The 222,000-nt window shown below is 46.3% G+C and overlaps 4 protein-coding genes across 11 annotated transcripts; 2 read left to right on the top strand and 2 right to left on the bottom strand.

Moving 5' to 3' along the window:
- Positions 1-22,572: 22,572 nt before the first annotated feature.
- myt1lb (myelin transcription factor 1-like, b) lies at positions 22,573-131,839 on the top strand. 7 transcript variants are annotated; one of them, XM_063496814.1, is made up of 23 exons: positions 22,573-22,792; positions 57,213-57,326; positions 64,476-64,521; positions 66,740-66,773; positions 90,532-91,010; positions 96,465-97,652; positions 103,690-103,824; positions 106,460-106,550; positions 109,812-109,919; positions 110,705-110,931; positions 111,821-112,107; positions 115,992-116,222; positions 118,323-118,444; positions 118,868-118,930; positions 119,661-119,729; positions 120,810-120,872; positions 120,950-121,033; positions 122,197-122,418; positions 123,789-123,883; positions 124,201-124,304; positions 125,048-125,191; positions 125,744-125,806; positions 129,326-131,839. In XM_063496814.1, the coding sequence occupies exons 3-23, from the start codon at positions 64,476-64,478 to the stop codon at positions 129,464-129,466; spliced, it is 3,996 nt and encodes a 1,331-aa protein (XP_063352884.1). In that variant the 5' UTR covers positions 22,573-22,792; positions 57,213-57,326; the 3' UTR covers positions 129,467-131,839. The 7 variants fall into 7 exon arrangements, with proteins under 7 accessions (XP_063352884.1, XP_063352882.1, XP_063352888.1 ...); XM_063496812.1 differs by lacking the exon at positions 22,573-22,792 and adding an exon at positions 22,944-23,288; XM_063496815.1 differs by lacking the exon at positions 22,573-22,792 and adding an exon at positions 43,528-43,668.
- Positions 131,840-138,450: 6,611 nt separating this feature from the next.
- Positions 138,451-177,707, top strand: LOC134644098 (peroxidasin). Of its 2 annotated transcripts, XM_063496810.1 has the most exons (23): positions 138,451-140,015; positions 148,677-148,748; positions 148,985-149,056; positions 151,972-152,043; positions 155,381-155,452; positions 156,425-156,496; positions 157,722-157,891; positions 159,722-159,839; positions 159,944-160,113; positions 161,182-161,454; positions 161,538-161,813; positions 164,181-164,293; positions 164,508-164,664; positions 165,302-165,410; positions 166,766-166,923; positions 168,683-169,689; positions 169,911-170,407; positions 170,492-170,626; positions 170,716-170,924; positions 172,459-172,570; positions 173,159-173,291; positions 173,593-173,706; positions 174,510-177,707. In XM_063496810.1, the coding sequence occupies exons 1-23, from the start codon at positions 139,852-139,854 to the stop codon at positions 174,633-174,635; spliced, it is 4,401 nt and encodes a 1,466-aa protein (XP_063352880.1). In that variant the 5' UTR covers positions 138,451-139,851; the 3' UTR covers positions 174,636-177,707. The 2 variants fall into 2 exon arrangements, with proteins under 2 accessions (XP_063352880.1, XP_063352881.1); XM_063496811.1 differs by lacking the exon at positions 151,972-152,043.
- A 12,961-nt stretch (positions 177,708-190,668) lies between these two features.
- On the bottom strand, positions 190,669-191,791 carry ccr6b (chemokine (C-C motif) receptor 6b). The gene has a single exon (XM_063497793.1). The coding sequence runs from the start codon at positions 191,789-191,791 to the stop codon at positions 190,688-190,690; it is 1,104 nt and encodes a 367-aa protein (XP_063353863.1). The 3' UTR covers positions 190,669-190,687.
- A 7,980-nt stretch (positions 191,792-199,771) lies between these two features.
- On the bottom strand, positions 199,772-201,053 carry LOC134644751 (interferon-inducible GTPase 5-like). Its single transcript, XM_063497791.1, has 2 exons — positions 200,495-201,053; positions 199,772-200,394 (listed from the first exon to the last, which is right to left on the bottom strand). The coding sequence occupies exons 1-2, from the start codon at positions 201,051-201,053 to the stop codon at positions 199,772-199,774; spliced, it is 1,182 nt and encodes a 393-aa protein (XP_063353861.1).
- Between the last annotated feature and the right edge of the window lie 20,947 nt (positions 201,054-222,000).

Here is a 222,000-nt window from a genome sequence, read left to right as displayed (position 1 = left end):
TTCTGATGCATGCTCGGCCTCAAACGCCGTCGTTAAACGAGAAAATTCCGTTAAGTCTTCGATTTGGATTCACAGTAAACAGAAAACAACAACGTCTGCACCAGTCCAGCTGTAACGAAGCTGCGACAGAGTTTACAAGTTTCTCCAATCTGCAAAGGAAGAGAGCTTCTCTTGCTTCTGGACACAACGAGAGCTCGATCGCTTCTTTAAATATTGCAGAAATGTGCTCCTGTGCCTCCTTCTTACCTCTCTGAGCAGAGCAGACACTTTGTGACAGGTAAGAATTTCACTCCACGCCATAATTCAAAGCAATTCACGGAGCAAATAACCAGAAGAAGTGAAGCGTCGATGGTTACGGTGCTGGTGCAAACACATCAGTTCATCCAGCTGCATCTGTGTTCGTTCAGGTAAATTCTTCAGGTTTGCACAAAAACTCAATTCTGTGTCCTGAGACCAAATCAGCCACCAGCAGTCAGACATGGAGGAGGAGCTTAATGATGCTGCTGAGGGCAGCTGAAGCTGAATGACTGGATCTCTGATCTCCTCACCGTGTGTCCTCCACCTTCAGAGGAAGCTCCTTCCTGCTCCTTCCTCACCCAGAGCAGAAGTGCAACTTTACCAGTAAGACGACAGCTTCTATCGCTTCAACAGACCAACCAGTACATCTATCCTTTATCCAGATACATGCAGCTCCAAGTTGGTGCTCCACCCTTTTCCAACCATGGCCTCAGAGCTGCAGGTGCTAATGCCCCGCTACCTCAGTGACAGCTGGAGGTCACCGACTGATGAAGCCAGAGGGCAACATGATCTGCAACGAGCAGAGAGGAGGTCCTGAGACGCTCTGAGGTGTTTCCACTGAGGTGTCCGCCACTGCCCCGCCCACATCTGCTCCTTCACCTGCCTTTACCTGACACTCCAACATGCAAAGGTAAAGTGAAACAGTCCTGTAGAACGTGTGTTTGTGGGCTTCAGGAGGATGTTTGCAGCTGTAAAATGAACATCTGGATCCTCTCTGTTTCCCAAAATGTTCGCCTCCTTGAAAAAACAGCTTTACTCGTATGTTAGCGTGCTGGAGGACGCGGGGCTGAGCGACGTGTCGAATGTGCTGCGAGTCAGCAGAGCCGAGATCGATGGCAGAGGTAAACAAGCCCAGAGATGTAAATAACAACAAGCTTCCATTTACAGAGCAGCTGAAAAACTGCAGCTCTGACACTGATTTATGTTCCACCGCACGCGTGTGTGTGCGTGTGCATGTGTGTGTGTGCGCGCGTGTGGGTGTGTGCGTGTGTGTGTGTGTTTGACCACATGTGCTGGCGTGTTCTCATTTCTGTGTGTACATGTCGGTGGAAATGAGGTGACCCGCTGTGTGTGAGCGCGCTCAGACAGAATGCCTCGTCAGATGTCTGGGGACAGTCGGCCAATCGGCTCTCGTGTCTGTGGCCCAGACACACACACACACACACACACACACACGCAGAGAGGTGAAACACAGCACATAAGGACACACGTTACAGCTGTAAATAAAAGATGGACGTTGGGTGGCTGAACAAAGAGTCAGTTTGTAAACAAACAGAGACAGAAACCTCGGACCTTCCTCGCTTTCTTCGCAGCCTGTGGATGAAATCCTGCTCGGCATTTTGGGGTTTTTTTCGTGATAGCACAAATCCGTACGTGACGTGTACGTGACGTGCTGCACGCATTGTGTCCAGGCGAAATATCGATGCTCGGGTTTAAGTTTGGTACGTATTCGTGCTCTTGAGCATCTTTGACCTTGCAGTTGGGACCGATCCAATAACTCGATGGATTAAAACCTCAATCGATAAATGGATCAGCGGGGCCCAGGTGCTTCACCAGGACCCCGTCTCATCCCTCACAGGTCACACTGACCCCCAGCTTCATAAAAAATACAGTTTAATCCCCAACTTTCCACAGAGCTCTCAGCACCGCGAGCTCACACACGGCCACGTTCAATAAACTCATTAGCAGTCTCAGTTTGCTGTGCGCGCCCACGCTGGGCTGCAGATCCCCTGATCTGTCCTCGGAGAAATCCCCGCTGCTGATCGTGTCCAACGCCACACAGAGACCTGACGTCTCTAACCTCCGTCGCAGCTGCAAAGAGGAAACTTGCCCTTCGTTTCCTCCAAACTCTGCAGCAGAAAGCGCAGCGGCGTCCGACCCTCCTCCCGCCAGCCTTCTGTCTCAGCTCATGCTCTCGGTGAGGGGGAACAGGAGGCTGCTCTGCTAATGAATAGCTGAGTAGCTCCTGTATGAGGCCGAGCTGTGGGTCTGCCTTCACTTCTCTTTGCTGCAGCACAGCCTCACGATGCACCTCAAACACACTCACACCTGAGCACAGCCCGGGCTTCAGCACACGGGTTCATGAAAGTAAGAAGAGTTCAGGTCGAGTCAGAGCTCCTGCGCAGCGTGGCCGTCTTTGAAGCCCATATCTGAAAGCTGTCACCCTGAGCTGAAGAGCCACAGGTCGCTGCTCCCTCCATGCTGGGCAAGGATGGACGCGACCCGCCTCTGTCCCTCGCCATGTCCACGCAGTCTCACTGCTGCGTGTGAAGTAGTATGTTTGTGTTTCTGTATTTAAATCTTTATCTGTTCTTTGAGCTGATTGGTGTTCATGTGCATGCAGGAGGTGGTCCCCCCGCCCCCGAGAGTCCGACCTGGACAAAGGGCAGAACGCAGACGATGGAGGCAACATCCAAATGACCATACACTGTATATAAATGATGGACACCTTATAGACGGTGTATTTTGTTTCGGTGGACGTTAGCTCAGATCAGCCTGCGAGTATTTTCATCTTTCACTCGAGCTGCTGTGTGGGCATTAATTACAGCAGTGGCTGTAATTAATATTTTGACAGTGTGTAAAGAGCTGCAGAGCTAAAGGTTTGGTGTGTGTGTGTGTGTGTGTGTGTGTGTGTGTGTGTGTGTGTGTGTGTTTGTGTACAGAATACAGAATAAATGTGCAGATGTTTCCTGCTGTTCTTTACTCCTACAGCTGCAACAGTAAGTGTTCTGAATATCAGTTTGTTGGTGTTTCTTTGCACAGAAACCTCCGAGGGACGAGCTCTCCGCCTGTGAACACTCGGGCTGGGCGTGTCGATTCAAATATCGACGCTGCCGACACCACGCTGGCACTCGTACTGGATCAGCGCCGGCGTGAGAGGGTCGATCCTTTCATTTGTTCCTCTCCTGTAATTTCAGTTTGCTGACCCGTCTGTGCAAACGCTGCTCCTGTCGCTCCGCCCCCTGCTCCCTGCTCTGCTGTGATTAGTTGACCTTTGGTCACGTGATTCAGCCGCACCGAGCAGAGTCATCGTGCAGACGTTCTTAACAGCTCTAAAGGAAAGAACTGCAAACATGAAGCGTGCTGGAAGGAACGTCTCTGCTGCGGCAACACTGCTAACCAACATAAGGACAAAGGAAATCCCTCAGACAGAGGTCAGAGGTCACAGTCCTGTCAGAGGGGGAAAGAACAGGCAGGCAGCTCACACAGGTGTGTAAGTGATGTTTCAGTCATGGCTGATGTTTAATATATAAAATATATATATTAATGTATAAAATACATGAAACGTGATGAAGATTCTTCTCATCATCCCGACACACTGCCCTTTACTGGCTGAAGTATCGGCCCTGTGTGAACCACAGGTTGCAGTGTTGCAGAGCTGAACACACACTCAGACCACGTGGGCTACCGATGAGCTGCTCTAACATTTGAGGCCCCCTCCTACGTCACAGGCTAGAAGCACCCCTGCTGAGGGTGCTGACGCCGCATCCTGAGGTCGGGGCGCAGCCTGTGAGGCATAGCTACAACTACAACTAAACGCACCACCTGAAGCATTCAGCATGTAGTGAGCTCCAATGTACGATTCTGATTGCACGACTCCTTTTCTTTGCCCTGCTCACACTAACACGCTGCTTTGTCTGCAGGACTGAGTGAGGGTCACATCACAGAGCAGCTGCACACATACGTCTGCTTCTCGTATAACCTGCACACAACCATGCCACGCAGCGCCTGTAGGAGCTACCTGACAGGAGGACTCTGGTAAAGGATGTAATATGATAGACAACATGACAGACTGTGTATAAAATGTTGACCAGTCATGCAAACCAAAGGACAAATTAACCCTTGACCTTTACAGTGAGGAGATGCAGTGGCTCTATAATGTGAGGGGCGTGGTTACCTTTGTTGTGATGGAGGTTGTCTCTCTCCAGCTGAACCCGTACAGGAGATTTGGGACCAATCGGGCCTAAAACATGAAGCTATCGCCAAAATCTGCAGTTCCTCTACCGTCCAGCAGGGGCTCCAGCAGCGAGTCAGTTCACATAGACTGCCAACTTTTTGCAGGTCGATACAAAAACCCCTTGTCTCTTATATTCCACCTTTTCTCCATCGCAGACATAAAATGTGCAGAACGGACCTTCACATGATGCTCAGGCCTGCAGAGGGCAGCTCTGCACAGATGTGTATACTAATTATTCCAGTCTCTGCCGTCCTCAGTGTCTGCAATTTTATGCACCAGAGCAGTAAGTAGACGTCTGATGGCTAAAGTGAATATCTACCTTGATAGCTGCCCAGCAGGCCGCCGTGCTGGAGCTGCACCCCACCTGCACCGGCCCGCTCAGACCCCTCCTGTGAGCGCGACAGTTAGAGAGAGAGGCAGGAAGAGATGTCGGAGGTCTGCATAAGAGGAGGATGGAGGGAGGAAGCACAGGCGAGGAGCAGAGAGGCTATGATTGCCAGCCAGCGTGTAGCCGGTAATTACAACGTTGTGTTCCCTCTCTCGCTCTCAGGCTCGCAGGCATTCACACCTTCCTGCTTTACATGCCCGTGTGCTCAAGGTTAATGTAAGGGAAGGCTAAATAAAGACATACACGAACAAACCGGACTTTCAGGACACTTGATTTCAGACTGTCACATGCCTCTTTGTGTTTTTGGTTAAACGTGTTAAAAAAGCATGTTTCTGCTCTGAGGCTTTCAGCTCACTCATCATTCTTGGTCAGCTGTAAAAGTCCTGCAGTCAGAACATGGTATGAATCTTTCGATGGAAGCTAATAACTTCCTGCTACATCTAACGCAGCCTCATAAACTCTGTTTTTCATGGATGTTAAACTTTATGGTAACACCTGGAGAAAAGCAGCACTGATCTGAGTCTGCAGGTACCTGCAACAAATGCTCATTAATAAAAAAGTATCCCAACTTTTTCAGACTCTGGCTTTTATTTATCGGGGAATGCGACTGGCCGTAACCTTTCCTGTACTGCACGATGAAGGTGTCATTCATCGTCACTGCTGCCTTTTACAGCTGAAGAGCCTGATGTTTCTTACAGTGTTTGAGAGAAACCATTTCAGTGGCCCCCGTCGGGTGACGCAGGTGAGAAAAATGCATGCTTTAAGATAAATAAGTTGTTATATTAGTAGTAATGAGATAATTAAGTGAGTTAATGAGGCAGCGGGAACAAAGACTGTATGTCAAAGGTGGAAGTAGCTGCATTTGTTCCTGAAGTTTTGAGTCACAGACTTTGGCTTTGTGGCTGCTGCCATGTTGTTTTGGGTTTGTGACCATACTGGGTTTGTGACCATACTGTGTCGGCCCTGAGATAAGCTCCGCCCCCCCCCACCCCCCACCCTCCCAGTGAAGCATGCAGAGCTGCTGCTGCTCCACATCGAAAGGAGGTAGCTGAGTTGGTTTGGGCAGGTGGAAAGGCTGCCTCCCAGGTACCTGTTGGGTGAGGTGTTCCTGTACGTCCTTAGAGGAGGCGGAGGCCCTGGGACAGACCCAGGACACGCTGGAGAGACAACATGTCTCGACAGGCCTGCTCTCATGACTCATAGTGGACATTAGAGGTACTGCAGCCGCTGGTGCTTTCGGCCGATTGCACGAAAAAGTCCTCCAGCTTTCATCTCTGTGTTGGTCTCTCTGTAAAAACAGTTTCAGCTCTTTCTAATGAAATCTGCTTCGACTCGACGCCTGAATGAACCTCCTCGGCTTCGTTATCGCAGCCGCCTCGTCTTATTGTTGATGTGGAAAATATTGATGAGGCGATCTTGGAGGCGCATGAATCTTGGATTAATCACAGCTCGGTTTATGACCTGTCCACTGCATCGCAGTGCGTTCTGTGTTTGTAATTGTGCTGTCAGGTGATGTTAGCGAGTGTGTGTGCGTGTGTGTGTGTGTGTGTGTGTGTGTGTGTGCGTGTGTGTGTGTGCGTGTGTGTGTGTGTGTGTGTGCGTGGTCCCCAGGCTGTGGATTTATTGCTTACATGACTGCCTAAACTGACCGATCAGCTCTGGTATCTCCTCGTCTCTGTCCTCCTTCCTGTTTTTTCCTCTCTCGTTTTCTCTCTGCTGCTGTCTTGCGTCATTTCTTGCCTCCCTCCCTCCCTCCCTCCTCTCCTCACCCCCACTGTCTCACTCATTGACTTATCTTTCTGCTTTGCTTGATTCATCTCCTTCTCCCCCTCGCTCTCTCCATCACACACACTCTGTTCCTGCTGCTCTACATGAGTATGTCCTCTCCTCCCTCCTTCTCTCCTCCCACTCATTCACCCCAGTCTCCCCCTCTCCCCTGCCCCTCACTCATTTTTATGACTGCCACAGGAGCCTTTCTCTCTCTCTCTTTGTCTCTGTGTTTATGAGCAGAGCTATATTGAGAGCGTCTGGCTGGTAGACACAGAGGAAAAGAGGGGGCGAGAGTGCACGATGAAGCCAGAGGAGAGAGGGATGGAGGGCAGGCACGACCAAGATAGAAAGCGGGTTAGATAATGGAGCTCAAACATACATGCATACATGCGACCGATCAATGCGTTTTACATCTGGAGCAATAAAGCGTTTTCTGATCAATCCGAGACAATGAATAGAGGAGAAATAATCTAAATGTGGCCAAATGCCATCACAGAAGAGAAATTAAACGCTCAGTGGAATCAATGGCTGCTCAGAGTGGCGCGAATCGATATCTGCATATCAGCATCGCAGCTATTGATTCAATATGACTACATTTAACCTGAATCAGGTACCTGACTCTGCAGTTCTGATCACCTCAGAGGAACATTTCATCATCTTTAACTTGTTTTGCTTTAATAGTCCAGGAAGGTCCTCTGATCCGCCACAGAGCCGTTTTATTAGGCACGCTATAAACGTATACGTGTGGATTTGTGAGACGCATCTTTGCTGCTGCTGCCGCCTTGGACTTGGACTTGTTCAGAAAAAAATCACATGACCAGTCAAAAAGTATCAAGGGCAAGTTGATTGGTCTGTTGAAGTCAGTGACAGCGTTTCAACCAATCACAGTGGCTGGTAATCTACTGCTCGGTCTGTGTTCCTGGCCTCATACTTGATCCAGCTGTCTGACCTCATTATAGACTCATTTCAAACATTTTTAAAACAAACAGTTGTAAAAGTAAAACTGCAGAGGAATGGCTTATTTGAAGAGTTTCAGTCAGGTTTCAGAGCTCATCACAGCACAGAAACAGCTTTAGTGAAGGTTACAAATGATCTTCTTATGGCCTCTGACAGTGGACTCATCTCTGTGCTTGTCCTGCTAGACCTCAGTGCAGCGTTCCATACTGTCGACCATAATATCCTATTAGAGTGATTAGAACATGCTGTAGGTATTACAGGTACTGCACTGCAGTGGTTTGTATCATATCTATCTAATAGACTCCAATTTGTGCATGTAAATGGAGAGTCCTCTTCACACACTGAGGTTAATTATGGAGTTCCACAGGGTTCAGTGCTAGGACCAATTCTGTTTACATTATACATGCTTCCCTTAGGCAGCATCATTAGAAGACATAGCATACATTTACACTGCTATGCAGATGACACCCAGCTCTATCTGTCCATGAAGCCAGGTAACACACACCAATTAGTTAAACTGCAGGAATGTCTTAAAGACATAAAGACCTGGATGGCTGCTAACTTTCGCCAGTCCAAAGGGATTCGGTGACGTGGTGATCCTAAATTGCCGATAGGTGTGAATGTGAGTGCAACAGGATGGCGACCTCTCCACCCTGTGGTAGCTGGAGTAGGCTAATGAATGGATGGATGGGTGAACACTGACTAAGCAACAGAAGATGAATGAAGATATTAAATGCTAATAATTTGATCTGTTAAAAATTGTCTCTTTCTTTATTACAAACTTTACTGTATTATCCATCAGTTAGGACACGACTGTACAAAACAAAGTAACTACTATGATTTTACTGTATAACATTTTCAAAATAATAATAATTACATTGCTCAATTACTTAAATCTGTAGTGAGGTTTTATTACATATAAATAAATGTTCATAGATGAGTTCCCACATTTAAATGCATTTTATAGTTTCAGAGTTTCAAATATCGTGTTTGCGGTGACGTTCCCACGCTACTACACTGATGTTTCACATCAGCCGGAGCTGAAGCAGGACGCAGCCATAGTTTACACCCATGTGAAGAGGAACAGAAAGACTGCAACACTAACTCAGGTTGAAAGGACTCAAATTTCCGGATCATTGCAGGCGTGCTGGTATCAGTTTCAGTTTCCTGCCTTAGCTCTCTGACTCCTGCTTCTGTCTGAAGTCCTAACACTGAGATGTGTAACCAGCTGAAGACCTGCAGCCCCGAGCAAAGACAATCATCTGATGAGTCATGCCGTCTTTCCCCTCCATCCTTGGGTTTATATTTGGAGGAAGACAAAAAGAAGCCTCCAGCTCCGAGTATCTATTAAAGATGGAGGTGGGTGTGTAATGGCAGCAGCTGAAGTGAATCATTAGCTGGAAAGTTTGCGTTTGATTACTGCAAGCGCTCCTCGCTACAGGCAGAATACAACTGAGGCCATATTACAAAACCGGCTTCGTCCTATTGCAGCAAATCCAGCTCTCCTTTCATTTTTCTCTTATTGCTGAGCTCTCCTGAACATCTGCAAACTCAAACAAAAGCCAGAGGAGACCAAAGTCCCGACAGAGAGCCGAAGACTGAGTGTTTCATACGACAGTCACAGATCAAAATGTCCCCAATGCTCTTTGTTTATCTGCCAGCAAAAGTTGTAGGATCACCAGTCGGACTCTCGGATTCTTCAACCAAACTCTTACAATAGCTGGAAGATGGAAAAATGAGGACGTGCAAAACCAAACTCTCAGACTGAGAACTGGACCAGACCAGAACCTTTAGACATCTTTGAAAATTCTACAATAAAATCTGTAATATCACCTTTATAAGGTCGTAAAGAGTCTGAAAGCACTGCTGGGTCTCAGCACGAGCACGAGGCTTAAGCTTTAAATCACAGTGGGTGTAGTTTAGGGCAGCAGTGAGGCCACTAAATGGTGTAATGTGCATTTGTTTAAAGGCTTCCTGCACACAGCTCAGGTTCACTCGGTAATCTGTGTAAACACAAATCTGTATATGAATATAAAGAATCTGCAGGAAGGACTGTCTGGTTCCTGTTTGCAGTCAGACTGCAGGCTGTTGGGATGGAGATCCATCTTTGATGATCGTTTTAAATGCATCTGCATTCACGAACAATGAACGCATGGATGAAACAGCTGCATATCTGCTGGTTGTTCTGGGTCTCAGACCGACAGCTGTACTTTAAACAGAGAAGGGGGACGTGCACATTACCTGTGTTCCAGGACAGGTGTGGTGCTGCAGCAGAGGCTGAGCTGGTGCAGGCTGTGGTGCAGCTCCTCTCCCGGCTCTCGGCCCCCTGTGTGACCTGTGTGATTGCAAACGTCTGCCGAATGCCGACAAAAGTAAACTGATGATGCTCTCAGGTGCACGATCAGAATCTCCGACCCTCTCGCCTGCATCAGTAAAGCTAAAGGCTCAAATGTTTGGGCTCTTAAACCCTCACACTGAGCAGCAGGAGGTAAAAAGTTGAGACCAAACTACAAACAGACCTTTTATGAACATGCTGGATGCTTGTCCTGTTACCGTCCACCATGGACCGCTGACATTCATCAATAATCTTATCGCTCTTACCCTCCACTGAATCGTTCTGCTTCTGCCTCTGTTGTCCTCTCTTCTGTCACTGCTGTGTTTCCTTCAGAAAAGTGTCCAGTCTTTGTTTTCGTTCCTTTAGTCTGATGTGCAACTCCTTCCATCATTAGCTGGGAATCCTCTGAAAAACACATCAAACCTTTAGTTTCTGTCACCGAATGAATCCAGCGTCACTTTAACTGACCTGCAGGCTGCGCTCGCTCCGCCTGGACCTCACCTACTCTGAGTCTCCCGAGCTTTGAATCAAAATCCAGATGTTTTCCGGCTGCTTGTCGTCGGGGCTCTGTCACTTATTCAGTGTGCGTTCATGTCGGTGTGACCAGTGCTGATTGAACCGCTGCACATCTCGGCCAGGACAGTCTTGTAAATGAGATTTTTAATCTCAAGAGTCGTTTTCCTCGTTAAATAAAGGTTAAATAATAATTTCTCCGGCAGCACAGCAGAGGCTGGGTTCAGATTAATCAGACAGATGATGCTGGTCTGAATCACACTTGTTGTTTGGTGGTTTTATTACAAAGAGGAGCCGGCGGAGCTCATGTACTGACAAACATGAGCGTTACAGGATTTGTGACTGGGTGAGACATGATGATGATGATGATGATGGTGATGAGCTTGTACCTGGCTTCATGACACTCCATGATGGTCAGCAGATCTAAACATCCTTCAGGCTTCACAGAATCACATTTCCACTTCCTTCATCCTTCAAAGAGCTGCAGGCTTTTTTTCTTCGACTGAAAAATTCATCAGAGTTCAGACCGCAGAGTGACATCAGCACAGGAAACTGACCCCACACCAGCGTGCTGTTCGTGAACGAGCGTGAAAAAGGAGATGGGAGAGTGGGTGAGGCGGAGGTAAGATTCTGGGGAGAAAAAGCATTTCTAAATTTCACAGATTAACATTTAAAAGTTTGAATAAATATAAAAATGTTAAATTCAGAAGGAAAAAACTGAGAGCTTTACATGAAAAAATGTCTGAGAGAAAAACAGTGAAGTAACAGATGAAGTGATGTTTGTGAAGTAAAAGAAATTTACAATAAAAAAGCAGCAGTTTAATAAGAGTAATATTACTTTTCACAGTTAGGTCGGAAATGCTCAGCTTATAAGAAATGTTAATAGAAGAACATCATCTTCTAACCAGACCGTTAAACGACAAAACACAGAGTTTATTTCTTTAAAATCTGACGTTTTTTCTTGTGAATTTGAGCGTTTGTGGGGTTTTTGCTCCCTGACACGTCGTCTTAGTCGTTAGACGTCAAAGGAAGAATTCACAGAATCAGCCTGGAGACATCCAGGAGGAGCAGTCCTGCAGCGATGGGTCATTGGCTGTGTGTGTGTGAGGCACACTCGTGTGCAGTGGAGCAGGCGTGTGGTATTTGTGCTTTGAGCAGGTGTTTGCTGAAGCGAGGGGGAGCAGGAGTACTCAACCATATGTGATTGAGCAACTGGTCAATAAAGAAAGATGATGTAGGAAACAGCCCCCCAAGGTCACTTCATGGAAATTCAGAATCACATCGTTTCTGAAGATCCCTGCACCAGTTTTGAACAATTCCCGTCTTTCCCACTTCTCAGGAATGACATTTCCATCCCAGATCCCGTCCCACACTCAGCCATAATCTCTGTTTTCATCGGGAACGCTCAGGCTCGAGTTTTAATAATGGAGCAAATAAATCAGATCTGTAATTAGGCGAGCTGCGATGCAAACGAGAGTCGAGCTCCGCGTCTCTCTGCAAACGTACGTGCTGCAAAATGAGATGCTTTTCACAGATTTAATGCCGCTCTTCACGAGATCTCTGCTGCTGCTCAACGGCACACCGAGAAACAGCAGCATTAGTCTGAGCACACCCATCTGCAAAAGAAATAGAAAAAACTTATAAAAGACTTGCATCAGATGTGGCCAACTTCATATAATGAATCATATAAGGCTTATATGATTTACTCATGAAAGTGGCCACTTTCTCATTACTTTCATATATTGTTTTAATAATAATAATAATGGATTGCATTTATATAGTGCTTTTCAAGACCCTCAAAGCACTTTACAATGCCATTATTCATTCACTCTCACATTCACACACTGGTGGAGGCAGCTACAGTTGTAGCCACAGCTGCCCTGGGGCAGACTGACAGAAGCGAGGCTGCCATATCGCGCCATCAGCCCCTCTGGCCATCACCAGTAGGCAGTAGGTGAAGTGTCTTGCCCAAGGACACAACGACCAGGACAGAGAGAGCTGGGGGATCGAACCGACAGCCTTCCGGTTACAGATGAGCTTCCCAATCCCCTGAGCCACGGTCGCAGGTTTTAGTAAGTATCCAAAACATACAAGTTTCATTTATATAATTTTTCAAGGGATCTTATATCTGTTTTCACTCTTGTATGCTTTTCATACAAGTTTCACACAAGACAGATACAAACTTTATAAGATTTATATATATCTTTTCCATATGGGCAGAGACTGAATTCCATACGTTTAAAGTTAAATAAGCGCCTGCTCTGTCAAACCTGCGTTTCAATTAAAAAGTGGAGCACAAAGCTGCAAAGTGAAGAGCGGAGCACAGAAATGCAGAATACTAGAAGAGGATCTGATCTGCTTTAAAGGATAAACGCTGATCTGAGAGCCTTATCACTCAGATTTTTCAATTTTCCCACGAGTGTGTAGCTATTAAGTTTAGTAATGAGAGCTGGGATCAATTCATATTTCAGACATTTACCGTAAAAGTCCAAGGCCCAATCTCTATCGCTCTAATTTCAGCTGATATATGTCACAAGCAGAGCTGCTGGTTTATGCTCGAATCCCAACAGACATCACACCGACGGCCGCCTCGGCCTGTCAGCCAATCACAGGCAGTGTTCACAGACTTTGTGATGCAGGAAGATGGCACGTCTGTGCAGTCAGGCGGAAGTTTACGAGCACTCGAGGAGCTCTAAAAGCAAAGGTAACACCTGCTGAAACAGGTGCTTTGTTTGGATTTGAAGCACAGCCTGGCTAGCAGTTTCCCTTTGTTTCCAGTCATTATGCTAAGCTACGCTAATCTGAAGACCTGCTGACTGCACAGACTCGAGAACTCATGAGCTTTCAGTAAGAAAGCAACGATCACGTCACCAAAAATGAGTGAATAATAATGGCTTATTACATGTGTGAACCACAGAGATGCTGCACACGTCCTGCTGGAACGTTAGAGAGCTCAGAAATGAAAGAATCAGACACACGGTGTCGGCAGTGTGGTTTAAACCACCAAAATAAAGTCACTAGTTACAGCCAGGCCTGTGAATTATCATTAATAATTATAAGTGGCTCAGACTCGTCATGTTTAAGTTCAATAAAGCTCATATGCAACACAGCAGAGGATCTGAGTTACAGCAGCTCCAGAGCAAAAACACGACAGCAAACTCCTCTAAAGCAATCTGTGCATGTCCAGTGATTGCATTCATGTGTCTGCATTCAGCAGCTGCAAGTAGTTGCAGCAACCAGCCAGGAGGTAGTCTAAGGAGCTTGGAAAGAAAAGCGTCTGGACTTCTTTAAGTTGCTTGAAGACGTTTCACCTCTAATCCGAGAAGCTTCTTCAGTTCTAGGGTCAAATCGTGGAGAGTCCCAGATTTAAACCCTGTGGGAGTGTCCCCCCCAAAGAGGGACAAAAGGACCCCCTGATGATCCTCTACCTAATCACACGAGCCAAGGTGTGAAAAAGGGTGTGGGTCACAATCAGCCAGGGTGAGCTCATTGTGAAACCTGGCCCCACCCTATCATGTGATTTCCTGAGGTCAGATGGCCCAGGGCGTGAGTGGGCGTTAAGGCGTCCGGGAAGGATCTCAACACTGGATTATAGATGGCAGACAGTTGGTGTCGTAAACCACCGCCTCTGTTCAAAGCTTACGACACCAAGCAACTTAAAGAAGTCCAGACGCTTTTCTTTCCAAGCTCCTTAGACTACGATGACCTGGATGACTGAGAACCTTCACAGACATACAGCCAGGAGGTTGAGCATGCAACACTCAGCCTTTGCTCGGGTCTCCTGGAGGAGGCAAACAGTTGCAGTCTGACTCAGACTGACTGGAGTCACTCTCAGAGAGATCGGCAAAGGTTTGCAAATATCTGCCGTCCAACTAAGAAACACAGACTGCCAACATGTTTCAGTCCGTCTGAGTCAGTCTGCACTGAGCACAGATCTCTGCACCGTGTCTCCCTGCTGCAGGGGCTCGACGCAGCTGCTTTTATTCTGGTTGTCTCTATTTGTGGAAGAATTTCTGTTACATATCTGAGGTTCCATTAATCACTTTATCATCACAAACAGACTGCATGGAAATGCCACCTTGATCTCATTCGGTCACAGACTGATTGCAGACTCTCTTTCATTGCAGTTATAACACCATCTTAATGGAGCAAAGTGGCTTTGGAGATGGCAGCTGACAGCGTGGTTGCAGACCTGGTCTCCGTCTCTGAGGAAACATTTTAAAGGAAACAAGTTTATGCAAACAGAATAATTTAGGTTGTGCTGTGATCTCCAACCAGTGTTGGACCAGCTGCTCGATACAGGCAGGAACAATCGCGTCCGTAAGGAGAATGATCCAAAAATACGTCAAGACACAAATAAAGCATAAACATCCAGGAACAGCAGGAAACACAGACAGTGTGTTTACACTCAGGCAAAGACACAAGCAGGACGGGATTCAAACATCATGATGCCAGCAGCGCTAACTTCTGCACGTTCTCTGCAACATCTTAGCTGCTGGAGTCCAAGTTGGACTGCTTGATGGTTAAACAGCCGCCTGTTCACTTTATAAATGAACCTTTACTCTGAGTCCAGCCAGAATGAAACTATGACAACCAACCATCAGAGGAAACAGTTAAACCAGGTGAAGGACCGCAGTGACCCAGGGTTGAACAGCGGCTGTAAAAGGCTGCGTCTGAATTCAACCCATCATCATCTCCTAACACTAAACAAACTGGTTCTAAACTGGTCATGGATGTGAGCTAAAGTGTTTAAAGCTTTACAAATGCTGCTCCATCTCCATCATCAGGGAGAGGGCTCAGAAAAGAGCCGCGGCTCTTACGGAGAGGCTGCGGGAGGTCTCGCTCCTTACTCCTCCTCGTGTCCACGGGAATCACGCCATGCTTCAGGCCTGTTAGAAACAGTAGCACTGGTATGAAACCAGTTTATGTACCCAGAGTGCACTGCACACAGCGAGATTAAGGATTTGTGCATCTTGGATTTTTAACATACGGACAGGACGTTGAGAGCAAAAGCCAACAAGCTGATATAGTCGGGGTTCCTTTTAACGTGAGCACGGCGGCGGTTCAGCCCCGGGCCCCCGCTGCGCCCTGCGGAGTCAGCCAAACTTTCTAAGACACTTCACCCCCCCACCGTACCCCCTGTAGCCTATCCCATCATGGGAGGTTTTGATTCACAGGACTGACAACCTTATTATGCGGTTTACTTATTATTGATATTACGCCGCAGAGGCGCCGTTGCCATGGTCACCGAGCGAGAGACATTTAATTTTCTCTCCTCCATCATCATTATCTATGGGGCCATCTGTTGTGGAAAATGAATTCAGCCTCATTTGCATGACTGATAAGCACATTCTTTATCTGTCCCACAGAAGGTCATATGCCACGGATTTGGGGACTGGAGAGAGGGAGTGAGGGGGTGAAATGATGCGTGCTCTTACCTCTGCGAGTGAGGTAAATGGGCTGTGTGTTTGTGCTGGGATGTGTGCATGTGTCTGCATAATGCATGCACATGTAATGTTTATGTATGCCCTCTTGCCATGCTTTTGTTCTCACGCCGATGCTTTTGAATTTCCATCAGCACGTGCCTCTGAGCGTGTTTGTGTACGTACCCGCCGTCATGGCTGCGTGTAGTCACTTTGTTTGCAAACTGCTCGTGCGAGTGTGTGTTCTCGTAGCTGTGGGTGTGTGTTTGTGGGATCTGTTGGTATTTTGGGTTTCAGATCTCAGAGTAAAGGCCTGTTCCCACTGCACGAATAAGAGGAACACGAGGAACAGCATTGTCACTCGCTGCCGTTCTAACATACCGGATCTGCAATCCACGCGTCCATTCTTTTTTTCCTATCTGAGGTTGTGGTTTCAGCACACTCTTAAGGTATTCCAGACCTCCTCCTCAGACACCTTGTCCAGCTCTTCCGGGGGAGTCCTGAGGCCATCCTGGATCAGATTAGATGTATTCTCTCCAGCGAGTTCCGGATCTGTCTCAGGCTCTGCTCCCAGGAGATCACCACAGCTCTATGCAAAGCTGTCTCTCCAGGGAGGCTCATGGAGCAGTAAGAGTCAGAGTGGCCCTGGTCCACCTGCCTGTGTGAAAACACTGAAGGGATTCTCAGTGGCTAAACTTTCAAAATAAGAGTCAGGGATTGTCCAGTGGTAAACTACAGGATGACTGTGTTGAACAAATAAAAAATAAAACAGAGAAAAGCTAAAATGAATAACCAAATATACTTTAGCTGCTGTAAATATACCTGAGTGTCCTGCCTAGATGAGTGTAGAGGAAAGACTAAATATTATAATTTGTTTTTTTTCATTACAATACACCTATTGTGAGCATCACTTTATCTTACTGTTTGGTCAAACATGGGAACAATGGTGTAATGTAAAAAGACATATATTTGTCATGTTACTGATGTTTTGATTCTATAGTTTGTAACATCATTTATCAATATCATTTAATCTGCTAAAACCCCGGCTGATATTGTTACTTGGTTGTTTCCTTGATAATTATGTGATATTTTATGCACTGAAAAAAATTAATGCTCAGAATGATGACCTCAAGTAATGTGATCACCTGTAAATATTCCATGAAATGTTTCTGCACAGGTCTGTAAATGTAATAAAACATTAAATTTAATACAATCTGGTTGGTATACATTTAGTTCATGCCAGGCACATATACTTGATGATTAATTATTTCTATAAATAAACCTTTGATTTCATATATTTCAGTGAACATTTTATTATTAATATTATTTATTATTATTCAGACTTATTGCTTCGTGTTTCTCAGGGACTCATTTTTGGAGTGAGGCTGTACACCTTATGTCCTTGCTAGCATTAGCTCTCTGCAGCCCAGCTGCTAACATAACGTGGGCTCATTGCTAACAGATGCACAGCATGCTAACGCTAAGTAGCTAACTAGCTAAGAGCCCAGAGTGACGTCAAAGCTGAGCGTACGCAGACTCCAGCCCTGCAGCCAGAGCGTGCACGTCAACAGGTAACAGACCGCTACAGCAGAATCACCATGACGACGCCTTTGAAGTGTCTTTGTGCTGGTTTCATCTTTTGTTTGCGTTCACACCTAAATGCTAAGAGGAGGATCACCTGTGTCCTCGTTAGGGTCGGGATGCGAGCGGTGTGTGGGGCTGTAGCCTCAGCTTATATCTTTAAATGGTGATTATGAGACAATAAGTTTCAGGACATTTTGCCGAGAAAGTAATGTAACGAGTAATGTAACGAATGACTTTGTCCACCTAGCAATTAAGTAACAAAAAAGTAAGATGTAACACATTTAGTGTTGAAAAATGTGTAATACAATACCTCTGAGTATCCAAATTATTACCCATCGCATATTTACTGAGCTGAAATATAAGGTGCAACAGACATTTTTACAGGATATCATATTTTTAATATTTAATTGTAAAAGTGTAAATGTGCAGTGTTCGTGTGGATTTTACTGACAAGTTTTTATCGTAAAGATGAAAAAATCCCCTCTAAGCTGAGGGGACTTCCTGCTGAATCAGGTGACACGTCTCCGTGGATTTGTCTCGGTGAGCAGCACACCTCACCTCACAGGTATGAATCTGATTTCAGTATGAGGAAATATTGATTAGCAGATTTTTGTCTGTAACTGTGAGTAGTAACGAGGGGAGGTGTGATTTTAAAACCCTGTGCTGGTTTAACAATGAGGAGCCAAATCTAGTCCTTACAAACACAGCAGTATACACTGTGTGTGTGTGTGTGTGTGTTTATCCCCTGAAGCTACTGCTGTGTGTGTGTGTGTGTGTGTGTGTGTGTGTGTGTGTGTGTCTGTGTGTGTGCGTGCGCGCAGGTAAAGAGGCTCCCTGTGGGTTTGTGTGTGCTCTGGTCTTTCATGTCTGGCACATTTGTCATCCTGTTCCAAAGACCCGAGTATCGCACACACACACACACACACACACACACACACACACACACACACACACACACACACTCTGTACTGTACATAAGTAGGCTGAAGCTTGTTATTCCTCCTCTTTCTTACTCCCAGTACACCACCAATACAACCTCTCCTCCCTTATACATTTCTCTCTCTCGGCTCATTCTTTTCTTCTTCCTCCTCCTCTTCGCCTCCCCCCCAACCCCACCCGCTCCTCTCCCTCGGTCCCAGCGAACAACAAGCCTTCACCTTCTCCCACGCTATCATCTCAAGTCCCCAAACACACAGATTGTCTTCCTCCCCCTCCTTTGGCTGCCTGGCGCTCACTTGCTTCCACTCTGCAGCAGCTGCACCTCTAACCTCAGCAGCCTCCCTCCATCCCTGCTGCAGCGCCGGGGTTCCCTTCGTTTTCTTTCACTCGGGAAGTTTTTTCTTTAAAATTTACAGATGTATATGCGCTGCAGTCGGTGAATAAGTGATTTTAAAAAATGGCCTCTAAATAGTTCAAGCGCTTTTCATTTCAGGTGAGGAGATGAATTTAAGACGGTATTTATGTTAAGTAGACTCTTCTTCAGTGGCTGCTACGTCTGAGAAGAAAACCTTGAACTTGAAAAATGATTTGCAACATGACGAGTATGATTATTAACCTTCACTTCTGCTTTTCAAGGCATTTCTGCTGAGCCTCGTATTAAATTCATCCTCAGCTGACAGAAAAAGTTCACTTATCTGCATCTTCCTAAAGTTTAGCACTAAAATCAGCCGCATAGCTGTGGCTCCAGCAGTGAGTCAGGACTCACCTGTTTAAATGCATTTTTAGGGGTGTGGCCTGTTTGATTGGCAGGTGCATGGTGGCACAGGCAGCTGTAGCTGTTATCTGTCTGCTGCTCTAGCCGGGAGGTTATCGTACTAGAAGGCTGACCTCCAGTTTTGGTGCACAGTGAAATTCTGGGATTTTGATTGGATGTTATTGAGTATCATTGTGCGATGCTGACAGTCCATGAATGAAGGCGATGTGGTTGGACTGAAGGACTGAGGAGCACTCGGTAAGTGTTATGCAGGTATGCAGAAGTGGTGAGGTTGATGTTAGGTTTGTGCACTGAAAGGCTCAGTCTAAGGGTCCTGGTACAAACTAGCACGTGGCTACTTTACTGCTCTAAAGGACACTTGGTGAGGTTTCACCAGCGGTTGTGGTTTGAGTCCAAATTGCTCTCCACACTGATGAATGACGCTCGTCTGGCGTGTGGACGTGTGATGAGCTGGGAGCTGAAACCGTGCTGTCGCATGTCTTTAAACACAACCTTGTCATAATAACTCTCATTTGTGACAATATTAGATATGATGAGGTGCAGAAAAGTCAACCTGGGAGCCCGAGTGCTCCCGCGAGAGCTCATTAAAGTGACAGTCAGCGAGCATCAGTTATGCTGATGTCCAGTGACAAAGAGATTTATGAAAGTAAAGACACAAACTTGAATTACTCAGGGTGCACATTTTTCCCATAAACCTTTGCTCTGAGGCATTACGGTCTGAATTAAATCAAAGTGACGAGGGAATGAGCTTTGAGAGCGACGAGAGCGGCTCATTAAACAGCTGAAAACAAACACGCTCTGATTTGGTGGATTTTACAGTTTGTTGTACCTGCAGTGCTTCTTTGCACGAGCAAATGTTAGCAGTGGACTGTGGACATCCCACTAAGCCTTTCACAAACTACACCCACACGTCCCAGCTGACGGACACACATCTGTCCTGTGTCTGCTTTGGACAGAAAGTCTCTGTCCTTTCAGTGAAGCACGTCACTTCATTATTAGACCCCCAGTAATAAATGTGAGCTGTGGTTGGTTTGGGCCGTCAGAGGCACTCAAACAGAAAGCACTCACCTATTGGTTAATGACTTGTCAATCACAGGTCAGGAACCAATGAGTGCATCCTGTCTGAGCCTTGGCGTGGCCAAACTCCATGTTTTACTCAGTATGAGCTGAAACAAGAGGCCGAGCTCATACAGTCATCGGGACGGTCTGTGTCCTCCTCACACGCGTCCACAGACGTCGCCCCCTGGTGTTCGTGGGAAGGATTGCAGGTTTAGGCGTCTGTCTTCAGTCCATATTTATGACATCATACAGTCTGTTTCATCAGTGCATATGAAGCAGTTAGCAACATGTAGGCCAAGAAAAGCTGGTTTAGGTTAACATCAGGATACACATGGAGTGTTTAATGCGGGGCCTTCAGGTGTTTGTATGATCGTCTCTAATGTGATGAAGTTGAACAGAAGTCAGTCCTTTGTGGTCAGTGTGTGCTGCTTTGTTTGGTGTCTCAGTCGCTCTGGCGTGGATGGCCTTCAAGTGTCGTCCGACTTCCTGTTTCACAGCAGGAGATAAATCCCACTGTGGTTCCGTCTCAGTGCTCGAGGCTCACCTGAATTCTGAAACATACTCAGGCTCTGTTTGTGGCGCTTTTCTCTTCGTCTGTGACACATTCTGAAGTGTTCACGTCGTTAATTGTGAGTTTCAGTCATTTTCATGCAAAAAGAGTCAAAAAATAAAATAAAGCTGAACTTTTTATAAGAACAGTTTCAGCTTTTTGTGCTGATGTTTCCTGAGACCTGAATTATAAGACTAACAAACTAAAACTGACACTGAAATGAGTTTAACATGGATTACAAATATTTTATATGAAAATGTATGTAGAATATATTTACATGTAATTTAAACTGATTTGAAGATTTTGAAAATGTTCTTTATTCAATTTTATTTATACAGCGCCAAATCACAACAACAGTCGCCTCAAGGCGCTTTATACTGTAAGGTAGACCCTACAATAATAGATACAGAGAAAAACCCAACAATCATATGACCCCCTATGAACAAGCACTTTGGCGACAGTGGGAAGGAAAAACTCCCTTTTAACAGGAAGAAACCTCCAGCAGAACCAGGCTCAGGGAGGGGCGGGGCCATCTGCTGTGATTGGTTGGGGTGAGAGAAGGAAGACAGGTATCCTGTCTTCCTTCCTGTACCTGTCTGATTCATGATGTCATCACAGTCAGGCTGGCTCTCCATCTTTATTACCTCACACTGAATCTGAACCAACATCTGGTTTGCAGATGTTTAAGATTCAAAGATCCCGTGAAGAATCACTGCTAATCTTTCACTGACCCCGTGGCTGAGTTATCCCTCATTATGGAATAATTACCAACAAATTACAATCCAGTCGAAGCCTAAAAGGGAAACGTATCCCGTCACTGCTTCCTGTTTCCGTCTCCTGCCTTCCTTCCCTTTTTGCGTCCCTGTCGGGATTTGTTTCTTCGCATGTTTGTTGGTTTATGGAGGGACGTTCTGGGTGAGACTCGCCCGTCTTCCCTCCGGTTCGGCGGATTTCTTGTTTGAATGAAGCGATCCTCGGTGCCGGGGCTCCGTGAGCAGCAGATTCACGACAGGATTCAAACATCACAGCGCAGCGATGCAGGGCTGCCGGGTCAGCGCCTCGGTCTGCCTGATAAAGGCTGCGTGCTAGAGTAATTGTGCCTGATTGGCATTAGCATAGGTAATATGGAGCACCCCGGGGGCAGCGGAAGTCCCAGCCCCCCTGAGTACTTATCGTGCCCTGCTGCGCTGCTGCAGGCAGAGAGCTTGTTGGTTGTGTAAAATGCTGCTGGATGCTTCTGATGTGTTTACTGTTGGAGCTTCATATATGCTCTGAATATTTATGTGCAAACACGAATGTATTTGGAAATGTTATTGCTCGTGTGCAGCGTCTGAGAGGCCCGATTCAGCCGCCCCACCGGGCCGAGCCAATGAATTAGCACCTCTTGTCCAGTAAGGAACGAAGCTAATTTATAATCTAATTATGACGATGTCTCAGGGATCAAATTAACATTGTGTGTGTTTGCATATCTGTGTAAATATGGAAATCAGCGTGTTGTTATTCCCACACATGAATGTCACCCTGGTTATTGTGCACTCCACACGGCTGCAGCTCGCCCGCTTCCACGCTCATTCATCTTCTTCTCCTCTCTTAATTCTGCTGCTCAGCCAGCCTCGGAGCCTGCGATGGGTGGAGGAGGAGGAGGAGGAGGAGGAGGAAGAGGAGGATTAATTAACAGCAAGCCAGCGATGAGGCAGAGACTTCCTTTAAGTTTGCTTCCTGTTTGTGTCTCCAGTCAGACGAGCACTGAACCACGAGTGGAGCTCATTCCAGCGTTTTTAGGGCACAAACGTGTATCTGTGCTCCCCCTCCCCTCCTCCTCCTCCTCCCCCTCCCCCTCCCTTCATGTGTGCCCGTGCAGGGCCCGTGGGAAGCACTCGCTCTGGGAGCAGACCGTCTGAATAAATGTATGTGGGGGGGGGTAGAGAGAGTGTTGGAGGACATACATGCAGAGAGACGAGCTTTCAGCTTCCTTCAGTGGTCCCTGCATCTCCTCCGAGCTTCCTCACACGCACACACACACACACACACACGCACACACACGTACGCACACACACACACACACACACTCCTTCAGGGTACACCAGCCGCTCTGGAAGTCCTCTCTCTCCTTTGTTGTTTTTCTGTTGGTTGGTCTCAGCGACGGCGGAGCAGCGTGCGCCTCTATCGCCGCTTCTGTGTGTGTGTGTGTGTGTGTGTGAGTTTGCGAGGCGGCGTGTGAAGGATACCACTAGCAGCGCCCGGGTAAGTCAGCCTCTTCCTTCCATGGTTTTTTTTTGAGCGTTTCTCTCCATCTCGCCTGGGATCCTCGCCTCTCTCCTCCTCCTCTCCCTCTCCCGCCCTCCCTCTCTCTCTCTTATTGCTCTGCTCGCTCTCTCTCTCCCTCAGTGTCTCTCTCGGTCTGCGTTACGCCGTCTCCTCCCGACCGCGCTCTTGCCATACCTGCTTCTCTCTCTCTCTCTCCTCATTGGTGTGTCCTGATTCCTTTTTTCCATCAGGCTCTGGGCCCCATTGGTTGTCTGCCTTCCAACCATTATCTCCACTCCTCCACCCCTCTGTCATCCTTTCTCGCTCTCCGCGCTCTCTCCACCTCCTTCCCTCATTGCCGGTCACATCTCTCAAGTCGTAAAAATGATTTGCATGCAGGAGGAGAGCGCAACTTTGCAGTGAGAGAAATAAAGGAGAGGCTGAAACCGGGAGAGCGGGAGGAAAAGTTTACTGAGAAGACTGCAGCTGGAAGGTAACTCCTGCCCGTTAACGGCTTCTCGTGCTTCTGCCGTGCCCGTAGACGTGACGGTGTGATGTTGATCGGCTGCCCGGCACAGCGAGCGTTTCGGCTGAATCGGAGCCTCGCGGTCGCTCCGGTGTCGTATCGTCGGGCTTTGTTTCTGTCATGTTGCTGCAGTCGGGCGGGCTGTTGTTGCGTCAGGTATCGTGAAGAAACTTGCATGCTTCACAAGTTTGTTGTGGAAGTTTGGTGCTGAGTGCTGCTCTGCACACTCGCGCTGTGTTTGCTGGAAACATGTCTCATCTTTATGCTGCTGAATGCTGGATTATTGCAAGATTTCCTCCATGTTTCTGTTCTCGAGTGCTTTGATTTGCACGCACGTGTGCTGTCACTCTGATGTCTTCATGGACGAGGCTGAGCGAGGCAATCTGAAGTTCAGCTCAAACTTCAAGCACAGTCACATGCTGTCCCTTCGGTCTGCTCTTCCTCCTGATGCAGATGTTGTGCGTGTGTGTGTGCATGCACTCACACAGATGCACTGCAACACGTTTCATTCTGTCATGACAAACAAAGCTCTGCTGCTTCCACAGTGAGTGTTTGTGAGCGCAGGATGGAGGCGTCGCTCGGACACATCTGGAGAGGAGTCCAGACTGAGCCTGCGTCGTCTGACACATCGGTGTTTTCAAAGTGAAAGTGTGCAGGCTGGGATAAATTCATTTATCGGCCGGTGTCAGTAGTTCAGCAGGTTTATCCTTTGTGTTCCTCAAATCTGAGATTTAGTTGAGTAAATCTGTGATTCAGAGATAAAGTGATGCCAACCTGAGAGACTCTAAATGAGTTCAGTAAGATTTCTTTCTTTGTTTTCTGCACAAAATGGAACAAAAACTTAATAAATCCCCTAAAAAGCCCGGAGCAGTCTCTCAGTCCTGACTTTAGTGTGAAGTCATCTCAAACCTGTGAAACTGCTCTCACTGAAGCTCCTACAGTTACAGTAAGAAGTGCATCTCTGAGCCGAGCCGCTCGGCGAGCTGAGGTGAAGCCGTGTTCTCCGGGATGTTCCTGAAACGGTGGCAGGAAGGAGACGGCGTGCTTGTTAGAGAGAGAGCGCGTGGCTGATGTGCTTTGCAGAGCGAGCCGAGGACAGCGAGACAGCTGAATGTGATTAAATTATAGAGGGAAAGCACGCTACCTGGTCTGACTGAGACCAACACTGCAGGAACCCCCTCCTCCTCCCCCCTCCCATCTTCTCCTCTGTGTGGTGTGAAAGTGAAAGAACCCGGGGAGGCTCGTCAGAGAGGAAGTCAGGTGTTGATGCTGAACGTGGACTCAGTGTAACGAGTCACGGCATCGACGAAGACATGGGTGGGGGTCTTTATTGCTCGGCAGCCTAATGAACGAGCAGGAAAAAGCCTCCCGGGGATCCCCTTCATGCAGCCGCCAGGGTGGGGGTGTGGGGGCAGCTGCGTGCTAATATTAGCCTCCATGTTGAGTGGCTGGATCCCACACGAACACGCAGGCTTAGCAGAACTGCGGCGTGCGGTAACACAGAGCATGACTCTGCGCTGAGGCTGGACCGCCCGTGTGGTCGCACGCTGACGTGCATTTAAAGACACGAGTGAGGACGTGCTCGACTCGCCCTCCTTAGGCGTTTGGAAAATACTAAAAATTTTTAAAAACTCGTTGGTTTCAGCATGTTATACCACCACTCACCACTAGGAGGCAGCACCTCTTTCGAGGGGAGTGAGGCGGGAATTAAAGCCACAAAACCTCTAGTACAATCAGAGCTCTGCTCACTTCCTGTTCCACAGGGGGTGCTCTCGAGCTCACGGTGTGGACGTTTTTGACAGGAGAGCTCAAGACAGTAGAAAAGATTCTATTTGCAGATGTCTTGCAGGTTTCTATTGTAGTGAAAAACCATTCGTATTCACTCCTGCTTACTGACGATGATGTCAGAGCGCCCCCTGTGGCGCTCTGACATCATCGTCGCTCTGGCAGCAGCGTCATTACCGAAAAGTCAAGCAAGATGCCAGAGTCTTCGGGTCAGAGCGGTTACATCACTGCTGCGAGGGAGGCCGCATGTCAGGGGGAGGCTGGAAGGAACCAAGGAAGGAAGGAGACCAAAAGAGCCGCTCGTTAAAGGGAGGGTTAAAACCCGATTATTGGCGGGCGCGATCGATGGATTCAAGTGAAACGCGCTCTGTGGTTGGAGTTTAACCTCGGGTGTTTTTTTAATTTGTCAGTTCATCTGTGACGCGCATGTTTCTGCAGGCGTGTCCTACTGAGATAAATAAAGTTTTTCTCATACAGGAAGCAGAAAAAATGAAACAGTGACACGTTAACGACGCAGATAATCTCTCTGTTATCATCTCACTTTTTTTTCTACGCTCAAACTAAATCACAGAATAAACAAAGTGAAAGTTTGATGAACGACTCATAATGAGGCAGCGTTTCTGTGTGTTTGATGCTTTTATTGTTTCATATTATAAAACGATGTAAAGTGCATTTAAAGGCAGAGATGGATCAGCGGCGAGGGTCAGCTGACGGCTGTGGGAATGTGAAACGCTCCGTACGAGGCGACTGCAGCACGAGCTGCCGCTGCTGTGAGCGAGAGCAGGAAACGGCGTCCGAAGTTAAAAATGAAAAAATATTTGTTCCCCGAGGCGAAGTTTGGAAAAACTAAATTATTCTCGGTGATTCTCGTCTGTGAATCATTTCTGGGAGATGCAGTTTCACGTCGCACGTCTGCAGCACATCTGTTCCTTTAACATGAACCTGATTATACAACACATGCTGAAGATGACAGAATGATTCCTGTAGAAGAAAGTAATCACTGCTGTGACGGCACAGCGGTCAGTGTTCCACTCACTGTGGACCCGTGGACTCCCACACACACTCCTGTTTATAAAGTTAACAGTTAAAAAATCTGTTTTTTTAATTCAGCTTACCATGAAAAACAAAACAGCTGATTTATTTCTTATTCAAATGTCGAATTTACCATTTACTTCATCCTGAAGCTGATCGGGAGTGCTCTCATCATCATCATCATCATCATCATCATTAGTATTGTTGTTACAGGTGTTTGAGGTGCTGTAGTAGCTGCGGCTCCTCGGCTCGCGTCCTTTGTTCTCACGTTCTCCAGAGTTCATGTGATGTGTTTGTTTCTTCATAATTGAAATTTTTATGTGCAAACGATGAAATTATGGAACGTCTGCGTCCACACTCGGCAAAATCTGGGAGTGGAAACGATGATGTGGACCGTGCATGTGTATGAGTTTACAAGTCTGATGAAAGAGTGTGTGGACAAATCAGGTGACCCTGGTCTGCACCGCCGGGGCTCTCGTTCCCCCGCAGGTTAGGCAGCGGCCGATCTCGGCTCAAACATTTCATCACGATGTGGATTTTTGGTCTTTTTCGGGTCTCGTTCGGATCATCCCGAGCTCGCTGTGCGTGTCTTTGTGGGAATCAATGCGGTCTTCCAATCAGTCTCCGTGACGGGCTCGGGCAGAGGGGAGATTGATCGATTCGAGCCGACACGTCGTCGATGCCAACATCTACTCTATGTAGGATGTGGCCGCTCCCGCGTCCTTCGCACATGCACTCCTGCAGTGGCTGATTAATTATGCCGCTCATCAGTCAGAGCTGGATTCACGAGTTGCAGCAGATACTGTAAAACATCAGCAGCGTTTCCAGGCTGTGATGGTGACGGGACGAGGTGACTCGAGCCAACAACAATTCATATCGAAGGTTATTATGATCACAAAGTCGCTGCTCCAAGACCTGGGATCATTACATTCCCTCCTCTGCCCCATCGTTTACATGCAAATCTAACTGTGTTTGTGCATATCCAAAAAATCTACAGTTATACAGGAAAGAATGAATGAAACAAGGAAGACACACAGAAAACTAAACAGGAAGAACACAGAGGGAAAGAGGAAGTACACAGGAAGGTTACAGAAGACGGTAACGAAGCAAACTGAAAAAGAAGGAAGTAACACAGAAAGTGAGGAAAAAAGGATATATCAGGGAAGCGAAGAAAGGAAGCATGCAGGGAACAATGATATAAAGGGGAGGAGAAAGAGGAAGGAAAGAAGGAAGAATGCTGTAGAAAGGAAGGAGGTACGGCATACAGGAAGAAAATGGGAAGGAAAAGTATACATGATGGAAGAAAGCTTATAAGAAGTAAGGTAGGAAAGAAGGACAATGTAAATAGAAAAGAAGGAAGTATACAGGAAGTTAGGAAGAAAGGACACATAAACAAAGAAAATGGGAGGTAGGGAAGGATACTGGACAGGAAGTAAGGAGGCGTGCAGAAAACGGGAAGAAGGCAGGCATGTTTTGGGAGGAAATCGTTGAGGAAATGGGAGGTTTTGGATGTGTAATTAGAATATCAGGGAGAAGCACTCGTGTAACTGTTAGCTGTCGTGTCAGGACTGAAGTCCGACAGCAAAAGGTTAAACCGCTTGTTAGTGGATAAAAAATCATATTACACGTGGCGGTTACCACCTGGATGTGGTCGTCCGTCCCCCCGTGTGAAAAAGGTCCACAGAAAACAGAGTACAGGGAGTTTCAGTGTGGGTATCCCTCCAGAGACACACACACACCTTCGTGCCTTTCCTCGGGGAAAACGCGATCTATCTCCTGGCGGGCAGGCCAATTAAAAACCAATCAGGCTGCTTGGAGTGCGCTGGTAATGGGAAAGCCGAGGCAGTGAAGGAAGTGCGGCTGATTAATGGACATTTTCACCTTGTGGCATAACAGCCTGCCACAGGCATCCATCACCTCGGGGGACGACGCTGGCCCCACACCTATCCCGACCGGCTGACGTGCTGTAAGAGATGTGCGAGCGTGCGACGACGTGCCTGATGAGGCTGCAGGAGCTCCGCGTTAACCTGCCTGATCAGCAGGCCACGGCGGCGGCGTCACGGCTACAGCAGCTCGTTTCCGTGTTCACACATCAGCTGCTTGTGTTAAACGTGCATTTCTCACGTATTAGTTAGAATAACGTGAGCCTTCCAGTGCTCGGTGCGAGCATGATGAACAGCTGGAATCACTTCTAGTGTTTTTGTTGCTCCGGCGGGTCAGAACCGGACTTTCCCACAGGCTGCAGACACGCTAACGGCGGGGTCGGGACGCTCTTACCCGGCACAAACACCGTGTTTGTGCCGTTGCACGGCGGCGAGCATTCAAAAGGAAAGTATTAAACGGTGTGAGCCGAGCTGGTTCCATTTCAGGAGCCGCTGTGACCTACTTCACACAGCCCGGCAGCGAGCTGTAAATAAGGATTTTCATAACCTGCTTTGGCCTTTTCCCATTAGAGCCACGACGGTGCCTTGAAGAATATTACAAAGAGGTGAGGAGCAGCTGTTTAGAGCGCTGCTATGATATCATCAAAGCGCTGACCTCCAGACTGCTGGAGTCTTTGTCATGCAATTACAATTAGCTTTAGCACCACGTTTAGTGTCAGCGATAGGACGGGACGGAGGGCGGGGGGAGTAATTGAATCTCTGTGTGCGCGGCTGCAGTTCAAAGTTGATGCCACTCGGTTTGTGTGTCTATCTGCCCGTTTTACCCGCCTCGCCGTGGAAACGCATTTATTTCAGCTCCGGCTTAGTTTGCAGATCTTTTACAGGCGAATCAGCGGCCACGCTGGCACCTGTTGACATTTAGTTTCTCTCTAAACAATGAAACGATGAATCATTAAAGGAAATGTTTCAATCACAGCAACACCCGCCTCCTCGCTAATGACGCTGCTGCCAGAGCATCATTACCGAAAAGTCAAGCAAGACGCCAGAGTCTTCGGGTCAGAGCGGTTACATCACTGCTGCGAGGGAGGCCGCATGTCAGGGGGAGGGTGGAAGGAACCAAGGAAGGAAGGAGACCAAAAGCACACAAACCAGAACGGAAGGAAGGAAGTGTACATGAAGGCAGGAAAGTCAGGATGTTACACAGGAACGAGACATAGGAAGGAAACAAGGAAATAGGAATTATGAAGGAAGAACATATACAAAAAAGGAGAGATAAGCTTAAGGAAAGGAAAGAAGAAAGCATACATAAATAAAGAACGAAGGGAAGGAAGGATGTATGATACAATAACAAAGGAAGGAAATACATAGCTAGGGAAGAAAGGAAATATGGATATTGAAGGACATTAAGGAAAAAGGATATACGGAGGAAGGAATTAAGGATACATAGAGAAAAATCTAGAAAAAGAAGGAAATGAGGAAGGCAGTGTGCATGAAGGAACACAAACAGAAACTGTGAAGGAAGGATAGGGAGCATATGAAAAGAAGGAAGGAAGGATGTACATAGAAAGGACATACAGAAGTAAAAGGAGGCAGGAATTGAAGAAAGGAAGGAGGAGAAGCTAAAAAGGAAGTGTCAGGGCAGTCCATGGGAACGTGGCGAGATATTGGAAAATGATTACCAAACAGGCATCCATTATTCAGCAGGGCAATCAGGGAGGGCACGCGCTCCTTATTTATGCCAGCGCTGTAAATCAGATTTGTCGGTTTTGATCACTCTAAAATCTCCCAGTCACACGCGGGCAATATTGGGTGAATATTACACTGTCTAATGGGTAATTGATGACGGCATGTGACACCGGTCGAGACGAATGGACGGCCTGCAGGAGCGAGGAGGAGGAGGAGGAGGAGGAGGTGTCGGGAGAGGAGCTGATTACTCTGAGTAGCTTTGCAGGAATAATTCAGGTTCACACGCCGCTGTGCTCCTGCTTCCTCCTTTTTTAAGTGTTAATGTAAATCAGGACGTGTGCAACTACGGACCAATAACCAATCAGCATCCAGCGCAGGTCACAGACAGCCCGCCTTCATCATCCTCACTTTGTTTTCTACATTTGAGGCACGATGTTCTCTTAACTGAGGATAAGTGATCTGTGGATCAGGAGGCAGGTGAAGGAAAGGAAATACATCTGTGACTGATTAAGGAAGGAAGGAAGTGAAGAGGGAAGTATCAGGGGAAAAAAGGAAGAAAGGATACATTAAGGAGTGAAGGATGTTTACAGAAAGGAATGAAGTACAGAGAAACTGGGAAGGAAGCATGCAAAAGAAAGAAGTAAAGAAGTAAACAGACAGGGAAATGGAAGGATACAGCATAGGAAGGATGGATACAGGGAGGAAAGAAGGAAATATAAAAGGACATAAGCAAGGAAGCTTTCAGGTAGGAAGGAATTATGGAAGGGGGGAAGCAAGGCAGGAAGTATGGAAGAGGAAAGGAAATAAACAGGAAGTAAAGGAGATCCTGGAAGAAAGGAAATAATCACAGAGCAAAGAAATAAACAATCAAAGAAAGAAGAGAAGCTTGTAGGAAGGAAGAATAAAAGTCTGCAAGGAAGGAAGGTATTATTAAGGATTCGGGAGAAAGGAAGCATGTATGCATAATGTTAGGAAGAATAGAAGGATGGACAGCAGAAGACATACAAGATGAAGGAAGGACAGAAAGAAGGAAGGAAGGAACTAATGATGTGAAGTATACAGAGAGGAAGAAGGAAAGGAAGGAAGAAGTATGCATTAAGGGAAGGAAGGAATTAAATATGCAGGCAGGAGGAAGGGAGGATTGATGCATGAAAGAGGAAGGAGAGAAGGAAGCATGAAGGAAGCATGATGCTGTTTTGTTGCTCAGATAAATGTTTAGTGTGTCTGTGTGTGTGTGTGTGTGTGTGTGTGTGTGTGTATGCAAATGTATTTGTGATTGATTCGTGCGTGCTGATGCCCTGGTGCTGCAGCGCGGCGGCGGGCGGACATGATGTGCTCTGAGTGGCGCGTCTCTGCGAGGGTGGCCTGACCTCTGCCTTCAGCTCCGCTTCACAGGACAGCAGCAAATGAGAGGTGTCATGGCGTGACAGCGGCGCGGCCCTCTTTAGGACTGACGGCCCGTCTGACGCGCACAAGCGCTCGCATGAGGACTGAATGTGCAGACCGGCGGCGGGGGAGGGGCACGCGTGCACACACACATGCAAATATGCAACAGTTGGAACATAAACAGACACGGGTGCATAAATATTGACGGTGCGGCGGAGTCCGGGCAACACGGCGCAGATCAATAGCTGTGTTTCGTGAACATGCAGCTTTTGTTTGGGGAAACAATGATTTGGCTTCAGTTGTGACCACTTAGCGCTCACGCCTCGCTCCGAAAATCAAACTCCGACGCAGACGGGATTGTGTCAGGCAAACAAACAGAGCTCCGAACTCGTCGGGCTAATCTGGGTTTGTGTCGCATGCCTTTCAGCTGAATCAATCGCCTCGTTTGGAGTCCTGAAATTGTGTTTTTGTTGCTGGTTTTTGTGATGTGTTGTCACAGAGGCTCGGTTATCAATATATCAATCACACAGAAACACAGAGCAATCTGAGGACCGAGACATCGGGGTAAGAACAGTTAGTCTGCCTCTGCTGCTGTAACTAAACTCACATATGTTATATTTAATCTCACTGTTTCAGGGGAATAAGAGAAAAGATCAGAATAATAATCAGCTGTTTGTTCTTATTGCACGTGCCTGAACTGAAACCTGCAGTTCCTCTAATGTCCAGCAGGGCGTCAGTCCCCGTGTTACAATAAACACGTTAACAGCCTGATACAGAAAATGGTCGCTATATATCATTTCCCCTTTCATAACAGCTGTTTACACTGAATTAAGGCTTAAAGTTTATGTTTTAGGGGCGTGGCCTCTTTGACAGGTGCAGACACAGGCGGCTGTAGCTGCTAGCTGTTTGCTAGCTTCACCTGAGCTGGACCTCTGGGACGTGTTTGTGCTGTTGGAGCATTTTTAATGACATCATCTGACCGATACCATGGCTGCTGTGAGGTTACTGTACTAACAAACCGCCCAAGAAGGCGGAGCTCCAGTTTGCTGAGTGAGATTTGAGGATTTTAATTGGATGTTATTGAGCACTAATTAGCAGGTACCTGCGTCTGTCTTTCAAACTACAAGCCGGGAGTCGAACTCTTAATGTCCCCATAAAACAAAGTGTCCGTGACACACACGCTCACTGCGATATAATATTTCGTAAAACTAATTTTATGACTTTTACGAAATATTATTCGAAATTTGTAGTGGTGAACGATGTCTTCAGTTGGAGTCTGTGGCATCTGTGGGCATGGCGTTATGACCCCGCTCGCTTCTGGCTCCACAGACACGACACGCCTCGTTGCCAAAATCAGGTGGTCAAAGGGGTTTGCGGTAGTGTCTGCCATCTTTTATATACAGGCTCTGAGTGTAGGCGTGAATCAGTGTGTTAGCAGACGAGGTGCTGCTCAAACTAAACTAGGGCATATCCACCTGCCACCTGCAGGCCTCCCCAGACACAACCCCCTGAAACCGCTGACGAGGCACCGCTGGGCCTTCCTCCTGACACACACACACACACACACACACACACACACACACACACACACACACACACACACACACACACACACACACACACACACACACACAGAGTTCCTCCTCATGTCCTTCCTCTGCTCCTTCTGTCATTCCCTTTATCTCTCCCTCTCCCTGTCTCTCCTCTCCTCTGGCTGCACTGCATCTCTGCTCATTGTTATCGGTCTCTGTAACAGGATTTTCTCCGTCCTGCCGGATGATTAGTTCAAATATAACTGTGAAGGGGTGTGATGGGGGGGGGAGTTTTGCCTTCATTTCTTCATCTCAGTTCAGTGGTTAACGAGGGGGATGGATCACATATTTACTGCTAACAAGGGGGATGCCATCGTTTCTCATTCTCCCTCACCGAGTGCGCCCCACAGTCCCATGCATAATAAATCAGAGCGTGTGTGCCGGCGCCGGCCTCTGCATACAGACAGGAGTCACGGCGTGTAGTGTGATCTGCTACAAAATGCAGGAGGAACGTGAAGCGGCGGCGCGTTCGGGTCGTCACCGGGTCTCGGCTAAAACGCTCCCGTTCGCTTTGCCTCTGTCAAGCTCCTGCGTACCCCCGCCCTGGATAAATACCGCTAGGCGCATCACTCCTTTAGTCTTAACCCCTCGCCACTGCCGCGCGAGAAGCCGCTGCCCCGCTCGTGTAAGTGACCTAATTTTCCTGCTCGGCCCAGCATTTTCCGATGTGAGCCGTTCCAAAATAGCTTGGCTACAGCAAAGCGTGGCAAACTCATTTCCATCTTGCATAACAGAGACCAAACATCCCCCCACCCTCCCTCCCTCCTTCCTGGGCTCAGTGGCGAGATGGCACACTCTCTCACAGGCTGCATCTCAGCTTCCCACCTCAGTGCATGAGGACGATGGTGATATTATCATTTTCACTTATTCATCCCAGTGTTTGTGCTTTATGTCCTGACTGTAGGCCCGATTCGGCCCATCACATTATTTAGAGACACGGTGCAGGTTTAGTCCAGGATATGGAACGCCATGCTGCAAGGCATCGGGAGGACATATTTCAGGCACAGCTGATTCTGTGACCCGTGCTATGTCCCATCAAAATAACCATTCAGATGCTATTAAAAGCCCTCTGCGCCGCAAACCCGGCGTAATATCACAGCACGGCGGCATTACGGAGCAGTATAACATGCAGCAGGGCCGTATCTCCTCGCTGTCATTGAATCGGCTTTGGATGGAGATAATGAGGAGTGGGGGGGCTGAGAGAGGAATCATTATTTTACCCATGGCTGCGGCGCTTCTTAACAGGGTCTGTAGGGCGCCTTCACAAAGCTAATGTAGAGAAATGGAAACAGATGGAAAGCATGATTATTTGATCTGCCTAGACCGCTCAGAGGCAACAGAGTGGGCTGTATACGTCTGCGTGTGTGTGTGTGTGTGTGTGTGTGTGTGTGTGTGTGTGTGTGTGTGTGTGTGTGTGTGTGTGTGTGTGTGTGCGTGCAGTGACTGACGTTCATTAATGTGCCCGGGTGTGGGTGGCTATTGTTTGCGTGTGTTTTGCGGTCCATCTGTTGCCGTGTTTTTGAATGCGGCGCGCGTGCTTCTGAGTGCATTCGCGTACTCATCGAGTAAGAATAAGATTGTTTCACGCTGCAAACATATGGCCTCTAATTAGGAGTGAGCAATGAGCAGTGATACAGGTAGGACTGCACGCAGGTGTCTGTGTTATGTACTGAAGGCTGTGCGAGGCTGCTTCGTACCTGCGACAGACTTTCTGCATAATGCACCATCTCACCTCCACACCTTTAACACTCATGTTACCTGTAAAAGTGTAACTGAAGCGACGCTGTGGAGCATTTTTTTTTTTCGCTTTGCAAACAGGAGAAAAAGTTAGCATCAACCTTCAGAGCGCAAAAATGAAGCTGCAGTTCCTCTGACTTCCAGCAGGGGCTCCAGTTAAAATAAACGTGTTTGAAGCCTGATGCAAAAACTATTTTTTGACCTTCATAACAGCTGTTTAAGTTTGCATTGTTAGGGGCGTGGCCTCTGTGACCGACAGGTGGATGACGACACAGGCGGCTGTGGCTGCTAGCTGGACCTCTGGACGTGTTTGTGCTGTTTCAGAGCATTTTAAGTACATTTGAATGTAATTACTGACCAATAATATCGCTGCTGATTTGATGTGGATGTTACTGAGCACTAGTTAGCAGGTATGTGCATCTGCGTGACGCTCTCATACAGTCACTTGTGGCTGCACGCGCTGAGGATAGCAGCAGCAGTGAGGCTAAAATGACACCTTTAATGCACAGCCTTTGACAAGAGCCACAGAGTCTGTTTTGGGAGGTGGAGGTGGTGCCAGTAGCATGACTCAAATGTACCTGGGAGAGGGAGGTTGTAGTCTCCTGAGGGATCATTGTTATTATTATTATTATTATTATTATTATTTTTGCATGATGTTTCTACTTAATTCTGTTTTCAGTCAGTTTTTAGTTCCTCGGTGTTCGAGGCTCCAAACTGCTCAGGAAACAGGTCGTGGTTCTGGCTCGAGCTCCAAACGTGGAGCCTTTATCCTAATAATGCTACATTTGTGTAGCCGTGACACATTAAGCTGCAAACGCACTCGGGCTGATCTGTTCCCTCCTGCACGGACGTGCTTCACACCGTCGGTACACACATGTAGCGAGATCATTGTCAGAAAGCCCATCCCCACTGTGAAAAACACACGGCTCTATATGCGCTGTGCAGCCCACACACGATACAGAGAATTAGCCAGGCTGTGTGTTACTCGATCGATCCGAGCCGTCTCCATGCCTCTCTGCTCTCAATTCAGCTGCAGTAGCATGGCGGCGCGTTAGCGTTGCACCGATTGGCCTTGGCGTGCTTCAGCCTACTGTATGCACGCAGATAAAGCCACGAACACACACGCAACAGGGCGCACACGCTCCCTTTGTCACAGAATGGGGTACATTATCGCATGAGGTTCCCTGTCAGGCGAGGGGTTGGAGGACGAGGCTGGCTCGTGTGTGCGTGCGTGACTGGCGGGCCACACCTGTCAGCAGCGCTCCATAGGCTGGCTGCTGATGCTATCTGACAGCCCGGCCGCCACGAGGATGTGTGTGTGTGTGTGTGTGCCGTGACCGTTTGGATGAGTCACTGTTGTGCCTCTGCTGCTATGTTCCCCAGAGGACCCTCTAGTGTCTGACTGGTGGTTTCTGTGTGTGTGTGTGTTTCTCTGGCTGTGTGTTTAGGGCTTATTAACAGCTGGCCTCTTACTCACACAGTAAACAATCACCATCGAAAATTTTTCGCCATCTAGTCTCGTAGTGCCGCGACTCTGCAACGTGCCGAAGCTCTCACACTCTCCATCTGCTCCTCGGCTCTGCGGCGCCGCAATCTGCTTTAATTCATCATTTACGTTAAAGAACAACACGCGTGACGCGCCGCCTCATTGTGATGCAAACTGTGTTGCGGTAAACTTTCAGCCCAGCTGAGGACAGCTCTCTGGATGCGACGCTCAGACGGCGTTCTTCAATGGCGGCCGCTCGCTGCAGACCCAGCTTTGTGAAGCAGCTGTACCCTCCAGTGCCTCTCAGCAGCACATGCATTTGGCTGAAATATTCAGCCCGCTCCCAGCGTTACCTTGCATGTATAATTACCGGATATGCTGCCTGCCGCTGATAACTCTCCCAAACAATGTTTGAAGGGGGAAGGCGGCGATGAATTCCCAATGAAGTGTGAAAAAGACTGATTAAAATTGCCGTGGTCAAAAGCCAGTGCACCAGTGTGTTCTGCTCTCACGGACCAGGGGAGATGAGGAGACAGGCTGCAGTGGAGATTGCTAGCTCGCTTTTTTTCCATACTGTGCCTCAGACTGATTTGGCTTCTATTTTTGTCCTCGGCCGAATTGGAATATATTTGGTGCAGTTCTTAAAGATACAACAGCAAAGCACATTTAGAGGCTCACCTGAGCCTGATTACTGATTCACATACAGCTGAACTGCATGTTTTACCTTTGCGATGTGTGTGAGTCAGTATATCACTGTACTACATGTCACTGCAGCTGACTTTCAAATGTGGCACTCTTAACATGGTCCCACTGTTAGACAGAATCACTGGAAAATCGTCTTCTGTTTGCAGAATATGTACAAACTCTGAGTCTGAGTCATTATGTTAAAACGGTAGAAGCTCAAACCAATAACAGCCTCCAGAGCTGAAACATCACGATAACATTGAAACCTGCAGTTCTTCAGCCGTCCACTGCATACTGCTTTTGCCACATCGGTCAGGTTTAGGTGGAAACGAGTCTGAGGTGAGGTCTTCACTGCAGTAAACCTCAACACTGTCCTCGGCCGCTCGGAGCCAGAGGACGCCTCGTGCGTAAACGAACCACGTCAGTGGCTTTGGCTCTAATTGATGCCCCGGGGACGAGGACAGGCTGCTTTAGGTGTACGCAGGTGTAGTTTTGAGGGACTTGTTGAGCTCTAACTCTTCATGATCTCTATAAAAAGTGTACAAAAGAGTATTTGTATTTATATGTTCCCTCGTTGTCTGCTTTCATGTCTTTATGTGTTTTTGCATAAATCTGCGTGGGCGAGCTTGTCTCCTGTTGGTAGCTTGATGATACATGTATATGCTGCACATGGAAAATATATATAGGTGTGTGTGTGTGTGTGTGTGTGTGTGTGTGCGCAGCAGCTTCCAGGCGCCCGGGAGCCTGTTTGCAGAGGCTGAGGGAGGGAGGAGATGGAGAGATGGCGTCTCATTTGAGGCGCGTGGGCGTTGAGCTCTGGGCACCTAATTACAGCCCCGGCCGGCTAAAGCAGTCCGCCCGCCCGCCCGCTTCTCCCTCGGCCCCCGTGTTTGGGTGGCAGAGCTGGATGACGCGCTCCCCTCGTCTCCGAAGCTTTGCTCTCAGGAGGACGCCACCTTAGCGCGAAGCACGGCTGTGTCTGATTAGCCGGCTTAAATGAGATCCCTAGCTAGCTGACGACGTTGTCAGTCTCTTTGTTGACAGCTATGAGAAGCGCTGCCAGAGTGCCACCCGGCACGTTTAGCTTGTTAGCTTGATCAGGAGGCTCCTATGCATCATGTCTAACAAACATTGGAATTAGAAATCTGCAGGGAGCTCATTTAGGCTACTCCAGGAGAGAGACTAGTTAGCTAGCTAGCTAGCCACATGCCCAGAGGCTAACAAGCCCTGACTAACATAGAGGGCCCTTTTTGTTTTTTCTTTTCTCGTGTACAGCTCAGTAATTGGTGGTTATTAGTGAGCTTGCTGGAAGAGGAGCTCTGCAGCAGGTTAACCCTTTCATCCCCAAAAGCACGGCCGCTGTGTTTCATCTCGTTTCAGAGGATTAAAAGGCAGCGAGAGCAGAGAGAGAGACGGATGCCTATAGTGGGGGTTGGTTATTATTATTTTCTGCCAACAGCAGATGCCAGGCGCAGCGGTTTCAACCGGGCACACTTTAAAACACAACACAGCTGCCGTCTCTGCATCTGGGCACCGGATCGAAGGAGGAGGGAGGAGAGGAGCGCGGCAAAAATAATAATAAGAAGAGGAGCAGGAGACAGGCTGTGGAGGGAGAAACAGGAGGAGGAGAGGGAGGAAGAAACAAAGGCTGACACAGATAACATCTATCAGTGCTGCAGAAACATGGGCCGGGTTTACCCACTACACCCTCCCGCCTCATCCCCGCGTTCCCCTCCAAAAGCCGGGAACTGCTAACTGGGCCAATCCACAACAGGGATTAGCCATCTCGCTGCAGAGGCATTTAAATGTGCTTCATGTGGGAGTGAGCGTAAACACAAACGGCGAGAGAACAGCGAGACAGGAAACGCTCGTACTCTATTGTTTTTACTTTATTTGTAGCGCACGGGTGGAGACAAAGAGAACGCGGTACGGCAGAATCAGTGTAGAAGCGATCTCTCGTGAAACGACACAGAGAGAAGATTACATGCAGGAAAAATTGGAGGTGGATGTGTGAAGCATCTTGTTGACCCTGCAGTGAATGAACATAATGCACGTGGCTGTGGTTGTGCAGGAGGAGATGCAGTGCTCATTTGAAGCCTCCCGTGGAGCCGTGCGAGATGTAAAGCACGGGCAAACTTGTGTTTCCTTCCCCTGCCCTCCCCACCTGTGGACAGAGGTGCGGGCCAAACGTCGGCGCCACAGACGGGGAATTGCACACCTTTATTATTTTCCACTGATTTCAAAGAGCCCTGCGCCACAGCAGGCTTGTTTCTCTGCTCGCCTCCCTCGCCCCTCTTCTTTTGTTCTACCTCTATTAGACTCGTCCTTGACTGCCGAGCGAGCGCGGCGCAGCCTTTGGTCGAGAGGAGCCAGTCAAACGCTCTCTCGCTCTCCCGTTGAGACAAGAATAGGAGAGGACATGGGAGAGCGAGACGCAGAAAGGATAGCGAGAAAAGACAGGACAGCCTTTTCTGTTTTTTTAAAACACGGAGCTGTGAATGAGAGCGTGGAGGACTATTAGCAGGAAGTTGGCCTGATGAGCAAGCGTCTGAAGACAGAGGAGCGCTCCGGGCGTCTCGTTTGGAAAGACAGTGAATGAAAAGTCGTCGTCTGCCAAGAAAGAAACCCTCACAAACTGTGGTGCATCACTCACTGAGATTTACAGTCGACAACAGGAGCAGGAAGGTGCTCGTCGCCTGTGAATATGAGATTAAAGCAGGAAAAGACTGAGCCGAGCACAAAGAGCCCGCTCTCTTAATATTTAATCCCACTGCGCCCAAACCGGCTGAGCTTCATCTAGAGGGCGCTCTGATGAACAGCCCAAACGGTTATTCACACTCGTCTCTGAGATAAAGACGCCACTTAAAAATAATTGTCTTATATAATATAATACAGATTATAAATGTGAGCTGGAATGAAACAGCTAATGATGGATAATCAATCCTGCAAGCCGCTTTGCAACCCAGTCTGAGTTCATCAGTGTCAGCTGGTGCTCTCCAATCATTTAATCATTTCATCAACCATTTTTATTTAGGTTCTATAATAAAAGTAAAATAAAAACAAACTTTTTGCATTTTTTTATTAAACAGTAAAAAAAACCTTCTTTATTGTTATTTCTGTGGTAAACTTCCTGCTAAACATAGAGCACAATAAAAGTTGACTTTATCAGCCAGATGAAAAAAGAAATCTGAAACTTTCCCATCAGTGTGAACAGACACACTGAGCCCAGCAAACAACAGTTCAGTCATTTCAATCCAACAGCAGCAGAAAAACATTCACTGTAACCTGTAGCGGTGACAGGAAGTTAGATTAGAGGATCAAACTGTCCTTTCATAATAAAATGTCTTCATCCACCACCATCACGGAGTCTTCTTCTACTGTTTATCGGGGTCGTGACCTCTGGTTTGCCACAGAGGAGGAGAGGGTGATTTTCACTCTGGTTAAACTGGTTTCCATCATCGTTCGTACCCAGCAGCACTGGGAGAGCAGCATAACGCTGAAACAGCACACACAGTCCACACAGTTTAACCTACCTGGGTGGGTTGCAGAGCCAAAGTCATGGCGGCCTGTGTGGATGAAAACATTTTTATAACAATGAGAATATTTCATGTGTTCATGTTTTAACCAGCAATAAACAGAATTCACAGCATCCAGCCAGAAAGATGGAGAGCTGAGACTTCCAAAGGGAATTTGATTAAATCCGGTCCTTCAGATTTCCTCCAGAGTGACATCTCTGATGAAGGTCTCACCTGGTGGTGGGTGGATGGTTTCTGGGCTTGGTGGAGTGCTCGAGGATTATCAGAAGCACACTGAGCCCGATCATCAGCCCGACAGATGCTCTGCTTCACCTTCAGACTGCAGATGCTTTAGGCTTTGTGCCCGAGTCTGATGTTTTCCTGTCATTTGTTGTGTCCTCTGTTTCTCCTTTTTATACTTTAGATCAGATTTTTGCAGAATTATTTCACAGGCCGCTACAGAGCAGCGGCAGGGTTCTCGTTTGCCTCTTTACCTGGACGCAGACAGCCGTGCAGCGAGACAGACAGCAGACAGATGGAGAGGCAGACAGGTAAACAGGCAGATAGACGAGCGGGCAAACAAACAGAGACACAAACAGATGACGAATAGACGGGCAGATAGTCGGGCAGATTGGCAGAGCGGCTGACAGCCTGGACGCTTTCCGCTGTGGAGGTATTGGCTGGAGAAGGAGGCTGGCAGGCAGACAGGCAGATGGACAGGCAGGCAGACAGGAGGACTGGAGGAATAATAGAAAGACCGGCTGGAAGAGAGACAGACAGAAAGGCGGGCGGAGAGGTTGCCAGACAGACATGCACCGTTGGTAGCAGGACAGGCAGTTGGCGTAGGAAGGAGACACGGGGACAGCGAGTGCCTCTGGCAGAGAGGCAGAGCGAGATAGAAGGAGACAGAAATAGAGGAGAGAGAGGGATGAGGTCAGTGCACGGCTGGCTGGCTGACTGCTGATCTGTGGCACTGGGCTGGCAGAAGAGGCTCCTCAGGGAGCGAGCAGCTCCACACAGCCTCCGTCTACACCAACCCCCCGCCTCCGCCAGCCCTTCATCCCTTCAACCTCCAGCCGGGATGGAAGACGAGCCTGTGAGGGGAGAGACTTTTAGCACACAGTGGCACAAAGAGGTGAAAGAAGGCACGAAACGAGGAGCCGGAGCGACAAACGGCGCCGTGTAAAGGTCGAAAACAGAAAGAAACAGAATGAGGCGCAGGGATACAGGAACACGGCCTCTCCTTCGGTCGGGTCTTTAATGTTTTAGTCATGTCGCACCGAGCTGCTATTTTCACCCCCTCGACACATTTAGATCACGCCATGTGACTGCGTCGTTAGGAACGCGCTATTTCTGGACACAGATTCAACCCCCAGATCAGAAGGCAGCACAACGATGCTGCAGAGAGGAGCTGCTTTTAGGCCAGCCAGGTGTGAGCGTCACACCTGGCTGGCCTGATTGACAGACAGACCGACAGGTTTTCAGGATTCTAACTGTCGAAGCATAAATAATGTAAACGCTTCTATGCGACACGTAGAGGTGAAAGACCTGGCAGGACGCTGCTCTCAGACGCTGATAGTTTGGCTGCTCGGGTTAAACCTCCTCGTCACACGAGGTCTTTCATGTTGACTTTTGCATGTTCTCCTGAACAGGCTCCTCCCACTATCCAAAGACATGCGTGTCCGGTTAATTAAGAAGTTGCTGGGTAAAAAGAAGCTCCCTCAGCCGCCTCAGGATGTTACAGTACAACTCTGCATATATCCTGATCTGCTGTAGCTCTGGAAGAGGAACTCACACTGCAGAAACAACAACAGGACCTGCTGCTCCCTGTTCATTGGCTGTAACCCGCCCAGTCGTAGCTGCAGGCCCAGCTCTTATCACCACCCATGACCTAGCACGTAAAATCAGGATAAGCTGGTGTTTGAGGTGGTGAAGTCACCAGGTGGTGGTGCAGCCCACCTCCTGCCCTGCCCCTCCGTCCCATCCTCTGATAGTTTCAGGGTCATCTCTGTGCTGCTGCTTTCCCTGCATCCGAGATCTCAGAGCATCACTGCAAAAGGAAAACTACCATATTATAATTAAAGTCTAAACTTAGCTCCCTCCGTGTGTCATAGTTACGTTTATATATCATATTCTTCTGTATATTTCATGAGCTTCGTGATCAGCAACAATAAACAAGTCAAATAGAGCCGAATGAAGCACGTTTCTATTTCTGTGGTGATGGCAGTGCAGCAGGTTTAATTTCGACTGTATAATATTTCCCGATCATCACGTTTGCAGAGTTAAAATTGCTGCAGGAAACCTCTCTGCGGAGGCATCTTCAGGACGCAGACGAAACGTTAGAATCTGGAGGCCGATTCGACTTTCCTGGTGTTTGGACAGCTGAATTATTGGATCAGCGTGTCGATACGTGATTCGAGGTGCTGAGGAGGGTTTTTTATGGCTTTCTCTCGGCTACAGTTACACGAGGTTAATGTTACAGCCGTGCGTGGGAGTGTGAATGTGTGTGTGTGTTTGCTGCAGGGCGCAAAGCTGCTCCAAATGTCCATCTGTGGAGTTCACAATCCACCTGAGCCCACTCACACATGTGCAGCCCTCCTCCTCCCCCCACTCACACACACACACACACACACACACATATGCAGAAATCCACCTCAGAACCTCCAACGCTCGCTGCATACCTGCGCAGCTCGCCGAGTCTTTTTCTGGTTGCAGCTCCGTTCAGGCGCCATTTGCATAAAAACATCCCACCTTTTCTCGAGCTGTCACCTTGATGTCGCTGCGGCACGCAGTGTGATATCAACATAACAAGTTTTCTGACAAGGATCCAGAAACGCACATATACATATTTCACAACAGGTGTTAGGAGACATACGAGGGAAAGAAAAGACGAGCCCCAACACAGCGACGTATATGCGCAGCCATTCATGCGCCGCTCGTGTTTGCAGCTCGCTGTAGTCTCAGATTGTGTTTCAGTGTGTGCCGGCACGCCGAGCGCCAAGCTGATAATTACTGAAACGATCTCCACGTCGCCGGTGCGACTCTGGCACGATCTCCAATCAGATTCATTTGCAAGCGGCGCGTTAATCGCCCATTTCTTTTCTGAGATTCGGTGTGTTCGGTGTGCGACGCTCGTCGGGGATCGGTCGCAGCTTTACGGCTGCTGCGTTCACACCGAGCCTGCCGGCATCAGCTCCACGCACAGCTGAGCTTTTATAGGTCGGAGACTCGGAGGCCGCTTTCCTCTGGAGTTGGGGATTTTGTCTCGTTGCTGCTCTTTGATGAAGAAAGTTGTTTTATTCTTTGATGGGATTGTGTAACGTCCAAAATCACAGATTATTAATGACGTCATTATGATGGTCTCTCATTATTAATGAGATTTAAAGTAAACAGTACAGCGTGACAGCGTGCTTCAGGGTTTCTCCTCGCCGTTTGCACGTGCACGTGAGCAGTGCACGTCTATCATGTCTGAGTAAATATCCCCACATTAATACGGAGGATCAGAGCTGTCACAATCAAGATAAAGGAAGAATAAAAACATCTGATGCCATTTAATGCAAGGTAAATATTTAAAACAGACATCAGTCCAAACTGACATAAATCAGTATTTGTGATGTAATTGCTTCTTGTGTGATTTGTATTTAAATTATATTAATTTATTGTATTTGTTGTTACATTTATTTATTTTTTTCTTTTCTGATTAATTTTGGTTTGAATTATTTTCAGCGTTTCTCATTGTGACACAGGGTAAAAACAGGCTGCAGTTACTGTATTTTTAATAAGAATATATGTGCACTGCGTGCTGCGTTGGCTTGTTCTGACAGTTGTTGTGTTGAAAGTGTAACGTGACCACAATGAGGCACATCGTGAGACGTTCTGCTGTTAAATGACTGTAAAGTTGCAGCAGCTACATTTGCTTTGTTACCCACTCCTGTTCATACTGCTGTGATCTACAAACATATATAGTCTTTATAGCGCCATGCAAACCAACAGCTGACAGTCTGTGCTGTTTATTAATCAGTCACACCTTCTATTCTTCTTCTTGATGTTCTGGAACGACGGCACGAGATCAGCTTTGTTGCAATCCTTCTGTTTAACGCGTGCAGCTGTTGCAGGAATGCTACTCGATCAAACGTGTATTTAATGCATGTTTTTAAACATTGTAAACTCTGAAGACGATTAATCGCTGCAGAATTCCTGGTCGAGGAGGCTGAACCTGCAGAGTTCTCTCAGTCACGCAAACATTTTAAAATAACCGTCACAGCTCTGCTAAATGAGCGATTTCTACTTAATTATTCACAATCCTGTGAGGTTTTTCCGTTTCTGTATGTTGGCGTGCAGTTCTTATATACTGTAGTTTATACATATATGTTACAGCAGCTTTTCTCCACGTCTGCCAGTAATTAGTATTTAAAAACTACAATGCTGGTAAATCTAATAGCAGGACTGTACTGTAGTTTAACAGTATTTTTATTTAAACTGCATTTACAGTTTTCAATAAAATCAACAAATAAATGAATGCACTCAGTTTTATATGGAAAAATCAGTGGCAGCATTTCTTGTGTCTTACAGTAGACACGCAGTAAAAAGAGCAGGTGCAGTAATTTAATGTAATCTAACAGTAAATTTGACATAATTGGAGGCAGAGGTTCTTCTAACAGGAAATGCATCCAGCTCATGTGTATAAAAACAGGAAACATGTGAGTCACTCGCAGGTGTTAGTGACTAATAACAGCGATGAAGCGGCCTTGCTGTCTTATACGTGCAGTGAATCCTGCAGACTTGGGGTGGAGGGCGCAGCCCGCCGCCGTCCCCCTCAGAGGATGCTCTCTGGCTTTGGGGGAGCCGTTTTTAAATTACCGTGTGATTCATTCAAATCGAAACAAATTCTGCTTCGTGTAGCCCGACGCCTTCGAATCCCACACTGGAAATGCGGAGCTGATTTGAGCAGAGAGCGAGGGGACCGTTTCTATCCCGTCCTATTAGGGGCTGCTATTTTTGGTGCCACAGGATACCCGGTGACTGTGTAGAGCCTTGTCAGTGACGAATGTGTTTGTGTGAGAAACAGGGGTGGGGTGCCTTCCCACAGGAGGATGTGTGTGTGTGTGTTGGTGGAGATGGATGGAATTGGGGGGATATTCAGTGTTTTTCTGTCTCGCCTGCAGCGCTGTGTGTGTGATGGCGAGAGAGGCAGATAGAGAGACGGCATGTGTGAACGGTGACGGGGTGTCCGCTCGCTCTCTCTCTGCCTCTCTCCCCTGCGGTGATTCGGTGTGTGCGTGCCCATTAGCTTGCCCGAGCGAGTGTATAGCTCTGAATATTTTGTGTGTGCTGCCATGCTTCGGTGCCTGTGCTGAGATACAGCGCGCCTTACTGGGAGTACCTTTGTGTGGGAGTGTGTGCGTGCACGCGCTACGCCTGCTGTCATCCTGGGGTAAAGCCTCAGGACATATAGGGTCATGTGACAGACAGCCCTATCTATCTGCAGACTGCATCATTGGTATTCTGGGTAGACGCTGGCAGTCAGGCAGGGGGTGGGAGGGCAGAGGAAGGATGGAGAGAGGGTAGAAGATGGGAAAAAACAGAAGAGAACAATAGAGCTCATCAGTGCATTGAGACCAGGGTGCAATCAAACGCGCACAAACACGTTGATTTAGTCCACGTGTTTGTATACCTGCAACGCTGAGGCGAGCGCGCTCATCCTGCTCTCGCACTGCATCCTTATCAATCAGTCCCGGAGATCCGATACGACTGAGGAGAAGCAGCGAAGGTTGGAAAATGCCACACAAAAGGAGCTGCTTCATTAGCCGTGCCGGAGAGCTTCGGCCCGGCATCGGGTTCGCATAGCTTCAGGTTAAACTCCCCTCTGACCAGATAAATGATCGCTAACCTTCAAAGAAATCATTTCACTGCACGATCGTGCAAACGGGGTCTTCACAGTGATCTTTGTGACCGTGTACTGAGGAAAGATCATATAAATTGTCCCTGTAAACAAGCATTCAGCCTCCAATGACAGGCAGACACATGCAGCTCGCCCACCGCGGCCCGGCGTCTAACATCGTTCAGATTTCTGAGCACAAAGTGCAGCTAGGAAGATATTCCTATCGATCAATCTGGACCATTGTTGTAGAAAATGTGACATTACTAAATAAAAATGGATCACATTTAATGTTAAAGTGCACAGAAGACACAAACCTCAAAGCTGTGAATGTGGGCAACACGGGCAGGTGTAGCACAGCTTCATGAACTGATCGGGACGCTTCGTTACACTTTATACTGCAGGTGTTGCTGAGTGTTCATGGAAAAAGTATTGCTATAAGTAAAAGCAGATGTTATGTTTGCAGGAAATCGATGATAATTGGTCATAAAATGTAACCAAATAATGCATTTGTGTCTGATGCCACCAACACGTCAGCGTGACGCCGAGGTCTCCTCTGGCCATGTGACTCTTTGTCATCCAGTATTTGACCTGCAGGCAGATCAACATACTGTAATGATGTAGCTGATAAAGGCAGGTATGTTTGAGTGTCATCAGCGTAGAAGTGTACGGCAGCATCACAGAAAACTGAGCTTTAAATAGATGCTAAACTACAGCTTTGAAGTATAAGTAACAAATTTTAATCCCACAGAGTCAAACAATAATAATGTGTTACTTTTAGCACCAGTGGCTTGATGCATGGCGATATAACTGCCTGTTTAGGACACTGACTGATGGTTATGACTGTAAATCTCATCTGATTTAGATCTTTGTGTTCATCTTGTTTTCATTAACTGGAGGTTTAGCACTGAAAGCTGCTCCGTTATTGTCAAGCCCTTTCTTTACCCTGCACATGTAATAAATGAAGATTTGGAGTGACCGATGCACCACTGCCCAAGGACACCTCCTGCATAAATTAATGGGCTGAAACATTAGTGATAGCGTGCAGTTCTTAAGTCTGAAACAAACCACTGTAAGGCTGAGTCACTGAGCTTTAAGAAGAGACATCACACCTGGACGTTTGGACCTGCTGGTGTCCCGGGCCGATGGCTGCTTAGAAAGACTGAGAAACTGCAAATATAAGATGTACACGGGACCTAACAGTGAACACATCAGATGGGAGCCTGCAGACAGCCAGAGCCTGTTCCTTCTTCTTAAGTGGGAGTGGGCTTTGATTGCATTTCATCCAATTTGATATGGAGCCCAATAACAGCATGCATGTTGGCTGATTAAGAAGAAGGAAGGCAGCACGGAAATGCCAAAGAAACGCTGAAGGTACTCGGCATCATGTCTGAGTAAAGCTCGTCCTAACTGTGAAATGTGTCACCGAGGAAGACTAACCAGATAATGGAGCCATCCTGAAAAACGTTTATGGATCTGGAACTTATCATGAAGTGTTTTTGAGGAATGATGTCGGCTGGGTTTCTGGCTGGATGAGACAGCAGCCTGGGCTTTTTGTCAGGCAGACGTCTAAATGTAATCTGCTGATTAAGCTCCAATCACACGGACCTTGGGACCTATCAGGGACCACCAGCAGCTCTGTGGGGTCAAATGCAGATTTAGATTTGCTGGGTGAGGACCAGTGAATGTTTGTGAGGGGTTAGCAAGCAGTTGCTGCTGATGCACAGCGGCTCACGGACGTGTCACGGCTCGTTCTCTAACTGCAACGTCTCGTCGTTGGGTGGGAGCGCTCCGTTGTTCTTCGTGCCACCTGTGATGTGCGGGCGGTTTCATTTTTCCTTTGAGGCCATTTAGTTTGACCCAGGAAAAGACAACTAGCTGCAGTCATCAACTTGTCCCCAATCTCTCAGCAGTTAGTTGGCGAATGAGGTTTTCATGCAATACCTGATTGCAACAGTTTCACCTAGCAACCTGCACCGAGCTCCCCACACGGTCGACTGATCTGTGGTTTGCATCAGAGGGCAGCCGTGTGTCTGCAGACGTTATGGGTCGTTAATGCTTTGTGATTATTTTGCTTTCGCACGTGTAACAGACGTCGTCGAGCCCCGGGGACGCGGGGAGAGTCTCCGCCTCTCTGCCGGTGTGAACGCTGCTGTTTTCTATAGGCGGAGGCGCCGCTCAGCCTCCTGTTTTCCTCCGGCTATTTCAAGTCTCCCTCCTCGACCTTGGTGTTCTATAGCTGCCGGGGATGAGAGATGGTGTTAACACTTCTAAAGGCGTAAATCACCTCTCCCTCTCTCTCCCTCCATCACTGCTATGTTGTTCTCGCCGCTCGCTGTCTGTGCTGAGAGGTGATTGGAGTCTTCCCAGTCCGATAATAGGCCGCTATACGCGCTCCCTCTCTGCTTTTTTCTAACAGCCACAGAGAAGAAGAGAAAGAGAGGAGACTCATCAAGTAATTAAGGCCCTGGCTCTCCCTTGGAAATTAAAGGAATGGCCCTTTGCTCTCCTCTCTCTCTCCCTCTCTCACTCGTCCTGCTGGGCTGATTGCTGTCTGGCTTCTTTCCTCACCTGAGTATTTCGCTCTCTCTCCCAGGCAGCCAGCCCATATTGCATTGTGCTGGTGATTACCCCACTGTGGGTAATTGCGGCGGCTGTTCGCCCGATGTTATTTCCCCCACTCTGCGCCCTTACAGGGGAGGCGCCTCCCCAGAGAAGGAGGATGGAGGAGTGCACTTTTAGCTGCGTGTGTGCATTTGTGTCTTTTTAGGAGGGGTGCAGCTAATAACGAGCACGGCGCGTGTGTTGCTGCGTTGCTTTATTTTCCTCCCAGACTGCCGGCGTGGACGCCGCGTGGCTCGCCGCCTGTGTTTGCGAAGCCTCGGCAGGTCAGGCGCGCGGTCAGTTCCATCTCTGGCGTCCTTGAAGAGAAAAGTGGGTCAGAAAACTGCTTTTACCTTGGCGTGCTCTTCCTCTTTGATAGGTGCAGGGAAGTCATAAAGAGCCAGTCCACTTCACTGCCTGACAGCTCCTCTCACCCTTGAACCTCGGAGTCTCCGCCGGCACCGCTGTGTCCAAAGATATTTTGTGGGAGAGATTCAGACCGACAGGCAGATTCATTTTTTAGCTGTTGTAGCAGGAGATCAGCCAACAGTTCCAATCAGATATGTGCTGATTTGATGCAGGTGAGTCTGTGTTTCTCTGCCTGTGCGCCTGGTGTGAGAGGCCCGCAGCCTCACAGCCTCAATAAGATTAGAGAGGAGAGGGGAGGCGGGGGGCGGCGGTGGAAGGAGCTCGCTCCTGCGCTCTGCTTTAACAAGGACATTTCTGTAATAGTCCGACAGCCTCTGGTATGATCCTGGAGGTGTCGGCTATTTCCACAATCATTGTTTTTGCTGCGAGTTGACTGCATTCATGCATTGATATGCATTCATATGTAAACGAATATGCTGCGTGATGCTGTTTTAATTTTTTCGGTGTATCCGATGAAGCAGAATTTTACTTTCAGGTGAATATAAAATGAACAGTTTCAGCTTCAGGCCCTCACAGTTCGCGAGGCCGGCGTGTTATTTTCCCGTGCAACGAAAAAATCTCAAGGATGAAAAAAACGTTTAAAGATGATCCCGGTACCACTGCTCTGAGCCCACGTGGTGATTCGAACCCCGAGAGTTTACCCAGAATGCACTTCTTAAAGTTTTCTCCATTGAATAATCAGAAATGTGAGTTTGGCTTTAGAGCTTTTAAGCTTAAATGTGTTTCCACAGACTTGAGTGGATTTCTGTGGTTCTCAGTGACGACGGCTCAAAATTCCCCCAAAAACCAAAAATGTGATGCAACACATGAAAATTTCATCTTTTTTATTTTCTATGAGTTTGTAACTTGAACTGCGTCTGAATTTTTGTGCTGTGATGATAAAGACTCATAAAGTCATACAATCAATAAGAGGGCAGATTTCATTGGCTGTCAGGCCAGGCCACACCCCCATTGCTGGATGAAATAGTGAATTAGTCCTGCTCACTAAACGACAGTTTTCAGAGCTCGTTTGGAGCAACATGGGTCTGCTCTGGTTTGATTGTCGCTGCTCGCCTGTTTTCATGGACTTTGACCAGCTTTTCCCACCTCTGTGTACTCGGAGGGTCTCTGAAAATATTCACATTATGAAGGTTAAATATCGCATAGCAACAATCAGCTGATTGGTTGATTTTACGTGGGGTGACAGGATATGAGAAGGTGTGATGAAAAAGTTTGAGACAAATGTGTACCGGTGTCGTCCTTGCTGCTCTTCACCTGCAGGAGGATTTGTTGGGGAAACGCTGTAATATTAAAGCGGGCTGGATGCAGGGTCGCAGGATTTGTTGGTTTGTGCTGTATCAATGTTTTGACAGTGTGGTCAGTGTAATGCCTCGCTGGGATTTAGAGGGTTTGGATGGTTTAGTTTGGGGATATAGTGGATCAGGTCTTTTTTTACACCGAGAACCTTTTGAATTACTAACCTCTGTGCTGTCGGGGCATGAAGGGAGGGAGGGGGAGCTCCTGCAGACGCTCCGGAGGTGGATCTGCTCTCTGCACAGCCGGATGAGCAAACGGCGCCGACGTGGCGTTAGAAGGTTCGGGTGCCTTTCAGTCAGAGAGGAGATGCGTGCTGCTGGTTTTATCCTCGTGTGTTTGCGGTCCATTGATTTCCAGCGAGCGGCGTGAAGAAGAGAAAAGGCGCCAGCTGGCTTCATTATCAGACCGATCCCATCTCCAATAAACACATATTTGTACGCAGGCATACGTTAATTCCACTTCTCATCACCGAGTTATCTCGCCCTCTGCATGCACGCCATCGCTCCCCTCTCTCACCTTTCTCTGAAGAAGCTCGTGTCTGCACTGCTTTTGGGGGGATGTAAATATTTTATTCCTGTGGATCCTCATAAAGTATTGAATTAGATTTTTTTAAAAAGGCAGGTCATAAAAGGCTCTTATTTTCACTTGTGAGACATAAAATTCTACATTGTTTTCATTTGCGTGTTACGTGTGCGTTTAACCTGCAGGTTAGAGACACGCTGCGGGGATGGTTTGCCTTCTGCAGTAATGACTAAGGGGTGATCTGTTTTCTAGCTCCACATTTGTATGGTTACACTCTCTTAGAAAGGCTTTGCATGAGTCACAGTTCATAATAAGCCTTCTTTATTTCATAGCCGCTCCCTTCATTCTGTATGAAACAAGCCCGTGTAGCTCCTCCTCCTTTAAGCCAGCTTCTTTTGGATTGGCTGTCCTACAGTGGCTCTGAACAGCAGGTGGGTGGGGTTTGTAAGTCTCTGACATCACAGAGCTCCAAGAATAGAAAAAACGGTGATAAACTGAGTGTTTAGAGCAGGCTGCTGCCTGAGCTTTGGGCTCACAGCGATTACTGAGTTCATTATTAGAAACTATACAAAGAGATAAATCGCCTCTCTGTGACCGAGCTGGAGAATTTAAATAGAAAAGCAGCAGAGATTGGAAGCTGGTATATGGAAAACCTCGATATAGTGCCATGTTTTATTTAGCTTCTCATTGACTGGTGATCGCACAGCTTCTCCACACTTACAGTTGGTGTATAGTTCAAACATCACTGTTCAAGGCGATTATTCATAAATGATAAAACAGCGGCTCAGATCGAACAGCATGCACTGCTCGATTTGCTGTTTTTCTTCTTTAGAAATCATAAATAACGATGGACTCGACTCCAGGACGGAAAAGTGACGCTAACACTGACGCTAACACAGAAGTGCGTTCTTTCTCGTGTCCAGCAGGGGGCGACACCTCGCCTCGTGGAAAGAGGTCTGACTGTGTAGAAGGTTATTAGAAAGCGATCCGACAGGAAGTGTTGGAATTCTGCAACAAGCCAGAAGAGTGATTACCCTGTGCAGAGCCCGAATCCTGATTGGTTAAAAATGATTCGTTTGGTAAGGCGATGATTGATCAGCTGCTGTTCTTATTTCCACATTTGTTTGTGTCGCTGGGTCGACGGACGTTTCTGGTTATCTCCGTTTTTGTTCACGCACATAAAGAACCGCTGGCTCTGCGAGTTAGCGGGTTTGCTCGCGTCTTCCTGTCTTCAGCCTGGATAAACCTAAACAGGAAGAAGCTGCTGTGTTCCTGAGCATTACGCTTGTTTCACAGCTAGCTGCTAGCCCATACTGATACCCCACCACATCCCAGAATGCAAAGCGTACGTGGCTACGCGAAGGCGTTTAGCCCAAACTTGTAATGTACACCTGGTAGTTCACATCAATCCCATTCTCAGCATGAACAAACAGCTTTGGAGTTGTGAGGATGTGATCACATCGTCACAGCAGCTACGACAGCTCGATAAAAGAATAAATGCAGAGGCAGAAACAGTTAAACTGATGGAGTCGATTAGCTAAACATGACACAACGGTGAGTTTTCATCTAAAATGAAGGCAGGTAACTGTCCTCGTCCTTCATGGCATAAAGCCTACTGAAATGGACACATATGAGTGAAGAAGTCAGAACAGAACAGAGTAGAGTAGAGTAGAAATATCCTTTATTTTCCCTCACTGGTGAAATTCAGGTGTTCCAGCAGCAGAGAGACAGACAAGAAGAATATAAAATAAAAAACAAGAACAAGAAGGCAAAAGACAAAATTACTGTAAAGTTATTGAAAATATAAACTCAGACTCAAAGACACGTGCAGCTCAGTAACATCATTTCTTTAAAGAAATAACTGCAGAGATGTAAACAACTTATTGTGTTTAATAAAGATTATCTCTGTTTTTGACTCATAATTTTGGAACATTTCTTCATATCGTGGTGATAAAAAGCAGCGTCAGATCCTCCATCACCCACCGCGGGACGTGTGACCGACAGGAGGCGGTTACAGTCTTACCTGCGACTCTGAGGAGCAGAGCTTCTGTTATCTAAAGCAGCAAAGATGAAGAATCAGGACACACATGGCTGAGGATGCATCTGCAGCCTGAGTCCTTCTTCATCTCCTCTGTGTGTGTGTGTGTGTGTGTGCGTGTGTGCGTGTGTGCGTGTGCATGTGTGTGTGTGCGTGTGTGTGTGTGTGTGTGTGTGTGCGTGTGCGTGTGCGTGCGTGTGTGTGTGTGTGTGTGTGTGTCCGAGGCAGCGAGGAGAATAGAGGATATGGAACATAGAGGAAGAAACAGAGAGAGATTTCATCTCCTCTCAGCCTGTATACATATCGAGAATGTAGGTCAGGCAGCCCCAGTCGCTCTCAGAGGCTGTGAGTGTGTGTGTGTGTGTGTGTGTGTGTGTGTGCGTGCGCGTGCTTACACATCACATGAATAAAGCATGTGTCTCTGCTGTAATATGTGCTTATATGTGTGTGTGTTTCTGTGTGACTGGTGTGATTTCTTTGGGTGTGATGTGTGTAGTTTGTGTCACAGCCCATTTCCCATACTGCAGTGTACATCACCATACAATAGGGTATCATTACAGTGAGTGAGTGAGAGTGTGTGTGTGTGTGTGTGTGTGTGTGCGCGCAGCCAGTCTTCCAGCCTATTTACAGTGTGTACTGTGGCTTTGATAGATATAGAAGCCTAGAAAAGGGCAGGCATGGTCTCTTCTTTTTCTCTGAGGAATACACACACACACACACACACACACACACACACACACACACACACACACACACACACACACAGTCTAACAGTCCTTGGTCATATATTCTTCCTTTGTAACAAAGGAGGGGAACAAGAATAGCTGTGTGCACATCCCAGTGTGCGACTGTGTGATTGTGTAAGAGTGTGTGTGTGTGTGTGTTCCCATTCGAGCTGAAGGCCGATTCCTCCTTCGCTTTGCTGCCTGTCGCTGTCCTTGTGCTGAAATGTGCAGATTAGCAAACCGACTGCATGACCGGAACAACATCGACACCACCAACAGCCGCGCTGCATCGCTTTCTGCTGCAGATACACGCCTTTGTCTGTCTTCTTTTCTCACACGCACACGCGTGCACACACACACACACACACACACTTCGTGCTGATGAGGAGTCACAGAGCTGTGATTTGTCATCAGCCTCCACATGAAGACCTTCATCAGAGGACAGACCCATCACTTGTACTCTGATTATAAAGACCCAGGAGTGTGTGTGTGTGTGTGTGTGTTTGGGTATTTTATGGGGTAAAAGGAGGAGAAATTTATTTGAAATCATTCACAAAACTTGATGAATTTGTCCACAGCTAGGAGGCACTACATGAAACTTGTGATTACTCACGTTAAGCTTGATGAAACTACCTGCAGTTCCTCTGACGTCCACCGGAGGCTCCACCAGCCAGTCCGTGCCCACAGACTCTCATGTTAAACTAAACATGTTTACAGCCTGATACAGAAACTGCTTTTGGTGCCTGTTTACATTTTATTAAAATGTAAAGCTTGCATTATTGGGGGCGTGGCCTCTTTGACTGACAGGTGGATGGTGACACAGGCAGCTGTAGCAGCTAGCTGCCTGCTGACTGTTTGTGCTGTTGGAGCATTTGGGACCATTTTTAATGACATCATCTGAAAATAACATGGCTGCTGTGAGATTAAGATAAGTTCTGGGATTTTATGTGGATGTTACCGAGCAGTGATGAGCAGGTGTCTGAGCACGCTGGATCCTGCAGGATCTGGATCTGGGTTAGTTTGTGATATTTGCTTGAGGACTCTGAGAATCTTTCCCAGTATGTATTTATGGACGTATGTCACCAAAGCTCATTGGTAAACATTCCAGGAAGTTGAGCCAAGGTCCAACTTCTTGACCAAACTTGCTAGCCAGCAGAGCTGGCTGTGTGGATGTTGGTTATTTGCTGCCCTCTCCAGATGTTTGAGTCCAGAGGTTTACTCTGTCCTGTGACTGCTGCTGACCTCAAATACAGGAGCTGAACTGCTGTAGTTATTAATATTATTGCAAGTAAAGATGAACACAGACGAATTTTTCCAAACCCGTTTAACAGAGAGATGCTAAAATAATAAAACATGAAACTTTTGAATGATGATGTGAAGATAATGTCAGAATGTTTAAACAGAAACGGAAACTTTGGGTGAGACCTGATTATTACTGATGTTTCTGTGCAGCTTTTTCAAACCTGACGCTGTAGATTTACTCCAAACCGTGCAGCAGCAGATTAACGACCTCGTGCTGTGGTTGGATCATCTCAGACCTTCTCTTGGCTAAAGTCACCTCCATTTTTGGCGTCTTCAGCCCATCAGGGACCCGCCGCCTGAACTTTTACTGAGAACAGTCTTCGTGTGCTAATGCCTTTATATTAGCCTGACCGCTGCTCAGAGGCTAGCATCCTGTAGCACGTTACACGTCCGACCCTCCAAACGTCGCAGGCGTTCAGTTTTTTGTCTTTGTTTACGTCCAGAATTCAAGCAGAAGCTGAAATGTTTCAGTAATTTCCTGCTAAGCTCTCGTAAATCTTTTAACTCATAAATACGGAGATAATTTCATCGAAGCTGAAAGAACTGAGAGTTTGTTTCATTTGGACTCACAAATGTTTCATGAAGTCGAACTGACGAGGTCTGTAAAAGTCGGTTGTTTCACAGCGTTTGTCTCGTTGTCCGGCTGCACACTCATGACTGTAGACAGGAATAAACATGTGCGAGAAAATTAATTTACAGTTTGAACTTTTTTTACATTTTCACTGGATGCTACTTTTCTTAGATTAAAACATTTTTGCACAGTCGTCCGACAGACGCCTAAAAAGGTGCTCAGAAACAGGAAGCAAACGGCACGATTGATTCTTTTACCTCTCGAGCTGCTGTTTTATCTGCAGGTTTTACATTTCTCGCAGCCACCCACGTCCGAATTCGCTCCGACTTTGTTTTATTCCCACGTTTTCTGAATGAAATGCCCCGGAGGCTGTAATCAAATACGAACCGGCAGCCTCTGACGCGTTTTTTTCATGAAACAAAGGCAGCGGGGCCGCGCTCGTAAAATGAAAATATAGTTTGAGTGTCCCATTGTTTCACATTAGGGTTTCCTGTTAATAGCCACTTTCAAAGTTGTTTGTGCGATCCCCTTACAGCCCCCACCCACGCTGCCTCCGCACGCACCATTCAAACTACAAAGAAGAAGCGCTGCAAAGAAAGTGGAAAGCAGAGGTGTGTGTGTGTGTGTGTGTGTGTGTGTGTGTGTGTGTGTGTGTGTGTGGATGGGGGGTAGAAAGAGACCCCCTGCTGGTTCAAAGTAAAGTCCGCTTAAGCACCAGCACTCCTTTTACATAACGCAGACACACTCGGTGTACGGCTGTTAGTCCTCAGGGAGCAGCTATTGTTTGGATTCACTCTGCTTTCAGCGTGTGTGTGTGTGTCTGTGTCTGTGTGTGTGTGTGTGTCTGTGTGTGTGTGTGTGTCTGTGTGTGTGTGTGTGTCTGTGTCTGTGTGTGTGTGTGTGTGTGTGTGTGTGTGTGTGTCTGTGTCTGTGTGTGTGTGTGTGTGTGTGTCTGTGTGTGTGTGTGTGTCTGTGTGTGTGTGTGTGTGTGTCTGTGTCTGTGTGTGTGTGTGTGTGTGTGTCTGTGTGTGTGTGTGTGTCTGTGTGTGTGTCTGTGTGTCTGTGTGTGTGTGTGTGTGTGTGTCTGTGTCTGTGTGTGTGTGTGTGTGTGTGTGTGTGTGTGTGTCTGTGTGTGTGTGTGTGTGTGTGTCTGTGTGTGTGTGTGTTATGGCCGTCTGCTGCGCTCCCTATGGGGGCCTTCACTCTATACACCATCGACACCTCATCTGTTCTCCTTCCATACGTTTTCTCAATTAGCTGCAGCGGATGGAGGAGCATTGACAGGCGGAGGGAGGGTTGACATGTTCTCTCACACCTCCGTCTCCTCCGTCTTCTTCCCTTTCTCCATCTCGGGTCATTTTTTTTCCGTTGACAGAGCGGGGACCCCCCTCTCTGCCTCCTCTTCCTCCAGCTCAGCAGAGGATGGAGAGCCGAGGAGAGAAATCATGGAGGCAGGCACGGATCATTAGCTATATTTGTCCCCACTTCCTGCAGCAGATGATAGATCTAGCTAATTACCCCATGTTGCCAAGCCTATCGCACACGACAAGCGGCCGTCGTTATGGCGGAAATCAGCGTTGGCTTTGGCGCGCGCCGCATAGCTGACGCTATATGACTATTCATGAGCCCGGAGTCAAAGGAGGAGAGGAAATTTCAGATCCTGTCACGGCTCTGTGTGTGAATGTGATTGTTCTGGGAATGATTTTAATGATGCGTGTTCTCCTTCCTCCCTCTGTGCAGAAAATGAGTTTGGAGGAGACGTGGTGAGCCGCTCCTCCCTCGCCGAACGTCAGAAGGTCACGCTGGAAGCAGAGGTCGGGGCCAACGAGCTGTGTCACGCCCACAACGCTTCAGGTACAGCGCGTCTGCAGGATCATTTCCATTCATGTTGGTTTTCCTCCTGAAATCATGGCAACAATGAGCTTTTATGACTCTTTGTACTGATTTCTGATTTATTTATTTCCTCACACAAAAATGTGTCGGCAAAACCAAACTGCAGGTTTTGGAGCTTCAGCTTCGATCGTTGCCTGGATATAAAAAGCAGATTCAGCGATCACGTCGTCATCCAATAAAAGCTTCAGCCGAGCATTTAGGAACCAGATTTTTTTATTTTAATTTATCAGCTTATCGATCACCTGCTCTGAATCCTGTCCTGCTTCCTGGGAAAGCACCTGAGACCATAAAGTCAGCAGGAAAGTGAGCAGGAAGCTTATTTTCCATACAGTCAGACTTCTTTTGCAGCCAGAGGAGTCGCCCCCTGCAGGACAGCAGAAAGAACTGCACAGGTACATTTTAGTGCTAGTGTTAGCTTATATCTGCACCCTGTTGCATAGGTGTGGTCAACTCTGGCTCCACCAAAGCAGCAGAAACATCGCACAAACATGTCCTGGTGGCGTGTCCATCCTTTATGGCTAAGTCTGAACTCTCGTGCAGGGTCAGGTGACTATAGAAGCCCAGATGTTTACAGCTGCTTTTATGTTTAGTAACGATCAAGCGAGCGAGGCTCAAAGATGGAATGTTTTCCAAGCGTCACGGACGGCGAGGCTGAATAAAATCAGAGTTTTATGAAGGATAAAACATGAGACCCGATTAGGCGTTAAAGAAATCGGGTTAGTTTCACATCCATACCGTTACAGCGCGCTGTCATCGGCGGACCAGCTCATAAATTGTTTTATTATATTCCGATCGCAGCATTTCAGCACCCTGCACAGCTGCTGTCACCCACCAAAACCATTTTCATTCCTAGTTAGGAATCACTCCCCAGATTTCAGCCTCACACACACACACACACACACACACACACACACACACACACCGAGCGCCCACTCAGATGCTATCTCGGCGGCCCTTCACACTAATTCAGATGCACTTAGCGTCGGTTTGGCACACGTGTTTACTGCCACTGGATGATGCACGGCGTAAATACCTATTTGCAGTGAAATTCGATAATGCCAGCGCGGTTTTGGTGGCTCCCCCCTGCTGCTACGCTGCACGGAATATCAATGTGTGTGTGTGTGTCTGTGTGTGTGTCTGTGTGTGTGAGGGTGGGGTTGGGCGCCATATGCCTGAAACGCATTCTCCCAAAACTTCAAGGGTAAAACAAAGGGAAGCAATGACGATGTGAACTGTTGTGACAGATGTCTGAGCCCCACCCCCTCCTCCCCCCTCCTCCCCCCTCCCCCATCACCACCTAAATCATAAACACACACATACAAAATGCTTGTTCTGTGTCTCTGTGCGTATTCCAATGCTAACCTCGTTTCTCCTCCCTCAAACCTTTTTTTCTATTTTTTGATGCATTTTATTTTTGCATTGATCTCGACTCTGATCAATGCTGCTGCTGTTTCCAATATGTGAGCTGAATTAAGAGTCTCGCTCCCGTTCACGACCTGGCTTCATGTGTTTGTGCAGCCCAGGCTAAAATTCATGGATGCAAATCACAGAACACGTGAAGAACTTCCGAATAAGGACGCGCTAAAAGGATTGTGCTCGGTTTGGATTCTACCAAATAAACCCGCGAGGTCGTCATGCGTGAAATGAAGAGTGAATTACTCCGTTAGCTTCATTAACATTAAGGTTGTGCATCAAAACTCTCAGCCTCTCTGAACTGGACTCATTCTGCTGCTTCCAGCTCCGTGGTTTCATCCCTGAGCAGCTTTGCATGATTCACTCCTCGTAATAATCCTTCTTTAACCGCCTCACCTCATCCTCTCTCTGAAACTGCTTTAGCTCCTCCCCCTTTAAAACATTTTATTCTGATTGGCACTCTGTCACAAACAAACAGAAGGTAGGTGTGGCTTCTGTGTCTGGGATGACCATGTAAGGGCCATCTCTGTGACATCATGAAGATCCTGGAGAATAGAAAACAGTGATAGTCTGAGCTGTGGCTCGCAGCACTGCTGAACACGTGTTTGTCATGTTTGCACGAACACGCGCGCTCATCAGAGGGTTCATCTAGGCGCCACTGAGTCCTACACCAGTCTGAAACGTGATTGGCTGACTGCAACATTAATGTTCAAGCTGAGATTATGTGTTTCTGTTTTTTTTTTAACTGGCTAACAAACATTTGTGGCTGTTATCCAACTTCAGACTAAATTCTGCTGAAACTTTTATAATAATTCCTGTAATTTTAACGGATTACTGTTGAGCCCTGTGAAACCTGATGAAGCCGTTTATTGTTGTCAGTGTAGAAAAATAAAAAAACTCTGATTTGGGTGACGCTTATCTTTGCTGTTAAACTTTAATGGCCTGTAATAACTTTGTTTTTGAAAAATATCATTTTAGTTTTGATGTCTTGATGCAAACGTCACCAAACATAGTGCACACCATGACTGGGTGACTCTGAAGGTTACTCATATTTTAGATTTAACATATTGTTTTATTATTTTGTAATGGATGAAGCGTACAAACTGAGGGGGGTGGGGGGGCCACTAACCTTCTTCCAAACAGGACATGAATCAGCGGTTGCCCGGTGATGTCAGGGACTGATTGCAAGTATCCGAGCAACCTTGGCCAAGGTCACCTGCTGGGATGCAACCTGTCTGCAAACAGTCTCAGTCTGACTGATGGAGGTTTCTCACAGCCTCATTAATAATCACAGACTCTGGTTTTGTTCTTATATAAAAGCAAAGTTGCTGCGAGGCTGTTTCAGGCCTGTGAGCTTCTGGAGTCTGATTGAAACAGTTGATGTGAGTTTCTGTGGATGTAGACGGCAACAGATTTGTGATTCTTGGTGATTTTTATCACAAACAGCACGTTTCCACTTCGTTCAGTCACACACTGATGGCTGAGAGTCTTATTCCTGTTTCATGGATGTGTTAAAGCACCAAACTGCTTCAAAGACAACAGGATCAAACGTTTGTTGGTTACAGTTGTTTGTCTCCAGCTGCCGTCCCCTCGTGTCTCCGGTCCAAAGACGACTAAGTCCTGCTTTGAATCACAGTTCTTACTTTGAAAACGATGAACGATGAGTTTATGAAAAAAAAGGAAAATTCATTAAGTTAAACATTTACCGGAAGTTCAGTGGACAGTTTTCATTTTGACACACAATCAGTTAGTTGGGTTAAATCTGCTTGCTGTGCAGAAACAATCAAACGTGCAGAGTTTTCTCATTGTTCGAGGTGTTTTCTTAACTAAGCAGTGTGAACTTTTGGAGCAGGGATCAGCGTGACTCAGTGGTCATTCATCTGGGCCTTTAATGCCATTGATCCCAGCTCTAATTGAGACACAGACAGAGAAGGAGTGGGCCTCCAACTAATCCTCAATAAGCAGGCTAACCTTCATTACAGCCGTGACATTTTCCCATGGGATGCTAAGAGAGAGAAAAAGCCAGACGGAATACGCATGACTCGCCAACATATGGCGAGCTGCAGAGGCGTGCACGCTTCCCAGGTCCAAGTCTCTCGAGGAAGCTCGAGGGAAGTAAACGATGAGGCTTCCCGGATCCGCTCGTGTTCGGCGGCGACTCGGGCCTCGCTTCAAACCCTCAGAGAGAGTCTGACGGCGTCAGATAGGCTCTGTTAGTATGCATGTGTGTGCATTTAAACAAGCCGGGCTCACACTTTAGTCCACAGCTCGTATCTCCTCTGCACGCATGGAAAGGCCAGCCCTGTCGCCGTCGCTTACAAATCAGTTCGCAGGATGTTGGAGGCAGCTGAGAGATTTGGAGACATTTTTAAAGGTGCTTTATGTTGCAGGGCCTCCCGACTGAACCGCACGTGCTGACGTGTGTCGGACTAACATCCTGCTGGAAGCTGCTATCTCCGCTGATGAAGTGAAGCGAAAACCGTGAAGAATAATCCAAAGTCCAAAGTTTCAAACTAAATCAAATTCTTGTGGCCACGCAGCAATGTTTGTCCCACCCATGATACCGCTGGGGCTCATGTATGTCAGACCTGCACATCCCTCTGAGGCAGGTTTATCCTCTCAACGAGCCGTCATAAATCCCAACACCTCGGAGCGTCTCTGCTTTATTTCCAGATGTCCCTAAATATTCATGCCTGCCTGCCAGGTTTGGGCTGTGACGGAGGCCCTGTTTGGATGTCTCTTTTTATTAAACGTGATTTATTAACACCACACTTACTTTACTGTAGAGCCCCTCAGCTCTAATGGTGTGTTTCTTTACGAACGCCCATAAATGTTTCGACGGGAGAAAAATAAAATGATGAAAAGCGAGGATACCTCGTAAATCTTATTAGTGCAGTAAGGAGGGACCGGCTGAGCGTGTGTTGTTGGTGTGTGTGAGAGTGGGAGATTAAAATGAGACTAAAATGCCCAGTGCTCTTCTGTTTTATCAAAGCTTCTCTGGAACAACGAGCAGCAGCGATGCTATCGCTCCAACATGTGTAATCCACCTCAGACTGGATGAAAAGTCACCTTGTGGGTTTTTATACCTCATGTCGGCTCTTTCAGGGCGGATGCTGCAGTATCTGCGCCTTTCATGGAGACGTAAAAGTCTTTCTTCCTTCATGTGCTGGCTGTGTGCTCGCATGGCTCGTGTTAATAATTAGATGATTCCCAACAATCACTTCAAATCAGCAGGAGGAGCTGCTAATGGTGCGGACAGGAAGTGCTTTTATTGTGAAGCTCAGTGTTTTGGTATTGGTTTCAGTGATCCAAGTAAAATATTCTGTCCTGACAGAACTGCTAATTCGTCAGCTTTCATACGTTGTGGCTACGTAGCAAAGACTGCTGCAGCCTCTGTGAGGGCACCCATGAAGTCCTGTTTCTGTTCGTTTTATGGACGTGACAACACGTGGACGAGAAGGTGGCAAGCTACGCTATTACGCTCCTGGTTACCGGGCCGTATCCATGGACTGTGTGAATGCAACCAGGCAGAAAACTTCCAGGATAGAAAAAATCCAATCCATCCATCCATCTTCTTCCACTTATCCGGGGCCGGGTCGTGGGGGCAGCAGCCTAAGCAGAGAGACCAGACCTCCCTCTTCCCAGCCACCTCCTCCAGCTTGTCTGGGGGAACACCAAGGCGTTCCCAGGCCAGCCGAGAGACATAATCTCCCCAGCATGGCCTGGGTCTGTCCCGGGGCCTCCTCCCGGTGGGACATGCTGGGAGCACCTCACCCAGGAGGCCCTCAGGAGGCATCCTCGTCAGATGCCCGAACCACCTCAACTGGCTCCTTTCGGTGTGGAGGAGCAGCGGCTCTACTCTGAGCCCCTCCTGGATGGATGAGCTCCTCACCCCACTTTGAGGGAGAGGCCGGCCAAAATAAAGAAATAAAACCTGCAGTTCCTCTAACGCCCACCAGGGGCTCCAGCAATGATGGGAGTCCTCATAGACTCCCATGTTAAACTGGCCTGATACACAAACTGTTTCCTTCTTCAGGACAGCTGTACACACTGTGTGACCAGGAAATACTGTTCTTCAGCCCCACTAGGGCTGGGTATCGTCACTGATTTCTAGAATTGATTCGATCCGATTCGATTTGAATCGGGAAAATTTTGCCTCAGACAGTCAGAAATATTATAATTCAGATCATGCATCAGTACACATCTATATTTTTATATCTATAAAAAGAAAGCTGACACTGTGAGACTTTATCAGAGGTGTGAGCATCACAGCAGATGCCTTTGTGTCAAAGTAACTGAGGATAAAACACAGAAAAACATGAAGGTGATTTTCCTGGTCTGGGTTTTTATAGCAGATGACCCTAAAAATATTGTGCAGTCAAAAACGACGTGAAGCAGAGCAAAGTTACAGAGGTTTGATTACAGACACAGCTAAGCATTTTGCGATTTTGCATAATTTTAAAAAGTTTGAAATGAGGCTTTGTTGTCGGAAGTAAAAGGAGAAAAAAAAACAGCGGGCGACAGCGTAGACTGGTGGGTAATAAGTAGGGGTGGGTTTTGATTATCGATTTAGAGAGAGACAGAGAGATCTGCAGGAAGTGTGATTTTTATCGTGGTGGAAGTAAAACAGCAAAAGTCATAGGAAATTCGTGACGATGTTTATGTGAAGCGAAATGTGAAGCGTAGTTTGGATCGTCATTGGCTGCTGGTTCAGTAAAAATTGTTTTAAGAGAGATCAAACCTGCAGCTTCAGAATCTAGCAGAAAAAAGACGTAAACACAAAGCGCCCACCGACGCTTCAAAATCAGCGAGCTGTCGGCTTTCAGCCCTGACGGCGTGTCCGTGTCCGCGTACGTGCCGTCGGGTGAGAAAGGCGACAGCTCGCTGATTCTGATGCGTCGGCGGGTCCGCGTTTTGTGTTTACGTCTTTGTGCAGAATCCGTTTATTTGCTCTCATTTACTGTTTTAGCTGTTTGGTGGTCGTAGAAATGTTGTGAGGTTTAATCAGAGATTCTGGCGTTTTGAGCAAAATAAAATTATATTTAAAAATCAATTCAGGATTTTAATGAATCGATATCACGTTATCCGAGCCAGAACTGATTTTAATCGATAATCAAAACCCAGCCCTAAGCCCCACAGCAGGGCTCCATGTGAAAGTAAGGTGGAATATTTATCCCAGTAAATGAAGAGCCGGTCTGATGTTTGATGAGGTCAATAAATCTGTAACATGACTGATTGAACAGTCACATGTTTATGAATAAAAGCTGGCAGATGGAGGATAAAGAGTGACCATGAAGCTTTTTTGGAGTCAGCCCACAAACTCCGTCATCTGTTGTGGTCAGACTTTGGAAATTAATGCGGTTCCCAAAGAGTTTCTGAGGAAAAGCGAAGCACAGCATTGGCGTTACACCCGTGGGTTTGGCTGTTTGTCCGCATGCCTTCATGAGGTTTTTAGGTCTCTGTTACCCAGTGCAGGGCTTTACGACAACTCGAATCTTACTGAAGGATTTTAATCATTTACACAAATGCTGCCGTCAGTCGTCTCGTGAAATGTTCTTTCCAATGTCGGGTGTGAATTGAAATGTTTGACAAGCTGCAGAAAAGTCCCGAGCACCTGAGCGAACATGGATCCAAATGAAAGCTAATTTTGCGACGTGTCTGTTGTGTGTTTAACAGCTTGTTTGTGCCTCTCTGCAGATGGAGGTGGATGCAGATGATAAGCGCCATCGCACACGCTCCAAAGGTATCCGCACACACACGCACATGCACGCACACACCATTCAGGGTGACCTTCACTCCCCCAACACAAACACACACAGCGCACACACGCTACTGCACAAATCCCAGACTGTCACACTCGAGTTGGCTTTTCTCGCGGCTCTCTGCTCCTCTATCGCTCGTTTTATATCTGACAGAAACAGAAGTCCACATTTTAAGAGCTTTGTTCAAAATGAAATATCTACCGCAGCGATATCCACTCCTACGACACCCTGCGAAGTGAAAACAGGTTATTGAACTTTATTTAAACCAAAGAAACGGCAGCTGTCAGCGACTCTCCTTTGGAACATCTCAGTAAATCCGAACCGAGGCTCGGTCCACTCTGTCTGAAACATCTAAGATGCTACATTCATACTTTATCCCCTCCAACTCTGAGTGGCCGACATCTTTGACCAGACGAGGATGAAAGTGGTGACCGCTGCTCCTCCATCACGAGGATCAAGCAGCTTGTCAGCCGTGTGATTGAAGTTCAGGCGAAACCAAAGATGTGTCACTGAGATCATCGTTCCCTTCATTTAGACAGAATTATTTAAACAGAGAGCATCTGCAGTATAACATGGGACTGACCTTTGACCTTTGTTTGCTAATCCCAGTGATGTTTAAGCCCGTATCCTTCTACAGCTCTCATCTGTGAAACTAGTCCCAGCTGTGTAATGCCCACTCAGGCTGTGCGTATCAGTTAAAGCTGTTAGAAGACCAGCATTAAAAAAATTACTTTTGGCAATCAGTGACATACAAATCATCTCAAACTGACGTCTAACAGTCCTGCAGGTCATACACACACAGCAACGAGTCTGCTGCTTGGGTCAAGGGTCATGTCTGTGCACCAAAGGACAGGATCCCAAACATCAAAATAGAATAGAATAGCACTTTATTGCCAGTGTTCATGTACAAGGAAATTATGTGAACTTGGTGACTTCGAGTTCAGGTCTTTAGACTTGTGTTTTTAGGAATAATTCATTTTATTATTATTGTTGTTGTTGTTGTTGTTTTTGTTGTGGTTGTTACTTTCAGAGCTTCCATCATCTACATGCTTTTTGTCCCATGAAATTAAAGTGAAGTGTTCCAACAAACCAGAGATACATTATATCTAAATTGTTCTCATTGCGATGGCTCAGATTTCGCAATGTTACTTTTTTCCTTTCAACATATTTATTTGTTAAATTATGATCACTCATGACACTTAAACATTTTGCACTTTTTAAAATCACAGATGTTAAATATAAATAATCGAACCAATTTCCAAAATTCCTTGCAGAGTTTTGTTTTCATTGAAGTTTAAAGATCATTTCTTATCGTCACACCAAACGTTTCTGCTCCAGCTGCCTTTGAACGCAGCAAAATAAACGTGTATCGTCTGCAAACATGACAGCGTTTTACTTTTTACTAGCATAAAACCCAAATGTGTATATATCATATCATATAAAAATATCATATAAAAATAAAATACTGCCACAGAGAAATTACAAATATATGAAATTGGTTTTATTTTAAAAACTGTGGATCAGCTCCTTTGCCTTCTTATATATGACTCTTATATTATAAAGTATATTGAATTTTTTACAAGCCCCTTTGGTCTTTATAATCCTGAGTTTCCACATATTTGTCACCATGTTGAGATTTTTCCTGCAATAATTCTTTCAATTTTAACATCATAGATTTGAATCAATTTCTTTTCAGTTTCCAAACATTGTAATTGTAGTTATTTAGATTTAGAGACAGTTTATTAACGTTAAAGTGAGCGCGGTCGTCTGACAGTAGTTTTAATGTTTATCTTAAAAGCTTTGTTATTATTAGTTTCAGTTTTTTTGGTTTATTAAATATGATATAATATTTATCAGTTTTAGAACGGGTGTTAAATTTCAGTGTGAAGTCCACTGACTCACAGTCATGTAGTCGTCCTGGTCTTAATACGTATATGAAAGTGACAACTTTGTGACACTGCATCGTTTCCATGTTGTTGATCCAAACGACTCATTCAGATGACAGTAAGAAGCTGCAGACAGATCACACACACGTCCTCAGACAGTGTAGATGATGAATATACGTGTGTATTCAGTGACGTTCCCTCCTGTCTCCGAGTGTTTCCCTGATGATGTCACAGTAAACTGATGCAGAGTCACAGTCGTGGCCGTTCAGGCGGATTTCACATGTTTCATAATCTCTCTGTGTTTCTCTTCCAGTGCCTGTGGATCCTGCATTAACAGAGCTTTTCAGGTCAGTGGGAATGAACACACACACACACACACACACACACACACACACCTGCCTGTTTTCCATGATGATCCCATTCTCGGGATTCTTTCTTTATTCCTGCCTCTCTGCTCCTCACTTGCGTCCCTTCCTTTGGATATCCTCTGATAACAGCAGAACAAAAACATGCACCACTTTCTTTTTCCAACTCCCCCCCACATGAATATTAAATAAGAGGATTTCTTGTCTGTTTTTGTCTCATGTTCTCAATGTTATTTCGATGATAGTCAATTATCAATGTATTAAGCATTCAGCACAGTTCCTTCTCTCTTTCTACGCCTACAGCCCTAAAAGTTCTCGCTGGGTGAGTGGAGTGGGTGGAAGGTAGAACTTTATTCTCTTTGTCACTGGAAAAGTTTCCTCCCAGAACAGTTTTAGGAAGTGCCGTCATTTCTAAAACCATCCACTGTGTCAGGAACTACTACAAGATACTAATTAGCTTAATTTACCTGCTTTAAGTAAGGTAACGTGACTGGAGCCACATTTAAGCTGTTAAAGCTCCGTGTTGGGAAGTGCTGCTAGAAAAATAAAATGTTTTTGGATAGGATTGTAAAAAACATCTTGTTTGCATGTAAAATGTTTGAACTTTATATTTACACGATGTATATTACTTTATTGTCATCTGCACCTGACAGTCTCCAGACTAACATCAGGCATGTTATGAAAGGGCTGTGCATCCAGGTTTAAACAATTATCACCCTGTTAATCTGAAATAAACTCTTAGCTGAAAATGTTTGGCTGATATTAATATCTTAGGTGAAACTCAGTCTGACGTTCGACTGGGTCATGGTACCAACAGCTATGTTGGTAACAAATCACAATATTAATGGACCAGAAGAATAATTGTGTTGTTATATTTGTGGATCTATCCGAGTCTGGTTTGGTTGTGTCGAGCTGCTGTTAGGCAGACTCGGTGATGCTGCTGGAAGCTTCAGAGTTTCAGAGGAGTCCACCATGGTTCAGTTTCTGGCCAAGTTTAATTTGCACTATCATTAATAACATATGTAGCAAAGAATATGTTTACAGCTAAAGTGCACCTTTATGCAGATGACACCATACTTTACTCAGCTGGCTGTACGGAGAGTCAAGCTTTTCATTCAGCCTAGCGAGACAGCAGCACAAACCTGTTTGTTTGTACAAAGCTACCTGTGAAGTGTCCTTACACCTTCAAACAGCTGCTGTGATTTATGCTAATCACAGTCGGCTCTTGTTGGGTACCCGGGACTTTCTCTGAACCTTTTCTTATTTTGAACCTTTGCATAACCTTTGGACCTTTCTGGTCACCAATAAGCTCTCTAAAGTTGGAGGCTTTTGTCTCTCAGGGAGAGTTGAGAGCTTTTATAAAGTATTATGTTATTCATGTTTTATATGATTTAATGTTGTGCCTTCATGGCCAGGTCTCCCTTGAAAAACAGGACTTCCTGGTTTAAATAAGGTTTAATAAATAAATAAATTATAATAGGCATCATGGTTAACTAGTAAATTAAACTTTGCCTAAGTGTTGTTGTTTTTTCTCTTAAACTTAAATATATTTACTAACAATGTGCTCATTACAGCAAATTATTTCACTCCCATAAGGTGGTAAGTGACGCTAACTGGCTTTAAAGGGCAATTTAAAGTAGGCAACCACGTGTATTGCCCCCTTGTGGCCATTAAAAGTAAGGCACATTTAAGGCACTTCTGCATTGCCAAATAAAATCCTTGAATTTCCCTCAAAACAAGCTCAGACTTCCTGGGCGGTCTGTTAGTAACATTATGATCGAATCGAATGGGGACCTTGTGAGTCGGAATCGAATTGATACCCAGCGCTAAGTAACACCACAGCAGCCACACTGTTGGTGGATAATGTCATTAAAATGCTCCAAACATGGTTCAGAGCTCCAGTTCAGGTGAAGCCTAGCTGTTAGTCAGAGAGGCCACAACCCAATAATGGCCTGACTCAGTTTTCGAATGGACATTAGAGGAAGTGCAGTTTTTGGTTATTTTCCTTCCCCTGAGGAGGGCGACTGGTCAGGACAAGCAGTTACCATTAATGAACTCCAGTTAAAGGCTGCGGCTACACTCCTCATCCCCCTGAGACTGTCAACCTGCTGTAACATAAGTCAATAAGCTTATGCGCCTCCATTTGGGCCGTGTCACTCTGTGAAATACCTGAACAGCTCCTAACAAAGCTGTGGATACACTGTGCAATCCAGGCTAGCTCTTAACCAATACGGACTCTTCTGGTTCCCAAAACCTAAGATGGTGGAGGCTAAGACGAGGAGGTGCTGACAGTGCGCACAGAGGCTCGAATAAACATGTGGCATGCTTGTTTTTCTTTATTAGCCATGTTGTGTCACCTGGTTGAAAGTCTAAGTGTGGATGCTTCAGTGTCCTCTACTCGTCTTTGCGAATTGTTTCCACCACAGTAATGTGTGAGTCTCACTTTGTCCTTGGCTGTGTGTTCGGGGGGTAAGATAAGGGTTCCTGCCTACCTATATATCAATAAATAATATTCCACCTGGAAGATTACTGCGTAGCCTTTAGCTGATATTCATAGATAGTCCAAGGTGTACTCTCCCTGCTCTCTCCCCCTCTCTTTCAGTCTTTCTCCCCCTTTTCTATCATTCTCACCTCCTCCTCCTCCATCCCTCACTGTGCTGCTGCCTGCAGATAGTAATTAATCAGGGGATCGATGGGAAGCCTATCTCCAGGCTGAGGCGTCTATAATGTCGATAATGCTGCTCGATGGCCTCTCTCCCCGGAGAGCTGATGGTCTTCAGGGCGAACACGCTTGACTTTGCATAGAGCGGGCCGAGCTGGGTCACACGGGCCGTTCGGCTCTGCGTATGTGTGTTTAAAATCAGCATGGACACTACATGATCACAGTTACAAATGCAGTGAGAGAAAAATATAGTGCTGCGTAAAGAGATTAATATGAAAAACTAATAATTTCTAAGATTAAAACGGTTGATTTATGTGAAAAAATCCCAAAAACCAACACAAACCTTTTTGATCTGATTTTACTGATACTGATAAGTCTTTCTTTTTAAAATATTTATACTTTAATATTTATCTACACATTAGTTTATATCCTGATCTGCCGTCCTTTGTTATTATATCATTGTTAGAGAATTGTTATAAAAAACAGAAACAAACTTGATTTAAAACATGCTAAAAATCTATGAATTCAATATATTTTAAGAACCGCTCCAGGTTTAATGCGGCTGATCCATAAATAAATGTGTTTGGGTAAATGTTTTTATCGGACCAAGATCGAGTGCATTAACAGTGTCTAGGTAATGTTATCAATATCAGGCTTGCATATGGTAAATGGACCTGTTCAGATTTTGGAGGAGTGACATTCACATTAAACATGGCCCATGTTTCTAATAATCAGCGGATGTGCAGTAATCCCTGAACAGATTGTCACAGTTTTTTCTACTTTTAGATTGAGGTGATGTCATAGAGAGGGGATATTATTCAAAGAAGCCCCACCCACCTTTGTTTAGGAGGGGCAGCCAATCAGAAGAAAGGAGGAGCTAAAACAGCTTGTTTCGTACAGAGGACGATCTGAGGTGCTGCACCGGTGTGACGTAAAAAAGGATTATTTTGGACTGTGAATCATGCAAAGCTGCTGTAATGGAGTGACAATAAAGATGTTAAGGTTAAAAGAGAAGAAAAGATCCACTTTGGTGAATAACTGGCATGATAAATACAGCAGCAGCTGCGCTGTAGCGCACATTTCATCCACTCAGATTAACTTTATTTAAGTCGCTTTCATAGATTATACAGAATGTAAATCATTTGAGGCAGTGGGATCTCAGGTCTCAGCCGCAGTACACCAGTGGGGTCTCTGACTCTCTTGGTTACAGACATCACGTCTGGCTTTTCAGTCACCATCAACTGGCACGGTAATCATAGATGTGCAGGATGGCTAATTGAAGTCAGAGTGCAGCAGAAAGGCACGCATATAGAGCATAATTCAGATTCATGTGGGAAGAAGCTGTTTAGAGAGGGTGCTTTCAGCGTGCGGCCATTGCAGCTGCCTTCGTCTGTGTGCAGCTAAAGCAGCAAAGACACTGAAGGAAAAGGCATCCTTTCACGTTTAAAGCTCCAATTACATGGATGAATTTCTTTTATGAAAGAAAAAAGCAAAGGTGGCTTTAAGAGAGGACCCCGTCTCCATGAAGCTCACCGTGAGATAGACGGGGAGGCGAGTTTGTGCAGACGGGAAAGCTCACATCATAAACATTCGCTCCACATCTCCTCTGTCATTTGCATATTTACAGTCTGCCATGCTAATCATGTTTATTGGGGTGTATAAGAACTGCGCATGGGCTCGACGGCGGAGGACAGCTTTCTGCCGGAGACTGTGAGATATAAAAATTACCCCCAGCCCCCCCATTTCTGAAATAAATGGTTCCTCCTGCGGTAATCCAATTTCAAAAAGACAAAAAGAGCCGTCTTACATAACTAGGACAGCACAGGCTTCTGCTAATTATGGTGTTAAGAATTCCCCTGATTTCAAACAAAGGCCAAGATTCGTGCAGATATTTTTACGTTGTGTGCAGTTCTTCATCCAAAAATGGAACTGAAGCTGCAAAATCCTGAGAAACTGAGTTCAGAAAATATAAATACATCAAGGAAATCAAATCCAGATTTGCTCGATTTCACTTTGAACACAGAGATTTCTGCTGTCAGTCCCTCTGTGCTTTATCTCTGAAGTGTTGAGAACAGTTAAGTAAGGAGGATAACGGCTAAAGCTCCTCATTTTTCCCCTGTCAGACTCCTGCTCCCTCACAAAAGAGATGAGGTGGTCACCGCCTGGCCGAGGAAGAGGGCTTTAGATCGTCAGCGTTAGAGCTGAAACGAGGCCAAACAGGAAGCGATCGACACGGCACAGATCCACTCTCCCTCTCTTTGTCTCACCCACACGTCTCCCTCGTCCTTATAGCTCCACCATAGGCTGCGTTACACTGACCCACCCTTTTTTGCTCGGGGTCGTCGCTCCGAGCCGCCCACGGGCTCGAGCCCCTGCAGCCATTCTGCACATCGCCGTGGGGCTGACGGGCGCCGCTGACGGGCGCCGCTGCATCGATCCAAGAGCAGCAAGAATGGAAGTCTTTTCTTTCACCGCTCGTGGTTTTATAACACACCAAGGCACGCTGTGCACAAAAGATAATTAAAGACAGCTAAAATAAACATGGAGATATCAGTTCATCAGCATGCCCGACTCTCCTTCCTCCTCTTCCCCTTCCTAACACTCTATCCTTTCCTGCCTCCTTCCTTGCCTTCCTTCCTCCCTCCCTTGCCCCCTCCCTTTTCTCTCTGGCAGAGCTAATTCCCTCTTCAGATGGTGCGGCTCTCATTTGCATACTTATCAAAGTGTTTGGACTATCCGACAGAAGCTGTAGGAAGGTGGGGTCATTAATATGTTAATTAGCCCCCTCGCTCCATCCTTTTTCTCCCCCCGCCTTTTAGATGCTGGCGCACCATCCGTATCCTCCACCTCTCTCAGCCTTTGAATGTTTGAATACCCTCAGAGGCCCTGCAAATGCCATAAGACTCTGCAGACATGCACACAGGGGCTTAGGTTCATAACGACGTATAGAGAGTGCGTTTGCATGCATGCAGACAAATACACATCTGTGCTGTTGGATTAGCAACGTTTGTGTTTTGCATAGGAAATTTTAGCACCGTGTAATGATGTGGTTACAAAATTGAGCAAATATTATCATTGACTTGCCGTCAAGACAAGTTTGTCTATCTCAGTCACGGTGATGTCTGAATTTTAAGTGAGTGGAGGATGATATGTTTTCTTCTCATTATTATCAAACACAAAATTAAAGACAAATGTAAAATATATGTCTAAAGTAAGCCTCTATTATTATTATTAGCTCTCTGAGCTAACTATTTCCTAAAGCAAACACTGAGTGTTAATGCTAAGCTTAGAAGTAACAATCAAGCCACTGAGTTGACTTGGAGGCGGTTCTGGTTTGACATTCTCACCTGACCTGCTGAGAATCAGCTCTTTTTTTTTTTTTAGCATTTTTAACAGAATATATGCAAAATCTTACCTTGATCCAATGAATAATTTCTGAGGTCCTTGAGTGTTTTTAATTTTTTAAATCTTTGAAGGTCCCTGTACGGCACTTAATCTGGGCAAGTTGTTGATGATTGGGGGCTTGTCCGGGATCTTTGAACCCTGTCTGGTTTGTTGAAATGGAATTGTATTTGTTTTTCTGCGTGTCCACTTGAAGTGGCTTTGGTTTTTAGTTTTGTGACTAATATTCTTTGGAGTGTCTTGTAGGTTCTGTGTTTAGATTGATTTGCTGTTTGAAAGCTCCTTTGAGTGATTCATAATCAGTATTTTTACTTAGGCATGTTTGAGAACCTGGGCGCACATTGCCTTGGAAGCATTTCCCTTGTTGGTTACCTTTTGGTTCTTGTGGAATCGAGTTCCCAGTCCCACCATCTGCTCGGGTTAAGTCTGTAGGTGTATGTTGTGGTGTGTTAATGTTGGTCCTGGTTTATTTCTTATTTCAGACCAGCATAAGCAAACCTGTTCTGGTTGTCATTGTATTTGTGGAAGCCTGCACTCCCAGTTATACTGACTGACATGAATAGACACAGTGTATTAAAAATCCCAAAAGTTCTGAAGTACAGTTTAATAATTGTATTCCCATGGCACTGTCACATTTATTTAAAAAATCCCTTCATCAGGGAGCTAAACAGATTTCAAACAAACAACGAATCACCTAACTTGTAGACTGTGAAGGAGGCCAAACTGGTTTCCTATGAGCTCAAAATATTTGTCGTATTGAAATAAAAAACCCATCAGTCCATCTATTTGCATTTATCACGTGTTTGTATAGAAATACAGGCTTATTGGGCTTGTTGCTATCAGGCACCATGACTTTCAATCAGGAGACTGCGCTTTGAGTATCATCTCTGATCAATTTCAACTCAACCGCTCCATAAAGCATCATTTATTCTGGCTGAGGTTGAGAGTGCCCTCTATGGAGCAGGAAGTCCAGACAGTGGGAGTTCCCCTCGGCAGGTATAGCAGTCATACACTGCGTATGAAATATAGATGAAGCCGCCACGATGTTGGTTCATAAAATCCTGTTTTGAGTGTTCTGGCTGCTGCCATCTTAGCTTTTTGAAGACCTTCCGGTCCTTTTTGACTGTAATGGGATCATAATTTCCTAAATGAACATCATGTCATATTCAATAAGACTAGAAATAAACCATAAATGCATCAGGAGTCTTTAATGTTTACTGAGCTCACAGATCCATGAGCAGCAGGTTCTTTTTATACAATCAGACGAGTCATCCCTGCTGGACATTGGCTTCAGTTTTCAGACTCTGAAGCGTCACATACCCAAACCCTAACCCGGCTTTTAATTACACTCTGTGGCAGAAATAGGTTGTAATGGTAGCCCACCTCTGAGGCTGAAGCTCGTGTAAAAGCTTCCACAAATCTAGAAAGCTGCGCTCTGAGTGCAGTGCCGGCCTTCAGCAGGATGCCGTTAATGAAGAATATGTCCTGTACGTAAAGGTTGGAGGTCAGAAGTGGAGTCATTCAGCAGCAGCAGCAGCAGGACACCTTGTTAACTCAGACTTATCTGCTCACGAGCAGAGGTTAACGGGTCTGTTCTAACAAGGTTTCTATGGTTAGTCAACACTGATACAGGTGACTAAAGAAGATGCTGGCAGTAATTAAAAATGACAAGGGGAAGTTATCAGCAAATGTTGGCGCAAGGCATCTTGGGAATTGCTGTCCTTGATGCTATTTAAACTCTGTGGTTTGAGCACTAGAATCCACATAATCATAGCGTTTATTCAGCCGTACGCTGGCAAACAAAGGCATGTGGTTCCTGAACGCGAGGCTTGGAAATAAATCAACATTTTTGTGTGGAAACAGAAAGGTAAGCAGCAGCCAGGAGACAGACTGTTACAACATCCTGCTCACCGGGTTTGATTTCAGCTTTTCAAGGACTTGAACAAACAGGATTCACTGAATGCACTCACTTTAGGGAGACTTTCTTTCATGCTTTCACCTCTGGCTTCTGCCATTGTTTTCACAGAGATACCTGCAGTAAATTGGGCATAAACATCAAGAAGTGTTGTTTTCCAGCCCTCGTTCTTTTAAACGTTCTCGTAGAACAGGCTGTTTTGATATTGATGAGCGAAGAATGAGGACAGTAGGAAGGGAAAGGCAAAGAGATTAGACGAAACAAAAGGTGAGATGAGAGAGCGCTCACCTTGTTCTAAGCAGCAATAAAAGCCTCGCTAATCCACCTGGCCTTGCCTCTGAGGACATATTTCTCTGTGTGCCAAACGGAGAGGGTGTTCAATTCAACCCACACAGGGCAGACTTAATAATTACTCTCGCTTTGAATGCAATTTCCTGGCTGTGGGGAATGATTGACAGATTGTATCCATGGTGTCAGGGGGGCCAGCCACGCCCATCCTGACTAAGGTAGAAATTAGAGAGCAGCAGGAGCTAAATTACACCTTAGCAGAGACCTCTGGCAGGAGGACAGGAGGGGAAGCATGATGAATGAGAAAAAGATCAGAACGGAAAGGTAGCGGGTGAGTCGCGTGGGAGCACGGAGATGATTGGAGGAATGGCTCGGAAATACATTTGAGGCACACGCACGCACACACACGGATGCTGGTAGACACACAAAGGCTCGCGCTGAGGTAATGGGTCTGCAGTACTATTGGAGTGCAAAGGGAGAGACACTTAAATGCCATCTCTGCAGTTGGGATGCTATTTACTCCCTCTCCCTCGCACACAGCCGTCTCTGCTCTCTCCACTATGTCATGCTCTCAAAGCACTCAGACTGATATGAGAGCAGCGAGCGGCCGGCAGAGTGGCACAATGAGTCTTCGGGTATCTACAGTGGAGGAGCTCAACAACAGCAGGAAGTGCCCAGAAAGAGTGACGGATCGCTGCAAAGCAGAGAATAAATCTGCAGCGTCCCTCTGAAGAACCTCATTTACTCGTAACGTAGAGAAAAGACCCAAAGAATGATCTGCTTCCACAAATATCCTCTTCCTTTGTGATTAAAAACACATCGGTTATCACGAGCACTTCAAAAGTGAGACGTTCCTTCGTTGCCTCCAGCAGTTTGTGGGCTGATTTCTATGTGAAGGACGAATTGAATGAAGCCTGTTTTCCCACCAGGAATTTGATTTCCAGGTGAAAACTACAGCCAAACATTGAACGTCCAATATTTGAAGGGCGGGGTTAACGACTTTCACTGTCCATTTGCAGGCGCTCTAATACGGGCTCGAGGTCAGCTGTTTCATCCAACCTCCCAAACCGTCCGACCTGATTATTTTATTATGAACTACGACCGTCATGAAAATAACCAAAGCAAAATCATATCTGAGTGAAATGCTATCCTGATGTGTTACACTAAAGCAGAACAGTACTGACTTTCTCCTACACTAAATCAGTGACTTCTCTGTAGTAATAGTTAGTAGCAGTACGGGCCAATCAGACAGCTAGCTGCACCTGTTCAAGCCCGTCACACCAAAACTGTCCCTGAGTAACCTCTGGAAACTACTCACCCTCGTCTCGTCTCACTGTTTGACACATTTTGTTATGTAGGCCGTCTGAAAATAGCCTACAAGCTGCTGAATCTACAGTGTGAGATTCTCTAACAGGAAATTCTAAGTTACAAATACCCACCTTACCCATAATATTTAGATTCAGCTAACTGGACTTTCTCATGGTTTCTCACGTATCGTGTCACGCTGTCATCTACATTGGACGCACTTCAACCAGGAAACTTGAGCTGTGAGTGGTTGATTTCTGCGCTCACTAGCAGAGTACTGTGGTCGTAGTTTGCTTGGAAGATGCAGACTTGTCTGCAAACACTTGCTGAGTGACACCAAAACGTCACGCAAACTGAAAATGAGACTGTTCGCCTTCAAAATAAAAGCTTTTCAGAGTTTCACTTGAGATCGCTCATTTTTCTGTACAAATTCCATGCAAACTGGTGGTGACCACGGCAACCGTAGCTACCAAAGGAAAGAGGTTTTTGCCAAACGGGTGGAGAATACAAACTGGTGACCACTGTTTGGCAGGCAGTTGCAGTCTTTGGACAGGTTACATGGTTAGTGACAATGTGCCTGCAACACTGTAATAGTCAGGTGCAGTGTAATATGTTGTGTCAGCTGCCATCTTGGCACATATGGCCAATTCTGGGTTTTGAGCCATAAGTGACCATATTTGGATCAGAGGGTGGAGTCCTACTTTCAGCTCCATCCACAGACACTAATCTAATCAGTCCTCAGTAACATCCAGACAAAAATTCACTCAGCGAAACTGGAGCTCTGACTTGTTGGACCGTCTCTCAGTATAATTAGCTGCACAGCAGCCATGTTAGTCAGATATTATATTGGTCAGATGCTTTAAAAATACTCAAAAGGAACAAACCAGTGTTTGTATGTAGACGTGTTTATTTCTGCTGTAAGGTTGGACATTTTAACATGGGAGTCTACAGGGACTGATTATATTTGAAAGACAGCTTCAAGTGGCCATTAGAGGAACTGCAGCTTCACTTTTCACCTCCAGAGGTTGCTGCTTTGTGCCAAACCACTTATTCCTCCTGATGGTCTGATGGTCCACTAGGAGTCAGATGCTGTACTGTAGGTTTACCTCTATCTGGGTAAAGTGCTTCCATCCTGGCTTTAAGGGCCCTCGACTGGAGCAGAGCCTTCAGAACAGGCTCTTCACCTGAAGAAAGAGAGGGGACAGAGGCGAGGGGCAGCTCACTGACACACATTCGCATCCACATCTACATCGGCGCTCTTAATGCGATCACACACGCACACGCACAACCTACTTCACATGTAGAGCAGCATTCCCAGCTGAGTGCCGCTCTCCAACCTGGCAATTTGAGCGGAAAGAGAATCCAGCTAAAGTACACAGGGCGTCATGCTGATTTCACAACAGGGGGGTTGAATGGCAGAATGGCCTCACTACAGCCCTCGTTACTGATCCGGCAAGATCCGACTCATCTGTTTCAATAGCACTCTATCATTTGCACTTATGTGTGCATGCACAAGTGGAGGCAGATTGCACGAGTCCAAATTTTTCGCTGGAAATGCTGCTTCTATCTGACGCAGGACCAATTTCACGCGGTCAAACCTGCACGCCACGAGCGAGCGACGAGCACACGGAAACGCGTACCCACAGCAACGTCTGACGGGGATGTTTTTGGATGACATTTAGTTTCTAGGTTGCACAAGATGCTCGTATAAATGAATCATGAGTGAATCTGTGAGGTGTGAATAATAGATGGGAGGAGAGGTAAAAACAAAGGAGTGCTGTTATTATTTGTTAATAAGACACTCTGGAGCATCACTAACTAGATCTCATTACCTCAGTAGTCACAGGCATGTATACACACACATTTTCCCACACACCACATGCCAAACTCATGCACAAGTCTCTCATCCTGCATGACTATTTTTACCTGTGAAGCCTGCCGTTGCCTAGCGCTCTGTAATTACAGCCCACACTCCACCAATGAGTGATTAGAAGCAATGATGGATGGGTTAACGCTGTCACCTTAGGATGCCGTGGTGCTGAGCTAATTTTACGAGCGTACACGTGTCACATACCTGATAGCCCTCTCAGCCTTCTGCCATAACTCTGGAACAGGTGCGATAAAGGTGGACGATGTGTCTCCTGTTAATCTGCAGATAAGGCATGATGAAGTAACGCCGCGGCTGATTAATAGATCTCCGTGGCTCCTAAATGAGTTCCTTTGGTGTCACTTGGCACTTTAAATTTGCCTCATCAAACATCTGCTCCTGCGGCGTTACCATTTGTAGGCGGCCACGAGTTTTCCACTTAAAACCAGCGCCCTGATTTCATCATCATCATCATCATCATCCTGTGTGAAAACACTGCCAAAATAAATTTGGAGCTTTTCACAATTTCAGTTTTTCTTTTCACCGCCTGAAAAGCTATGGATTTCCTGTCATATATGGACTTTCTGTCTGTGCATAGACAATGTCTGTGCAGGATGGAGATGGAGCGCGCGCCTACTTATACATGCAAAGTGTGTGCGTGCAGACGGGGGATGTGAGGGGTTGCGTTTATGATTGCCACGACTGCAGCTGGGGCTGTGGGCTGAGTAATTGCCTGTCTTGGTAGGGGGAGCGTGGTAGCGAGCTAAAAGTCAAGTGCTCTCTTCCTGCTGTAGACCTCATTTGGATTCCACATAGCTAGCTAGCAAGCTAACGCCAGCCTTGGGCCTGTATTATTCATAGCTTGACAGATAGCTCTCACTAAAAGCATTGGAAGTGGGCCAGGTGGTGATGGAGCGACAGGGGAAGCAGCAACACTGCACCTCGCTCTCTGCCTGGCAGGAAGAGAAACAGATATGGAAATTGAAGATACAATGGAGCAGCAGAGAGATGAGCAGCTTTAACAGAAACAGGGAAATGCTAAGTGGGATCGGTACGGAGATGAAGAGAGTGAAGAGGTGAAGAGGGGACGAAAGGAATCAGACAGAATTATCTGAAGGCCGCGTGAAGCTAAAGGACAGTGCAACTACAAGACATTAAAGCAAAGATAGAGGACGAGCGAGCTCACCGCAAAATGGAGAGAAGACAGAAGCAGAGCGACTGTGAAGAGAGAAAGAGGCAGCCATCCACCCCCGCCAAGCTCAGGAACCCCTCTGCCTCCATGTGCAGAACCAGATAAGGTCGCATTAATCAAAATCTGCCACTTCCCCTTCCAAAAAAACACCGTCTCTGCCATCAGCCCCCCTCTGTGAAGTATCTGTCACCGAAACAGAAATTTCCATATTTAATGGGAAAGCTTTATATCACCAAAAAGACAGTGTGGGCTGAGGGTGAAAGAACAGAGTCGGTCGGATCTGTCAGCTCTGTCATTAGCTTCTACACTTTAGACTTCATGTGGAGCCTCGGGGTTCATTCAGTTTGGCTCCGACGCAATTGTTATCATTCCCGCAGTATGATGACGGAGCCGGTCAGACATCGGTTGCTGTCACGTGCAACCAGAGGAACTATTGTATAAACAGCGCGTTGTAAGGTTACTATTTCCTGTTCCTGTGCCTACTGCACGTCAGAGCAGTGCGTCCTTTTTCACTCAGTGAACTCGTTCATGTGAAAATGCGCTCTTGTGAATTCATTTTAAACTAGATTTGATTCAGCTTTACATTTACTTCACTAGTTAGTATATATTCAGTTTACCACATGTGAACAGTCACAACCATTTACCGCTCCATTTAACAGCTATTCATTTTGTTAAATCACCATTTTCAAAGGTTCCGTCAACATGTTTTAGCTAACTATTCCACTATTATTAGCTGTAACAATTCCACGCTGTTAGCTCTTCTTCTAGCAGGCAGTGTTCCAGGGAAAGCACGACAAGCAGTACTCGCCCAGTTAAATCTAAAAAAAAAGACACTAATGCCTCGTCTCTGGAAGCAGGATGAACTCCGCTTGACAGCAAGTCACTGAAACAGGTGAACATAGTTGATTGTACAAAGTGTGACCATTATTGTCTTAATCCCCCGTAGATAATAACAGTTAGCCATGTCACAGAGCTCAAAGCCTTTTAATTCTGCTGTGGCTTTATTGTTATTAATATATTTGAAGGAAAACCTCATTAACAGCTGTTTTTATCTTAGCCACGACAAGCATGTGACTTTGTGGAATTTGGTGCATCATTGGAAATTAAAAAGTGTATAAAGTATTTAAAATGAGATCAGCCTTTAACATCTGCAGCGGTAATATTGATCCATGTAACACTGATGTGAAACATTTGTAGAATAATTACTATTATTATAATCATATTATTACTACTACTATTAATAATTGCTTTTACTTTTAATGCGTTATGTGCAGTTTGCCAATAATGCAGTTTTTTGTGTAGGGAGGTGTTTTCATCGTGTTTTATTTGCTCCATCAGTCTAAAAGTGATACGATTTTTTAATTGTGCAGAAATGTGAGGATACAGCTGAAAGTGATGAGACAGGATTATTAAGTTGTTTTAATTCTGGTCATTTTTATGTTGTTGAAAATTGGAGGAAGATGGGAGGGGCTTAAATCATAATGTTAGCTGGTTATTTCAGTCAGTGTTGGTCAACAGTTATGATTCATATTAACAGCACTACTTTTAGCGAGTTTACCATTTGTCACTTTTTACACCTGTGCATTTTGGCTGTTTCCACTGTGTATCCTTTACTTTTAGGCAGCTTTCAGCTCTTCATGTTTACTCAGTTGTTAAACTGTAATTTCTCGTTTTGTGAGATAAGTTGAATTTATCAGCCTAGGATACTGCAGAAGTACCCCCTGGGGTATTGGTAGGCCTGATTGAGAATTCCTGTGTGAGAGAATAACTGTGCATTTTTCTGCTGTCTGTTGTTTCCTCGTATGAACCTTTAATGCATTTTAAAAAAGCCTTTGAAAGCATTTCAAAGCCAGGGCTGCTAAATGTACAGTGGCACACACATGCGACTTCCTTTTTGATGACATTTGTTTATTCCCCCTTATTTGCCTCCTGTGCATATTATGACAAGCCTGCAGACTACCTTTCTGACATCACCCGGCGTCAGATAAACAGGTGGTGTTTATGCTTTTTTCATCCTCTTTTTTCTTCTTTTTTAATAACCGCATCCCTGAGGAAAGACATCAAAGGGAATAACAGATCATGTGCGGTGAGCGCGGAGTGTGCCAGGGGGACATGATGGGCATGAAGAGGGGAGGCGGGGGGCAGGCAGCTGCTCAGGGCCAGCTTCAGGCCCGGGCACATCCTGACCCCTAACCCCTGAACCCACCACCAGCCCTCCCTTCCCCCCTGCCTGCCTCCTCCGGCCAGCCCTTCGCTTAGAGCAGCTGCCAACTAAATTACATCAATGTCAAAAAGCCCTCCTCCTTCTCCTCCTCCACTGCTGGAGAGACAGGGCTTAGTAAACATGGCACAGAGTGGGAATCACAATGAAATACACAAAGGGCAGACGCTTTATTCTGAACGCCAGTATTCGGTAAAAGATGAGGCTGGTGTTTCTTGTTATTGTCAACAAATCTCACGAAAAGAGCGAAAGCAGCCGTGCGTCGGTGCATCCATACGTTCTCTGTTCTCCAGCTGCTCCGTGGCTCTCAGCAGAAAGCCTGCTGGTTCCTGCTGGAGATGGAAATCTGGAGAAATGGGACATGAAGATGTGCACTTTGATTTAAAAAGACAGCTTCGTGCTGCAGGTTTTAGCAGTATATCCAGTATAAGGAACAAATCTGCTCATCCGAATAAATGGGCTAACCACAAGAAGGAGCTCCTTTCCAAAATGGCTGATAGGCCAGCAGCTAACTCACCGGCTTCTCTGTGCACTCCTCTGAGTTGGGGGTGATTGATTGAAGTCATTACGCTTGTGGAGAGACTCCTTACCTGGCTAATCCAGGAGTGATTTTAGCTGCAGCATGACAGATAGCCACATTACACCCCCTGATTCTGCTGCCCGATGAGCTCCCTGCCTCCAGCTCTGCTGGAATATTATGCAGAGTAGCTTGTACGATAAACACAGATCAATAATCCACCAAATCCCCGACCTCGGAGTTAATTCAGGGACCTCGAAACACAAATACTTCATGATCTAACATTAAAATACTGCATGTGTGCTCAGAGTATTTAGTTATTTACTCACAATGAGGTACACAGTAAGTGAAAATCACATGTCATTGTAGTTATTTCAGCTTCAGTCCAAAAGACTTTTTAAGCGATTTAAATGTTCACAGAGTAGCGAGGAAAACCCGACAGTTGGCACGCCGCAGTTACCTCGATGCTTTGGTGTAGGCTGGTCACAGAGCTCAGAGAGCTGCCTTCTTCTCGTTCTGGCATGTTAGATATTAATTTTCATCGGTTCAGATTTATACAAATTGTCAAAATCACCCACACGAACATCATCGACGACCAACAGGAGCTCTTCTGTTTCCCCACAGAGCTGCTGCAGCATCTTCTTTTTCTTTTTGTTTTTCCAGAACAAACCACAGCAGACACAAAGGCAGCTGAGGCCAAAAGCTGCTTCTGCTTCTTCTAATGAATTTCCACCAGAAGCATGAAGGGAAATCATCTTAAAGGGACTTTAGCTGCAAAAAGTGACCCCGTAAGATCCTATATCTCTGCAAAAATCCTCTACTCTCTGATTAAAAACTGACTCTTGGCTGTCTTTAGATGTCTTCCAGTGTGTGGTAGGCATTAGTTTAACATAACCCAACAGGACAAAGAACAACCATTGCAGCTCTGAAGCTATAAATTTCCTCCTTCGACTCTTTCAGCATTTCATCTGGTACAACGAGAAAAACTGTGGCCCGTCTTGTCCCATCACAGCCCCATAAAAGCTCCATGATAAAGACACGGAGATGCTCCTCGCTCAAGCGTGGGGCTCAGGCTGATAAGACTCAGTCCACCTTCTCCCAGTAGAGAACCATGGCCTTAAACTTGGAGGTGCTAATCCTTGTACCAGCTGCTTCACACTCGACCGCATGCAGAAAGCATCTGTCCATGAAGACCACAAACAGGACTGTGGACAAGCAGCAAACACCCACCCAGAGTCAAACAGCCACTGAAAGCATGCTTGACTTTGGGTTGAGGACACAGATTTATGTCACAAACCTGACCAAAGTTAAAACACTGACTACAGTGACTCTACATCTAATGCAGTCAGATCAACGCTGCATAGCTAGCTATCTAACTTCATGTCTTTCAGCCCCAAACTGTATTAGCAGTGTCCAGGAAAAAGGAAAGAAGTCCAGCTGCCTCCATGACCTGGATGAATGAGCATCGTGCACACACATGTACCAGGAGATGTTAGCGTATGAGACCACGGGAATGAGACTGAGGAATGAGGGCGACTTCAGGGAGATGTTGCTCAGCACACGTGAGGCTGATTTCTCGCCGCTGTTGTGCATCTCAGCCGAGCTGAGCTCCCGGGCTCTCGCCGGGCTCGGGATAAAGGAGGAGGCTCGACAGGCAGCGGGGAGTAAGGACACCAGCCGAGGCTCGGATAAAAACAAGAGCAAGAGTTAACGGCAAGAGTCGAGGCAGAGCAAGTGGAGTATTTGACTAAAAGTTGGGTTTAGTAGCTGCAGGCTGCACGTTAGAGCTGCAGCAGCGAGCAGACATGAGCAGCGAGTCTTTGGGGGCCCGCTGCCTCTCAGCTACTCCACCACCGCGCCCGCTGTCTGAAATCATTTAAATTACCGGCTGAAGAAACGGGGACTGTGGCATGTTAATGCTTTCTGGAGAAACGAAACACGAAAAGATTACAGTTAAATGATGCTTTTATTATTAACGCGTGTGCGTAAATCCAAGTGGACATGGAACCGCAACACCTACAAACATCATGTAAGTTTCCCTGACAGTGAGGATTATTCCAAGACCGCTGCTCCGAAGTAATATTTCATGAGCTTTAGGACAGTCTGACAGTTATTCTGCTGAATCTGTGTGTGTGTGTTGGGGTGTGAATGGGTGATAGCAGCTGATATCCAAGCTGGAGCCTGAGCCGCCAGAAAACGCCCCAAATTGCAGCGTCTGCCATGCGCTGAGCCTCCTGCACCGAGACGCTGCCTTTTGTTCTCGGCTGCTCGCGGGAGAAGCCTGACAGCTCTGAAATGATCCTCTCTCCTCTTTCACACTCACACAACTCTTCTTCTCTTTTCAACTCTGCTGCCATAGATTCCCCATATTTCTGCACACACACAGAAGACTGGAGGACATGCATGCAAACATGCACAGAAACATACATTCTCCCTCTGCCTCCCTCCTATAGCCTCCCATTTTGCTCCCCGTCTGCCTCCCTCTCATTTTTCCTTTCTCCTCGCTGGCTGGCGGTGAGGATGGTGAATCCCTCATGGATTTCTGGAGGGTATCACCATGGAGACAGGGCTCTGCCACACATGTCTATAGATCCTCCTGCTGGATAGGGAGCACAGTTAGAGGTGGTGCATTCCCTCCATCTCTGCTGTGCTCTGTGGAGGCAGACAGAGAGGCTGCGAAGAATGAGAAAATGGGAAAAGGAGGTGGAAATATGGGAGGAAATCCACGGAGCGACGATGCTGAGTGTTTCTTTAACGGTTCTCAAACGATACTGAACATCAAGATCATGTTCTATGCTGCTCTTTAAAGGGCTCTGTGTGACGTTAAGAGAACATCTACATGTTAGTTCCTTTACATTACATTTAGTGTGTTTCAGGAACGTTCCCACGTGGGTCCTCATTGGCCCTTTGGGAACATTTTGTTCAGGACTTAATAAGAATCTTCTTATATCTATTGGAAATGCTCAGTGCAGCACTACACACAAGACATGTGGGACCTACAAAGAACGTCCCCTCATAGTTCCCCACTGGTCCAGGTGGGTCCTATGCAGACGTTCCCTGTAGAGTTTAAAAGGGGATTCTATTTTTCCTGTTTTAAACTACATGGATGACATTTGGGATGTTTAGAGAATATTCCAAGTGGTTCCATGAGAACATTTCATTAATGACATACTGAGCATGTGCACATATGAGGCTCAGCTGTTCTTATTAAAACTTTCCAGTTGTTTTGTTTGTTAGTCTCAACGTAACATGGATGGTGAATTTGGGATGTTTAGGCGGTGTTCCCGCATGGATCCATCATTCCCATGAGAGCAGTCAGGAAATGGTCTTAAAGAACTTCCATATTAAATTTCTTTATTGGTGACATTACACAGAGGACATCAGCATATGTTTCCACGTTGGACACATGAGAACATCTCAAACATTCACATGTGGCTCCAAGTCGGTCTCATGAAATCGTTCTTATGTGACATTTGTGTCGATAATGTTCCCATATGGTTCCCGATGGGTGAAGCTGACAGGTTTCATCGAGGACTTAATCAGGATGTTCACATATGGATCTAAGCTGCTCGTTTAATGTGCGTTTAAGAGGATGTTCAGTTCTGTTTATTCATGGGTCACATGGGTAACACAAGGACACCTTCAGGATGGACGCCTGTTGGTAAAATGAGAAAATCCCCTTGAGAACTCGAGAACATTTAATATTGTCTCAGTACAACAATGCGTGTCAAAGGTCAGCTATGTGCACATGAAAACAAAAAAGTTCCCAAGGTGACTTTTAGATGACGCTGCATGTGTTTGTTTTTTCTGTGCAGGATTACACAGGAGATATTTGGGAGCATTCCTCCACGCTCCGTTTTAAAAAACCCTGATGGGGTCTGAGTGTGTGCTTATTTCATGAACAACGAGGGGACAGTCAAGTTGTTCTCAGGATTTTCAGGGAACCAGTCGTAAAGCTCCCTCTCAGCTTCTCCAGGATGTTTGGAGAACCTGTAGTTCATTTCCAAAATGTTCTCGGAGCATTCCTGCTCACGATGTGGAGACGCTCAGTGGACTTTTGGACGTTCTAGAAACATTTAGGAGACGTTCCCTTTCCACAGAGTGTCTGCCAAACATCGAGCGACTTAACAATTTAGACTCCCGCGATGTTTTGGGAATGTTTGCTGGCAGAATGGATGTTGCCTAATGTTCCAGAAAATTCCCAGTCACGGTGCTGTGTTCTTTAAAGAACAGCAGGACGACAGACATCAAAGGTGTCCCTGTAGGTCACAACGCTGAAGTTCGGGAACCTTTTTAGAACCTTCTGTGACTCTAAATGAGGATGAAGGATGCCGACCTGTAATGTTATTCTAAAACATGAGCCGAGAAAGGAGCCGGGGTGAAAACAGACAGAGAGATTTGAGGTGGGAATGTTTGGTGACAGGAGGAGATGACGAGGGAGAGGGGAAAAGCAGCAGCAGCTGCCTCATCCGTGCGTCACGGAGACAAATAGTGTGTGATGCTAATGACTGGCTAAAGCTTTTGCCCCTGCTGCGAACAGCCGCTAATATGACTGCTAATAAAGGCACCGTGGAACGCTGTCGCATTCCAGCAGTCGCTCAACTGTCGCCCAAAATTAGCCAAACAGGAGCTCTCCCTCTCCCGCTGCCACCCTCCCCCCCGCCTCACATTAAATCTCAGGGAATGGGGCCCTCTCCGTATCCAAAAGGTTTCTTTTCTGCATTAAAAGGCCACTTGTTCACACTGTAATAGAATTTGTTCCATCTTCTAATGCCAAGGATGCCCACTCCATGAAATATGAAGTGGTCTTTTTGTGATCTGAGGCTCTTTTCTTCTTTGATTACTACCTCTCGTACGGCTCACTCTTCTTGGAGGACTTTGTGATGCTGCCGGGGGGACAAAAGCAAAAGCAAACTCAGGATGGTGCAGTATTTTCTCATCGCCTTCCTTTCTCTGCACAGTGCCTGCAGAATTTCTTTTTAATTATTTCTGGAATTTTAATTGCCAAGTGCAGCGAGTGGGATGCAGTGCCTGTGATGACGAACGTCGCAGCCAAGGTCACACAGCGACGGAGCCAGGGAACGTGGGATGGCCGAGCTGCGGAGGCTTCCTGTGGCTTAGTCATCGTAGGGCAAACACACCTTTCACCGTGTCACAACGAGCTGACGGCTCAGGGACGAGAGGACACCTGAGAGCCGGGCGCTCTGTGCGCAGCGCTCCTCAACGGCAGCGTGATTAAAAGTCATTTACATAAGAATCTGTGCGGCTGCTCTCAGCGAGCCGGAGCTCTTTAATGGCATCCAAATGTCTGTTGGACCGTAGGTGGAACTTTCAGCAGCGTCAGGTTTTAAAGCTTGTTCACGCTCTGCTAAAAGGCATCCCTGTTTGTACAAGCCTGACCCGAAATAATGAAGCGTACTCGACTCCTTTTAAAACTACAATGAAAAATACACAAGCCAGCAGTTATTATTTGCTATCCATTAGCTGATGTTGCAGAGCAATTATAGCAATTCAACAGCATTGTTTTGATTCAGGTGTAGTCACATTAATACCTGTCAGCCACTGAGCCGGCGCTGAATGCTTGACAGCAAACACCAAGTTAAACGTGCTCCGTGCAGCATTTTCAGGTATTAAACGCTTTTTTATTGCCAATTTGTGAACACAGGATAACGCAGTCTAAAATACGAGACGTTGCCCAACTTTTGTTTGTCTGAAAGTCCAGGAGATGAAAGGCTCACACTCGTTCCCCGAGAGCCTCGCTGCAGTGCCTCCCAACACTGAGCGACGCTGGCTAACGTAAGCTTAGAAATGAAACAGACTAATCGGAACGTCACCAAACGACCGCAGAGGACTCCACAAAAACCAACACTGGTAGCTTCAGAGGCTTTAGATGAATACAGAGAGCTAGCTAAAGCCTCAGTCACTCAGGCCTAAGCACTGGCTGACAGCTGCCTGACAGCCGCCGCTTGCTAGGGGAAAATGAACCGTGTTGCTGCGACTGGTTCCTGGTGGTAGCTGTGAAATAGATGGCGAGACACCGATGATGCAAGCCTAGAGACCAGTCAGTAATCCCATGGTAACCACCAGTCGCTAGGGAAAAATATGTATTCCCTGCCTGGTTGCTGGAGGTGAAATAGGCTGCAAATCCTCTGCTGTGGTCGCCTGTAGTTTTCTAAAAAACGCTGTGAAAAGATTGATGCAAACTGGAAACAGAGACCATTTACCTTCAAAGTAAAAGACGCACCTATTGAAAATGTTTAGTGTCAGCGGTGACGCTGGACTTTTACTTTGAAGGAGAACATCTCCATTTCTGGTTTGCGTTGCACTTTTTCAAGCTTCACTACAGCTCAGAGAGCACGAGTCGAGTGTTTGCAGATCAGTCTGCATCTTCCATGCAAAATGTGCATGTCAACAGCAGCAGTGTGCGAGCAACCAAAGCAATGACGTGGAGGTTTTTGGTGCTGCACACTCTTTGCAACCCAGTTCACTTGGCAACAGCCAGCGACCTCGAGCAACCACTCACCAACCATTCATTGACCATTCACCAATCGGAGGCCTATGTGACTGAGGCCTAAGGTAGCCAACCATCTGCTGTGTTTTGGGGAGGGGCGGGGCTGCTGTCAGGGGCGCTGCTTTGAGTGGATAAGGTGGGCACTTGTAGTTTCAGCACGTCAAAGGCTGCTTTGTTGTGTCCACACTGACACTCGGGCGAACAGTTTTTAGATGCTCTCTCAGCTGCAGGACAACATACGTGGCATAGAGAACACGCAGGCCGACGGTATCCTGCACACGGTGCTGCACTGGTCGCCTGCAGGACTGCTTCACTGCTAAAATAAAGGTGGAACTGCAGGACCAGAAGACAGAGGGAGGGAGGAGGGGTGAGGTGTTTATCTGCTTTTCACACCGCTCCCCCCACTCCTCCCACTCACCTATCCCCCCCTCCTGCCAGCCCGCCTGCCTTGGCAGCCGCTAACCTGCTGGGACCGGCCCTTGATTTATTTGGAGAGGGCGCTGGAACAGAGGGGCTGGGATGAGTGGCATTTTAATGTGCTTTTGAGATGTTTGGTCACAAGCACTATTGATCACTGTGCTGCAGCACGCCACCGCCCCCTCCCTCACTGTCCTGCAGACCTTCTCGCTGCCCTGGGGGAGAGGTTGTCAGGCAGGGAATGAGTTTCCATGTGGGCTTAGATTAATGAAATGAGCCCCCTGGCTGCGGGGGGTGCAGGGGGTCAGACCATTAAGGAATCTCAGGGCTGGGCGAGATTGAGCCTGCCAGCTGACTGACTGATGGGCGAAAGAAAGAAAGAGAGAGCACGAGGGAGAGGATATTGGATGAAGCAGAGGAAGAGAGGAAACAAAAATGGGTACCTGAGACCGTCTGACCACTGCGATGAGTTTTTCCCAGCACAAAAGTAGCTCACAGTGACTAACAGCTGCCATTTTCTCCCCTCACGTGCCGCCCGTGCCATTCGTTCACATCAGGTCTCACTCTAAGTAGCGCAGAACCCGGGGAAACATCCAGAGGTTGTAAAAATGGGAGCCAGGGATATTTCACAGCCGAGTGAACATGCCCAAAGCGTGTTTAGCTCTCTCGCACTCGGGCCTGGACAGGGGGTTTATTTGATGGCCAAAACACTCAGCAGAACTCATCATAATTCTGACTGTGTGGTGCTTTTGTTCTAACGTGCCAAATGTGTGCGCGCAGCCACAACACACACGAACGGTCGCACACACAGGCGGCTCGGGGGGCCCGGTAGGAGTCGGGGCTCTCCGAGGTTTGATGAATCAAATGGATTAAGCCCCTGTGATCAATAGCCGGAGCAAATACACAGATTATCAGATTATCAGATTAGGATCTGTCCCCCTGCTGCCGGGGGGAGCCAGAGAATACATTAAAACCCGAGGTGCCTCGGCAAGATTCAATTAATCAGGCTACAGGTTGTCTGTTTCCCCTTACAGTCAATTCCAGACAGGCAGATGTGTTTTGCTTCACTTGGGAACAAGGACATATCAGTTTGGAACAAAGCGTTTGCAGGGCATGCACAGTGATTTTCTCCTGCCGGAAGAGAAAACTGATGGTACCTGAATATCAATGAATGTGGAAACTAAACCAGATCTTCTGCTTTTTGTTTCCCTGCACAGATAGAGAGTCGACGTCTTTGCGTTTTGTTGTTTATCAGTTAATGAGTGCGTGTCTAATTAAGGCCGTTTGGGCAAAGTTTGATCTTTTCTGAATATTTCTTTGCTCCTGAGCGATGTACTTTATAACCACAGCGTCGCAGCACAGGCCCGGGCACAAACCAGAGTGAACGTTTATGGCCAGGTGGTGCTAACGGCTAACGGCTGCCCTCTTATCTCTCCTCTGCAGTGTGTACGGCTGCCCTCTGGCCAAGAAGAGGAAGAGCATAGACAGACAAACCCTGGAAACATCCCCAAAGAGGAGCACCTACCTTGATGACATGGACAACTCCACAATGGAGGAGTGCTACGAGACAGATGGAACCGAGGAGATGGATGACCGGGAGGAAGAGGAGGAGGAAGGAGCCGTAGAGGATGAGGAAGAGGAGGGGGAAGTGGAGGAGGAGGAAGAGGAGGAGGTAGAAGCCTACATGGACTACAATGTAGAGCAAATGGAGCACGAGGACGGGGAGGTGGAGACAGGGGATGGAGAGGGGGAAGAGGAAGCAGAGGAGGAGGAGGAGGTAGAGGTGGAGCAGGAAGAAGAAGAGGAGGGTGATGAAGGGAGGGTGGTGGAGGCGGAAGAGGCGGAGGAGGAGGAGGAAGGAGTAGAAGAGGTGGATTATGAAGACGGAGAGGAGGAGGAAGGAGAGCAGAATCAAGGGCAAGGTGAGAGCACCGTCATTTCCACCTGTTATTGTTATTGATGATTAATTATTGATATAACGCGTTAAGCATAATGGGTAAGAGTACCTTCAGTGAAGGGTTTAAAGGCACTTTTTAATGTCATTTTCCACCGAAGCAGCGGCTGTGCAGGTCCAGTGCCGGCCCCACATATTTAGGACGATTGGTGCTGGTGCAACAAAGCAGAGAGCAGCTTGCTGCTGCACAACAACGCTCATCGTTGTGTTTGAGGTGGGAGGTTGTGCCAGTTATCATTTTCACACACACTGCCTCAGAGGAGGTGACTCCTCTGACTCCATGGAGAATGACATTTTGATCTGGTTCTGTGCATTTCCACCCCTAAAACACTGGTGCCAGTACTGCTGTTAGTGGATATGGGAGGGGCGACTGGGAGAAACTCATCAGTGATTCACAGATGCAGCCCACAGACTCTGTCCTCCGTGACAGAAAGTATCCAAACAGTTATCAAGCCTGTCAAAATGTAGGTTAGTTCGACTGGTTATAGAAACGTTGTCACAGTGGAAACACACCCTACAGCAGCGGTCCCCAACCTTTTTTGCCCCACGGACGGTTTAATGTCACACAATATTTTCACGGACCGGCCTTTAAGGTGTCGCAGATAAATACGACGAAATAAAACAATACGACCGAGACAAAAACTGTGGCATTTTGTAAATATAATAGTAAACATGAATTCACTGTGTAATTGTGTAACTTTATTAGCAGCGTCCTCCTGAAATGTGCCAACAACATTGAGAGTAACATCCTCCTCTCTGCCCCTTAATGCTGTCTGGTCGCTATGGTAACGCGTAAATATTTCTTTCAAAATAAGACACAGCTACAACACAGGAAACCGAGTTAACGACAAAAACCCTGAAAACTATAAATTTCACACCCGTGAGTCGATACCCAACGACTCAGGGGCCGGTACCGGTCTGTGGCCCCGGGGTTGGGGACCGCTGCCCTGTAGCACCCAGCTCCAGTGGACACGGTGCCTGATCTAGAACTGGTTCCATGCATTTCCGCCCCAAAAAGACCAGCGTCAGGCCCAAACAGCTGGAACACGTTTGCTCGGATCAAAGCTGGAACCGAGGTTACGCACGTAACCAAAAGTCAGTGGCGAATGAAAGGGCAGCTAGTAACTTCACCAGTGACTGCCAGATGCAGCTCACGGTTGTTATTCATCATTTTGTTCCCATGGAATTTGCAGGAAATTCTGATGCTAATGCTACAAACCTGTAGCAAAAATAGCCATCAACAGGTGAGACAGGTAACAAAGCATGTGTTTGAATAAATAACATTTTAGTGTCTCTGCATTAATTGGAAGGTTAAAATTTCACTCAGCACAAAGGCTGATCATGGCAGGAAGATTATAAACGAATGCAGACTCTGTGTTCCCATCATTGCCGTGTTGGTTATTTTGAACTATGCCTAATGAGCAATAGGGAGCATAGGCATTAAAGCGACCTGCAGCATACCCACCTTTATTGTTCCTTTTTTCCACTCAGTTAAGACATAAACTACAAAATAAGCATCGTGTTTTACTCAGCAAGACTTTAAACCAGCGACTGAGACCAGAAATGTATCAGAACAGTATTTACTGAGCTGAGATGTGAGGCCGGCAGCAGTCTCGCTTTCATGTAGACTTCTATACAGTCGGACACGTCGCCCTCTGCTGGCCGTCAGAAAGAATGCAGGTGAAGACGCTGTCTTTGCATTTCAACTCAAAAACTGAAATATGAAAAGTTTTATGTGTTTAAAATCCAACCAGTGCACAACTGTGTTGAGTTTGTGGAGGATAAATTTTTCCTGAATCATGGTGAACATCTCAGGAAGTGCGTCCCTTCAGTCAAAGCCAGACTAGCAGCGGTTGCTGCTAACCTCAGCTAACCAAATTCACTGCCAAACGCAGAAATAAGAGTATATTTGTTGGGTAACAGTTTATATTTTCTACTCATTAAAAATGGTTCCATTTACTGTTTCTATTGTGTTTAATGCAGCTCTTGTTCTGTTTGCGGTTTGATAGCTGTAATGTCGTAGCGTTGGCCCGGTACAGGTGAAGCTCCAACGCAGACCTCTGCATTGGAATAAGAGATGTGCACCGACAGTCCGATCCACACAGCCTGTTATTTCTCTAATATGCTTTGTTAATGTCATTCATTCATTTGCACATTTTCCTTGCATATTATTTTCAGAGCCTTTACTGCAGCTGCTCTGAGACCAAATTATCTGTTGGTTTATTGATATTTTTTCAGAGAGCTCCTTTTTAAAAAAAATAATAATATTAATTGCTTCTTCTAATTATGGATAAATGATCTAAATTGATGGAGTCGCCTTTTTTCAGTTATTCCCCATTGAAATGGTTTGACCTTCATCGTTAGGACAGAGGCTAAAAGGAACTAAATCATGTTAAATTACTCAAACGGCAGCCGGATTATTTTGGAAAACGATTATTTTCTCATTTGAAAAGCTTCCGAGCTCCAGGTTCAGCTGAATGTTGCCTTTCATTTGGATAAAATACAAAAACAGCGCCCCTGGTTTGGGACTGGGATTTGAGAAACTCCTGCCCCATATGTTATCTCGTCTCCCCCCCGCCTGGCGTGCCCAACACCAGATCTGGCAGGTTTCTCTCCAGCAGATTCAGCTTTGCACCCCCGCATCACGATTGGACCTGACAGTGCCTTCAAGTCCAATTAAGAGTGAAGCTCAGAGAGAGGAGTGTGTTAACCCTGCTTGGCGCGCAGCTCTACCCACCCAACGTGTTGATGTGGCATCTCGGCAGCCATGTGAAAACATCTCTGCAGACTGGTGTTCATTAGAGCCCACAGCCGAGGTCTTATCCTTAACAATGAGACCGTGGACTGTTGCCACCGCCTCGTCAGCCTGTCAGCAGCCTCTCCCTCGCGCTCTGTGGCTACTGCCTGATTACCATGTATTTTTGATAAGTGCTTTGCATGCTGCCGTGTGCTGTTGTTGCCAAACCCTTCTCTATAATCATCATGATTTTTATTGGAGTGGAAGGACTTCCTGCATCTACGTCTGCAGAAGGAAAGCAGAAACCTCTTTCCGTCGCTGGGCAAATACGGGTGCTGTTCTGGAGCGTCACCCAACACCACTACTCTGTTTCCCGTTTAATCTCTTTCACGTCCCTTTTGTGCACCTTGATTGCTCTTCAGACTGTTTCCATGCAATCAAAAATGAAACCTCTGGTGCAGAATAAGAAGCCTTGCACTGTCAAAGGCTGGTCATTCGTGACTGCTCTCTCTTCTCGCTCCAAAGCGGCGATACTGTGCTGCTCTTGTTAGCTCGTAAGTGTGTTTGCGCAGGGAAAGCAGTGTATGTGTAGAAAGTCATGGTTACCTCTCACCTTTACATGACGTCTAAAATCCAGAATGAACCAGTCACCATTTTGAACATGTGGCTGTGATTGCAGTCACCGGGTTTTAGGCTGTTGGTCTGAAACGAGGTGAGCAAAGACGTTTGGACATAAATCCGTCAGCTAAGAACATTCAGCATCGTCACGCCAAACGCAGGATCTCAGTGATGGAGATATCAACGTCATGCAACCAGTGTAGAAGTTATTTACAGCTGATTTCATGTAGTCTTCATAAAAACTGTCAGTAGGTTCTTCAAGTTGCACAGTTGATGCATAAATGTTTTCCTTTTGACCCCCCAATGTATGAAAATGTAGATCTCATCCTTTGTAGCTCCTTGGAAAAAAAACCAAAATTCATATCATTGTTTTGATTACAATTAAGTCTTTGAACCCAGCAGTAATTAATATTTCATCACTAATGAAACAGTCTGCATCACTAATTACATGCTTTTTCCATTATGTTATATTGTTTTCTATAATTATTGTTATTATTATTAATATTATTTTTTTGCCTTGCTCGTTTGCACCAAAAGTGATGAAATCTCTCATTAGATATCTGTCTGTGTGAGCCTGTGGGTTCATTTTCTCTGCAGGAATGTAAGTGGCAAATGTGACGCCAATGTGAGCGATGTGCTCTTGGCGGCTCGGGGCGGAAATGTGAAAGGAGAGATTGGAAGTGCTCCAGGAGTGAGTGCTTGAAATTACTGACAGAAGAGGTTCAGTAACCTTTCGCAGTCTGTCAGAATCAATTAGGCACTGAAAGGAATTCTAAAGATGTTGTTGATTGAATGAAAAAAGGAACTTTACAGGCGCACGATGAATAGCTGCTGTTTGGGGTTTATGGTGGTGCACAGGGAACATTTTATCTCTTAGATTTTAGACTTTCCTGTGAGAAATGTTCACAGTAATGCAATGATTTCAGTTTTGCTTTCGGTTTTCACACTACAGACTGACTACTTAAAGAATTATCGAGGAATATCATCACCCTGTTAATACTCTGAGGTCTAAGTCGTCACTGATGGCAACGCCCAAGCCGCCAACCGTAACCCTGTATGGGAAAAGGTTGGTAGGTTGGTATATGTCATTTTTGAGCCAAATAACAAAGAAAATAATCATTATAACAGATACATATTTTTAAAAAAAGTCTTTCCCACCTGTGAAGGGCTAACTTTCACCAGGGAATCATTTGGAGTGACAGTTGGACGGCTAAGTTAATGCTAAGTAAGTATAGTTTGAAAAAGTAGCCAACGCCACCTTTGAAACAAGGTGTCTTCACTGTGTTCTCGCAGTTCTTCTAATAAGGTTTCCAGTTGGGCTAACAGATGAAAAAAACAGATAAAGGCATAGATGAAAACCTAATCTTAACCCTAAGCAGCTCACTGGTGATGTGGTGGGTGTTAAAGGATAATCAGAGGACCTGTAAATTAAGAGAGGTAGGGAAAGGGGGAACATAGAACTTGTTTGATAGAGTCTCATTTAGCAGAGCATCTTTCTCTGGAATTTTCCCAAGCCAGGAATATCATCACCCTGTTAATACTCTGAGGTCTAAGTCGTCACTGATGGCAACGCCCAAGCCGCCAACCGTAACCCTGTATGGGAAAAGGTTGGTAGGTTGGTATATGTCATTTTTGAGCCAAATAACAAAGAAAATAATCATTATAACAGATACATATTTTAAAAAAAAGTCTTTCCCACCTGTGAAGGGCTAACTTTCACCAGGGAATCATTGATGTGATGTGATGTGATGTGGTGGGTGTTAAAGGATAATCAGAGGACCTGTAAATTAAGAGAGGTAGGGAAAGGGGGAACGTAGAACTTGTTTGATAGAGTCTCATTTAGCAGAGCATCTTTCTCTGGAATTTTCCCAAGCCACTGCATTTAACTTCCTGTGCTGATTCACAATTCAGAACACAAGCTGCTGTTAAGACTCTCAAAGTAAATTATTAGGGGAAGCAAAGAGTTCCTTATCCAATTTAGATGGACCAAGCCCAGAAATCTGATTTAGCAGTAAAATAGAATGACGGAAATGAAATTACAAGACGCTTGTTCTTTCTTTCCAACAGAGGACGATCAGATGAGCAGCGGTGAGAGGGCCGAGGGCAATGGCGGTGGAGGCGGAGGCAGCAGCAATTCCAAATCCGGCCCGACGGCGGAGAAAGACGACAACAACAACGATGAGTACGAAAACTACGACGAACTTGTGGCCAAGTCGCTCCTGAACCTGGGCAAGATCGCAGAAGATGCTGCCAACCGTGCCATGACGGAGTCTGAGATGAACAGCAACTCCTCTAACAGTGCTGAGGATGAAGAGGAGGAGGAAGAGGAGGAAGAGGAGGAGGAAGAGGAGGAGGAGGATGAAGAGGAAGAGGAGGAGGAAGAAGAAGAGGAGGAGGAAGAGGAGGAAGAAGAAGAAGGGGAAGGGGATGAAACTCAGAGGGGCGATCTGAGTTTGGATGTTGACAGCGACGTGGTTCGGGAAACGGTGGACTCCCTCAAACTGCTGGCACAGGGTCACGGCGCCGTGCTGTCCGACAACTTGGACGGACAGGAGTTCGAGGACGGCACGGCCGACAACGGGGATGCGGTTGACTGCACGAACAATGGGGTAAATGCGCACAATGGTGGTAATGGACAAGTTAAGACCACCAGTAATGGACAAATAGAAAACAGCGATGAAGAGGTGTGTTTGAGCAGTCTGGAGTGTCTACGGAACCAGTGCTTCGACCTCGCTCGGAAACTCAGCGAAACAAAGTCCATCGACCGAAACGCACCGTCCCAGCAAAATCACTTCTCATGCGAGGATCCCAATCAACAGCCCCAGCATCACGGCTACGGGGACTTCCACAACAGCCAGGACGACAGGCGAACGCTCGATAGGAACTATTCCGACATGGACAATCTCATGAAGCTCGAGGAGCAGCTGAGCCCACGCTCCAAGGCCTTCTCCAGTTGTGCACACGACAACCGGTACCACGCTCACCACCGGGACTTCGATGAGGACACGGCCTCTGTGACCTCGGACCGATCAGAAGAAGTGTTTGACATGACAAAGGGGAATCTGTCCCTGCTAGAGAAGGCTATTGCACTAGAGTCCGAACGCGCCAAGGCAATGAGGGATAAAATGGCTGCTGAGGCTGCCAGAAGAGACGGGGTGAGGTATGGCCATGAAGATCACGGCCCGCGGCACGGCTACGGCGTTGAGCGTAAAGCCCGGCTTCCCGATGGTATGAAGAAGCCTTTCTACCATAAAGGTGAGCCGTTCTCTCAAACACGGACGCACACCATACGACAACAGCAGCATTTAAGCTGGTTCAGTGTGGTTTCTCATTTTGTAAAAGAAATCCGAGTGTTTGAACAGTTTTCAGTATGAGCTGCACCTGTTCGATCGGTAAGCTCCTCCACAGTTTCACAGTGTAGCTCATTTTAGAGAATTAGGACAGTTAATCAGCTCGACCAGCTTGGTAAACAAAAAGTATCATGGAAATGTGCGGATCGCAGCACGTTCCACCAGGTCATCGGGAACCCAACCAAGGTTAGGATTAGCATTGGGCTTTGTGCAATTTTTTGCCAGATTGGAACATCTTAATGGAACATCTTTAGTTTCAGAAATTTTCAGAAATTTTAGCATGTGGCTAAAATAAAACCCAACCTGAACCCTAACCCTGGACCAGTCCCCGGTGACGTGGCGGATGTTAAGACCTTAACAAGCTCAGGTAAAATGTTTTCCTGACAACTCTGTATTTTATCTATCCTGTGCTGGAGACCAGGCAGCCCACATGCATTCTGGGAACCTCGCTGTAACCCCAGGACAAGCTTTTTCAGCCAATTTGGAAATTCGCATCTCGGTAGCAGCGGGAGCGGCAGCAGCAGCTTATGTTGTTAAAATAGGCCAGCATGGAAACATCAGAGGGTAGGCTTGTCAGGCATAAGTAATGGCAATCTGCACGGCCTGTTAGGACCGAAAATCTCATCCCTGTGATGCAGCTTGGGGTAAAGCTGCCTATTTTTAAACCTGTGCAAACACTTGGGAGGAGAAACCACAAAATAGAGGCCTTCTGGCTGCAGAAAGGATTCATTCTGCAGGGAACTCTTTAAATTTGTTGAGAGTAGCTATGAGCTACCATTCAGATTGATACCGACAAATATCAAGCTAATCCTGCAGTACAAACACTGCAGAACACCCTCGGTTCTAATTGTTATGCTGTGTACTGCGCACAAAGTAAAGTCACAGAAAAATTACATTGGCATTCACGCAGCGGTCTGATTGCAAATTCCTTTGTTTAACTCTTAATTATTCTTCTTATCTTATCCTTTACAACAACAATATACGGGCCTAACAAGGTTAAATTGCTCCCTCCCATAAGGAAGATATCAGATAAGAGCAACAAATAAGAGCATGCTAATTCACAGCAGGATGGTATCACACCTTAAATGCCACACATCTCACAGCAGGTTTGTATTGCAACTTAAATGCCACACAAATGCTAATTTCAAGGGCCTTCTGTGGCCTCTGTGTCTGGCTAATGTTGGAATAATGAGAGGACGCAAGACGGCTGCGTCACGATAGCATCTTCCCTCAGGCGAGATAGTAGCAGACACTCGTTGACCAGGGTTCTTGTGCGTGATTTATAAAGTAGAGCATGGCGAGGAAGAGGGCGGGACGGGGAAGAGAGAAGCATGAGGTTGAGATGAAAATTGAACAGTATCAGAATGACCGATAACGAACGACGGGCCTACTGACTGCACATTAATTATCCAGAGATGGTATGGTAATGGGGGCCATTTGCTATGCAAAGCGCAGACCGTCCCCAGCCACAATCAATATCCACTGCTTTCTAATATGCCTTCCACTTGGCTGCCTCCACTCCCTGCAAGAGGAGTGTGGCAGGCACGAGCATCATGTCTGTGTACACGTGCGGTCATGCGTATGGAAGTGGGGAATTATTTCCAACATACAAACATTAACAGCCAATGTAATAAGAAGCCATTAAAAAGAAGCCTCGGTGTACACGCAGGCCGCGTTATCAACGTGATATTACCCTGGTGCCAGAGACCAGAGCCAGACATGACGCAGCAGTATGTGCCGTATTCATGGGCCCCTGTAATGTGACATAGATGGACGACGGCCACCGAGGATAACGAGGAGTTTTGTTCTGATGAATGAGAGACGAGATTTGGTTTGGTGACTTATTAGTAAATGAATGAGTAGGTGTGCCTTCATGTCCCCTCTTCATTTTGTCTTTTATGAACTCCTTCCACTTTGCTTCATCCACACATCCATCCACACATCCATCCACACATTCATCCATCCATCCATCCATCCATCCATCCACACATCCATCCACACATTCATCCATCCATCCATCCATCCACCCACACATCCATCCACACATTCATCCATCCATCCATCCATCCATCCATCCACACATCCATCCACACATTCATCCATCCATCCATCCACACATCCATCCACACATCCATCCATCCATCCACACATCCATCCACACATTCATCCATCCATCCATCCATCCACACATCCATCCACACATCCATCCATCCATCCATCCACACATCCATCCATCCATCCACACATCCATCCATCCATCCATCCACACATCCATCCATCCATCCACACATCCATCCATCCATCCATCCACACATCCATCCATCCATCCATCCATCCATCCACACATCCACACATCCATCCATCCATCCATCCACACATCCATCCATCCATCCACACATCCATCCATCCATCCATCCATCCACACATCCACCCATCCATCCATCCATCCCTTCCTTTCATCCATCCATCCAACCAGGCACCCATCCTTTTTAGCCATCCCTCCCTCCCTCCCTCCCTCCCTCCATCCATCCATCCATCCCTTCCTTTCATCCATCCATCCAACCAGGCACCCATCCTTTTTAGCCCTCCCTCCCTCCCTCCCTCCCTCCATCCATCCATCCATCCCTTCCTTTCATCCATCCATCCAACCAGGCACCCATCCTTTTTAGCCATCCCTCCCTCCCTCCCTCCCTCCATCCATCCACACATCCATCCATCCCTCCCTTACTTTAATCCCTCCCTGTCTCCCCCATCCATCCATCCACACATCCACCCATCCCTTCATCCCTTCCATCCATCCATTCATCCATCCATCCATCCAACCATCCCTTCCATCCATCCATATCTAGTTCCTGGGGTCTAGCTCCTGTCTCAGGATTTTCTACTGGTTGGAAACCTCACCTCATAAGACACAATGGGCCTCCAGTTATTACAGGCATAAAATAAATCATGAGAAGAGCAAAAGTTCAGGGAATTCAGGTTTCTAAAGATGTTTTTAGACTTCAACTTCAACCACTGAGCTTGCTAATGTGTGTTATTACCTACTGTTGCAGCCTGGAAGAGTTAGTCAGCCAGGTAAATGTTCAGACTCAGGAGTATTTACCTTCAGTGGTTCAACTGATCTCCATCCACTTACAGGAGCCCGTTCGCTGCACTCTCTGCACCAGCAGCATTATTTCTGAATCTCACAGCTGCACCAGACAGTCGTTCCGACTTTGCCACACAGTTTGCTCCGTTAACCCCCAGCAGCTCCGGGTCTAACCTCTTTTCTGGAGTCAACCCAACATGCATTCGAGGCCTCTCAGGAGACAGACAGCTGCTGGTAGCACTGCTATTTTCCCACAATTTTCACAATCAGATGTCTATATTTTATGGTGAATGGTAAATGGACTGGTATTTATATAGAGTTTTTCTGCTCTCAGTGAGCACTCAAAGTGCTTTGACGCTGCAAGCCACATGGATGCATCGGAGGCAATTTGGGGTTCTGTATCTGGACACTTTGGTGTCAGGATCGAGATGAATCAGTCGACCTTCCGATTACTGGAAGGCCTTTTCTACCTCTTGAACCACATCCGCCCCCCAAATTATATAACTGTGTATAAAATATTCTTTTACAGCCATAACTCCGAGTCCTGGTCTCCATTTGAGGCTGAGGCCTGACACTTTTCAGTCAAAGCTCATTTCTATATATTGTATCCTTTATTTTATTCTTCCGGTCGTTACCCACATCTGCTGGTGATGGGTGAGGATAGGAATGTAGACTGACCAATGAATCGAAAGCTCACCTTCACGCTCGGCTCTCTCCTCCCCACAACAAACTGTAGCAGTCCTCCCCCACTCATATACAGAACCCCAACCTTCTCTTACTCTGCATCTCAGGGCTTTATTTTGGTTCATCACTCCGTGTTTTAGTCGGAGCTTCTGAGTTACACGGGCCTTTGAAACTTTAATCAGTGGTCTGTCTTTCTGTGCTGTGAGATAATTACCCCTCCACTGCCTAGTCTTCTAAAACACGCTCCTGATAAAGGTTTCTGTCAATCCAATGACTCCAAATTCATTCTGCAATCTGACACGGCTCCGAAACTCTGCCATGAAAATGCACAAACCTGTTTTCACTTTCGAATATCGCATATTTACTGCCCCTCAGCTTGACTTTGCACACGGGGGTCAGAGGATTTTAAAGCTGGATGGTTGCATTTCCAGAAACAATGCCAGTTGGCACAACTTGGCATCGCTGCTTTTTGGTGGTAACCATATCTGCTCTGAGTTTGAAGGAAACAAGAGATCCAGGTTTTGGAAAGGGAAACACAATCTCCTCCGCTGTGTGTGTTTGAGGACATGTGCGTGCACCCAGCAAACTGTCACGTGCAGCTGTGAGCTGGTTTTAATGAAGAAAAGCATGATGCGGCTTTAAAGGAGCCTAAGTTCTTTCTGTTGAAGGTCAAACATGTAAAAGTTCTAATATTTCACAATTCCTTCAGATTTAAACAAACAGTAAACAAACTCGATCAGAATCTCTGCTTCTTCATACAAACACAGCCTGGAAATTCAGAAAGTGTCTGTCAGTTTCACTTTATCGTTATAAATGAATATTCATACATATAAAATGGAGCTTCAAATTCATTCATTCATGTTTACATAATTGTGGCGAATATTCACAGAAAACTTGTGATAAATAAATGTTAGTGGTCCTGGTCCATGGCCGTCTCTACATCCCTGCACCAAAGCCCAAAGGTTCTCTCCCAAAAGGGGAGAGGGAGAACAACATCACAGATGTTTGATGAACAGAAACTTTTCCTTTCAGAAAAAGTTCGTTTGGATTTGGTGCATGCTGTCATACTTCATCTGACCACAACCTATAATATGTGTGAAAGCATTCAGCTGATATGAGCCTCGTATATAAGAGCCTGCAAACAAAATTTCTGTTGCTGACCTGTAAAACTGTGTTTCTATGGTCGGTCAGAGATCACACATCCAAAATTTCAGCCTCCATCCGTCTGCGTTAACCTGAGAGTCCATACTCACAGATATTTACCCTGAAACATTTGAAGGACTGAACTGTCTGTGGTTAGCTTACACAGAATGTCTGAAACACAGTGAACGTGATGTCGTGCGACTCCATATAAATAGTCCTTTACTTTGGATTTTAAGATTTCATAATCACTCGTTCAACCATCAGGGTCAGACAGCTGGCCGATGGGTAAAGGTGACCGCTGTAAGGTGCCATTTATCCCAAAGTTAGTGAAGAATACACGATGTGAAACCAAAAAACAGATGTGTTAGCATGAAGTTGTTCTGACATCATTTCATGACATCAGAAAAAATATGTGCAATCGTAAAAGTACCGTTAACGTTACTAAATCTCAGCATGAGGCAGAAGCTGCTCTTCATCTCAGAATACTTTTATTCGTTTCTTTGCTGTTAATTTAATGTCACAGTTTTCATGGATGCAGTGAACAGTGATGTCCTCAGTAGAGGTTTCATCAATGGCAGGAGACGGGGCAGGCCGACACATGTAGAATCTAAATACCATCGCTGTTATACTCTATCATATATGACGTGTTCCAGCGCTGGGTGTTCATATTAAATATAACCAAAGTTTCTAATAATAAGCTCAGAGCCTGTGCAGTAAACTCAAGCTGCCGACTGATGTAAACAGTCAGTCAATCACAGTTTTTTTCTATTCTTGGCTCAATATGAGGTCACAAAGTTTTGATAGAAGCCCCACCCATCTGCCCTTTATAGGGGCAGCCAATCAGAAGAAAGCCATGTTAAAGAGGGAGGAGCTAAAAGAGCTTGTTTCAAACAGAGGATGAACCACAGGGGGATTATTTTGAAGCGTGAATCATGCAAAGCAGCCCTGCTGGAGTCCAGAGAGGAGTTGTAACGTACAGTCAGCTGCCACCTGGGTGCTAATGACCTCCAAATCTTTCCCCTCACAGACGCTTCACGTGTGGACAAGAAGGAGAGTCGGTGTCCGACACCTGGCTGCGACGGCACGGGTCACGTGACGGGCCTGTACCCACACCACCGGAGCCTTTCGGGCTGCCCGCACAAAGACCGGGTGCCACCTGAAAGTAAGCGTTCAGCAGCAATGTTGTTGCTCAGGCATGCTCGTGCGTGCGGTGCTGTGAGTGTCTGATGCCTCGGGGATTACACGGGTCACGGCAGCACTTCTTTTGTGACCTTTTGCACGGGGCCGTGGGTTTGCTTGCCGATTGCCTGCCTAATGTGCCGTGGTGATGAGGTGGAAATGAGGCTGTGATAATGCACTAATAGCCGCAATGCAGCGACTGGAGTCAGCTGCATTGACTGACAGCGATCGAGATGTGGGTTGCATGCTTCATCAGTGTATATGTGGCTGAAAGAAAAGGTCTTTCCTTTATTTGTGTACCTTTTTAATTTTTAATCGAGTCCTTCAGTTTTGTCTAAAGTCTGAAAAGCTCACAGACCTTGGTGCGTGCTGCAGCCGTCCACGCCACAAACCCTCTTCATTTATTTGTATTCCTTGCTCAATTAAGTTCCACTGGATAGAAAGGCAGTGTCATATCTCCGAGCCACAGATCAAGTGAAGTGGCAATAAACATTAGCCTTGAATGAATAGTGACGTTTCCCTTTGGAGAACTCACCCCGGCTATTTAGTCTCATTCACCTTGTGCAAACTTCTCAATAAAAGCCCCCTTTACACGTTTCATTAAACGCAGCGTGAAAATCAAGTTATGATCCGCTGTGACCCGGACTGCAATCAAAATAAAAGAGGAGAAATTAGTTACCATTAAAGGCAGGCTTGTAAAGACCAGCACAGTGTCACAGATGTCTCTTGTTCCATGGAGTGCCGCCCGCACAAGGTCTCCAACCTGAGATGTAATCATCTCCCAGAAATGTGAAGTCGCTCAGGGCAGCTGACCTTGAGCGAGATCAAGAGCCCCAAAATGGAATTTGGAAAGGTCTTGAATTGATTGTCACTGGAGATTTGGGGATATGATATCCGTGTTCCTCCTCCTCCTTCTTTCTCACTGTGTCCGGCTAACTTTTGGAGAAGACGATACCACGGATGATTCAGGCGTTCGGGGAGCTGTCCCACTTCCTGTTTTTGTACCGAAACTGGCCGCGCATCAGCCAGGAGTGCAGCAGGTGGCGCTCATGAGTGCTTTCACCTGCTTCCAGACAAAACCATGAGATTGTATTTAAGTTTCCATCAATCCTGAAATGAAACAGGATGCAACAAACTGCTCGGGGCTCGAGCTCAGTGTCTTTTTGCGCAGCACCTGCTGTCCAGAATGTTGGAGAAGCCTGATTTTGGTGTGCTGGTTACAAATATACCCAGTACGGGTGTGAAACAAGCTTTAGGGCGTTAGGGCGTGCTACCTGTTTGCCCGTGCACCTGAGCAAACAGATGTCATCCCATCAGGACCGTTGCTGTGCAGAGAGGCGTTATCAGGAGCTTTCAGTGTTATCGGCCATGTTATGGCTGACGTATAAGTGGCCGTGCACAGAGACTCCTGTAAAGACAAATACATGCCACACATGTGACTGCCTGCAGGGCGGATTCAGCGGCGGGCGAGCCTCTCCCCCCTGTTAACACATTTGCTGTACTGAATGGACGATGTATTATTAATGCAGTGGCTTCATTTAATTGGGAAATCACACAGTGCAGCCACACTCTTCCTTTCCTTGTGAAAAATGACGATTAAATTAGATCTCAAATTCATTAATTCCCGTTCCTGCTTGCCCATTGTAGCTCCGTTCTTGTGGAATATTAAAATATTTCATCAGGGAGTCGTTGTTTTGGTCTTTAAAGTGATTTACCTTTGGTGCACGTGACGCTAGCGCAGCCACATCCTGCTGCGGTTAATATCTGCGCTCACCGATTCTGCCTTTAATTCCTCGGCATTGTGCGCGTGTCCTCGCAGAGGGCAGGAAAAACCCGGGAAATGCATAATGTATTGGCTTTTGGCGAGCTGAGGCGGCGGGCTTTGTCCAATTACCTGCACCCAACACCAATTAGTATGTAAGGGAAGGAGGATGATGAGGGGTTAAAGTTTAAGGGGGTGATAATGATGAAGCTGGTGCCGATGGGGTTTGGCCCCGCACGTCAGCGGTGTCATGCCGACCCCTTCCTCGCGCCTCCGCCCGCGGTGCTCTGGCGCTCCTCTCGGACATCCATAGATCATTAATCTAATTGGCCGGTTGCCGAGGGGATGCGAGGCAGTTATGGACTGTTTTAATGGTAAACGGTATTGAAGACTGCACTCTTACTCTAACGACGAGCACGTGATAACAGAGCGCACTCCATCACGGCGCTGCGCCCCTCTGTCTGCTTCTTCATTGATTTTAAGGCGGCATGTGTTGTTGTGCATGATTGCTGGCTGTTGGTCGCTCTGCTCTTTGCATGTCCAGAAATTTCCCTCCATTTCTTGCTGGCTTTGTCCTGCTAAACTCAAATGACATCTTTTTATTCATGACTGCCCCGTTCCATGAATACTAATTTGAAAGAGCTGGATAAGTGGAAGCAATATGGTGGGAAACCTCGCCTGCCCTTTCAAACTAGTGTTCATTAAAATGAAGAAGAGGTCATTTGGGTTCACTCAGGCTCATTTCTTAATGATGTTTATAATGCCAAGCTCCTCACACTCTAATAGAGCTCATGGCTGATTGTAAGGGGCTCCTAACCTTCCCTGTCTTTCACTCCTATCTCCTGTCTGTGCGAAGTTGTGGCAATGTATGAGAATGTTCTTAAGTGTCCTACGCCTGGCTGCACGGGACGCGGCCATGTCAATAGCAACAGAAACTCCCACCGAAGGTAAGAGCTCAGCCCGGACCCAGCGCCTGCACCCCTCCTTATTTCGGTTATGTTACTGTTGGACTTAATTCATGTTTTTTTACTATGGGACGTATTTCGTTTTTGTTTTGTTTTTTTTACTCTGGGACTTATTTCTCTCATTTTACTTTGGGACTTATTTCGGTTATTTGACTGTGGGACTTAATTCAGTTATTTTACTTTGAGACTTATTTCAGTTATTTTACTTTGGGACTTATTTCGGTGATTTTACTGTGGGACTTATTTCGGTGATTTTACTGTGGGACTTATTTCAGTTATTTTACTGTGGGACTTATTTTGGTTATTTTACTGTTGGACTTATTTCAGTTATTTTACTGTGGGACTTATTTCAGTTATTTTACTTTGGGACTTATTTCGGTGATTTTACTGTGGGACTTATTTCGGTGATTTTACTGTGGGACTTATTTCAGTTATTTTACTGTGGGACTTATTTTGGTTATTTTACTTTGGGACTTATTTGGGTTATTTTACTGTGGGACTTATTTCAGTTATTTTACTGTGGGACTTATTTTGGTTATTTTACTTTGGGACTTATTTGGGTTATTTTACTGTGGGACTTATTTCAGTTATTTTACTTTGGGACTTATTTCAGTTATTTTACTGTGGGACTTATTTCAGTTATTTTACTTTGGGACTTATTTCGGTGATTTTACTGTGGGACTTATTTCGGTGATTTTACTGTGGGACTTATTTCAGTTATTTTACTTTGGGACTTATTTCAGTTATTTTACTTTGGGATTTATTTCGGTTATTTTGCTGTGGGACTTATTTCGACTATTTTACTGTGGGACTTATTTTGGTTATTTTACTGTGGGACTTAATTCAGTTATTTTACTTTGAGACTTATTTCAGTTATTTTACTGTGGGACTTATTTCAGTTATTTTACTGTGGGACTTATTTCAGTTATTTTACTGTGGGACTTATTTCGGTTATTTTACTGTGGGACTTATTTCAGTTATTTTACTTTGGGACTTATTTCAGTTATTTTACTTTGGGACTTATTTCGGTTATTTTACTGTGGGACTTAATTCAGTTATTTTACTTTGAGACTTATTTCAGTTATTTTACTTTGGGACTTATTTCGGTTATTTTACTGTGGGACTTATTTCAGTTATTTTACTGTGGGACTTATTTTGGTTATTTAACTGTGGGACTTATTTCGGTTATTTAACTGTGGGACTTATTTCAGTTATTTTACTGTGGGACTTATTTCAGGTTATTTTACTGTTGGACCTTTTCATGATTTTTTTTTTTTACTGTGGGACTTATTTCGGCTATTTATTGTTGGACTTATTTCAGGTTTTTTACTGTGGGACTTATTTTGGTTCATACATGTTTGATGGATTCTGTTTGCACCCTTCGTGTCCTTTTCGCTTGATTTAATTATCCTTAAACTCGTTATTTTTGCTTTCCTCTCACACTATGTTTATGTGGAAAACATATGGAGGACCAACACTGCCATATTTAAAAATAAATGAGTTAATCAAAAAAGCTGATATGTCTTTAAATACATAAAACATAGTCTGATGTGGTTTTTTTGCTGGCTACTTGTAGTCACACTACAGTGAAAATTGGACAGCAACTTAATTGCAATCAGTTAAAATTGGTGGTTGCCTGGTGTTTGTGTTTAATTTTTTTGACCAATGAGACGCACAGGCCTTACCATGCAACACCCTCAGCCTCTGCTGGGAGGCAGCCTGCCTCCAAACAACAGCAGCCCGACTCAAAGAGACTGGCGAAGGTTTTACTTACAAACACAGACGGGTTGCAGACACGCTGCACTCACCTGAGTCAGTCTGCAAGCATCAATTCCTGTTTCACATCTGTGAAGTTCTGACTGGACGGTGAATGTAAGCAGTTACGGAGAATTTCTGTTTATGTACATGACAACAGTTTCACCACTTTATCAAAGTTAATAGGTGCATTATAAGAGCTATGAATCTTTAAAATTTACCCAGAATGCACTTTTTGAAATTTCCTGCAGTGAAACGTTGGTTTCTGCTCGTCTGCGTCACAGACATCCCATCATACCAGTGCTGTTAGAGAAAAAACCCTTCAGACTTTAGACTATAAGATGTTGCTGTGGTATCATTAATTATAATAATGCTGATTGTGATGGGGCCACGACAGGAAGCTGACTGAAGGTCATGTTGGGACCTCAAAAATATTCAAGTTGCACAATGAAAACCTTTCATAAAACACTTGTTTCAGAGGCTCTTTGAGTCGTTACTTAGTTATTTTTGATTATAGCAGTTTTGGTCTTCCACAGATAGCCCTGCCTGGATCGCAGGACATAATTAAAGTAGTCCAGCTGCCATATTTTAGTCGAGCCTGCTCCAAATGCAGCGGCTCGGCAGCATAAATCATTTATCAGCTCGCGGCGGGAAAAAATGGCATCCGTCAGGTGCAGGTTTGGAGGGAGAAACCAAAATAGCAGGGCGCTCGTGCCTGTCAGACGGGGCGAGGTGACAGTGAAAGAGGAGTGTCACCCACAGCAGATGCTCAGGGAGTCGGGCGTAGCAACAGCCATTAGCACCTCTCTGCCACTCAGCCGGGGTGACGGGAGAGGTGCAGACCTGGGAGGACCAGAACGCCTCCCCGCTGCGCTCGGTGACACGGCGGCGGCGCAAAACAGGCGTGCGCTGCAGACGTGGAGCAGAAAGAGCTGATAGAAGCCTCCATCGTGTGCTCCTTCACACTTCCCCATCTGATGCACCCTGATGGCAGGTGCTCCACGCTGGCTCCGGGCCATTGTCACAGATCATTTTTCCAGCGCTGCAGCTGACAGCCTGGATGGAGAATAATCGGGGTTAAGGATAACAACATGAACTTTTGTCACATTTGGTCAGTTATTTGTCAGGAGGAAGTTGCGCTGCGTTTCCTGTCAGCAGGTGTTTGAAGGAAACGAGCACGTTTGTCCATATGGGAATATCTATTCTGAGAATGATTTTAAGCTGTTCAACCAGAAACATACAAGCTGTTACTGACTGCGTTGTTACTTAAAATGCAAATTCATTAATTTTCCTCACTTTTTAACACTTTGTGAACTACAGTAGACGCCGCAATCGACTGTCTGACAGGCAGATGTGCTCGAGCTGTTTTCAGCCCGGCTGACGCTCTGACAGGCGCTCTAACGAGCCCGACGCTTCGCGGCGTGTGCGTTCGTTGTAACACTTTCACCTATCAAAACGCGTCCTCCACCACTCGCTCTCTCTTTGCAGTCTGTCAGGGTGTCCCATCGCCGCCGCCGAGAAGCTGGCCAAAGCCAAGGAGAAGCACCAGAGCTGCGACGGGCCCAAGTCCAACCAGGCGTCCGACCGAGTCCTAAGGTAGTATTCACTCCACACCCCCAGAATTCAGCACAGTGTGTTGTGAATGCAGTGCAGCGGCAGGCGGGACGTGGCTTTGTTCTGGTTTAAGCAGAATAAAATGCTCTTGTCATGTTGGAACGTTATGTTCTTTCTTCACGTGCATCCTGTAATTGAGACTTGACGTCTTCCCCTTTTTTGTTTCATGCTCGTGTTCTCCCGTCCCCTGAGAACACATCCAAGAGACCGCATGTTCATCGCTCTGCTCGTCATGGACGCTTTATAACATTTAACAAAATTGGCCTCATTTATCAGAGCGAAGGCAAAGCTTTTTGAACGAGCGCCTCTGTGATAGTCATGAAAATGCTGTGATGAAAAAGTCATAAGTAATTGTACATTTTATATTTATATCTAACTGAACATCAGCAGTTTAAGATCTTGCATTTCATTTCTTCTCGGTCTCCGATTGAGGCCATAAACGCATATCAGATGATGAAAGCATATCAGAAGTATGCAAGAGTAATAAAAGCGTAAATTTAATTTAGCTGTTTTTATTGTCTACGCTTGAAAAATACTTGTAGCAGGATTATGTTTTTGAGGGAAGAGCAGAAACATCCATGCTGTGGCACATAAAAGGGACACGTCTCCATCACCCAGCCCCACCCTCCACCCTCTAACCCTCCGGTATTCCCATCTTCCCCTCAGTCTGCCCATTTTTAGCCGAACCCCAAGTTTCCTCTCCTCCCCCCGTGGGCAATGTTAAATGCCTCGGTCCAACTTCCACCCCCTCGTCATTTATTTTCCAGGCCAATGTGCTTTGTCAAACAACTGGACTATCCACAGTATGGTTACAAGAACAATGTTTCCACCAGCACGCCCCGCTCCAACCTGGCCAAGGAGCTGGAGAAGTACTCCAAGACCAGCTTTGACTACAGCGCCTTCGACGGCGGCAACAACCACCACGTGTACGGGAAACGGGCCATCGCTCCCAAAGTGCATGGGCAGAGGGACACGTCGCCCAAAGGCTACGACGGTACGACAAACTCGAGACATTTGTGTGACGGGTTTTCTAACACGCCGATGTTCCTTAGGGAGGGACCTCGGGACCACGTTAAACATAATAAGTAAAGACGCATTTTAAAAGTCACTGAAATGAGTTTACAAAGAGAAAAAGATTAAAAATAGACAGCAATTCATTTTCTTTCGTTTGCTTCAGTTTGTTAGTAAAAACACTGAAAACCAGTAAAAACTGCATGTTTTTAAATAATACACACTCTACACTGTTACAGTGTAACAACCTTGTGAGACTCAGTGTAGCCCCGCCTTCTCCTGCTTCCTGCTCAGACTCTAGCAGCAGAATGACCTTCATGTTTTATTCAGACCTCAGAGCAGCGACCGAGACACAAACTCATCAGGCAACAGTTCACCGAGCTCAGAGGTCAGCTGACCTGGAGGCTCCAATCAGGCTTCAGAGCTAGTATCCTGCCCCCTGCTGCTAATTAGCAAGAATGCAGCACATGGGAAAATTTGCCAAAGTGAAGATTAGTGAAATAAAAATCAGTAATTTTAAGCATTCAGCAAAGTTTCATTTTATATTTTTGAGAATTTCTGAAATCTGAACGCTGGTGAAACCTTTAGAGCGACTAACTCTGACATGCACAAACTTCTCAGTAACTTCTTTGCTCTGCTGAGAAAGAAACTGTGAGATAAGAAACAGTGAACCATGTGAGTTTGTGACACATCTGCAGCATCTGCATGGAGCACGTCTAACCCAGCGTTAGTCAGTGATGTGCTGAACTAAAAGCTTTTGGGCTTTGGCTCGCTGTTTCAGGCCTGACGTGTGAATCTGACACTTTTGTTCGTATTTCTGGAAAAACTTCTGCTTCTTCTTCTCATGTTGAATTTCTCGTATGCATCCGCAGCCAAACGTTACTGCAAGAACTCCAGCTCGGCCAGCAGCACCACCAGCACCTACGCCCCCAGCAGCAGCGGCAGCAGCCTGAGCTGTGGCGGCGGTGGCGGCAGAGGGGGCACGGGAGGCGGCGGCGGGGGCAGCAGCGCCAGCAGCACCTGCAGCAAGAGCAGCTTCGACTACAGCCACGACATGGAGGCCGCCCACATGGCCGCCACCGCCATCCTCAACCTGTCCACGCGCTGCCGGGAGATGCCCCACGACATGGCGGGGAAGCCGCAGGACCTGTGCTCGCAGGTAGGGCGCCGCCACGATGTCCTTTAAATGCACCTGTTGTAAAGTGAGGTCAGCAGTCTTACTCAGGCGTCCGCCCTCTGATCGCGCCCACTCGAGCCGCGAGTTATTTCACACTGCCACGCATGGAAGAAGAAGATGAAGGCAGGAAGTCAGACACAGGAACAGCTTAGAGAATCAGTTCAATTTTCAAAATAAAAGACCCCTAAGTGCTGCTCCTAACATGCTCCCGGAGTGATGCGAACTTCTGCGACGGCTCGAGACCGACGTGCACCCACGGGGTTACACAAGCGCACCGATCCACTGCAAGATTATCTCTGTGCGTCAGTCACACCAACGCTGACAAAGAGCGCGCGCACACACACACAAACACACACACACACAGATCCAGCCTGTGTCGCACACTCACAGCTCAGCGGGCAGTTTTTTATTTTCCGTCTGGGGATCAGATAGGAGCAGGACGAGGCCCCGTTTGACACGGCGTGAGTCCAGTGTGTCATTTCTGAGGAGATAAGGTGACGGTGTTCCTGTATTATCTGCGCCCGGACGCTGAGCCGGAAAATGGAGGCCGGAGACGGAGCGCACAGCGGCAGGCTAATGCTGGCTTAATGCTAATGTTGACAGCAGAGAGCACGGCGGAGAAGGAGGGCGACAGAAGTGAGAATAAAGGAAAGGTGGCAGATTTGTAAATGTCACAGAGGAGAGGAGGTGTATCGCACAGGACTCGGGGTGTGGACGGTTTCTTTATGAAGCTTTGCACAAACACACCTCCCTGTTTCTCAGTCAGTCCCTCCACCTGCTCCTCCTCCTCTGCCTGCTGGTTGAAGGATCGGTCTGTGCCATGTCGTACAGCACTGAGGTCCAGTCTGACCGAGGCACCTCCACACTGTGTTCAAGTCAGAGCCGGAGCTTTCGGCCCCTTTTACAGCTCATTATTACACAAGCTGAGGTTTTACAAAAGGTCACTGCTAACCATTTATGCAGGTCACAGGGCAATGCTGTAAACAGAGATACCTGGACCTCCCTCCGAGCAGCCACCTCCTCCAGCTCCTCGGAGGCATGCCCGTGTCCTGGGTCTGCTTTGCCAGTCCAACATGCGACACACCTCAGATAGAAGCCACCCCGGAGGTTTCCTGGTCAGATGAACCCCCTCGGTCCTCCTGAGTGACCCTGCTGCTTCTGTCCTCCATCTATCACATGGCTGTAGGAACATAAGTGTACCAAGAAATCTTCACCACAACAGACCAGTACAGCGCTCCTCTCTCCCAACTTATTAATAAGAACCAGAGAAGTTGAATTCCTTTATTTGGGGCAGCAACTCCTCCCCAACCCAGAGTGGGCGGTCCTCTCTTTCCTGGTTGAACAGCAATCTTGAACTTGGAGATCTGCATCTGCCAATCACTCTCTCCTGGTAGCACCTCCCACCTTCGTCTCAGCCACGTGCTGCTGGGTCGATTCCCGGGTCTTTTTGGCTCAGGCAGAAGTCTTCCTCAGGTGGAAAAGCACGCTTGTGCAGGTATGCATGTAGAAGGATGTGGACCAGACTGTTGTCATGCTGACTGAGATTGCATCTATAACACTTCTGCTTCTGTTCTGTCATGTTCGTGCTCGTCCTGTGGTTGACACGACAGCTCTGTGGGCCAGAGGCTCCGGCTGCAGACTTCCTTTGGCGTTCTGTGATGTCATAGAGATCTGCGATTCAGATCTGTTGATGAGGGGCAGCCAATCACAGGAACGTTGAAATCAGCTGGAAACGTGTCACGTTATTATTGTACGTAATAATCGTTGTTTGATGTTCACAGAGGTCTGAGAGCAGCACCGAGAGCAGGAGTCACGGCGACGGGAAAAAGCAGTCGCAGGAACCAGAGAGCAGAGCGAGCAGCGAAGCTGGTTTTATTTTAAGAACTGGAATTAGAGGGCGGAAATAATGTGGCCAGAACTAGTCAGCGACCTGGCCCCTTTACACCCAGCATTGCCATGGCAACGGAGGCCAGGGGTCACCGCAGGGGGTTGGGCGGATCAGGAAGGCGGCCCTCTCTACATCTCATCCTCGTTAACTCGATATGAAGGGGTGGGTCACGTTAATTGGGCAGTGACACACAGTACAACGGCTGACAAGGAGAGGGCGATGTGCTGAGCACGCTCACAAGGGCAACGAGTCAGCGGCACGCACGGCGAGCCACGTGCCGCCGCGGCCGTGCCTCAGACTCTTTGTTTATCACTGTGCTCTGTTTGTAACCACAGCAGCACAAAGGTGCAACCAGTAAAACCAGTAAAAGCAACTTTCACTCTTACTTACAATCCACAAGACTTTCATCCAGGACACTGGGGCTCTGCTCAGTGAGGTTTGCACAAGATCCGGTTCTAGTTTAAAAAGCCTTTGTCCCGGGATGCTCCGTATTCTGGGATTACAGCAAAGATGGGAGAAGCAGCCCGATGGCGATGACGTTTAGTTACGAAGCCTCGGACATGAGCGAGTTTGCGTGGAGCCCCCTGTGGAGGGCGGAGGAGACTGCAGCTGTAGGGCTGGGTGAAACCTGCACTGAGCCTACGTATGTTGGGATGTGGTGTGTGTATAATCCAGAGGACTTTAATCCCAGAGAACAAGGTTCAGGTTCCCTGTGGGGACTGTGTTCGTCCCCTTGCTGGATTATTCTCGTTGTACTTGTTTTTCCTGTTTGTGTAACAGACACAGTGCTGTGGAAAAGTCGTTGCCTCTTTCACGATTTCTTAGTGTTTTGCATATTTGTTTCAGAATTAACTTTGATATCAGACAAAGATAACCCGAGTAAATACAGGGATGATTAAAAGCACCAAACTTTATAAATGATGAATAAACTGAGTTGAGCTCCACACCAGCCTGATCGCTGTGAGACGAAGTGAAGCAGGCTGGAGATCAGTTCATGTCCTGAATTCAACAAGGATCCAGAACACACGGCGTGACCTCAAACACGGCGTCTGGATTCAGACTGTGGTGCGCAGAGTGGGTCCTCCACAGTGACGTCATCACAAACACTGACTGCAGTCATTACACTGGTGAGGTTCAGGGGCCAGTTACTTTTGCACACAGGTGTGGATCACTCTGTCTCTGCATCATTTCCTCGGGTTATCTTTGTAAGCTGATAAATCTGCAGAAACTAAGAAATCATATTTTCCACACGACCCACAGAGACAAACACGAGCTGCACAGACACGTCCTGCAGGGAGAAGCCAGGCTTGTATTTCAGCTGTTTGGGGATTTTTAGGAGACGGGACTCGTGCATGACTTACTTTTTGTTGTTCCTCGTGTGACGTTTTCCTCCTCGGATAAACGACCCTGCAGCCGGGAAGTTTCAGGTCCCGAATCTCGGCCCACTTCGTTCCAGTCCAGTTCTGTCTCTATTTTTGGGTGTTGTTTCAACCGCCGCTGCTCATCACCCCTCCCTAACCCTCAGCCTCTGCTCCCCCCGCGATGTCCGCTCACATTAGACTCACACCGACACACAAACGCACACAAACACACACTGCAGAGTGGTGGGATGGAAGGAAAGAGAGACGGAGACAGAAAGGAAGAGGAGGGTTCGCAGAGGGACGCGCTGACGACCTCCTCGGCTTTTTGACCCTCTCCTGAATCTGTTACTGTGCTCTGCTAATGTTTCTTCCTACGCAGACTTGGGCAAAAACACCAAACAGAATTGGAGCGCTGTTTCAGATGTTTGAACTGCAGCTGCAAACTTTTCTTCCTCCTCAGTCTTTAACCCATCTCTGACCATAGAGCCTGAAAATGTTTGACTGCTGTTAATCAGACGCTCTCTCTCTCTCTCTCTTTTATCCCTTTCTCTCCATCCCCGCCTCCTCATCCTCCCGACTTTAAACGCACGCACACGCCGACCCCGCGCACCTTGCAGAGTCCCGGTCTAGATGTCGATGAGAATGGTACGTTGGACCTGAGCGTGAGCAAGCGTCTTTGCAGCGGCGGCGCAGGCGACTCGGTGCTAACGCCCCTTGAGCCCATGTCCCCCCAGAGGCAGGCCGCCCTGCTGGGCTCCCGCTGCTACGGCATGGGGGACGCGGCAGACTGCTGGGACCTGCCCGTAGACTACACCAAGATCAAACACATAGACGAGGACGAGAAAGAGGTAAAGGGGTCACGGCCTAAAGGTCGCCGAGATCACGTCTGTCTCCATCTTTGAATGTTCGTGACGGATGAGTGACGCGCAGGAGGGTGAGGGAGGGGAGCGGCGGACCACAGGCGGCCGTGACGCTGCTGGTGATAATTACAAAGCAGGAGTGTGTCTCTGGAAGCTGATAGACCATACAGTTGGCATGCGTCACTTACGCTGTCTGCTCAGCGAGGCTCAGCCCAAATTATCTCCCTCCAAGCCATTGATTCAACACTCTGTCTCCAAGTCAAACATTTGCACTGCCGTCTGATCGTCTTCGAGGTTTCTTACCTCGCCGTCTGACTCGCTGTTATATTTGGAATCATTAGAAAGTCATATGAGGGGGATTTTTGAGGGAAACCTAATGAATCTGCATGTTAATTGATGTCAGCGCCGCCGTGCGCGGAGTTACCGTCTCTGTTTGCGTCGTGCTCGCTGCATGCTGGCTTTCTGTTTTTACATTTTGCTCCTCTCCAAAAATGAATTATGCAAAGTAGCACCTTGGGAGGGAATCGGAATAGCTCATCTCATCAAAGAACTGCAGGAAATCAATGCACCACTGCTGCGACGGGCGCATGCATGTACAGTACATGTGCCTCTTTTGCTGTGTGTGAATATTCATAAGAGTGTGTGTGTGTCTCTTTGGGAGTGTGTAGATGCTAGCCTACTTTCTGCATCTCTGAGTATGCCTGCGTCGTTCCCCCGCCTGGCCGCCTCGCAGCCTGCGCTCCCTTTAATTGGCGAAACTGGCTGGCCCGACCCAGCGTCGCGCACCCTGAGACAGCTTGAGTGCTGGATAATTTGGGCTGTATCTGGACCTGTCTCTTTATGGGCATTACTGTACATACACTGCAAGCACTGAGGGAAGGAAAAGAGGATTTGCATCCACGGCTGTCGAGCCCCGGCCGCAAGCACTGCAGACAAAGGCCCACAGAACACAGGAGGCGGCGCGCTGACGCTTCACCGCAGTGCCATCTAGTGGCCGAAAGCTGCATCACGAGGGGGCCGACTCCCTGAGTGTTCTCACCATGAATGTGTGCAAAGGCACGAGGGAGGCAGTGCTTCCTCTCAGGGCTTACTTCCTGTCAGACTCACAGCGATGATCGTTCGAACCACACGTGACCACATCGAGCTCGTCCTACACTCACTTTGGTTTATTGTGTTTTATCAGACGTCTCCTACATTTTAAGATTTCACGCCCGCTGAGAGACGACCACGACCAGGCTGTGATCACACGGCAAAGTTTGTGCGAGAGCAAGTACGGAGGATCGAAACTGCCAAAACAAAGGAATAAAAAGACTTTTACATAAAAAATGGTCCAAAATAAACGCAGGAATTAAATAATTTATAAATATGTAATTTATTGATATCTGTGTTTTTATTTGCTTCTCTAATTGTTTCCAGTTTATTTTCCAAGCACACAAAAAATTATACAAAGAATTTTGGCAGTTTGTGCCTCGAGGCTACGGAGGACAGGAAGGGCCAAAATGAAAGAAATGCAATAAATATATTCATAATGTCAGTGAATATTTTATCAAATGTGAAAATCACTACCTTTGTTTTAGTGTTCCTGTTTATTTAAAAGCACATGCATAAAGAAATGTAACAGGAAATAAATCCATAACTAAATATAGATCAGTAAAAACAGCATAGATACAAATAACAATGAAACATCATTAACTCTATTTAAATTATTTCATAATTATTGTACTTGTTTATTTACTTTATTTCTTATATTTAATTTCTTTTATGTGGCTTTAAATTATTTGTTTAAATGTATTTATTCCTCTACGCAGACGTATTTAATGTTTTGGCTGCTGGATAAATGAAGTTTATCTAAAAATGTCTCGCACATTTATTATCGGAGCCGTTTATTTATTCCTGTATCTGTTTAAATTTCCGTAAGTTTGTTCCATCATATTTGAAAACGTGCAGCTGGAAAACATCTCGATGTGATTTGAGGTGAACTGTTCCTTTAATGGAAAGATTGGATTTATTGAAAAGTGTAAAACCAATAAAAAAACGTTTTTTTCCTCTTCCCCCCGTGTCTTCCTGCTCCACGCCCTCGTCCCACAGCCGGACGACCTCGACCCCTTCCACGACCTCCTGGACGACCGCTCCTACACCACAGACGTCAACATGCCGAGCCCCAAGCCCAAATACCTCCAGTGCAAGGAGACGAAGAAGGACCTGATAACGTAAGCGCCCTCCTCCTCTTCCTCCTCCTCCCACCTGACCCCACCTGCCTCTCCCCACTCATGCTCTGCTTCCCCTCCACCTTGTTTCTTCCTCCATCGTCCTCTCGGCCTACCACCTCCCTTCCTCCTCCCTCCCGTGCGGCGCTGCTGGCAGTGGCTTTGCTCTATGACTTTTATTTCCCAGCGTTATCCGTGTGTCCACGCTGATCTCAGACCTGGTAAATCCTGCGCTGCGGTAGACGCTTTATGGACGCGGCAGCGGCAGCTGTCAGGAGTATGAAGCAGAGTACAGTGAAGCTAAACTGGAAACAATGAAAACCGAACACACCAGAAACGACCCCCCTCCCCCGCTTTTTCTCTAATTTTCACTTTTCCTTCTCCTTCCCTTTGGGCTTATAAATCTGTCTATTTTTCCGGTGGCAGATGTCCCACACCGGGGTGTGATGGAAGTGGTCACTTGACGAGCAATTTCGCCTCACATCGAAGGTGTGACTTCCTTTTCTCCTGGTGGACTCTAAGTCTATTTCTCTTTATTGTTTTCAGCTTACCTCGACTATGCTGTCAGACACCTGTAGGCTCTCTCTCTCCCTCTCTCTCTCTTATCTGTTAGCCCTTTGACTATTTGACCGGTCACGCTGAAGCGGGGCTGAAATACGGGAATAAGAAGAGACTAGAAATTAATTAAAGATCGGCTACATGCTCATTTTCCTAAGCTAAACCCCGGGATGAAGCCATCCCTCGATGGGCCGTGCGTAAAGCCGTCTAAGCTGGTGTTATTCGGTCCTCCAGGCCTTTCCCACAGCGTGATGCAGACTAAGCATTTAGCATTCAGAGACGGCAGGTGGAAGCAGAAATGCTGAGTGTGGGACGAGTGTGCACGGAGCGAGCGAAGCCTCACACTTTTGGATTCCCCACATCGAAACTCACGATCCCGGCAAAGTTTCCGGAAACGCCCTTCAGCCCCGTTTGAGCCAAGCGCTGCACCCGACCTTTGGCCACGGGCGCAAATACTCAGAGGGTTAACGTTAAAGCTCAGCTCCCTGCACGTGCATCATGGCTTTATTACATTTCCTGGTTGATATCTTGTGTTTTCTGTGCATGCTTTGGAGCGGGAGTGTGAGTGCAGGCTGCTTGTGTTGTGTTTCAGTAGTGGGAGTGTTGGAGATTTCCCTCCCTGATCCTTGTGTGACTAACGCTCCACTGCTGTATTTTCCAGTCTCTCAGGTTGTCCTTTAGCTGACAAAAGCATTCGAAGCATGCTGGCCAACAACGCGCAAGAGCTCAAGTAAGGCGTGACATGATTCACTCACACGTTTATTTGTATGTCGAGCTCACACAAATGTTCGCGCTGCTGACGGAGAGGTTTGCAGGCAGGGCCTGAGTGAGAGAGCTGAGGGGACCTGAAAAGGTCCGAGTGGGAAAGACGTGCATGTGATTTAAATCCAACAGTGATGGAGAAAAGAGTGTGTGAGGACGTAACCACAGCAGCAGGAGATTTTATGGCAAAAAAAGACGTAAATATTGTTAAAGAAGCCTCCGAATTAAGATCAGTGTGTGGAACACAGTAACGTCCTCACATCTGCACATGGAGCTGCTCTAACCCTCAAGTTTCAAAGTGATGATATTTGTACCAGACGGTGAGCCGATCAGTGCCGAGTAACATCCCAGAATTTCACCTAAACTGCAGCTCGGACTTGTTGGCGGCTCAGTTACTACGGTAACCTCCCAGCAGCTGTGTTATCGGTCAGATGATGTGATTTAAAAAGCTGAGCACGGCCGTTATGAAAGGATGGGGATTGGCCGGCTCTTAGAGCCTCCTGTGGACGTTAGAGGAACTGCGGTTTCTGACACTGATCTTAAGCGCACGATCTGATATCCTTGTGTCGCTGTTGTTCCCACATCATCATAATAAATGTTGTTCCAGGTTCAACATTGCAAGTGACCAATCACATTGTTGTGACATCATACTTTTGCGACTTTGGAAAAAATGCCTTAAAAAAAAATCTACTTAACTTGCGAGAAACCGCCTCTGTCCGCCGATCCAGCAGTTTGAATTCTTTGCATTTCAGGATACTGTTCTTTAATAAACGGTAAGCATTATACATATTGTCCTTGCAACATTGGAATTTCATAAATGAATGATTCGCTTGGCTTGCAAAAGTATGACGTCACAACAATGTGATTGGTCACTTGCAATGTTGCACCTGGAACAACATTTATTATGATGATGTGGGAACAACACCGACAGGAGGATATCAGATCATCCATCTTAAGCAGACCTCGCAGCTCTTTCCTTTAAATGAATGTGGCGTGTTGCAGCTGAGATGCCGTAGGCCCTGAGCCCTTTTTGCGTTTTGTGCCCCAGGTGCCCGACACCAGGGTGCGACGGTTCGGGACATATCACTGGCAACTACGCCTCACACAGAAGGTAAAGCACCGCCGCGCCGTGCACGTATTAATCCTGCAGATCGCTGTCCTCTCTGTAACGCTGTCATTTATCTACAGTCTTTCAGGGTGTCCGCGTGCCAGGAAAAGTGGGATAAAGATCATCCACAGCAAAGAGAACAAGGAGGACCAGGAGCCTATCAGGTACAGTACAGACACTCATCATCTGTCTTCTGTCTCCCTTAAACCCCGGTGATAACTCCTCCTCCTCCTCCTCCTGGACCAGCTCTGCTCGCCACATATTTCCCGCGTGACACGTGATATGATGTATGACTTTTAAATGATGCAAAGTTTGTGCCGGAGTGTGAAGGAGAAAGTCGGAGAGCGCGGGGTTGTTTGAGTTCACAGGAGGCTGGGGGAGGTTCTGCAGTCTCCTGCAGACACACACAGGTAGGAAAGACAAAGAGAGGGAGACGGAGGCAGAGAGATTGATTGACTTTAGCCGAATCCCGCGATGTGCTTCTCTGGCCTCAGCTCTGCAGCTGCATTGATTTCTCTGGTGGTGCAGAGCACAAACAATACTCCGACGCTCCTCATTCTGCCGGATTGCGAGGACAGTCGGCTCACGCTGACCGTGTTAGGATGCTCCGCGGTTACAGGGGCATGCCGAAAGAAGAAGACAAGCTGCTGCAAACAAGAGCGTCTTCCTGGTTTATGCGCACTTATCAGTGAGGCCCACTGAGACGGCATGATGGAGAGTTTATGTGAGGAATGAATGAAGGGGCGGGGAAACGAGATACGCCCCAGATGGGGGGGTGCTGTAGATCTAATCAGATATTTCTCCTCAGAAGGAAGCTAGTAAAGCAGCTCAGTCTGACGAGTTCAGACTGTCCTGCATGTGTGAGAGGACTGTCCCATCACTTCAGGGGAAGCTTTGGGCAGAACAGACAGAAGATGAATGAAATAAATTCCTCTAAGTGCAGAAAGCCGGTGAAGCTCCCTCTATCTGTTTTCCATGAGGCTGAACTAAAAGCAGACAGGACTGATACGTCCACGGCTTTAGCCGTAATCCGTTGTGCGTGCTGTGACATTTGGAATAATTTACTGCCTCGATGCATCTGATTAGCGCGGGTGTTGATGCACTGTCACTGTTCCCCCCCCCGCGATAAGGGCTGCCACTGGGACAGCTTTAAAATAAGATGATCGTATCTTTGTTTAAATCGAAGCGAAAGCAAAGACGCAAAACAGAAAAATAACATCAGCTGTTCAGCAATTCGCCGCTGAGGAAGCACGAGCTCCGGCTCGCAGGTCACAGAGAGGACGTTATCTCCTGTATGATGGAAATGTGATTTTTTTCCCCCCCTCAGGTGTCCGGTCCCGGGATGTGACGGTCAGGGTCATGTGACGGGGAAGTACGCGTCCCACAGAAGCGCGTCCGGATGCCCCATTGCAGCCAAGAGGCAAAAGGACGGATACCTGAATGGCATTCAGTTCACGTGGAAGTCCGGGAAGACGGAGGGCATGTCCTGCCCGACGCCGGGCTGCGACGGCTCGGGTCACGTCAGCGGAAGCTTCCTGACGCATCGGAGGTGAGTCAGGGGTGTGTGGGCGGAGCTTTAAGGAGAAGGACGTGCATAAAAGTCCCTACATAAATGGATAAACACAGGCAGCACTGTGATGTGTTATTAGGGCGGTGCTCTCTGCAGGACTGCAGTGTGGATGGAAACACAGTAAGCAGGCAGACAGGCGGGTCAGGCAGGGCTGCGTCCTACAGACAAAACATTAGGAGAACAGAACCAGATGGAGGCTTCAGACGATGGAAGAGCTGCACAGTCTGCAGACACAAAGCCCATCGAGCTGATTCAGGATGAACCGGACAGAAGGGGGACGGCCGAGCAACTTGTGGGAACTTCTGCCACAGACGAACACAGTTTCATCTCCACCGTAGGAAAAACACAGCTCGACTGCTGAATGAGTCAAAAACTCGAATCAATTATCAGGACTGGCAGCGCTCGTGCTTCCATGTGTGCAGAAAGAGCTCACAGTGAATAAGCAAACGTGTTCCAGGAGACAAGCTTGGATGGAGAGCCTTTAGCCTGAGCGTCACTCACGGGGGTTACATGTCTGACTGCAGGAGGTTTTTAACACTTCCTTTAGCTTTTGCATGGAAACAATTACACTTATATGACATATACAGACAGCGCTGTAAGCTCTATGTCCAAACACTGCTTCTGTTCGGTGTCAGTTACAGTAGCTTTGTTTAAAGCGTATTGCACACCCCTATATGCTGCCCCCTTGTGGACATCTTACGGGCAGTGCAGAAACTGCACGTTGCATATAATGATGCAATGAGAATCCTTGGTAGGATACCTACAGGGGGTCGTGTCAGTCAGATGTTTGTAGCTGTGGGTGTTTGGACGTCTGCACGGCTCTGCTAACAGGGTTAGCAGCTCACAGGTCGACAGAGAGTGCTACTCATCCAGTCTGAGGAAGCACCAGTTAAACTGTTTGTGTATTTATTGATTTCTTTTATGTAATTGTGTTTTTTATGTATATTATGGTTTTATGTCTTTAAAAATATTTTATAATTTTTTAAGGTTTATATGTTGTGTTGTTTTTTTAACTATGGACGTAAATTCTGCCAATAAAGACTGATTGATTGATTGATTGATTGATTGACAGTATATTAAATATGTGCCGGGCTTCAGATGACAGCACTGTGGGCTGTAAACATGTTTATTTCTGGAGCCTCTGCTGGACGGTGCAGGAACTGCAGGCTGCTGCTTGGTTGAAGTTTGCCACACCAGCACGAGCGTCTCTTCTTTAGGAAGAACACACTGGGTCGGGGGGAGGGGGGTTTGTGTTTTCCATCTGTGGAGAGCGTTGGCTCGCTGTGTGTGTGTCTGTGGCGCCCATCATATACTGAAACAATGCTTCCTGTTCTTGTCGCTGCCTCCAGTCTGTCAGGTTGTCCGCGTGCCACCTCCGCCATGAGGAAAGCCAGGCTCTCCGGAGTGGAAATGCTAACAATAAAGCAGCAGCGTGCCAGCAACGGTAACCGCAACTACCACTCACACACACAATACAGCCAATCAGGAACACGGCCATGGAGTGATTTACTGAAGAGACTTCCAATTCCACATAATGGACCAATCAGGAGTGTGTGTGAGAGCGGGGTGTGAATAATGAGGGGAGCCGAGGAACAGGGCTGGGTTTGCTGTAATGTGTCTGTGAGGTTGTTGAGTCTTAATTAGCTTAAACGAGCTGGTGCGGCGTAGGTGGAGGCGGTCGCACGGCGAGCGTCCGGCACACTTTTTAATTATTCGACACAGAAGGTGCTCGTGTGATTGAGAGTCCCTCCCTGTGTGCAGGGCTGGAGCACGACGAGGAGATCAAACAGCTGGATGAAGAAATCAAAGACTTAAGTGAATCGAATTCACAAGTGGAAGCAGACATGATCAAACTCAGAACACAGGTGAGTCGCTTCCTGTCTGTACCGGGTGTGATTGTAAGTTCTGCAGCTCCGCCCCTCAGAGCTCAAAAGCCAAACGTTGTTATGGAGATTATAATGAGGTCACGAGGCGGGGCTAAAGCTCCTTGAGCACCTCCTCCTGTAATGCTGCCTCCAACTAAAGGTGTAATTTGAACTTCAGCATATTTTATTTGAAGTGACAATCTAATAAGATTTACCTGCAAATACTTAGAGGTGGGTACGCTAGAATAAGGGGTGGCGATCAGCTTGAAGTGAGGGGAACACATGTCAAAGCGGACATACGTCTCACGTAGCTCCTCCCCCTGCGTGTGCAGATATCAGTCAGCAAACCGCTGAACTGGAGGCCAAATTTAAGAGAAGCAGAAGGCTCCCTCAGGCTGGACTGTTTAGGCGTCCTCACCAAATCCCGGCTTAACTCCAACATCACACGCCTGATTAACGTTTAGCCTTCCCTTCAAGGTCGTCTCCTTGTGCACCTCTGGGCCTCCTACCTGTAGATCCTTCGCTGCAGCTCCAGCCTGAAACGTGCAGAAAGTAGCATTAATGCGTAAATGGTACTACGCCTCCTGTGGACATTGGAGGAATTGCGGCTTGTTCTTCAGCCCTGGAGGCTGTCGAGGTGGATTTGCAGAACTTTCTGGTCACACCTCGTACAATCCGATCCTGCAGTGGTGCGTAGCTGCCCGTGACGCTGTGCGCTAACTCTGCACCGTCCCTCTCTGCAGATCACAACAATGGAGTCCAACTTGAAGTCCATAGAAGAGGAAAACAAGGTGATTGAACAGCAAAATGAATCTCTCCTGCATGAGCTGGCCAACCTCAGCCAGTCACTGATTAACAGTTTAGCTAATGTCCAGCTCCCTCATATGGTAAGGGCCACCAGGAACGGCAAGCCAGCAAGTTGCAGATTAAAGCTGACCGTAGCATTATCTGTGTATTTAAGCTCAGCCCAATGTGCATGCTGCTTAGCCTGAAGTGTGGGACGCTGCTTGTCTCTCCAAACAGCGAAGGGGAGTGGTAGTTTCTCTCAGCGTCTCCATGAACTGAAATATTGAGGTTTTTGTCTTTTATTGTTAGTTTAACTGTTTAGGAGGAATTAAAGTGCACGTTTATATATATGTTCATCTGTTTGCTCTCAATGATTAAAAAAAGAGTTTTATGGTAATCACACTGCTCTCATATCCTTTTATTTAACGAACACGTTTCGCTGACAGAGGAACGAGTGAAACTGGAGCATTTTATAAAATCAACTTTTACATTTAAAAATTTCCTCTGGTGAGAAATGTCCACAGCACTGCAGCAGAATAACCAATGAAGACCAGCTCGTGTTGTTTCTCAGTTAAATACTGCCATCTAGTGTTTGATTGTGAGACTGGTTTCTCAAAGCGATTTAAAAGGAGATTGTCCCTCTTTTCTTCCAGAAACCACTGACGCACAAAGAGCCGCCTCTGAGGACCAACAGCTGCTTACAGATGCACCAGCAAGTAAGTGCGCAGCGATTCATGCACTCGACTGCAATCTGCTGGATTCTGCTTCGTGTCTGACGCACTTCTGTTGTTATGGAAGCAAAGAAAGGCGATTAAACACCTCAATGTGACTCTTAATCAGCACTAAATCCTTAATGTTGGTTTCAGAAACATTTGGCTGCCGAGTTTGAACTGGTTGATTTGTCAGATATATGAACTCTAGCTTCCAGTGTCCGATCGAGATGCTGTTCTGGGGGAGAAACTCAACGATGAGTCACAGGTTGTGTCTGCCGGCACAGATTTTACTCCAAACCTGTCAGAATGTTCACCGCGTCACAAAAGCAGACCTGGAGTTTAGGAAGTCTGTGAACGGTGTCTGTCTCTCAGCCATGTGAGCTACAACAATGGACGAGTCTCCCGAACAGCTTTTTCCATCATGAAAGAAACACTCACAAAGTCTGCTGCTAATCTTTGAGCTGCTCATTTATTAAACCACAGAGCTTCATTCTCATGTGACGGACTTACAGGAAAAGTGGCTGTGAAGGTGTAGATGAAGTTCCTGCAGAGACCGGTCCCGAGTTTCTCTGAATTCTCACTGGACACAGACTTTGGAGGAACCAGTGTTGGACTCCACCACCATCAACAGCCCGCAGGAGGATCTGGGACCTCTGCCACCTCTCGACCTCAGCGTCACCTGATCCTCGTGATGCTGACGCGAGGAGATGATGTCATTAAAGCATGAGTGCAGACGCTAAACTGGCCGAGAGCTTCACCCAGTGATGTGTCCTCCAACGCAACGATGACAAGGTCGACGTCTTCATCCTGTCATGCTTTACAAAGAACAGGAAGTTACAGCACTGTGCAAGAGTCTTGGGCCACCACTTATTGTTTATGAGAGCAGGACTCTCTTGTCATTTTTGAAGTGCTCATGAGCAACAGTTCTCCTGCTTTCTGAAGCGTTTTCTTTGGGTTCAGTCCTTCTGCCAAACCATCATCAGAGGAATCTGTTTTATTTCTTTTTTGTTAACTCTGACCTCTGAATCATTAACTAACACTAACCTAACTTTGTTACCAGCATATGGGCTCAAAATGTGGTCATAAATATTTTGTACTTGTAAATCAGGATTTGTATGTGTAAAAAGAATTTGTGTGTGCGTAAAAAAGATTTGTATGTGTAAAAAGAATTTGTGTGTGCGTAAAAAAGATTTGTGTGTGTGTAAAAAAGATTTGTGTGTGCGTAAAAAAGATTTGTATGTGTAAAAAGAATTTGTGTGTGCGTAAAAAAGATTTGTATGTGTAAAAAGAATTTGTGTGTGCGTAAAAAAGATTTGTATGTGTAAAAAGAATTTGTGTGTGCGTAAAAAAGATTTGTGTGTGTGTAAAAAAGATTTGTGTGTGCGTAAAAAAGATTTGTGTGTGTAAAAAGAATTTGTGTGTGCGTAAAAAAGATTTGTGTGTGCGTAAAAAAGATTTGTATGTGTAAAAAGAATTTGTGTGTGTGTAAAAAAGATTTGTATGTGTAAAAAGAATTTGTGTGTGTGTAAAAAAGATTTGTGTGTGCGTAAAAAAGATTTATGTGTGTGTAAAAAAGATTTGTGTGTGCGTAAAAAAGATTTGTGTGTGTGTAAAAAAGATTTGTGTGTGCGTAAAAAAGATTTGTATGTGTAAAAAGAATTTGTGTGTGCGTAAAAAAGATTTGTATGTGTAAAAAAGATTTGTATGCGTAAAAAAGATTTGTGTGTGGACTTAGCCAAAAAACCCTGCAAGTTACACGTACGCATTTTGACCCTATTTTTCTTCCTTTCATCTGATTGGTCAATGTCATGTCAATCACAAATGTAATAATCCAATCAGAGGACAGATGGGTTTGGCTGTCGGAGGGGCGCTTTTTTGAACTGCAGGTCCTTGAAGGGTGATACAGTTTGAAGCTGGAGGATCTCTATATAAATATCCGATAGCAGCTAGGTCCGCTAACTTTCAGCAGCTGTTGAAAGGATAAAGTTGTGGTATGTCAGTGGTTAGAAATACCATCATTACTTTAGGATTAGATTAACACAAAGTCAGGGCTGACCCGGGACCATTGCTGTGAGTCACAGTGCGCAGCATAAAGGTCCTTTCACATCGGAAGCAGGATGTGCTGCTAATGCTAACTAAAAGCTAAGGATCCAGAATTTGTTGCGCTGGCTGCTGAGCTCTGTGGGTTTTTGCAGCAGCTCTACCTGTACTAGATGCACCTGCTCCTCGTCGTTTCTATCTCTGACTTTATGTCCTCTACAAGAGTTTCGGGGTTTTTTTTGCTAGTTCTTCAAATGTTCAATAAAAACATGTATGCTAATTCATAACGAAGAAAGCTTTGTAATGAAGACTGTCATTTCCAAAACACTGCCCGCCCCCCGCGGTCCGCAGCGCTGTTGAAAAGGCTGTGGAAGTCCCTGTATTAAGCACGTAGACCTGTGACACAAAAATCACCAAACTCAGACGACCACAGACTGTTTTCGTTCGTGGTGATGAAGGAAAACGCTGGGTTGGCATGTAAAAGGGCATTTATTCCCTTCAAAGAACTGCAGTTCAAAAAAAGCGCCCCTCCGACAGCCAAACCCATCTGTTCTCTGATTGGATTGTTACATTTGTGATTGACATGACATTGACCAATCAGATGAAAGGAAGAAAAATAGGGTCAAAATGCGTACTTGTAACTTGCAGGGTTTTTTTTGGCTAAGTCCACATACAAATCTTTTTTACACACACACAAATTCTTTTTACACATACAAATCCTGATTTACAAGCACAAAACTGATTTACAAGTACAAAATATTTATGACCACATTTTGAGACCATACCAGCAGCCTGTCACACAAACACTTGTTCCTGTTTCTTTAGCCGACTCTAAAACAGTATTTTTGTACCAACAAGGTGATTCCTAAAGAACAGTTAGCTGATGATCCGTCTTTAAGAACGAGAGGAACAAGCAGAAACCTGACAGAGGGCCTGAGAGATGATCTGGATTGATCAGACACGATCTCAGTGAGGGACGGCTGTCAGGAAGCCAGTCTGAATGAAGGGAAAGGCTGAGGTATGAACATGACACAAGAACTGGACTGAAGACCAGAGGAACAGGTCTGATGGAGAGCTGGATCCACATCCTGGTCCGTATGTACGAGGAGGTCCAGCAGTGAGAGTGTGCAGCTGTCTGTGATGCGTTGAGTGGTTTTTGCATTTCTTTGCTTCCGTACTTCACGTGTTCCTTCTGTTTGTGTTCATGTACCAGTGATGCTTTAGCACAGGGGTGGGGAACTCCAGGTGCTGCAGGTTTTAGATGTGTCCTGGTTTAAATGGATAAATGACCTCCTCAGCATGTCCTGAAGTTCTCCAGAGGCCTGGTGATGGTGTGCTGACCCAGGGTGAGATCTAAAACCTGCAGGACTACGGCCCTTGAGGCCTGGAGCTAACAGCGTTTTACTCTAACGTGGAGTTTGTGGTGATTGATGATTTTTTGCCTCTGACGGTGTCCATGTGGTGCTTTTTGTTTTCCTGCAGGAGCCAATCAGCGAGCAGAACTTTGACGCCTACGTCACCACTCTGACGGACATGTACACAAACCAGGAGCAGTACCAGAGCCCCGAGAACAAAGCGCTGTTGGAAAACATCAAGCAAGCCGTCCAAGGGATCCAGGTGTAATCAACCAATCAGCAAAGGGAGACTTTTTGTTCCCACCGCAGGCGTGGGCGGCGAATCAGAATCCGCGTACAAACAGGCAGCGATGGTTTGATCTCCTCGGTCCGGCGCACTAAAGTGTTATATATTCTAAATTCTGTTCTCTGAAAAAATTGCGAGGCTCTAAGCGTAGGAAGAGCTTTTCGTTCTCTCTTTTCTTTCTGGGTCTCGCCGTGAGGGAGAGAATTGGTTTTTGAGGACATTCACATTTTGTACGTTTTCATATGAGCTCACATAGTGTCATGTATGTTTCTAGCTGCTCATGTATGCACATTTTTAGTGTATATTTCTGAACAGTAAGCTAACGCTAACGGAAGGTGAGCTCTTTTTAATGCTTGGCCACGAAGCATTCGGGATGAAAAAAAAGGTGGACGGTGGAAGTGAAACGCAGCGACGGAGGAGGATTTTTCTCCTCGCGCAGTGGACGATTCTGGACTTTTCAATGTTTTTTTTCCTCCTTCTTCTTCTTCGTCTTCTTCTTCTTCTTGCGTGTAGATTGTTCCAGAACAAGAACTGGCTTTGCGGATCGCTTTATTTTCTGCCAATGCTCGAGAAAAGTTTGTGCTCTGTTTTAAAGAAAAGACGTGCAGCTGCAGGTGGGGGCATTTTTAAAATCGGTGCTGTAAACGAACCCGGAGAGGAAACTGACCTGATGTTTGTATGAATGTATGTATGAACAGTTCTATTGGAAACATCATTACACGGAAACCCGATGGTGGAAATCCCGTTACCTAGGAGAGCCTAGGAGAGCCAATTGAGTCCTAGGGGAACGCGTCATGTTCACATGCTCATCGTTAATTAGTAGAAAAGACCTACAGAGAGCTCTCTGCTATCAAATCTGCTCAATTTGGAGACTCGTGTGGGAAACGTCTCTGCAATATCAGAACTATGGTTTCTAGCAGGGAGGCGATGCAATCTGCAAAGGAAAAACGTTGGTTGGGTATATGCAATCTCTTGTTTATAAGCATAGCGGGGTAACAGGAATCTTTTTAATATAGCCTGTAATGTAAAATATTGATTTTTATACAAATCTTTTAATACAAAAAGTCTTTTTAAAAAAGGAGGAGGGAACCTGGACGTGGAGTTTTAGGAGCAGAAGTATATGAGTTCCACTTTTTTTCTGTACGACTTTGCACAGGGACACCTTCGTTTCCATGTTTTGATGTTCTTACAGAAGCTAAAAGCAGTACCCGAGAGCCTGAAGCGAGGGTTTCCGAGGGTTTTGTAAAGAGTATTTATAGAGTATGACAGCGGGACTTACAGGGTCACTGTCCCCACTTATGTGCCAGTAGACTATTTGCACTTGTCCTTGAAGATATTAACCTTACGTACGGCGGCGTGCAATTTCCCAGGTGACCTCTCTGGCACACGATCGGATTTCGTACCACTGAGAGGAAGAACAGGGACTTGGTTCAAACCATAGCAGTTAGCTGTAGGCTACTATCGAGTGTAAAAACATTCAGTCATTTTTGCTCTGTTTTAGGAAGATGAAGTTATCCCCCGCAGCACTTTATATCTAATCACTGTACAAATGGTTAAATAGTCAATCAGTTCGAGGTTTGAATAAAAAATAAGCGGAAATGGCGAAGGCGCGCCGGAGCCCGACCTTCGCGGGGCAACGCCGCTGTGCGCGCCCCTCCCTTCTCCTAGTCGTCCTAGTCGTTAGCGCTCACGTTCAGGATTTGCCTTCTCGAGAGCGAATGCAAACGGTGCTCGTCGTCGTTCACCTGACCGAATCTCATCTATTGTACTTTACCGTCCTCTGTCGGGACTCTGCTTCCCATCATCCATGACTGCGTACGCCTTTTTCCACAGCATCGTGTCTGCAGCTTTTTGCCAATATAGTAACGCTTCAGTAGAGTAATAGCTAGTACCAGTTTTTGAATTAATTCTCATTGCCAGTGAACACGGAGGAGGGACTTTAAAGCACAAACCGGCTGCTCATCTGACGTTGGGACATAAATACCAAGCCTGAAAAAGAGTATCTGTGACTATCTATAGGGAACGCAAAGAGGTCGTCGCATATTTAGAACCTTTCATAGAAACTATTGTGAATTCATCAGAGTTTATTATTTAGTCAGAGCCAGCTGATTTAGTTGGAGGTTGAGTTCAGTGACCATCAACAAAGACAGGATTTTGTATAAACTATTGTGCTCTCTGTGGAACTGAAGTTTGATTTATTTTTGTACTACACAGCATGGATTTGTTGACATTTTAATTTTGCTATAAATGTGTGAGATCACAAGTTGCTGTGATATTTCATTTATAAATTGTGAACTTTGTACAATTTTTGTCATGCTGGATGTTGACACATCTTAAACTCAGAATAAAGACAAATGTGTTGCCAGAGGCCTGAAACTATTTCTTTGTGTTCTTCGTGTGACGCTGCAGCACTTCAGCGGGTTACAGCTCGCGACGGTCGCCAGGAAATGATGTCGTAAACTTTATGAATAAAGTCGAATCATCTCCTGTGTGACGTTTTCACCACAGGTTGTTGTTTTTGTTTCTAGACCATATCTGGACACGCTAGCTTCACACAGACACACATACCTGCTAATCAGTGCTCAGTAACATCCATCCATCCATCCATCTTCTTCCGCTTTATCCGGGGCCGGGTCACGGGGGCAGCAGCCCAAGCAGAGAAGCCCAGACCTCCCTCTCCCCAGCCACCTCCTCCAGCTTGTCCTGGGGAACAACAAGGCGTTCCCAGGCCAGCTGAGAGATATAATCTCTCCAGCGTGTCCTGGGTCTGCCCCGGGGCCTCCTCCCGGTGGGACATGCCTGGAACACCTCACCCAGGAGGCATCCTTGTCAGATGCCCGAACCACCTCAGCTGGCTCCTTTCGATGTGGAGGAGCAGCGGCTCTACTCTGAGCCCCTCCCGGATGGCTGAACTTCTCACCCTATCTCTAAGGGAGAGGCCAGCCACCCTTCGGAGGAAGCTCATTTCCGCCGCTTGTATCCGCGATCTCGTTCTTTCGGTCACTACCCACAGCTCATGGCCATAGGTGAGGGTAGGGACGTAGATTGACTGGTAAATTGAGAGCTTCGCTTTTACGCTCAGCTCCCTCTTCACCACGACGGACCGGTGCAGCGCCCGCATCACTGCACCAATCCGTCTGACGATCTCCGGCTCCCATCACTCGCGAACAAGACTCTGAGGTACTTGAACTCCTCCACTTGGGGCAAGAACTCATCCCCGACCCGGAGTGGGCACTCCACCCTTTTCCGGCTGAGAACCATGGCCTCAGATTTGGAGGTGCTGATCCTCATTCCCGCTGCTTCACACTCAGCTGTGAACCGTTCCAGTGCGAGCTGGAGGCCTTCACCCGATGAAGCCAACAGAACCACATCATCCGCAAAAAGCAGAGATGAGATTCTGAGACTACCTAAGTGAAAGCCTCCGCCACTTGGCTGCGCCCAGAAATCCTGTCCATAAAAATTATGAACAGAATCGGTGACAAAGGGCAACCCTGGCGGAGCCCATCACCCACCGGGAACGGGTCCGACTTATTGCCCGTAATGCGAACCAAGCTCTTGCAACGGTTGTATAGGGATCGAATGGCCCGTAGCAATGGGCCAGACACCCTATACTCCCGCAGCACCTCCCACAGGACACCCCGAGGGACACGGTCGAATGCCTTCTCCAAGTCCACAAAACACATGTAGACTGGTTGGGCAAACTCCCATGCACCCTCAAGTATCCTTGAGGGGATTCAGTGACCTCGCCCCCGGAAATTGGCGGGTCATCCCCTTCATCCCCAGACTCGGTTTCCTCCTCGGAAGACGTGTCAGTGGGATTAAGGAGGTCCTCAAAGTATTCCTTCCACCGCCCGACAATTTTCTCAGTCGAAGTCAGCAGCGCTCTGCCAGCACTATACACAGTGCAGGTAGAGCACCGCTTTCCCCTCCTGAGACGCCTGACGGTTTGCCAGAATCTCTTCGAGGCAGACTGAAAGTCTTTTTCCATGGCCTCTCCGAACTCCTCCCACACCTGAGTTCTTGCTTCAGCCACTGCCCGAGCCGCATTCCGCTTGGCCTGTCGATACCTGTCGGCTGCCTCCGGAGTCCCACAGGCTAACCAAGCCCGATAGGACTCCTACTTCAGCCTGGTGGCTCCCTTCACCTCTGGTGTCCACCATTTGGTTCGGGGATTACCACCACGACAGGCACCACCCACCTTGCGGCCGCAGCTCAATGCAGCAGCTTCGGGAATGGAGATGCTGAACATGGTCCTTTCGGACTCAATGTCCCCAGTCTCCCTCGGAATGCTGTTGAAGCTCTGCCGGAGGTGTGAGTTGAAGATCTCGTGGACCGGGGCCTCTGCTAGGCGTTCCCAGCACACCCTCACTACGCGTTTAGGTGCACCGGGTCTGTCCAGCGTCCTCCCCCACCACCTGATCCAACTCACCACCAGGTGGTGATCAGTTGACAGCTCAGCCCCTCCCTTTACCCGAGTGTCCAGAACATATGGTCGCAGGTCTGGTGATACGATTACAAAAATCGATCGTCGACCTGCGGCCTAGAGCGTCCTGGTGCCACGTGCACTTATGGACACTCTTATGTTCGAACAAGGTGTTCGTTATGGCCAAACTGTGATTTGCACAGAAGTCCAATAACAAAACACCACTCGGGTTCAGATCAGGGAGGCCGTTCCTCCCAATCACGCCTCTCCAGGTCTCGCTGTCGTTACCCACGTGAGCATTGAAGTCTCCCAGCAGGACAACAGAGTCTCCAGGTGGAGCACCTTCCACCACCCCACCCAGGGACTCTAAGAAGGCTGGGTACTCTGAACTACCACTCGGCGCATAAGCGCAGATGACAGTCAGGACCCGTTCCCCGACCCTAAGGCGCAGGGAACAAACCCTCTCGTCCACCGGGAAGAACCCCAACGTACAGGCAGCAAGCTGAGGGAATATTAGAATACCCACCCCAGCCCACCGCCTCTCACCAGGGGCAACTCCAGACTGAGACACAGTCCAGCCCCTCTCCAGGAGACTGGTTCCAGAGCCCAAGCCATGCGTAGAGGTGAGCCCGACTATATCTAGCCGGTACCTCTCAACCTCACGCACTAACTCAGGCTCCTTCCCCACCAGAGAGGTGACATTCCATGCTCAGTAACATCCAATTAAAATCCGAGAATATCACCAAAGCTGAAGCTGAGACCTCATGAATGGTCTGTTAGTACAGTGACCTCACAGCAGCCCTGTTATTGGTCAGATGATGTTATTAAAAATGTGCTGAAAGGCTCCAACAACACAAACACGTTCAAGAGGTCCAGTTCAGGGACTCCAGTTAGCTCAGGTGAAACCTAGCAGAGAGCTGCTTGTGTCTCCGTCCACCTGTCAGTCAGAAGCCACACCCCTAATAATGCAAACAGGTAGGTTATAAAAACAGTCGTCGTCCCCCCCCCCCCCCCCCCCCCCCATACAGGTGTTATGAAGGGGAAATTATCTGTAGGTACCAGAGCAATGTGTTTAAGTTTTAACATGGGAGTCTGTGGGGACCGACTCACTGTCGGCTTCGTTGTTCAGGTTTATTTCAGCTGTGTTTCATTGATATAACACCGGCTCATATCAGCTATCGTCTGAGAATGCTTTCTCTTGTGAGATGACCCCAACAATCTGAGCAGCACTTGGAAAGAAGAACTCCCTTTTAACAGGAAGTGACTTCCAACAGAAGCAGATGTCTGCTTTGGTTGGGAGGTGAGTGGAAGGAGAAGTGAACAAAGAGAGAGAGGACAAACATCAGTGACATGCAGCACTGGTGTGTAAACACAGGTGCATCATGGGAAGTCCCCAGCAGCCTGAGCCTGTAGCATCGCAGCTAGTTCAAACGTGTTTCCAGTACAAACTGGAAGCTGGTTCCACAGAAGAGGGGCCTGAAAACTGAAGGCTCTGCCTCCCATCCTACTTTTAAATACTCTAGGAACAACAAGTAAGCCTGCAGTGTGAGAGCGAAGTGCTCTAATAGGGTGATATGGTACTACAAGGTCATTAAGATAAGGCGACCCCTCCTCTGAGGGGGCAGTCCAACCAGCTAAATATAGTGTTTACTCTATTATTTTATACTTTATGGTCTACCTCATGAATCTCTCCATAAATTACAGTTAGTTCACAACACAGCTGCTCGTATTGTTTCCAGAATTACATCCACTGAACATATAACAGCTGTTCTTAAACAGCTCCATTGGCTTCCAGTTCACCCCCGTGTCAGATCCTGCTTCTTACTTTCAAAGCGCTTCATAGCCTCGCTCCTCCATATTTATCTGATCACCTCCATACGTACTCGCCCCTTCGTACACTCCGCTCTTCTTCAGCTTCCCTTCTGTCTGTTCCGCCTGCTCGCCTGACTATCCTGAGACTCAGAGCCTTTAGTTGTTCTGCCCGAGACTTTGGATGCATTTCTCTGGACCACAAACTCTCTACTTTTAAATCACGTCTCAAAACTCATCTGTTCAGGATTGCATACAGCTGATTCTGTCTCAGTCCATTTTTACCTACCTAACTTTCATGCTTGTTTTTTTTCTTATTTAACTTATGTCTAAATTTTATTTATGTTTTTTTATATTGTACTGTTGCTACTGTTCTGTGCTATTGTAAGGTGACCTTGAGGGTCTTAAAGGTGCCTATAAATAAAATGGATTAATATTATTATTTAGCGTAAATAATCATAACGTTTATCTCTGAATTTTAACATTTGTTTAGTAATATGTATGTTTGTTTTTGAACAGTCCCCATTTTACTGTAATGTGTAAATATTGCATTGATTTATTGCTAAATTTCAGCTGCTGGCCACACCCACCTGTCTGGAGTGTACCTCGCCTGTTGCCCTGTGATAGCTAAGACAGGCCCCCATGACTCTGAGCTGGAGCAGAAGAAGTGATGGATGGATGATATCCATACCATGGGCTACTTTAGGACTTTGATTTGATAGTTTGAGATAGCATGATCACATGACAATTATTACTGTTAGACATACTTTCAGGAAACTATCTCTTTTTTTTGTTGTTGTTTTTTGACCATCACGTATCCAGGTGAATCATTCATGCAGTAATTTTGCCTTTTATTACTACTTACCTGCTGAGGAGCCAGCTGAGTTGGTTCAGGGATCTGAAAAGACGCCTGCTGGGTGAGGTGTTCTGGTGTGACCCACCAGGAGGAGGACCCGGGGTCGACCCAGGACAGACACCTGACTGTTCCCCCCGATAAGTTTGGTTGGGAGAGGGAGGTCTGGGCTTCTGCGCTTCATCTGCTTCCCAAAGTTGGATAATTTGGTTCCTGTGCTCCTGTCAGCCTGCAGCTGACAGTGAGGGCTGTTTCAAACTGTCACAGTAAATTGAGTTTCATTGTTTCACATTAGCTGCAGGCTAATAGCTCCACCTGACAGCTCGGACTGGATAAGACTGGCTGCCCCTCAGAAACATAAAATGTGATTGTCAGGTTGGAGGGGCTTCTTTACTGGAGATAAACATGTTAGCAGAAAGGATCAGAAGTCTGATGTGGAACTGATAAAACCCTCAGCTGTCTTCAGTGTTTCATCTTTGCAGTTGAAACCTGATCAGTGTTTCTGGACTCTGAATTTTATTGGCTGGTAACACAGACATGTTTGTTTTAATGTTTGATAGGAAGTTCACGGAGCCCGGAGAAACCACACTCCTGCTGTGAGGTTATTCTACAGACTGAAACTGGACTGGAACTAAACCGAGGCGTTTCACTTCCAGGAAATAAAAAGCAAAAGAAACTTTTGAAACAAAAAAGAGGAAATTCAAACACAAGCTACGGATTTTCTAGAAATAAAGATCTGCTGTTGCTGTGAAGTCGTGCCGTCACATCCTTCATGGCACGTGTCTCCGAGTGTCTGAACTCTGGGAGCGACGGCCCTGCGGTTTGTTGCTGCTGTAGGTGAAGCTGGTCTGGGAGTTCTTCTCCAGCTCCTTGGCCAGTTTGGAGCTGGTGGCGACACTGTGCTTGTAACCAAACTGTGGAAATAATGATTAGTCATGTTTTAGCCAAACTCTGGGTTTAGTTAAAAAGTGGGCAGACAGAAGGCATGATGGGAAGAGTCGAGGGAAAAAATGATACTGTAGGTACATTTACATGGTGCATGAGCAATTCTAAGTTATCCTTAACTTCAGGTGTTTTACAGGAAAAGAGACACAAATTATTCTGTAACAGGTTTTAAGTACTCTGTAATTTCCTCGTAATTTAGCCAAAAAACAACAACATATCATATGTATGCTGTACTTTTTTCATCACGGGGCTTATTATGAAGCATCTGAACCTTGCCTAACTTCTGGGTATTTTACAGGTAAGGAGACACAAAGCACTAAAATTACTTACACTATAATTTGTGTCTCCTTGGCTGGAAACCACAGAAAAGATGGTACTACATAAAATTACTTATACACTTAAATCACAGTATTTCTTTGTTTCCTGCACAAACCTGAACTATACCTCCTTTTTCCAGTGTACGCTTGTTAAAGTATTTGTTCGTAAATATAATTATACTGTCATGTCAGATGAAATAAGTTGACGTTTTAATTACAGGGGAAGTGCGCCCTCAGTCGCAGGCTTTAAGGTCCTGAAGGACCCTCCACGTCGTCTTTTTACTGTGGAATTTTGTTTGAGTCGCCACTAAATAAGAAACAAAGAATGAAGGACAGTAAAACCGAAACGAATAAAAACTGAACAGACAGAAAAAACACTGATTAGAAAGAAAAGTAATAAAGCTGTTTGGCTGTAGGAGCACAGAGATCACTGCACAGACACTGAGCTCATTATTAGGAACTTCAGTCACGTTTAATATGAGCAGGCATAATTTGGAAGAGTGGATTTATGAGTGGAAATCAGAAAATAATTAATATTAGCTCAATAAAAACACATTTAAAGCACACTCATAATAATAACTGAAGATAGCGACGTCATTACTTGCTGTATGTGCTGTAATTCGTACATTTTCCAGCAGATGTCAGCAAAGCCAAACTTTTAACATGTGGCCGCTTCACTGTGCCGATAACACAAAGATGAACAGAAATAACAGAAATGACATGAACGTGTCGTTTATGGTTAACAGAGCGGGTGTCCACTAACTCTGTGGACAGATTACAGCGCGGGCGTCGACGCGTTATTTTAATCATAACTATAATTAATATCATAAAATAAAATGTTCAAACATCCTTTATCATCATCATCATCATCATTTCAGCCTCGGGAGTGGACGTCCCAGCAAATTAACTCAAAGATCAAACCAGGAAGAAAAACCCTGAGAGCCCGTCTGACTCTACAGACCTCAGTCAGCAGGTTAAAGGTCAAAGTTCATGACAGCACAATAAGAAAAAGACTGACCCTGCAGGAGAACGCCTTTTCCTTTAATAAGAACATGGCAGCACAGCTTGGGTTTGCAAAGCTGCACCAGAACAACGTCCTTTGGACAGATGAGACCCGAGTGGAGACTTTTGTCCAGAAGATCAGCAGCTGATCGGAGAAGTGTCGTCAACACCTGACCTGATCCCTGCTGCCTTGTTGTTGTGTTTCCTCCTCAGCTCTGTGTGTGCATGTTGTTCAAATACAGTTATTATTATGAATGACTGTCTCCACATGCTGAAGTCTTGTCATGCACACAGTGTTGGTTTAAAAAGTTACTACAATATAAAAGTTGCTGGAACATAAAAGTTGCTACAATATAAAAGTTGCTGGAACATAAAAGTTGCTACAATATAAAAGTTGCTACAACAAAAGTTGCTGCAACATAAAAGTTACTACAATACAAAAGTTGCTGGAACATAAAAGTTGCTACAATATAAAAGTTGCTGGAACATAAAAGTTGCTACAATATAAAAGTTGCTACAACAAAAGTTGCTGCAACATAAAAGTTACTACAATATAAAAGTTGCTGGAACATAAAAGTTACTACAATATAAAAGTTGCTGCAACATAAAAGTTGCAGGGATGTTGGAGACATGAGCTCGCTGAGTGATGGTACTGCTGCATATGATCTCCTTATTGCTTATTAGAAAGCGGGAGGACTGTGCGTGTATCCGGCTGTAAACATGTTTGCTTCTGCTGTGAAGTTCTAACAGGGAGTGCATGGGGCGGACTCCCTGCTGCCCCTGCCGGTGGGCAGAGGAACTGCAGCTTTGTCCTGCTCAGAATCATTGGTCGGTGAAACTTCAGAAAGTTTCCTTCATTGTTTCAGGAGCTCCGCTCAGAGAAGGACAGCCGGGCTGCGAGCTTCCAGCCTGCGTGTGTGCGTGTGTGTGTGCTGCCTCTCCTCCTCCTCCTCTCTGAGTGTGTGTGTGTGTGTGTGTGTGAGGGGGCAGCTGGTCGCTCGGCTCTGCTCGGTTAGAAATGGCGCTGCGGGCTGCCCTGCTCTCCTCTCTGCTGCTGCTCTGCGCGGTTCGGCGGTTCGGCCTGTGCTGTCCGAGCCGCTGCCTGTGTTTCCGGACCACGGTGAGATGTATGCATCTGAACCTGGAGACGGTGCCGGCGGTCTCTCCGCAGACCACCATCCTGTGAGTACTTTCTCCCGGCGGAGAGCGGCTCGATCCGCAAGCCTGCGGAGGGGGAGGCCCGAGACACGGTCCGAGTTAGTGTTAGTGAGGGTGGAGGGGGACGTGTGCACACCGAGCCGTGCTGCTGCAGGTTCTGGGGGTCAGAGAGTGCAGGAAAGGCGCTTTTAGGGTCTCCGAGCTGGAGAAGAGAAAAGTTTTCAGGACACCGCAGGCTGAGCTCAGGGTGCTGAGGAATCCGATGGATCCACCTTAAAAGTCGATCTGTGAGGTCACAGGAAGCCTGCAGGTCTTTGAAAGAGGTCCAACCAAGCTGGAATGAAGCTGAAGTTAGAGTCTGGGGCTAGTGTCCCCCTAAACTGTCCCAGCTGGTGTTTTAGGGACACATCAGCAGATCCTGGTGTTGTTTTTTGGTTCTTGTGTGTTTGCATTTGTACACTGGAGCCAATCAGGAGTCTCACTCTGTTTGTGTTCATCATATTTGTCTTTGGTTTTCATCTCGAGTCCAGCAGCGACGTTTCCAAAAACTGCAGTTATGTGATTTATAGTTTTTATGAGTAGAACAGCTCTGACGCTTTCTTCACTGTAAATATAAAATAAATATGAGAAAGATAAACACAGTGAGGGTGGGGGTCAGCTGATGTCCGGGTGGGTGTGGTCGTTTTTTAGCTGTGACGTCAAAGATCTTTGCTTTTGTTATTTATTGAAAATGTAAATATGTGAGTTATAGATGTGATTATGCTGCTGTGCTTTCATTCTGGGGGTTTGTTGAGGCCTGAGCTCGTATCTGACGCTGAGCCCGACCTTCAGGCCGGGTCTGAGGGTTTGGCATCAGAGTATTGGGCTAAAAAGTCCTCTGGGGGGGCTGTTCCCTGCCAAGCTGTTCCCTGCCCAGCTGTTCTGTGAGAGTTCAGTTCTTCCTTGTTTATTGATTGTTTATTTGTTTGTTTATAATCATGGTCTCTGCGTGCACCTGAATCAGAAGTTTTGCCATAGCGAGCAGCTCCTCGCTGTTCGGTTGAGGACGGCGGTCCCTCAGCCCGAGTGTGGAGAAGAAGAGCCACGCTGGAAGCAGACTGCACATCGGGAGCACGGACGTTTTTCCACGCTCTGACGGCCATTTTGACCGGGCATCGGGAAACAGGAAGGAGCTGATGGTGGTCTCAGAATCTCTGCATCGAGCACGACTGTCTTACAGCCTCAGCGAGGAGCACAACATCTGATGGAGCGTCCGAGGAGAAGGAACCATAGAAGAAGGATGGCGAGGGCGGAGAGACAAAGACCTGAGAGAGTTTCAGTGAGCGAGGGGGCGCAAACTCTCGCTCTGCTTTTAAAACTGAAGCCTCGCCTCGCACATCTGGATCCGCTCGCTTTGGCGTGTTTGGAGGAGAACCACTGATGCTGTCATGATGCTGCGTCTGCGTGCGGCCCCTCGTGGCGTTTCAGAGACACATTAGAGCGGCAAGGATGAGTAAAAGAAAGATGAAGACGACTGTGAGCGACGGCGCTGCTGCCCTTCCCCCTGTTGGCTCGTTTCTTCACAGTGTTCTCTGACCCTGTGGCGGGCCTCGTCAGCACCGACTCCCAGCCTGGGTCAGCTGATCTCTCCCAAACCGAGGCCCCCACGCCCACAGCGTCCTCGCCGTGGCGTGGTGCGTCTCAGTGACCTCCCCTTCCTTCTCTGATTGTCTTTGGAGCTTTTTGTTGTTCGTGTTTTTCTTCCTCTGCCATGAAAGGACGGAAATTCTCCGGCGTGCGCTGGTCAGCATGTCGTAGCGGCTCGGCTCAGAACACACAGCTCCACATCTGTCCGTCCCAAACATGTGGTCCCTTTGTCTTTAAGCGGGCGCGTCATACGCCGGACTATAAATAGCTTCATCCAGGACAAAGGGGGCAACTCAGCCATTCGTGCCAGAATTAGCCGTTCCCTGCCCGTCAGCCCTCGGCGGCGGTGCTGCCCACATACCCCAGAGGAGGATGGAGGAGGATGAATGCCCCCGTGTGGCCACCGATGAAAGGCCTGTTCAAGCGCCAATCTCAGCAGGAAGTCGCGGCTGTTGCGTCGAGGTGTAAATGCAGCTCCCGTGTGGAGTTTGAAATGCTCGGCACCGGTCATCGTCACTGCTGCGTGTGAGGCGGCGAGCTCTTCATCTGAAACTCTTTCACAGTTTCTACCGTGAGCTGTGAGGTGGTTTCAGGACGAGCTCACAGCTGCTGCAGATTCTTTCTGACCTCCGTCTGTGGCTCCACAGGAACGGCCCCGAGTCCTCCTTCCAGCTGGCGGCGTGCTGTGGGAGGAATTTAAAGTGATAATATCACAGAGGTGGGAGATGATGCTTCACGTCAGCCCGCGTCTGTCCTGCTAAACTTTTACTACCTTGGTATTACAGCCCTGTTCAGATATTTGTGATTAAAGTCTAAACAGCACACATGCTGTTCACATGTGATTATGTGAGCGACTGTTAGAGATGATGTCGCTCTGCAGGAGCTCCTCCCAGCACCGATTGGTCTGCTTGGTGTGAAGGTGTGGGCTCAGCTGGAGGATGATGATGTTAGAGTCACAGAAGCTGAAGTTTATGATGTCATGATGGCAGAGCTGACTTTGTTTGTTTAGGCCCGCCTGATTCGATGATGTCACAGCCACATCAGAGCGTGCAGCGCTGTGAGCGTCTGCCTCATTCGGACTTCTTTTCTTTTTTTTTGAATACTTGTCACATTTAAATGTTAATATTAGACAAAGATAACTGAGATAAATACAAAGTGCTGATTTCCTTTATTAAGAGAAAAGATGATCTCTGTATGAAACGTCTTGTTGAATCTGGGTCACGACACAAAGAGCCGTCCTGGTTTTGTGCCCGCAGCGTTCCTGTTTGGCACTCGGGCCACGACACACGGAGGCCTGTGTGTATTTGTCAGCTGTGTCCTCTGTGGACGCCTGTTTGAGGCCAAACTGTGACTCACGGTCTCTGCACATCTTCTCAGGGATTTGCAGCAGTGGGACGAATGGTCCTGTTTTGCCAACATGGGGTATAAACTGGTTGTTTTCGGTATTAGTGGCTCACACAGGGATGTGCGCTGTGACCGCAGAACTTTCAAACTGTAAACAGCCATCAGAGCGTGCTCAGTTCAGTGTGGGCCTGTTTGCTTTAAAGGCCTGAGCGGTGAGTCAGCTCGGCGTGCATTCGTGTCACGGGGCTGAGACACTGGTAGTGTCCTCTCTCCAAACGGAGGCCCGATATCTGCCTGCGTGACGGGCAGTCGGCGCGGCCGCTGGAATGTGCTGCAGTCAGGGTTTGTGAGGCTCGGTGTCGGCAGCACGGTGGAATGCAGAGCCAGAAATCCCCAAAGCTTTACTCGCTCAGGCCGACCGGCCGAGATACAAACCAACTCCTTGGGACTCGTGTCGGGGCACAAACCTGCAGTCGCTGAGGGTTTAACCTCGCCTCTCACAGCGCTGCAGGACTCCGCCCTTAAACTTAGAAAGCAGTTTTGAACTTCCTGTTATTAATGGAGTTTGTTTTTACTGGATTTTTGGTCAAACATTTGCACAGCCCGGGCTCTCCGCTGGGCCCCCAACTGCAGCCATGCGGCTCATCAGTGGGTCTGTATGGTGCACGTCTGTGATTGGCTGCTTTGGAACACGCAGGCTGTTTGTGGATTGTGCGGGGAGCGTGTCGGTCAGGGCACGTGTGCACAGACGCCTCGTCAGGCTGAAGGATGTGTTTTACTCCCAGCTTTAGCTTTGAGTTCTCTGCAGGGAGCTGTAACTGTAATCACATTACATCTTTTTGTAACTACACAGTAACACAAACCAACACACCAAACATGGCAGCTCACCTGTTGTGACAGGTAACATTCTTGTTTTTGTGACTGGAGTCTGAAGGCCGCAGTGATTCTTTCAGGTATTTAAAATCATGGGGGCGTGGCCTCCTGCTACAGGTAACGCATGCATAGAGCCTGAATTTTAAAAAGCGTTAAATCACGGAGCCATTTTATTTTAAAGAGGAAAGTCTGCGGGGAGCTGGAGCCTGTCCGACCTCTGAAATATGTTTGCTATGATAACAAAACAGGGATACGAGCGATATCTCAACATCCAGCCTTAATAGTCGTCTCCACGCGGGATGTTTTCCAGAGAAATGTCGCGGCCATGTTTGGAGCTCCTGCTCTGCGAGGAGGCCGTTATGTACTCGTTTAACTCGGTGATTCGCACAGGCCCAGCAGCCGCTGGCAGCTCGGCATGCACAGCTGAACAAGCCCGCCGAGCACGACGAGGCGCACACGTGGCCCTCAGATGCTGGAGGAGCTGGGAGGCAGCCAGCTCCGCTCGCCGTCCGGCTCACGCCAGATTCATAGAAACCTGAAATCCTCCCAGCTCAGCGTCAGAGCTTTAAAGAGGCGAACAGAAAATGAAAAGCCAGCAGGTCTGCGAGTCGGTGCCAGACGAGCTGCAGGTTGCTCGAGTGACCTGACCTGGGGTCAGATTACAGGTGCGTGCAGCAGCGTCGGGCAGCTGCGGGGCAGACGCCGCACTTTCACACAGGACCGGTTGGTTTTGTCTGTGTTTGTGCGCCCACCAAGTCCTGCATGATAATTGGCTTTGCCTCGTGTTTGTGATCTGGACGCCGGCCACGTTGGCCTCGTTCACACCGCTCGGCTTCTGCTCCTGCAGCTGATGTGCAGCCAGACGGGCGAGAACGTCGGGTGCTCACATTCACTCACCTGTGTGGCTCCGCGGCCTCACCTGGCTGCAGTACCAGACCTCCACCTGCTGCAGGCCCTGGTCTCATCTGTTCGTGGTCTTTGTGAAGCTGTGAACTGATTTCCTTTTTCGCAGGAACACCGTGCTTCACTTCCTGCGTGTCTTTGGCGTGTTGGCAAACACATCACAGCAAACACAATGACTTCCTGTTACTGCGGCAGAGAAAACTGAGTCCCATCATCGTGGAAATGATTCACAAATCTCAAAGAAAAATTCTCATTAGTCCATGAAACTGGCTCGGTTTCCATAACAACCCATCCAGGGTCACCGCAGACCTGCTGGAGGTCATCTCAGCATCTCCTCTGATTGCTGAGCGCGCTCAGACTGAACGGAGCAGAGCTGACGATGGTCAGGGTCAGAGGAGCGACTTTCAGGGACGTGCGAGTGATGGCGTGCAGAGTGATCGCACGAGGACGGGTGGCTGGATGAACATATCAGCTGTGATGATTGGCCGAGTCTGTCGGTCGGTGTTTCTGCCTCGTTCCTGTTGTTTTGCTCGTTAGTCGTTCCCTCAGAGTTGGTGTGGTGTGAGGGGACAGACTGTGTGCAGTGTAGCATGCATGGATCTGTTTGAATGTTTCAGGGAGCAAACTTAGAAGTTCAGCAGTGGATGAGATCAGAATTTGCCTCCCTGCACTTGTGTTTGTGTACCTGAGTGTCTGAGTGAGCCTCTGTGTGGGAGATGCCGATCTTTTTCCACGCCTTCCTGCCTTTGCTCCCATTGTTGTTCATTTCCCTTCATCTGTGACCTGGGAAGCCGCTCTCAGGCTTGCTGTTGTGTGGGAGTTAGCCTTGCTGTCTGCCGGTTCCTCGAGGCGCGGGACTGTAATGGCTGTTATCTGACTCATTAAATCAGCTCTGCCACAAATAGCATTAAAATGCTGCGTGTGGATTTCGGGCCGGCCTGCAGCGCTGCGTGGACGTGCACGTCTACAAACACTGTTTACTGAGCGTGCTCCGCACTGTAATTTCCCCCTTTGTGGACTGACTCACTCGCCTCCCCTGCTTTTCTCCGGTTTCTCCTCTTTCTAAACTATCGAGCGGCTCCAGAGACCGCCGTGCTCCTCCGGCGAGTTATTACATCCTGTTTGATTGTGTTGAGACAATTGAGGGTTTTTTGCTTTCGTGCTTGCAGAAGCAGCGTCGACGTGCACGTCGCAAAGCTGCCTCCTCTCTGCGAGCGGGGATTAGACTTGTTTGTGGTTATGATGGATGGGCAGCGTCAGGCTTTGGCGCTCACGAGGGTTTCATTAACAGATCTGCAGACAGAACGAGCTCTGACACAAACACACGATCCGGTCCAGCTGTAGGACAGCCAGCTTTCAGTCTGTCTCTTCCCGCTGCCTCGGAGCGCTCGTCGGGCCCTCGGGGCCGATTTCACCGCCTCCCGTCCTTCCAGGACATTCTGGTCAGCTGAGCCTCGACAGCTGATGCTTTAAACACACCCCGCAGACAAAGCTCTGCTGACCTTATTTAGCCTTCTCCACAAAGAGCCGCAGTCATGCCAGCCATGAAAGCGACACACACTCACACTGAGCCAGAATAACACGGCCACCGAGCAGGACGCGTTAAGTCCGGTCCAGTTAACGACCTCACAGCCATCGGCAGCTCTGAGGGCGGGGTCGCATGTACGATACGGGCTTTTCAGACCTCCTAACAGAAGTTCATTATAAGGAGAGCTGCCTGATCCGGCACGTAGCTCCCCCTCCTCCTCGTCCTCACAGCCGGAGGCGGTGTAGGCACGGCGGCCTCGGCGTGTCTGGACAGAGCGCTCTGTGGGTACCGTACCTGCTCTTTCCCTCGTGGACCCTCACGGCTCTGTCTTTGAACTGCAGAGCAAACTTTTGGTTTGAGACGGATGCCTGTCCTCAAGTCTCCATTACATTTACTCTCACATTCATCACAACACAGCAACAGCAGGTGTTTGATTAGACTAGGGGTGATTGTCTAATATTAAGACATTAAGTATAAAAGAACGGAATAATTTCTGGGATTATTAGACGTGGTATATTTCCTCATTTTTGCCCTGGTAGGATGTAAAGCAGCGTTAAGCTCTCATTAAACAGCAGAGATGGAGGATGCTGCCAACAGCCAGGTGTAGTTCAGTTAAACAGGTGAAGCTTCTGCAAAGATACGCAAAGTCAGAGACCAGACGGGAAGTCCTGCACGCGGCCCAGTCCCAGCTCTCTGGAGCGGGTCCTTTAAATATTGGCACGAAGGAATTTGCGAACAGGAATGCTGACAGGAGCCTTCAGTTTACCCAGAATGCACCCTGTGTAGATCAGTGGAACAGATCAGACATCAGGTTTAAGCTTTTGGATTTTCAGGTTTTTGGATTTCATAGGATGAGTCTTTAGAGTTGGGGGGGCTGTCGGGCTTTCAGCCGCCTGATGTCTGTCAGTTTGGGTCTGAGTGACCCAGATGACTTCCTCTGCCAGGTCAGCGGATACGAAGAATGCTGGGAGCTCTGCCAGGGGAGTAGGAGGAGGAGCGTTGATGTTTTCCTGTCTCGACTCTCAGCTCAGTGACAATTCTGCCTCGTGGATCCGTCCTGACGCTCGTGTCTCTGTGGCGCTGAAAGAACATCACGGCCCAGATGTCTCAGAGCCAAAAACACAACGTTCAGATTTCACCAAGCTGGAGGATCAGCGTGTTTTCAGCTCGTCGCACCGACGGCACGCTCACTCTTATTAAGGCTGATTAGTGCCTGCGTTCATTACAAAGCCTTCTGCTCGTTATCTTTGGGGCTAATGTGCTTTAAATCGGCCCTCGTGATTAAAGCTCGATAAAAGCATTCCTGCCGCATGAGTAAGACGCCCAGACGGGCCTCAGGATGAGAGCGTGGCGGCTCTGCGGTGGACTTTATGGTCACTGTTCAGGTTTTATCCAGTACTTACATCCTGCTCTCTCACAATGTTTTATTAATGCAGCACAGCTTTGCATTAATAGGTTTACTGATTTTGAGCCTTCATAGAAGTGCTGCTTATTCATTCAGCTTTTTATTGATTGATTGATTTTCCTCGTGCATTTTCTCTGATCGTCATTTGGCAAAACTCATTATTAAAAGCAGCATTTAAAACAAAGGTCAAGGTCACGTTATTGTTATTATTATTGATCTTTATTCATGCCAGTGCATTATTATTTATTCAATTATTCAGTGAAATAAATGAATGAATAAAGTCCATGCAGACAAATAGAAGCAGGAAATAATTATTTCCATTTTATTTGTTTCTGTATTTATTAACTTATTTTACACAGATGCATAAAAATAAATTAAAAAGAAAAATAAATGACACACAAATAAATAAAATGAGTGATATTATGTAATTTCTGGATCAGTTTCATTTGTATTGTTGAGACGTTTAATGGTATGCACATGAATTAACAGACATTTACACTCAGGTCCATAAATACTTGGACCTGAGTGGTTCTTGGTTCTGTCTCAGTGAATTTGAATGAAACAGCTCAGATACAGTTTAAGTGCAAACGTTCAGCTTTAATTCAAAAAGATTGTTTATAAATGTGAGGATCTAAAACATGTTTAACAGTTCCTTCATCTCAGGGGCTCAAAAGTAATCTGACAACTTAAATAAGTAAAAATGTTCACGTGTAATACTTGGTTAAAAACCCTCTGCTGGCACTGACAGCCGAGTCATCACCAGGTTTCCTCTGTCTGTCTGAACTCAAGTCAAGTGGCTTTATTGTCATTCAGCCATGTGCAGGTGTACAGTGAGACCGTGGTGCTACATGTGACAGACTGTTAGTGCTGTTTAGATGTTTTATGGTAAAGTCCAGTCTTGTCTTTTTTAATAGAAATCTCCCAGCCCAAACTGGTCTAAATGGATAAATAAATGTCACGCTCGGCTCGTGTTCCTGATTATGAACGTGCTTTCTTCTATTTTCAGAGACCTGAGGTTCAACAAAATCAAGGATTTACAGCCGGGTTCCTTCAGGCGACTAAAGAACCTCAACACCCTGTAAGTGTTCTCCAAAACGAGACGCACGAGCTCAGCGTGAGGACGAAGCTGAAAGGTTCATGCTGACAGTCATGCCTCGTTCTGCTGCTTTCACACGCGTGCAGGTCGGCTCGAGGAAGTTAACGTCTCGCCTGAGCTCGCTTTGTACCTGTGACCTGCTGCGGCTCTTTGCTAAGCTAACACAGTACAGGCACTGAAGCAGAAAATGATCCTGTGTTTGTTTCTTTTCCCCTCAGCCTTCTCAACAACAATAACATACGGAGGATCCCCAGGGGGGCATTCGAAGACCTGGAAAACCTCAAATATCTGTGAGTTCAGCCGTCACTTCCTGTGTTTGCTGTGTCAGACTGTTCTCAGAAGCTTTTCGCTCAGTCAGCAGAAAGGCGCTCGTGCTGGAACAAGCCTCGCCGGGCGCTTCAGAAGCCGGGGACGGCTGAGGTTGCGTTGCGGAAATTGTGCGAATGAAAGGCCTCCTTTTGTCTGATCCTCTGTACTTATGTGTCTGGACGCGGTGACCTGCAGGCGTGTGAAGCCTCGGGCTCGGCTTTGTGAGTCACACGCGCGATCGTCCCGCGGCCTCAGCTGTGCTCGCAGCTGAGAGCTCGCAGGACAAACTGTCAGCGCCAAACATCGGAAACGTGACGCCGTCTTTAGTTCCCCTGCTCTGATCCCAGATCAGCCCCCGCTGACCGCTCTGTAATCACGGACATGATGGAGCCCAAGTGACCTGAAAACATGTAGAAACCAAACATCCCTGATGCCCCCCCCCCGCAGCCGTTTCTACTCAGTAAGCCAGAGAGCAAACATACACATTCCTGAAATACATGCCCCCCTCCGCCACACACACACACACAGACACGCTCACAGACACACACACTTTCATGTTGTAATGAAATCCTCAGCTGCTTTGATTACAGAGCTCACTTTAAAGCACAGTGGAGGTGAAGCACTGACCCTTTGAAGATGCCCCCCCCCCCCCCCCCCCACACACACACACACACACACACACACACACTCGTCTCACCTCTTCACTTCCTTACAACTGTACAGCACCTCCCCCCAGCACTCCTCTTTATTTAGTCCTTTTTCAGCTCCTTCCTGTAAGCTCTCTCTTTAGTGCTTCATTTTGCTTTCTTTATTACGCATATGTGGAGAACCTTTGGAGAACCTTTGGAGAACCTTTGGAGAACCTTTGGAGTCCAGTCCCGATTCAGCAGCTTGTAGCTCCTCCTTCAGCAGCAGTAACCTGCAGTGATCGGTCTGTGTCATCACTGTGGGCGGGCTTTGGTCCGCTCTTCTTCAGGTCGTGCAGCCCTACGCTGTGCTGCCATGTTGTTTTAGAGAGACGAGGCTTTCTCCTGCAGCTCTTCCAAACAAGCCATGAACTTTGACCTTTAACCTTCTAACCTGTGGAGTCTGAGGTCTGACCTCAGGGTGAATTTTTATGGAACGTCCACTCCTCAGAGGATTGTGTGTTAACACAGCAAGACCTGCAAACTGCCAAAACCTGTGCTTTCATAGAGGAGCTCACGCTGATGATGATGATGATGACTGTAGAGGTTGGTGCGTACCTCGATAGGTGGCTGTGTCAGTAGGTAGCGAGGTGCTTGGAGGGGGAGGTAGTGTGTTGCCCACTTTAGTGTTTAGGAGGCGTTTTGCTGCTTCGTGCAGCAGAGCACATGAGAGGAAAGCTGAGTGCAGAGAACAGAGGGGGGGCAGCAGGGTGGGCCCTCATTCTTCCCCACAGTCATGTTCTGCTATTAAACTCATGAGGCAACCGCACACTCTCCCACCGCCGCCGCACTGCCAGCGGTCGTTACACAGCGATGTAACACGTGCTCAGAGTCATTAGCTGTTAGCATAACCAGGACTGTGAGTCTGTGATGGAGGAGCAGGCGGACAGCTGGAGTCTGACAGGTTACTGGTCCTCCACACTGTGTCCTCCCCTCTGTGTCCTCCCCCCGTCCTCCTCTGTGTCCGCCACTCTGTCCTCCTCTGTGTCCTCCCCTCTGTCCTCCCCTCTGTGTCCTCCCCTCTGTGTCCTCCCCCCGTCCTCCTCTGTGTCCGCCACTCTGTCCGCCACTCTGTCCTCCTCTGTGTCCTCCCCTCTGTCCTCCCCTCTGTGTCCTCCCCTCTGTCCTCCCCTCTGTGTCCTCCCCTCTGGGTCCTCCCTTCTCCCCTCCCCTCTGTCCCCTCCCCTGGCCCCTCCCCCCTGTGTGGGTGTGAGCAGCACTGATTGGGACAGAAAGCAGATCTGCTTTCTAACGAAGTCCTCACGGAGATTATGTCCTGTGATGGCGTTCCCATGAATCCTCCAGTAAATTCCAGTGAAGAATGACGGTTTTCCTGCGGGAGAACAAATCCTTCCTGATCGTATTGCTGTGATAAACTCAGCTGTCGAGCTAAAGGGAGCAGCCGTGCTGTGGTTCTGCTTCATTTCCATGTAAAACGATCACTACAACAACAAAAGTCTCGCTGCCCGATGACCGCAGCACGGGGCGACGTCACTGCCGAGCGGTGACGTGAAGCCTGACCGACACCGTGAGTCAGGCAGACGTGCAAAGAACAGCTCGTCACGAGTGCACTGAGGAGGGAGGCGAAAGGTCAGGCAGTCATTAGCTCTCGTTTTTCTAATGTCGCATTTCTTTCACATGTGCCACAGAGAAAAAACATGCACATGTCAAAGGTCGTGCAGCACAGGAACACGAGACCTGACAGGAAGTTGTGAGAACCAGCACAGCTCCACTTCCCCTGCTTGTAAAATGCTCCATGAGTTCATGTTTTTCAGTTTTCAGGTAAAAAGTCGTAATGCTGTCAGTCCTTCATATTTAAACATCCCATCAACGCTCATCTGTCATTTTGTTCCCGTTACACGCACACAGGCCACGCCCCCCACCTCTCTGCAGTAGTAGAATTTAGGATCAGGATCAACCGTGTCATAAAACATCTCAGAGAGTTTACGAAAGCTGGCGTTGCCGGGCGGTGCACGCAGAGAGGACGGCGTGTAAAAACGCGATCGTCTCACCTGAAGCTTGAACTGTTTGCTGTGATGATTTCTGCCCCAAACACTCACCTGCTGACCACACCTGTCCATGTGAAGCAGGACGGGCTCCGCCCCCGAGACACGTCTGAATACTTCTACAGACAGCAAACGTTTATCCTTTCTGTGTGTGTGTGTGTGTGTGTGTGTGTTACTAATGATGCTGATTATCTCTCCTTCCAGCTATTTGTACAAGAATGAAATCCAATCAATTGACAGACAAGCATTTAAGGGGCTTGTCTCTCTTGAGCAACTGTAAGTGACCTACTTCCTCTTCCACCTTTTCCTTCTGCTCGCAGCACCGCTCCTCCTCCTCCTCCTCTTCTCCAGCCCCTCCCCCCTTCCTGAAAAACAAACACTCCATAAAGCCTGGCAAAGTCTCCGTCATGTGACGTAATACCTGTGAGCATGTTCTTGTGGCATGACTGCAGACTTTGCAGGTGTCGTGTTTCCCCTACAGTGTGCTGCGCCCATCCTTCATCCACCTTTCTGCTGCCACCGTGCATGCCGTGACTGCAACCCCCTCGCAGCTGCGCTTGCCTCCCGTGACCCTTTCTGCATGAGTCACCAGTGTTTCCCCCACAGCTGCCCCCCCCACCTCTAAAACAAACCGAGGAACGAAGGATGGACTCGGCCTGTTTCACGTGCACTCGTCAGAGGGAAGGACAGTTCCTCCGTTGGCCCTCGAGGGTGAACGTCGTTAGGTTTACTGAAGCCGGATCACAAACTCAGATCCCGACTCAGTGTGCGTTCTTCAGATCAGCTGATCTGAGCATTAACAACCACATGTACTGTGAAACCTGGACACGAGTGGGGGAAACACTGGCTTCATGCCGTGCGGTCAGGATGGCGGCGACGCTGCGCCCCTCCCTCCCTCCTGTGAAGCTTGCAGCATGAACTCACCTGCGCTGCTGGGACGTCCAGCACGGCTGCTGTGGAGCAGTGTGTCTGCGCGCCGAAGCTTGACTCGCTTGTGTCCCGCTGCAGAAACAGCTCCTGCTCTGATTCGCTGTAAATTTGCTGTTTATTTGTGTGAAATCTGCATCGTGTGTGTTTAATCTGTGTGATGCAAATCCTGCCTGTCAGAAACACGTCGAGCTCCGTAAACCTGCATGCCCGACAAACCAGACGTATGCGTGGCTGTAAACGAGGTTGTAAACGTGCCGATCGTCTGCTGTTAGGCTTGTGCTGCTCTTTCTGCTCTGTTTGCTGAGAAACTCAGGCTCTGTAATCTGTGAGGAGTCTGTGACTCACTGTTCTTCGCTGTAACAGAGAACAAATGGCCAATTCACCGAGTGCACTCCAACATCTGTTTTGAGTTTCACTGCAGCGTATATGTGGGCTTTGAGTTTTAATGGTCCTGCATCATCGTGCGACGCATGCCAAAGCCAGAAGAGTGGCCCAACAGCGCGAGCTGTTCCAGTTTATCAGCGTGCCTGCGGTTTGTCAGGGAATCGGACCCGTGACGACACCGGAGCGAAGAAACCTCAGGGCTGAACGCATCACAGCCCAGAGAGCCGTGGATTCATGCTCGGAGTTATCAGCTGATCACATATGACATCAGCCCGTCGGCAGACGTGATGGGAGTCACGCATCGGTGACAGTTTTTCAGTCAAACCTAGAAAAATGAAACATTTTAAAACGACATCATCGGTAACTCCACCGTTTTATGTCACCGCTGTAACTGAGCGTGCTCAGACGGAGGGTTACTGATGTCCCCGTGTATGCAAGGGTTCCTGGATCATCATCGTAATGTTTGATATCACGCTGTAGTGATGTCATAGTTTTGCATCATCACCGAACTTCCAACCCTGACCCGACTCGGACCCTGAGCGCCCCATTTTTAACATTTTTTGCTGAGTGGACGTAAGCAGTTGCACAACTATGACATCACAGCAGTGTGATTGTGCACTTGAAACCTCGACAAACATGAATTATGATGATCCACAAACCAACGCTGGGACATCAGGGACACTGCAGGTCTTCCCCCGGTGACTCGGACCCCCGCTGCTTCCTTATTCAGTACAAAGAAAGCTTGAATCAGCAGTGATTACCTGCTTTCAGCACTTACCTGTGTTTGAGTTTCTCCTCGCTCTGCTTTTTGTTCTTTGTATAAAAGTGAAACGAGTCGCGCCTCAGACAGCGACAGCAAACTCCTCCATCTCTGAGTGTCGGAGGCTTCGGGAGAGCTGACAGGCTTTCGCGACACGTTCGAGGAAACGTTTCACCCAGTTAAATATTTCCAGCTGGTCTGGACGCACGTTTGTTTGGTTCCCGTAGCAGCCACACTGGGATGGTTCTGAAAGCGTGACGATACGATCGGTGCGCTCGTTCTGGAATCAGCTGACGGCTGTCTGGAGGTGTTTCTGTTCTAAACTCAAAGGTGTGGTGTACATGACGTCTGTAACAGCCTGTCCTGTCGTTGCGTCTGCTCTGCTGCTCTGACCCTCGCCCAGCTGAACCTCACAGCTGTTGGATTTGTTTACCCTGATCTTGTATATGAGCTTCATTCAGTTTGCTTTGCAGTAAACAATAAGTGTCCCTGCTTTTCACTCAGAATCAATGATAGAGAGTCTCACAGACAAAGACAAGGGGGTGTCCAACTGCAGGCCTCGAGGGCCGGTGTCCTGCAGGTTTCAGACGTGTCCTCGATCCAACACAGCTGAGTTAAATGACGTCCTCTCTAGAAGCTGGTAATGAACTGATCATGTGACTGTGGTGTGTTGACCCAGGCTGAGATCTAAAACCTGCAGGACCCCGCCCCTCGAGGCCTGCAGATCCCTGCCCCTGCTGTAGACAAAGGGCCAGATTTACTAAAGACCGCTTCAGCTTTAAAAAGTACTTCTGTGATTTACTAACGAGCGTCGGTGGCGTTTGTTACAAAAAAGTCTGGGTCAGTTATTTTTAATATTTCCACTTGATTTAAAGGAGGATTTAAACCACACAAAGGTGCCTCGTGAAGGTTTCCATCAGGCTGCATGCTGCACCATCGCAGCGTCACGGCGTGCTGCGCTGGCTGTAATCTGTGATTTTTCAGTCTGTTTGTTGGCCACAGTTGGCTGTGAGTCAGATTCCTTCCTCTGACTTTAATAAATCCCCGCGGCCTCATGCAGCACGGAGAGAACAATGACAGCGTGCACGCTCATGCACGTAGCGCTGTAACTTTATTAACACACGTGGGTCTGACAGTAATGCTCAGTGTTCTTCTTCTGCACGTCCTGCAGGATGGCTGCCTGCTGCCCAGCCTCAGAGACCCCAACAGTTTCCATCAGTTTGCCCTGATAATAAAAACATTGATTCTCTCAGAGCTGCCTCCATGATCCTAACAGGCGGCGGTTTCCAAAGAGGCAGAGACGAGTTAACGCTGCCCTCGCTGTGTTTGTGTGACCTCATCAGACCTGCTCGACTGTGTCTTCTTCATAGATCGACCCAAACCTTTGCTCTCCCTCTGTAGCATCTTCGTGGTTGCAGCCTGCGCGAAGTAAATCTGGCCCAGTAGCTTTAAGATAAGAGCCGGTGAAGCTCGTCAGGACAATAAGATCACATAATCCAGTTTTACTCTGCTTTGTCTACATTCTGCTCTTTTCTGCAGGTACCTGCACTTCAACAACATCGAGTCTTTGGAACCAGAGTCCTTCACTCATCTACCAAAGCTGGAGCGACTGTAAGTTCGTCCTGCCTGAGCGTTCACCAAAAGCTTTTCCGAATGGTAATTTTAAGATCCGTGGAATAATAGAGCCACCGGTGCGACTGGATTTACTGTGACAGTTGATAGAAACCAGAAAGCAATAACTAGCATGATGTACTTGGCGGGGAATGGAAGGAATGGCTCGGAAAGAAAGAACGGAGAGGCTCATGGAGCCCAGATCTGAATTTGAAGCAGACGGTACATGCCAGGAAGCGTTCGAACATCCTTCAGATGAAGGAATGTGGACTGGAAGAGCGCTCAGACATTTCACTGATGTCAGAGACTGCAGGACGGTTTCTGAGGAATGGCTGCAGGGCGTCGTGCAGGGTTGGTAGCATCGTCGCTCCCTGCATGTGTGTGCTGCAGGGTGTGCAGGGGTGTGCTAAGATCGGCAGCAGGTGTCCCAGTCCTGATCTCTTTCACTGTTTATGAGCCAGCAGGGTTTCCACTCCTCCCAGTCTCCTGAGGGGTAAAGGAGAGGAAGGACACCTGCTGCACGGGGAAAAAACCTGAGGATGGAATTCCCAGGTGCACACTCCGGTCATGGTTGGGAAATTTCTCTGCGGTCAAAGCATCGAGATAGAGATGGAGAGCAGGATTGTGTGGATGGCGTTCCTGAGGGCGGGATGGATGATTAACGTCATTTTGTGTTATTAAAAAGCCAAAATTCGGGGGAAATGTGTTTGGCCCGAGACTCGTGTAAACAGGAAAATGTTTTCATGCCTGCGTTTTAGCCAGCGCGAGTCATCGTCTGGGAAAACGATCATATTTCTTCTCCCATTTGGAAATGGAAAAAGATGCTTTTAAAGGGAAATATGTGCGCTGTTATTAGTCGAGCAGATCGATTTTGGGACTGTGTGATCCCTCAGAGTGTTTCCTCACTGAAACCACAGATTCCTGCTTGTCTGAGTTTCGGGATGACTGTGATGGTTTTTCTGCCTCTCTCAGGTTTCTGCACAACAACAGGATCACCCAGCTGGTGCCGGGAACCTTCTCTCATCTTCAGGCCATGAAGCGACTGTAAGTGGAAAAGACAAGCTCACAAACACGTGCGAGAGTCTGTGCTCACTATCAAACAGGCGTGTTTATCAGTTAGATGCCATGAAACCGCAGCGCGCTGTTGTCACGGTCGCCTGCAGCGCTCGGCCCTCCCACGGCGTTTCCTCCCATTGAGCTGCAGCAGATCTGAGTCCATCTGAGACGTCGCTCATATAAGTGACTTCATTTAAGAGAATATGAAGTCTTTAAACTTTGTGCTTTTCTTTATTTCCTGTCGTGGCTCTCCGGCTCATAAGTGTTCATAATAAACACGTTTCTGTGAATCCTCCTGAGCCACAGGATCTACATGATGTCATAAGGAACAGACATGCTTACATGGTCGCACAGCCCCGCCTACTGCTCTGCATATTTTCCTGGGTAATAATGATGTCATCACAGCATGTTTGTGTGTCTCAGAGGACTCTGATTACCAAACAGAGACTTCCTGTTTGGTTTAGTTACCAAACAGGCTGCAGCTCTTTGATTCCAGACGTCACGTTGTGCCGCACGCCGTTTACAGCGCTGCCGCCATGTTGCTTTTGTGGAGCCAGAGGTGACCAGATGATGCAAACAGACATGTATCTGTGTCCAAACTGTGAAACCGGAGCTGCTGTTAGTACAGCAGCGATGTTATTGGTCATATGACATCATTAAAATGCTCCAACAGCACAGACACGGCTCAGAGGTCCTGTTAGCAGACAGCGAGCTGCTGCTGCCACCTGTGTCACCATCCACCTGTCCGTCAAAGAGGCCACGCCCCCAGTTTTGCAAACTTTAAGCCTTATTAAAATTTAAAGAGTTTAACATGGCAGTCTATGGGGACTGACTCACTCCTGGAGCCCCTGCTGGATGGTAGAGGTACTGCAGCTGGCTCAGACATGAGCGGAGGAGTTACCTTATTTGTGGCTCAGTAATCATGATGCTGAGGTAGAGCAAATAAAAATGCGGAGCTATATATGAGCAGGTGGAGGAGGGTCCACAACAATAACCAGGTTTCCTTTATTACTTATAAATGAGCCTCAGTCATTTGTGAAGTTTTAGATTCAAATAAATATTCGAGAGCCTCGTCCCTGTAAAACCTGCCAGTTGCAGTGCTCACGTCAGGAAGGGGGCGTGTCCAGTGTGAGGGAGGGTTTATTGCTCATCCAGACTGCAGGCTCCGTCTATCCACGCATGCCCACTTGTCTCTGTGTTTCTGTGTGTGCAGGCGACTGGATTCCAACTCCTTGAACTGTGACTGCGAGCTGCTGTGGCTGGCCGACCTGCTGAAGCAGTACGCCGAGTCGGGCAACGCTCAGGCTGCCGCCACCTGCGACTACCCGAGCCGCCTGCAGGGCAGATCGGTGGCGACGCTCACCGCTGAGGAGCTCAACTGCGGTACTGAGAACATCACCGAGCGTAGCTTTACTGGCATTGATGACAGAGTGTGTTCAGTTTTACACGTCGTAAATGGCCCACCTGTCAGACAGAGGCCACGCCCCTAATAATGAGTTATAGAAACGGTCTCCCCCCATCGACTGGCTATAAAGGGAGAAATTACAGCTGTTTAGCAGCGGCTGGACGTGCAGCTTTCATTCCTGGTTTCAGTTTCTGCCACCTGAACATCTCCTCTCATCTCTGCTGGCCAAAGGAAGCACTCAGCAGAAAGCTTCAAGACTTTGGAGCCTAACAGGAAGCACGTCGTGAAGTCATGCGTTACACACATGCACTTATTTAAAGCCAAACTCTACAAAGATTAGCTCAGACAGAGCCCCAGCCCCCCTCCCTGCTGACAGCAGGTAGGCTGAGACACACACAGGTGTATCCTCTCTTTGTGTCTGCAGACCCCACAAACAGTCTGAGGGCGAAGGCAGCTGAACGTGTCTGTGGGCTCTGCGTCAGACCACCAGCAGCTGCTGAGATGGGCTGGCTGATAGCTGTGTGTGTGTGTGTGTGTGTGTGTGTGTGTGTGTGGATGGAGGCCCACAGGAGGCCTTTGTCCTCATTGTGAGACACTTTAGTTTGAGAAGTGTTTAGTCTGGTGTGAAACCGTCATGTGAATATTTTGCTTGTTTTTCTTATCAGTGGACACAAAAATTCATATTTTATTGAACGTTGTGTCATCAGTTAACAAGTGAACTCTGTAAAGTTTCACTTCTGTGCAGCTCAGTGCTGTAAAAACAAAAGAGAAGAAGAAAATCTGTTCAGCTCTGTCACAGAGAGGCTGCTTCAGCTCAGGTTGAACTTCTTTTCACTTCTCTGCACCTTCCTCGCTCGTCTGTGTCCTGATGTTCACCCGGTTTTATGAGCAGCTGTAAATCCCGCCGTCTCAGTTCTGCGTTTCCTGCGGCCATCGCTGCACGCTGAGCCGGCTGGCAGCTGCTTGTGTCTCCGCCACATTTAAACCTCAGCAGCTAATTCGATGGCCCCCAAACGTGCCCGGGCCTGCTCGCCGTGGCCCCGTCTGGAATGTCTGCCTGAAAACGTGGTGGAAGCCTTTCCACGCCCTCCTCCCCCGCTGGCTGAGCGAAACCCTGCACGGTGGGTGGAGGAGCTGTCAAAACAAAACAGTGGCTGGAGGTGAAGTTCCATCTCCTCACACGAGCTGTTTCTGGTGTGGACGCTCGCCTCCTGTTGGTGGAGATAAACAGCAGGGCGGTGTGAAGTGTGTAGCCTCCTTTATGACTTAAATAATGACCAAAATTGACAAAATGAATCCCCAAAAGCAGCATATCTGTAACGACGAGGGTCGCCCCCTGCTGGTCTGTAAATAAAGTGCAGCTTTAAGCAACCTGGCTTCACTTTTCAGATCTGGAAGTTACGTTCATATTTCATCCCGCCTGTGTTTGGGAGCTTTGTGTCTGTTTGTGCTTCAAAATCAGCACAAAGTCTCCTACCAACCAAAAAACAGGAAAAAATGAGGCCCTAATATTGAACCCTGGGGGACTCCTTCACTGGTCTCCATGTGCAGCTGCTGAACGAATCGCTCTCCACTCTGTGGGTCAGAATGACGATGATCTTTGAACAAAAAGCCTCATGAAGCGTGCATCGTCTCTGTCTGACCTCCCTCTGGATTTTAGCCCTGATATTATTGAGCAGGTTCAAAAAGACGAGACAGACTCAGCAGAAGCTGGATTCAGTAGTCTAAGAAATACATATGAAGACACGTGTGATGCTGTGTGTTTGCTTATACATTACATCTGTTTCCTGTTTGATCTTCTCCTGCAGAGGTTCCCAGGATCACGTCGGAGCCTCACGATGTGGACGTTACGTCAGGAAACACCGTCTACTTCACCTGTAGAGCCGAAGGCAACCCTAAACCACAGATCATCTGGCTCAGGAACAAGTAAGGCTAAACATCCACAACCAAGGACGGGTGGGTGGGTTAACATCGAAACGCATCGCACACATTTACGAGCTCTGGTTTTTATCGGTGCGTCTTCCTCGTAGCAACGCGCTAAACATGCGCGACGACAGCCGTCTGAACCTGCTGGAGGACGGGACGCTGATGATCCAGAACACCAGGGAGACGGATCAGGGAGTGTACCAGTGCATGGCCAAAAATGTGGCCGGAGAGGTCAAAACGTCCGAGGTCACGCTGCGATACTTCGGAGCTCCGTGTAAGTGTGCGCTCCCGAGCCCGTTCACTGTGACAGCCATAAAATATACGAGATCCCATTTAGACGTTTAAAGACGTGAAAGGGAGCGTTGTGATTGTGGTGTTTGCACTGAGAGTTCAGAGGTCAGCAGGTCAGGTAAGTGTTACAGAGACATTCACAGCTACACCTGTAACTCTCAGCCACACATACAGTAACTAGTTCATTACTTATAACTAGTTACTTCCTGTCACCGCTCCAGACTAATTAAAGTTACTGTGGTTACCTGTTTGTGTATCATCGTCACACTGATGTCCGTGAAATGTAGACACCATGTTTTTTTATGCAGCTAAAGCTGTGGATGCAGTGCATTATGGGATGCTGTCCTGTTTGCCTTCTTTCATCCACATCAGAAGTTTTTATGGTCATGATTGATGTTGAGGCTGGTTTCTAAACTCTTTATGAAACATCAGTGAGTTTCACATCTGGTAACCAGAAGAATCAAAGATATCGTTTCACTTTTATCCCAGAACCAGTGTGAAAAACTTCACTGCACTTCTGTATATATGTCAGGGGCTTTTATTGTGAAAGGAAACAAAAGGAAGAAGCCGTGTGTAGCATAATCAGGTTTCCTGTATGGATGTGGCAGCAACAGCAAGTCTGGAGTTCATGACTGACTTATTTAACCTGCATCAGATTATCTGTCATGTTTCCATGACAACTGAAACTACAGCTAGCTAAACTGGTATTTAAAGTTGCAAAGCTTTGGGATAACTCCAAAGATGGAAAAGGCTGAAACCACATGAGTGTGCTAAAATCTGAGCTGAAGGTCATGGCCAGCCTCTGGGAGCAGATGTTGTGCATTTCCCGTCTCTGTGTGGCTGTAAACCTCAGATCCACGGCTGTGTACACACTGCTCTGACTCCACTGTAATCACTGCCAAATAAGGACGGGGCACAGCTGCGTGCCGTGACAAACGGGGATGGTTTCAGAGTGGCATCATCGATCCCAGCACGAGCTGCCGTTTCACATCTTCAGATCTTTATTTGAGAAAAAGTGAGGTCACCGCCGTTCCCATGTCTGCTCCTCCAGCACGGCCCAGTTTTGTGATCCAGCCCCAGAACACGGAGGTCCTGGTGGGGGAGAGCGTGACCCTGGAGTGCAGCGCCACGGGCCAGCCGCAGCCTCGGGTGTCCTGGACGAAGGGTGACCGGACGCCCCTGCCCAACGACGCCCGCATCACCATCACCCCCTCCGGAGGGCTCTACATCCAGAACGTGGAGCAGGCTGATGGAGGACAGTACACGTGCTTCGCCTCCAATAATGTCGATACCATACACGCTACGGCGCACATCATCGTACAAGGTAAATCTGAAGACCGATGAAAGGTTTGGATGCTGTGTGCCTTTGTTGACCAATTAAAACATCATTTCCTGCTCTGCCTGCAGCCATCCCTCAGTTCACCGTCACGCCGCAGGACCAGCTAGCCCTGGAAAGCCACACGGTGGATTTCCCCTGCGAAGCGACCGGCTACCCTCAGCCGGTGATCGCCTGGACTCGGGGGGGCAGCCCGTTACCCTCGGACCGCCGTCACGTGATCCTGCCGTCTGGCACGCTGCGCATCACTCGGGTGGCGGCCCACGATGAGGGCCAGTACGAGTGCCAGGCGGTCAGCCCCGTGGGCACCACGCGCACCGCCGTGCAGCTCAGCATCCAGCAGAGAGGTGAGGAGGGGGTGGAGCTTCAGGCTCTGAGAGCAGGTGGTGCATAGATGAAATATGGCTGCCAATCACAGGCTGTTTGTTTGTGTAGGTGGACGGGAGGGTGGGAGTGGGAGTGGGAGTGGTGTGCAGCTTTTAAGTCACAGCTCATTGGCTGTTCACATAAAGCGTTACTGAAAGACCTGCATTAAAGGGGTGTGTGTGTGTGTGTGTGTGTGTGTGTGTGTGTGTGTGTGTGTGTGTGTGTGTTCTGCAATGACAGGCCTGGCACAGGAAAACACGGCAGCCTGTAATCCTGAGGTGATGCCATGTTTTTCCATGTTGTAATGCCTGTTAACATGCTGCAAAGTACCAGTTGCGTAATGGTTGCACACTGGAGCACTGTGTGAGCCCACAGCTGTTTCATGGCGAAGCGTGAAGTGACACAAGCACAAACAGGAAAAGGCTGACGGGATGCAGAGGTGCAGGAGTCGGCCTCTAAAGCTCTGCCTCGGGTAAATTTCTGTGCGACCGCTGCTCTCAGATCGATCCCTGCACGTCCTGACCGCTAACGCGTCAAACGTGCATAAAGAGCAAACATAACCTTATGGGTCAGAAGCACTCAGGACGCCGGACGACCGGCTCCAACCTGGAGACCGAACCAGAGTTTTTTTTAAAACAAGAAGAAGCGTTTTTCTAGACCACGGCACGTGAATCATGAAAGCAACGGGTCCAAGTTTATCCTGCAGGATGAAGCCGTGTACAGTTTCAAACATGGTTTAAAACACATTCATGTTTTATTAGAATTAAGAATTTCTGTGAACAGACTTAAAAATATATATTATAAATATAAAACATAAATATTGGAAAAGACCTGCAGTACTGTCAACGACCACCGGGGGGAACGACTGCAGAGGTTCATTAGCTCTGCTTTCTTTAAAATGACCCGTAAAAATTCGACCATCGCTCAACCAGGCAACCTCAAATTCAGCCGTCAGCAGCAAGCCGGCGAGTGTGGGTCGGGTGAACGCACAGAGAGTTCTTCATCCTCAGGCACAAAGACTTGGTGTTTAGATATCGATGAGTCTTTGTGTTCGAGGGAAGTCACAGTGGAAACGCTCAGACATTTACCAGCTGCTCGCTCTGCACAGGAACCACAGGGGGCGGGGCCAAGACTCTGACAGTGACGCAAGGTTTCAGTCAGAAATCTGCTGTTTGTATTTATGTAATATGACTGTGTGTGTCTGTGTGTGTGTGTGTTTGTGTGTTTGTGCGTGTGTGTGTGTGTGTGTATGTGCGTGTGTGTGTCTGTGTGCGTGTGTGTGTGTGTGTGTGTCTGTGTGTGTGTGTGTGTCTGTGTGTGTGTGTTTGTGTGTTTGTGCGTGTGTGTGTGTGTGTGTGTGTATGTGCGTGTGTGTGTCTGTGTGCGTGTGTGTGTGTGCGTGTGTGTGTGTGTCTGTGTGTGTGTGTGTGTGTGTCTGTGTATCTGTGTGTGTGTGTGTGTACGTGTGTCTGTGTGTCTGTGTGTCTGTGTGTGTGCGTGTGTCTGTGTGTCTGTGTGTGTGCGTGTGTGTGTGTGTGTGTGTGTGTGTGTGTGTGTCTGTGTGTGTGTGTGTGTGTGTGTCTGTGTGTGTGCGTGTGTGTGTGTGTCTGTGTGTGTGTGTGTCTGTGTGTGTGTGTGTGTGTCTGTGGACGGGTATTAACATCTTCATGGGGACCAAAAATTGGTAGTTTACTATACTTGTGGGGACAAACAGCCCTTGTGGGGACCAAAATCCCGGTCCCCACGAGTTTGAAGGCATTTTTGAGCCTCAAAATGTGGTTTTAGTGTCAGGGTTACAATTAGGTTATGGTTAGGTTTAGGGTCAGGGTCAGGGTTAGGCATTCATTTTTGATGGTTAGGGTTAGGGTAAGGGGCTAGGGAAAGCATTGTGTCAATGAGATGTCCCCACAAGGATATAAATACACACATGTGTGTGTGTGTGTGTTTGTGTGTTTGTGTGTTTGTGCGTGTGTGTGTGTGTGTGTATGTGCGTGTGTGTGTCTGTGTGCACGTGTGTGTGTGTGTGTGTGTGTGTGTCTGTGTGTGTGTGTGTGTGTGTGTGTGTGTGTCTGTGTGTGTGTGTGTGTCTGTGTGTGTGTCTGTGTGTGTGTGTGTGTGTGTGTGTGTGTGTGTGTGTGTGTGTGTGTGTGTTCTGTCTTGCTTTGAGCTTCACATTAAGCTGATTGATGTTTCTGTGTGTGAGCAGAGGGAAGCAGCAGCTCTGGAGAAGCACAAACACTGTGACAGTAAAATGTTTGATGTCGGCTGTGATTGATTACGAAATGCACTTTACATGTGGACCCTTTAGTGCCCACTCATTAACTCGTTTGTGTGTGTTACTCATTCAGTGACGCCTGTTTTCACGAATGCTCCGAGGGACCTGACGGTGGAGTCTGGGCAGGACGTGCAGATTCCCTGCAGTGCTCAGGGCCAGCCGCAGCCGGTCCTCACGTGGAACAAGGTGAGCGGGTAAAGAGGCGACCTCAGTGCAGGTGCAGAGGTCAGGAGGTCAGGTCAGTCAGACTGAGAGGGTCCTAACGCTCAAACCAGACGCTGAGAGCTTTTGTAAAACTCAGACATCTGTGTCCTTACACATGCATGCATGAGGAGGCCGAGGGCTTAGTTCAGGCACCAGCTCTCAGCACCATGACCTCTGACCTCTATCTGTCTCTCAGGATGGTGTTCAGGTGACAGAAAGTGGAAAGTTCCACATCAGCCCCGAGGGTTACCTGGAAGTGAAGGACGTGGGCACGGCTGACGCCGGACGCTACGAGTGTGTCGCACGCAACCCCATCGGCTACCAGGTGGCTAGCATGGTGCTAACGGTGACAGGTAAGCAGTGACATCAGAGCGCCGTCGGGACCAAAGGTCTGTGGTGCTGCTCTGTGTGTGTGATCTGCTGCTCGGCCGATGGAGCAGCGCTGTCGGGTCTCTGAGCGTGTTGCTGTTTCCTGCTGAGACTTTTGGAGGTCAGCGCTCTGCAGCCGAACCTTAAACTCCATCAGCTGCTGGATGTTTTTAGTGGCACACGAAGACGAGGGAGCGCGCCAGAAATCACTCCGGCTCAGGAGGGAAGAGCTCACAGGATTTCAGTGAAATAAAGAACACCGGTGAACTGGAGCTGCTTACCGCCGTTACTTAAATGTATGAAAGATGGACACGACTTCCTGTTGGGTTTAGACCGCAGTCTGCCTCACGGCCTTACTCGGATATACCTCCATACTTTTATTTAGTGGCTTTGCTGGAGCAGCTCTGGGTGATTCATTGTTTTTATCTCATAACAGACCTTTGTGCATCACTGTGAAGAGCAGGAGGTGGGCGGGGCTTGTGTTAGGGATGACACCGACCTCTTTATTAGAAACTCTGGTTCTGTTTGATATGCAAACCCAGGCCGGAGCAGAGCTCGTGCACTCTAAACAGATCCTGTATGATTTGTGCTTGCTGATGTTCCACCTGTGTGTCTCTGCAGTGCCCGCCGTCAGCAGGGAGGGCGACACCTTCGTCAGCACGTCCATAGAGCAGGCCATCCGTACTGTGGACAGCGCCATCGAGTCGACGAGGAGGCGTCTCTTTGACGGGTAGGATATGACAAACACGCTGCAGTAGCAGCGATATGAGACTCTGACCCTCACGACGGTCTCGGGGATAAAAACCTGGATGGCTCTGAAGTGTCTCCATTTTCCTACGCCACCACGTGTGTCCCTCTTCCCCGCCACGGCAGCCGAGCCCGATCTTCGTAGCGAGCTCTGCACCGCGTTTGTTTCCAGCACTCGACCTGTTTCAGCGGCGCATTAATATTAATGCGAACGATCTGAGGTTTCAGCTCGGTGCAAGAAATCCACCCGGCTCGTTTCTGTGCTGCAGCCATCATTTAGTTCTGTTTTAACACGAGACAGAAACAATAATCAGATATGAACCACAGTAATACGATCACATGACGTTTAACATGTGATGTTATCAGCTGTGGTTTTTACATCCTGCTGCGTTCGTACTTGGTTCTTGTGCTAACAGCACAACGTGTCCATTTTTATTTGTACCCGTCGACAGGTGATGATGTCACCTCTGTAACGCCCGTGGTCTGAGCGTTTCCATCCTGCTGAGTGATGTGGTTCCTCGGTCTGAGCTCAGGGGGTTTCCAGCTCGCTGTGATGGCGGTAACACCCGAGGCCATCTTTGATCCCGTCACACCACCATCACTTTTTCATTATTGTTATGAAACCGCGTGCATCTGTCTGGGGGAATGCTGATGTAGCGACAGGAAGACAGATTCAATTCAACTTTATTTATATGCCGAATCACCGCAACAGTCGCCTCAAGGTGCTTCATATTGTAAGGTAGACCGTACAATAATACATGCAGAGAAACACCCAACAATCATATGACCCCCTATGAGCACTTTGGTGACAGTGGGAAGGAAAAACTCCCTTTTAACAGGAAGAAACCTCTGACATAACCAGGCTCGGGGAGGGGCGGGGCCATCTGCTGCGCCCGGTTCAGACGTGGACAGATGTGTCGGTTTGATGCTTAAACCTAACTGAGCAGTCTTTCGTAGGTCTTTAAAACGCGGCGGTGTGATCGTGGCGCCTCGCTGAGTTTCAACAGCCCGAGGCTCAGTGCAAGTTTAGAATAGCTGTGAGAGAAAACCACCGAGCTGATGTTTGGGAGGAAGCAGGAATGACAAAGACTGAAATGATGGCGGAGACTCGGCTGCGGAGTGACTCAGACGCTGCTGCGTGTTTAAACTCTCCGACCTGCACTGGAGAAATTCCCGTCTGATTTTCCAGCCCTCGAGCTCTAACGGAAAAACCCCCAAAGACTGGAACGATCTTTCCTCCTGCTTTTGTTTAATCTGTCTTTGTCTCTTACTCCCACACGTCTCTCTGTCTCTGTGATCTGTCATATTTATTGTTCCCTCTCCTCCCTCGCCCTGCAGTCAGCCTCGCACCCCCGGGGAGTTGCTGGCTCTTTTCCGGTATCCGCGGGACCCCTACACCGTGGAGCAGGCGCGGGCCGGAGAGATCTTCGAGCAGACGCTGCTGCTCATCCAGAACCATGTCAACCAGGGTCTCATGGTGGACACCAACGGCACCGGTGAGGCAGATTCAGACTCGACACACTGCTGAAAAACCCTCGTGAACACTGAGCGCGCTCGCCGTGACCCTGCTCGCCGTGACCCTGCTCACGTGACGCCTTTGGCCTCAGAGGCCTGACATTTGTCCGCTGCTCTGTGACATCATTTTTATTCATTTTAATGACTCGAGTTAACCGCTCAGGTTTCCCCAGGACCGCCGTGTTCACCCAGCTCGTTAACTCTAAGCTGATTGGTTTAAAACGCCTGTCAGTAACCATCTCTGCTGTGCTGATATTTTGGGCACATGTGCAGTTTCAGACTTTGCAGAATGAAGCTGCTGTTCAGTAAACAGCTTCCACACAGTTTCCTGAGTGGAGTCTTGTGGTGCCAATAATTTAATTCTGTCTATGAATCTCTCGCTGCTGCGAGCAACACGTGCACGCCTCCATCCGTGCGCCATTTTCTCCTCAGCGCGAGCCAAGGGACGGACACGTGACCACGGCCCGCTGACGAGGAGCCGTAAACACTTTTATTAGTCCTCGGTTGGTCGCAGGGCCTCACCTACGTGGTTTGTGTTCACATTGGGTCAATTATACCTGCGTGTGAGTGGATTTGGATGTTTATGTGCAAAAGCATGTGGGGGGGGTCTGTTTTAGTTTATGGCTCATGAAGCAGTCGTTGTTCTGGGGGGTTAATTTTAACAGCACGAAGGTGAAATGCTGGGTGTGAACAGAGCGCGGTGCACGTGAGCTCTGAGATATAAATGTGAGACGCGATCGAAGCGTTCGCTGTCCGTGCTCGACGAGGCGCAGCTGATCTGCGTTTCACCATCAGAGTGACGGGAAATCTATTTTTTCTTAGTTTTTAAATTAAATTTCTGGCTTTGATTCTCCTGAATCTGCAAATTCTTCTAAAAAGTTTTGTTCATTTTATTGTCATATTGAAATGTGTCAGTGTTTCCCTCATAAATCTGCAGTTTTCTCTTTGCAAGATTTTTATTTTAGTTAATTTAATTTAATTTAATTTTACTTTTTGCCATTTTTTTGCTTCCTGTTTTTGCTTTTACAGTTTTTGAACTTTGGGATATTTTCATCCTTGAAATGATAACAAAGGCTGAGTGTCGTTGACGCCTCATGTGGTGTAAATGTAGTGAGACCGATAGTGACAGTTTTAGGTTCACAGGGAAACGCTGGAACAGCGATGAACAGAACAGAGACGGCGAGTTTGTCTGAACAAACGTTCGGTTTGATTTGAGGTCGACCTCGTCGTGGAGGGAAACACCGACTCCCACATTCTCCTTTTAACTCCCCCGTAAACAAACACGCAGCAGTGATGTGTGGGAACGTTCACACAGGAAGTCTCACCTCACACACGCTTAACACTTGCTGTCATGCATAAATGCAACACTGCACTGCTAACACACCGTAATGTGCCGTGCTCTCATTTCAAAGCATGCTGGGACTTGTTTGTGACGCAGGGCGCCCTGTGGCCTCTGTGGGAGGGGCTCCAGGGTCGAGGCGGCGGCAGGGCCTGATCTTGTGGATTACCTGATGAATGTGAGCAGGTCTCTAACCCGTGGCGTCTCCAGGAGGTCCTGTGGGCTGAAGCTGGGAGTGATAGACTGTATATAAAAAATGGCCGTATCCACCGTGACATCACCATCTTAGTCTTTGGTTTGGGAGGTGTTGGCGTTAACAGAGGGGGCGGGGCCGAGTGTAATAGCCGAGCTGCTATGATTTCTCTGTGATGGACTTCTAAGCGTGTGTTTCCTTTCCGCAGCGTTTCGCTACAACGACCTGGTCTCCCCCCGCTTCCTGGACATGATCGCCAACCTGTCCGGCTGCACGGCCCACCGCCGCATCAACAACTGCTCGGACATCTGTTTCCACCAGAAGTACCGCAGCCACGACGGCACCTGCAACAACCTGCAGCACCCGATGTGGGGCGCCTCGCTCACCGCCTTCGAGCGGCTGCTGAAGTCCGTCTACGATAACGGTTTCAACCTTCCGCGAGGCGCCACCGACCGTGTCCATAACGGCTACAAGCTGCCGCTGCCGAGGCTGGTGTCCACCACCATGATCGGAACGGAGACCATCACCCCCGACGACCGCTACACGCACATGCTGATGCAGTGGGGTCAGTTCCTGGACCACGACCTGGACTCCACGGTGGTGGCTCTGAGCCAGTCCCGGTTCTCCGACGGCGAGCTGTGCGCTCAGGTGTGCACCAACGACCCGCCCTGCTTCCCCATCCAGTTCCCGCCCAACGACCAGCGGCAGCTGCGGAGCGGCGCCCGCTGCATGTTCTTCGTCCGGTCCAGCCCGGTGTGCGGCAGCGGGATGACGTCTCTGCTGATGAACAGCGTTTACCCGAGAGAGCAAATCAACCAGCTGACCTCCTACATCGACGCCTCCAACGTCTACGGCAGCTCGCGGCACGAATCGGAGGAAGTCCGCGACTTGGCGAGCCAGAGGGGTCTCCTGCGGCAGGGCATCATACAGCGGACGGGCAAGCCGCTCCTGCCGTTTGCCAGCGGGCCGCCCACCGAGTGCATGAGGGACGAGAACGAGAGTCCCATTCCGTGCTTCCTCGCCGGAGACCACCGAGCCAACGAGCAGCTGGGTTTGACCGCCATGCACACCGCGTGGTTCAGGGAGCACAACCGCATCGCTACAGAGCTGCTGAGGCTGAACCCCCACTGGGACGGGGACACCATCTACCACGAGGCCCGGAAGATCGTCGGCGCCCAGATGCAGCACATCACCTACAGCCACTGGCTGCCCAAGGTAACGGCTCCGAGCTAACGGCGCCCACGCTGCTCAGCTGATCATCAGGTGAGCTCAGGGTTAGCATGAGTGTGACAGCCTGGGACACGGAGAGAGGGAGGGGCTTCATTCAGCTGTTGCCAATAAAAGTTGTTTAATGTAAAAGTTGCACGAAGCCAATGAAACGCTGCTGTTTCTCTGATGATGTCACAGCTGGCAGACTAACCCTCCTCTTCTCTCAGATCTTAGGCGAGGTGGGCATGAAGATGATGGGGCCGTACGGGGGCTACGACCCCAACGTGAACGCCGGCATCTTCAACGCGTTTGCCACGGCCGCGTTCCGCTTTGGCCACACCCTCATCAACCCGATCCTGTACAGGTTAGACGAGGACTTCCAGCCGATCCCGCAGGGCCACATCTCTCTGCACCGGGCCTTCTTCTCGCCGTTCCGCATCGTGAACGAGGGCGGCATCGACCCGCTGCTTCGCGGGCTCTTCGGCGTCGCCGGTAAAATGCGCGTGACCACACAGCTTCTGAACACCGAGCTGACGGAGCGGTTGTTCTCCATGGCCCACGCCGTGGCTCTGGACCTGGCCGCCATGAATATACAGCGAGGGAGGGATCACGGCATCCCGCCGTATAACGACTACAGGACCTTCTGCAACCTGACGTCCGCTCAGACCATTGACGACCTGAAGAACGAGATTAAGAATCCGTCGGTCAGAGAGAAGCTGCAGAGGTGGGCGTGGCCTCAGACAGGCTCAGTGTGACTCGCCAGAGTTATGTTATGAGCTCAGCGTGTTTCTATTTCCTCGTGTTGCAGGCTGTACGGCACGCCTCTGAACATCGACCTGTTCCCCGCCCTCATGTCTGAAGATCTGGTCCCCGGCAGCAGGCTAGGCCCCACCCTCATGTGCCTCCTCACCACTCAGTTCAAACGCGTGCGTGATGGCGACAGGTAGGTTAACCTTTCAGTACCGAACTGTCACCGAGCGTCGCGTGACCGTAACAGATGAATTGTTTTTTTCTCCTTCCTGCCGTGTTCAGGTTCTGGTATGAGAACCCCGGCGTGTTCACGCCTGCCCAGCTGACCCAGCTGAAGCAGGCGTCCCTCGCCCGGGTGCTGTGCGATAACGGCGACAACATCACGCGCGTACAGCGGGACGTGTTCAGGGTGGCCGAGCTGCCTCACGGCTACGTCAGCTGTGACGACGTCCCTCGGATCGACCTGCGCATGTGGCAGGACTGCTGCGAAGGTAAGAGTCAGCGAACGCCGCATCAGATCGCTCGGTTTATCCTTCAGTTTACTCGACAGCTCAGATCACGGTGACCAGGATACTTTAGCAGAAGTTTGTTGTTTTCAAAACACAAACATTTATTTTAAGCTTGAATAAATTAAACTCCACTGAATAAATCACTGGTTGAATATTAGCATTCGAGTGTATCCCAGATGTGTTGAACAGCTGCAGCAAGCACAGAATAACAAACAGAACAGCCTGCAGATCAGTGAGGGCGAGATAAGCCGCTCGCGTTCAGGCCATTGTTTGGTTTTGGTTGTTTTTCTGATCTTTGCTGTGATAAAGTGGCTCTGTGGTCACAGAGGTCGCTGTCCTAAACTCTGCTTCAACCTTTAAAGTTTATTTTTGGGTCGTAGTGTGAATTTGTTGCACAAATCTGATCCCAGTTTTTTTATTTTATACTGGTGCATGAAAATAAAGCTCCGTTATTAAAAAGAAGCTTTTATTGTGGTTGGAATGATCTCAGTGTTTGATGTAAAGGTTTAGTCAGGAGTTTAATCAAAGGATGGAAACATGTTTTCTTCTTTAAAAAGGAAGCAGACGCTGGTGATGAGTCTGCTCTCTGACTGCACATATTCACTGTATGAGGAGAGAGCAGAAACAATAAACAGAGAATATTATGTGCAGATTTATAACTGTGTGTGTGCTAACAGTGACACGTGTGTGTTCATTTTTATGTGTCGGCACGAGAGAGGAAGTGTTGTTGTTCTCGTCTTCTACAGAACGCAGTCTGTGAATCAGCTGCAGCTGAGATTTCAGCGTTTACATAAAGACGCGGCGCTCGTAAACCCTCCGTCCGTCCGTCCGCTATGACCTGAGTCAGAGCAGCTCTGTGGAGCAGATATGTCCTCAGCCGTCAGGGTTTCCTGTCCCTGATTGTGTGGAGAGACAAAAGATGAAGTGGAACAAAGACCACGCCCAGGCGTCTGCTGTGGACACTCGAAGGGCTGAAGCTTCTGTGATTGGCTCGTTTGTTTTCACCAGGATGCTGTTTGAGAACCAGTCCACAGTCTGAGGAGAGAAGCTGCACCTGCTGACTTCGTGCTGTGACTCTCCTCATAACCATCCACACTGTTGCTTCCAACATCGGTTTGTGTAACTGACATCAGCAGTTTTCCCATTAGAGAAACTGGCCATAGACTGGGCCAAAGCTGCGTCCCTGTGACAGTGGAGAAGGGTTTTTCAGTTTTTTCATCCTCCAGGATGACAAAAGAGGGATGGTTAGAGGGGTCGTGGTCGTCTACCTCACTGGTGAGTCATCTGCATAGCAGAGAGTCTAAAGGAGCAAATACAGTGCAAGATGAAGCACGTCAGAGAAGATTTAAACAAAGTGCTCACGCTAAGATTTGAGGGTACCGTGTGCTCCTGTGGTAGAGTCCAACACTTCAGTCTAAAAGCACTGCAGTCAGGTCATAAACGGTCCTTCTGTCGGCCTCAGCGACTCTGTTTTCTTCTTCTACTGATTTTCAGTGTGTTGTGTTTAACCCACCAGACTGCAGAACCAAGGGCCAGTTCAATGCCCTGTCGTACCACTTCAGGGGACGCCGGTCAGCTGAGCACAGCTACAAAGAGGACAAACCTGCCAGCAGCTCCCAGGAGAACAGGTAACAACACCTGTAAACTTAAACTGCTCCAGCAGCACAAACGTAGTTCAGAGGTCCAGTTCAGGGACTCTGGTTATCCGAGTCCGGCAGACAGCTAGCAGCTACACCTGTCAGCCATAGAGGCCACGCCCCTAATCATGCAATCTTTTAGGAAGTATCCATGGAGACCAACCAGTTTGTGTATCAGGCTGTAAACATGTTTATTTGTGCTGTAAAGTTTGAACATGGCTGACTCACTGCTGCCCCCTGTGGACAGTTTCTGACTTCATGTCAGCGTAATCTTACAGCGTTCCCTCGGTTTTCACCGGAGTCCTGCAGCGTGGGAAGGTCTGGCATCAGTTCGTAGGGCAGAAAATTCTTGTTTTACAGCAAAAATAAAAACACCTGTAGGCCGCAGAAACCTGCGACATACATTTACAGATGTGTGAGTCAGGTGACCTGCGATGTGGCGAGGAATGCTGTCCTGACAATAACTCGATAACAGATATTTGAGGTGTAGAATAAGTAAAAGACTCATTTGTGCATCTTTGTCCTATAAACTAGTTAACTGTTAACATCTTCAGTCATTTGGTTTGTGTGTGTGTGCAGCTCAGTGGAGGAAACCCCTGGCAGTCTGGGAAATGTCTCTGCGACTTCCAGGAAGAGCACTGAGCCCTCCATCAACGACTTCCAGGATTTTGTCTCCGACATGCAGAAGACCATCACCAGCTTACGAAAGCAGGTGTGTCTGCATCCACAGACAGATGTTTGCAGCTGTTCTAACCGTCTTTAAATCCAGATTGTGACGATTCTTCCTGCACAAACTGAGACGTTTGTGATCAAAGTGTCTGAAACTTCTAACCTTCTTAAATACGCTGCCATGTCTCACTGCTCAGAGCACAGTTAATTCCTCAGGACGGGGTCGGCGTGCCGAGGTCGGTGTGCTGGCTCCGCCCTCTGGTCAGCTGCAGATGTCAGTGTGTTTGGGGGAGGTGAGGTGTGTGTTCTGACTTTTAAAATGTGTCGTTCTCGTGTTTCTGCAGATTAAAAGACTTGAAGCCCGTTTGAGCACCACTGACTGCACTGACAGCGAGGGCCGCGAGCGAGCGGACGGCGACCGGTGGAAAAAGGACCCGTGCGCCACGTGTGAATGCAGAGTGAGTGTAGCGGGCGGGGCTGTGGGTTAACGCGTGAACACATCCTCCGTCAGACGCTGTCCCCGTTTAAATGTTTCTGAGAGTCTGGAAGCGTCTCGTCTCTTTGAGCAGCTGTTGGCCGAAGCGTCCTCCTGGCATCACGTTCAGTCTTCATGTCTGTGTTGCTGCTGGCGATGGCGCTCCGATGCCTGACCTTCCCACCTCCTGCAGGCCTGGCTTCCACGCCGCTGTGTTGCCATCTTTTGCTCTCCTCTTCCACACCTCTCTGCAGTCAGAGGGATCTTTGCAATAATTGAGCTTGGCAGGCAGAAGCAGACGAGGAAGACCGTCTGTGGTCGTCATGCACGACGACACAGCAAAACGTTTTTATTCACGGTGTCAGACGGCGTCAGGTGTTTAAACTGTTGTAAGAAGTGAATCCAAGGAGGGTCGTGAGCCTGCGAGCCTCGTCGGGCAGGTCAGCCCCAGGTCAGGTGGTCCTGATGGCAGGAGGCGGAGCGACCGGCTGAGGGTCACATGGTGTCAGTGTTGTTGTCAGACTCACAAGCAAACAAACAGAACCCAAAATCAAACCTGGGTTTGAACGTCAGCTGTGATCATGTCTACCTGCCTAAACGCCCTGGTTTGCAACCGTGTGATTGGCTGTTGAACACGTGACCTAAATGATGTCAGTTCTTATTTAACAGTTTAAGTTTTCTTTCCCGTTTTGGTGTTTTTGGCTTATTTTCTGTCAGTCTCGCCTCAGATCTCAGACGTAACGACGTCATGACTTGTCGCCCTTGTTTTGTTTTCCCGCCCGACAGGACGCCCAGGTGACCTGCTTCGTGGAGTCCTGTCCAGTGACTGAGTGCAAACGGCCCGTCAAGCTAAAAGGCAGCTGCTGCCCGGTGTGCCTCGAGCAGCTGACGGCGGACGCCCGCCGCCCTTAACGACCCTCAGGACCCCGCAAACACGCCCTCTGGCGTCTGAACGTCACACGCTCGCAATCAGACGCATGGAGAGGACATGAGACTCGTGAAATCGCGCGGCTCCACCGCCGCCAGCGACCTCGACAGACCCAACAGCCTCGTCTCAGTTTTTCGTTTTCTTCGACCCGGGGAGAGATTTTATTTTGTTTCCTGTTTGTTGCACCCAGCGGCGCGAGGCTCGCTTTGAAATCCTCCGGCGACGAGCCGCTGTCACTACGTGGATTTGTTTCTGACCCGACGGATGGATGAGCGGACGAGCGGGCGTGAGACGGGCCGGCCTCTCCTTCCTCCCTCCCTGCGCCGAGGCTCCAGAAGAGCCGCGACCAGCCGCCGTTTGCCGTCCTGCGCCTCCCGCTCGACGATAAATCGCAGGACAGGGAAGTAGATGGAAAGGCGGTCGCCATTTTCTTGTCTCACACAATATTCTCAGGTTAGAGATGCCGAAAACTGGTGCTACACCCCGATTTTATCACAGTTTAATCACTAAACCTTCAAAGTATTTTGTTTTATATGCAAAGCAGCCTATATACACTCAGTATGTCCTTAATGCTACATCACAGTTGAGACGACTGTTGTACTTCTATGAGTAGAGTTACTGCATCTTTTAACCCGCGGTGCTTTTTATCATGTTATTCTCTTCTTTTCCCTTTTTGTATAAATTGTTGCATATGAAGAAAATGTGAAGCCCTACAAAAATGTTTGTAATGCAAAAGAAATGTCTACTGATCTCTGCTCGTCGGTCCACTGACGACTCCCTCGCCGTCTGTGCCGGACGCTCGGCCGGCTCTCGCCCCGGCGGCTTTGAAAGAAACCCTGTTTGTACCACTGTGTTCACGTGCTGTGAACTTTATTCCAGTATTTTCCTCAGTATTTTAAAGCCAAAAGTATGATTTATGAGTTTATGTTTGAATGTTGTCCTGGTTCAGTATTCTCACTTTGACCTGCTCTCAGTTGTTGCTCGTGTTTGGGCCGGTGCTTCTGCAGTCGTGGGAAGATTAGCTCAGTAATTACAATGAAACAAATATTTGACTGGATCTGAACAAGTTTTAGCAGAAAGGCTTAAAGCCAAACAAACGATACGTGTCGGTTTATTAAGTAGCTGAAACGTTGCTTACCTGCCAGAAACACTGAATCCGCCACAGTCGTGTGCGCTAATATCAAATATAAACAATTAGATTCTTATCAGGTGTCTAAATGAGGTTAATACAACCTGTTATCATCTAATCCGAAATGCAGAAACAGTGTGAAAAACCGAGTCCACCCTTAATGCTTCCACAGGAGTCAGCAGCAGCGCGGAGCTGCCAATCAGATCCATTGATTAATTATTCATCATCATCATCACCAGCGCCTCTATAAAAGCAGGAGCTTTGTCAGTTTGCAGGTCTGGATCTTCACAGAAGTGGACGTCCTAGAAAATTCACCGTGAGGTCAGACCCAAGAGCTCCGGCTCAAACTCAGCTAGCATGTGAAAGGTTAAAGGTCACGACAAGCAGAAGAAGACAGAACAAGCGTGGGTCGTTTGGAAGGAGAAAGCTGAACAGAGCTCCAGAGGGCAGATGTTTGTCCATCAACCTAACAGCTGGACCGTGAACTCCAAAGATGCTGAAACCTCACAGTGATGAGACCGACTGAGACGGTCACACAGGAAACCGTCACTTCAGTGCTCCTCCATGAATCACAGGGTGGACTCGCATACACCGCGTCTGCATTTTGGCTTTTGTTAACTAACGAATGAATAATGAATTAATGTGTCGCTTATTCCAGGTCGTATTTACCTCATTTTAAAGACTTTATTTTGCCCTGATATGTAAAACAGAGAAACTTTATTATAAATAAAAGCTGCACATTTAAAGGTAACACTGAGAGTCAGTGTGACAAACAGGGAACAGCTGAAATATAACAGAAATGATAGCTAGCTGCTGTCCATAGCAGACTTAGTGTTCTAATAAGTAGCTGAAATATTGCTGCCAGTTTGTGTATTTATGGACAGTTTGGCTAAAAGTTGTTTAGATCCAGTTTAAAAGAATAAAGTGAGAGGTGCTGGGGGGGGGTCACAGCCTGAGGCTCCGCTGGCGCTGACGACACCGTTGGAGGACTGCGAGCAGCTCTGCTCTGCAGCTCTCTCGGTCCAAGGATACGCTTGCATTCCTTTGTCCAGCAGCCCCCCCTCCTCGCTCTTCCAGTTTTTGTACATGCCCCCCCCCCCGTTGGGTGTTTATATAGGTTAGGAATGCTCTGAGATATAGAGGATGACGTCGTGTAGCCGAGCATGTGTGGAGCGCAGGCCTCTGACCCTCATTCCTTCATAATTGAAGCCATATGAGAGAGGAAGTGATGCTGGGGGAGGGGTGCTGTTTGTGAGACCGATTTACCGCCTTTCACACGTACTGTACATACGGACCACTCCTCGTACTCTCCGTGCACTGACTCGCTCCGTGTAACACAATTCCCGATCTCGTCTTCCTGTTTTTCCTCCGATTGTGTCGGAGCGTGTGCGGTTTTCCTTTCCTGTGTTTTCTTCTTCATGTGGTAACATCCTGCGAGCTCTGTCGCTACACACAGAGGGGCTGATCGGTGACAGTGAAGATGTCAGAGCGCCCACAGTCACACTGGTAAACAGTATCACCTCATACTGGACGAACTGTGTTTACAGTGGTGTCTTCTTCTCCTGCAGCACCATGTTACTGTGTGTTTGTGTCCTAATCCTCCTGTTTCTGTCACAGCTACTAGCTTCGGCTCGCATCCCGAGGCTCTGTGAGCTCTTTGCGTTACCCGTCTGTGTGTGTTGATAGATGTGTGTATTTGTGGGTCCCTCTTTTTTTATTTCCCCTTGAAAAGGTTCCCAGTGTCAGTGGAGCGCACTGCCCTGCAGTACTGAACATGCTTTACCTACACTGTCCTAACCAGCGGTCATTGTGGATAACCTAGTGCCTGTCATGACAGTTGTATTGTACCTTTGCCAAAGAATGGTTTGCACTGTAATGTATGCCTCTCAACAGTAATAATAAATAAAAAAGCCACATTTGAATTACAGTCACACATGTTGGTGCCTGTTCTTTGTCAGCTCAGCACGCGAGCTCGATCATCGGCTCATTAATGAGATGACTTTTTTATTTGCTCGTCACAAAATGACTTTTGTTTCACTGAACATGACTCGTCTGATTTAGTGTTCTGGTTTAAAGCAGATACTTGATCAGGTCCAAACTACAGAGCCTAGAAGTTTGCATTGGACTCTAATTACTCTCGAGTTCCTGAACTTCCTGTTTGGTTTGTTAGTTGGTCTGTCAGTAATGACTGGATGGGTCCCATTACAGTTTTAGACCCATCCCTCCCACTTATCCTTGGGGAGGGCTGAAACCTATCCCAGGACGAGACGGGTGCAAAATGTGTCTGCAGACATCGACTATCAATACGGTGAGTCCACCTCTGTCCATACCTGGGAATATTTAGCCTTTTAGGAACTTTTTGAAATTCATCTTGACCATGACTCTGACGTGGAACAGGAACTCTGCAGATCTGTCCTCACATAAACTTCCTGCTGAGGTTAAACTGTCGTCTGCATGTAAAATGAAACCTGTCAGTAGATTTGGGGATGACAGTAGTTAACCTTTTAGTGTAGTATCCACCTGGTCATTTGACATTCATCAGTGCTCTTCACTGTCACTGAGTCACTCTTGTTGGGACATATTGGGGGGGGGGGGGACCCTGCACAGGTTGTCAGTCTCTTTTTGGTGTTATTTGATCCCTGGCTGCTCCATCACTGCTTATTTGCATTTGCCAAAATCTAATCTCAGAATCATCGATGACCATCAGTTTTTAATTTGTCCTTTTCTAACTGCTGAAGTGCATTTCACTCTTTAAAATCAATCTGCTTTTGGAAACTGTGACCAGCAGACAAAACAGGAAGTCTTGGCTCAGATATCTGCTGCTACAGCAGACGCTCCAGAGCAGGCCCAGCAATTCTTTGTCCCAACAGCCACATGAAAAACTGGGACTGTTGTGGAGGGCCGCACCAATAAGCTCATAAGGGGCTGAAAGTGGAGCTGAGCTGAGTTCAGTTTATTGGTGTGGCTCTCCAAATATGAACATCATCTCCCACCCAGGCTCCAGAGTCAACGGCCAATTCATGCAGCAGATGGAAGAGGACGTCTCGGCCCGAACATCTGAACGTCCCTGAAAACTCGTCTGCGGGGTTAAAAGGCCTCGGTCACGCAGACATGCATGTTTCATGCAAACATGGAAACTGCCGCAATCTGCAAACAACCTAAAAACTCACAGGAGCTTTCCTGCTCTTCGCTACCTTCAGGCTCCGGGTCAGTAAATAACCTTCTAACATGTGCTCCACTGTGTCAGGTTAATCAGACCCATCCTTTGCTGCAGTCGCTCACCTCAGCAGGGACACCGCCTACTCTGTGTTGCTAACAGTTGCTCCACCTGTTGCTACCGTTCACCGTGTCACTGACCTTCGGTGATCGCTGGTCGCTCTGGCAGCTCTGTGGATGAGAGCAAATCAGTAACACACCTACGAACATGAAGGCGACAAGACTGAGCACGCTGTGCCTTTAAACATTAGCATGTTAGCACACTAACTGCCAGCTTTTGCCAAGAGCAACAACAGCATCTAAACTACGTGCAGACAAGCAGAAAGCAGCTGTGAGGGATGTTTGCAAGGTGAGTAATATTAGCAGCTTCAGACTGCTGGCCACATGTGGTTTGAAGCAAATGAACTCTGGGAGTTGTCTTGTTGAACTCTACGCCTGGTCTTCCACGCTTCTCCCCACAGACTCGGCTCTGGCAGCGGGACCGGAGTGGACGGAGCCTCTGGAAGGAAAACCGGACCGGGAAATGAGGTTTCCAGCGCTGCACAGATAAAAGAGCCTCCATCTTTTAGCCTGGCAGGAAAACACATTATCGCCCTGACAACAAGGGACCTGGCTCACTTAGAGATCCAAACAGGAATACACACATGGACTGTGTCTGGTTGTTTCCTTATCTGCTGCAGAGTTTAACATGAAAGCCAAAGGTCCAGACTGAGCGATTCAGAGAGGTGGAAAATCTGATTATGTAAGTGTTGTGGGCGGGCTAAATTAGACCAGCATGTCTCTCACACACACTCAGCAACGCAAACGCAGGCCTACAAAATCTAAAGCAACTCTGAGATCTGGATCTCCATCCAGTGTGTGTCAGAGTTTGAGGCAGAGCACTGGGGCTAAATTTCAGGGTTTGGAAAGGACACGAGTCTGCAGCTGCACAGTCCTGGCTACCCGGCGAGCCGCCTGCTTCCCACTCATCACATACTGGAATTTCATTTAGGCAATTGGCTCTCAGCGATGCACCTCTCGCTCGCCAAGGTGGGGGATTCTTTCCCCTCGCTAATGGAACGTCATTCTCATTTCCAGAGCGGGGCGGATGAAAGGCAGAGAAGTGGTGTCCTGCTGAGGGAAAATGGGTTTTGCATCCCAGCACTCAAAGGACTGCGGCGATGGCTTGTGACCCCCGGCGGGTAGGAAATGTCATGAGATGGATTCCTGCAAGCGTTTTTGGCTCTGACACACGAGGCAGAGAGTTTACAGGGCAGGTGTTTGCATAAAGCGGCTGCTGAAATCACAAGAGATGCAGCTAATCGACAGTTTAATGTGCTTCACCGAGTTATTAAGAATTACAGGCGCTTTATTTCATGCAGACGTAATCTTAGTCCTGCTGGAGGCACAGGAGGGGATCTTTTTGAAAGCTCGTGGACTCACAGCTTCCTGTGAGCGTCCTGCCAGAGTCCAGACAAACAAACTGTAAGCAGGTCTGCGCTGATGGACTGCAGCTTCAGTCCAAGCTCAGTGTTTATCTTTTCAACAGCTTTTCAAAAGCTCTACACTCTCAGCTGGGCTCTCGTCTCTCCCCCTGTTTACATGAGTGACCTTCCCATTTCCTGCCTCTATGTCCACTTTATTCTGGTTTATTACTTTTAGGCTATTGATGTCATAATGTCATTAGTTATACCATGTCTTTGTTGGAGTTTGCTTCTGCTGCCTTGAAGTAGATCAAACATTTATTGTTTTACAAAAATACATGAAAATCATCAAGGTACCATGTGTATGAAGTGTAATCAAAAAACTGGAAAATACGTCTATAAAAGTCAAAAACCTGAAACCTGACCATGAGGTGCTGGCCTGTCACAGGAGCATGCTCAGTTAGAGACTGAGGCTACCCATAATGCACCAGTAAACAACAAAGGAAAGCAACCAACCAAAACAATCACTCCCCACATGAATCACTCATCACATCTCTCAGCCTGTGACTGTTCCAACTTCCTGAAAATGAAACTCAAACTGGAGGATCAACGGTTTGACTCACGGGAGGCGGTCGAGCATCCGCCACAGAGAGACGAGTACAAGGATCCACAGCAGGACTGCAGGAAACAGTCCAGAGCTGCCTGAGAAGATCACCTTCAATGTGAGAGTGAACAAATATCCATCAGTTATGTTTTTATGGATGTTTCTTACTGGAGCTTTTGATTACAGCTGGTCATTTTCTTGGAATGGAATTTATTGAAAATATTACAACGGCTGTGGATGAAAAACAGTTTGGAATAGGTGTGTTCATTGATTTACGTAAAGCCTTTGATACGATAGATCATTCTTTACTTTTACAGAAGTGTGAAAGGTATGGTTTAAGAGGTGTTGTACAATTTTGGTTAAATAGTTACTTGAATAATAGGTTCCAATATGTGAGTATTAATAACATGAAATCTAAACTTAGAAAAGTAACTTGTGGAGTTCCGCAAGGATCTGTTTTGGGACCTAAGTTATTTTTACTTTATACAAATGATATTAGTACAGCCAGTGATACTTTAAAATATGTGATGTTTGCTGATGATATAAACTTATTTTGCTCTGGAAAAGACATAAAGAAATTACTGAAAACAGTGGAAACAGAACTCATGAAGTTAAATAGATGGTTTGTATTTAATAAACTATCATTGAATGAAAGTAAAACAAAATTTATGTTATTTGGAGGTAGTAAAAGTAATATTAAAGTAAAATTGAATTTAAATAATGTTGAAATTGAAAGAGTATATGAGACAAAATTTTTAGCAGTAATTATTGATGATAAACTTTGTTGGAAGCCCCACATAGAACATGTGAAACTGAAATGATCCAAGTCTATTTCTATTCTTTATAAAACAAGAGATTTTTTGAATAAGAACTGCCTTTATTTATTGTATACTTCCCTTTGTTTGCCTTATATGATCTACTGTGCAGAAATTTGGGGGAACACATACAAAACATATTTGGATTCAATATTTAAATTGCAAAAAAGAGCTATTAGAATAATAAATAAAGTTGGATATAGGGAGTCCACCAACCAGTTTTTTGTAGGATCATCTATGTTAAAATTCATGGACATTATATATTCTAAAACTTTAGAAATGATATATTGAGTGATGGAAAAGAATGTTCCAATTTGTATTTTAAGTATGTTTCAACTAAGAGATGGAAAATATGATTTGAGGGGGTCTTATAAGTTTGAAATACCTAAAGTGAGAACCAATGTTAAGTATAGATGTGTGTCAGTTTTGGGAGTGAAATTGTGGAATGGACGTAATGATGAACTGAAGATGTGTTTTTCTTTGTTATTCTTCAGGAAGATTTTAAAAATTTGTATTATACAAGGTTATAGAAATTTGGTTTGATAAAAATTTGTGTTTATTTAATTTCTTGATTTATCATTGATTGCTTTTCAAACTGTTATACAACTTATTTATCAATGCTATTTATTTTCTTGGTTAAGGATTTGATTATTTTTTGGGGGGTAAGGGATAAAATAATTATAAGCCACAAGGCTTCAGCCTATTCCTTTTTCAGTTACTGTTTGAGTACTTTTATGTAAAATTATAATCTGTTGTTATTGTTGTTGTTGACTGAAATAAAAATTTCAATTCAAAAAAACAATTTTCTGAGCCCACGTGGAATTATCAGCCAGCTCACACGTGCGAGGACGCGCTGATGTGCAGCGTAGTCTTCCTGCATGCGGCGTGAACCCAGTGGATGAAACTGGTGGTTGGGTTCAGACTCGCGCTGTGATTCTTGTCCTCAGAATTCTAGCTGCAGACGCCATGAGCCGGTCCTATCTGCCCGCCTGACTCGTCTCTGTGGTCACAACAAACTGGACACATCTTTAGGTGCTGGTTCAGAGCCAGGACTGCCTTAGGAGGACAGATTATAATCACGAGCAGATGTTGGAATCTATAGGCTGCATCTGCTGTTTATTGGTTCCTGTGGGAGCCCGTCCCGTAGCCACTTACATGAGTCACTCAGACTCTGTGTACGGGCTTTTTACAGGTTCTAGGTTTAAAACCAAGAACTCATCAGTCAGTGAAGAGAGCAAATCTGCTATGAGCCCCGCAGAAAAGTTCTCATCCTTCCATTTTAATCTCAGGCGATTAAAGCGCTGACAGTTTCTGTACATGTGCTGCAGCGCTGAATGCAGGGTTGGGCAGATTTTACTAAGACTGCATGTAAAGTTCACAAACAAGCTTCACTCTAAAAGCTTGCGTGCTTATCTGCCAGCGTTAACGATGGCGATCCAGAGCGATCGCCATGGGAGACAGTGATGAGGAAATGTTTGCATGCTCAGTGGAAAAGTTGTGGAAGTCTGCAGAGCTTCAGCCTGATGTCCTCAACGTTTCTGTTTGTATCACATCTAATGTGATGTTAGCATCAGCAGCTAACTGCTAACAAAGCATCTTTTCATTCAGCATGATTAATTCCTGTTCTTTGTGTCCAGTGTGCTTTGGACTGGACTCAATTCATTCAGTGATACTCAGAAAACACCAGGCATGTTTGACTCAACTGGAAGCTCATTTATTCCTTCCAGCTGCTCGATGATCTCCAACATGTTTGTGAAACTCATCGTGTCTTTGTCCTGAACACTCGCCTCGAGTGCTTTAAAAAAGTGAAGCAAACACCTCCTTATGTCAGACTGCAGTCTTCCATATTTAGACTCGTGAATCTGAGAGGATGTAGATGCTCACGTTGATAAGTATGGCTGCTTTACACGCACAAAGACTTCAGTTTTATTTATAACTGGTAACAGATGGGACCACCACAAATATGCATCTTGCAGAGAGGCGACGTCAGCAGCAGAAAAGGTAATCCTAACAAGCAACTGCAGGTGTGTTCAGGCATCGTTTCCTCAAATAAAAGTGTCGTCTTAACACTGGAAGCATCGTGCATACATGACATAATGATTCCTGTGCTGATGACAACAGGGGCGTCACAAAGTCTGGATTAAGGCACTGGAGGGGTTGGGATGGCAAAGTTTGACAATGTTATTTATGTACAGTCATAGGCGAAATAATCAGCACCCCTGAAATTGTTCCAGAAAAAGCACCATTACTCCCAGAATATTGTTACAGTTACAAATGTTTTGGTTTACACTTTATTTCTTTTATTTGCATTTGATCAAAAAAACCCCAAAGAACAAAAGTCAAATTTGAAACGTTTCACACAGAACTCCAAAAATGGGCCGGACAAAATTATTGGCATCTTTTCAATATTGTTGGTAAATTGTTTTATGTCAAGCGTATGATGCTCGTTTGAACTCACCTGTGGCAGGAAACAGGTGCTGGCAATGAAGCAATCACACCTGAAGCCAATAGTAGTGTGAGTGTGCTGCACTGAGCACGGAGAACAGAAAGCAGAGCAGAGAACTGTCTGAGGACTTGAGAACAAAAATTGTGGAAAAATATGTTTTTTTAACGTTTGCTTGCTGTTTAGGTTCAGGAACATTTCATCATCTGGTGTAAAAAGATGTCCTTGCAGGCAGTAAACTGCTCATTGGCCCATGATGAGCTGAGAGTGACAGATTTGTCTCTGTTGCACATGCTAAAGCACACGCCAGCACTACCTGCTGAACTCGGACCCACTTTCATCACATCTCCTGCAGACATGAGTGGCTCCAGATGAGCTCCACCACACTGCCCTGCATGTTGAAGATAGATGCTGAAAGGGTTGAAGCCTGTGTGGCGTTGCTGCATTAGTCTGTGTGAAAGTGAAGGCTGGGTTGTTTCTCTTTCCTCCTCAGTCTCTGATTTCATTCTCAGCTTTTGCTCTTTCCAACTTCCAACGTTTAAGTTACACAAATTAGATTTACAGCTGTAACTCGACGCCAAATAGAGTGCTACATATGACCCCCCCTCCCACCAGGGGGACTCTTTCCCCCCTTATGAAAATACCAAACTGCTTTCCCAGGTCTGTAAAGTGTGATTGCCTAAGCAGAGTTTATCCTGTGGCTGAAATACAGACAAACACAGATAAGAGGAGGTTTAATCGTCAGTGTTCTCCAGGTTAGATAAGATCATTTCAGACGTGTGAGTGCTGGGCAGAGTAATGGTTGCTGATAGAGAGCCAAGCATGTGAGGACTGGCCGAGCGCCTCGCTGGCAGATGACCGACTGGCAGATGGGATGACTCGGTGCGTGACCGACTGATCGGCCCGCTGGTTGATTTGCCCGCATTCCTCGGTGGACGCCAGCGGGGTACAGTCTGACCCAGCGTGATAATCCTCTCCTCGCCTCCAGGACCCCCTAATCGGCCCTCCTTCAGGCATAAAATGGGCCAAACACACACTGGAGGAATGTATGTTCACAGGCACACAAACACCGACCGTGACGCCAAAAAGAACCATCTGTCTGCATCTCTTAAAAAAGAAAGATAAATTACCTGTCTGCAGCTTTCTTCACAGAGCCTGGGAGAAAATAAAACTCTAAATCAGCAAAACCACCGAGAGACACTTGGATGTACGAGGAATCAAAACAAATGCATGTTGGTTTTCATCGATGGAGTTCATCTGCGATCGTATCTCTGAGGCCTGTCAGCGCTGACGGGCTGATGTCGGGCGCTCAGTGAGGGGGGGGGCGTCTGCAGCTCAGGGTGTTGCCCCACGGTTGCCTACATGACAGCGTGTTAGCATACAAAGACTTGGACGTATCTCCTGGACCCGCGGCCGTCCTGGTCTCAGGGTTTGACTTCTGCACTCCTGATTGATGCGATCGAGTTTCTGTTTGGATTTCTCGGCTGTTTCAGTGCTTGAGGCTGTTTGTTCACTTGGTTTTTCTCGTCTTGTTTGAGGTTTTACTTCATGCTTTGTGTTTCTGTGCCCAGATGTGCTGTTCTTGGCCCTCACCTGTGTCTAGTCTTCAGTCAGTTCACTGCATGTTCTCCATGTTTCGCTCCGTTTCTTCAATTCTTTGTCAAAACTTCAGTTTGTTTCGCTGAAGTCGTGCCCTGTTTCTCCCTGTGTGTGATATTCTGTTTCCTTTGGTGCTTTGTTGGTGGATATTTGTCTTTGTCTCGTCTTCACACACCTCTGTGTGACACCACGGTGGAGGCTCAAAGAGTTTGGGGTCTTTTACTAATCTGTTGAAATCGCTCTCAGAGATCTAAAAGTTAAAAAATATTCATACGCAGATGATAAGACTAATTTTTTTTAACTTTCTAAAAGATTTGACACCATGACAGCCTCCGCCGTGGTGTACACACAGCGGACTCCTCAAACATAAGGACCAGGGTGTGGATCCATCTCTCCATCAGTCCTGTTCCTTGGATCTTCAGTCCAGTTCTTGTGTCATTTTCATACATCAGCCTTTCCTCCTGTTTCCCTTCATTAAGATTGACTTCCTGACAACCGTCCTTCACTGAGAGCGTTTCTGATGAAGCTAGGGTCAGGGGTCAGGGGTTAGGGTTCACTAACCCAGGCTTCAGTGAACAGAAGACGATCGGCTGAAGGTCCAGATCATCTCTCAGGGCCTCTGTCAGGTTTCTGCTGGATGTTTTGCTCTTTTCTAAAGAACCTGACTTTCAGATTCGTCAGCTGTAGATATTTGTTCTCAGGCCTTTTCTCCTCCACTTGTTCTGCTGAGATGTGCCGAGTGTTCAGTTCTTCAGGAATAATCTTGTTGGTGCAAAAATATCCCTTTCTGTTGTCTCACTGTGTTATCTTTGGGATTTTTTAAAAATCCGACTAAAGAACGGTGAACAAATGTGTTTGTGTGACAGGCTGCTGATGACAAAGAGGCCAAAGATGCAGCTCTTTGCTAAGCTGTGACGACACAACACTGGAATGATTCATAGGTCAAAAACGGTCAGACACAAGTGAACAACATCTGGCTGTTTTTCACTCATTTCCAATGTCCAAAAAAAAAGAAAGACTCTTCAAAAATCATATTGTTGTTTACAGCACAGTCGCCCCCTGCTGGACATGGGAGAAAAATACAGGTTTAAGGTACTTTGGCACTGTCTTCACTTTTGTAATTCGTGTAAGAAATGTTGCACGTCTCCAAATTTAACTTCTACTCAACCAGCAAAGGAGCTCAAAGTGTGATTAGCTGTGATTTGTCTCATTAAACCAGGCGTAGATTTGCTAACTGGGACCAGTGCAGCTCCAGTTAAAGCTCACAGATGACCAAACGAGCCCTGATCAGACTGGATAACAAACATGGGACAATGAATCAGCTGTAAGAGAGAAACCAGTGCTTTCGTTATCAGGTACCAGATGTTCTGACGTCCCTCATGAAAAGGCCGCACAGGAGAGACCTCTCTGAGTCCCTGAGGCGCCAAACATGGACCCAGCGCTGCCTCAGCTCATCCATAATAACTGAAAAACATAAAGCGAGTCATCTGGAATGAGCCCGGGGCTGACGGGCTCTCTCAGTCAGCACGCTAACATTTTACAAGCTGCCATTTCTGTGACGAGAGATGGATGCTCATAAATCAGCTGATGCTGTGACTCCTGACCGCAGAGACCGCTTCCCTGCGGAGAAGCTCCTCAGATCCATGAAACTACCAACAAAGCTAGGCATGCAGTAATGCTCCTATCCTGCCCCCTGGTGGTCGTATGTATGCATGCATGTAAGTGGACAGCCCGCAGTGGCTGCAGCTGCATTTTTATACAGTGCGTGTGTCTGCTTGTTAGAAGCAAAGCTGTGGAAAAAGAAAAAGAGCCGTCATTTCTTCATGTGCTCCATCTTTCTGATAACGACACGACCAAAACGAATGGAGTATTTCTCTGCAATTACAGACTCTGTGTAAACATCTTGGTATCAAATTAAAGCTAACGCTTTCTTTAGAGGTGTAAATATTACAGCAGGTGTTACTGTGTCAAAGTTACCGAGGCTGGAGCAAAGAGAAACAATATTTTTTATCACCGAATTTGTTTGTAATATATTGGTTATAAACTCTTGAAAATATGCTGCAGTGGACAATCACCCCCAGGAAACCACATATGAGCATCATCTGTGCAAACACAGAAATGTCACAGTGGGTTTAGAGAGGACAGGCCGGCGTTTGGCACATTTTGACACATCTGTGAGTAGAAATTTCTGTTGAACAGCAGAAATGATTTAACTGTATTTACAGGCCTAAAAATGTTTGTTGTTTGATTTTTTTTTGAAGAATTAACAGCACTCTCAGTATGATGGGGTGGTCGACGTTGTGCTCCAGAGCTGATTAAATAGACTGAACCTGAAGATCCATAACTTCGGCTTCTATTGGCTGGTTTGCATGGCTGACAGTAGAATCACAGTAACGTCACTGCATTTACGTCAGTCCCACAAGTCAAAAGTTGCAAGGTGAGAAAAACATGTGACGTAAAATTTACGACACAAAGTCTCTAACTGGGCTGGAAATGGCGATTTGATGTGAACGGCTCTGCGTTGGTGTCCAAGGTGGAGGTTTCACGGAAGAGTCGTAGCAGTTTTGTGGAATCGCACAGCACGGGAGAGTCTCACTTCATGTCGTAGTTTATCGAACGTGAAACATGTTTGCGTTTCGGAGCGTGATGAAACCTGCAGTTTTGGAGTCTGTGAGATCTCGGCTTCTACAAAGCGTTGTCTGATTTGTTACGTTTGCTCCAGTAAATCTGAGTTTCGGTTGTTTTTTGTTTCCGTACAGTTCGTGAAATGATGCTCTTTTAATTGTTTGTTGTTTTATCTGTTTGCTGGTCGTAGAAATGTTTTTTTATGAGCTTTTATTTGAGATTCAGGGTTTTTGTGGCTCCCAACATGGCTGCATTTACATAACAGGTAACACAGACGGAGTCACCTTTGTCTGGATCGAATAAACAAAGCCTCGATGTACTTATTAGTGTGACCGTGTAAGGATTTAGAAACAGTAATAATTCAACAGTGTTACTAGTGCACATTTGCCTGCACTGTAGTAATGTGTTCATAGTTCATGCTGATGCAGCAGCTTCCAGCAGAGTGCTGCCATTGTTACAGTGTGGACTGATCTTGTTGTTACAGAGGTTTCTGGAGCAGTGACTGACACAGTTTGGAGTTTCAGTTTTAGGTTTGAGTGGTTTATGTCTGAGGTACAGCTGTTCAAACACACACAGTCTAACACTTTGTGATACTTTTTAAAGGTTTTAGACATGTTTCTGGTCAGTACAGCAGCTTTGTCCTCACTTTTTTTTAACCACTATGGAAACTTTGCAGAGGAACTACAAACCCCATCACAGAGTTTGATTGAAACTAATTTAGTGTATTAGAGACACAGTTTCCTGCTCCAGTGATCATAATTTCTGACAGTTTCATGTGTTATTTCCTGTCCTGAGGCCTTTACGTGGCACAAACAATGACATCTGAGGTACAACATGAACTCACACATCAGTGCTCAATAAAATGTTTTGTGTGTGCTTCCAAAAGTCTGACCTGCACAGAGGTCACTGTCCTCCCCAGTACAGCTGCAGGAGCATGAAACAGGTAACTTAACCTTAGAGTTTGTAAGGCTGAGACTAAAGTCACTTGGATGAGCGATGAAACATTCACGCTCCAATCACATGATCAGAATCGACCCTCTGGGGTTTCCTTAGCTGGATTATTGAGCACTCTCGAGGCTCTCTGTGCTCGTGTCTGTACCCTGTGACACCTCTGCTTAGCAGCACATCAGAGAAAGTCATTGTTGGCAACCGCACACGGTGTCACAATCTGCTGCCACACTTCTCCTTTCACTGTTAATCTGATCAAGATCTAGTTTTCCCACCTTCCTGTTTCTCCAAAGCCCAGTTTAGCTGTGGCGTTCCCCAGGGCCCCGTGCTCGGCCCGCTGCTCTGCTCGGGTTACCCACTTCCTCTCAGACATGATACTCAGAACTGTACGATGATATCTATCCACAGAGAACCCACGCAGACAATATCTTAAAATAAATTTTAGTCTGCAAACTTTTGGCACATCCAGTTAAATTAATAATTAATATTGATTAAAACCCCTGATATTTTCATACAGTTTTATTCAGATAATGCAAAAACAAAACAAAACACAGATCTACAAAATGCCAAATATTAAAAACAGCTGGGCACGTGTACAGCATGGTCAAGAAAAGAAGATGAGGTTCAAGTGACAGTTATGGGAAGATCCAGAAAATGAGGAAGTTTAGCTTCTTATCTTTAAAAACAGCAGATTTAATCATCATACACACAAAAGAAGCTCCTGCTGGCGACACGAGAACAGGAATAAACGCCTCGACTGTAATACCAAATTATTCCAACAGGGCGCTTCGTTCTCAGACTGCAGGATTATGTGTTTACATGTGCATGTCACAAAAATGAAAACCGACCTCGATGCCCCAAACATCCAAACCTGCCCGTTAAAAAAAGTAATTATGTTTAGTTCAGTTAAAGATGCGATCTATAGCATCAAACATCATGAGCAAAGAGTATAGATAACAACCTGCATGACACAGTTACTTCTAAATCACAAGAACAATACATGAAGTCAAAGTGTGAGATTCTGCTGCTGTGCTTTTACTTTTTAATGGATAATAAGCTCCTGTGGTCACCTGTGTTTCTGTGGACAGCTGTTGGACTTTATACACCTGTGAATGAAAAATGTCCAGTTTTGCATCATATAAACTGGATGCAGTTAGATGAGAACATCTCACAGTCTCTATTATTAAAGCACAGTTTCACAGCAAAGCTTGAGACAGACGAGCGCTGGACTGATTTCCCTTCATAGCTGAAGTGTTACGCGCTGAATGACGACATGTTGTTGGAGCCTTCCGACGACTTCAGCCCTGACATGCAGATCTCAGACGTGCCACGTGACGAGCGAGCGGTGTAGATGTACCTTTTGCTGAAGCACCAGAGGTCCAGCATGATCTGGCGGAAGTGGTTCCTGAACTTGACCCCGACGAAGGCGTAGAGGAAGGGATTGAGACAGCAGTGCAGGTAAGCGATGCTCCTGCAGGTGTTGAGAAATTTGAGTTTAAGGTTCTCTGCGTCGCAGCTCCTCTGCTTGAACAGAGACAGCGTGTGGATCAGCAGGGTCACGTTATACGGAAGATGGCAGACAATGAAGACCGCAACGACCGCCAACACCACCCGGACGGCCTTGTGCCGCTGGTTGCTCTGCGCCCTCAGCAGCGTGTAGATGATGCAGGAGTAGCAGAACGCCATCACACACAGCGGCAGCAGGAAGCCAACGGCCATCTGGAGGCTGGGTACCAGCAGCTTCATGAGCGCCGCAGTTTCAGTCTGGTCGAAAGACATCTGACACATCACGGTGGCGTGGTCAGACACCTCGGAGTTCTCTTGATAGGGTTCGGTGTAGATGAGCGTGGGCAGGGTTAACGCCACCGCAAACACCCAAACCGCCGAGCAGATCAGGCGGCTGTAGACGAGGGCGCGGGAGCGTGCCCCAAAGGAGCGCGTCGCCCGAACAATCGCGATGTACCGATCGCAGCTGATGCAGGCGAGCAGCAGCATGCCGCTGTAGAGGTTAATGCTGTAGGACGACCGGAGCACCTTACAGGCCGCCCTGCCCATCGACCAATCGTGCTGCTCGTTGTATATGACGAACGGAAGCGTAGCCACGAAGATCAGGTCGGCCACGGCCACATTGAAGAGGTAGACGTCCGTCATGGTCTTGGTTCTCTTGTAGAAGATGTAGGTCACCATCACCAGGACGTTGCCAATCAGGCCGAATCCGCAGATGATGGAGTGGATCAAAGTCTGGGCGATGACCTCACTGGGGTCCGGATCCATGATGCAGAAGCCGTCATCATCGATATATGTCTCAGTACCGTTGTCATAGTCACCGAATGTCGCGTTTGCAGGACTCTCCGTCATGTTTGGGACCTGGAGAAGAAAAGAAACATGATGAGTGAAGCACCAACTGGAGACATTTTCAGAAGGACCTGAAACACGCTGTGTGTGAAGGTTTGATCGTTTGATGTTGTTCAGGTTCAGCGAGGATCTCCGGCCTCCATTGTTCCCTGTAGATCTGACGTGTTATTTAATGCTCCATCGTTCAGAGAAATGCTTGTTTATAAAGAATTAAAACACAGAAATCGTGAATTTTTCCTAAAAGCTGCCCAGCTGCTGCGCTGTCTGGGTTCCCATCCAGGTGCTTCAGGCCGTCCTGGAGCTGACCTTCCTCGTGTCTTCGGGTCAGTCATGTTTACATCGAGGATCTCTCCAGCGTGAAGTGTCTGACGCGCTACATGAGCTGAAGCCGCGGCGTCTGCTTCCACCAGTCAGTGAAGGTCTCGCAGTCACATGTGGGTTTTTTGGTCTGTGCCTCTAATAGCTTCCTGTTTCTGCCACGTTTCCACTGAACGCCGCCACAGCAGCTCCGACCTTAAACTTCAGCACAGTATCTTTGGTGGTTTTTGTGTTCCTGTCTGCTCTGTGCCACATAACGATCTGTTGGCTCAACTCTTCTCTGGATGAGTCGGTCTCATCCACTTAACAGCAAACTCAGCAGAACGAGTCTGAGACTCAGACGCAAAAGTTTCAGGACACTGAAGTTGTAAAAGTTTACACACCGTCTGATTTCTAAATGTGTGATCGTGTGAGGCATCATTTTGCAATAATAATAATTATTATTAAACCAATTTTAATTTGAATCAAATCCTTTGATTTGAAGGAAAACTTTGAAACATCAGCTGTGTTGAATAGTTTGATCTGATTCTCACAAACAGCTGAATTTCTGTGATTTCTGTCCTGATCTAAAGCTGCAGTTTTACTTCCAGATGTAAAATCTGTGGTGAAAAAGCCAAAATTAAACAACAGAAGGTTCTGTGTGTCCTGCAGTCAGTGTGATGACACCAAAGGAAAATCCTCGTGCCATCATTAATGCTTAGAAAGCAGGTTTCACCTCTGACAGACCACCGCGCTGTCTGATGAAAGAAGATATGAAGAGTTCAGCACCAACACTACAGATAAATCCAGCACAGTGTGCACCCTGCACACACCGGGGGTAGAGACTCCTCACACCTTTTCTAGTGGTTTCAGAAAATAAACCATCGTTCCTCTGGTTGTGAATGACCCACTTTCAGGCCGAGGCGATGCCTGCACAGGTACGCTGTGCTTTGTGCTTCGCTCAGAAAATGATCCGATTGTTATCAGAGGGCATTTCAGATGTAATGAGGTCAAAAAACAAACACTAAGAGCCAAACTGAAGTGAGAAAATCACCAAAAAGGGAGTGCAGAGGCTTTGTGTCTGCAGAACTGCACTTTAAGCTGCTCTCGTGATATTTCAGAGTTTTCTTTCATTGTTCAAACACAAACGAAGATTCTCTGAATCAGACTCTGATTTCTGAAGAAACCAGCGAGCTCTAACCTCCAGTCCGGCCCACTGGATAACATTTCATTCACTCGCTAATTTATTTATTTTTCAATAAAACTATGCTGTCGAATGAGAAGTTAAAATCGGTCTAGATGCAGACAAACCAAATATAATGATGTCAAATCCAAATAGTCAGCATCGTCACAGACCGGCGTTTACTGCTGAGTTTAACTGTTGGGCCTCTGTTTGTGGCTGTGAGATCGTCGGTCACATCTGTGGCTGTAAAACTGTTTCAGAGCTTGTTTGACTCATTACTAACATACATTAAAAAAAACAAGATCAGATTTATTATTGTTATTGTTGAGAATCAGAGGAAAATCCACATTTTTTTCAGAACTAAGATGATGAACTAAACGTGTGGATAAAATGTAACAGTTTCAGATTTACTGAATCCAGATTTTATCACCTCGCTGTTAAATTTTGGGCTTTTTCCAGGAGAAATCTTTGAACTATTTTTAGTAAAAAAGAAAAATTTTGAAGTTTTTTTTTGTTTGTTTGTTTTTTAAATAAAGCATTATAAACTTGAGATCAAACCGGGCCGCATGTGGGCCGCGACCTACAAACAGTGTGACACCCCGGCCTTAATGAGATTAAAGTACCTCATTTGACCTTTTTTGAAATCCTTTCACAGAGTTAAATCATCTAAGACTTCAAACGTCACTTCTTAAACACGACGACTCAGAACTGTTCACAGTTTTTCTGATCTGAGCTGATATAAACCAGCGAGGGTGGGGGCAGCGTGAGAGGCAGAGGAGGATGAAGGGAGGAAGATGGAGGGCAGCGTGCACAGACAGTCCTAACTCATATAAAAAGCAGAGGACACGCAAGTGTGAGATTTAAATGTCTCATATTTGATGTGTTCATGAACGTGGGTCTGTGCGAGGATCCGTCTGCAGGCTTTGAAGCCGTTTCCCACACGAGCTCAACGTGTCTTTGAACAACGTGTGACTACAAAGCTGCTGAAATACAGAGAATTAAACAGGAAATTTTAATTATTAGTTTTTGTCCCCCAACAGTTAAATATGCCTGTAACAAAAATAAGCCCACATAATAATAATAATAATAATAATAATAATAATAATAATAATAATAATAATAATAATAATACTTCTTCTTCTTCTTCTTCTTCTTATTATTATTATTATTATTATTATTATTATTATTATTATTATTATTATGTGGGCTTATTTTTGTTACAGGCATATTTAACTGTTGGGGGACAAAAACTAATAATTAAACAGGAAAAGTTTAATTATTAGTTTTTCTCCACCAACAGTTAAATATGCCTGTAACAAAAATAAGCCCACATACTACTACTACTACTAATTATTATTATTAATATACAAAAATCCCAGAAATTACATGAAATGAAAACTAAAAATTAAAACTTATAAATGAGCAACTAAGTCAAAAAACCTCTCAGTTTAAATTTAACTAAAAAAATTCAACATGATAATAATTCTGCTTGTTCTGATGTTTATGATGAAAACAGCAGGAAACAGCGAGCTGACCTTCAAAGTAAAACTTCAACCAGATAAACAAACTGTTAGAGCTTCAAACTTCAGTTAAATTATTTAACATGTATTAAGCAGCATTAATAATTAATATTACGTGTTGTTTCTTTGTTAAATCACATTGAATTCATTGATCTGAGGAGACTCCTGAGGTCAGACCCACAGCCTGGCGTCTCTCCACGGCCCAGCAGTCACTGGGACGCCGGCTCACATATTTCACATTTTCATATTTTCTCGCTTCCCTTCAAATTAAAATGCTATTTTTAACACATGAAGCTTTACATGGACATGATAATAATAATATTTGAGTGCCGGTGCTCTGGTTTCCTCCTGCAGGCCACAGACTTGCATGTTGGGTTAATTAGTGATTGTAAATCAGCTGCAGGTGTGACTCGTCTGTAATCTGAGGTCCAGCTCTGCTTTTACTTCATGTGTTTGTAGAATTGGACTTTAACACGTTTCTGTAGCTGTGTTAATAATGAAGCCTCTGCAGCGCTGTCATTAGTCTGACTGACTGTCTGCGATCTCCTTCTAATGTGTGGTTTGCCAATAAGACAGTTTTGGTGCATTGGTGAGGTTTGAAAGTTGAGTTTGGGGTTTAGAGATTTGAGTCACAGCAGTTGTGGAAAAACCATCAAAGCAGATAGAAACGAGGGATGGAAAGAGTTTGGGCGAGCGAGAAGTTATTTCACATGAAATCAGAGCGCGTCTGATGGACCCGTACGAGAGGAGGAAACATCAGGAGAACCTAATGTTCCAGTCATTTGTCCTCGTTTCCTTTTTTCTCACACAGCATTCGTGCTTCTTATAATTATGATACATGACACAGAAAAACAAGGTCATGGCTCCTCCCACCCGAACCCCTCAGAATCTTTTATTTTAGGTACATTAACTCCAGTATTTTTAATGAAGCATCATTATTATTATTATTATTATTATTGTTTTAATGAAACATTGCTACATGTCACTTTCATACTGTGGATATTTTCTGAGTTCCAGGCCCTGAAAGTCCACAGCAGGTGGGTTCAGATTTAAGCATTAAAAGAAAATTTCAGCATTTTTTAACAATTTCACAAATCCATCAGATGTTCACATGAAATGTTCAAAGCTGAAAAACACATTGAAGCTCTGTTTAAAAACTAAAGTGTTGGAGCCACAAGAGTCCAGAGCTAAAGACAAACTGCCGACAGGCCGCGAGCGTCAGTATAAATAAACTGCAGCAGTTTGTGACGCAGTGGAGCAGAAACCAACATTGGTGTCCTGATGTTTGACCTGTTTCTGATAAATCACAGTGCATTCTTGGTAAACCTTCGAGGCTCGTATTAGCATGTGGAGCAGGTAGCAGCCAGATTAATCTGTATTTGACCCCACGATCGTCTTAATTACGTGATTACCTGGAACGACCTGATATGTTTCGTTCTGTTGCTGGAATGAGGGAAGCAGGACATGGATGCTGTTTTCGCAGCTTTGAGGAAACACAGTTACGTTCTGAGTAAATGGACCCTGCAGCGCAGCGATAAAGACACAAACATGAACTTGAACTTCTTTAAAAACCTGCTGTGAGGAACAAATGCGACAGGCTGATATCGCTCTCATTTTACCTCTTTCAGTTCTCACTAACCTCAGTGAGGCTATTATTAATGAGAAAGGCAGTGAAGAAAAGACAACACCTTTCTAAAAATGCAAACTGGGAACAAACAGGGTTTCATATTTGCAGAACTGACAGTTCTGCAAATATGAAATAATATCTGTGAAAGGCAGTTTGTCCTTTAAAATCTGAAGCTGATCATTTCTTTAAAACTTTAAAAATTAATTCTGTGTTGCATCTAAACAAACGTTTCCCTACATGCAGCACAGTGAAAACAGACACTAAAATCACAATGCAGTGAAACAGTAAAGTGTAGAGCATGCATACCTTGCAGAGCGTTCTCCCTGAGCCGATGTTTTTCTGACTCCTGACAGAGCGGCGGCTCTTTAACAGCTCCTCGCTCTGTGTGGGTACACAGAGGGTGATGGCACCACAAAGAACAAAACCTCAAAGCAGGCGCAGTCGAAGCCTCGTTCTCTCAGGCTCGCTGACTGTAAAAAGCTGCTCTGATCTTCACGCTCACACGGAGCTTCCTTATCTGATGGTTTGATCAGCAAAGCCGTCACCAGCCGCGTGGGGACGTTCTTCCTACGCGATTCACCTGCCCCCACAAAGGTCACGTCTGACACAAAGGATTTCTCTTTTTTGTGGGAAACTAACATTTGATTAGCTGGCTGTATTTAAAAATGCTAATCTGTTGCCTTAAAACAAAAAAAAACAACAACTTTAGAGTTATGAGTTACATTAGCTAAATAAACGTGGCCTAGATGTGATTTGGAAGGAGAACCCACAATATTTGCATTGTGTGTCACTCTCACATCTGTGTGCCCCATACACCGCACTGTTACAGTAACACCAGTGACAGTGGTTTGTTACAGTAATAGTAAAAATAAAGTACACCTTTTATCTATTATGAGGTTTTTACATATCAGGGAATCATGAAATTCATCCTTTATCAAACACAGCAAGAACGAAATTCAGCATGGAGATGTTTGCAGCACCAGGCCTGATGATTTGGGCCCTTTTCAGTCGCTGAGTGAGTCATAAATCTTGTGTACATCAAAGTATTCTTTACTCATCTGTGAGGTCGTCTGTTCCACAGCTACAACTGGGACCAGACTGGGACCAAACAATCAACAGAACAATGATCCCACACAGAGGAAATCTAAAAAGCATTTCTAGGATTTTTACTAGTTATTTATTAACAGCATTACCAGTAAAAAACAGGTAAATGTACAAATAAATACTGGATACCAAATCAAACATCCAGAAGAATCCAAGTTTCCTTCTTTCTGTATTTTTAATCAATTTTATATAACATATTATACTTTATTTAATAAAATAAATTTCATTCAAAAAAACAGTTAATAAGTAAATAAATTTAAAAACATTTGAGGTTTTTGCAGGACGTTTGCCTCCATCTCTGTTGTTTTCTAACTTTGAACAGAAACTGATGATGTCAAACGTCAGCTGCAGGTTTTCTGGGAGTTTGAGAGCAAAGCTGAACTTCTGTATTTACAGGATAATATCTGAGACAACAATCAGAGATTGCTCCACAAAGCACCAAGTTCACCAAACTCTAACTTTTAACTCTGAGTTTCACAGAAACGCATGTAGGTGACAGGACAGATTCACCATGGCAACGGGTAAACAACGAGCAGAGCTCCAGGGAACTGAGGAAGATGAAGATGATCAATGTGGGGCATGGAGTGTATCTTTAAAATTCATCATCATCATCATCATCATCATCATCATCATCACTCAGTCACCATCTGGCCAGCTTGTAGATTATAGATAAAACTGCAGTTCTGCCAAATTTCATATCTGAGTTGTAAATCCAGTGATTCAGCTTCACAGGGATGAAGAGCAGGTGGAAAAACTGGAGATAATAATATGAATCAAACAGATGAGACCGAGTTTACTGACAGGCCTGTGATATAAATGTCAGTCTCATCTTCACTCAGATATTCACATCATCTCCACCTGTGATTATTTTCCATCCCTATAACTGATCACAACCCAGTAAACGATTGATCACTGATCAGTGTGTGCTCCGTGTTTAGATTTCTTCTTCTCTGTGTGAATGTTCACTGCAGTGCGTCTCCTGTTTCCTCTCCTGCTGCTGTTTGTGGCTCCAAAACAAACTGACAGTATTTGGTAGTGAAATGGCGCCACCTCGTGGCTCCAGGCGATGCATTTCACTGACGTCACAGCCAGTTAAAGTTAATCCTTCCTGTCTTTGTTACAGGTGATGAGGCTGTCATTGAAGGACTCAGGATACATCTGATGGCTGCAGTCTGTCCTGTTATCTCCTAGATGCGTTAGTATTCTCCACCATTAATCCTTATTCTGTTTTGTGCATAACGTAAATCTACATCATCGACTCAGGGTATCTAATATTGTGTCCACCCTGCACACTGTACATGCACACAGGTGGACGACATCTTATGCAGAAGGTGCATCTGAAACAGACAGGAGACTGTAAGGTGGAGTCAGGGGAGAATGTAGGTGGTCAGGTGGAAGCTGAAGAAGGAGGAGACAGTCTCTGGGTGGTAGAGTACCAGATGACTGAAGTGCTGAGGTAAGTTATAAATGATATAGTGGTGTATAAACATGCAGAGAGTGGCTGACCTACACACTAACACTGATGTTTATTTATCAACAACATTTTATTAATAATAAACAGGTGTGATGGTGATAAGTAATATAATTCATATCGTTATTATTTGTATTGTAGTTTCTCACTTTGACCACCAGAGGGCAGTGAACACTCATCACAATCTACAGTCAGCAGCAAGTAAAAACATCAAAACAACCCCTGATTCTCACATTACATCAAACAGTCTGTTTAACTCAGTGTTTCTGATGCTGGAAGCTATGATGTGAAAATATAATACAGCAAAACAACCAGTTTCATCACAATTTATTCAAACAACAAGACATGTTTGAGTAAAGGTAGAAACAGCTCAGATAAATTAGGTTCAGTTAAGTCCCTACAAATCAGACAAAACTCCAACAATCAGACATCACTCTATGACCAAAGACCTGGTGACAGAGGGAAGGAAAACTGCCTGTAACAGGAAGGAGACCCAGGAAGTTCAGCCATCTGCTGCGACTAGTTGAAGGTGGGTCATCGTATCTCCTGATGACTGTCCTGAGGAAGCACTTACACAACGGAAAAAACATAACAATGACTCAGACGTCTACACTTTACACAGTTCATATCTGAATAATATGATGATGTTTGTTTCTGTATTTATGTGATGATAATAAAGTTTGAGTGTGTGAAGCTGACCAGCTGTACAAGGAGACTGGTTTAATGAGGTTCATGTGTGAATCCCAGTTTCACTGAGTTTCATTGCCTTTTACTTCCACGCTCAGACCAGAGCCTTCTTTAACACCTTCTGAGCGTCTTCAGCGAGCTGCTTGAGGATAAAGTTCAGAACTCTGTAGGTCGTGATGAAGGAGAGGCTCATGGCTACCGGGATTCCCACTATGGGAATGAATCTGGACACTTCCTCTGCTCCAATTAATCCAGCTGCTCCTCCAAGTTGGGCGAACACCTTCAGGAAGAGCTCTTTAGTAATTTCCTTCGCAGCCACTGGTGAAATGATGACATCACGCAGCTCAGTGTATGACACAGCTGTTCTGATAGCGAGTCTCTTCAGAGATTGGACATCGAGACCAAACGCATGTACAAAATGTGTGACAGCACCAATCAGCACAGCAACATCAACAGCAACAGAAAGCCCGGGAACGGGAACAGCTGCAGCAGCTGCAGACAGAGTGGCCAAGAGATATAAGTGTACCTTTAAAGCTTTTTTCTTCTTGCTGATGACGTCGGGGTTGACGTTGGGCATGACATACAGCAGAGTGTCCCTCTTATCTTTGGGAAGCTCTCTCTCTAAGGTCTCTTGTAAGAGAGAGAAGTCGTACTTGTGGAGCTGAAAACTCGACATTAGGAAGACTCGTGGAGACTCGATGCCTAAGTCTTTGAGTCCTGCGTCACAGAGGAAACATGTCAACACCATCAGAGTCATAAAAATAAAAAACGATTAAAAACTAGATTTAAATGATTTTGAAAACTCGACCTCACTCACGCTGAATGCAGTCGTCTCTGATTTTTGTGAGAGTTTTCTCTTTGCTGGAGTCTGAAACACTTTCCTCGGCTCGGATATCGTTGTCGATCTTTGAGCGAACAAAGTAGAAATTTTTCTTCATCTTCTGAATCTTCTGAGCGAGTTTCACGTCGTTTTCTCTGAAGCGAGTGTCTGAGATGATGAGGAAGAAGTCATACTTGTCAAACCCAACAAGCTTCAGGTACTTCCTCGCTGGGAAGTCTTTGGTTCCGATTCCAGGAAGATCCCATAAAGTGACGTTGGGATTATCTGGATGGGGGTACGGTGTGACCTCTGACGTAGTTTCTGTGACACCAGTAGGAGCAGCGCCCTCGTCTCTGTTCTTTATCCCCCTGAAGGCATTAATAAAGGTGGATTTACCTGCACCACTTTCTCCTGTGATGGCGATATTTAACGAGACATTAGTTTGCTTTTCTAAATATTCTTTAATCCTTTTTGCTGCTCCGGCCGTGTCGTTGTTCTTCAGAGCTTCTTTAACTCCAGGAATTTCTTCTGGGCACGAATCATCTGGATCCTCCATGCTGATCCTGACAGAAAGAAAAACATAAAGACTTTTATTCTGGAATGCAGACAGATACTATTGATTATCAGTAATGTTACTGACGGCACACAGACACAGCACATGTGGGCAGTATGTAATTAAAGGTAAAACGGTAAAAAGCCTGAAACTTTTCCTTGACTTGAAAAAATAATTTGTGCTTATTCTCATTCTTGTTCTGATAGGACAGCAAACCTGTCACTTAACTAAGTTTAAGGTAACAGCAGGTACTCACTGGATTCTTCGTACTGTTGACACACACACAGCTGGATCAGCAAGAACATCGATCGGTGCTTCAGTTTGTTCTCACCTGGTTGTGATAGAGGTGCAGTACAGGTGAGGGCAGATCCACAGAGAGCGACCAATGAAAATGCTGCAACCTGAACCAACCAGTTTGTTTTTTTCTTTTTTTAACTGCAGGTGTTGTTGGAAACAGAGAGGAGGGCCGTGTGTGCATAACGGAGCCGCACCTGCAAGAGCAGCAAACATCATGGTTAAGGAAGTTTAAGGAAGTGAACCACAGACACTGTTTGGACAGTTAGAGTCTAATACTTAAAATCCACTGTTACCGTCTACAGCAGAGCTCAGCCAATAAGATCACTGTGTTTGCTGCTGTGATGGGCGATGAGTCAAAACCAAAGAATGTTTGTTTTGTTGTTTTTTAAGTTCGACTGGTTGTACCTGAGTTTGGGTGGAGGTTATACACACACACACACACACACACACACACACACACACACACACACACACACACGAAGCGCAGGCTGAGGAGTGGCAGCATTCTTACACTCATCAATCACCCAAAAATGTAGACGTAGTTTTAATTCACTTGCAAGCCAGAAAACTAAAAAAACAGTTTTATTTGTTGTTATCGATCTTCCATCTGGGCCTTAGAGTTTCTGATTTTCATACTTTTATCTCATTTAGTGCTCAGTTCTGATAAAATCATCATTGTAGGTGATTTTAACATCCAGATGTTGAAAATCAGTTACAGTAGCCTTTACATTTGGAATAATGGATTACACAGCTGTGAGGACTCTCATCACAGTAGGTGTCTTTCTGAAAGTGCTGTAACTAAGTTTAAGGATCTGCTGTAGCTCCTCTGAAAAAAAAGTCTCAAATGAGAAGTGGTCATGGGCCGGCTGAGTCATCTGGATTTTTCCATGGTGTCCCTGTGTTCCCTCCTCTGGGCGGAGCCCTCGTCAGTACACCTGTTATACTCACCTGTGGCAGATCCAGGCCAATCTGCAGGCAGTATTTAAGACTAGAAGAAAAATCAATCTGTTTCACCGTCCCCAATTGCAGCTTCTCCATACCTCCATTAACCAACCTCTCCCTCTGTTCATCGAGCCCCCCCACTCCAAACATTCACTGCTGTGCTTTAGTTTCACTGTCACTGTTACACACTGAAGGAGGACGAGGTTCATCCAGCTGCACACTGAGGCTTATTTCTCTGAAACACAGCAAAACAGCAGTTCTGTGTTACTGATGGCTTCTGTTACCATAACTGGCCTGTGTTACTTTTGTAAGGGATTACTTTGCCAGTCACTTATTTGTCAGAGTGACTGTCTGCCACCTACTGGTTACTGAGTTAAAGCAGATAACTCGTAAGCTGGAGAGGAAATGGCGTGTCACAAATTTAGAAGATCATCATTTAGCCTGGAGAAATAGTTTGTTGCTTTATAAGAAAGCCCTCCACAAAGCCAGAACATCTTACTACAACCCTAGGTTTCTCTTCAGCACTGTAGCCAGGCTGACAAACAGTCAGAGCTCTGTTGAGCCAACCATCCCTTTAACACAGAGGTGGGGGAACTCCAGGCCTCAGGTCCCGAAGGTTTTAGATGTGTCCTTGATCCAACACAGCTGATTTAAATGGCTAAATGACCTCCTCATCCTGTCTTGAAGTTCTCCAGAGGCCTGCTAATGAACTAATCATTTGATTCAGGTGTGCTGACCCAGGGCGTGTTATCTAAAACCACCAGGACACCGGGCCTTGGTACCTGGTACCTGGAGTTCCCCACCCCTGCTTTAATGTTGACTAGTAATGAACTTCATGAACTTCTTTACAAATAAAATTGAACCATTACTGAAAAAAAAAATCCAAAATTTGATAACTGCTGATATTTTAGACTCTTTCTCTCTGATCTTTCTGAGTTAACTTCAATAATTACTTCCTCCAAACCATCAACGTGTCTTTTAGACCCCATTCCTACAAAACTGCTCAAAGAAGTCCTGCCATTAATTAATTCTTCAATCTTAAATATGATCAATCTATCTCTAATAATTAGCTATGTACCACAGGCCTTCAAGCTGGCTGTAGTCAAACCTTTACTTAAAAAGCATCTCTAGACCCAGCAGTCTTAGCTAATTATAGGCCAATCTCCAACCTTCCTTTCATATCAAACATCCTTGAAAGAGTAGTTGTCAAACAGCTAACAGATCATCTGCAGAGGAATGGCTTATTTGAAGAATTTCAGTCAGGTTTCAGAGCTCATCACAGCACAGAAACAGCTTTAGTGAAGGTTACAAATGATCTTCTTATGGCCTCTGACAGTGGACTCATCTCTGTGCTTGTCCTGCTAGACCTCAGTGCAGCGTTCGATACTGTTGATCATAATATCCTATTAGAGCGATTAGAACATGCTGTAGGTATTACAGGTACTGCACTGCAGTGGTTTGTATCATATCTATCTAATAGACTCCAGTTTGTACATGTAAATGGAGAGTCCTCTTCACACACTGAGGTCAATTATGGTGTTCCACAGGGTTCAGTGCTAGGACCAATTCTATTTACATTATACATGCTTCCCTTAGGCAGCATCATTAGAAGACATAGCATACATTTACACTGCTATGCTGATGACACCCAGCTCTATCTATCCATGAAGCCAGATAACACACACCAATGAGTTAAACTGCAGGAATGTCTTAAAGACATAAAGACCTGGATGGCCGCTAACTTTCTGCTTCTTAATTCAGATCAAACTGAGGTTATTGTACTCGGCCCTGAAAATCTTAGAAATATGGTATCTAACCAGATTCTTACTCTGGATGGCATTACCTTGGCCTCCAGTAATGCTGTGAGGAACCTTGGAGTCATTTTTGACCAGGATACTTTGCTCCACGCTCAGACTTCAGGCCAACTTAATGTGACTTTCTTATTTTGAGCAGTGAGGGGTTTTTCTAAATCTGACTTTTTAATTTAGTTCATATGTATCTATCAATATTCTTCTTAGTCAGCAATGTGCTGCTGATGTCCTGATGACAGCCTCATCAGCTGCATGATCGATCCAGTCTGTGCATCAAGTCCTCTCCTGTACGTTCTGCTGAGTATTTATTATTCACCATGAATGACACTGGAGCATCTGAATGTTTTAAGACAAACTCATAAACAATAAATGTGTACCAATAAAATGTTATCAACAATGATGGAGATAAGTTATAAATCATACATATATCATTTGTGTTGCAGTTCCTCACTGTGACCACTGGAGGGCAGTGACCACTCATCACAATCTAGTTTCTGTGCTCCGCACTTCTACATGTTACATCACACCATACAGTCTCAAAAGAGGTTATTATGCTGAAAGCTACAAATGATAACATAGAAACTCCACCAGTCTCATCATTTCAGCTGATTAAAGTGCTGATGTTAACAAAGAATTAGAAAACAGCATCACATCATTTCTGTAGTTCTTCTACATTATATATTGTCTAAATTAGGGGTGTCAAACTTATTTTACATGCAGGGCCACATCCGGTCCACTTTGACCTTAAGTGGGCCGGACCAGTGAAACGTTCTGTCAGTGTGAAGAAGTCACCGATTGAACTGTTTTTCTACAAGATGAAGAAAAAAGAAATCTGTCAGCACGACTCTCTGGACTGAAACTGTAAGAAACAAAACTACAGAAAGCTCTGCTAGCTCACTGCCCAGACTGTCCTTTTTATGTTTCTTGTTTGAAGTCTGTAAAAATACATAAATAAAAATAAAACATTTCTATAGTAGAAAGCAAAAAACAGAAACTTTGTCATTGAATTGTTTATTGCTTAATTACTGAGCATAGTACGAATGGCCATAAGAGAGGGTTTTGTTTTATTTTCTTTATCAGTAGAAAAAAGCTGTAAAACTTATGAAAATACAGTTAAGTCCAAAATATCTGTGTGTGCTTGTTTGTGGTGAGCAGCAGATCAGAGAATTATAATAATTATAATTTATAATTGTTATAAACGGCTTCACGCTCACATCCAGGCCTGTGAGACTCATTCAGACACTGACTGTGGCTCTGGGCTACATGCAGGTATTTCTGTATCTCTGCCTTTCAAACACACTTTTATATAGTTTATCTAATATCCATCAGTGAACTGTACGTTTGGTCTTCTTCAAGAAAACAATTTTTATTCAGTGTTTTCATAAAAGTCTTATTTTTATGGATTTACCAGTGAGAACACACATGAGGTTTAAGGACAGGTTTGCCACATTTTGTCTCCATTTTCCAATCCACTCGGGACTCTTCCTTTCCTTTCATCTTCAGAAAATTCCTAAGAAAAATAAAACAAGTTTTTAAAATGTAGCCAGCATTTTGCTCTAAATAAAAAAACAAAAACAAAAACAAACCCACAAACCAAACAACCCAAAACAGATAATTAATGAATCATGAATACCTCCAGTTAGGCATAATTTTCCTTTCATAACAACCTTCATTTCCAAGAGAGTCTAACAGCAGTACAGATTGTGAGGAGATTTTGACAACCTAAAATAAAAATTGTATTTAGTAGAATATGTGTATTACACTCACTTAAGTAAACATAATCAATTGTAAGCATTTTCAAAATAAGAATATGCTGCTAAAAAGAACAATAAAACAAAAAAGAGAAAAAACACATGAGGTGTGAACATGTAACACAAGGATCCAGTGTGCACCGAAGTTCAGTGGGCACAACCAAATGTCCTCAGCCGGAAACAACATCTGTGGAATATTTTTAAGTTTATAAATGTTTAGATTCATTTACATAACATGCACTATATGACCTATATAACATCTACATTACCTTGCTGACACATTTAAACTTCCCAGAAAACAGAGAGGTTGCAACAACGCAAGACAACTGATACACGGGTTTCTGAAAAATGCAAGAGTTTTTTTTTTTAAAAGATTACAAAATTGTATAAAATACTTTTGTGAAATAACCAGCATACGTTCTTACTTGCCTTTTGTTTCCTAATGAGGCAGTGCAGGTATGAATCAATGACCTGTTTGGATTAAAAGAAGATTATTTTTACAGACCACCACTAGGACCAAAAATGATTACTTCACTTACCTCATCAGAAAGCCACCCACTGTCCTCCAGTGTGCGAAAAGAGGAGTCATACAATTTGTATGGCCCAACGACTGCCTCCACACGCCCGGTGTCTTTTGCAGCCCAAAGCCACTTCACTAAAAAACAAAATATGATAAGTTTCTTTACACTGTAAAACCCAACAGTGCATCTTACTAAAAGAAGTAAGTTGTTCTTACTCAGTTCTGAAAAATAGCTAAAGTAACTTTCATGAAGTGTGTTAGGTAGACCCAAAAGTATACATATGATATAATAACTTTATTGTAATAAGTACACATGATGTTTTTGTAACATTTTAAGTACTGTTGCTTTAAACTGTTTAAGTTGTGCTAATTCATTTGTATTAGTCATCATCCACAGCTCCGCTCCCAGTGTTTTGCCTGGACTTGTCGGCCATGAGACATGAGCCTCATCAAGAGAAATTTTGCGAGAGTGGAAAGTACAAGATAAACGTTATTTTTATGTTTTTTGTTAATGCTTACTTCTAGCATACAAAACGTACATTTATCAGACTGCTTTGCTTTAGTTGTACTTTGTTGTAATTTATCAGACTACTTTGTTGTAGTAGCTATATAGAAAAACGTAACTTAGCTTGCCAGCACACAATTCCCGCCTAGCGCTGTATGAAGTCTGCCTTCACAATTTAAAAAATTAACGGTTGGTGGCTTGTTTCAATCAAATAGTTGGTAAGTAGTCTATTTTTTGCAAACTGCAAAACTTTTGGTAAAATCAGTGTTTAGGCTTTTCTGACTCTGAACTTTATCAATTTCAAATGTAGCCTACTTTTGACACAGTGCATGTGAAAATAGTAGAAGATTTATTTAGTGTTAATTTTAAGAGTTTAATGGACAAGTTCGCCTTCACAAATTTTAAATATGATGGTTAGCGGCATTTTAGTCGTGAAATAATTTACCTTTTCAAAGCTGCACTGCACCAAACCTAAACGTTTCTGACTCTGTACTTTCCAAGGGTTAGCCTATTGTGTACTTCACTTGTGTAAAATTGCTTTATTATTTTATAACGTATAGAGTAGTTGACCAACCTGAATTGAAAATGAACTGTAGTGCAAGAATAAATCTTACTGTTTTCAAAGCTTGTGTTATCCAGGTTGACTGTTTTTAAGTGAAGTAAAAGTCTAAAAGTAAAAACTGTTCTGCGAGCTTTCTGTTCTCATGGCTTTTGTGTTATTACAGTCAGACGATTGAAGGAGCAGTAGCATGCCGAGAGATCATCCAGCACTGCACTAAAGACAGCCAGTGAAGGTGATTTTAAAACAATTTGGCATCAAAATGTGGAATTGCAAGTTGTGTAGTTTTTCTACTGCCATAAAAGTCATGTTGTTGAAGCATTATCGGCTCAACCATGGTCAGTACTCCACAATTTCACCCTTACCCTGTCTCTACAACACCTGCATGTGTACATTTAGTACATTTAATTCATTAAAGATACACATGTCAAGAAGAAGTTCAAAGAGATTCTTAATGTACTGCTCATCAGAAACAACATTTATTTTCTCTTGGAAGACTATGACACTTATTACGTTGAGCACTTGCGTTCATTTGAAGTAGCAGAGAATCAACAGAGGGGTCTCCGTCACGGTGTAAAATCTCTGTGCCAACTGTCTGACCACATGCCGCATTTTGCTTACAAGATAGCAAATGAACTCATTCTAACAACAAACCATTTCATTCCAGTGTCTGACTAAAGAAACAACTGAGACATCAGCTGATTCCACCAATTTGTGAACCCATGTAAAGGTAATTCATCTATTCAGTTTTTTTGTATTCACATAAATGTTTTCTATACTTTTGCACAATTAATATTTGTAAATAACTGTAAACACAAACATGCATTAAAATGCCACTATAATATGTGAAACCTGTCTGTTACAGAAATAGAAAATTCAGATGGAGGCAACAGGAATATTGAAGCATGGGTCATCCTTGATAAGGATAACGCTGAAGAACTTATTTTGCCATCTCGTCCAAACAGTGTGCAAGCCCTCATAGATGAGATCAAATCTAGGCTAAATTTTACTTTTGACTTTCGGCTTCAGTTTCATGACCCAGATTTTGATAATGCCTTGTGTAATTTGGTTAAAATAGAAGACCTGCCAGCTATAGCATCTGCTAAAGTTGTCAGGTTAGTTGAGCTGGACCGGATTTCAACGAGCACTGATGACACAATCCTTCAGACTGATAGCACTGATACCATAGATTCACCAGATGGCCAGAGGTTTTTATTGTTCCGCCATTTTCTTATGAAGTGGAACATGTATTAAGAGAGGGTAATGCAGCATTTGATAAAGATGGGAAAGTAATTACACTGACACGAGATCAAAAACACAACATACTTGAGACAACGGGGGAAGAAATCTACAAACTAAAAGCATACCCTAGTACAACACAAATTGGCAAGGCTGCAGAAGCTTTAGTTAGAAAACATCCCTGTCTGAAAGAGAGGAATTCTGACACTGGGTGGGAAGGGTGGAAGAATAGCCTGAGATATAAAATGGGAAACCAAAGAAAGAAGTTGGCTAAAGCTGGCATCATGGATGTTACTGTGAATGCTGGAAAGCGCAGCAGAACAAACCCAGATGGAGCTTCACCAAGGGCCAATATTAAAAGACCTAGGAGAGGTGAGGTCAACTTCCTTCCTTCTTATCCTTCTGGAGAAACAAGGGAGTCTCTGGAAACCAGAAGACTTGAGATGGTAGAGGAGTTCAAGAAGACCTCAGCAGAAAGAGACATCCCTCTCATTCATCAGCATATGATGCGCACTTTTGCACTCCGGCGTGAAGAGATTGTCACAACTTCTCCTCCTGTATCAGAGCTCAAGGACAGATGGCCAGCACTCTTTGATGAGACACAGGTAAGTACAACTACGTATATAACATTTGCTGCTCATATAGTATGCTGTGTTTTGCTTATAATATTTTTGGATACTCCTCAGCTCTACTTTGAATTTCATCGGATCACCAATCAGAATCTGCCACATGTGTTTTATGCTGCACTGGATGATTATGCTCCTCAGCTGATTGGACTTTACAAAAAGAGGAAAACTGGACGGGTAGGTGAAAGGATGGAGCAGCTTTTGTTGGCATATGGAAAACAGGTATTTAAAAATACTAATTATTATTCTGCTTGCTTGGCAGTTGCCATTGTTATGTTTATATATATATATATATATACATATATACATACATTTATTTATTTATATTTTTTTTTAGGACAAAAACGACATCTATGCAACTAGAACAGCAGCTCTGGCTCATGCAAGGTACTTGGGTATTACAATAATTTGCACATTGGAATTTAAAAAAGGTTGAAAGGAGTTTATAAGTCATCTGGACTTGGGTTGAAAGCTGAAGACGTGAAGTTGAATGACTTATAAACTTCTTTCATCCTTGATTTGACTACCTGGATGAATGAAAAATGAACCTTCATTGTCAACTTAAAACATGTTATGATATATAGAATTTGAAAAACTGAAGAAAGGTGCCTGACCATTTGTATTTATGCTTTTAACAGAGATATTACAGATGAATAATTGTGCACTCTGTATTATATCTTAGGATGAAATTGAGTTCTATGAAGCCACAATTGCTCTGGTTGCTGATGTCGATGAAGAGGAGGTGCCTGGAGGAGTTCCTTTCTCACCATGCCAAGTGTTCATAGTACTTGAAGATCAGGTTGTTATGACTCATCACTCATGGACTGATGCACTGGTGTGTTTGTTTGGGCTAATCTATGCTCTGCATCTGAGCTATCCTGAGAAGTGTACTGGCTTTTTTGAGTTCATTCAAGTGGTGTTGCTGAAGCTAGACGATGAGAGAAAGCAACTAAAACCAAAATTGCAGACACTAAAAAATGAGCTTGTGTAGATGATGTTTGTTTTTCACTGGTCAGTATATTCGTGCTTTTTCAGTTATCTGTGAATGGCTTCAATAGTTTTATTTGTTCAGGGTAATTAGCTTTCTAAAAGGCAATGTATAGAAAGCTAAGAATAAGGAGACAATCCATATTTGACGTTTTGTTTGTGATTGAAAAAAATCTTCACATAGTGTGTAATCTTAAGCTTATTTCTAAGAATATATTTTAGTTACATGGAAATCTTTTGGGAGATAACTGATAATTAGTCAATATGTACAGTATACTTTCAAGCTTTATTTTTTAATTGTGTGATGAGTGCCAGTTCACTTGATTCGAGGTCTGGGCAAAACTGTTGAGAAGCCACAAATACCTTTGAGAATATTTTTTGTTAGTGACATCCTTAGTTCAGCTGTGTTCTATAGTTGCATTGCTGTAGTGCATGTGATTTCATTATTATACTAAATGTTACTTAAAATTGTGATTGTTATGGCTCTAATTGCCTCTAGACTATTGTTTTTTATGATGTACACCTATGTATCAGGTCTACATTACTAAATTTGTGTTTTGTACATTTAATCGATTTTCAAAATGCTACAAAAAACATTCAAAATTCCCTAAAAGCGCAAGTTTTAAAATGCCTAATTATTTGTTATTTGATAATGGCTTTAGCAGTCATAGTTTATGACTGAAAGTATGGTTGTATTCATTCTGTATTTTCTCTGCAGTTAAAGTTAATAAAAACTGAATGGAAAGAATAATAGCTTGGTTTTGTGTTAATAGCACTTGAACCATTTGGTGCAATCGGTTTCCCCAATTGGATTAAGTTGTTTAAATACAACTATTTAAGTTAATTTAACTTAATTTGAATATGAGCATGTAACACTTTAAATAAGTTTGAATAAATACAGCATCTTAGTACAACAAATTTAATGGTTTAAGTTAAAACATACTAAATACAATGAGTAAATAAACATAATGCATTTGAGTTACATTATCATATTTGCTTTGGGTTCTCGGGACTCTAATAAAGTACTTAAATAACCCAAAACTGTTTAAGTTATAAATCTTGAATCAATTGGTGCAATCAGTTTCCCCAAATCATTTGAGTTAACTGAACTTGTCAGGTTTTACAGTGTAGTAATAACAGTTGCCATTTGAAAATCACGGTCAAGGGCCAACGGGTGTTACGGCCTCTGGCCTCAGGTGGCCCCGCCTTCCTCTATGGAAATCAAAGTGTTCCAGGACTCACGGGGGATTGGCTGGCCCGGACCTATGCCCGCCCCGACTTCATGCAGATCAGAGTGTGCCAGACCACTCGCACCATTGGCTGCTGCAGGAGCCTTGAGTACGACAGACCAATGACACAGCTGCCTGCAATTACCTGAGAGTATAAAAGGCTGAGGAGTCGTCATTCGTGGGGGACTTGTTGATTTGAACAGACTGTGCAGATTGTCCCCCCCCCTGCCTTTGCCTTTGTCTTTGTACTGCTGCCTTTTTGAGCCTTTGTTTTGGAGTAGCCACCTGTGAGATGTTTAGGTGATTGTCATTAGATGAGTACTGTTATATTAGTGTTATTTGAATATATGAGCTGTTTGTTATGTTCATTTAAAGCACCCTACTGCCTAGTGAGTTTCACTAACGGTTTTCAGTTGTATTAATAAACCTTGTGTTTTTCTTTTTATCTAACCCCCTGGTCTCTGTGCTCATTTATGTTACGTCCACTGTCGCCTAGCAGAGCCGGGTCGTAACATAAGTGGGGGCTCGTCCGGGATACCTCATAGTAGTGATGGGCAGATGAAGCTTCATGAAGCACTGAAGCTTTTCATCCAATTGGTTCACCCCAGCGCAAAGCTTCGTGAAGCTTCATTTGCTCTAGTAGGACATCTACTGGACATAAAAATATCAGTTGGCATGAATTTGAAGAGTGTGGCATTTTGAACACAGCCTGTAAGTGTCAGCAATAAAAGGAGTGTGTAAAACATGTATATTGTAGTTATGGCAGTATACTGTGTATATTTATACTGGCAGTATGGAAAATGATTATTTGGAAATGCTTAAAATGGAAATCATCATTTACTGTGAGGTGAGGTGTGGTTGGGGTGTGGACAGTGGTTGTGCTTTTGTAACGTTGAGCTATGGACAGTCCTGCCTGTTCACATTTTATTCTGTAAAAACTACATTGTCACTGCTTTTATGACCTTTTTAGTGGGGAGAACATAGCTAGGATTTAATGATTTAACAAATCTTTTAAATCTTTTGTCCTCCACAATGCTAAATGGCTGGGAGTCCTCAATCACCATGCTAACCAGGTCTCCATCTATTTGAGATTGTTCTCCTGAGGAAAGACAATAAAAACAAAGCACAATTATAAATATCACACACGTAACTTATTACAGTTGTATAATATTGTTATATCATTTACTAACATGACTGCATGCTATATTATCATGGGATTTGATGGCTCACCTGGTCTTGCTCCACAATCGGTGTTCCTCTTATTCTCATGCAAAGCTCTGTAGTGCCTGAGCACGGATGAGGTGTTGTTGTTATATCCCAGCTCCCTGGCACATAGCAAACACTTGTAGAAAAGTAAAGACAGCTTAACATGAATTTTATTGCACCATCCGTATTATGAAAATACATCTTCTGTAGAAATTTACATACCTTGTTGGGAGGAATAAAATCAAAATGTTCCCACACAGGGGAGGACATCCTCCTCTTCTTAGCTGGCTCCATTCTCTCCTGACTTTCTCTCCTCACTCTCATAAACCTCCAAACTTTCTCCAAACTCTCACTAACCGTAACTCTCCATCAAACACCCACATTTTGAATGAAGTCTGAGGGGTTTATATCGCTGTCATAGCTCGCGGCAAAGTTCGAACCGCTTCATGAACCAGTCACGTGGTTTAGCCGGGCAGCGAGGCTTCGGACGTCATCATTTTCAGCTCCTCCCATAAATGAAGCAAGCCTCGATACGCGCTTCGCGGAAACGCCCCCTCCATTACTCGACAGACGCTTCGAAGCCTCGATACAGAACGTCACATCACTACCTCATATGGGGAAAAAAAAAAAAAAGGGGGGTGTTTGTTTTAGAGTATCTCTATCAGTTTAGGCGCTATGTCGGCTGCGTTTTGTTTACAGCACTTTATAGATGCCCCATCTCTTGAGGTTATTAATAGCTGTCGCAAAAATGATTTGCTGCAAATTGTGGATCACTTTCAGCTGCAGGTTTCAAAAACCCTTCATAAGTGTGATTTAAAAGCTTTAGTGGTGGACAAATTGGTGGGAGCTGGTGTGCTTCAAGCGCCTGTTTTGCCTGTGGTCTCTGGTGTGCCAAGCCAAGCTGCCGTAGTTGAAGAGGGCCAAAATGGTTCTTGTGGGGATGGTGAGGGGGATGAGTGGGGAAAAACGCCGCGCACGCTTCCTCGCTATGATCCACTCTCTTCTGGGAGTTCAGAAGGCAGAGAAGGAGCTCGGCTGAAGGTGCGGCTGAGCCTTCTCCTCAGGCCGCTGAGGAGAAGGCTCAGAACAGGCGGGTTCAGCTTGAAATAAGAAGGCTGGAGATAGAGGCAGACAAAGCCGTTAGGCTCCGAAAGCTTGAGCTGGAGTCTCAGGCTCAAGCCTCATCTGTCTCTGCTGACAATTCCGGTCCCACCTCCTCGTCCGCTTCTGCTTTTAAAATCAATAAGTACATTTCTTTAGTGCCCACTTTTAGAGAAACTGAGGTTGATACATACTTTGCAGCATTTGAACGTATCGCTGGCGCGTTGCAGTGGCCTAGTGAGATTTGGCCTCTTTTGTTACAGTGCAAACTGTCCGACAAAGCCCAAGAGGTGGTGGCTGCGCTTTCTTTAAAGGACAGTTTAGATTACTCGTGTGTTAAAGCAGCTGTTTTGCAGGCATATGAGTTAGTCCCCGTGGCCTATAGGCAGAGGTTTCGCCAGCAAAAGAAATTGCCAACCCAAACTTATGTGGAGTTTGCTAGAGAAAAGGGGATTCTCTTTGATAAGTGGTGTGTTGCTTCAAAAGCGAGTGACTATGACGCTCTGCGCGAATTAGTTTTGTTAGAGGATTTTAAGAAATGCATTCCTGAGCGTATTGTGCTATATTTAAATGAACAGAAAGTGACGTCTCTCGCATCTGCTGCTGTTCTTGCTGATGAGTTCGTGCTCACTCATAAAGCCTCATTTACTGGCAGTGAGAAGCCACGGGTTTACACTGTGCAACAGCCCCACACGGCTAAAGTGTCTGGTTCCAGGGAAAACCGTGAATGTTTTTACTGTCATAAAACTGGACATGTGATTGCTGACTGTTTAGCCTTAAAACGCAAAACGTCAAATGCTCAGCAACCCAAAGGGGTGGGTTTTGTAAAAGCTGAGGCCCGTAATGAGGTCCATGGTTGTGGTGGTAAGGTGCCGGACCCCTGTTTCGAACCATTCATTTTTGATGGCTCAGTATCGCTAACAGAAAATCCATCTGAGTTAAAACCTGTGCGTATTTTAAGGGACACTGGAGGTTCTCAAACTGTCATCCTCTCGAGTGTTTTACCTTTTTCTGCTGAAAGTGAATGTGGTTTTAATTCTGTTCTACGGGGGATAGAGATGGGTTACGCTCCCAGACCAGTTCACAGAGTTTTTATCAAATCAAAACTCGCTACAGGATTTTTCCCTGTTGCTGTTTGCCCGGCCTTGCCAGTAGAGGGTGTGGCCATGTTGTTGGGCAATGATATTGCAGGAGGGTTAGTGCTCCCTCGTCTGGAGGTTTTAGACAACCCCCTAAATCAGAAGATTTCTGATGTTTCCGTGCACCCTGGGTTGTATCCAGCCTGTGTGATTACTCGAGCACAAGCTTGTAAAGATACTGATGTTGCCCTCTCTGAGTCGGTGTTGATGTCCTCATTTTCAGAGGAGAATGATGTACCAACTAACAGAAACAATGTTCTGTCACCCCCAGACTCAGTGAAACCTGAGGAGCCTGATCCATTTCCAAAGGTCTCTTCGCTGCCCTTGACTAGAGATTAGCTGTCAGCAGCTCAATTAGTTGATGAAACACTGCAGAGCTGTTTCAAACATAAGGTAAGTGCTGAGCAAGTCAATAAAGAGCAACAAGCCTATTTTGTAGAACATGATGTTCTAATGCGTCAGTGGTCTCCACCAGGTGCAGAAGGTGCAGAATGGAGTAAAGTCAAGCAGATTGTCGTGCCCTCTGTGTACCGGCAGAAAATCCTGGCTCTTGCCCATGAAAGCCAGTGGTCGGGACACTTGGGCATCACAAAAACATACCAGCTACTATTAAAACATTTCTTTTGGCCTGGTATGAAGCGTGATGTTTCTAAATTTTGCCGCAGTTGCCATGTATGCCAGATTGCAGGTAAACCTAACCAGGTCATACCCCCAGCTCCGTTGTGTCCCATTCCTGTAGTGGATCAGCCATTTGACCATGTCATAGTAGATTGTGTGGGTCCACTACCTAGAACAAAATCAGGAAAGCAATACCTTCTCACGATCATGTGTGCAGCTACCCGTTTCCCCGAGGCTGTCCCATTACATAAGGTTACAGCAAAATCAGTTGTTAAGGCGTTGACAACATTCTTTCCAGTGTTTGGCCTGCCAACGGTCATACAGACTGACCAGGGCTCAAACTTTCAGTCTAGGTTATTCAAACAAGTGGCTAGCACTCTAGGTGTCAAGCATGTCGTGTCCTCTGCTTATCATCCTGAATCGCAAGGTGCGTTAGAGCGGTGGCATCAGACCTTAAAGGCGATGCTACGCAAATACTGCCTAAAGTCTGAAAAGAGCTGGGACGAGGGAATTCCATTTGTGTTATTTGCTGCCCGTGACGCTGTTCAGGAGTCACTTGGTTTTAGTCCTTCTGAGCTGGTATTTGGCCATAGGCCACGCGGACCCCTCAAAGCTCTGAAAGAGGCGTTTTTGAGCCCACATGGGGTTTCCAAAGTAAATTAAGCAGGTATGTAAAGCACTTCCGTGAGCGTTTGAACCAAACCAACGCTCTGGCTAAACAGCACCTTGCCGTTTCACAGGGAAAGATGAAACGCCATTATGATAAGGCTTCTGTCAAAAGAACCTTTCAGGTGGGTGACCAGGTTCTTGTGCTCTTGCCTGTTCCAGGCTCAGCCTTGTCTGCTAGGTATAGTGGCCCCTTTAAAGTCTGTGAAAAGAGAGGGGAGACTGATTATGACTCAGAAATGCTGAAAGCGTTGCCGAGTTTGCTTGAGCATCTGTCTTCGGAGCAGCAAGAAGACATAACTGTCTTGATTAAGGAATACACCTGTTTATTCGGGGATGTGCCAACTTGCACTACGGTGCTAGAGCATGATATTGATGTCCAAGGAGCTAAACCTATTAAGCAGCATCCTTATCGAGCCAGCCCCCATAAGCGCTTGCTCATGAAACAGGAGGCTGACTATCTGCTGCAACATGGCTTAGCGAAGCCCAGTCAAAGCCCCTGGAGCTCGCCTTGTATAGTGGAATCTAAGTAACACGGGCCACAAACAGACAAGGGCCAACGGGCCACAAGCAGACAAGGGCCAACGGGCCAACAAAATAAACATGCCAGAGGGGAGCCGCTTTATGTAAATCAGAAATTAGCCAAAAATGGACCAACAGGTCAAAATTAGCAAGAGGGGAGAAAAAAAAATAAAACATTCTATCCATTCGACTAGCCAAACTGGCAACAATTGACCAACCGGTCAGAATGAGATTTTTAGCTATGCCACCTTTTTCTTGCGTGCTGGGTTTCTGGGGGGTCACTGGTACAAGCTCTTCTGGTGCTTGGACTGATTTTACCTGAGCTATTTTTGGTGCAAACTGTATGACAGAGTCTGTTATTTTGCAGCGCTTCATGATGATGCTGAGGACTGCAAGGCCACATCTCAGAAGTTGGGCTACTCTCAACAGGTTCAGTTGGAGTTGAGACTTGGACAGGGTGGCTTCTTCTATAGGGTTTTATGTGGTCAATACTGTATAGACTTTTTAAAGTATTTCCCTCAGTGTTTTTCAGTCTAACACATTTTCCACTGATGTCATCAATTGTGTAGGGACCTGAAAAATCCGGTTCAAGTCTTCCTCCTTTTCGCCCACGTTTCCTCATATTTAGAAGCAGAATTTGATCCCCTACATTGTACACAACATTTTTGTACTTTTTCAGGGCCCGCTTGGCGTATGCAACCTTTTGCTTGTCTTGTGACTTTGCAATGTTTTCTTGTGCAGTTTCTTTAACTGCATGTTGTGCTTCACTTTCAGACTGTACATAGTCACTGTACCTTTTGTCGTCTGGCAAAATGATGTTGGAAATCTAAAATTTTGTAGATATTAGCAATTAAAACAAGATGATATCATATTCATAAAGACATTACTGGGTTTTTTTCTTAAATGGTTTCAATTCTTAGTTCTAACATAGAAAGAATTTGGCAAACACTTACCGGCACTTGAGCAGGCACTTCTGATGGAAATACTGCCTCTCTTCCATACATCAGAAAAAAAGGTGAGTATTTTGTTGTGGTGTGTACTTTTGACCGCAGTGAAAACAGGGTGGGTCAAGATACAGATCCCAGTTATTCTGCTGGTCATTCTCCAGTTTTCGGAGGGATCTAAATGCAGGCATAGAAATATGTAAAGACAGTAATGAAAGTTTAATTAGAAGTAAAGAAATTAATAAATTATTAAGTAACAATTAAGTTTGAATAACATAAGTAATGTTATTAAAAACTGATAGATAAAAATTAGGCATACCTTTTTATGTTGTCATTGGTCTTTTCATCTAGACCATTGGTCTGTGGATGGTATGCTGCTGTGACACTTCTTTCAATTTGCAATAACTTGCAAAGATCAAAGTTGAGCTTCAACAGATAAGGACAAGGTTCTTATACTTCTTATACAAGCACACAAGAAAAAATCTTTGACCCCAGTGAAGTAAAGTTAAAAAATGTAACTGAAAATTATTTAACACTTACTTCATTCACAAACTCTCTGCCTTGGTCTGACAAAATCCTTTTGGGGCAGCCATGTCTATATATAATGGAGCACAAGTGCTGGGCTACCTCAGATGCAGATTTCGTTTTTAATGGGAAAGCTTCGACCCATTTTGAAAAGTAGTCAGTTGCAGTCAGTATATACTGGAAGCCGCTTGAAGTTTTAGGAAGAGGTCCAGTAAGATCTATACCAATAAGTTCCCACACTTCAGACACCTATCAAGGACAAATTAATAATTTGAATAACAAATTGTATAATGTACACACTAACATCGATGGTTAAAATTAGTTGGCAAACCCTCCTGCCTTTATGAATATGAGCTAGAAGCATAGTTTGATGGGTAAAAGGGGCATAATATTTACCTGAATACACTGCAACGGTTGCACAGCAGTCAGTGGTTTCCCAACTTTTTGACACTGGTCACATTCCAGAATCTTTAAGGTAAAAATATTTAGTTCACGTAAATGTTCAACATTCTCATTTATAAAAAAAAAAAAAAAACATCACTTAATGACATATTCTCTAACGAACAAACAATTTAGCAACAATACTTTGTGTTTGTCTTCAAATCTCTGCCAGGCCTACAGGTTATTACTGTAATATCACTAATTAACCATATTTATTTATATTTTGCAAGTGTACAGTTTCTCTTTTAACTGATATAAAAAAAATTTGCTTATTTTAAATGGTATTTAACAACAATACAAACAGTTAATACATACCCATGTTTTAATGTCAACTGTCATACCAAACCAGTAAAATCTGGAACACACTGCATTTAGCGTTTTGTGTGTGCCAGTGTGTCCTCCAATTGGAGATGAATGAAACTCATGAAATATCTTCCTGGCATCATCCATGGTTTTTACTACTCTTCTGGTTCCAACAAAGAGTTCTCCATCTGCAGTAAAACAATATATATTTAGAAATGAATTTAACCACATATATGAGTTGTTAGTATTAACAATAAATTACTGACCCTTTTGTTTGAATTTTGAGGCATATCTTCTGAGGTTTTGCCTCTGAGCCTTGTCATATCCTGAAGGGTAGGAGCCCGCAGAAATGAACGCGTAAATCTCTTCCCACTTCTTCTCCATATCTATGAATGTAAGTAAACATTTTCTTCTGAGCTTCAATATGTGCAGTTAACAATGCAAATAATTTAACTTATTAAATAACGACATTACCGAAACAGCCTTAAAACACCGAAGCTGCGGATTCAGAAGTGTTGTGCAAATACCACGTCCAGTAACTTGACAGCAGACTTCACCGAAGCTGCAAATTCGACAGTTTTGTGCAGAAAGCAGATAGCGACTTTACTTTAATATTGACAAACAATCACAAAGGCTTAAAAAATCAAGTATCAACGTCAATAAAAAGTACTAATACTTACTACTTACCTATTTTCCTGCAAATATGACAACGGAGTAGCATTAAATCACAGTGGGATGCGCTTTGCTTCCCTTTTTGTGTTGTGCGCATGTGCGCACATGCTCAGGAACAACGGGTAGGACGGTTTACGGGGTAGGAGAAATTCCCAGAACACCAGCACTGAGACCTGTTACATTTATACAGTGTTAGAGCAATGGCTGCAACCTACAGCCTTTAAACTAGCGATTAAAATGCTGACAGTAAACTCGTCAGTCCAGATGTTACCACATTACTTTGTGATACTTAGAGTTAAAACAACTGAGACAGGCTGATTAAAATAACAGCTGTCAGTTCTCTCATTCCTTATATCAAGACTGGAGATCACACTACTGATTTCAGTTCATTTAATATGTGAGTGCACAGATTCATTCTCAACTGGACATAAATGATGATCAAAGGTTGTATATATGATGAATTCATCAAATCCCAGCCTCTAACACAGTGCGCTGAATCTTAGCTTTGAATGTCCAGTATATTCTAATCAGTGCAATTTAAGCATTCACTGAACCTACAGTATCTACACCTGTGTGGCAAATGTATGGTAAAGACACAGATAATGAAATTTAATTATTAATACAATATACATCATGAGAAACGAAAGCTGAAATTGATTCAGTTTAGTACTTTTCTCTGTATGCTCTGTGATTATAAAGGCCTTAAATTCTGTGATATATACTGTAAATGATTTTCACAGAGGTCTTAAAGTACTTAAATCACTGCTGATAGTCTGGTTGTTTATATTTTCACGTTTTGGTGTTACAGCTCTGAGTCAGCTTTGGGCCATCAGACGCACACACTGGAAAACCAGCACCTGGACTTCATGCAGGAGAGACGGCCTCAGTGATTTAGGTTTATAAGCGAGTTCAAACATTTCTGGCCTCTTATCACTTAGATTTCTTAATAATAATAATTCAGTGAGAGCAGACCGGAAGGCATTATAGCATATGTACATTTTGTTTGAATGATTTTGAGGATTTCAGCTTTTGAAGTTTCTACAATGAATATTAAATCATTGATAGTGCACTTTTTTCATCATTATTATTATTATTATTATTATTATTATTATTATTGCTGTCACAGTGTATGCTTTTAGGAAGAATGTCAGTTTGTTATAAACATTACGTTACGGCCGGTCTGGGGGACCCGACCGCAACAAGAGGAATGATTCACCCCCTGCTCAACCCCAAGCAGCAGATCACCATAAGTTAAAATATGAAATGGTTTATTTACAGACACGAAACAAAAATGGGTTTCACAGGAGTCACTCAGGCTTCGGGGTGGACCCACGCCAAAATAACAAACAAAAGGAAACTAACTCAGGGGAGAGACTGCTTACCTAGTCCCAAAGAAACATAACCAAACAACAATCACTTACCTCCCTGACTAACTAAACATGAGAAAACTGTGCCGGACTGAAAAGGCGATCCACCCCTACTTCCTCCTGGATTCACAAAGCACCACAGGGCATGTCGCAGCCCCAGCCGGTTGGGGTAAAACCGAGGATGGATGATTGCCGTCCTGAACCGCGCCGTCTTATACTCCGCCTCCAGAGCAGCATCCAATCCTGACACACCATCTTCGGGATCCACCACTCCTGGAGGCGCACCTGCACACTCACATTTACATGTCAGAACCCCAGCCCACGACGGCAGCCGTAACAATTAGAAATGTTATTCAGGGAGGGCAGATCTACTGTTTCTTGTTTTGTTAGTGTTGTGATCCTGTTTTATGAAAAACAAGGACGGTAAAATAAAGAGATGTTTGTGCTTCAACAAACAAGAACATAATGAATTTAATCTGAGTCTGTGGATCGCATGTAAAGAACCCTCATAACTAATTAATAGATTTTTTTTTATTTCATCAGGGTGTGAATAATGACTTTTCCCCACATGGCGGTCAATACAAGTGCTACATTTCTCATCTGTTCCTCTGACATGTTACTGTCCACATTATTGTCTTGACACCTGCATCAGGTATGTTTACTTATCACTCCCCACTTTGTGTTTGATATCAGCAGGTAGTGATGAGCTCACAGCCAACAGCTGCTGTAATGAATCAATCCAAACATCAGTCTGGCTGAAAGGCAAACATGATGTGAAAAACTGTTATTTGTTAGCTGTCAGGTTAAATAAACACTAAATGAACACTGCAGTTCTCTCCAGCAGAGGGCGCAGTTTGTCAAGATATTTAACTCTGCTCCTCACTCTGCACTTCTTGTAAATCAGCTGCTTTACACACACACTGCTGCACGCATGAAGGGGCTGATTGGTTTTAATTTGGATCATTTTTTTCTGTTTTATA

Source organism: Pelmatolapia mariae, linkage group LG16_19 (assembly GCF_036321145.2).
Source record: "Pelmatolapia mariae isolate MD_Pm_ZW linkage group LG16_19, Pm_UMD_F_2, whole genome shotgun sequence".
Classification (NCBI taxonomy): Eukaryota; Metazoa; Chordata; class Actinopteri; order Cichliformes; family Cichlidae; genus Pelmatolapia; species Pelmatolapia mariae.
Note: the sequence above shows the minus strand (reverse complement) of the source record. Positions and strands in the feature narration are given on the sequence as shown.

What these genes read in the sequence shown, in the direction of transcription:
- ccr6b (XM_063497793.1), bottom strand. Translation starts at nt 191,791, where the DNA reads ATGACGGAGAGTCCTGCAAACGCGACATTCGGTGACTATGACAACGGT.
- myt1lb (XM_063496814.1), top strand. Translation starts at nt 64,476, where the DNA reads ATGGAGGTGGATGCAGATGATAAGCGCCATCGCACACGCTCCAAAG. An exon ending in AGAGCAGAATCAAGGGCAAG is followed by an intron (nt 91,011 to 96,464) that starts GTGAGAGCACCG and finishes TCTTTCCAACAG; the next exon opens with AGGACGATCAGATGAGCAGC. An exon ending in GTCGCCCAAAGGCTACGACG is followed by an intron (nt 110,932 to 111,820) that starts GTACGACAAACT and finishes ATGCATCCGCAG; the next exon opens with CCAAACGTTACTGCAAGAAC.
- LOC134644098 (XM_063496810.1), top strand. Translation starts at nt 139,852, where the DNA reads ATGGCGCTGCGGGCTGCCCTGCTCTCCTCTCTGCTGCTGCTCTGCGCG. An exon ending in ATCATCTGGCTCAGGAACAA is followed by an intron (nt 159,840 to 159,943) that starts GTAAGGCTAAAC and finishes TCTTCCTCGTAG; the next exon opens with CAACGCGCTAAACATGCGCG. An exon ending in CGCGTGCGTGATGGCGACAG is followed by an intron (nt 170,627 to 170,715) that starts GTAGGTTAACCT and finishes TGCCGTGTTCAG; the next exon opens with GTTCTGGTATGAGAACCCCG.
- LOC134644751 (XM_063497791.1), bottom strand. Translation starts at nt 201,053, where the DNA reads ATGGAGGATCCAGATGATTCGTGCCCAGAAGAAATTCCTGGAGTTAAA. An exon ending in CAGAGACGACTGCATTCAGC is followed by an intron (nt 200,395 to 200,494) that starts GTGAGTGAGGTC and finishes TCTGTGACGCAG; the next exon opens with GACTCAAAGACTTAGGCATC.